Source organism: Myotis yumanensis, unplaced genomic scaffold, assembly GCF_028538775.1.
Source record: "Myotis yumanensis isolate MYYU_CA2020_CCGP unplaced genomic scaffold, mMyoYum1.0.hap1 SCAF_20, whole genome shotgun sequence".
Taxonomy (NCBI): Eukaryota; Metazoa; Chordata; class Mammalia; order Chiroptera; family Vespertilionidae; genus Myotis; species Myotis yumanensis.
The window spans coordinates 4,900,767-5,189,124 of NW_027223771.1; the positions used below are offsets into that span (position 1 = coordinate 4,900,767).

The window sequence follows — 288,358 nt, forward strand, 5'->3', positions numbered from 1 at the left end:
GATTTTTTATAGAGAGGAAGGGAAAGGGAGAGGGATAGAGTGTTTGAAACATCGATGAGAGGAACATCAATCAGCTGCCTCCTGCACATCCCCACTGGGGATGTGCCCGCAACCAAGGTACATGCCCTTGACCGGACTCGAACCTGGGACCCTTGAGTCCGCAGGCGGACACTCTATCTACTGAGCCAAACCAGTTAAGGCATACTCTTGGTCTTTAGGAAGACGGAAACGTGGTTTGCACGGTGTTGTTGAAACCCGGTGGGAATACGTGTCGGAGATAAATGAGACTGTGGCTAGGCAGGGAGCTGGGGTTCTCCCACCCTCACCCCCGCTTCCTCCAGCGCCTCTTGCTGCGGGAAATTTTTCTAGCTTTGGAACAATCTCAGATTCTAATGAGTCGGGCCTGGCAGACAATTCTCTGCTGCTTGTCTGATCAATTAAAACAAACAACTTCCAAAATCCATACAGTGAGTTCACAGCACAGAAATAAAAAAGATCTCCCAAGAGGAACGATAGAAACTCTATTACTGAATTTATTAAAAAGCGGACCAGACAGATCCTTTGCGGTTTCCTGCAGGGACCAGACCAGCGCTTGGAGGAGTGCAAGGGGGGGTTTCTGATCCAGAGTGAAAGCTGCCAGGGAGGCGCCCGGAGCTCTTTGTTCCCCGAGCAAAGCTGGCTGGAACCACTCTGGCATCCACATGGGCACTGCTGCCTTCTCGAAAATGTATACACAGGCGCCCTAGCTGGTGTTGCTCAGTGGCTAGTGCATTGGCCTGCAGTCTGAAGGGACCCAGGTTCGATTCTGGTCAAGGGCACATGCCCGGGTTGCGGGCTCGATCCCCAGTAGTGGGCGTGCAGAAGGCAGCTGATCAATGATTATCCCTCATCATTAATGTTTCTATCGCTCTCTCTCTCCCCGTCTCCTTCCTCTCTGAAATAAATAAAAGTATACTTTAAAAATAATAATAATCTATACTAATAAAAGGGTAATATGCAAATGGTCGGGACGCCCTCAGGTGTAACAACCGATCAGCTAGAGGCTGCATGGGCAGCAGGCGCGTGTGGGCAGGGACTTGCAGCCTCAGGGACGGGGGCGGGGCCACAGCAGAGGCCTCCGTGTGCCTGCGCCAGGGGCCCGCAAGCCTCCACACACCTGCGCTGAGGGTCTGCAGGCCTCCACCTACCTCTTTGGGGCAATCCATCAAGGAGCCCCAGATCGGTGGGGAGGGGCCTACTTCTTTGGGGCAGTGGATGATGGGGCTCCTGCACTGTGAAATGGCACAGGCCAGGCTGGGGGACCTCCCCCCCCAAGTGCATGAATTCCATGCACCAGGCCACTAGTAATAAATAAGATGCATACACAGGCGATCAGAGGGTATGAACCCTGACTAGATCACATCCATTTCACATGCAGGGCTGGCTCTTTCAAACACATACCAACATGTAGACACACGCCTGAGGGGTCCAGTTCCCCCTTATTAGGGGCTGGTGGAATGGATGTTCCCTCAGGTCTCTGCAATGGTGCACACTGCAGTGTGCTTAGCTGCTGCTGCCTATTTAAGCACCAGTATCTCCCCTCCTGTGCTTGCTGTCCTCAGAGACTCCCTCTTCTTTGACCCAAGAATGGAAAGGCCACCTTTCCCCACAGTCCCCAAAACAGCACCATGGCCAGGGTACCTAGTGAGGGTGAGGGCATGAGGCAGAGAGGGTTTAGCACAGATCAGGACAGGAATGAATGTGAACCTGAATACCTATAAGATCTTTTTTAAAAAATATATTTTATTGATTTTTCACAGAGAGTAAGGGAGAGAGATAGTGAGTCAGAAACATCGATCAGAGAGAAACATCCATCAGCTGCCTCCTGCACACCTCCTACTGGGGATGTGCCCGCAACCCAGGTACATGCCCTTGACCGGAATCGAACCCGGGACCTTTCAGTCCACAGGCCGACGCTCTATCCACTGAGCCAAAAAGGTTTCGGCATCCTATTAGATCTTGCTTCCTTCCAGCGATGCCTCCTCTTGGGGGTGACATGCTGTTTGGTTGGAGGAGCTTACTCTCCTCTGGGATTTGTTCCCTTTGACCTCTTACCTCTCTCCCGTCCTTCTGAAAACCAGGCCATGCTGCCAAGGCAGATTTCATGCTGCTATAATTTACATAAGCGGACAAATCCAATGGCCTTTGTCAGAACCCTCTCCTACAAATCCTTAGCGAGAGGAGGATGGGCCTTGGCCAAAGGTCCAACAGCTGGTTTTCCTAAACATAAAGCAACCAACTCCACAAGTTCCAAGCTGGAATGCTATTCCTCTCCTAGAATTCTACAGCCCTAACCGGTTTGGCTCAGTGGATAGAGCATCGGCCTGCGGACTCAAGGGTCCCAGGTTCGATTCCAGTCAAGGGCATGTACCTTGGTTGCAGGCACATCCCCAGTAGGGTGTGTGCAGGAGGCAGCTCATCGATGTTTCTCTCTCATCGATGTTTCTAACTCTCTATCCCTCTCCCTTCCTCTCTGTAAAAAAATCAATAAAATATTTAAAAAGAAAAAAAAAAGAATTCTACAGTCATTTCCTTCTCTTAAAAAAAAAGTTATTCTCGCCCTAGCAGTTTTGCTCAGTGGTTAGAGTGTCAGCCCATGGACTGAAGAGTCTTGGGTTTGGTTTAGATCAAGGGCACACACCTCAGTTGCAGGCTCCATCCCCATCCTGGTTGGGGCACGGAGGCAACCAATCCATGTGTCTCTCTCTCTCACATCGATGTTTCTCTCTCTCTCTCTCTCTCTCTCTCACCCCCCATTTCCACTCTCTTTGGAAAAAAAAAAGTAATTCTTGATTTTAATTCTTCATTATTGATTATTTGAACTCAGTCCTATGTGGCTAACAGAGAGCAAGCAAAACACCCCCACCCACCCCAGAAGGAGGGGTCATCTTCCCTCTGGACCATGACTTTTGGTTGAAACTCCTCGTTCCTAGGACCCATGACTTCTCTACCATTAGTTTGGGATTTTGGTTCTTAATAAGTCAAGGTATCACTCAAGTTTCTGATCACCCATCAGATTCTGGCTGGGCCTAGCTGTGCTCACTCATTCATTCACCAGGTGCTCTTCTCCCTTCCGCCGGGAAGGGTCTCTGCACCCTGGAGGGCAGACTGCATGCCCTTCTCCTCTTGTGTGTGTGCCCAGGCACCTGCCGGGACTTGCATTAAATACTAATTCTCCTCTAGCTATGTTAAAATAGGGGGAGGGGGCTTCGGGTCGCCAAAAAATTAAATGCACAAATAATTCAGGTAAATTTTTTGTTCGAGAAGTTAGCTCCTCAAAGGCCACATTTCAACACCAAACTCACTCCGTTGTGAGCAGAGAAAATGACAATTTAATTACCCCCATATTGTCAATTAGGCACCTGTGACCTGTATTTTTTTTTTATGACTTGAAGAAAACTCACGTAAAGCCAAGTTGAAGCTTAGTGACTGGGGGAATCTGAGTCGTTATGAGTTAAAGAGAGAGAACCCATGCTTATAATCCTACCAGGTTATTACAATTTGTCTGTTGGTTAAATGCGGTGTCAAACTTACACGGCAGTTTCTTTTAAGTTTCTCTTTAATTTTAACAATAAAAGAGATTGGCGTTTTGATCCAACATTTCCAGCTATAACAGTGCAATGTTTTCAGAAGTCATTTGATCATTTATTTTGTAGTGCCTTTTTTTTTTTTTTTGGATTCCCTTTGATGCCTCAGGTTGACTCTTCAAACAGAAATTCAAATTAAATTTAAATGAGACAATCTGATTTCCCAGACCTGAGAGAGTTTTCACAAATATGAAAGAGACAATGAGGCAGCAGCCCAGTTGTTCAGCGGGGAGGGGGCAGGAGGAAGAAGGCTGTAGGGAAGAGGATAGAAAAAAACGCTATCAGCTACCGTGAGTAGAAGACTCAGCCTAAAGCGCTGAGTGCCAAGCCCAGGGCACTCTCCATTGAGTACTGGAGCCTATGTGCTCAACAGAGATCCCGAGACCACAAATCCCTACCACCTCCTGCTGTTCTAGAACCAGCTACTTCATGCTTCAAAAAAAAAGTGATTTGTCTAATGGACTCATGAAAAGAACCATGTCCTACTGCTTAGATCCATGTATCAAAGGAACGTCCATGTCCCAGGCTTGGCCAATTGCCTTCCTAGCTGTGTTTTCTTACGCAACCACTTTGTAGTAGATTAAGCATGCAAACCTTTTGCTTCTCCTCTCAATGACATGTGGAGTTTAACTACCCATCCCTGAAATCTGAATTGGCCTTAGTGAGCTATGGCAGAAGTATGACTTTCAAGCTGGTTAGAAGGAGGTTTCTGCCTTAGTCGCATGGGACATTTTTTCTGGAAGAAACCAGGCATCGTTGGGAAAAAAATTCAATTCCCAAAGACTGCCATTCTGTAAGGAAGCCCAAGCTACACACGTGGGAAAGTCCCATGGAGAAAGTACACATGCCTGGCCAGTCCCACCTGCTCCAGCCATCCCAGCTAAGCTGCTAGTTGAGGGGGTAAGTCATCATGGACACAACATAGGAAAGAACTGAGGTATCCAACTAATGCCAGAAATGAGGCCTCGGACATCTGGTCCCAGTCAAGTCATCTCATCCATATCTCCTTCTTCAAGCCTCCCCAGATGAGACCATAGTCACTGTGGTACAGAGAGGAGCCATCTCTATAGAATTCTACCCAACTTTCTGACCCACCACATCTTGAGCATAACAAAATGTTTGTTGTTTTAAGTCACTAAGTAACACACAGAGAAGCAGAATACACTTGACACTTGACAAGCAGAGCACGCTAAGTTCACCAGGCCTCCTTTCCCTCTCCTCAAAAAAAGTGAAGGCAAGGATGCCTACTATAGTAGGCACTCACAGCTGCTCATAGAATCCTTTCTTCCCCTCTGGCTGAGCTCCTGTTGCCCAGCCAAAAGACTACATTCTGCAAACTCCCTTGTAGGTAGAGGACACTAACCATGAGACTAAGTTCTGGCCAAAGAGATACAAGAGGAAGCCACAGATTACACACCTGGGCAATACTCTTAAAAGAGAGAGGATGTGGCCTTTATTTCACCCCATTTGTCTTACTTAGAATAAGATGTGATAGCTGGAGCTGAAGCAGCTATCTTAAACCAGGAGGAGATATGCTAAGAATAGTGGAACATCAACATAGAAGGATGCCTATGGAGCCATGATATCTACTACTCTTCTAAATTCATTTCCAGGAATGAGAAATAAATCCTTCTCTTGTACGAGTGATTGCTATTTTGTGATAGAGGAGTCTACCATATGTAGTCACACCTAATGCTAATAGATGCATCTATCTCACAGGGCAGATATCTTTCTCTATGTCCATTGTTATACCAGCATCTGGAATACAGGAGATGCTCAAAAGACGTTTGTTGAATTGGTGGTTGGTTGGTTAGATGGATGGATGGATGGATGGATGGATGGATGATAGGATGGATGATAGGATGGATGGATGGATGGATAGATGGATGGATGGATGAAAGGATGAAAGGATGGGTGGATGGAAGATGGAGGGAAGGATGGGTGGATGGATGATGGATGAATATATGTCTATTCCTACCTTCACTTACATGGACCAATGTAGCACAGAACATCTGAGATTTGCCCAGCATCGGTTGTCACTGTCATAGACTCCAATGTCCATCGGCCCTTAATTGCTCCGGAATCCCAGTGCCACTCTGAAACGTTTGTCCATGTTCACTTCTTATGCCTATTTCTCTAGTTTCCTGTCCACTCTCTTTTCCAGGTCCTCCAGGGCTTCTCTGGTAATGGACACTCTTTAAACAGCAAGATCACAGCATGTGCATTCTAGTTAAACACACCCTCCCCATTAAAAGACTTCCAGGACTAAACCAGTGATTGCTACCCACCCCTAAATGTGCGATCTAAAAAAGAGTATTATAAAAAAATAAAAAATAAACACAACAAAAAAAAGTATTCTACTCACTGGCAGTCATCTGGAGGGCAAATCATGGACAGGGGTGTGCAACTGACGAAGTTGAAAATAAGGTTGCCTTCCAAGGGTTAAACTAATTAAATCAGTGCATAATAGGAGGTGACAGAAATGACTTTGAGGCTCAGGGGAAAGTCACTTCACTGCTGCATGGTTAGTAATATTAACACATCGATGAGGAGGAATGTGTCAGCAGGAGGAGGTCCAAATAGAAATTGGAGTGTGAGTCTGTGGGGGGAAGCGGGGGAGGGATTATGTGTACGCTTCTCCAATAGTGTCCGGCAGCCACTGTAATTAGTTGTTTAATGCTTGATTTATGCCAACTGTAATACTTGATTGACTGACCAGAGTGGTCTTCACACCGAGCAGGCATCAAAGCGCTCACCCAGAGAAGAGATCGCTGCACCCACCCCCCCCCCCCCCAGTTTCCCATGCAACAGGTCGGGGGCACCCAAGAATTCGGCACGTCTAGTTGGCTCCCAGCGGGTGCTGCTGGCCCAGGCGTGCCACTTGGAGGAGCACTTGGCGTCATTGGATGTTTCTCCAAGGCTCTGGCAAAGCCTAAAGCAGCAGCCCCACTCCAGTCGGATTTCGGAGAGTTTAAATGAAATCCCCCTTCCCAGCCACAATGGACACCATACGTGTGAGAACGGGCATAAATCAAACACAAAAGGACTTGCAGGCCCTATAAAATGTGAAGCACTTACAGGCTTAGCATTTCAATTTCAACCTCTATAAGACTGATTATTTCACCCCAAGCACTGAGCCTATCACCGTGATTGCTGCCACCTGGTACGTAGTGAAATCTAGCTATTGGCAGGCAAAATATTTAGAGTATCCATCAGTATAAGTCAGTGATGGCGGACCTACGGCACGCGTGTCAGAGGTGACACGCGAACTCATTCTTTTGGTTGACTTTTCTTTGTTAAATGGCATTTACATATCTAAAATAAATATCAAAAATATAAGTCTTTGTTTTACTATAGTTGCAAAGATCAAAAAATTTCTATATGTGACACGGCACCAGAGTTAAGTTAGGGTTTTTCAAAATGCTGACACGCCGAGCTCAAAAGGTTCACCGTCACTGGTAAAAGTAGTAGAGAGAGTACTCCAAAAATTTTAAGTTAGTTAGATATGCTTTTAGCACACCCAAAAATTTACCTGTGATAGATAGTTGTATTATTTACTATTTATTATTAGTTAATTTTATTAGTTTGTATTATTTTATGTTGTATTCATTTACTACTTACCGTTAGTTTATTATTTATATAACCAAAGGATTATTATTAATAATACCTGACACCCATGTTTCAGACATTGTACAAAGAAATTTATATATACATATAGATAGATAGATAGATAGATAGATAGATATAGATATAGATATCTATATATAGAGAGAGATAGATAGATATAGATAGATAGATAGATACAGATATAGATATAGATATAGATATAGATATAGATATGTCAACTTACTCCTCTCCACAACCTAATTTCCATTTTTTAGATACGGAAACTGAGGACCAGAGAGGTTAAGTGACTTGTCCGAAGTCTCACAGCTTTTAAGTGGCAGACCTGTGTTCCAATGCTGGCAGCCTGGCTCAAACACCCATGCCATTAATGACCGTAGAGTATAATAATTCAATAACTTGGGAGAAGTGCTTGCGAGCATCAATTATTCACTAGGTACTAATCCTTGTTGAAGGATTGCTTTTAAAATTCACACTTGGCGAGGCCGTTTTATAAAATAAAACAAGATGTAAACGGGCCTTATTCATATTCAGCATTATCTGTTATCAATTGCTCTTTAATATCACTTCGATGGTTTTATCTGCCTAGATGCATTCCTTTGCTTTTCTTTTTTTTTTTTTTTCAGAGAACATGTTGACTCTAGCTAAGTCCATCTCCCCCGACCTAAATGTACCCTCCAACATAATCATAATTTGTGTTATCATCATATAAAGCAAACATGTATGGAATTGTACGGCTATGAGGTTAAGCCCTTAATTCAAGCATGTCAAACTCAAAGGCTAACAGGGGCCAAATAAATGAGGCATGCGGCCCTCGGCCCGCGAGTTTGCCATGCTTGCCTTAATTAATCCTCACCCCACGTGGACCCAGGGGTAAGATGCAATAGAGTGTCAGTTTGCCAATAGGAAATGTGAAGATTTCAGAGTTCAGAATGACGTCCTGGGATGATACGGCTGGTAAGTGGCACAGCTGAGTTCTAAACCCATCCTCTCTTCTGACTCAGAGGTGCAAACCTCTGCCCATCGCCCCTGGGAAACACACACACAGGCTTCGGAGAGGCAAAACCGGTGCCGAGCGGTACCCTACAGGAGAGAGATGGCACTGGTTCTGCCCGCATCCCCTCTTGCTTCTGGGGCCTCTGCAACCTCATGCACGGAGCATCCTTCTCTAGAATCCACTGTCTTGTGGTTAACAAAGCAGCAATTCATATGCGCTCTGAGGGCTAGCCCAAACCCAAGCTTACGTCTCCCCTGCTGGGCTGTTATGGAAGCCATCTCCCGTGGTCTTGACCTCCTTCCCTACTCACTCAGATAGATCACCTCCACCCATGACTCATCCCTCCCACCTTCCTTTCCCCAACACGCTGGCTCTGCAGACCCTTGCTAGCCCTGCATTCCAGCAGCACATGGAGACATACCATAAAAGCTCCATTACTGCCCTGACCAGTTTTGCTCAGTGGATAGAGCGTCGGCCTGCGGACTCAAGGGTCCCAGGTTCGATTCCGGTCAAGGGCATGTACCTTGGTTGTGGGCACATCCCCAGTGGGGCATGTGCAGGAGGCAGCTGATCGATGTTTCTCTCTCATCGATGTTTCTAACTCTCTATCCCTCTCCCTTCCTCTCTGTAAAAAATCAATAAAATATATATTTTTTTTAAAAAGCTTCATTACTTTGCAATGATTCAAATATGGCTTTGCATTTTTCTCTCCTCTTTATCTATAGGTCTTTCTTCCAAACGTATTAGTGAAGCCTGACCTTTTCCCTTGTTTTTTTTTTTTTGTTTGTTTGTTTGTTTGTTTGTTTAACCCCTAAGTCTCAATGAATTTAGCAGTAAATAACACTGTACATTTTTAAAGGAAGGACTGCCATTTCCTGTTCATCTCTTCTTTTAGATGGAGTTGAGCTATATTACAGTTTCTACCAAAGAGCAGCTAACACACTAACGTTTGTTAACATGCGCTGACTTAAAAATACACTTTTTAAAAAGTTGATTTTTAGAGAGGAAGGAAGGGAGAGGGAGAGAGAGAGAGAGAGATAGAAACATCAATGAGAGAGAAATATCAACATTGATGACTGGCTGCCTCCTGGACTCCCCCTACTGGGGATGGAGCCTGCAACCCAGGCACGTGCCCTGACTGGGAATCAAACCGATGACCTCTTGGTGCATGGATGGACGCTCAACTATTGAGCTACAACCAGCTGGGCCACAACGGGCTGATTTTTTAAAGCAAGCTGGAAAAGTGATGCCAAGAGTCCATTTCTGCCTCACCACGGAGGTCCCTGGACATGCTTCTAAACAAGGTTTCTGAGATTCTAAATACATCCAAGGATCTGCTTTGCCCTCTGGAAGGTCTGACTCGGAAATGCTTCTCTCCCATTTTTTTTTTTTCCATGAAGGTCATGAAGGATCAGCGTGAAGACGGGGCTGAGGGTTGGCTGGTGGGTGGAGGAGGAAGGGGGTCAAAAAGGACTTTTCATGTCGACATTCAGATCGGCTGGACGGAATGTACAGGCGGTGGGGACTCCACCCGCTGGGGTCTGTGACGGAGAGGAAGCAGCTGTTTTGTGGTTATGGGAACAAAGGAAGTGTCAGGCCGGAAGGAGGGCACTCCTCCTCCCGGTGTCTGTCCCAACTGTTCCTCCTCGTACCAGACCTGTGAGCCCTTCACTCCATGTTCCCTGAGACAAGCTAACGTGGTCAAAAAAAGAAAAGAACAAACACAATTTTGGGGATCTAGTGGTTACCGCTTCCGCCAGCTCCAATCCCCACCCGGCTGCCTCCTGGATGTGCCGCCGCCCCCCCCCCCCCCCCACGTCCGCAACCCTGGCAGCGGGCCCTGAAACATTTCCAGACCAGCACCCCACTGTGGGAACGACATTTCTGTTCATTAAAGACATTGCATTTTCAACTCTCTGCCTCCCGCGTACAGCTTTAGATTTCGCCCACACAAACGCCTCTCGCTCTCTTCTGCTTCCCCCTTTCTCTCGCTCAACATAATAAAAAATCATGTTAACGTATCAAGTAATTAGAGCTCTTCATGGGTGAACTCACCCATTGAGAGGAATTCTCTCGCGTATATGAAAAGGTGGCTCCATCACAACATCATTTTTTTTCAAAACACATGATTTTCTGATTTTGGGCAGTAAGAGAACTAATTTTGTTCCAATACAATATGCATGCTTCTTTTTTTCCTTCTTTTTCCTTAGTAGCTTTATCTTTTTGAAGCTACATTTGGGAGAAAAATCCCACTGACCAGAACAAGTCAAAGAGAAGTTAAATGGATACCAATATTTAAATTTTTCTTCCTGTCTCCAATTTGCAATTTGTGTTTCTGACAAAGAGAGTGAGAAGCCAGAACTAGAGAAAGTGAGAAGAAACGATGATAGGAAACTAGTAGAGTTGCCTCTTTTTATTATTTTTTTAATTGCCTCCCTGTTACTTGAAAGGGGGTGGGGGGACCCTAGACAACACACTCAAGTGCCTGTCTGCTAATCGAGTGGTGATGTGTTTGACTTTAATCTGTGCAACCAGCCCCCTCGCGTGCCCTGTGCAGATGCCATGTCCTCTTAACGTCAGCATCCACTGGCCTCATTCTCATCCTCCGAAACACGTTCCCGGGGACAGGCTCGTAGCCAGGCAGGACAGGGAAGCAGGCCTGAATTCAGGCGAAAGCAAACGGTGCTTGTGCCCAAAGATTTAGGCAATTTTTTTTCTTTCAATGAGGTGCTTCCGTTCTCCTGGCTTCGAGCTTACCCCTAAGGAAGGTTGTGTTTAGGAAGTAACCGTGGAGAAAAGCCGTGGTCAGAGCCGAATGCGTCCATTTCAGGACCAATTTCGGTCCTGTCTCCTGGAGGGGAGCAGGCACCATGTGCCATTTCTTTTTCTTGTGAAAGAAAGTGAGGAGGCCAGGTCTCTCATCACTCTTGCTGCTGAGGAACCCGGGTGGACATTCAAGCGAATCCCTCGATGACAGTCATGAGAATGCTGGCTACAGGAGGCTGGGTGAGGAGCTGTCCACTAAAGGGCCCCGGGATAGAAGTCCATCTTGGCATCCAGGCAATGATCAGGATTCAAGAACACACACGTTCAGAAAGTCACCTCCTTCCTCACAGGTGGATCTGATGATTCCCCTCTTTGCTTAAGGGTCATGTCTCTTAAAGGCAAGAATACCCATCCTTAGCCAATCCTATGTAATAAAAGGCTAATATGCAAATGGTTGTCATGCCCTCACGCATAACGACCGGTCAGCAGGAGGCTGCGTGCGCAGCAGGCAAGCACTGGTGGGTGGCGCTGCATGCGCAACCAATCAACAGGAGATGCATGGAGCACTTCTCGGTCCCTCTCCCCACCCCTCGCCTCCCGCAGGCAGTGGTGATGGCTCCCTCCCGGCTCCTGCAGGCGACAGGTGGCCTATTGCACGAGATTTCATGTGCTGGGCCACACATTATTGATAACTCTGAAGTTGCCTCAAGGTTGCAGATTTCTCAAAAAAAGTAGAGCCATGTGCCTAAGGTTCTGAAGGACTTTAGATGCCCAGTCCAACAGCATCATCTTACAGAGGAAGAAAGGGGACCAGGGAAGACTGGAGGCTAGGTCAAGGTTGCAGGCCTGGATGGCAGGGCTAGGCAGGACCCACCTAGCCATGAACCTTTGTACAGCACAAGGTGCTTTTCTCAACCGGTTTTGTCCATGGGGTTTCTCTCCGAGGAGCCCGTAGGCTGAAACTGTGGGCCAAAGAGATGGATGAATGGGGACAGGAGAGGTTAGAGCAATGGTTCCCAATCATTTTTTGGCCACGACCCACCTAAGCATCTCTAACATCCTGATGCCTCCCCCTCCCCCGTCCCATATAATCCTTATTATTCAAAAAGTGAACTCTTATTCACGTGGAGGAAGCCTAAAAAGCCAGTAACTTGGTCGAAACAAGTTTCCAAAAAACATGGCATCCATGAAAGAGAAAAATAAAAGAACAGAATGACAGTTGAAGTACTGAGGAAAAAATCACTAAGAAATTGTTTAAAAAATAATATAAAGTGATAAAGAATAGCAAATAAAGTTTCAAAACATAGAATAGAGAACTGAAATGCATAAATATGTCACAATATCTATTTATAGACTGTATAGGAGGCCCCTAGAGCCATAAGAAATGCAAAAAATTCACTGTTAATAACTCATTCTTAGCCGAAACCGGTTTGGCTCAGTGGATAGAGCATCGGCCTGGGGACTGAAAGGTCCCAGGTTCGATTCCGGTCAAGGGCATGTACCTGGGTTGCGGGCACATCCCCAGTAGGAGATGTGCAGGAGGCAGCTGATGGATGTTTCTCTCTGATCGATGTTTCTAACTCTCTATCTCTCTCCCTTCCTCTCTGTAAAAAATCAATAAAATATATTTTAAAAAAATAAAAAAAAGTAACTCATTCTTGAATTGCCCCCCTTAAACATCAAATTGCCCCCCTGTGTGGGGGGGTGCCCCACATTGGGAACCACTGGGTTAGAGGGAAGAGGGAAGAGGGAAGAAAGACAAGAGGGGTGTAGAGAAACCTGTGTAGAAAAGCCAGAGGAAAATACATAAATTTCCCTTTTTTCCATGATTACTTATAATGGAGAGAATTGGTTAAACTACGTCTTTTTCTTTCCCTTGGACAGCAATAATTAGTTGTGTCAAAAAGACTGCTCAGATGACAATGTGATGTCAATGAGAAAAAGTTGGAGAATAAACTGTAATTATTTGCACAGTCATCTGATCAGGCTTTCTTTTCCTTGTCACCGTTGAAATGATTTATGGAGTTGTCTGTGGGTGTCTGCTAAAGAGGTTACTTAACATGTCTTAAAGCCCCTTTTTTCTTAGGCTTTTCCATTTCCAGGATACAACAGTTGGTGATTTTTTTTTTAAATGTTCAGTTTGGTTTACATAGAAACATAGGCCAGTTAAGCTAATTTAAACTCCACGGTCACTTGCTCCTGACATAAACCATCTTAAAAAGTAGCAGCTTTCTTAGGTGGCCTAAGATATGAGCCATGACACCTAGCAACACATTTCCTAAGTAAGTTCCTTAGAGCATTAGAGCAGTAATCATGCTCTCAGAAAAAGAGATTCATGGTTTTTAAAAATATACGGAGAAACAGTGTAGGTATATCTTCCACTGAGAAATCACCCAGGCCCTAGCCAGGTAGCTCAGTTGGGTAGAGTGTATCTGGATACATCAAGGTTTCGGGGTCATTTCTGGGTCAGGGCATACATCTGAAGCAACTTATGAAGCATAAATAAGTGGAACAACAAATTGATGTTTCTCTCTTTCTCCCTCTCTTTCTCTCTCTCCCTCCATTTCTCTCTCTAAAATCAATGAATACATTTTTTTGTTAGAAAAATACAAATCACATGTTGCTTTGCATATTAAAGGTTCTGGGAAGTTCCACATTGAATACCATTCTCGGGCTACATTTAATTCAGCATGTCTCAAACTTATTTTTCCCTCGGTCTCTTTATTTGCCTTTGGGATCTGTGTGTCCCAGAAAACACGTTGGGAAATGTTGATTTAGCTGATGTGTACATAGTTACATAACTATGATCCACTGTCTTCCTCCAAACAAGAAAACATAATAGCCCTAGCTGGTTTGGCTCAGTGGATAGAGCATCGGCCTGCAGACTGAAAGGTCCCAGGTTCGATTCCGGTCAAGGGCATGTACCTGGGTTGCGGGCACATCCCCAGTAGGGGGCGTGCAAGAGGCAGCTGAATTGATGTTTCTCTCTCATCGATGTTTCTAACTCGCTATCCCTCTCCCTCTCCCTTCCTCTCTGTAAAAAAATCAATAAAATATATTTTTTTAAAAAAAGAAAACATAATAACCTGAAGAAGAAATGCATTAAGGGCGAGTGTTCTGAAAACTGGAATACTATTTTTTTTTTTTTTTTACCATGGAGGGAAATCATAGCTTTAAAGCAGGGTTCTGGGAAAATATTACCTTGAAAATATTTTAGAGGGGAGTACTCTGACATAATTTAATGTTGATTCTCAACACCCATCACATACACCTCTCCAGCTCCTAAATCTTGCGCTGTAATCCAGGATTCAAACAAGTTCTGCAACAGGAGAGCTTGAGGTGGCAGGTGGAAGAGGCATTTATAATCCCTACACATGGAGTTCAGGATTTGGGGTGCATGTACTGGCTGGGAAGGTCAAGTTACAAGGTTGTGTCTGCGAGCAAGGCACGGGGTGGTCTTTGAATGGCAGGGAATTCGTTTCCCTTTTATGCTTTATTATAAAGGGGATCAGGTGTTTGCCCATAAGAATTACACTCGAAGCAACATGCAGTTCTATTCTGGAATATGCCCGTAGACTACAGACATGTCTGTTTAAATGAACATAAAACCGTGACTATCCTATAGCCAATGAGACAGTGGCACTTAGGAGCAACGGCTGACAAAATCCACTCACTTTTTCCCCTCCTGAATGAACAACTCAACTTTGAGATTATCCAGAGTGTCCACGAATAAAGAAGGGGTCATCCCATAAATTCTGATATTTACTTACGTTCCTAGGTACAGTTTGGCTTTGTGTATTTTTGTTTTTTTTTTTTATTGATTTCAGAGAGGAAGGGAGAGAGGTAGAAACATCAATAATGAGAGAGAATCATTGATCGGCTGCCTCCTGCATGTCCCCTACTTTGGGGCAGGGCGGGGATGGAGCCTGCAACCCAGGCATGTGCCCTTGGACAGAATTGAACCTGGGACCCTTTAGTCCGTAGGCCAATGCTCTATCCACTGAACCAAACCGGCCAGGGCTAGATACAGTTTTTAATTTGTATGCTGTTAAATAGCACGTGAAAGAGGGGTTTTCTTTTGTTTTTTCTTTTTTGTCAAAATACTCTGAGTATTGTCTCTGAAATAGCACAGAACTAAAGAATCCAGGCCAGCCTTCCTTGCTTGGAATAATATGTATTCTTCACTTTTCAGCGTTCGGTTGATCCCTCGTAGGACTGGAGGGGAATTATTAGTTGCACTAGGCTGGGCGTCCTGGCATCTACTTATTTTGAAACCTTTCATTTGTAGCGACAGCTGCAAGGTGTACCTTCAAGGATGTTGCTTTTTTTTTTATTTATGCTTTTATACGCTCAAATCTCAATTGAGATATCCTCGCTTCATTCCGTTTTCTGACCTTACGCAATCAAGCCGGGGTGACCCCCAATCTCTTAGGACCGGGCTACGTTCCAAACCAGGTTACGGAAGGACAAGGGCAGAGAATCAAAGCCACACATCACCCCGGCCCCAAGGAGACCCTTCACGGGAAGCCGCGTGAAGGCCGGCCAATCCGCAGACCTCATTTATTTGCCCGCGTGAGAATTCTCCACTCTCCACCCTTTTGAACTTCTGACATTATTTTTGAGTGACTGTGTGTGTGTGTGTGTGTCTGTCCTGTTTATACCACACACAAAAGCCAGACAGATGCTCCGTTTGGCATGGAAATGGGCTTCGTGGAAATCAATGTTCTCTCTTTTCCTATTTTTTTTTTGAATTTTATTTTTCTGTTTTTCCGTTCCCGGCGAGGATACACACCGCTGACATGCGTCGCAGCTGCTGACACAGGAGCGCAGATTCCATGCATCTGTTTCTGGTGATTGTTCTCCTCCTGACACCGCTGTGCCGGGGCCCGGGCAGTGAGGCGTGGAGGATAATGAAGGCCCCTCTGTGCCCGGTCAGATGGAGCCGCAGTCCGTAAGGCTGTGTGTGGACGTCTCTGGAAATCAGGCGAGCGTGAGCGTGGGAGCACTCTGGGCCCTCCCCAGCCCCCACGTCTGTCTGTGGGGAGGACGGTTTTCACTTCGAGAGTAGCTCTCTGGGACGAACTGGGAAATCGACTGGATCTGTTTCCAACAAAAATCTTTTCAAAAACTCTTCTCTCCTACAGAATGCCCCGCTGTCTGATTCGGGGGAGGGACATGAACCTGGTTCAATATAGATTTTTTTAAAAAACATATATTTTATTGATTTTTTACAGAGAGGAAGGGAGAGGGATAGAGAGTTAGAAACATCGATGAGAGAGAAACATCGATCAGCTGCTTCCTGCACACCCCCTACTGGGGATGTGCCCATAACCAAGTTACATGCCCTTGACCGGAATCGAACCTGGGACCCTACAGTCCGCAGGCCGACGTTCTATCCACTGAGCCAAACCGGTCAGGGCTCAATATAGACTTTTTAAATGTGATTCACGTTGGTGTAAGGATGGCACTTTTGGCAATTTGCAGTGCATCCCAGTTTGTGGCTGAGTCCCAGGCATACACAGGATAAGCCTTCAATACCCTACGTTATTCTTTGTGTTGCTGTCGCATTGAGCCTAATAACGCCCGCTGTGAAATGAACATATTTTTATAGCCCGGGTTCACACCCAGAAAACCGGCTGCTCATGGAGAACAAAGGTCTTGCCTCACCACGTCACACATCTAGGAAACGGAAAGACCTGCCACCATCTCTCTCCCATCAATGAGAGTGGCAATGGCATCACTGCTACAGGAAAGCAGGCCCAAGGGTGAGCACCAATCTTTGCAGTTGTAAACCATGTTCCTGGTAGGTCTATGGTGAGCTGATACACCTATCACTACATGATCCCTGACAGGTGTTAAGGAACAACTCAAGTTTGGGCGCAGGCCATTTCTAAACCCCAACTTACATCCTATTGAAGAGCTATTCCCCACGGTGAATGAGAACAAAGGGAAATAGCACCCATCCCTTATTCTTTTTTTCCCTCCAAATACATTTTGATTGATTTCAGAGAGGAAGGGAGAGGGAGAGAGAGAGATAGAAACATCAATAACGAGAGAGAATCACGGATCGGCTGCCTCCTGCACGCCCCACACCACTGGGGATCCAGCCCGCAACCGGGGCACATGCCCTGACCCGGGAATGGAACTGTGACCTCCAGGTTCATAGGTCGCTGCTCAACCACTGAGCCACACTGGCCAGGCAACACCCTTTCCCTTTTCAATCGTGCCTTGTCAAAGGTGTAAGGTCTGCCGAGTTGTTCTAGGTATAAGGCCTTTGCTTTTTCTTACTGCTCACTCTTAAGGACACTACGGGGACAGGTGCAGTTCAATACGGCTGAGCTCACAGGGTCTTGATCTCGGCACACGGTGCACCGCGGCGGTGACTTATAAACCACAGCCCCACGGCATCCCAGGCCCCGGAGTGGACGGAGGCTGCTAAGTGGACACAAGTGCTATGGATGCCAGCGTCAGGCCCGCACTGGAAACGTCCCTGAACTCATTTCCTACAAGTGAGAATGGGAATGTGGTCCGAGGGAGGGTAAGGGGGGTGGGGGATGGCAAACCCCGTCAGGAATGAGGTTGATACCCAATTAGCTTCTTTTCATATGATGGGCTTAGGGAGGCCAAGGAATCCCAAGATGGCCCCGGTTATTTCCACGTTGGCAAAGAGGAACACGATCTCTTTTTAATCGCCTGAGGTCGGAGGAAGGAAGGGCAGGGGAAAGAAAGGGGAGGGAAGACCGAGGGAGGGGTGTGAGCCCAGAGAATTCCCTGGGCAGGAACACGTCTGCCACAACAACAACAAAAAAAAGAAAGAAAGGAAGTTAAAAAATTAATAACTTCAAGGCCTGATCGATAAAAACAATTATCATCAAGCAGGCCAATTTTTCATAAAGCACTCCATAATCTCTTGACATGGATATCGGAGCAGAGCACTTGAAATGCACAACTACCAAAAATTCCCTCTTTTTAAACAAGACTTCCCCGACACAAATCTCAGTGTGTCTTTTTTTTTTTTTTTTATCTTCCCGTCTTCTACGCTCAGCCGTTGGGTCTAAAGATAGTCAGGGAGCTAAATATATATTAATTAGAACTCTTGGGGCTTGGCATCCGTGAGATACAATTATACCAAGCGGATGCCATTCCAGGCTCTGATAGCTTCATTTAAATTCCTGAATAAAACATGAAATATCTTTAATGAGAAACGAATAGAGTTGTCAGGGGGGAGTCGTTCTGATGCTGTTGCTAGCTGGAGATGGAGAAGATGAAGATGTAACGTGAACACCTTCCATTTTATATTTAAAAAATGACGGTTGTTGGGAAAGACAGATCCCTCTTCTGAGACGTCGTGTGCGCAACAAAAATCAGAAAACGTTACAGAGCCGAGCGGCACCACCTCCTCCCGAGGACACGCGGTCCTGGCACGCCTGCGAATCCGCAGACACAGGCCTGCTTCTGTGGGTGTTTCCAGGAAAACGCTCGCCGCTAACAGCATTGGAGAGAGCGGGCGTATCTCGCTCCCTAGAGCCCATCACGGCTTCCTTCTGGGCACCATGACACAGCCATAAACATATTTTGTTGGGAGTAAAAGAGACGTACAGATGTGCAGACTTATCGCCAATTTCTGCCCTCTTCAAGACGGCCTCTGCTCAGCACGGAAGGAAATGGGTTAGTGGGATCACACGGCCAAGGAGATGAGGGCCACACGTGTTCTTGCCTCCTCTTTGATCACGGGCCCTGGGAAGCCGGAGCCCGCGCCCCAGGCTACAGTGAAAGCCTATTCACCTGCTGGGCTGTGGCTGGGGTTTCCTTCTCTTCTTTCCAGGGGCTGCCCCTTAATCATGGTGTCTTTCATAATTAAAAGAGCAACAGGCCACCATCCATTCAGGCTGCTCCTGTCTTAGTCCCAGGTGACCCTCAAGTGCTCTAGAAATGTTTGCAACCATAAGAATTGCTTGCTACACATGCCATTAAAATAGGTTGGCCAGCCCAGCGCCATGGCTCAGTGGTTGAGGGTCCATCTATGAACCAGGAGGTCACAGTTCAATTCCCAGTCAGGGCACATGTCACACCCCATGAAACTGATAAAGGAACAAAGGAACCACAGAGAGGTATCTCCGCAAAGATCAAAGCAAGAATACGAATGATAAAACTGCAAAACAAGAGACTGAACAGATATCCAGAAGAGTTCCTTTGTCCTGACACGCTGAAGCAGGTTGTCTCCATAGAAGAGCCTCAACATCAAAAAATAGCAAAGAAAATATCTTCAGTAATGACTTATGCCTAATGTTAGGCATTTGCCAGCCAGGTCAAGAGATCGGGAACGTGAACACCTGGTCCTAACTGGTGACTCCATGTTCTCGTCTCTCTTATGTCCACAGGGTGGAAATTTAGTATCAGTGGTTCCCATGGGGTTCAATGCGAATGCCCCTTATTGACGGTTTCTTAGGAGACACGCCTCACAATAGTCAGTTGGGAACAGATTCCTTCCCTCAGCTCACTATCCTCTACGCTTTCCTTAAAGTCTTCTCTTGGATCCTCTACATCCAACTAGCTAGCAAGCAAACAGTAAAAGCACAAAGAGAGCTCCTATAACGGGGTGTTTCAGGAACCACCATGGGTGTCTTTGCCAGGTGGGTATCCATCATGTCCAGGCCCCTTTGCTCAGGCCCATCCTCTCTCTGGACTCAGGGTGGGTCGGGAAACGTGGCTTACATTGAACACGGGAAAGGGAGGAAAACCAAATTTGAAAAACACCTGCAGCCTCCCCTCCACTAGACTTGGCTGTGTAGTTTCAGAGCAAGCAGCGCACCTCTCCAACGATCCTAGAAGCTGGGCCTGGACAACCTCCAATGAGGGGACTGATCTCAGTGATCAATTACTGCATACCGAATTACCTCAAAATGTAGTGGCTTTGTACAACAACACTGTTATTCCACAGTGTCTGTGGGTCAGGTCCAAGTGCAACTTAAATGGGCCCTCTGGCTCGGGGTCACTCCCAGGCTGTGATCAAGGTGCCAGCCAGGGCTGACATCAACTCTAGGCTCATCAGAGGGGTGGAGCTGCTTCCAAGTGTGCCTCGCCAGCACGCCAAGGGTGAACCTGAGTGGGGGGCAGTGAAGGACTTAGAAAAGACAGACCAGAGAATAAAAACTGGGTCTTGGTAGGATGCTGCTTCTCTGATGGAGAGACAGCGACAGCGCCCACAAGCCAAGTCTTTATTTTATAGCCAGATTCCATGAGCTAAAGTAAGGGCGTGGTCAAGATGTTAACAATGTTCTAATCTACCCAATACGTGGACCTGAACTCTATATCAAGCCCACGTTACTCAGACAGGCGGGACCATGTGTTCGGACCATAGGTTCAAGCTTACAACTATAGCCTCTGGCTGTACTTGTGCTGGGAGGGCTTTGCCCTGCAGGCTGGGACTTGCACATGACTCTGCCATGAGAGGACTGTGCCCTCTCATTAGTCCGAGGCTTGAACCTGTCCAAACACTGTAGCCGTTCTCCACACCAAGTTCACTTCTCAGTGTCGGCTGGGAGGATTTGGTTCATTGAGTTCTCACACTGAGGCCCTCAGTTCCTTACTGGCTCATCAGCGTTAGCCACCCAAGAAAGGCCTGGGTAAGGGTAAGGGTAAGCAAGACAGAAGCCACAGTCATTTATAACCTAGTCTCCCGAGGACATCCCATCACAGGTGCCATAATCTGTTCATGAAAAGCAAGTCACTAGGTCCAGCCAGATTCAAGGGGTGGAGATTACTCAAAGGGTGTGCATGCCAGCAAGAGGGCATTGTTACCGGAATAAAGGGGTCCTTCTGCCTGTGTGCATCAGGGCCCAACCAAATGGGAAGAGGAGTTTGCAGCCAAGAACTCAAGGGTTTATTAGTTGAGGAAATGGCCCCGAGCCCGGAGTCACAGGTAAGCTCATGCTCAAAGACCTGTCCCCTTTTCCCTGCCCTGATGGCTTCCAGGGGGTGGGTTATAGAGAGAAAAAAACTCACTAATATCATGGTGGCTAAAGGAGTTGGGGGTCATGAGTTCCCCTGATGGGCTGGGGCCAAGGCAGGGAGTAGGTGATCATTGCATCAGGGCCGAGTGGCAGCCGTGGTGTTGTTCTGTAGGGTTTTGTGAGGGTGGGGTGCATAGGGTCACTCAGCCTTCAAGGGTTTGGGGTTGAAACACAACTGGAGTCTAGATGTTCTCTTCCGCTTGACCCACACTCTGTCTTTGTGGTCAACAGACACCAGGCTTTGTTCTTAAGACAGCACCGTGGATGCTGACCGGAATCTGTTGTCATAAGGGCTTAATGATTAAGAAAGGGAGTGGACAGACAGAAGGGAGAAAGGGTCCCGGTAGAGAACTAGAGTTTCTATACAGTTACAGGAGTCCCGAGAGCTGTTTTTAGGCGCTGCATACCACAGAGACCATAAAAAAGAAAGAAGAAAGCAAGCTGTAAATGCCATCACTATGGGAGTTGAGTTATTGAAGAAGTCGCTTAATAAACAGTGTAGGAAATTTGGTGACGGAAGGGAGAATGGCAGAGAAGATTTAGGGAAAGAGAGAAGTCAAGCCAATAAAAAAAAAAAATGTGTTTCCAGCCAGTGGAATACATGGGGTTAAACGGAAGCTTGACTTGCTGCTGATCTCCTGGAAAGAGCCAAACTGAAGAAGGAAATACAATGGGAAGCAAACGAGTGATTTTAGAGGGGAAAACAATATACAGTATTGCAAAGATTTCCATGGCGATAGTCACGTCTACCTTGTGGGTAGCCGGGAGGATTCCGCAGGTCTCAGGGGGTGCTGAGAGTCATTTAACAAGCTCTCGGGGGAGCTGCATGCTGCTGGTCTGAGGACTCGGCAGAGTGCCTGGCCCGTGAAGACTCAATTAAAATGGCTCCTTTATCTCAGTGGTCCTCACACCTCAACGGGCATGACAATGACCTGCAGGCTGTGTCCCCTTAGAGCTGGGAGTTTCAGATTCAGCAGCGTGGGGGCAGGGCCGGGGCTCTCTGAGGAGAGTAAATGAGGAAGCTATGCCATCTTCCCGCCCTCAGGACTGCACAATTGATAACTGAAAAGGAAGGTTTCCCCTCTCATTTTTTTTTTTTGGGGGGGGGGGAGGGGGGAGCTGTTTATAAACCCAGCGACCTCTAGTATAAGATACCTTGGAGCTATTAAAGCGCAGTAACAAATGCCTTAATTAGGGCCCAAACGGGGAGCGCTGTAAATCTCCAAGGTCCCTCCGAAACACCTTCCCTCCCTCACTTCTGCAGCCAGAAGTCCCCTGTTCCTTTATAAACATCCCTGGAACAACAAAATTAAAGTCCTCCAAATATGAGCTTATGAACATTAAATGCTATTTACGACTCCCCCGACAGAAGCTACAGTAGAACTCATTGTAATCTTGCGGCTTACTAAAAGTACTGCAGGTGACCGCCGGCACCCCCCACAAATTACTTCAAAGATCTTCAAAATAACAGCTCGAAAAAGGGGTGAGCTCATGCTGTGCGTAGCAGGGACTGGGGGAGGCACAAAGTTCAGTAAGTCCTAGGTAATCTCTGCCCCACCCCACCCCTTAACAACCCCAGGAGCCCAGAGCTCAGAAGGTAGCCAGATGCCGGGACTGACCAGCAGACCCTGAGCGACAGATGAGTGGATTACTCTGACACAAGTGTCTGTGAAAGAGAAGGCTAAGGGGCTGTTTGGCAGGAGGCACCAAAACAGCCCCGATTGCCTGCCTCCTTGGGCTTTTATTGTCACAACAGCCTGAACTCAAATTAACCTCTAGACCAGGGGTGGGCAAACTTTTTGACTCGAGGGCCACAATGGGTTCTTAAACTGGACCGGAGGGCCGGAACAAAAGCATGGATGGAGTGTTTGTGTGAACTAATATAAATTCAAAGTAAACATCATTACATAAAAGGGTACGGTCTTTTTTTTTTTTTTTAGTTTTATTCATTTCAAACTGGCTGGATCTGGCCTGCAGGCTGTAGTTTGCCCACGGCTGCTCTAGACACAATGAGCAGGGTAAGTATCCTTGAGAAAGCACATGCTTCTACAAGGTCAGATCTAAAGACTAAACAGAGAGATTCCAGCAAAACAACCGGGGGCTCGGACTTGTTTGAAAAAGTCAAGGCAGGATCTGCCGCCTTTGGCAAGGTCCCCCTAAGAGGCCCCCGACCTTTCGGAGAATCCTCCTTACAGACTTTCCAACCACGCCCCCTGCTTCCCCTCAGCCAGGCGAACCGGGAAATCGCCGGATCAAGTTCACTTCCAACCCAGGCCTGTGCATTGCTATTTTCTCTGCGGGTATACTCTTCCCTCCCAAGTCGGCCTGGCCTCCTCCACCTTCTCTCCAGTCTAACGCTTCCACCTGGCCAGGTGTCCCTCCTGTAAGAGGAAACATCTTTCTATCAGACGGGGAAACTGAGACGGTTTCCCAAAGGCAGCTGGTGGCAGCTTGGAGTGGCAAGTGAGGAATAAGGAAGCCTCTCCTCAGTGCTGAGGGAGGAGGACAAGTGCTCCAGGCAGAGAGGAGAACCCAAGTGAAGGTGCGGGAGGCCCGCCAGGCCGTTAGATGTGTTGGTGGGAACGTGGTGCCCGGCCACACGGACTCTGAGGCTTACGGAGGGCAGACCATGAGTGTCGTGTGGGCTGACTAAGGGTTGGAACTTCCTGTGGAACTATGAGGCCCACTATGGAGCAGGAAGGAGGCATCATGGGTGTGTTTGGGGGAGGTGACAGTGAAGCAGTCGAAGAATGGAATATCGGGGCTCAGAGTGGAGGGGGTGGGTCCCGAGCAGAGACTTGGGCAGCAGGTGCATGGGTGTCATTTCTCATTTCTAGTCCACTCACTGGAGATGAAGTCATGACCTTGCACATGTCTCTTTCATGTCTGCCAGAATGAGACTATGCCTGGACGCTTTGATCCCAGGTTGGAAGCGTAATTCTCAGCCCGAATCCTTCCCCTACTCCCAGGTTCCCTACGTCCTCAGGTTCTTTCAATGGCCTGGTCATTCATCACCTGCCTATTTCCTCTTCTCTTAGCATAGAGACCTTCCTCTGTTTCTTCTTTTTTTTTTAATATATTTTTATTGATTTTAAAGTGAAAGGGAGAGGGAGAGAGAGATGGAAATATCAAGGATGAGAATCATTGATTGGCTGCCTCCTGCACGCCCCTACTGGGGATTGAGCCCGCAACCCAGGCCTGTGCCCTTGGCCGGAATCGAACCTGGGACCCTTCAGTCCGCAGACCGACGCTCTATCCATTGAGCCAAACCAGCTAGGGCTCCTCTGTTTCTTGAAGAAGCCGCCAGCCCCATCTGCTGTTCCCTCTGCTTAGAACACTGTTCCCTGCAATGTGGGCATCAGTGCCTCTTTCCCATCATACACCTCCCTGCTCCATTGTTGCCTCCTCAGGGAGCCTTCATGCCTGGGGGCCACCCTATCCTCAGTGCTTTATTTTCCTTCTCTGAACTCCCATCATCTAAAGCAAACCAGCATCCCTCCTTAGCTGTTCAAGTCCTTATGTATTCCCTCCCTTCCTTCAGTAGAATGGCTGGGTCATGAGAATAGAGATTTTTTTTTCCCCTGACGGTTTCACTGCTTCCACCTCCGTCCCGACCACAATGCACCGCACCTAGTAGATGCTCCAAAATTCCTACTGAACGAATGACCTGAGGAATCGGAAAGATGGAGAGAATTAGAATGAGGAGGTGATGCTCTGGTTGCTGAGGAGCGACCATGCAGTTTCCTCCTCCCAAGGACATCTCCTTCCTCTCTTATAATAATAATTCACCCAAAGTGACGGGAGAGAGGGAATTCCCCAGTGGGGCCAGGTGGGGTGAGGTGAGGGTTAACTCTGCTGCAGGTGCCTCCCAGCGGATGGCAGTCCCGGCAGTGGGCACGCTCACGTTCTCTCTGCGCGAGGAACGCATCCAGGCGACAGCCTCTGCCTATTACAGCTACTTCGGAGACCAGACAGGAGGCATTAAAAATTAAACAAGAGAGGAGTCCATTGGTGGCCCATCTCGGGTTTATAGACAGGAAAATGCTTCGTGACAGGTGGTCTCTGGAACACGAGGTGGCCTGGGAGAGACGTTGCTCTGGATTTTATTTTTTAATTAACTTTTATTTTCAGTACTGAGTCCCCTTTTTTCCCCTGCCCCTGCTGGAACGGATATATAAAATGATGAAAGGCTCACCGCTGTTTCTGGAGCCGCCCAGGCCACCTCACCCCCCGGCGGTGGCGAGGGGAGGGAATCTCTTTAAAGATCGCGGTCTCGGAATTCTAATGTTGCCAAGTGGCTGGCGTGGATTCCCATCATATGGTCCCCAACTTCAGATCTTACGGCTGAAGAGTGCCGTTCTTCGCCACTTCGCACTGACAGTCTCCTCATTACCCATTCCGAGCCCTGTGAAGTAGCTTTTCCGCTAAAGATCGCTGCCATCCACTGCCAGACACACCAGTGGGTTGAGTACATTTTATTCAGTATCTATCCACTGTGCATGAACAGAATAGCAGGCACAGTCCCAGTCTTACTATATGGCATTAAGCTGGATATGTCTGACTAAGAGCAGAGCCACGATGAAGTTTCATAGAACATATACACACATACACATACATAACGTAGTCATTAATGTCAGTAAGCAAGTCATGCCCTTATTTACTACAAGTTCAGCTCTCCCAAAGCCATGATCTCGCCTGATTCTCACAATCACCCTGTGAGATGCTGGGGCTCAGAGATGTTGAGTAACTTGCCTGAGGTCACCCAGCTAGTAAGCGCCAGGGCTGAGATTCGAACCCAGGAATTCCGACTCCGGAGATGGTGCTCTTAACTCCCTCACAAGACAAAAGCATATATGGGTGTGTCTTGGGAAATGAGGTCAGAAGAAAAACGAATAATAATAATTTGGGAAATGTAGCAAGAACCAGATTGCGCAGGGTCTTAAGTGCCACAAGAAATCATTTGGACTTTATTCTGCAATAAGGAAATGTCGACATCTGAAGGAGAGAGGTCTTTGAATAAAAAGATTGACAGGACTCCCCTTCATCACTGTATTTTTTTAAAATATATATTTTACTGATTTTTTACAGAGAGGAAGGGAGAGGGATAGAGAGTCAGAAACATCCATGAGAGAGAAACATCGATCAGCTGCCTCCTGCACACCCCCTACTGGGGATGTGCCCGCAACCAATGTACATGCCCTTGACCAGAATCGAACCTGGGGCCCCTCAGTCTGCAGGCCGACGCTCTATCCACTGAGCCAAACCAGTTAGGGCTCATCACTGTATTTTTATTAAAAATTATGTATTCGCGCGCGTGCGCGCGCACACACACACACACACACACACACACACTTATTACTTGGCTATTATGTCCTTTCCTTTGCTAGAATATTGTGTCACACGAATAGCTTCTAGTTCTCTGCCACATCCTCAATGCCTACAACAACATCTGACGCATATAAGGCACTTACTGAGGGAATGAAGCAAGGACATGATGTTAAAAGTCCCAATGTCACCCCAAGCTTGGATCCCTGGGTTCCTTGAACGACATACGCTCCAGGCTCCCAACACAACTCTCCCAGAGTGATGGTGAGCAACATGGCGCCTGCACGGGGCTCCGTGCCAGTGTCCCCGCCCCTCACCCCAGACCTAGAACACGGGTAGCCCAGCCTCAGGTTCCCTTGGTAGACAAGATGGCCTTGTTCAGGGCTGCTGACTTCAGTATGCTTCTCTGGGCGACCTGCTCTGACAGGGACTCATCCTTGCGTGTCTTCTGAGCAGCCTCCCGTACGATATGAATTGGTGCATCGCACAGCTTCATTGGAACAGCAGCAAAGGGAAAACCAAAACCCCTCATCGGAACCCTCCCCTCCCTGCCCACGCCGACCCTCGCTTCGCTGCCTCCTCTGTACCCGCCGCATTTCCCACAGAGCACTTAACCTTCCCGAGTATTTTTTATGCTCCATTTTCCGTGCTGTTATGAAGGAGATGAAAGTAAATGGAGTTCACTTCGGACGGGCGCTGCCATCCCCCCACTGATGTGCGTCCCCACAGATACAGAGAGAGTGAAGGCGTTTTCAAACTAAAGGCATCTCAGGAAGTCAGGTAGGCAGCAGCAGCAAATGCCTTTGTGGGGAATGTCAAACTGGCAAAACCCCTACCATTGATCTGGTCAGACAAGAGCATTTACTTAGCAACAAAGCAGACGGGGGGGACAAGGCGAGTGAGCCCTGTCTTGCTGACACGCCCCTGGGGCCTGTGTGGCTCCTTTCCTAGCACTTAGCACACTTAACCACTTGTTTAAACTCTGCTTGCAAGGATGCTGTTGTGGTTACTTATCCCCGTGCCGCTGAAGGCTTTAAAAAAAAGTCACTTATTGTTGCTCACAAAGACACAAGTTGGGGTGAGCCCCTCAGCAACGACACAGGTCTGCTCAGCTATGTTTGCCCCCCTGGAGAGGATGGAGGGCCAGCTGCCAAGGGGACCACTCACAGCTGGTGCGTTGGTGCTGAGGAACCAATCAGGGCTCCTGGCTAAGAGGCTCATCTCTGCTCAGGATGGGCCTCTTCACGAGGCCATCAGGTCTCCTCATGACATGATCGTTGGTTTCCAAAAGCAACGTTCCCAAGAGACAGAAGATAGAATCTGCTAAGACCTGGGCGACTCAAACGCTTACTGTTAAGAGTTGAATTGTGTCCCATTAAAAAAACACACACAACACAACAACATCGAAGCTCTAACCAGTTCCTCAGATTGTGACCTTATCTGGAAATAGGCTCTTTGCAAATATAGTCCAGTTAAGAGGAGGTCATGAGAGAAGGCGCTAACCCAGAGGTGGGGAACCATTTTTCAGCCAAGGGCCATTTGGAGATTTATCATATCATTCAAGGGCCATACAAAATTATCGACTTAAAAATTAGCCTGCAGCCCTAGCCAGTTTTGCTCAATGGATAGAGCATCAGCCTGTGGGCTGAAGGGTCCCAGGTTTGATTCTGGTCAAGGGCACATGCCCAGTTTGCAGGCTCGATCCCCAGTAGGGGGCATGCAGGAGGCAGCCGATCCATGATTCTCTCTCATCATCATTGATGATTCTATCTCTCTCTCCCTGTCCCTTCCTCTCTGAAATCAATAAAAAATATATTTAGAAAAAAAAGAAGAAATTAGCCTGCAATATTTGGTCAAACATTTAATTAACTCACCCGTAATGCCTTGGCAGGGCCAGACCAAATGATTTCTCAGGCCTTATTTGGCCTGCGGGCTGGATGTTCCCCACTCCTGCTCTAAACCAATATAACTAAGGTCCCTAGAAAAGGGGGGAATTGGACACAGACACACGCATGCACCCAGAGAAGATGATGTGAGCACACACCGGGGAAACACCTTGCGAAGATGAAGATTGGAGTGATGCGTAGCTACAAACCATAGCTTGCTGGTAAACCATCAGAAGCTAGAGGAGACGTGTGGAACAGATTCTCTCCCAGAATCCTCAGAAGGCGCCCGCCCAATCAATGGCTTTCCTTGGACTTCTGACCTCCGGAAATGTAAAAAGGAATACACGTCTGTTGTTTCAGGAAACCAGTCTGGGGTGCTTTGTTACAGCCGCCCCAGCGAACTAATACACGGAGGCACATCAACCGTGGCCAACGCAGTCAGTCCCAGAGCTGGCCCAGATTCAAGGGAAATCTTAAGAGAAGCATCAAAAAATTCTTGGCCAGCCCTAATAGGTTTGGCCCAGTGGATAGAGCGTCTGCCTGTGGACTGAAAGATCCCAGGTTCGATTCCAGTCAAGGGCATGTACCTGGGTTGCGGGCACATCCCCAGTGCGGGGTGTGCAGGAGGCAGCTGATGTTACTCTCTCATCAATGTTTCTAACTCTATCCCTCTCTCTTCATCTCAGTAAAAAAATCAATAAAACATATTTTAAAAACTCTTGGCCATCATGAAGCCACCATATATACTGAAGGGGGTTAGTTACAGCTACCTTGATATTCTGTTTCACCAGTGCCTGAGACATAAATGGTGTACCATGACTATTGAAACAGGCTCCATGTTTTGTTTTTCTGACTCAAATTGATTTAAAGGTATACTTCTTAGTATAGCATGCTTTCTGAATAATCCTAGCTTTCAGTAAACAGACAAAAGGATACCATTGTGACCCGTGGTATTGCTTCCTGTCTGCATTTCGATCACAGTATTTCTAAGGAACGTCTGGCCCTCCCCGCTCTGAGACCTCAGCCACTGTGTATATAGAGAGGCCAGAGATGGGTTGAAACTCTAGGGAGTTAGAAACTGTCCGAGCATCAGGTCTGCTGTGTTTCTAACTCCCCTCCCCATTAGTGACACAGGCAGCCTCTAGCCACCTGAGACGCTCCAATTGCAAAGCCACTGGGTTTCCTTGTAACTTGGGAGCTGGTTTCTGAAAGCCATTCCTGACCTGGTGTGCCTATGATCACACCCAGTAAGACGACATTTGGCGGAATCCTCCTCATGACGGGACTCAGAAACTGACTCTGATTCTCCACGGTTCCCAGAATTGAAAAAAAGAATGACAATAATGAGAAAATTAATGAAGCCTGACCAGTGTGGCACAGTGGTTGAATGGCGACCTATGGACTAGGAGGTCACGGTTGGACTCCAGGCTGAGGCATATACCCGAGTTGCGGGCTCGATCCCATTGGGGAGCATGTGGGATGCGGCCGATCAGTGATTCTCTCTCATCTGTGATGTTTCTGTCTCTCTCTCCCTCTTCCTTCCTCTCTGAAATCAATAAAAATATATATTTAAAAAAGAATGAGAAAATTAAGAGGAACAAGAATAGAATGATGAAGATGAAGAAGAAGAAGAAGAAGAAGAAGAAGAAGAAGAAGAAGAAGAAGAAGAAGAAGAAGAAGAAGAAGAAGAAGAAGGAGGAGGAGGAGGAGGAGGAGGAATAGGAGGGGGGAACAGTTACTATGAATTAGGCTACTACTCTCTACCTGTTGCTTTCCCTACGTTGCCTTATTTAATCGCCACCACACTATTCTTACATCATAGGTATTATTCTCCCTCTGAGTCTTCCACCCAAAGCACAGGACTAGAAAATGGTGAGACCAGGATTCAAATTCAAGTTCCTAACCACTCTAAAGCGTGTGTTTCTCACCCCTGCCCTGAGCTGCCCAAGCAGAGAGGATGAACTAGCCTCCTACAACAGCACTGTGCTCACGTGGGGTGTCCGGAGGAAGGCAACCCAAGAAGGTGTCATTACAGGTGATGGAAGACCTGGGACTCCAGAATCCTCCTTCTCTATTTTGGGACACTCTACCTTATCCTCCCAAATCAAAGAGCCACGTCTCCCCAAAGCGCATGCAATCCCGCAATCTCATCCCCATTCACACACACACGTATCCTCGCTCAGTGCCGTTCCTCCTCCACATGCCATCGGCGCTTGCTTAGTAACTGTGGCCTCCCGGGAAAATCATGTGAAATGGATCCGTTTCTACAGTTTCTATTTAAGACGGACAAAGGCAGGACGAGAATGGGGGAACCTGTCCTTCCAGGAGCGGGTGGCCTTTTCCTGGCCAGCATTTTTTTTTTTCACAATGGTTCAGGTCCGAGAAACGTTATTCATTCTGCCCCCTCCCCCTCCCCGCTTCATCTTCTTGGCTTGATACTTGAGGCTGCACAGTCTGGAGGAAGAAGGAAGGGGTAGAGGGAGGGATGGGAGACAGGAGGGCATCACTGATAAGAACAAAAGCCCAGCGAACTCCGGAAGCCCGTGAAGCCAGCCGCCAAGAGGAGCTGACTTCCAGCAACATGAAAAGGCCGGCGAGGAGGAGGAGGATTACGGGAACTTCCTCTCCTCGCGGTGTGGCCCGGTCATAATGGTGTTGTGGTTACGCAGCAGAGGCTCGTAAAACAATAAAATAAGCCACAACCACTATGAGGAGGAGGTCTGCTTTCCAGCAAGCTCTGCGGAAAGCCAGGGAGGGAGGCGGGGCCCCTGTCTCCTGCCCCTGATGGCAAGATTAACTTAGAGCAGCGGTTCTCAACCTGTGGGTCTCGACCCCTTTGGCGGTCGGACGACCCTTTCACAGGGGTCGCCTAAGACCATCAGATATTTACATGACGATTCATCACAGTAGCAACATGACAGTTATGAAGTAGCCACGAAAGTAATTTTATGGTTGGGTCACAACATGAGGAACTGTATTTAAAGGGCCAGAAGGTTGAGAACCATTGACTTAGAGAGCAGCGAGCAGGAATCCTTACACCCAATGACACTGGGCAGGATGACGGTGAAGAGAGGGGTGCGGGTGGGTAAGTTTTTAAGAAAAAGCACGGTCGTTGGGTCTTCTTGGATAATAAGGGGGTCTTGATATAGAGTTAAACGCTGTGTTCAGAGCACAATTTTCATAGCAATGTCCTAGCCCAGTGGCTCCCAACCTTTCTTTGGGCACGCCCCACCGCAGCATCTCTAACATCCAGATGCCCCCCCGCCTCCTGTGACATATAATTCTTATTATTCAAAAAGTGAGTTCCTATTCACATGGAGGAAGCCTAAAAGGCCATGAACTTGGTCTAAACAAGCTTCCAAAGAACATGGCATCCATGAGAGAGAAAAATGAAAGAACAAAAGGACAGTGGAAGGACTGAGGAAGAAATCACTAAAACATTGCTTAAAATAATAATAATATGACGTGATATGAAAAAATAGCAAGCAAAGTTTCAAAATATAGAGAACTGAAATGCATACATATGTCACAATATTATTTATGGTCTGTCTATGAGACCCCTAGAACCGTAAGAAATGCAAAAGAAAATCACTGTTAATAACTGATTCTCGAATTGCCCCTCTTTAACATCAAACTGCCCCCCTGTGGGGCATGTGCCCCCCCCCCAATTGGGATCCACTGCCCTAGCCCACGCTATCACGGAAGAACGCCTGGCTGCATCTTCATAATGCTTCCCTAGGTGGTACATGCATTTGAATTAATGGAAGAGGTGGAAATGAAGACCCAAGGCAGGCAATTCGATGTAACCGGTTGGCCCTTTAAAATTCCTCGCTTTCCTAGCACCATTTTTCATTTCTTTTTTTTTCAACTCATCTAAAATTTCAAAGAGCCTCTTCTAAGATAGACACAAATGACCCTATCATTTTAACAGTACAAGATGATAGGAGGATTTAATCCTAAATTGTCCTTTTTCTGAAATGTAAGTCTAACCAAACTGTAGGTCATTCGAGCTCTTTCTCAATTATCATATAAATGCACCTGGCAAATACACTTGTTACTTCAAATCTCCAAATCCCAATGGTTTCCCATTCAGTACCAAGTAATAGGCAGACTTTTTCGCCTGCCCTTCAAGACCCTCCAAGGTCAGGTTCTGGCCCGCCCCAGCTCTCAAGCTGTTCTCTTATATACTTTCCTAGGCTGCCTGAGATCACGTGGATATCTCATTGTGCTCCTAACAGACCCAGGGCCTCTGCCCACGGCGGAACTGCCCTCACCCCCATGCCCTATACCCCATGGTGCTTCCCAAGGTGAAGAGCATGAACTGTGAGATCAGAAAAAAACCTGGGATTGAAACTCGGTCCCACCCCTTATCGGCCAGGTGATTGTGGGCAGAGAAGGGCCTGACTCAGTTCAAAACGATGATCGGTCCATCTACCTCAGAGGATTCTCACACGGGTGACAGGAGAAGATGAACACAAAGGATTTAGCAGCTCACGTGTCATAAAGACCAGATAAAGCGAGGTTACTGTTGCTACACACAGTATCGCTTGACGCGGTCAAAATCCTTCAATCGTGTCAACACACAGCTCAAACACAACCTCCAAGGTTACTCTAGTTGGAAGCCATTTCTTTCCCCGGCAAACGGGACGGCTTACAGTTGCATCTCTAGAGAGGATTTCTCACAGCCAGCCTTTTCACGTAATCACTTCGGTATATTAATAGGAATACCGAACGCTGACGTAGGCGTGGACCCCTACTCTAAGCACTTCGTCTTATCTCCTCTGTCCCCATGTAGAGCCTTGAACTATTACGATCCCCAATTGACAGATGAGTAAACTGAGATACAGTGAGAGCAAGTCACTTTGTCGAAGGTTGCACAGCTACTTAAAGGTGACACTGGGATTCGAGCCAACCAAGCAGGCCCCAAGGTCTCCCCTCTTAATGGACACGTGCCACCTAATCTCTGCCTACGCCTTATCGGGGTGACAGCGAGTGCACCAGGCATCTGTCCACAGGAGTCCTTGGACCACAATCTCACTGCGAAGGAAAGGAAATGGAGTTTAAGGCCATAGACTTGGCCTCAAACTCCCTTTTAGCCGTTTGCCAGCTGTGCAACTTTGGGTGAGTTCTTTCTTATTTCAAAATAGCCCATTTGCACAGCTGGAAAGTAAAAAAAAAAAAAAAAAAATTCTTAAAAGATTAGAAATTATATAGATAGACAGATAGATAGATAGATAGATAGATAGATATCAAACACTTAGTATCCAACATATGGCAGGTACTCAACTAATATATTTTATTAATACCAGTGTAAAGGCTTTGGGTAGTAGGGATCATATTTTATACATTTTCTTTGTTCCTCTTCATAGAGCCTCGGAAATCATCCCACACATTCCCCTGCACAGAAGAGCAACTCAATATATATCTATGGCAGGAATAAACGAACGCATAAATGAACGCATGAATAAAGGCCTGTGCGCTATAGGTAAACAGATCTAGAAGAGCATGCAAAATGGTCCTTCCTGTTCGGCTGAGTCTGTACCTAAAAAAAACCTTACTGATGAAACAGCACACATTCGTTTATGTTAGTTTCCCTTCACGTAACAAGGGATCGCTCCCACCCGGAGGCTGCCCTGGTTCAAGGCCAGGGTCCGGCCTGAGGCGGACTGGAAGGCAAACAGCACCACCTACTGACCCGTGGTGTGCCACAGCCCAGAAGGAGGCCCAACCTGAGATCTGCCAGGGCCACGCCAGAGCACTGAACGCCAAGTGTAAACAGATCCGTGAACACAAAAAGACAGTGTCCGCAGGAAACGGAGTGTCCTTTGGCTTACCTTGACCTCCATCCTCTGCTCAGTCAATAACCGTCAGCCCGTGTCGGGGTGTCGGCGTGGCTGTGGGAGGCAGGAAGCCCCTCGCTCTGATCCCAGCCGCCATCGAGGGGCCACGCTGGCGTTCTCCGGGCCTTGCTTGCTGCATAATTCGGCTGCCCTTCAGCGAGGAGGGTGCACAGTGGTGGAGGTCACAGCGACGGAGGTCAGAGTCTCTGCTGTGTTGTGCAGACTTTCAACGACAGCTTGCAACAGCCGGCGATGACCTAGGACAGAAGGAAAAACACCATCAGAGCCTGGACTTCTCCGTGACTCACGAGCCAACCACATTTGGTTCTGACCGAGTTGCCGGTTCCGCTCTTCAGCATCTGCACATCATTGACTGAGGAAAATGGTGGGAGAACCCAAACTCCAAGTTCTACTTCTGTTGGAACTAAATGAATCACCTACAGCATCTGAACCAGGTCCTGGTGTGTCGTAGGTGCTTCGTAAATGCCCGGGACACGGATGAATGAATCGCACTGGCCACCTGGCCTGGAAGTGGTGGGTGGTTCTCTCCCTTGACTGGTGTCCAGCGCTGCAAAGCCCACTCGGATTCTCTCTACACATCACCCTGGTCGTCGTCTTTCAATACATGGGTCTCTGGCCCCACCTTTCTGCCCATACAGTCTGTGACACGTGACCCCGGCCACCATCCTGTGTGATGCTGGGGGACCCAGACAGTAAAACCCTCCAGTAACGTGAATCCCAACTGGTTTATTGCTCCGATTTATTCCCAGGGTCTAGAGCAGCGGTTCTCAACCTGTGGGTCGCGACCCCTTTGGCGGTCGAACGACCCTTTCACAGGGGTCGCCTAAGACCATCCTGCCTATCAGATATTTACATGACGATTCATCGCAGGAGCAACATGACCGTGATGAAGTAGCCACGAAAATAATTTTATGGTTGGGTCACAACATGGGGAACTGTATTTGAAGGGCCAGAAGGTTGAGAACCACTGGTCTAGCGAAAGGCTTCGAATATAGCAGGTTCTCAATAAATACTATTAGAATGAGGAATGGAGCGTCTTTACAGAAGGAGGTTCCAGGAAACGACCGGACCAGAGGGCTGGAGGGGAGGAGAACATGGGGGAAAGAAAGGCAGGCCCCTGAGGGGGAGGGTTAAAGAGCTGATGGGAGGGAGAGAAAAGGCCAGCACAGGTGTCCTCAGCTCAACCAGGAGGAAGTCTCGTCTTTACCACCTTCACAGGTGGCCACCCTGCGGTCCATCCCCAATCCTGTGCTGAGTCCTCTTCCCTAGGGGACACCCCAGCAGAGCAGGGTGTCTTCCCTTCACACCAACCACCCTGTGGCTCAGGCCCTGCCTTCCAGATCGCCGTGAGCTCCCTCCACCTCCTGCCCCAAAGGGTTCTTCCCATCGCGAGCTCGTGGCTTCCTGCTGTCTTCCCGTCTCTTCCTCTGCTTTCCTGTCTTCTTGTTTCTTTGCCTCATCGCCTCTCTCTCTCTCTCTCTCTCTCTCTCTCTCTCTCTCTCTCTCTCTCTCTCTCTCCCCTCTCCTTCTCCCTCCCTCTCACTCTCTTCTCTCTCTCTCCCTATCTCCTCACTCTCTTCTCTCTCTCTCTCCCCCTCCCTCCCTCCCTCCCTTCCCACGCCCTGAATCTTTGTCTTTTCCTGTCTCAGTGTCTGCCTCTTCTGTCCATCCCTCTCTGCCTTTCTTGCTCTTTTATGTGTATGTGTCTCTAACGCTCTGTGTCTATCTTTGTCTCTCTGTCTGTCTGTCTCAAACTGAGTATCTCTATTTGTGAATACGCATTTCTCTCTCGGTCTGTCTCTCTGTCTTTGGGTCTCTCTGTTTTCCTCTTGTTGTCTCTCTGTCTCTGCCTGCCTGTCTTTCAGTTCTTTATCTGTCTTTCTTCTCTTTGTCTGTGTCTCTCCCTGTCTCTGTTCCTCTCCGCCAACTGGCTTTCTCTCTAGGTTCAGCCTCGTGGCGCCTAACACGAAAACCCACTGTGTCTTCGCTCCCCGTCCCTGAGGAGGATCCCCAGGGAAGGTGCCCCACACCCACTCCTTTAGCGGACGGGGGTTGCAGCGTTCTCGTGGTGGTGGCAGCCGCACTTTGGGGGTGTGCAGCAGCATCCTCTCCACTCCGATCGCCCCGTGAAGGCCTGGGAGACAAGGCTCTGTGAACAAGTTAGTCGGTGACTATCCCTGGAACGTGCAGGGAAGTCCCGGGGCTCCCGGATCATTGGGAAACCCCCTAACCGGGCACAGGGGCCGGTGTGGCCTCAGGGCTGCGGCAGAGGGGGCCTGAGAGAGAACCGTTAGGAAGATGCTGTCTGTGTGCCTCCTGCTGATGCAGTCCAGGCCTTGGCGCGCTGACAGATAACTGGCAGCTCTCCCTCCCTGGCACTCGGCCTCCGGACTGAGCGGCTCAGACAGCAGTTTAACCCAAGGGTCAGAGGGCAGCCAGGCGCTATCTACCGACTGGCTGCGTCCCCTGCGCCTGGCTGAATTCCGCCTGCCCATATAGACGCTGACAGGAGGGCCAACCCGCAGGGCTCCCGGTCAGGACCCAGAGGTGCCAAGAGCCATTTCAAAACCCCTCCCCCTCCACCCACCCATGTTCTAAGTGAATGAAACTCAACACAGATTCCTTATTAATAACATACACCAGAGGGTACATCCTGAGAGCCAGGAGATAAAAGTGACAGCCCATCAATTTGGGGTGTGCCCCCCCACACATACACACACACTAGTGTGCCTATCAAACCCATGTTGCGATTCCGCAGTTGATTAAAGGCGAGGATTGAAACGCATCTTAATAACCAGAAAAATAACTTACCATCTAACATCTTGATTGTGCTCGATTTCAAAGGGCACCAAGATGTGTGGAAATGCACATATCTAATCACCAGTGGAATTAACAGATTTGCAAAAGTTATGCTTGAGAACATTATGTGTAGCTGTAACTCAGCATAATCAAATTCCCATTTAATTTCATTAATGCTAAAAGGCAGGCTATTTGCACAGTCCCATTTTTTTTCCCCCACTATCAATTTTGGGGTTATTGTATAAGCCCATTTTTCTTTAAATGTTTTCTTTCTCATAGATATTTTTAAAGCAAAATCACCTGCTTTCATAGCATGTGGTTCATCTGTGTAAGACCAGCTCCCTTCTTTCTTTTTTCTAAATTTTTTTTTTTTATTGATTTCAGAGAGGAAGGGAGAGGGAGAGAGAGAGAGAGAAACATCAATGATGATGAGAGAGAATCATGGATCAGCTGCCTCCTGCACACCCCCCCCCCCACCCCCCGCCACTGTAGATTGAGCCCACAACCCGGGCATTTGCTCTTGACCGAATCGAACCTGGGACCTTCTAGTCCACAGGCCAACGCTCTATCCATTGAGCCAACCCGGACAGGGCTCCCCTCTTTCTTTTAACGTTGATCTTACAAACCAAGTGAGATATATGGAAACCAAGTTGGGATGCTACAAAAGCCCAGGGCTGCTTGTCCAGGAACTTGTGGTGTGCATGCTTTTTGCTTTGGGCTGCTCTCCTGTCCTTCTCCTCCCTCCGCCACCACTCCCGGCCTCACTGTCAGCGATGTTGACGCTTTAGCCCAGTGGTTCTCAACCTCCTGGCCCTTTAAACACAGTTCCTCATGTTGTGGTGATCCCCAACCATAAAATTATTTTCGTGGCTGCTTCATCACTGTCATGTTGCTACTGTGATGAATCGTCATGTAAATATCTGATATGCAGGATGGTCTTAGGCGACCCCTGGGAAAGGGTCGTTCGACCGCCAAAGGGGTCAGGACCCACAGGTTGAGAACCGTTGCTCCAAAAGAACGTTGTTTCGTTGTCATGCAGCACAACGGTTAAGTATTTGTGTACCTGAATTTTCATAGGACTGGCAGCCCTGTAGGTTTTTTCTTATATCAGCATCACCACAAGCACGTGAGTCATGTGTGGTGCTACAGACTATGATGGCACTAGGAGAAAGGAATCGTTCAGCTCCAGTATAATCTACTAGAGGCCCAGTGCACGAAATCTGTGCACTTGGCGGGGGAGGGTCCCTCAACCTGGCCTGCGCCCTCTCGCAGTCCAGGAGCCCTGGGGGGATGCCCGGCTGATGGCTTAGGCCCACTAAGCAGTCAGTGGGAAATCCTTAGCATTGCCATGGAGGCGGGAGAGGCTCCCGCCACTGCTGCTGTGCTCACCAGCCATGAGCCCAGCTTCTGGCTGAGCAGCGCTCCCCCTGTGGGAGCACACTAACCACCAGGGGGCAGCTCCTGCATTGAGCGTCTGCCCCCTGGTGGTCAGCGCACATCATAGTGAACTGTCATTCCACCATTCGGCCATTTGCATATTAGCCTTTTATTATATAGGATGGGATTACCATTGTATATATGGTCCATCCCTGACCATAATTAAGTAGAGCAGTGATGGCGAACCTTTTGAGCTTGGCGTGTCAGCATTTGGAAAAACCCTAACTTAACTCTGGTGCCGTGTCCCATATAGAAATTTTTTGATATTTGCAACCATAGTAAAACAAAGACTTATATTTTTGATATTTTTTTTGTATATTTAAATGCCATTTAACAAAGAACAATCAACCAAAAAAAAATGAGTTCACGTGTCACCTCTGACACGCGTGTCATAGGTTCGCCATCACTGAAGTAGAGTATGGTTGTGAGCATATATAGGGATGGGGGATGGGGGTGGGGGTGGGGGGGAGAGGCAGAGAGAGAACAAAAACCCTTAGGCCAGTCTGACTTTCTCTCTTTGTTAGGGACTGGATCAGTTTTGCCTGGATTTCCAAAAGATATTTGTTTCTCATTGAAGTGCAGTAACTTTATCATTATATATCTTGTTGTTGGGTTGTTCTATGTTAATCATGTTTCTAGGCACTGGGTACTTCTTAAATCTATAGATTCGGGCTTATTTTACTCATGGGATGTGTAAAAATATATCTCTTTCAACCATTTTTATTTGTTCCATTAACTCAGCTTCCTTTTTTAGAAACACCAATACGTGGACTGGATCTTCTTCTTGTATTTTTATTTATTCCTGTCTTCTCTCTCCTTTTAAATCTTCATCTCTCCTTTATATTGTTTATTTTAATCTGTACTCACCTTTATTGATGTATTTTCAGCAAAGCCTCTTTCCTGTCATGTTTTTGGCAATGTAGCCCTCATTTTTGTGATAATTTTCTTTCTTTTTTTTCTTTTCTTCATGCCACCCCCAGGGTTTGCCAGCTTAATGTCTTACCTGTTCCCTGTTGCCTTTCTACATCTTCCCTAAACACCTCTACCCCTTCTTGATAGGCTTTACTTAAAAAATTAAAGACCACAGTTTTAGCCCTAACTGGTTTGGCTCAGTGGATAGAGCGTCGGCCTGCGGACTCAAGGGTCCCAGGTTTGATTCTGGTCAAGGGCATGTACCTTGGCTGCGGGCATATACCCAGTAGGGAGTGTGCAGGAGGCAGCTGATCGATGTTTCTCTCTCATCGATGTTTCTAACTCTCTATCCTTCTTCCTTCCTCTCTGTAAAAACTCAATAAAATATATATATTTTTTAAAAAGACCACAGTTTTACTAAAGGTTATTATTATTGTTGTTGCTGTTACTTCATAGTAATGTACTTTGTCAAAAATTTAACCTGCTTTAATTCTTGTGGCCAGTGTTCCACAAGTGCCATTTGTATTTCTTTAGCATACCTTTTCATCCATTCATCCAACAAGTACTTGTTGACTCTACCATGTTCTAAGCACTGTACTAGGTTCTGAAATAGGTAAAACTCCTGAGAGCATAAGACACCATCTTCTCCCTTCCACTGTCTGTTCATGACATCTGAAGAGGAAAACTGGTCACCAGGAAATAAGGGATTTTACTTGAAATTTATAATGATCTTGTCCCTGACCTCCCTCTCTTCTCTCTTCTCTCTTCTCAACGGGCAATTCATATGTCCCGGGAAGAAGCTTGACTCTGCTAGCAATGATATGACAATGAGAGACAAGGAAAGGAAACCGACGTTACCAGTGCTGGTCTTTCGGGGCAAGTATGGAAAAAATACTCATCATAAGGTCTGGCTTCAAGAAGCAGTAAAAATGCTTCTTCACCAACATTATGTTGAAATGCAACATCCGTGATTTCACTTTTCATTATTAATGCAAAGAAAATCATCCAGAAAAATAAAAAAATAACTCCCATTGCCCTAACCGGTTTGGCTCAGTGGACAGAGCGTCGGCCTGCGGACTCAAGGGTCCCAGGTTCGATTCCAGTCAGGGGCATGTACCTGGGTTGCGGGCACATCCCCAGTGGGGAGTGTGCAGGAGGCAGCTGATCAGTGTTTCTCTCTCATCGATGTTTCTAGCTCTCTATCCCTCTCCCTTCCTCTCTGTAAAAAGTCAATAAAATAAAAAATAATAATTCCCACAACACTCTGCCTCTGAACTATAGTCTGTGCTACAAAACCCAGACCGTTCTTCTGACCCAACCCTTCTAACAGAACCCCGCGTTTCCTTGGAGATTTATCTCCAGGCTTCTGGTAACAAAGGCAGGGACAGTGCAAAAACTACAGCCGCCGTGACCACAGCATCTGGAGGCAGACTTGTAGAACGGACTCTCCCTATTCAATGTACGCAACTGGCTGGACACACTGGCAATTTATCGAAAAAATTAATAGGCCCTCCGTGTGACACTAAATAGCCTTTTAACAACAGTGCACTTTTACCCCACACCAACGTACACAAAATAAATAGCACCGGATTGCCTAACAATCAAATAAGGATGTGTCCTTCGTCTCGATTCAAATGACTCTGAAAGATAAGCGAGCCTAAAAAGCTAAACGGAGGAATAAATCCCCATCTATTATATTCAATTTGACACATGGTTGTCTTTGGGAAAATAAAGTCACATTATTTATCTGTGTTTTTCCATACACCAGGCATTAAGGCATTCTCCACGAAGAGCATTAAGTGAAATACAATAAGGTTATAATGTTGTCACAAGGCCGCGCACACAAATGAGACGTGGATGTGTCCAGAGAGAAAAACACTGCTCTTCATGCTATGAAGGATGAAGGAGTGGGGGGGGGGGGGGGGGCAGGGGGCATTTGGAGATTTGGAGATAGCAAGGAACTGTGATCTCAAATCACAAAGCTTGAAATATCTTCCTATATCCAAAGACAATTCCATCCATTGGAATGAAGACAGAGAGGTAGAGACACAGAGAAAGAGAAAGGTGGCGGCGATTGTAATGGGTCACGAACATATGCACTATGACGCCAACAAGATGTGGAAGAAAGACGACAGCAGTGAGAGCCTCATAAAGTTATAGCCACACAGTGGACTCAGTCAATAATATTACTGTTCGCTTCCCCTTTATTCATCAACCACAACAATCACAGGAATAGAAAAAAAATATGTAGAGGAGGTTAACCAAGGATGAGCACCTACGTGATGGAGATGGCACATAATCAAGGGTTTGAATGCCTTTACATGACGTCCAAGAAGGTACGGAGGTGAGTGACAGCAACAACATACATGATGGAATAAGTAACATACACGAATAAGGAAATAAGGGAGGCTAAAGGAATTCACATCATCATGGCAGATGGATTTGCCCTCCCTTTCCCGTAAGAGAATTATACATTCTTGCCCGTCACTATATGTCTAGCAGAGTCCTACCTGCCCCCTCCCTCTTGAGAGGGTATAGTCACACTCCATTGATGTTGGGCCTGGCTATGCATGTGACTTCATTGGGCCAATGTGAAGGAAAGAGAGTCAACAAAAGACATTAAGAGCCTTTGCTCAACTGGCTCTCGCATTTTTCCTTCTGCCAGGAGGGTGTTCTGTCCCAGAGAGGGGTTACCTAGCAGCGTGCACCCTGGAATGAGACACAAAACAGAGCCACAACCCCCACAGCCACCACAACATTGGGACGGTAACATTCTCTCATGATTGGGTCCGAGAACGGGGAGAGTACCCATGACTTTGGGGCAGCGGCAGGGGTAGGAGCAGACGTCAGCGGACTGCAAATGATCGGGAGGTGGTGATGTGGCGGTAGCACGCATGACAGGCTCTTGAGAAACGTGCCCATGAAGGTGAGTAGAGTGAAATGGTGGTAACTGGGGTGACGTGGGGGCCAAGGAAGGATTCTGGTTTCCATGCGAGTTGGTTCTCAAAGATGAGAGAGTATCAGGCTAGCTTATATACTAAAGGGAAGGTGGGAAAGTAGGGGAGATCAGTAAGATATTGGGTAGGAAGGGAATAATAAGGCAGTGCTATCTCTGGCAGCCAGAGCACGGGCAGATGGGTCTTCCTTTGATAGGAGAGTGAGGTAGGAGCTGACGAGAGAAATAGAATGTTTGCTAGACTTTAATGAGGGCCCAGCTGAGGCAGGTGATTAAAAGATTATGAATTCATAATGATTCTAATCTGCCTAATTGTGTGATTCTCATCCCCCAGTAGGGCTTAATTTGGGGGATGGATGTGAGATGGAGAACGCAAGTGACTGGGCTCTCTCTGGACTGAGATGTTCTTGCTCACGCTGAATGGGCCAAGAGGCAAGGAGATAGGCATGTTTGCAAAAGAATGCTTGCCTCCATGGAGCACGATGCAAACACACTGAGTACAAGAGAGGCTCATTGCCGAACCAGTTTGGCTCGGTGGCTAGAGCATCGGCCTGCAGCCTGAAGGGTCCCAGGTTCGATTCCGGTCAAGGGCGTGTACCTTGTTGGCGGGCATATCCCCAGTAGGGGGTGTGCAGGAGGCAGCTGATCGATGTCTCTCTCTCACGGATGTTTCTAACTCTCTATCCCTCTCCCTTCCTCTCTGTAAAAAAATCAATAAAATATATTAAACAACAACAACTTGATTCTTGGTTCTCAAAAATGCAAGCTCAGTGCCCACCTCTTCTTTGTCCCTCTGTGTTCATTTCATGGACCCCGACCCAGTTGGTCATCATATCCAGTCCGCCCACCACCTGCTTCTTTTTGCTTCCACACACCACTGGGTCCCGGACCCCCAACAGCCCACCTGTACTTAACAGCCCCCCCATCTTCAACTAACCTCTCGGCCATGAACGCCGGCGGCTCAGACCCTCAGTAAACCCCAGATACCTCTGGTTGAGAACGGCACTACTGGCTGCGGTATCGCCCCACATCTTGTCTTACTCAACTTCTGCCCAACCAGCTCAGAAAAATGAAAATGTAACACCACCCTGTGCCAGGCAGGCTGTTTTATTTTTGCACCTGATAAAACAGCTCCCACTTGGAATGAAATTCTTTTTACCCGTGGCTCCCCGAATTGGCTGCTGGAAGGGACGGTGTTGCTTCAAGCAGAGGGTGGGATAGGAAGGGGTGAGCAGGCGGATGCCCTCCTCAGAAGCCCACATCCAGCTTCGATGCACAGTTTCTGGGAAGAAGGGATGGAGTGGAAAGCAGGGCAGCTGAGAGAATCTATGGAGAAAGAAGTGGCTCTACCTTACCTACCTTTCAATGTATTGAAACCCGTATCAGTAGCTTGTTAAATAAATTTACAAACTCTGACATGGTGGGAGGGGGATCAGGGGCCACAGAGCTGGGACCACTTGTCAGGAGAAAAAAAAAATGGCTTCCAGCAAAAGGTTCAGAGATGCTGCCTTGTAATTAAATTTTTAAAATTTTCGGGTACAGTTTTACAGACTCCGTACCTTACACATGAACGTCTCCCTGTGTGCTGGGAAGGGAACAGCCAGGGCAGCGCTTGATGGCCTGTGATTCACTCCGTGCCCCTCCCCCCGCCCCGCCGCCCCGCACCCACAATCTTCTGCTTTGTGTTGCCAGAAACCAAAGAAGGGGAAATTAAAATAAAACACGAGGTGTCCTGTATGGGTTTCAAACAGTTGTCTGAGCCAGGAAATGAGCCTGTGCTCTGGCAATTGGCAGAAGTGCGTTTCACAGGCTGTCCCTTCTGCTTCTGAGAAATCAGGAGTCAGTAAATTCAGAGAGTTCTTGGGCCAGGCGCCCGGGGAACTGGGAAGCAGGGGGTTGTCAACCTCGCTCAGAGAAAGGTTGTTTGAAAAAAGGACGAAGAGGAGTGGGTGAAATTCCTAGTAGCGTTCATGCCTGACCAAAGCACACGGTCCCCCTGAGCCCAAAGATGACATTGGAACTCTCAAGACTACACTCCAGGGGCCACGAATAGCTGATCAGAGTTTGCAAATTAGATGGAATGCATTGCCCATTCTCTGTCTAGACCAGCGGTTCCCCGCGTGGGGCACACACCTCACAGGGGGGCAATTTGATTTTTAAGGGGAGCAATTCAAGAATGAGTTATTAACCGTGATATTTTCTTTTTTTTTTTGCATTTCGTATGGTTCTATGGGTCTCCTATACAGTCTCTAAATATATATGGTGACATATTTATGCATTTCAGTTCTGTTTTGAAACTTTATTTGCTATTTTTCTCCTATCACTTCATATTATTATTTTAACAATTTCTTAGCGATTTCTTCCTCAGTCCTTCCACTGTCCTTTCGTTCTTTATTTTTCTCTCTCATGGATGCCATGTTCTTTGGAAGCTTGTTTAGACCAAGTTCGTGGCCTTTTAGGCTTCCTCCATGTGAATAGGAGTTCACTTTTTGAATAATAACAATTATATGTCACCGGGGCGGGGGGGGGGGGGGGGGGGCATCAGGATGTTAGAGATGCTTAGGTGGGGCGTGGCCAAAGGAAGGTTGGGAACCACTGGTCCAGAGGGTTAGTTTGACTGAGAAAGCAAGCTGACCCTGAGGATTTAATATTGTGAAGAAGAGATCTAACCACCTTTCCTTCGAATATGAAACAAGGACAGGGTTTATCCTTTTGTGGCGAGGCCTCTGTTTCCCAAAGGGAGCCAAATTGCTTTCATCCTGAATACCAACCCGTCGAGGGCGACCTGACACATAGTTGACGTGGCTTAAGAAGCGGCGTTGGAGATAATTTGGGGGTGAAAATGTACCTTGCTTTAGTATCCATGTCAATCAGGGGCATGGAGGTGGAAAAGAGTCTCTATCTGGAAGGAGTTATTCCTAAATTTGGTCCAACGCAAGGGAGGTGGGAACTCAAATTAGGATTTTAGTTCGAGGGTGTCAGAATAAGAGGCAAAGCCTGAGACCCCGAGGTGCAGTGGTTCTCAACCTTCCTAATGCCGCGACCCTTTAATACCGTTCCTCATGTTGTGGTGACCCCCAACCATAAAATTATTTTCATTGCTACTTCATAACTGTCATTTTGCTACTGTTATGAATCGTCATGTCAATATATGATATGCTATATGTGTTTTCCGACGGTCTTAGGCGACCCCTGTGAAAGGGTCGTTCGACCCCCAAAGGGGTCGCGACCCACAGGTTGAGAACCACTGTGTTAGAGGCTAGAAAACCCATCTGGAAAATTCCAGGCCTCTACTTGTGAGTCCAAGGAAATGAAGGTCCTACCCTGAAGCCACTGACTTACCTCCTTGGCTCACAGGGACTGGGAGCCAGGGCTGGTAGGAGAAGGCAAGTTGCTACACTGGATCATCTCATGAACTAAAAGCTAATGGACATCTTCTCTCAGGGACTGTCAAAGGGGTATCATGTTGACAGGGGGCTAGAGGGCCCTACTGACGTCATTCGTCAGCTTGGTCTCTCAACCCAGGTCTTACTCTAGAGTGGAGCCAACTGTTACAAAATTGTTGTTTTTCTGTGAACCTAGAGCTGTGGCCGGCAAACTGCGGCTCTCGAGCCACATGCGGCTCTCTGATCCCTTGAGTGAGGCTCTTCCTAAGCCTTAGGAGGACCCTAATTAAGTTAATAACGATGTACCTACCTATATAGTTTAAGTTTAAAAAATTTGGCTCTCAAAAGAAATGTCAATCGTTGTACTGTTGATATTTGGCTCTGTTGACTAATGAGTTTGCCGACCACTGACCTAGAGCCTTCGTTTCTCCATTTTTGATCAAACAGATTCTCAACGGAAGCCTAAGAAGCATCCACAAGATTGAAGGATTTCTGAAATCTCCCAGGTGCTACCTGGGCACGAATGACTCAGCAGAGAGTAAGAGAAAGTCCCAGCGTCGGTGGGCTTCTGGAGGAGGAGACAGGATGGTCAGAGTGAGGGACAGAGGTCTAAGCGAATAGCACCTGTTGACTGTGGTGCGAAGTGTGGCTTTCCGGCACAGTGGGGAAGTCACTGGAGAGTATAGAACAACATAATCGAATTAATGACTTTCCAAAGGATCACCGGGTTTGCGCTGTTGGGTTTGCAATGGGCTGTAGGAGAGTTGGAAGGATGGAGACCAGGTAGCGTGGCGGTGATGCAGACAAAACTGATAGTCCTTCGAGTAAGAGGATGAGGTGGAGAAGTTGACAACTGGTAGGAACGGGATGCATTTTGAAGGTGCATTTAAAAGGCCTTGCTCATGGCATGGATGCGGGGATGAAGGAGTGAGGCATACCTAGGCCTGTCCAAGAAACTGCTAGGCCTGGTCTGCTAGAAGTCATCCACAGAAGGGAGCAAGGAAGTCTGGGAAGAAGTCATTGGATGGGAGAGGAACCAGGAAGTGGTGGACATACCCCCTGATGACTCTGCCCCAATGAATCATACCCTTGAACGATCTGCTTCACTGAGGGTGAGCCAACGTGCCTTGCTTCTCACCAAATAGAGTGGACATTGGTGACAGGCGTGGATGGCATGCCCGTGATTACACTACATGACAGAGAAGAGATGGGAAGCGTGCAGATAAAATGAGATGGGGCTGACCTCCCACTTCCTCCTCAATTGCCAGAAAGACAGCAATTTACAGTGCAACCAGGGCATGGTCATTCCAACCTCCCCACCGAAAAGGAAGAACGAGTCCACCCATCCACAGAACCGTTCCAATATGGTAATGGTATTCCGCATTCAGCAGCTCCAACAAGAACTTGTTTGTAACGAGTCAAATTTAGAAAAGACTAAACCTTTCATTTCCTTTTTTATTCCTGATGACAGCAGTTCCTTCTTCCTGAAGGCACTGACTTAATTTCTCATTTTCTCTCCGTGCTTCCCACAGAAAGGGCCTGTATAATTTCTCATTAAAAAATAAATAAAAAAATAAATGAAAAATCCCTAGCCATGCAGCTTCATTTCCCCTCAGTAGACCACATACGAAAATTTAAAAAAAAATTAAAGGAATAAAATCAAAGAAAGAAGGAAAACATAAAACAAAGAAATAAATTAGAAAGAAAGAAAATAGAAAGAAAGAAAGGAAGGAAGGAAGAAAGAAAGAAGAAAGAAGCTGCCTTTTTAAAACTTCTCTGAGTATTTATACCACTTTGTTTTTCATCCACACGAGGGAAATAACAAGAGGTCCTCTGATGAATGTTGCAGATCGCCATGGTTACGGTTCAGAGATGCGGCAAAAAGCAATTATGGTGGAACAGAAGAAGGAAATGCATCTCTTTGTCAGAATTTCATAACAGCTGTAATAACACGAGAGCACCCAAATGAATGTAAAATAACTGAAATATTGTGGCATGTTAAATGCCAGCACATTAAAAAATTGTATTTCAATGTCACATTATTTAAGACGACAGGAAGCATTAATTCCAGCGGCACCAAGGAGCTTGTTAAGAGATACAGGGCGGGGGAGGTAACCCAGCATTCACACAGGGAAGAGACTTCAACACGATGTATGAAATACAATGCTGTCTGGATGAGGGGGGGCGGAAAAGTCACAGGAAAGTACGAGAGCAAATTTAATCTGATATTCAGAATCGGTTCCCTTTATACATTATTGAAGTTAGTCCCCCACCCTGGAAGCTTCCGCAGAATAAGAGCAATCGCCTAACGCTGTCCTTGCACCGTGAACTTTTAACATTTACAGTAATGAAAAGTTTTCCTATTGAGGAATGTTATTCCCATTTTATAGTAGAACCAAATGAGGTAGAGACACCTAGATTAATGTTTATAATAATATTAGAGGCCTGGTGCATGAAATTTGTGCACTAGGGTGGGGGGGGGGTCCCCTCGGCCCAGATTGCAAGAGGGCACAGGCCAGGCTGAGGGACCCCACCGGCGCACGATTGGGGCCAGGGAGGGGCGCGGGAGGTTGGCCAGCCAGGGAGGGACCACAGGAGGGCTCCAGGGTGTGTCCAGCCCATCTCGCTCAGTCCGATTGGTTGGACCCCAGCAGCAAGCTAACCTACCAGTCAGAGCATCTGCCCCGAGGTGGGCAGTGCATGTCATAGCAAGCGGTTGAGCGGCCTTAGCATATCATTAGCATATTACACTTTGATTGGTTGAATGGATGACCGGACACTTAGCATATTAGGCTTTTATTATATAGAATACTAGGTGTGAGGATGAAGTCTTCAGCAGATAGGAGAGTTTAAGGATGCCGTTAGCTTCCAATGAGGGAGACTTCTCTCTTTCAACTTGACAAGCTCAAAGTTCCAGGTTTTTTAAAGTTGGTGACCAAAGATATGGGATCTAACAATTACGAAAAACCATCTGTCTATCTAGTATTCTCCAAATATCATTTCCCTTTGCAGTGAAAAAGTAAATAATCACAAACAGATTGCATTACTCTAACACTCAACCTGCGACTTCCTTTAACTAGAACCTGTGCTCACTTCCCAGCCCATCTACTGTCCACAAGAACGGACCAAAAATGGACCATGAGCAATGCCTTGTATTCCAATGGCCAACGTGATGGCTCTTTTTAATGATCCAGTCATTCCAGACTTGCCTGTGGTTCCTCGCAATATTGACGGAGCTAAAAGAGAAGCAGCAGTCACCGGGACCGGTATGAAATCATCTTCATCAAGGAGAAAGCAACTCTTAAGTATACCGACTACTTCTCCAATGATTTACAGCTTAGCAAGATAATGCTTTCATCTCTACTAACTCGATCTCCGTAACATCTCTGGGGCTCTGTGAGGGAAGACACTCAAATTCCTCTCCTGACAAATGGCTCAACTAAAGCTCACAGTCAACAGCCATGTTTGGTGTCGGCACCCCTGTCTCTCTAATATGGACACCACCCTCCCTGCCCCCGAAGACCTCTCCATTTCACACCGCAGCTAGCCATGACTCATTCCTGCACATCCAAGGAGAACCCAGTCTCTCCGGTAGAATCCCACTGGCTAAAATTACTTAAACTTTTAGATTCCCTTAGCTTCTTCTTCCAGCTGTTGTTGCTGCCTAACAGAGTACCCCAAAACTTAGAGACTTAATTATTTTCTTATGCTCAGGGATTCTGTGGACCCGAAACAGAGTGAGGGCGATGCCTTGTCCCTCAATGCCTAGGGCAGTGATGGCGAACCTTTTGAGCTCGGCGTGTCAGCATTTTGAAAAACCCTAACTTAACTCTGGTGCCGTGTCACATATAGAAATTTTTTGATCTTTGCAACCACAGTAAAACAAAGACTTATATTTTTGATATTGATTTTATATATTTAAATGCCATTTAACAAAGAAAAATCAACCAAAAAAATGAGTTCGCGTGTCACCCCCGACACGCGTGTCATAGGTTCGCCGTCACTGGCCTAGGGCTTTCGCTGGGATGACTTGAAGTCTGGGAGGGAGGGGGATGACGTAATGGCGAGGGCTGGAATCAGCTGAAGGCTCCCTCCCTTCACTTCCGCATCTGGTGTCTGGGCTGGAATGACTCAAAGACTGAAGCATCCCCTTGCCGCTTACGGTGTGGCTTCCACACAGCAGAGCTGTCTCAGGATAGTTAGTCTCTCACATGGGGGCTCAGAACTCTCATTCTAACATTTCCACAAAGCAGAAGCCGCATCACTGTTTATGACTCAGCCTCCACACTCACACAGCAGCACGCCATGGCTCTAACCCAAGCGATGGCACAAGAGTCACAACTTCTCCTCCCCAGGAGGAAATGCCCAGGAATGGTACGGTCATGCTTTAACACATGGCTTTAACAAAAATGCTCAAGAGGAAAGCCAGGGTAAGGATTAACCTCTGAGTAGTTAAACCGAAGATGGAACGGCGTATGGCAGTGACGGCGAACCTACGACACGCGTGTCAGAGGTGACACGCGAACTCATTTTTTGGGTTGATTTTTCTTTGTTAAATGGCATTTAAATATCTAAAATCAATATCAAAACTATAAGTCTTTGTTTGACTATGGTTGCAAAGATCAAAAAATGTCTCTGTGTGACACGGCACCAGAGTGAAGTTAGGGTTTTTCAAAATGCTGACACGCCGAGCTCAAAAGGTTCGCCATCACTGGCGTGTGGTGGTTAAAGTGTTTACATTAGCTTCCAACACAAGCTGCATGATGTGTGGAGTGTAGAGAACAGGTGAGTTAGTATTAGTGCCTCAGGTGAGGGAGGGGCTCTGCTTACTCTAAGCGGGTCATAACTATTCCCCCTACACCACCACCCATGTTAGCGGGAGGACTTCAACAGCCCTTACACACAGTCCCAAGTCTTCAAAGAGATAAAAGTCTTATCATATCCCCATTTACAGATAAAAACAGCAAGAGAGTGAGTGGTGTGTGACAGGAGTCGGACACACCCTGATCCGAGCCCTTACTTCTTCTCCCTAAAGTTTAAAAAATATAGATGAAGACTCGGCTACGTTACTTTTGGAACTGACGGAAGGCCAAAGTCCTAAGGGGGAAACCGGAAGTAAAACTTTTCACTGTGATATAGGGGAATGTTTACATTGAGATTTTTTTTTTTTGCACGTGAACAGTTTGAAACGTTTTCGCCCAGAAAACACAGGAAAGTAACCAGCTCCCGCATCATGAAAGAGAACTTGACCAGCATCCCTTCCCACCAGCTAGTCACCCCTTCCCCCTGGTGGTTATATAGCATGAGCTCTTTGGGGTAGAGATTTTTTTTTAGTCCTCTCCTGAGGATATTTTTTCCATTGATTTTTTTTTCTTTTCCTTAGAGAGAGTGGAAGGGAGGGAGGAGGGGGAGGGAGCGAGAGAGACACAGAGAGAGAAAGAGAGAGCGAGAGAGATCAATGTGAGAGAGACACATCAACTGGTTGCTTTCTGCATGCATACTGACCGGGGCTGGGGATCAAACTTGCAACTGAGGTACGTGCCCTTGACCAGAAGTTGAACCCGGGACCCTGTGGTCCATGGGCCGAAGCTCTAACCACTGAGCAACCAGCCAGGGCAGGTTGAGATTCTTTATAGACGATTATTACTTTTTATGAGGTTTATCAAGCTTCCTAATTTTTCCCTAAAAGTTTAACCTCTTTACATGTAATGTTTATGACATCTCATGACCTGTCAAAATGGTATGATGACTGAGGGCGCATCCATGTTCATTTCACAATTTAAGACTGTGTTTTTGTTTCGTCGTCTTGCTTTTTAAAGTCAGAGTATTTCCGTGTCAGGATAAAATAGGTCTGCAGTTCCTGTCTCGGATAAGCCCTCATTGTCTATATGACCTTGGGCAAGTCACCTGACCTTAATATTTTCTTCAGAAAACTTGGTGTAGAACTCCATAATCCCCAAGATTCTTCGCGTCTCTGAAACGCTCTGCTTTTAAGCCATTCACCTTAATCCCATGTCATCATACATTTATAGCTTTAAAAGAAAGCCACGTGTGTGTGTGTGTGTATATATATATATACATATATATATATACATATATATATATGTATATATATATATATATACACATATATTCATTCATTGCATAAGCCCCCTCGCCTCAAAGAGCCTACTATTCTGGGAGGAAAATTGTGGTAAAGTCAGAATATTTGCAAATTGCAATGTTTAAAATGTGCTTGTTTGCCTATTTATTGACAAATCAGCAAATGTCCATTGACTGCTGGGTGACTGCAAACATAAAAATGCTCTGGGCAAATGTGGTCATGTCGCTATCATAATAGCTCAGTGGGCCACTCATTGGAGTGGTCTTCCCTTCTGCCTTTTAGTGGAATAGACGGAGGAGAAGGAGCAAATCCAGCAACTGCCCCTGTGGCATCTGCTGGGGCCAGGGCCAGGACTGCCCAGGCCTTTTTTGCAGGAAGTTGGGGAGGAGGCAAAAGGCTGGATTTTTAAAACAAAGCTTTCATTCCAGAGTGCGTACTGTGCGCTGCATGCTCCCGTCAGATAAGTGGGCTTGCAAAGCACCTTAATTAGAATCGAGGATTATCCCGGGGCCGGAATCCACGGCACGGCATTCCTTTCCGTGGGTACGGCAAGCCCAGCCGCAACTCATCAACATATTGGCGGACACGAGGGTGGACTGGGAAAAGGAACTTTAAGCAGCACAGACTTCTGCGTCTTTCTCCTGCTTCCACAATCGATTGATTTTCCCCTGCTTTGATATTAGAAGGGAAGAGAACAATAATTTGTTTCTTATCAAGAAGAAATGCAAAGGCCTTAGCAGACAGACAGCAGAAACGCCCTATGATTCCAGAGGCGGGAAGTGAAAGCGACGGGAAGGCAATGTGTGTGAGCTGGCGCCAAATACCGGGCTGTCAGGGTCACAGGCTGTCATTTGGAATTTTCGCTTGTACAGTGCGTCTCCTGAGTGCCAAGATCGCCAGTTATTCGTGAAGCTGTTCTACCGTGTCCATCTTCCTGTTCTAACTAGAGGCTCCATGAGAGAAGGAAGGGGTTTCTCCTGTTCTCTACTATATTCCTGACGTGACGGAAGGCAAATGCTTTCTCCACTGGAGTCACTCCATACTTTAATAGCTAGTCGTTTCTATTGGCGTGATCACTACAAGGATAAAAGCAAACGCACTCTGATTTCCTTAACAACAAGTCTGTCGTATGGTGAAGCAAGTGGAAGTGTTCTATAGGGACATTGCCCAAGGGATGTTCTGTTAAGGGATATTCTTGGACGAATGTACCAAAGGATGTACCTCATTTTAGGACGACTTCTAAAAAAAATACCTTTGGAAAGTCACCAGGAAGTTCTGCTTCCATGTTACCAATGTTCCTTGGTAGTTTTGCTCTGATGTCGGAACAGTTAAGTTTCCAAGGTCTTAATATATTGATTAGCTAAAGCCTATAAAATATCAACAAGTTAACCTGCTTTCTCTAGTCCTAGGCTTAATCACATGATCGCTTCTTAGGTTGGATGGGCATCCAACATTAGGGACAGACAGGATGCCCTGTCCCATGGCTACAGGCCACTGTGGTTTCTTTCTTCCATGGAAAGGTAAAATAATAATAATAACAGGTTATCATTAGGCCACTATTAAAAACATTGTTCATCCCGGCCAGCGTGGATCAGTGGTTGAACTTCTACCTATGAATCAGGAGGTCATGGTTCAATCCCTGGTCAGGGCACAAGACCCGGTTATGGGCTTGATCCCGGTTGTGGGGTGTGCAGGAGGCAGCCGATCGATGGATCTCTCTCATCATTGATGTTTCTGTCTCTCTCTATCCCTCTCCCTTCCTCTCTGAAATCAATAAAAATATATTTTTAAAAAACAACAGTGTTCAAGTACCACACTAAATAATATTTCTAAAAACATGAGTTAAAAGAGGCTCTTCTTGCCCCAAGCTTTCAGTTAACAACCCAGCCAAGGTTTAGTGTTTAGGCAAAGATAATCGTTTACTTACCACTGGCCTTCAAGTTCCCTTCCTCCTCCCTTCCCCCGCCCCCAAAAAAGGAGCAATTTAACAAAGTAAAACTGGATCTGTCTCCCCAGGTCTCCCCAGGAATAAGACACTGTCACTGGAACAGGAAGTGAGCCCTCACCAGACACCCAATCTTCCAGTGTCTTTGGTCTTCCTCGTCTCCAGAACCATGTGAAATCCATGTCTGCTCTTACTAAGCCCCTCCGCTTACGGTATTCTCTTATAACAGCCCAATGGACTAAGACAAATGGACAACACTATGAAAGGTATAAAATGATGTCTAATGCATGATCTCTGGCTTTAGTGAGCCAGAAATTGAAGAGGCAAGAAAAACAGAAACAAAAACGAAAGGACAAGCATACAGAAACGTGCTGTGAGAAAAGTACCATCTAGTGGCCCTTCCTCGTGTTCCCACAGGCCATGCCGGTCGCCCAGAAGTCAACAAGGCCAACTGTGACAACCCAATAGAATCCTCCTTTTACTAATTTATAGGAAAGGCCATGCTATTGGGTAAGATTTCTTTTCGGTTTTTGCTCTCTTGTTTATTTTCTCTAGTACTTTTGTCACCTATGACCGCTTGTCCTTTCCAAGCCTTAAGCCAGCAGTTCTCAACCTGTGGGTCGCGAACAATGAAAATACATCCTGCATATCAGATATTGACATGACGATTCATAACAGCAGCAAAATGACAGTGATGAAGTAGCAACGAAAATAATTTTATGGTTGGGGGTCACCACAACATGAGGAACTGTACTAAAGGGTCGCGGCATGAGGAAGGTTGAGAACCACTGCACAAGACTTCTTATTTAGCTTTTTTTTTTTTTTAAATTTATCCAACTATTACTTATACAGTGTGCCCTACACTGTGTAAGACACGGGCTATAACAGTGACCAGCACAGACAAGGTTCCTACTCGTAAGGAGTATTTATGCTGCTGGTTAATTCCTCTTCCACTTGTGAGGTCTCGGCGTAAACTTCACATCTCTTTGAAAGCCTTCCTTGAGCCCTGCACCCCAACTTAGGGATATCTTTAACATGACAGTTTCCATAGACAACTTTCCTAACACCTCTTTTGCTATTGTGTGTTTAAGGGTCTCTGTGAACCAAGTTTATGTTTCTCTTGCTCACTTTTTTTTTTTATCTGATCACTAAGCCGAATTTCTAGTAGACACGAACGACGTAATATTTAATATCAGAGCTGTCATTTATTCTGTGTTTGTTATGTGCCTGATACTCTTCTACATACGTTATAGAAGTTAGCTCATTTAACCTCACAGCTGACCCTTACATAATGGTAGGGGTTGTCCCCATGTACAGAAGGGTAAACTGAGGCACGGAGAGGCTAGGCCAGTGGTCGGCAAACTCATTAGTCAACAGAGCCAAATATCAACAGTACAAGGACTGAAATTTCTTTTGAGAGCCAAATTTTTTAAACTTAAACTATATAGGTAGGTACATTGTTATTCACTTCATTAGGGTCTTCCTAAGGCTTAGGAAGAGCCACACTCAAGGGGCCAAAGAGCCGCATGTGGCTCTCGAGCCGCAGTTTGCCATCCATGGGTAAGCAATAGGTACCAATAGCTAGTAAGTGACAGAGGCAGGATTCAAATCTAGACAGTCTGGCTCAGGGTGGGGGGGATATGCTCTTAACTTTATTCACTAAATGAATGAGAGTAAGTGAACGAGTGGGGAGTTGGATAAAGCTTATAGCCCTGGCTGGTTTGGCTCAGTGGATAGAGCATCAGTCTGTGGACTGAAGGGTCCCAGGTTCGATTCCGGTCAAGGGCACGTGCCTGGGTTGCAGTCTCAATCCCCAGTAGGGGACGGGTAGGTGGCAGCCAATCAACAATTCTCTCTCATCATTGATGTTTCTCTCTCTCTTTCCCTTTCCCTTCCTGTCTGAAATCAATAAAGATATTTTTTTTAAAAAAGCTTATAGAGGTCAAATTCATCTGTCCACGCCACATGGCTGGGAAGGGCTGGTGCTAGGGATTCACCGGGTCTCCAGACTCTAAGTTTTATGCGTTTCGTGAGTGTCCCACACTGCCCCTTCTCTTTTTAATTGTCTTAAATAAAAGCAAATGCATTTTTGCTCTCCGTGGAGGTGGTTTTAATAAGCCTATTTAAATATTCATAATTCACATGCACACTCCCCTGCTGCGGCCGCCTGTGATCCTCAGACGTTCGTAAGTGGCCTCTGCTCTTTCCAGGGAGACCCCGATGAACGGACTGGCCCCATGTTTATCTCACTTCCTGTATGATCAGGCCCTCAGAGCAGGCTGCGGAGCCAGGAGGTTAGAATCGGCTGTCACTGCCTCCAAAATATTAATTGGATGGTAATATTTTTGCTCAACAGGCAGCTGGCTCCTAATCTCACTGGGAAAGTGCAAAATGGTGATAAAGAGTCTCAATTCTTGGAGAGATGATAATGTTTCAGAATATCTCAGCGTTACCCAATCTGGCCTTTTTTTCCCCCCCTCCTTAATTCTCCCAAATTCACATTCACTCAGCATCTTTAAATCCTTTGATAAGATGTTTTAAAAAAAATCTGATCCAAATCATATTGATAAAACCCAAATCTGATTCTCAGGCATTTCTCCGTCTTCTGCTGTATCCCCATCAAAATCAAATACTGAGTTCAGGTCCCATAGGTTTAGCAAAACCTTCCTTAAGCCCTAACCTGCTTGCCTCAGTGGATAGAGCGTGGCCTGGGGACTGAAGGGTCCCAGGTTAGATTCTGGTCAAGGGCATGTACCTTCTTGTGGGCACATCCCAAGTATGGAGTGTGCAGGAGGCAGCTGATCGATGTTTCTCTCTCATCGATGTTTCTAACTCTCTATCCATCTCCCTTCCTCTCTGTAAAAAATCAATAAAATATATTTTTAAAACAAAACCTCCCTTAATTAAATTTGTAATCTCAGTACATAAATGAATATTACTTACATATTTTCTTCTGAGTAAACTCTTACTGAATGAATGGATGCAAATGAATGAGTTACCCTATGCCAGTGGTTTTCAACCTTCTGGCCCTTTAAATACAGTTGAAATGCTAATAACATGAGAAGCCCTTTAGAAGATAACTACCATTTTGTGATGCCGCCCCCCTCAATGAATAGTTAATATTAAGTTTGCTATTTCCTTGTTCCACCAGAGACTATAGTATATCTCTTATCTCTTCACTTAACCAAATAATTTTTATGTCCTTTTATTCGTCCAGATTGTCTCCATACATGCTTGTTCATTCTTTGTCAGGTTAAACCCCAGCCACTAAATAGCTTTTGCTGCTTTTTGCATATATATATATATATATATATATATATATATATATATATATATATAAAATTGATTACAGAGAGGAAGGGAGAGGGAGAAAGATAGAAACATCAATAATGAGAATCATCAATAGGCTGCCTCCAGCATGTCCCCTACTGGGGATTGAGCCCACACCCAGGCATGTGCCCTGACCGGGAATTGAACCATGACCTCCTGGTTCATTGGTTGATGCTCAACCACTGAGCCACACCAGCCAGGCACTTTTGCTGCTTTTTAAAATGGTATCTTACTTTGCTTTTGGTGTGTGTGTATGTGTGTGTTTCAGAGTTGTCACTCCCAGTATAGAAAATGCTATTAAATTTTAAATTTTATTTTGTATGCTGATCTGTAAAAAGTAATCTTAAATTAGGGAGGACTTTGTTAAACATAATGTCAAAGGCAGAGCAGAATAAAAAACATTTGCTTGCCAAGAGAACCTTTCAAAGTCAAGAAACATGACAATTTGGGGGGAAATATTTGCTACATATATGACAGGAAAGGAATGAATTCTCTAAGTATACGAAACAGAAAGAAAATTGTCAAGTATGGGCTAAGAGCATGAAAAAAAAAAAAAAAACACGATTAGAGAGGAAACAGAAATACCCAGCAAACATCTATTAATGCTCAGTCCTATATGTAATCGAAGACCTGCAAATGAGCAGGAGAAAGCGTTTTTGCATTATCATACGCATCAGCCGAAATTTAAGTCTTAGCCACAGAATCCCAACACAACCTACATGATGCGAAAGGGACACTCCTGGTTCCGTTCGCTGGGATCCCTGGGGATGATTCTCGCCTCCGTTCCAGGTGGATCCAAGAGCTCACACCTCGAAGTCGCAGACAACAGAGCTTCCAGGAGCTCCTTCCAGCCTGGCAGACTGAGATGGAAATCTAACAGCTCTCTTCCGTGCCTGCCTACGAAACCTAGGGAAGACTCCCATCCTAGCGGGCCATTTTCCCATGCTCAATAGAGAGGGATGCTCCCCCAGGCAGAGGAGAGAACTCGGGGGGGGGGGGGGGGGGGGGGGGAGGGGGCGTTTTTCAAGGCACCAAAACCTAAAAAGCACAAACCATTATAAACAAACACACACACACACCCCAATAAACGGATGGACCGTGGAGGGAGTCAGCTACGGGGTTGGGAAGTTGCCAAGGGCTGACTCTATTTCATTATTTTCTTTAGAACCCTCATGGCAGCAAGACCTCATTAAGGAGAGTCACCTCCCAAGCCGCTACGGTGGACGTGGGGCCTGGAGCGGCTTGCCTCCGACATTACAGCATGGCCCTGGGAGAGAAACGTTGCTTGCACAAAGAGAAGCAGCAATTCCATCTTGAGGGACCAAAGCAAGAATTGGAAAAGGTCTGCGCAGGGGAGGGGAGAGGGCCGGCGGATCCCAGCTCTGCAACAGCAGGCTTCTCAGCGAACGAGGTCGTCCCTGCTGAAGGTTCGACGCCAACCTGTGCAGTCGGAAGCGTGAGAGAGGCACACTGACTTTTATTTTTTTCCTCCTCCCCGCTAAATTGACAGGTTGGCAGGTTGGCGGCCTGTGTCCTTTAGAAATCCCGCCCCAGCGCCGCTCGGAAGTTTAATTCAGCCAGGGAGGCAATAAAGAGCACGCAGGTCTCACCGGGAGCCTCGACTTTGATGGGGGAAAAGGTATCGTTTGATGAAAAATACCAAGTGCAGAGAAAACGGAGCCCGGGAAGGGGTGGCGGGAAGACTTGCAGGGAGCAGATCGCGACATCTGTGCTCCCGTGGGACTTGGCCGAAAACCCGAATTCCCTGGAAGAACAGGTGGGCTGCCTTCCAGAGCAAAAGGCTTTCCAGCGGCAGGTGGCCCTGGCTGTTCTGCGTGGAGAGGTGAGGCCGCTAAAGGGTCGAGAGAAGTTGCTCTGGCCCTAACTTCTAAACCCCTTCGCCTGATGTGGGGACGTCTGAGCACACCCAGAGGAAGAGGTGCGGGTGAGAGCCTGTCAATCATAAAAGGGGAGGAGCCCGGGACCATCCTCTGGCCACTGCTTGGTCCTGGACTTGGGGTTCCACGGAGGGTGTCCTACCCCCTTAATACCAAGAAGTTAATGCTCAACGTTAGCAGCAGGTGTTTCTACGTCTCTCTCCTAGTCCCTGGAGCTGCTCCTAAGAGGAAGGGCCCCATGCCCTAGACCCGTGGTCAGCAAACGGCGGCTCGCAAGCCACATGCGGCTCTTTGGCCCCTTCAGTGTGGCTCTTCCTAAGCCTTAGGAGCACCCTAATGAAGTTAATAACAATGTACCTACCTATATAGTTTAAGTTTAAAAAATTTGGCTCTCAAAAGAAATTTCAATCGTGGTACTGCTGATATTTGGCTCTGTCGACTAAGGAGTTTGCCGACCACTGCCCTAGACCAGTGGCCGGCAAACTGCGGCTCGCGAGCCACATGAGGCTCTTTGGCCCCCTGAGTGTGGCTCTTCCACAAAATACCGACTTCTGCGCATGGGCCGTGAAGTTTCCATCGCTCTGTACGTACGCGCCCGCACGTGGTATTTTGTGGAAGAGCCACACTCCAGGGGCCAAAGAGTCGCATGTGGCTCGCGAGCCGCAGTTTGCCGACCACGGCCCGAGACTGCCATGTTGACGGCTCTGTGAGAGTCACACTCCTGACCTCCCCACAGTGCCTCCATCAACACACCTTCCCAGGGAAGAGCCCACTGAGACCCACCCCCAGTCTCTCTCTTTGGACGCCCCCTGTCCACGGAGAGTGGGCGGGCATTCTGCTTTGTTCCTTGCTGCCTCCGGCCTCGCAGGAGCAGGTTCTGACCCTGTGAGTGTGTCCCTCACCCAAAGGATGTCACACACGTTTGACTTGGATTTTGTTCCGTTTTAGGAGGCACTGACACCTCCAAATACTGGATAGATGCAATTTTTTTTTTTTTTTATCAAAAGCATGCCAACTACAAGAGGAAATCCGCCCGCAGTTCAAAGCTTGGGTTTTACTTCTCAAAGGACTTGGTGAAACGGAATGGCCACCTCTCGTTCCAAAGTTCCTTCAAGAACAAAGAGACTCTCTAAGATCTCGAGGACTAAACTACGTTGCAGCTTGGGGATGGGGCTGAAGGATGGAAGAGATTAAAAGCTCGGTTTCTACAAATCTCTCGACAGAAGTGTCTGAGCATCCGTGTAGAATTTAAAAAAAGAAAAAAAAAAAAAAGGAAGAGGGAGGTAGAGCCCGTTGAAAATGGAAAAAACAATTAAAAATATATTGAAAGTGGAAAGAAAAAGAGAAATCGTTCCTAATTAATTCTGGTGCCCTGCTCAACCCCAGCCTCTTTGTAATCCTACTGGGAACATCTTTATTGATCCCGGGGCCCTGCAGCCGCTTCTGATGCTTATCTCAGCATAAAAACAGGCTCTTGTGATGAGCAGTGATTTAATTACATGACAATCACCGTTAACAATGCATGGCGAATACCAAAAACAATATGCGGAATGGACTGGCAGTGATAAATGCAAGGAGGTGGCACTGACTTCCCCTAAAGTTTCTGGCTAACATTCCATGAATACTTTTCTCACAGGGAAACAAATAATAATAATATTCAGTAACCTGATATGTCCAAGAATGGACTTCATTAAGAAAGTTTAAACTGTCAAGTAATAATTTGTATTGTATTAGTAGCACCTGTTTCCAAAACCTGAGAAATAGACCTAGGATTAGGCTTTTCCACAAAATCACGAGGCTTTAAAAGGCGGAGAATTTATCTTGTCTCAGATCCTCAAGACTTGACTCAATGCTTAAGTCCTGTGGACCAAACAGGGGCCACATGCTAACACCACAAGCCCAGGGAAGGCCTGCATAGCAGTCTTGCAAACTTGTCTCTTCCCCCTCATTCTCTCTTTCATTCTCTTTCATCACTTTTCATCGGCATGAAATTGCTCGATTTTTATCCACACAAAAAATCCCCATCTGACACATCAGAAGACCAAGGCAGAGTAAGGTTACGGGGAAGTTCCCACAGCTAGGAAATGAACCTGTCTCTTCACCAAGCATTTAACACTTCTCTACAAAATGGAACCCAGCTTGCTTGCTTCCTTCCTTCCTTCCTTCCTTCCTTTTCTCTCTCTCTCTCTCTCTTTAAATATATGTTTATTGATTTGAGAGAGAGGAAGGGAGAGAGATTGAAACATCAATGATGACAATCATTGATAGGCTGCCTCCTGCACACACCCTACTGGGGATCGAGCCCGAAACCCGGGCATGTGCCCTTGAATGGAATTGAACCTGGGACCCTTCAGTCCGCAGGCCGACGCTCTATCCATTGAGCCACACTGGCTAGGGCCCAGCTATATTTATGTCCTGAAGAACAGTTAGTAGGTGGTGGAGGGAGTAGATGCCCACAGAACTTTCCCTCATTCGCGTATTAAAATGCAAGGCTGGCGTACGCTGCAGGGGCTCACCTCTGTGGCAAGTGATGACTAACACAGCCCTTCACGTCAATATGACAAACCTATCAAAACGCGACGGATTCCTCGGGAGACCGCTTCTCGTCAGCCTGACCTGTTGTCTATTTGCTGGAAAGCATCTGTGCCTCCCGCAATGTGCACACCTCGCCTCTCCTCGGCAGGCTGAGCTCTAGGCTGCGAACTTGGATACGAACAGAAACGGGTTCAGAAAGAACAGCCATGCCTCTAGTTGCTGTTTCTTAGGTTCCAGCTAAGATTCCAATCTGCAACTCCCAGCTTCATTGGCATTTCCATGATGAGACAGTTTCTAGCTTTATGGTTTCTAGTTCTGACTGCCACCCCCCGCCCCCCCCCAAAAAAAGAAAAGCTAATTCAACTTAATGGTTAAAATTTAAATATGCTTATTAAGATGATCAGTGATTTCAGGCTCTGTCAGAACTCACCTGGTCAGGGAAGGCAACCCAGCCAGAGACAGAAGAGAAATTAGGGCTCTGTATAGGGAGCAGCTGCCCCAGAACGCCGGGGGGAGGGGAGGGGGGGGATCAAAAACAAGCCATGTTTTTAAATCACTGCAATGACAATAGCTTTGAGCAGTGGTTCTCAACCTGTGGGTTGCGACCCCTTTGGCGGTCGAACGACCCTTTCATAGGGGTCTCCTAAGACCATCCTGCATATCAGGTATTTACATGACGATTCATAACAGTAGCAACATGACAGTGATGAAGTAGCCACGAAAATAATTTTATGGTTGGGTCACAACATGAGGAACTGTATTTAAAGGGCCAGAAGGTTGAGAACCACTGGTTTTGAGGCTATCCTGACCCAAATCTCCACTCTAAAACTCCAGGAAAAACAATGTTAAGGCTGGGGAGGTTTGGGGGTGGGGGAGGTAAGAGATCAACCAAAGGACTTGTATGCATGCATATAAGCATAACCAATGGACGCAAGACACTGGGAAGGGGGCGAGGGCATGTGCTGGGGGGGGGGGGGGGGGGGGTAGGGGAGGCTGGGAGAAGGTCAATTGGGAAAAAAAGGAGACATTATGTACTATTATTTGTAATACTTTAAACAATTAAAAAAAAAGAATAACATAATGTCAATTGGATATCCGTTTGAAAAAGCAGTTCCTACAGCACAGCAAACTCGGTTCTAGATTTTTAGACCCCAATATGAATTTAGCACCATACGATGGTTTCCCCTACACTTATCCTCGGGGGACACATTCCAAGACCCCCAGGCCATGCCTGAAACCACAGACAGGACCGAACCCGATACACAGGCAGTCCTCAGGTCACGTCAGACTCGGCGTACATCGTTTCGTGGTTATGTCGCCATCTCCCATTTACTTATAAAAAAAAAAAGTTCCGTCATTTCCACGTATGTATATATGTGCTTTATGTTTTTTATTATTTACTGTATTTACCACAAAGTCAGAAATTATCTTTAATTATTTTTTTTACTGTTTCACTTCATGACTGCTGTGTATGTGCTCCAGGTGAGTGACGGAGGTGCTTATGTAGGTAGGTTCCGACTTACGGCGAAAATCGCGTCACATCACGCTAGGAACGGATTGCTGACGTAACCCGAGGACTTACTGTACACTATATTTTCTTATACATACATACCTCTGAGAAAGTTTAATTTACCAATTCAGCACAGTAAGAGATGAGCAACAATAATTTAAAAAAAAAACAACCAGAATAACGCTATGCTGCCGTACAAGTTATGCGAATGTGCTATTTTACAAAATACCTTCTTTTCCTGCACTCACCTGCGGGGAAGCCTCCAGGGTGAGATGATATCAGGTGAAGGACCCAGCGTCTGGCGACTTGACCTTCTGAGGGTCTTGGGCCCTCGGGGGCCTCGGGGGGCCAGCATCACTACCCTGGCGCTTTAAGGCCATTTTTAAGTAAAATAAGGGTCACTTGAACACAAGCACTGCGATACAGCGACAGTCCCCCCATAACCACTGGGCCGGCCTCTCAGGAAATAACCTGAAAAGGCCGAGACACAAAAACAGCGAAGCCGGAGGGGAAAACGCAGACACGGAGGCGCCAGCTACGCAGCTCGCAGCACGTCGTCCCGCGAGATTTTCTCCCGGCCGCTGCATCACGCGAGATTTTGTCACGAGATTTCTCACGCGGGATTTCATCCCGCTCGCTACCTAGAAGAGCGTGGATATTAAAACCTGTGCGTTGTTTATTGAATTGCTTATTTCTGCAATTTTCTCACCCGAGGATATTTTTCCATTGATTTTTAGAGAGGGGAAGAGGGTAGGAAAGACAGGGAGAAACATCGATGTGAGAGAAATACATGGATTGGTTGCCTCCTGCACGAGCCCCGACCAGGGCCCGGGCGAAGGAGGAGCCTGCAACTGAGGTACGTGCCCTTGACTGGAATCGAACCCGGGACCCTTTGGTCCACAGGCCATCGCTCTGTCCTCTGAGACAAACCGACCAGGGCTATTTCTGCAATTTTCCGTTTAATATTTCTAGACCTCAGTTGATGGAGGGTAACTGAGATCGGAGAAAGCAAATTGCATATGAGGCGGCCACGGTAAAGCCTTGAGATGAAACACAGAACATCTTCATGACTCTAGACCAGTGGTTCTCAACCTTCCTAATGGGCGAGACCCTTTAATACAGATCCTCATGTTGTGGTGACCCCCAATTTCATTGTTACAAATTGAACATGATTAAAGCATAGTGATTAATCACAAAAACAGTATGTCATTATATATGTGTTTTCCGATGATCTTAGGCGACCCCTGTGAAAGGGTCGTTCGACCCCCAAAGGGGCCGCGACCCACAGGTTGAGAACCGCTGCTCTAGACAAAAGTTCCTTAAGCAAGATGCACAAAGTACATTCAATCGAAAAATTCTTTCTGTTCAAAGATACCATTGATACAGCACAAAAAGCAAAAAGGCAATCAGACTATGGGGAAAAAAAATGCTTGCAAAACCCCCACCATTGGGGTTCCATTATTCCTATTCTAGAAATAAAGAAACTGAGGCTCCGGGAAGATCAGTGTGTTGACGAAAGACACACAGGGAATTGTGTCACAGTACAAATCTTGGACTTGAACTGGTCTTTCGGGCTCGGAGTCACAGAGCTCAGCCAACTCCAAGCCAGCAACAATTAAACACTAACGAACGGCAAGCAGGCGGAGAAAGGAGACCTGGCTTTTATTTCGGCATAGTCCAAATTTGGGGTCGACCAGTCCTCCCTGGTGTCTTTCTCCCCTTTTAAATGAGGCCTATTTAGGACCTGTAACGTTTTTGTTGCTTTCGAATTAGAGAACGGACAGAAAGTGGGTAAAACGCAGATAGAGGATCAGGATAGTATTGGGAGAGAAGTTGGAAACTCCGAGGTGTACAACGTACTGGGAAGTGTTGGGACCACATGTGAATTGCATGCCTGCATACTCCCTCAGGGCTATGACTAACCCAAATCGAGGCTGAAAACTAAGGTTAGGAGAAAAGGGGGCATTAATTATTAAAACGAAAGAGGCACTTCATTTGGAAACCATTCACAGAACAGCAAATATGAATACTCAGTAGAAATGGGCCGCTTGGCCAAGCAACCATGTATAGCAGCGGTTCTCAACCTGTGGGTCGCGACCCCTTCGGGGGTTGAAAGACCCTTTCACAGGGGTCGCCTGAGACCATCGGAAAACACATATATAATTACATATTGTTTTTGTGATTGATCACTATGCTTTAATTATGTTCAATTTGTAACCATGAAATTGGGGGTCACCACAACATGAGGAACTGTATTAAAAGGTCGCAGCATTAGGAAGGTTGAGAACCACTGATGTATAGGAAGCAAGGAAAAGGACTATGGGGGGGGGGGGAGCCTCATCATTTAAAAGTCAGTCGTCCTAAAATTGCTCAGACCCGAGAGTATTTGCCCCCGCGCCCTGGCCCCCCAAACCGTGACTCTTTTGAAGGGGTTCATGTAAAAAATCAAGAATTGGAGCACAGATCAAAACCTTCGGCCCAAACAGACCCTGTTCATTATGCAAAATATCCTTGTAATGGACTGAAACGATGATTTCCCAAAGTGCCCTGAATATAAATGACCATCAGTAAATGGTAACTACTGGTATGATTGCCTCTAGCAAACTAGAGGCCTGGTGCACGAATTTGTGCATGGGTGGGGTCCGGCCTGCCTGCCCCAATTGGGGCTGATCCTGCAGGGCTGGCCAGGGGGAGGGGCTGAGGGTGGTTGGCCGGCCGGCCCCACCCCCTGGTCAAACTCCTGGTTGAAGGGATAATGTGCATATTAGCCTTTTATTATATAGGATTATATAGATGCTACTATAAATGAAGAAGCTTATACTTGAGAACAGTTGAGTGGAGGGTGGTTTTCTAGAAATAACCATAAGATCTGTTTGCTGTTTAAATATAATTTGTACCAGATTCAGCGGGATCTCACAAAGCTCCAAGGTTAACTTTACTGGAGAAAAACCAAACGGGTAGGTTGCAAACCACTTCTATTTTTGAAGGTGTGATAATGATAGCTACTACTGGGTCTAGTTCAAGACAGCTGTCTGGTCAGTGGGCAGATGGGACCAAGGTCGTGTGCTGTCCCGTTTTAGCCTCTTTATTAATGATTCGGAGGAGAAGATACTACAGCACAAATATTTCAGGTAATTTCAAGTGAAATTATCTACCTATCTATGGCACAGACACTATTATTCTCATATGATAAGGGGCTTTTTTTTTCTACCTATGCTAGGTAACGCTTAAATCAATCTGCTGTCAGAGAAAGCTCTGCTTGTCCTTTTTTTTTTTTTTTTTGTGGCTGGACCACTTCGGCTTATGCCGGCCTTTTGGGAGTAAAAATACAAAAATAAAAACAAATTCAAGGCCAGCCTTAACCATTAAGTAGGTCAAAATTACCACTACCAGCTCAAAATCTGATGGATGCATACAAAATCAGTCAGGCTAGAGCTATCTGTTATGCAGTTCAACAAATGATTTCATGTGTTTTTACTTTTCCCCAACCATTGTTTTGATCTAGTAAAGAAAATACATGCAAAGGCGGGGCTTGTATGTATTATCATAATGAATTAAAGGAACGGGGAGAGAAATTGGGAAATCTCAGGGTTTCTCAGCTAGAAAGACAGGCCTAATAAAATATTTCCCAGAGAAAAGCTGGATTAAATGAGTTGAATTCTGGCAGGGAGCAGGCCACTGACACTGGGCTTCCGGAAAACGTTCTCTCTTCACCCTGAGGTTTCAAATGCAGCAAGAGGTAACGTTGAATGTTTTGCCTGAACCCACACGTTTTGAGTTGGAGTCCGTGGACGCATTTTGAGAGATGTTATGTAATTTTACAAACATGTATGTGTGTCTGCAGACATAGCTTATGGAAGGAGTCCAGAATATGCCACTGTGGCATGAAATTATTTTGAGCTGAAAGCATTTGAGAATCAACAGATAGCAGAATCCGCCCCCCACTCCACCCAGAATTCCTTTATCTGAATAAAAGGAGAGCTTCCCAAAAGAACTCAATTGTTTAAATTCCCTCTCCAACAGCAACCTGGGAAGATAGACTGTCATCACCTGAGACAACAAGAAAACATTGCACTTAAAGAGATATTGCCTCGCAACCATACTCTCTAGTCTAAGGACACACCTGCTTTCCTAAGTCATTTGTGTTCCCATGAGCCATTGGGACCTCCTTCCCTTTCTGAGAAGCCATTTTTCTTCCTGTTTTATTTTTATTTTAAATATATTTTATTGATTTTTTACAAAGAGGAAGGGAGAGACACAGAGAGCTAGAAACATCGATGAGAGAGAAACATCGATCAGCTGCCTCCTGCACATCTCCCACTGGGGATGTGCCCACAACCCAGGTACATGCCCTTGATCGGAATCGACCCCGGGACCCTTCAGTCCGCAGGCCGACGCTCTATCCACTGAGCCAAACCGGTTTCGGCGTTTTTCTTCCTGTTTTAAATGCCTTTCTTCTCCTGTGAAGACAGCGCAGAAGCCTCTTTAATGCTTAGTAGGTGATCAGTTAGTACTGATAAAAAAAAAAAGATCTTTAAAAGCTGACAATTGATTAAACTGAATTTCACACAGTAAGATGGCGTGGGACCCGTCTCTCTTGGGTTTCTTGTGGAAAATTACTCCCAGCTCTTACACAATTTTTAGTGTTTATTTTCATTGGCTCTCTTTCCTGTTTGTTTTTCTTATGTTTTTATTGATTTCAAAGAGTGGGAGAGGGTGAGAGAGAGAGAGACATCGATGATGAGAGAGAATCATGGATCGGCTGCCTCCTGCACGCCCCACACTGGGGAATCGAGCTTGCAACCTGGGAAGGTGCCCTGACCTCCTGGTTCATAGGCCGGCCCCATACAAATTCCTGGTGACGTACAGAAACCTTTGCATTGCACTTACGACTCCCATTCCGCTAATGGATTAACAACTGTTTTCCACAGGCGGCTTATTAAGGGTTGATTCGGCCCAGCATCCCGGTGGTGGCCTAAACTTGACACTGAGAATTCCAGTTGGGGGAGCTGCAGAGGAAGCAGGTCGAGCTGGCGATGCCTTCTGGTCAGGCAGTGTTATTTCATTTTGAAATTCTATAGAAAGAGAACAACAATAATGCATCGGTTCCGCATTTAAATAAATACGGGGTTGTTTTGCCGCTGAAGAACGTTTTCCTTCCAATGACTGACCCGATCTCACATGTCTGTTTAAAAAACGCCTGACTGGGGCCCTTACGGAATGACAGACGGGAACAAACGAGATGATAGCTGGGAGCGAGACAATGAGGCATTGTTTACACAGAAGACTGAAGAACTGGTTTCACAAAAGAGGTTCTTGGGTATCTATTGTATGTACAACTAAGAGATTTACTGGAGCTTTTATAATTTCTGCAGGACTCCTTTCCAGCAGGCGTCATTCACGTGAAGTAAATCAAATCATGCAGAAATCTGGCTCGGCCGAAAGCAAACCCGGGAAGATATAATCCGAAGAAAAACAGACACGGGGGATGATAAGGTTTAGAATCTTTGGCATGTTTCATAAACATTTTGTTTGAAGATTATTAAATTACAACCCAGAGAGGGAGGATGGGGGGAGGGGGGGAACACCATAGTAAAACTCACTATTAAATCAGATCTTTTTCCCCCTCAAATTTCTTTTACAATATATATATTACATATACATATATATATATATAATAGCACATACAAAGTATGTGTGGACAAAATACAGTCTTTACAACTTACATGTCGCTTGAGAAGAAATTTTCATATCATATATGTGCACAAAATTGGAACTTTTATGGGGGGAAGGTTACTGTGAAATGCTGGGGCCGGCAGGAATCGGGGACTCTTGAAGGAAGTGGTAACTTTTCTAGGAAAAGGGCTGTGAGATAATATTTTTATTACGGGTAACTTACTGTACCCATACGAGGAACAAATGATCAGCTGGGGCTGCTAAAATATCTTCACTTTCTGCTAAAAAATGCGAGCAAATGAATCGATGATGGCCCTTGGGTAAGCAGCCACATGTATTCATCCCTTGCTCCCCAGCCTTGACCTAAGTACTCTCAGAGATCATTCATTCCTTCCTTCCTTCCTTCCTTCCTTCATTCATTCCCTCCCCTTTCCTGAAGCCGTCACGTGGGCATTTTAGTTTGGAAATAAGTACAAAGTACAATTGAAGAAATGGTGCTTTAAGACACCTAAATGCTTCCAGGAACCCTTCACTTTTGGGACGAGTGCTCCCTTTCGACCCTCCTGGCACCCATTGCCAGCAACGGGCCGTGATGCAGGACGGCTCCCAGCGCTGAGGACTTGACTGAGATTTGGCATACAGATCTTCAGGAATCACGGCTGAACGCTTCCCCAAGGATCGGGGCTAATCCTGATCATTACTGAAAAATCTATAATAATTTATAATAATAAAAGCATAATATGCTAATTAGACTGGACATCCTTCCAGACCAAGCTGGGGCTGCAGCCGCCTCGGCTGTGAGGGAGGGATCGAGGCAGCTGCCACAGCTGGGAAGGCCTACTCTTGCACAGATTTCATGCATCGGGCCTCTAGTCTGTTGATAAGATGCTTTCCTTTGGTAGATGGTATCTATCAAAGACTTGTTAGCTCAGAGGGGGGAAAAAACAACAGCAACGGACTCACAGGAACCATCATGGGAAAGGAGCGTGGGGGTGGGGAGCGAAAATGAGGGAATCCTCATGAGAACCGGCCGCTGGAGGTGTGAGCACAAGTTCAAAGCCCCTCTCGAATGCAAGGGGTCTCCTGGCTGTTCAGCCCCGAGGCAGCCTGGCTTTCTCTCCTCTAGGAGAAGGGATGTGAGTCTTTCAGTCTCTGGATCGCCTCCTCCTGCTGGGCTGGCCGGCTGTGCCGCTAGGACATCCACGCGTGTGCACGTCCCCGTGTGCGTGTGTGCATCTGTGCGCTTGAAGAAGGGGGGAGACGACAGACAGGGTGCCACATGACACATGTCTGAACGGCACTGACCGCGGTGTCACCGAGAGAGCCATACCCTGGGCCCCATCGCCCAAACCCAGAACAGGGTGCTGGCGGCCACGGGCGGCGTGAGTCCTAGGGCCCACTGCGCTTCTTGCGAAGGGGGCTCTGGCTGCTGCAGGGCCTCAGCTCCGCGTACTGCACCTGTGAAAACAAACAGACGTGACGCTGGCGGTTCGGTAACCCTAGCTCCCCGCACCGTGTGCTAATGGCTCCCCCGGGGACGGGCCGAGGCAAAGGAAGGAAGGTTCAAAGGTAATGAATCATTTTCTAAACACAGGAACATGGGGGGATTAATTACAGGAAGGATTTGAGGAGTCATGCATCATTTCTGGAAACCAAAATATTAAAAGCAGATTTTTTCTTTTTTTTTTTCTAATGAGATGCGTGGGGTTCTTCTACCTGCCCTGGGCACTGGCTGGGGGATTTCAGTGGTGTGTGCACGCGACCCTTTTGCACCATAAGCAAGCTTCGCATCAGCCCCTTGGGAATGTTTGTCTTAGTATATGATACTTACTACAAGTTATTCATTTAAAAAGATCTAAAATCTTGGGGTGTGTGTGGGGGGGAGAAATATCTGCAAATGATATACCATTTATTTTGCCAGGGAGGGAAATAATGTTGAAATTGATACTGGCCCCAGACTTCTATAGATTTCTCTTAAAAATGAATTTCATTTCCAATGGAATGGCTAAAACATCTGTGATAACTATGAACGGGGGGTGGGGGTGGGGAGTCCTTAGTGGCAAACTGTCTATTGTGTTATCAGAAAGTGCTCTTGGCGATACTCGGAGGATCTCACTGGCGAACTGTACCTTCCTTGGATGTTCTTTTGTTGTGTTTCTGTGTGTTCCTGCGGACGCCAACTGGATGACCGCTCGAGGGCTGCTGTGTGCACAGACAACCCCTGACCAGGCTCGATGGCAACTGGCATTCTCCAGGGATGCGGGCAAACCCTCACATTGCCACTCAAGTGCCCGTTCGCTGCAACCCTACTGTGTGCGAGCGTGCACAGGCTGATGGCGGGACGGCTTTATGTAAAGGATTGCAGGGCAGACCACCTGTGCTCACCACCTGGAGCATTTGTGCCCGACTCTCCAGGGGCAGCAGGACCCATCACATATGCTGAGCTACAGTAGGTCAAGAGCAGATGCATGAACTACCAGTAAAGCTCGATTTCCTCACAGTGCTTTGTGAAGGTGCCCTGGGGGACAGGGGGGGACATACCTGTCGATCTTCAGTGCAGAACAAGCAAGGGCTAGGTGACTTTTTAAAAAAAATTTCTTATTGATTTTTTACAGAGAGGAAGGGAGAGGGATAGAGAGTTAGAAACATTGATCAGCTGCCTCATGCACACCCCCTACTGGGGATGTGCCTACAACCAGGGTACATGCCCTTGACCGGAATCGAACCCAGGACCTTTCAGTCCGCAGGCCGACGCTCTATCCATTGAGCCAAACCGGTGAGGGCCCAGGTGACTATTTTATAATCATGCAATGCAAATATCAACGAGTAAATTCATATTTTGTAGAATATATTTTTTAAAAATATATTTGTACTGATTTCAGAGAGGAAGAGAGAGAGAGAGAGAGATAGAAACATCAATGTTGAGAGAATCATTGACCAACTGCCTCCTGCAAGCCCCGGACTGGGAATCGAACCCACAACCTGGGCATGTGCCCTGACGGGGAATCGAACCAGTGACCTTTCGGTTCCGTGGTTGACGCTCAACCACTGAGCCCCACCCAGCTGGGCTGTGGAATACATTTTAATAGAGAACTATATCAAAATGAACGCTAAAGGGATATAGCATCACAGATTCTGTGTTAATCTCTAGAATTTGGAAGGAAGGGGAAAGAAATGCTAGGGTTTTCCAGCCCTACATCCAGGAAGCCACCCAGCGTCCCGAGCACCATCATGTCACAGCGGCCCGAAGACGAAAGTCGATACCTGCTCCCAGATGCTAACACACTGTGTCTTTGGTCACCGTGATGCCGCTTCATGCCACGGCCTCCCGTCTACCGGTTCTCTGATCCCTAATTCTCCATTACAGCGATGGCTGCCTGCCCCCTGGGCTTACAGCAGCCTGATCGGTGGCAGCCCAGATGGGGCCTCTTGAGGGGACTCGCTGGTATTGTTCCCTTAGCTAATCTCTCTGTCTCCACAGAAACAGGATGCCGCTGGACTAAGTGACTATTGCCTGTGGATAATACTTCTGATTGATCTCAAATCATCTCACGCCGTCTCTGCCTCTACGTGCATTCGAGTAAGTCTGGGCTTTTGCCCTAAGCAGCCCTAAATCTTTAGAGGGGACGAGATACCAGGGGGGCCTAGGCGATCATCAGAGCCAACAAGAATAAAGAGAATAATCCTCCTATCCCCTACTCCCCATAAAACGCCGGCCACCCCTTTTCGGACCTCCCACTCGCCCATGCACTGAGCCCATCTCATCCTCTTTGGGGGCGGCGAGCGATCCTGACAGGGACTGAGACCCCTGCATCTGAGTGGCGCAGCGTGAGTTCCAGACCATTCTTAAGTCGCTCTTTTTCAGGATAATTTCCCCCAATCATCTCATGGTTTTGGGACAAAGGTTTCCTGGCTGCCTCCCTGCAAGCCAGGCCTCTGTAAGCATGTTTCCGAAGCGTTATCGCAATTACTCACACACTGGCACAGCCTCGGGCTCCGGGGCTGGGCAGACTCCCGTGTGTGTGGGGGTGGGGGGAAGGGGGGGGGAGGGTATTGATGGTGACCCGTTCGTTCAGTACGTACCTTTTGAACATCAGATGGTACCCTGGAGAGGAAGTCTAGTAGCTCGTTATTGTCGATGGCATAGGGATTTCGGAACTTCTTAGTAAATTTATTGATGCCTGAAAAATAGAAGAGACACAGGGAGATCTCATCTGTCTGTCTGTCTGTCTGTCTATCTTTCCAACTCGCCCGACTGGGGGAGGACGGGCGTTCGCAAGTAAGAAATTAGTGTGAAGACAATTCCTGGACCCCCAGCCAGGCCCACGCTGCTGTCATGTGGAATCATTCACAAACGCCTTTTCTTGCAGGAAGGAAGGAGGGACTGCGGGAGCGGGGGCCCTGCCTTCCGCGGCTGTGAAAATCCCATTACGATCCCAGCAGCGGGGCGGCCGAGACACCCACGGAAACCGGGGAGCTCATTGTCGTTTTGGGGCCACACTGATTCACAGCCTCCTCTGCCAGGGAAACACGTGTCCCAGGTGGGAAAAGGCCTTCATCAGCCCAAACAAGTCACAGCTTGGGGGCCGCGGGCCCAGCCCAGCCCAGCCGTGGGAGGTGCGAGGCCCGAGGTGTGTGTGTGTGTGTGTGTGTGTGTGTGTGTGTGTGTGTTCGGGGGGGGAGATTGGGGGGGTGGTGTTGTTAAAAAGAAGCTGCAGAAATCTATCTCCGCCCCCCCGCCTCCTCCAACTCATTTTCACAGGTTTCGCCTCTCTCCCTGCAGAACAGAACTCGACATGTTGATTGTACTCCTAGGCGGCAGGAAACTGTGAAGAGTTATTATTGGAAAATTATCTTCCCGGGGTTTGCTAACTTAATTTATGGACGGCAGCCCGGGGGGCGTGGGCTGGTCCAGGCAACGGAGTCCATGCGCATTTCAGCCGGGGGCCGTGGCGACTGGAAGGGGGCTCTGTCCGTGGTCTCCTCTCCAGAGCAGGGCTCCTCTGACCCCCTTCTGGCCCGGGCTGCTCCTCGCCTGCACCCACTACTCAGAAACGATGATATTCTTTCCAGCAAATGCCAACCCTCTTTCACGCTGAGTTTGAGAGGGTGAAAAATTAAGGTGGCCTGAGGTTCTGCCACGGAGAGCTAGTGTAACAAGGGTCGTAGCGAGAAGTCTCGTTAATTTCAGCGACGCTGAGTGAATCGTCGCCTGAGGTGTGAACCTTGACTGGCTCCTATTCGCCAGCCCAGGTCACGTTTCATTGTATGTTTTTGTTTTTTGTTTGTTTTTACTTTTTACTGATTTGAGAAAGGAAGGGAGAGGGGGAGAGAGAGAGAGAAACATCAATGATGAGAGAGAATCATTTGACCGGCTGCCTCCTGCACGCCCCTTACTGGGGATGGAGCCTGCAACCCGGGCATGTGCCCTGACTGAGATCTGAACCGTGTCCTCCTGGCGCTCACCACTGAGCCACACTGGCCGGGCACATTGAACTGTTTAATGATCCCTAACACAGACACGGTTTGACGTTTCTCTAATTTCATTGACGATGACTTTACGTTCATCTAAGGGCGGGACTTCCTGGATGGCCCTGTACCTGACACAATGCCAACCGCCAGGCATTTCCTTAGACCAGCGGTTCTCAACCTGTGGGTCGCGACCCCTTTGGAGGTCGAACGACCCTTTCACAGGGGTTGCCTAAGACCATCGGAAAACACATAGATAATTACATATTGTTTTTGTGATGAATCACTATGCTTTAATGATGTTCAATTTGTAACCATGAAAATACATCCTACATATCAGATATTGACATGACGATTCATAACAGCAGCAACATGACAGTTATGCAGTAGCAACGAAAATAATTTTGTGGTTGGGGGTCACCACAACATGAGGAGCTGTATGAAAGGGTCGCGGCATTAGGAAGGTGGAGAACCACTGCCTTAGAGAGAGAGGGTCAGGTGTACATCTGCTTTGCAAATGGCGGCCAGGCCACTGTTCACGGGTAGATGGAAGCGGGGTGGTTGGGCGGGGGAAGAAGACGTCTTGCAAATGATCCCTTTTCTCCCAAGTCAGAGCCGCACTGTCTGTCTCCCCGCTACCCCCACAGCAAGCATGATGATTCTAGCTAAAACTCCCCCCCTCCCCCCCCCCCCCCTCCCCCCTGCGCATTCCTTTAAACTAAAATCCACTCGCTGTGTTCCTCTAAAGGCATTAATTGCAGCATGGGCTCTTTGGCAAAAGGAAGCAGACAAGGCAAAATGACGCAGGGAGACAAAGACGCGAGGAGAAAGGATATATCTTCTGTTGTTAATTATATACAGTGTGCGCATCTGGAGTCTTTACAATGAACAGCCAGGCAGGGATAATATCCCAGCCGATCAAAACACCACATTCTTAGTTACTGAGAAGATTATAAACCTGCATCGTCGCTCCGATGCACCAGAGAGGGCAGGGGTAGCCCACAATGCACTGAGACTGACTACGGAAAACTTAGCTGGAATAAAAAGTTATAAGGCACTCAGATTGCAAGCTTCAAAAGCACGCCTTTTAAAAAAATATATATATACATAGCCCTAACCGGTTTGGCTCAGTGGATAGAGCGTCGGCCTGCAGACTGAAGGGTCCCGGGTTCGATTCTGGTCAAGGGCATGTACCTTGGTTGCGGGCACATCCCTAGTAGGGGGTGTGCAGGAGGCAGCTGATCAATGTTTCTCTCTCATTGATGTTTCTAACTCTTTATCCCTCTCCGTAAAAAAATAAAAAATATATTTAATATATATATATATATATATATATATATAGACTGATTTCAGAGATGAAGGGAGAGGGAGAGAGAGAGATAGAAACATCAATGATGAGAGGGAATCATGGATAGGCTGCCTCCTCCACGCCCCCGACTGGGGATCGAGCCTGCAACCCGGGCATGTGCCTTGACCGGGAATCAAACCGTGACCTCCTGGCTCATAGGTCGACGCTCAACCACTGAGCCACGCTGGCCGGGCCTGTCTGAGCATCTCAATATCTGAAGATCCTAATAGTGACGACGGTTGGGAACGCCGCAGCAGTCACAGGAGCCAAGTAACGGAAAACCAGGCCTGACACAGACTCTTGTGGGGAAAGGCGGATGGCTTCTCCCACTTAATTTCCTGCAAGGCACCCTCCCGCATCGACCCACAGCCCACCCAGCAACCATCGCAAATGCTCACCAAGCTGCTCGGATTTTGTCCGCCTGCTGGCCGGGGTGGTAAATCAGGTCATGCAATTTACTTCCAGTTTGCCATTTTGGTTTCTGCTTTTTTAAAAGCAGCTAACCTGTATATGGGCGCACCATTTCCCCTGGTAAATTATACCTTCCTCTCCTCCTGGCCCTCCCGTACCCCCACCGCATCTGGGTTTAAGTATTGGGTTGGGCTATGTTTTCCTCCAGGAGAGACGAAGTGTCAGGAGCAACCTGGCTACTTTCACACACTGCGAAGGGCAAGGTGCAGGTGTTCGCTCACTGTTTGAAAAACAGTGCAAGCGCAAGGCTACGGGACCGCAGCCATATATTATTCCAGGGGATTTATGGCTACAAAGGCCGAACGGAAGTCACACGCACGATCCCATTTTCATTGGATCACAATCATGCAACAGCCCTTTCAATAGCGATGCTGATGGTTCACCCAAGCTGGCCTTTTCAGGGAGGTCCTGGATTCCTGGTGGCCTATACGCTTCCTTTCAGCTCGCGTTTAATTGCCGGCAGGAGCACATTGAAAGTTTACAGTCACACTTTAAAAAGTGAATAATAATGGGCCCTGGCTGGTGTGGCTCAGTGGATAGAGCGTCGGCCTGCGGACTGAAGGGTCCCAGGTTCGACTGTGATCAAGGGCACATGCCCGGGTTGCAGGCTCGGTCTCCGGCGGGGGGCCTGCAGGAGGCAGCCGATCCACGATTCTTTCTCATCATTGATGTTTCTATCTCTCTCTCTCCCTCTTCCTTCCTCTCTGAAATCAATAAAAAATATATATATATTTTTAAAAAATGAGTAATTGGTTCTTACCTGGAATGGACTGCTAGCAAAAGGACCGTGCCACACTTACCCCAGACTAACACGATGTACCGAAGTGGGACGAAGTACAAGGTGATGGTGGCAACCGCCAGAATCACACAGGCCAGGAATGAAAGGAACGGCACCGTCCAGTTAAACGTGCTGCAGGCAAACCACAGAAATGTCACTTTCTCTGAGGCTGAAACAGCTACAGCGATTCATTTGCTCATGTTTACTTCTTAGTCATACAAATGGAAACGGTCTATTGCGGTGGTTCTCAACCTGTGGGTCGCAACCCCTTTGGGGGTCAAACGACCCTTTCACCCGGGTCGCCTAAGACCATCGGAAAACACATACATAATTACATATTGTTTTTGTGATTAATCACTATGCTTTCATGATGTTCAATTTGTAACAATGAAAATACATCCTGCATATCAGATATTTACATGACGATTCATAATAGTAGCAAATTACAGTTATGAAGTAGCAATGAAAATAATTTTATGGTTGGGGGTCACCACAACATGAGGATCTGTATGAAAGGGTCGAGGCGTTAGGAAGGTTGAGAACCAGGGATCTATTGGGAAAGTTTCTTTGAAAACCTGGAGAGAGAGTCTGCCGGAACAACTGGGCACCGGAAAAACATTCTTCAGGAGAAGGTCACCAGACCAATGGCCATTGAGCTTCCTGGACCCGGTAGTTCCCAGGGGAAGCTTGGCTCTCAAAAGTGATTAAAGACTGCAATACTGCCCGCCGGCGTGACTCAGTGGATGAGCATTGACCTAGGAACCAGGAGGTCACAGTTCGATCCTGGTCAGGGCACATGCCCGGGTTGTGGGCTCCATCCCCAGTGTGGGGCGTGCAGAAGGCAGCCAATCCATGATTCTCTCTCATCATTGATGTTTCTCTCTCTCTCTCTCTCCTCTCTCCCTCTCTGAAATCAATCCTATATAATAAAAGCCTAATATGCAAATTGACCGAAGGGCAGAATGACCGGTCGCTATGACACGCACTAACCACCAGGGGGCAGACGCTCAACGCAGGAGCTACCCCCAGCTTGCAGGCCCCAGGCCAGCCAAGCGGGTGCCAGCAGGGCGGCCTCCCCCCCATCCCCACGATCACCCCACTGGTCGCACCGATCGCCGGCCAGGACTAGGAACCCTGCCCATGCACAAATTTCGTGCATTGGGCCTCTAGTAAAAATATATTTAAAAAAAGAAAATACACACCATTTCATGTACATGCAACCCCATTGGGGGAGCCTCGCTCTCGGGGTTTTATGTAAGTCTTTTTTTTTTTTAAATATATTTTATTGATGTTTCACAGAGAGGAAGGGAGAGAGATAGAGAGTTAGAAACATCGATGAGAGAGAAACATCGATCAGCTGCCTCCTGCACATCTACTGGGGATGGACCTGCAACCCAGGTCCATGCCCTTGACCAGAATCGAACCTGGGACCTTTCAGTCCGCAGGCCGACGCTCTATCCACTGAGCCAAACCGGTTTCGCCTATGTAAGTCTTTTATGTGCTGGTTGCCAATAGCTGGGAGGAAGTTTTCCATGGTCCTTCAGCACCGAATTACAATGGAATTCCGACAGAGTTACCCAGGACAGCCCCCTGGAGTGCCCAGCGGGGACACGGAGGTCGCTGTCCTCATGAATGGCCCAAGAAATTAATAGGAGCCCAGCCTTCCTGTGTCGCAGCTGGGCGAAACAGTGCCCTGTTCATGGCTGAAAATATGTCCTGGCCGTGGCCACCGCAGCTGTGCCGGGGCAGCCGGCCCTCGGAAGCTCTGGAGAGAGTGGGGGCCTGTTCCGGTCACTCTGCCCTCTTCTGCTGTCAGACACATTTCCTTGCTCATTACCAGCCACACAACAGCCACGTTTGTCTGTGAGAGACCTTCAGGCTCGGAGACGCTTTCACCAAAGACACGGCCTTCCTTCCTCGGGCTTGCCCCCCCTCCACAGCCTCTCATCCTCACTCAATTTTTTTTAAAAAAATATGTTTTTATTGATTTCAGAGAGGAAAGGAGAGGGAGGGAGAGATAGAAACATCAGTGATGAGAGAGAATCATGGATCGGCTGCCACCTGCACGCCACCTACTGGGGTGGAAACCACAAGCCAAGCATGTGCCCTTGACCGGAATCGAACCTGGGACCCTTCGGTCTGCAGGCTGACGCTCTATCCACTGAGTCACACCAGCCAGCGCTCAATTTTTTTTTTTATTGACTTTTGCAAGCCACTCAGGTCCCTGAATGATCCGCCTCACCTCCAGGCATGCCAGGACCAGGGCCTATGGCACAGACACGCTAACTCACCTACATGTCCCTGTTCCTAGCACAATCTTGAGCTCTGAGCTTTGGCACAATGGTCTGCACCTACTGAAGCCCCAATCAACGGTTCTATGCCCAGCTGTCTGTCCCTTCCCATTCTCAGAGAAGCTGAGAATCTGTAGCATCGTCAGCATTGCCCTCTGTCTGTCTCTCTCGTACATCTCTTTCTGGGCTGGTCCAATCTCTCCCCTAACATCACGTGGTTCCGACAAAAAAGACTCCTTTAAAACCTATCTGCTTCCCTTTTTATTTGTGAATAGGAAATTTTTTTTTTTTTAAATGTAGCTCATCACCCAATCTAGGGTCTTTTTGAGAGTGAGCGGGACACTATTCATCGTTATGCTGGGCCATCTGGTCACCCCAGGTCTGAGGCATTGCCCAACTGTGAGCCTGACAAGCCCAAAGAGCACACCAGCCAGAGTGAACAGGGCTCGCCTGACACCCTGGCGGCAGTTTTGGGGTTCTGCGTTTTCTGACCTCACACTCCCCACCCGCACTCGCCCTAGTGGATGGCAGCGCTAATTCAAACGCCACGATGCAAAGGTAGGACTTACTTTTTAATTCTTTCTCCAAAGGAAGCTACTTCCTCCAAGATGTTCTGAACTGTGGCAACGATATCCTGTACCATGTAGATTCTTTCGATGATACCCTTTTTCTCGGATTCCTAAGAAACGTAAAAGAAAGATTGGACGCAGTTACGCTCTCGTTATTGTTCCGGTCTAGAAAGGAGTGTATTGTGCTACATAATAGCAGGGTTATCATCCGCAGAGTGACTCTAAGAGATGTCACATTTCTTGCAACATAAATATTTCTTTATTTCTGATTTCAGAGAAGAAGGGAGAGGGGGAGAGAGAGAGAGATAGAAACATCAATGATGAGAGAGAATCATTGATCGGCTGCCTCCTGCACGCCCCGTAGTGGGGACCAAGCCGACAACCCAGGCATGTGCCCTTGACCAGAATCGAACCCGGGACACTTCAGTCTACAGGCTGACGTTCTATCCACTGAGCCAAACCAACTAGGGCTACATATATATATATATATATATATTTTTTTTTTAATTAATTTCAGAGAGGAAGGGAGAGGGAGAGAGATAAAACATCAATGGTGAGAGAGAATCATTGATCAGCTGCCTCCTGCACATCCCCACACTTGGGATCAAGCCTGCAACCCGGGCATGTGCCCTGACCGGGAATCGAACCGTGACCTCCTGGTTCATAGTTGATGCTCAACCACTGGGCGACACCAGCTGGGCCGTAAGTATTGACTGAATCCACAAAATGCCCTGCCCATCCATCCAGATGCAAGCACTCTCGGTGTGCAAGCTTCCCGTGCTCCCACGATGAATGGAAGCCCCATGGAGCCAAGACCTTCGTCTCCCCGTGGAGGCGGATGCATCTGCCAGGGACTCTGTCATTCCCTTTGGCTGATCTTGGCTTCCTCTTGGCCTTCACCAGGCTATCGGCCAGCTCCCCTGCGCCCACCCCACCCCCCGGCACAGTGCCTCAGAGATGGTTCCGGCAGGTAACAACATGGCATGTTGGCTATGCAGACGCTATGGCTTCCTAGCACTGTGGCTTCTTAGTCAAACGCTGCTGCATTTAAAAAATATGTATTTTTGCCCTGACCGGTTTGGCTCAGTGGATAGAGCATCAGCCTGTGGACTGAAGGGTCCCAGGTTTGATTCCGGTCAAGGGCATGTACCTTGGTTGCGGGCACATCCCCAGTAGGGAGTGTGCAGGAGGCAGCTGATGGATGTTTCTCTATCATCGATGTTTCTAACTCTCTATCCCTCTCCCTTCCTCTCTGTAAAAAACCAATAAAATATATTAAAATTATATATATATAGATTGTTTAACGCTGCTCTTGCGGTCTCCTCGCTCTGTGATCAAGGCAAGTTCCTGATCCCTTTCTGAGTTGCAAATTTGTTATCTAGAAAAGGGAGGTCATAGGGAGTCCTTGGAGAGGTAAACAACACATCAGCACTTGGTACACTAGGCACTTCACACACGTAAGCCCATCCCCTTCAAGAATGCAAAGAGCCGAGCCGGTGTGGCTCAGGGGTTGAGCCTTGACGCATGAACCAGGAGGTCACAGTTCAATTCCCGGTCAGGGCACATGCCTGGGTTGCGGGCTCAATCCCCAGTAGGGGGCGTGCAGGAGGCAGCTGATCCATGATCCTCTCTCATCATTGATGTTTCTCTCTCCCCCTCTCTGAAATCAATAAAATATATGAAGAGAAAATTAAAAAGAATGCAAAGGGACAAAAGGTTGAATAAGCAACTTTCGGTCCAGCCAAAACAGCCCTGGGGTTGATTTAAGTTTCAAAAGCAATGAACTTCCAGGACAAGCCTACTCATGTCGCCCCGTGCTGTCTGAGCTTATCTGGCAGCTCTATCGGCTCCACGCTGGCTTTATTTACACGTTTCCGATGGAACCGGGGAATGTGGTGGTAACACAGTTTAGCAAACACAACGTTACATCTGCGGCTGCTACCCGATTCCCCAGGAGGCGTCGCGGGGATCCATTCAGAAAGACAGACCTGCTGCCTCACGCGCTGACGTTTTCCGTACCATAGGACGCTTACCAATTATTCGAGGGAAATGAGTAATAAAAATTGTGATAGCCGCGGGTGCCATTCAACCAGCAAACCATGTCACAGCGGCGAACAACGTGTTTTTTAGATTTCGAGGGAGAGTGGATTTTACCTCTTACGAATTTGAAAGCACCCAGGGGCATGAGTAAGAGTCACATGACTTAGGGTCTCGTTTATGGCATGAGGGGAGAGAGGAGAGCATGGAACCTTCCGAGACCCAGGCTTCACATTTCATAATGCTCCTCTGTTCTGTATAAAGCAAGAGTGGCACTTGTCGTCAGAAAAAGAATGAGAATGCCAACTCTATAACCTAAACATAGAGACTACATACAAATAAAGGCAAAAATCATTTTTTTTCATTGTCCATTTGTTTCTAAAATGTTAAAAAGAAAAAAACACATGCACACACAAAGAAAACCCGGAGTCCTTAGGCTAAGTTTCGTAAGCAGCTGAAATAAGAACAAAGAGGACCCGTGTGTAACGGAGTTGTTGTGTGTGGTTTTTTGTTGTTTTTTTTTAAAGGACAAAAATGAAATAAATCAAGAAGCAAATATTTCGCCCTAACCAGTTTGGCTCAGTGGATAGAGCGTCGGCCTGGGGACTCAAGGGTCCCGGGTTCGATTCCGGTCAAGGGCATGTACCTGGGTTGCGGGCACATCCCCAGTAGGGAGTGTGCAGGAGGCAGGTGATGGATGTTTCTCTCTCATCGATGTTTCTAACTCTCTATCCCTCTCCCATCCTCTCTGTAAAAAAATCAACAAAATATATTTTTTTAAAAAAGAAGCAAATGTTTCCTTCTTCAAGGCTCCATTGCCCTTCCCATGCCTCCAATGACTAGAGGATTGTGGGAGAGAATTAATACCATCACCATGAATTTACAACTAAGAATTAATTATATCATCAGTATGTGACTTTAAATCTTTCCTACCTGTTCTGATTTAGGAAAACTCCTTTCTCTCTCTCTCTTTTTTGAAATATGTTTTTGCTGATTTCAGAGAGGAAGGGAGAGGGAGAGAGAGATAGAAACATCCAAGATGCGAGAGAATCATGGATCGGCTGCCTCCTGCACGCCCCCTCCTGGGGATGGAGCCTACAACCCGGGCATGTGCCCTGACCGGGAATGGAACTGTGACCTCCTGGTTCATAGGTTGACGCTCAACCACTGAGCCACACCGGCCGGGCTCACCTTTCTAATTACCTAAGCAAAACCGGAGACATAGTCCTGAAAGTTAACCACAGCAGGAAAAACCTTTTTGACACGCTGAGACACTGAGTAGTATTTGTCACAGGATATACAAGGTTCCCTAAACCCATCCATGCCACATTTCCACCTCAAGATCTTCCCAGTCATTTCAGCCACGCAGAGCAAAGAGGCAAACACAGAACTTTAGACTGCAAAGGGGGGTATGTTTGGGCTGTGTCCTCCCACTGAATAGTAAAAGCCTGCCATTTGAAAACGTGCAAACATGATAAACATCAGAAATAGATGGAGTGGCATTCAGCATGAAAAAAAAACACACACACAAAAAACCAACAAACCCCTCTCAACATCTGTCATAACAAAGAACAAGAAGCAATATTTCTGATAACACAAGATTAAAAACGGGTCTTTCGAAAGCCTGGCTTACTGACTGGGAACTGTCTTCAGGGCTTCTTCCCATGAGATGGGTTGCGCGTGCATGGAGACACACACACACACACACACACACACACACGCACACACACAGAGTCAACTCCACGGTGCACGCCGTTTCCAGGAGGGAAAGAAAATCATTGCTCTTTCCGGAGAGGCATCCCTCTCCAGCAGTCCATTTGCTTTGGGGAAATGAACAGAAAACAGACTGTTTGGGTTTTGAGTCAATATAATTCCTAAGTGGTTTTAAATGGCTCTCCCTGTCTGCTCATTGCACACCGCGCTTCCAAGCTGACAGGTACTTGCCGGCGTGAGCTTCTGGCTTCAACATCTCATTAGGAGTTTCTTTCACTCACTGACAGGTGCCAGGCCTGCGACCGCCAGGCAGGGCTGAGGGCTTCCTGTCCCTGGAACTACTGCGGCTCAACACGCCAGGAGCTGCCGTTGGTGAATGAGCAGGGTGCCCTTTCGTATTGTTTGAGGTGGGGAAGGGAGGCGGGTGGAAGGAAAAATATGTGTGTGACCAAACAATGCAATAAGAAATTCTAACATGTTTTGTTTTTATTGATTTCAGAGAGGGAGGGAGAGGGAGAGAAAGAGAGAGAGAAAGAAACATCAATGATGAGAGAGAATCATGGATCAGCTGCCTTCTGCACGCCCCCCACACTGGGGATGGAGCCCGCAACCTGGGCATGTGCCCCGACCAGGAATCAAACCATGACCTCCTGGTTCCTAGGTTGCCGCTCAACCACGCTGGCTGGGCTCAAGTTCATTTCTCTTAATTCGGGTTTATTCATTTGTAGATGGGGGAGGTAGCTAATTTAATGGTTTATTTTGAATGCTGAGTGGGCTGAAACATATAAACACAGCCTGGAAATTGTAAACACTCTACAAATATTATTTTTTAAATCTAATTATACTGAACTAATTCTTACTGCAGATGATGTTGTTTTAAATTATTACTCTTGTGTCATCTATTACTTATGTTATTTTCCCTTGAGGAAAAAAAATGGCGCCCCCTCCCCCCACCTTTCTTGTAAATTATCAATTAGCTTCTAAACTCACTGGATAATTGGGACTTAGTGCAAATCACACTGAAACCAGGGGTTTCATGAGGAAAGACAAGAGGACTAGCTACTATCCTCAGAAAAACAATGACCTGTGGGTAATGGAGATACAATGTCCAATGCAGTCAACATCAGCATGATGTAAAAATTTTAAGCAATGGGAAATTAAATACCTAGATTCGTTATCCTATATAATAAAAGCCTAATAAGCTAAGTGTCCAGTCGTCTGGTCGGCCATTCAACCAATCAAAGCGTAATATGCTAATGATATGCTAAGGCCACTCACCTGCTCCCTATGATGTGTATTGACCACCAGGGGGCAGACACTCCAACCGGTAGGTGAGCTTGCTGCTGGAGTCTGGCCAATCAGGACTGAGTGAGACGGGCCGGACACGCCCTCAAGCCCTCCCACATTCCCTCCCCAGCTGGCCAACCTCCCGCGTCCCTCCCTGACCCCGATCATGCACCAGTGGGCTCCCTCAGCCTGGCCTGTGCCCTCTTGCAATCCGGGCTGAGGGAACTCCCCCCACCACCCTGGAGTGCACGAATTTCATGCACCGGGCCTCTAGTATTCTATAAAATCAGAGCCTCTGACTGTATTCGGTTAGACAGTGCACATTAGCTAACAGAAGGATAGATAAGCCACCTGATTTATAGTCTGGTATATCGTATTTCACAATATCTGGGAGTAAGATAACAAGTGTAATCCTTACAGTAGAAATTTCAAAGCAAACCCACAAGTGCTAGGGTTAGTGAGCCTGATAGGAAGTAGGATGAATACTGCCTCAAAAGGTCAGATTATTAACATTCCTGGGTTCCTTCTCAAGGCAACGAGGCCAAACACTCTTGAGAACGGAGGTTTCGTGTTGAAAAGGAAAAATGTGAGCTAGTCGGCGTGTCAGGGAAAAGCCTGCAGGAAGTAAGGAAGCCAATCCCTTCTCATCGGAACATGCATAAACCGATCATTAAGAGTTGGCTGGAATCCATTTTTAATATTAAAGTCTCAAAGCGAAGCTGGTATGGTAGAGATGCCGGCAATTAAATGACTTCATCACTAAAATTCATATTAAATCAAATTAAAAGCAGTTACATCAGAATGGCCATTTACTTTATTCCCCTGAAAATCATCCCTGAGCAGGTCCTTTCTACAATACGCCCTGTATATCGTTCCCATAGGTCCTGAAATGTGTAGGAAGATATTCAATTCTTGTTCATCTTTCAAAGGTAGTCTTTGACTTTTTTATTTTCTTTTTAAAAATATATGTATTTTTATTGATTTCAGAGAGGGAGAGGGAGAGATAGAAACATCAATGATGAGAGAGAAACATTGATTGGCTGCCTCCTGCACGCCCCCTACTGGGGATGGAGCCCGCAACCTGGGCATGTGCCCCTGACCGGAATCAAACCTGGTCACAATCGGACCTTCAGGCCGCAGGCCAATGCTCTATCACCTCAGCCAAACCAGCCATGGCGACTTTTTTTATTTTCATAAAAATACCATACCTTATCTTCTTAACATACCACTGCTGAGTGCAGAGTGTAAAAAAAAAACCACTAGTCAAACTAACTTGCTGTGGTTTCGATATCCTTAAGTAGCAAAGGAATCGTAAATAAGACTACTCTCACTATCAGATTGTAAAGAAAAGTCCTTCGAAATTCATATGCCACCTGCTTCTTTCTCTAAGAAGGCTCTGGCTGGGTAGTGAGGAGTGGACTAGTTAGTGTGGAGGATGAAAATCATTTTAAAAATAGATAGTGATGGTTTAAAAGTACTTACATTTTAATTATCACATCCTAACCAGTGAAAATATATTGTACTGGGGTTCCTAGGCCTGGCCGGCAATCAGGGCTGATCTGCAGGGTGACCGATGGGATAACTGGGGGCCCCCCCGGTAGCACCCACCATGGCTGGCCTGGGGCCTGCTGGGGGCAGCTCCTGCCTTGAGCATCTGCCCCCATAGTGGTCAGTGTGCATCATAGCGACCGGTTGTTTGGCCATTGGGTCGATTTGCATATTAGGCTTTTTTATTATATAGGATAGTATTTATTTGCACTCTTTCAATATAAAACATTTCATAGTTGATCAACAAAAGTTCATCAGACATTCCTTATTTGTTTAAAAGAAAACATCTATACCTGTTTTTCAACCATAATTAATATGAAAGGGCAATTTTCTCCCCCTAAACACTATAAGGCAATTGTGATCTCATTGATCAACCTAAAAAAAACAAAAGAAAAACCACCAGATCATTCAAGTTCTATTGTGACAGCCAAGCTACAGACCAACCACCCCACAACGCAGGCACCTGGGTGCAATTTCTTTACGATAGCAATAAGCAGGGTTTTTTGTGGGGTTTTTTTGTTTGTTTGTTTTATATTTTATTGATTTTTTACAGAGAGGAAGGGAGAGGGACAGAGAGGTAGAAACATCGATGAGAGAGAAACATCGATCAGCTGCCTCCTGCACACCCCCCACTGGGGATGTGCCCACAACCGAGGTACATGCCCTTGACCGGAATCGAACCTGGGACCTTTCAGTCCACAGGCCGATGCTCTATCCACTGAGCCAAACCGGTTACGGCAATAAGCAGGGTTTTTAAAAATTATTAATTCATGCCCTTATGATTTCTCCTTCCTGATATTAATAGTACGTGTGAAATAGTCTCTGTAAGTAATTTCTGGGCTGGAAAAAGAAAGAACCTCTAATGCAAGTATTGAGACCTTCCACAATGAAAACAAGACATCATTGCTTTGCGTGACCTTTTCCAAGTATGGAATGCAGCATTTTACACAATAGTTTTTTGGTTCATGCTTCAATTACGGGCCTTCATGGTGCAAATAAGTAATACAATTTGTATTGTAAACCATCCCTACAAATAAGGAATCTCACGCACATAGGACATGCCGGCTGATGGCTGTTGGCTGAACTTAGTCATGATCTGTTCTGGGTACCCAGCAAACTCTACTTGTGACAAGCAATTTCTCCCACGGCCCATCAGGTACAGTGGGGCCTTGACTTACGAGTGTCCCGTCCCGACTAATGAGTTTTTCGAGATACTAGCCGTCTATCGGCCGATTTTTCGCTTTGAGTTGCGAGCTAAAATTCGGGTTAAGAGCCAGCTTCAGATACCCCACCGCTAGTTGGCGCAGCGAACGTCACAGTGAACGCCACAACATCAGCCCAGCATCACGTGTCTCACTCGTTCACTTTATGATTTGACATACGAGTAATTTGAGTTACGAGCTCCGTCACGGAACGAATTAAACTCGTAAGTCAAGGCCACACTGTATAAGAAAGAAGAAAAAATGTCCCTCTCTTCAAAGTTTAGTTGGTACATTCCGTTTCCGAAAAAGCCAAATAACTAGTTTCCTGAGGATCCTATGTTACCACTGAAAGCCCAGAAGAAAGGAAGGCAAGTCCTACCCGGTTTGGCTCAGTGGATAGAGCATCAGGGCCTGCAGACCGAAGGGTCCCGGGTTCGATTCTGAAGAGTGCGTACCTCGGTTGTAGGCTCCTCCCTGGCCCGGGCCCTGGTCCCTGGTCAGGGCTCATGCAGGAGGCAACCCATCAATGAGTTTTTCTCACATCCATGTTTCTCTCTGTCTTTCCCTCTCTCTCCCACTCTCCCTAAAAATCAATGGGAAAATATCCTCGGGTGAGGATTAACAAAAAAAAAGAAGAAAAAAAAAAGAAAGGGCAGGCAAAATTGTGGAGTCTAATTCGGTTCCTAATACAAGTCACTTCCATGGACTTTTAACAATGAGGAGGGAGCAAGAGGCTACGGTGATGTCATTTTACAACAATCCCCGACGGAGACAATAAAAGGATGACAGAGCCCAGGCCTCGGCCTGGTCTGTGCACGGGAGACAGGCGGGAACATGGGAAAGCGTCCGTCTCCCCAGAGAGCCGCGCCTCAGGGGCCGGCCTGCTTTCATCTCCCCAGTCGTCTGCGATGTTATTTGGTGGGACGGGGGTGCTGGCAATTAAGGGGTGTCACTCGCAAGATGGATAGTTTGGAGAGAAAGGAGTTCCCTCTCTTCTTCTGGTGTAGAAGGAAACGGCCGTGTGTTTACCATTTGTAAACGGTTCCTGTCTCAATGGGCGTGTTACAGTTCCCAGAAGCGTGGTCTGTCATGTGTAACATGCACCAGGAGCCAGAAGGGCCGCGTAAGCGCGCCCTGAGATACAGCCTGTGCGTGCAGCTCTATGAGCACATCTCAGCGCGGGAGGATGACATACATGGAGAAGAAATAATGGATTGTAATATGGGTGCGAATGATGGTGCTCCGGAGGCATTACTGTTGAAAATCCCCCTAGTTACAAATATCTTTTTTAAAAAATATGTTTTATTGATTTTCTACAGAGAGGAAGGGAGAGGGATAGAGAGTTAGAAACATCGATGAGAGAGAAACATTGATCAGCCGCCTCCTGCACGCCCCCCACTGGGGATGTGCCCGCAACCCAGGTACATGGCCTTGACCAGAATCGAACCTGGGAACCTTGAGTCCGCAGGCCGACATGCTATCCACTGAGCCAAACCAGTTCTGGAACAAATATCTTAAAGTAGTGAGAGTGAGCCCGGCTGGTGTAACTCAGTGTCAACCTATGAACCAGGAGGTCACGGTTTGATTCCCGGTCAAGGGCACATGCCCAGGTTGCGGGCTCCATCCCCAGTAGGCGGTGTGCAGGAGGCAGCCGATCATGATTCTCTCTCATCATTGATGTCTCTTTCTCTCAATAAAAATATTTTTTTAAAATATTTTTTAAGAAAAAGAAGTGAGAGTGAGAAGATATGGAAGAGGACTAGAATCTTCACCAGGCTCACCAAAGACTGGCTGTGTTAAGCGGGAGAGGCATAAACAGTTACATTTTCATTTTAGACGAATTCCTCTAGAACAGGGGTCCTCCAACTACGGCCCGCGGGCCACATGCAAATATAAATATTGTATTTGTTCCCGTTTTGTTTTTTTACTTCAAAATAAGATATGTGCAGTGTGCATAGGAATTTGTTCACAGCTTTTTCTTAAACTATAGTCCGGCCCTCCAACGGTCTGAGGGACAGTGAACTGGCCCCCTGTTTAAAAAGTTTGAGGACCCCTGCTCTAGAAGATTTCACAGGAATATGAAATTGAGGAAGCAAGAACAACCATGGCTGTGCTCAGGCTATTAAAGGCCCTATGATGTGGAATCTAATGAACAAAATAAACTGATGAACAAAATAGATCCAGAGACATAGAAGCATGAACAGCCTGTGGAATCTCAAAGGGAAGGCGGGAAGAGATCAAGCAAAGAACTTGTATGCATATGTACATAACCCGTGGACACAGACAGTGGGGGGAGAGGGCCTGGAGTGGGAGGTGCGCTAGATGAGGTCAATGGGGGGGGGGGGGGGGGAAATAGATGTAATACTTTCAACAATAAAGATTTAAAAAATAAATAAATGAAGTCCCTCTGAAGATACTGCAACTACACTCAAAGGATCTCAAGAACCAAACTGTCCAGGAGGCAATGGAGGGGAGACGGATCACAAGGCCCTCAGCGTGGGACAGGCTGACCCCATAGCTCCACAGCTCATCCCTGTAGACCAGTGGTTCTCAACCTTCCTCATGCCGCCACCCTTTCATACAGTTCCTCATGTTGTGGTGACCCCCAACCATAAAATTATTTTCGTTGCTACTTCATCACTGTCGTTTTGCTACTGTTATGAATCGTCATGTAAATATCTGATATGCAGGATGTATTTTCATGGTTACCAATTGAACATCATGAAAGCATTGTGATTCATCACAAAAACAACAGGTAATTATCTATGTGTTTTCCGATGGTCTTAGGCGACCCCTGTGAAAGGGTCGTTCGACCCCCAAAGGGGTCGCGACCCCCAGGTTGAGAACCGCTGCTGTAGATGCTGTGGTTCCGACTCAGTCATCCTCGCCTGGAAAGGCTAGAAGCGCAGCCCGGATGGCTCTGCCTCCAGACCCTGAGGGAGACCTGGAGACACCCGAGTGTAAGGTTTGAACTGGACAACCCATGGCCTGTGGTCCAAGGGCTGACGCTGTTGCGTCCAGTTCACTGACCACCGACTTCTCACTCATTGCCTTCCCGTCCCTGGGTGGGTCATTTACAAAGGGTTGGCCAATGGGAAAGAAATCTTCCTCACTTTCAAGCCTTGGTTAATAAAATGTAGGCTAGTTCCTAGTACAGGTTTAACATAATTTCATTAAAACGGAAATTTTCCTTTAAAACTGTGTTTCCTCCCGGCCGGTGTGGCTCAGTGGTTGAGCATCAACCCAGGAACCAGGTGGTCACAGTTCGATTCCAGGTCAGGACAGATGCCCGGCTGTGGGCTCAGTGCCATGCAGGAGGCAGCTGATCAATGTTTCTCTCTCATGGATGTTTCCATCTCTCTATCCCTCTCCCTTCCTCTCTCTCCAAAAATCAATAAAAACATGTTAATGAAAAAAAAAAAAAGACCTGTTTCCTTTGAGAAGCCTTCCCATCATGCACTTTGGCTTGGCTATCTCTACTTCTAATGTTCAAGGAGCTACGTCACCTGGAAGCCACTCAACATCAATTCATCAAGAAGAAAGTTGTGCCTTGACCGGTTTGGCTCAGTGGATAGAGCCTCAGCCTGTGGACTGAAAGGTCCCAGGTTCGATTCCGGCCAAGGGCATGTACCTGGGTTGCGGGCACATCCCCAGTAGGGGGTGTGTTAAGAGGCAGCTGATCGATGTTTCTCTCTCATCGACGTTTCTAACTCTCTATCCCCCTCTCTTCCTCTCTGTAAAAAATCAATAAAATATATTTTTTTTAAAAAAAAGAAGAAAGTTGCATCTGTGTGACCTTTGTTTCTGAAAAAGGGCAATTTACTTTAAAAACGTATTTTGCTACTTGATTTCATTATGTTGCTACGAATGATCATTTTAACACCACAAATAAGGTTTACTCCGGAATCCCCTCAATGCGCTACAAATGGGCAAAACCATCTGCCTCTCTTGATTCATCTGAAGGCCCTCTGTGTCACAGAGCCCGTGTTTTTATATTCATTGCTATTTCCTGGGCATTTTATATTGGATTCTAACTGTTAAGGTCTCCCCCTCCCCCTTAAGCATCCGAAACGCTATACCATGCGTCTCTCCCAGCACCTCCCGCCCCCCCCCCACCCCCCCCACATACCCACAGGTTCTGAGGACTGAAGTCCATTAAGCTAGTAGCATTGCATTTGGCATTTCCCTTTTTTTTCATCTTATTCCAGAAGGTTTGTCTGAAAGCGTAATGACAACAGAAGCACCGGCTTTGAGAGCTTCTCCCAGGAGAAGGGAAAGGACAGATGTACCCAGACGGAGAGCTGCACGCGCTGCCAGCAACAGCTGGGGAAGTGACAGCTCTGAAGTGGGTGACCACCCCGCAGCACGCGGGCCGGAGCCTGAAGGAGGAGCAATGTCACTTGATTTACTTGTGACTTCCCCGGCGACCCTCCGTCGACCTTCCAGACGCCACGGAGAAGCGCGCCTTCGCCCGCAGCCAAGGACAGCCCCCCTCCCACTCTGCTAGTTTATCTTTTTAATATATTTGTATTGATTTCAGAGAGGAAGAGAGAGAAACATCAATGATGAGAGAGAACCATGGATCGGCTGCCTCCTGCACACTCCACACTGGGGATCGAGCCCACAACCCGGGCATGTGCCCTGACCAGGAATCGAGCCATGACCTCCTGGTTCATAGGTCGATGCTCACCCACTGAGCCACTCTGGCTGGGCCTACAGCTATGCTTTTTCTACTATTTCAATTATTTCTTACATTTTGCCCCTTTTCACCCTCCTTTTTACAAATGAATGAAAAGAAACAAATAGATATATCTTAGAAAGGGACAGATATCCTTTGTAAATGATATGAATATTAATCTGCTGGCTACTCTATAGTACAAAAAAATAAAAGCATCTGACACAACCGGGAAGGAAGCTATCTGCTGAAAACATGAATGTCCCGCCCTGGCTGGTGTGGCTCAATGGATAGAGTATCGGCCCTCGGACTGAAGGGTCCTGGGTTTGATTCCGGTCAAGGGCACGTACCTCAGTTTCAGGTTCCCTGGCCTTGATGGGGTGCGTGCAGGAGGCAACCAATTGCTGTGTCTCTCTCACGTCAATGTTTCTCTCTGTCTCTCCCTATCCCCTCCTCTCTCTCTAAAAATCAATGGAAAAATATCCTCCGGTGAAGATTAACAAAAAAAAAAAAAAAAAAAAGAATGTTCCTTCCCTGTCGAGAGGTTCCGTGGACACACTCACCTTGTCATCTTCATCCTCCTCGTCATCGACTTCCGTGCTCTCCTGAAAGGAAACCCCACAATTAGTTAATAATAAAATATCAGCTGAAATGACCAAAGGCAAACTAAACTCATTCACATGAAAGAAAAATGTATACAGCCCTAACTGGTTTGTCTCAGTGGATAGAGCATCAGCCTGAGGACTGAAGGGTTCCGGGTTCGATTCTAATCAAGGGCACATGCCCAGGTTGCTGGCTCAATCCCCAGTAGGGGGCGTGCAGGAGGCAGCTGGTCAGTGATTCTCTCATCATTGATGTGTCTATCTCTCTCTCCCTCTCCTTCCTCTCTGAAATAAAAAAGAAAAAAAGAAAAAAAAAAGGCTACAGCCCTAGCTGGTTTGGCTCAGTGGATAGAGCATCAGCCAGCGGACCAAAGGGTCCCGGGTTTGATTCCGGTCAAAGGCATGTACCTCAGTTGCTGGCTCCTCCCCGGCCCAGGCCCTGGTCAGGGCGTGTGCAGGAGGCAACCAATCCATGTGTCTCTCTCACATCGATATTTCTCTCTGTCTCTCCCTCTCTCTTCCGCTCTCTCTAAAAATCAATGGAAAAATATCGCCGGGGTGAGGATTAAGAAAAAAGAAAAACATGTCTACAGAATTTAAGCGGTAGTCTTTTTAAAATCCAACATGCGAAAACACTCTTAACAAGAACGCTTTGAGAGTTCAGGGGCGCCGTGGCAACAATGCACACAACACGCCTCATCTCCATAAAACTTCGAGATAAATACGGCCATGAGGCTAGAGGCCTTGGAAGGCACCCAGCTTCCAGGTGGCAATGCTGAGCTGGGCCTCCTCTAAACAGTTTTGTTCTCCTCCTGACAGATGAACCGGCCGCTACGGTAAGGCCGAGAGGACCGCTCTCCGTTTGTGCGGGGTTCACTGCGAGAGCGATTTCTCTGCTCCGTGGGGGCCATTACGGGAACGTTAGACAGTAGAAGTGCGTGAGTCTGAATATCATTCACCTCGAGAGTAAGTTAGAGGTTTCTTTACGGTTTCACTGTTCTCCTTGGGCTTCGGGTTTGGGTGGGGGAGCAGGTGAGGGAGGGAAGACAAGGCCTTGATCTGGCCTAAAGGACGCCCCGCTTTAGTTCGGGGGGTCCCAGCACGGGCTGTGATGCGAACAGGTAGGTTCAGATTCGTTTTAAAACCTTGTCTCTAGAACAGGTGAATTTCAATCATACCGCTGCAATATTTATTCATTTATTATTTTATTTTTTAACTGATTGCAGAGAGGAAGGGAGGGGGAGAGAAAGAGGAACATCAATGATGACAGGGAATCATTGATTGGCTGCCTCCTACACGCCTCCTACGAGGGATGGAGCCTGCAACCCGGGCATGAACGTGCCCTCTATCTGGGAATCGAACTGTGACCTTCTGGTTCAGGAGTCTGAGCTCAACCACTGAGCCACACGAGCCGGGCCAGAGATGATTTTTTCTTTTTTTTTTTAAATATATTTTATTGATTTTTTACAGAGAGGAAGGGAGAGAGATAGAGAGTTAGAAACATCGATGAGAGAGAAACATCGATCAGCTGCCTCCTGCACATCTCCTACTGGGGATGTGCCCGCAACCCAGGTACATGCCCTTGACCGGAATCGAACCTGGGACCCTTCAGTCCGCAGGCCGATGCTCTATCCACTGAGCCAAACCGGTTTCGGCCAGAGATGATTTTTTCAATCATGAGAACATGCTAAGGAAAACTATGTGAAGACAGTCCCCTTTTGCGTCTAGAAAAACCCAATGTGACGCTGATCTGTTACCAAGTCTCAAAATCTTAGACTTTTGTTTAAAAAACTGCTGGGTTTTTGAACCTGGAATGCCAGGATTATACCATAAAAGAAGCCAATACATACAGGTTCCCGCTCATGGTGGGGAGTGGACGGGGAGGGTGGGGAGTGGAGGGGGGAGAGGAGAGATCCCTGGTGTGTGAGGAGAGAACGAGGGGGGAAGAGCTGGGGAAGAAGGACAGGGAGTGGAGGCCGGTGTCTCTGAGGGGAAGCCTTGCTGGCAAGTCTGAGAATCACAGCAGGAACATGGGCACAGGAGCAGAGGGACGCATGCCCACACGGGCGGGGGCTTCCCTGGGAGTCGGCAAGCCTCTGAGAACCCCCGGAGCCTTCAGGCCGGAGGTGAGCACTGAATGGGGAGCCTGGGTGGAGGGGCCGAGGCAGCCTCCAGATGCTCTGCGTCCCCTGGAGGGACTTTTCTTTCGTGGCTGACAATGTTCTTCACCTTAACCTTACGGAGCACAGAGGTGCCCACGGACACGTGCTGCTGGCACGGGACAGATGACCGAGGACCACAGGGCTCTCCAGACTCTGAGGAAATAGCCCAAGACTCAGAAACACAGAGAAGACCCCAGATGACACCTGATACAAGATCTCTACTACAGCCCTGGCCAGTGTGGTTCAGTGGGTTGAGCGTCATCTCATGCACCAAGAGGTCGCCAGTTCGATTCCAAGTCCAGGGCACGTGCCTGGGTTGCAGGCTTGATCCCCAGGTATGGGGCATGCAGGAGGCAGCTGATCAATGTTTCTCTGCCATCGATGTTTCTCTCTCTTTCTTTCCCTCTTCCTACCTCTCTCTCTCAAATCAGTAAAAACATGTATTTCTAGCCCAGCCAGGATGGCTCAGTGGTTGAGCATCGACCTATGAACTAGAAGGTCACGATTCATTCCCAGTCAAGGCACATACCCAGGTTGTGGGATCCATCCCCAGTGTGGGGTGTGCAGGAGGCAGCTGATCCATGGTTCTCTCTCATCACTGATGTTTCCATCTCTCTTTCCCTCTCTCTTCCTCTCAGAAATCAATAAAAAAATTTATGTATGTGTGTGTGTGTGTGTGTGTGTGTGTGTGTGTGTATTAAAGATCTCTACTATAACATGGACATATGTACAAGGTGGATCCTCCAGGATCAAACCAAATGGACTTGGGCCATGATTTAGTGGTGGTGCTGGCGGTGCTGGCTTATCATTGTTAACACCTTTGTCTCAAGTCAAACATCAGAGTTCTTGGCATCTTGGCCTACCTGGGAGTCGTGGGTGCTGCCCGCCTTCCCCTTCGTGGGTTCGATGAAATTATAGGCAAAGAGCAGCAGCAACGCCAGGGGGACCATGTACAGCTCAAAATTCCACACCGTGACCAGGAACACCTGACGGGAAGACAAGACCAAATCACGGCTTGAGAACACGGAATGGGAACCATCTTCCATGCCTCCTCAGTGACTTCAGGGAATTAAATCCAGGACTCTCACTACAGCAGCTTTTAGAAACGGGTACAAACAGGCACACACACACACACACACACACACACACACACACACTGATTAATGCAGTTGTAGAACGGGTAGAATGAGGAAGAAACGATTGGCCAGGTACACTCTGGAGCAGACCGATACGGCCCTGTACCTGGAAACCCCATTCCCTATCCGACCGACTCAGCTGTCTGCTCCTAGATGTATTGTACCAGAACGGAGGGACAGTCGTATGCAAACACCACGGTCTCCAAGAGGCCGGCCACACGCCAAATTTTGCCAACCATAAGGTTTATTTTAACTGGAGAGGGGATTCCTTTTTTAATTGGCTTCCAATATTTTAAAATCCAACTATTTCAGGTAAAACATTCCAGATTTTCAAAGTCTCTTTAAGAATCTTTTTTTTTTAAATATATTTTATTGATTTTTTACAGAGAGGAAGGGAGAGAGATAGTCAGAAACATCGATGAAAGAGAAACATCGATCAGCTGCCTCCTGCACATCTCCCACTGGGGATGTGCCCGCAACCCAGGTACATGCCCTTGACCGGAATCGAACCTGGGACCCTTCAGTCTGCAGGCCGACGCTGTATCCACTGAGCCAAACCAGTTTCGGCCTCTTTAAGAATCTTAAAATCGTCACCCTAGCCAGTTTGGCTCAGTGGATAGAGCACTGGCCTGCGGACTGAAGGGTCCCAGGTTCGATTAAGGTCAAGGGCACGTACCTTGGTTGCAGGCTCGATCCCCGGCCCTGGTTGGGGCAGGTGCAGGAGGCAACTAATCTGTGTCTCTCTCTCCCATTGATGTTTCTCTCTCTCTCTCTCTCTCCTCCTCCTCCCTGCCACTCTCCAAAAATCAATGGAAAAATATATTTGGGTGAGGGTTAACAAATACACACACACACACACATACATATTAGAATTTTAAAAAATCTTAAAGTCTTCCAATTTTAAGGCTGGATGGCCCCCAACAAAATGATGGGCCAGGAATGCCTACATCAGACAAGCTACGCACTTCACCTGCCCAATTTCTATCTGCCTCTGACTTGGGACCCTCCCACAGAAAGGACAAGCGAGAGCTTGGGTTTGAACCCAAGTGCCTATGCCGCAATGGTCCCCGGAAACAAGGACGCCGCGAAGACACAGCCCTGCCTCCAAGTAACACGCGGATTAGTAGGACAAAGAGGAAAAGAACACTTGGAAATTATTTCACGAGGCAGGAGTGACATCTCGGGCACATTATTTCCAGACTTAACGCCCCACTTTCTTTTCAAACTCACAGGTGGTCCCACAAGATGAAATGCGGTAACTTGTGGTTATCAGCTGCCAGCTCGCCAGTGCTGGGTAAAAGTCACCCATGTAACTTATCAACTTAGAACAAATGAGAGACTTTCAGGCCGCATTCTTTAAGGATGGAGTTTCTGCTGGTTTTACTTTCTCCTTTTGCATGTACGACAGGATTCAAGAAAAAACAACAGAAAAAAAAACAACGCTTCTCATCTGTATTTATACACAAGCTTCTTTCCTAAGTACATAATCTGTATTCTCGTTTGAATCTGAAACGTTTATTAAAATCCCGTGGTTTGCCCGGCCAGTGTGGTGCAGTGGGTTGGGCATCTTCCCATGCACCATGAGGTCACCAGTTCCATTCCAGGTCAGGCCACATGCACCAGTTGTGGGCTCGATCCCCAGCAGGGGGCGTGCAGGAGGCAGCCAATCAATGATTCTCTCTCATCAATGTTTCTCTCTCTCTCTCTCTCTGCCTTCCTCTCTAATAAAAATCCAAATCAATACAAATAAATTTTTAAAATCCCCATGGTTTGCATCGTGCTAACTGGCCACCCTCTACATTTCTTGATGACTTTATGTAAATGGAGAAAGTCAACCGCTCATCTATGGTCCAATAAAAACCCACACCCCTCATGAAGGCAGAACTGCTAGTTGAAAAAGTAGAACAGCACTAAACGAAATGAAGAAAGAAGGCATCTAATATGTTGCAACTATTGGCTCTTTCCCTCCTAAAATGATCATAATTTCTGGTCAAGGATCAGACAATGAATTTCTCATTATGTGGTTTTTCGTTTGTTTGTTTTTTGCAGAAGCTGGTAATTGAGCAGTTGAAAGTCCGATTTGGGTAAATACATCTTCCAGAGCCATCAGCAAATTCTCTGCTCTGATTAAAGGACGGGAGAAAAACATCCTCACACATTTATTCCCCATAAAGCTGGGTATCCTGAAGAGGTCAAGACAAAAAAAATTCCATTAAATGTACCAGTAAGCGTCTCACTCACTTCCGAAGCAGAATTGTTGGCACGGGAGGCACCCTCCGTGGTACAAGTCCAATGGGGCTCTAATTGTCTGCTAAGTGCACAGAACGTTCTAGAAAAGTGTTCTCTGGCCCAAGCTGGTTTGGCTTAGTGGATAGAGCGTCGGCCTGCAGATGAAGGGTCCCAGGTTCGATTCCAGTCAAGGGCACATGCCCAGGTTGCAGGCTCCATCCCCAGTAGGAGGTGTGCAGGAGGGAGCTGATCAATCAACGATCCTCTCTCACCATTGATGTTTCTCTCTCTCCCTCTCCCTTCCTCTCTGAAATCAATAAAAGAAAAAATAAATACACACACACACTCACACACTCCCTCACGTCAACCATCAAAGGTTCACCAGAATAAAAGTTCAAGTTTTGGCCCGTTCTGTTCAAAAATAAAAAATCTGTTGCACCATGAAAATAAATGCGCAACCGAAATCCACGTGAAAACAACCACCACCAAAAAGAAATTCCCGAAACAACCATGTTTCTGTCTAATTGTAAACCCCCAAACGAAGAGTCTGCTGACATGGAGAGAAGAGAGGCTCCTTCCACTTTTCTTTTCTTTCTTTTTTTTTAAAAATATATTTTATTGATTTTTTACAGAGAGGAAGGGAGAGAGATAGAGAGTTAGAAACATCGATGAGAGAGAAACATCGATCAGCTGCCTCCTGCACATCTCCTACTGGGGATGTGCCCGCAACCCAGGTACATGCCCTTGACCGGAATCGAACCTGGGACCCTTCAGTCCGCAGGCCGACGCTCTATCCACTGAGCCAAACCGGTTTTGGCCACTTTTCTTTTCTAGGATCCGATCCATGTAGGCACGGAGGGGAAATATTGGCAAAGACCCTTGAAAAACCAGGAGGCAGATGTTCAGGTAACGGCGAAGCCAGGAAACGGTTTATTTTAATAAAGCTCTCCTACGCGGCACCCCACATCAGGAGTGGCAACGAGGCAGGGGCAGGTCTGAGCTATCACCACCTGTTAGCCCTGAAAAATCAATTAAAGTCACACTTCCATCGCGAGTCCCTTTCAGGCCAAAGAAAGTAGCTTCGCCCTGACACTTGAGTGGCTGCGGAGAAACGTACATGAAACCTACACTCTTGCATTCCTGCCCTGCCCACTTTCATATAAACTAACCACCGTAAGACTAGCCTTTGGGGGCAGTGGTAGAAATGGGGGCGGGGGGGGAGGAGACAAAAAGAGAGAGGAAAAGAGAGAGAAATCCTTGCTGCTATCCGTCTCATCCTGAGAATCATGTCTCCTCTTGGTGAATTCCAAAAATTTCTTCAAAAGCTCTCTCTTTTTTTTTCACCCCTCCTGCAGAACACAGTGCTGTGCTCCATTTTCTGTGCAAAGAGATCTGACTTTGCGAGTTGAAAGGGAGGGCAGGAAAGCCATCCCAAGTGTTTTAGTAATTAAACGAATATGCATAATGAACCATATGCCCAGAGGGCCTGTTCTTCATGTGGGCCAGATTTTTGTTTGAATTTTTAATTTTTATATACAGATGAGACATCCCGTCTCGGCGCCCGACAGCGTGAGGGAACGTGCCATCGGAAGCAGAGCGAGGGGACAGTCCGCGCAGGGGCCGGAACAGGAGACGCGAGAGAAATTTGCTTCTGAAGATGTGGGTTCGAATGGGTCCCCCCTCGCCTGCAGTCCCCCCACCCCCTTCCCGTCCCCCCTCTCCCCACACGCTCTAGCAATTGTCATCTGCTCAGGGGCTGCAGGAGATTCATGTAACGAATACACTGACAGCTCTATACAGTTTGAATAAAATACAGTGGCATCATTTGAAAAGTGTGAAAATCCCATGGGGCAAACGAAAATTCTTTTCTTAAAATATATTTTTATTGATTTCAGAGAGGAAGGGAGAGAGATAGAAACATCAATGATGAGATAGAATCATCTATTGGCTGCCTCCTGCAGGCCCCACACTGGGGATCGAGCCTGCAACCCAGGCATGTGTCCTGACCGGGAATCGAACCATGACCTCCTGGTTCATAGGTCGATGCTCAACCACTGAGCCACACTGGCCGAGCAAGGATTTCTTGTTTTAAAAAATCCTTCTACACCTATCTTTCCAACTACCATCTGGAATTACAGGAAATCCTCCCCAAACTACATAAATATGATATTACAGGCTCTAGGCCAGGGGTCGCCAACCGGTGGTCCGTGGACCAATGATGGTCCGTGAGGTCCGAAAGGTTGGCGACCGCTGATTTAAGGAAACCTTTGGAGCAACCAGTCTAGGCCAAATATATTAGCGATGAGAATTAGAGGAATTCATACCTCTTTTTAAAATACATATATATATATTTTATTGATTTTAGAGAGGAAGGGAGAGGGAGAGAGAGAGAGAAACAGCAAAGATGAAAGAGAATCACTGATCGGATGCCTCCCGCCCGCCCCACACTGGGGACCAAGCCTGCAACCTGGGCATGTGCCCTGACCGGGAATCGAACTGACACCTCCAGGTTCATTGGTCGACGCTAACCACTGAGCAACACCAGAAGGGCAAGGAATTCAGATCTCTCAACGATGCAACTGTGCACAGTGGGTAGAAAATTCTCAGGGCGAAATGCAGGCTTGGCCTCCTCATTTCTACAGTAGCATAGACTGAGACTGAAAGGGATTCAATATCTTCTCTCACACATACAGATCCCTAGTATCCCCCAAACTGCCATGGAAAAGGAACAGGTACAATCTTCCTTGAAGCTTTTCAGTCTCATTTAGAAAATACTCAGTTATAATCAAAGCAACATAAGACATACAGAGTCTGATAACATTACTGTCATCGCCCCTGCTGGTGTGGCTCAATGGATAGAGCATAGGCCCGAAAACTGAAGGGTCCCAGGTTCAATTCCGCTCAAGGGCACGTACCTAGGTTGCAGGCTCGATCCCTGGCCCTGGTAGGGGCGAGTGTGGGAGGCAACCAATCGATGTGTCTCTCTCACATCAATGTTACTCTCTGTCTCCATCTCTGAAAATCAATGGGGGAAAAAACACAAATGAAATAAAATAACAAAAACATTGCTGTGTCATCTCTGGACACTCAGGATCCAGTAATCATTCTCTAACACAGAGAAGAGCTTTTTATTTTATTTTATTTTAAATATATTTTTATTGATTTCAGAGAGGAAGGGAAAGGGAGAGAGAGAGAAACATCAATGATGAGAGAGAACCATGGATGGGCTGCCTCCTGCACGCCCCACACTGGGGATGGAGCCCACAATCTGGGCATGTGCCCTGAGTGGGAATCGAACCGTGACCTCCTGGTTCGTAGGTCGACGCTCGACCACTGAGCCACACGGGCCGGGTGAGAAGAGAGCTTTATAAAAAACGTGTTTGCACAACATTTGAAATGTACAAGGATGATCTGGACAAAGTCAGTAAATCCTACATGTGAGTCAGTCTTGTACGTGCCTAACTCAGGATCAACATTTCAGAATGGAGTGGCTCTGTGTGTGTGTGTGTGTGTGTGTACATTGGTGGGGGAGGCAACACAGAGGAAATGTTTCAAGTCCACTCTTCCCAAAGTCTTTATTTTAAAATACGATTTTTACAGAGAGGAAGGGAGAGGGATAGAGAGTTAGAAACATCAATGAGAGAGAAACATCGATCAGCTGCCTCTTGCACACCTCCTACTAGGGATGTGTCCACAACCAAGGTACATGCCCTTGACCGGAATCGAACCCGGGACCCTTCATTCCGCAGGCTGACACTCTATCCACTGAGCCAAACCGGTCAGGGCTCTTCCCAAAGTCTTTAATCAAAATAACCGAAATGCGACATGCCACACTGGGCGTCAGGGCCTTCAGAAAAGACTATGAAAACAAACTCGATGGAAAGTCAACGTGAACCCTTGGGCTCTGTCCGGCCCCCCCCTTCCGAACACAGATACGCCCTCATTTCTGCAACGTAAACACCAGGATGGAATGCACAGCATGTAGAGGGCAAGTCGTCATGGAGCTGTAAATAACGTCTCCTCCTGCCTCCCTCCTCCGTGTGGTGACGCCGCTGATCCCAGCGGGGCGACTTGATCTAGTGGTCTCAGCGGCCAGACAGATAAACTCCCACGGCAGGCCGAAGACAAAAATTGACAAGGAGCGTCACCTTCCTGGCTGTTTAAATCCTTTAAGGAAGTGTGGGAGCAATTAGAGAGGCAGGGTAATCTTTGCAGAGTGCATTAACACTCTCTGACCTCCCAGACAATAGATCAGGCCGCAGACACATAATGCTTCCCTAAGGCTCTGCAGCCAGTGCCTTTGATCTCTTGTCACTGGTGTGTGACCACAGGTGTCGTCTACTTAGGAGGCATCATTCTTGAGCACCGCTGTCCACTACCTCTGGGGCTGGACTGCAATCAGAAAAAAGCAGGAAGCCCGGGCTGGTGTGGCTCAGTGGATAGAGCATCGGCCTGTGGACTGAAGGGTCCGGGGTTTGATTCCGGACAAGGCCACATGCCCGGGGTTGTGGGCTCAAGCCCCAGTAGTGGGTGTGCAGGAGACAGCTGATCAATGATTCTCATCATGGATGTTTCTATCTCTCTCTCTCCTTCTCCTTTCCTCTCTAAAATCAATAAAAATATATTTTTTAAAAAAAGAAAAAGCAGGAAAATCGCTATGATTCTCAGCAATGTTTCTTGTATTTTTAAGATGAGGGCGAAACTTCTGGGCCATAGTCTTTCACAACTGTCTTATTTTATATAGATAGACAGACAGATATAGATATAGATACGTATATCTATATATATATATTTTAGAGAAGAAGGGAGAGGGAGAGAGAGATAGAAACATCAATGATGAGACAGAATCATTAATCGGCTACCTCCAGCACGCTCCCTACTGGGGATTGAGCCAGAAACCTAGGCAAGTGCCCTTGACCGGAATCGAACCTGGGACCCTTCAGTCGGCAGGCCGACGCTCTATCCACTGAGCCACACCGGCTAGGGCTGTCTTACTATTTTTCAAGCTACAACGTCCATTCTGAAAAAGTGACTCAGTTCCATTACTATGTGTAGGTCATTCAATGAGCAAGGGGCATGGGGTGGGGGGCATTTTCAAAACATTGGATGCTTTTTGTCTATAAAATGAGTCATTGAGGGAAGAAACACCATGTGCAATAAACAACGCTGAGATATATGCAAAAGCAAGCCAAGAGGGGAAACCAAATAAACTCCTTGCACTGCACGCTGTTAAACCTTCGTTTATCCTGCGGGCTACACGGCAGGACACTGCTCAGGCAGTGACCTACTTCCTGACAAACATCCTGTCCCAACGGCTTATCTCACGGTGGAAGCTTGGCCTTGACCATTTATTATAAACATTTTCAAGAACTGCTTACCACAATATATATATATATTTTTAATGGATTCGATTTTGGTCAGCTGCTAACAGAGCAAGAACTGAATATTCTTTCTATGGAGGCAGCGAAATAGGTTTTCTGAGAGTGTGACTTGCTTTCTACTCTCCTCCCTCATGAGTAATTGGAATAGCAAGTGAAATAGGATATGAGAAGGCTAGGATGTTTTGCTTTTCTTTTTCTTTCTCTCCTTCTTTAATTATCAGAAATTCTTGTCCAACAGGCGTGGCTCTGGTTGAGTGTCAACCTATGAGCCAGAAGGTCACGGTTCAATTCCCAGGGCACATGTACGGGTTGAGGGATCGGTCCCCAGTGTGGGGTGTGAAGGAGGCAGCCAATCAATTATTCCCTCTCATCATTGATGTTTCTCTCTCTCCCTTCCTCTCTCACCCTTCCTCTTTGAAATCAATAAAAATGTATTTTTTTTAAAAAAAATAAGAAATTCTGTATCTAACAATATGGTATATACGACCTTATTGGTTTTCAACTTCCCCATAAGACTTAGTGAAATGTTCAGAAGAGAGACAAGACTGAAATAACTGCTCTAGGCCATCAGTCATCTGTTGATGACACTCAATATCTAAAGTCTAAAGCATTTAAACCAAAATGATTATATTTTCTTAGAATCAAGGCAGTTTCCCTCGCAAATGTGCACTGCAAAGGTTTTTAAAATGAGACAACAAGAAAAGAAGAGAGCTGAAAATTAGCTTTATGTTTAAGTAAAATCACTTTCGCCTTAGCATTTTCAGACCCAAACCTAAGAAAAAACTGCAAGTGAAAACAGATACATTCAGAAAAAGCAATTCAAGAACTTTTGAACCTTAACTAGCAGGAAAGAAACATCTACTGAATGCTTCAACTTTGCTTTGACCATGTCTAATGTCCAAAATAAAATAACAAAAATAATTGAATAAAATGTTATCACAGCCACTATGCCTGGAATGGTGTCTTAAAAGAAATTGTGCATGTTGTAAGTTTAACTCTGGATACAATAGCTTTCAAGAAATGTGTGATCCTGCTCCGATTAAAACTAACTTTCTACAATTAGCTGTGGGATGAAATGTCCTCTGGAAACAATTGGATCTGATAACTTTGATTTAAAGATGTGTCTGTGCACACACACACACACACACACACACATATACCTACACATACACACACACACAGAGCACTATGCCTAAGCAACTTAATACTGAATAGCAAACCATTTCATAAACCTTACCAATGGCATAGGCACCACATTTTTTGGCTATAGGCTAAGTAAAAATAAAAGGGGGGAAAAAACAGGCTTAAAATGGTAATTTGTGCCTGGCCAGTGTGGCTCAGTGGTTGAGCGTCGACTTATAAACCAGGAGGTCACAGTTCGATTCCTGGTCAGGGCACATGCCCGGGTTGCGGGCTCGATCCCCAGTGTGGGGCGTGCAGGAGGCAGCCGATCCATGATTCTCTCTCATCATTGATGTTTCAATCTCTCTCTCCCTCTCCCTTCTTCTCTGAAAGCAAATATATATATTTTTTAAATGGTAATTTGCCATAAGAAAGCTGTACCCACTCGGCTAGATCTTCTTCCTTGTGCATAGAGATGAACACAGCACAGAACCGCTGAGAAAATTATTACAGAAACAGAGGACACTGCACAACATGAGAATTTCATTTTTTCACTAATGATTTCTGCATGGAGATGACTGTAGCAAATTAAAAATAAATTGCTGAACTTAAAGTCCCCAAGCAGCAGTCCACAGGAATTCGCCTTTGGGATTTTCGTCATTTATGAGACTCTATCGCCACCTGCAGGACTATCTTTAAAGTGAACTTGAGCAATGGGCAGGCTATCTGCTGTATTCCTTTTTTTTCTTTCTTTTCTCTTTCCCGCTCTTACCTTCTTCCTCCTTGGGTGTGTGTGTGTATGTGTGTGTGTGTGTGTGTGCAATAAATTTCCAGGAAATCATTCCTTTTTCTTTTGAAAATACGTACACTAGTAAAAGTTTTAAAATCCCCAATAAAATGCAAAGTGAAACTCACAGAAAGAACTGTAGTTACTTGACAGTGGCCACTGGCAGCTCATTTTTTAACAGCGAAACCCACATCGCACTGTCCATTTTGCAAAGCTATACGCCGAGGAGGGAACTGGCCTACAGGAATTTCCTTAGGAAAAATGTGAGGGTGTCAATCCATGGATTCCAAGGAACACAGCTTTGGCTATGGAATCGCTTAGGAAAAAGTTTATCATTGCATGTACCTGGCTTAAACTAGAGCAGGGAAAAAAAAAAGGCTGCTATCAGTAAATTCATACTGAGTATACTGTAGCTCTTCAAATAAACCAATGTAAGGTATTATTTCATGCCCTGACCGGTTTGGCTCAGTGGATAGAGCGTCGGCCTGCGGACTGAAAGGTCCCAGGTTCGATTCCGGTCAAGGGCATGTACCTTGGTTGCGGGCACATCCCCAGTAGGGGGTGTGCAGGAGGCGGCTGATCGATGTTTCTCTCTCATCGATGTTTCTTACGCTCTCATCCCTCTCCCTTCCTCTCTGTAAAAAATCAAAATATTTATTTTTTTAAAAAAGATATTATTTCACTACAAGTGCCACGAAACACAGACTTTCAGCAGCAGCAGCACGGTCATGCCAGGCACCTGACTTAAAAACACCAGTTTTTATTCCTCCAGGGTGTATCAACCCTGCAGAGCAGTCACTCGACAGACTTATAAAATATTCTCCAGCCCTAGCTTGGTTTGGCTCAGTGGATAGAGCGTCAGCCTGCAGACTCAAGGGTCCCTGGTTCGATTCCTGGTCAGGGCACATGCCCGGGTTGCGGGCTTGACCCCCTGTGGGGGGCGTGCAGGAGGCATAGGATCAATGATTCTTTCTCATCATTGATGTTTCTCTCTCTCTCCCTCTCCCTTCCTCTCTGAAATCAATAAAAAAATATTTTTAAAAAATATATACCTGTTTTCCAAATGTAAGACGGAAGGAAAAAAAGTGTTGTTTTAACTTTTAATGACATAATGCATGGATACTGTGTAGATGCAACTCATTCGCACAAACCCAGGATTCCAGAGGTCATGGCCACCAGTCACACACTGCAGACATGGTGGAGGGGCTGGGACGAGCCAGGAGGCCTCGGGAGATCACGTTACAAAGCCTTCAGTTTCTCCCTTGATGGAGGAACATGAAGGCCCCTCCGATTTCCCCGTTCTGATGGCTCCGTGCATTTCCAGGCTGTAAACCAGCGGTTCTCAACCTGTGGGTCGCGACCCCTTTGGCGGTCGAGAAACCCTTTCACAGGGGTCGCCTAAGACCATCCTGCATATCAGACATTTACATGACGATTCATCACAGTAGCAACATGACAGTTAGGAAGTAGCCACGAAAATCATTTTATGGTTGGGTCCCAACATGAGGAACTATATTTAAAGGGCCAGAAGGTTGAGAGCCACTGCACAGTTGCCAAGGGGTTTGGTTTTAACACCAATGGAGCAAAGGAGTGTATTTCTCTCCTTTTTATTTTTTTCTTGGCAAAATGCAGCATCTCTGGCAATGAGTTGAAGCAAAAAATTTGAAAAAGCTTGGGCAGAAATAGAATTCATTTTAAAGGGCCAGAAAAATGTGGATTGGGGTTTGAGGAAAATTACAGGAAGATTAAAAAGTCTAAGTAAACACTGGAGAGCAGGTGGGGGGACCTTTTTTCTGCCAAAGGCCATGTGGATATTTATAACATCATTTGTGGGCCATACAAGATTATCACCTTAAAAATTACCCTGCTCTGTATTCGGTCAAATGTGTAATTAACTCACCCCTAATGCCGCGGCAGGACAGGACCAAATGATTTCTCGGGCCTGATACGGCCCGCGGGCTGGACGTTCCCCACCCATTCTGTAGACAAACATGGCTTAGTCAGTGGTTCTCAACCTTCTGGCCCTTTAAATACAGTTCCTCATGTTGTGACCCAACCATAAAATTATTTTCGTTGCTACTTCATCACTGTCATGTTGCTACTGTGATGAATCGTCATGTAAGTATCTGATATGCAGGATGGTCTTAGGCGACCCCTGTGAAAAGGTCATTTGACCGCCAAAGGGGTCGCGACCCACAGGTTGAGAACCGCTGGCTTAGATCGTGAAGTCTTCAATGGCATTTCGATGTGTCTTTGTACCTCTTTTTCCTAAAAGTGAAAGTTAGACTATCAGGCCAATGAAACACGTCCCCCCAGATTAGAACTATTACAGTGGGGCCTTGACTTACGAGTTTAATTCGTTCCGAGACTGAGCTCGTTAACTCAAATTACTCTGTCAACTCAACGCAAAAAATCAGCCGAGAGACAGCTGGTATCTCAAAAAACTCGTTAGTCGGGACACTCGTAAGTCAAAGCCCCACTGTATTTAAAAAGCCGATGACACAACCCCGGGATAGCAGGCGAGAGAGCAAACGCACACCTCCCTAAATCATAAATCAAGTGGCAAAACGCTAAACCCAGCGCAGTAAAGCCTCACCAGACCACAAAGAAAAGGTTTCTCTCCATAAACATCGGAGCGGGCGGCCGGCCAGAACGACTGCCAGGCCCTGTTGGAAGTGTCACCCGGGGTGGGTCTAATGACAGGTCCCCCAGCCAGCACCTGCATCGCACAGCAAGGAAAGGGCCATCGCTCGCCAAGCCCAGCCCGAGAAGGAGGGCCCAGGCCACCTGATGGGGAGCACAGAGATCAGCCGGGTAGGCTAACGCAAGGACAGCTCAGAAACAAATGACACGGCTCGGACTGAAGAAAAGAAAAAAGGAAAAAAAAAAAAAAAAGGCCGTATCAAATTAGCCAGAAATCAAAGTGCATGTTCTCCAACAGGTCGAAACTGACGCAGGAAATTGGTTATAACGGCTTTCTCACATACCAGCTGATTCCCTCCTCTCTCTCTCTTCCTCTCTCTCTCTCTCCCTCCCTTCTTCTTCTTCTGTCTCCCTCCTTCCATTCCTCCATCTTTTTCATTTCTAATATTCTTTTCAATTTTTGGACCAGACAAAATATTTGCTCATTCCCAGTACCCCATACACAAGCAGATGGAAAGGGAAGGAAACGTACGCAGCTCTTTAAAAATACAAAATTAAATCTCCCCAGATCCAGGGCCTGTGGATCTGGGTTAGAGATCTGCCAGGGCCCTCCCTGCTCCCCAGGTCACCTTTTGGCCACTTGGCTCATGAGCGCTGACCCCTGGGGGGACAGGATCAAGAAAAAGCTAGGAAAATGCAGGTCCAAACAATGATGATGATGATGTTGTTAGTTGTCTATGGATTTTGTCCTCTAATGGGGTCCACAGGTGGTCAGAGCAGGAGTTGGAATAAAAAGAAAGCAGTGCCCAGCCCAGTGGTTGAGGGGCTGAGCATCGACCTATAGGAACCAGGAGGTCACGGTTCAATTCCCGGTCCAGGGCACATGCCCAGGTTGCAGGCTCGATCCCCAGGAGGGGCGTGCAGGAGGCAGCTGATCCATGATTCTCCCTCATCATTGATGTTTCTATCTCCCTCTTCCTCTCCCTTCCTCTCTGAAATCAACAGAAATAAAAAAGCAAGGGGTCCAATATCTGCCCACCCCTTTCTTGTGTTTCTTTGGCGCTTAATTTGACTACAAAGTGGAAGGAAGCTGGAGGAAAGAACATGGGTGGGGGTGGCGAAGGAGGTGGGAATGGGTGCTGGGGAGAGAGAAATAGAGGGGGTAAGATTGATGACTGCTTAAATGAAAACTAGAGACCCGGTACACGAATTCATGCATGGTGGGGCCCCTCAGCCTGGCCTGCGATTGGGGCCAATTGGGGCCATCTCGCCCAGTCCAGATAGGGGCCAATCAGAGCCAGCCGGCCGGGGGGAGGGACCACAGGAGGTTGGCTGTGGGAGCACACTGACCACAAGGGGGCAGCTCCTGCATTGAGCATCTGCCCCCTGGTGGTCAGTGCACATCATAGCTATCGGCCTGTCGTGAAGGTCACTTAGGCTTTTATATATATAGATAGATGTCATCTTTGTATCTGTCTCACAGTGTATGAGACGCTGGACAACAACGGTTGTGGAAAGGGAAGGAGGGAGAGGGCAGAGTCTGAGGACAGTGGCCAAGCATTGGCTGGGTCAAGGAATGGCATGACTTCCCAGGAGTCTTCTCTTCATTTAAGATCTCAACATCAGGATCAAGTTCAGATCAATAGTCAGGATTCTCTGCACAGCAGAACCAGACTGAATGAAGCCACTGGAATCTGCAGAAGGCCATGGCTCCTCACCAGACCACGCACAGAAAGCAGAAAGCGTGCTGGCATCCCAACAGAAAACTCAGGGTTGGCATGATTGTGACAGAGGGTTCCCATATAGGGCTGGACCTACAGCACACAACGGGGCATTAACCATTCACCTCTTATCTAACGGGGCCATGTGAAGATGGGCATGTACCTAGGATTAAAAAATCGGGGGTTAAAATAAAATAAAGATCTAACGCTTGCTAGTCAAAATCAAGACGCTCCCAAAATGCCAACCGGTTTTACTCGGTGGAGCCATGATTCTGTCCGGAAGTAAAATTTAATTATGGAACTGAAAATATAAACACGAAAATATGCTCAAATAGGTAAGACTTTCCTTTTACATTTTCAACAGATAGTCTTTTAATGCAATTACTGTAATTTTATTAAATGGCATAATTAGTTAATGCCTGAGAAGTTGTCAATGGAAGGTGCAATTATGTTGTAAAAATTATAACCACAATTTGCAATAATGGATTGTTCGTAGAAAAAACTGCTGAGAAAAACCTTTAACATATTTTGAAAAGTATATAATGTGGTCCTTTGTGGAAAGGAAAGTTTGGGAAATCATCTGAAATGTTAAATGAATCAAATAATAAGCTGTCAAATAGTTTAAGCATTTTATGTATTTATATATTTTGCATATTAGCATATATAGGTATGCATTTAAAAATATTTAGCCCTAGCCGGTTTGGTTCAGTGGATAGAGTGTCGGCCTATGGACTGAAGGGTCCTGGGTTCGATTCTGGTCAAGGTCACATGCCCAGGTTGTGGGCTCGGTCCTCAGTGGGGGGCATGCAGGAGGCAGCCGATCAATGATTCTCTCTCATCATTGATGTTCCTCTCTCTCTCTCTCTCCCCCTTTCTCTCTGAAATCAATATAAATGTATTTAAATATATATATTTAAATATATATCTCTTCCCAGCTGGCATGGCTCAGTGGTTGACCCTTGACCTATGAACCAGGTGGTCACTGTTCCATTCCTGGTCAGGGCACATGCCTGGGTTGTGGGCTGGATCCTTAGTGGGGGTGTGCGGGAGGCAGCCAATCGATGATTGTCTCTCATCATTGATGTTTCTATCTCTCCCCACCTCTCCTTTCCTCTCCGAAATAAAAAAAACTCTTCTCCTCCAGGAAAAGTGGTTATTGTAACTTTTTTCAGCTTCAGGGAAATCCTGTGAGTCTTTGAGCTACAACTGCACAAACACCTACCAAACAGACAGTGAGGTCTGCTTTGCACATGTGACTGTGACTTCCGGTGGACGGAGAAACAGCCGCTGAAATTTAATCAAAGGCAGGTACATCTAGTTGTGAATACACTGGTGATAGGACTTAAAGAAAAGGTACATTTTTTAGACACAGCTAACCCACAAATATCTAAGGCTTAAAAAATAAATTTGACCAGCACTATGTTAATAGTCCATTTGGAAACAGATTTTCAGTGTAGTTGTCATTAATGTTCCTTGGGCCATGGAAGGGATCATAGACAAGCGATCCTTAAGATTTCATATTAAAATTGTTCCTAAACTGTACTCACAAGATTTTCCACCGAGAAATGTTTTTGTTTCCCAAATGCCCTCTGCTTGTGTGTGTGTGCGTGTGCATGCGTGCATGTGTGCTTGCCTGTGTGTGTGTGTGTGTGTGTGTGTGTGTGTGTTGGAAGGGTTAGTTCTGTTATTGCTGCTCCTGCTTTTATTTTTCTTTTTTTAAATATTTTTTTTCATTGATTTCAGAGATAGAAACATCAATGATGAGAGAGAATCACTGATCAACTGCCTCCTGCACGCCCCCTACTGGGGACCAAGCCCACAACCCGGGCATGTGCCCTGTCCAGAATTGAACCCTGGACAGGCCAATGCTCTATCCACCAAGCCGAATCAGCTAGGGCTAAGTTTAATATGAAATCATTTCTCAAAATTCTGGGATCTCTACACACGAAGATTTCTGTATATGCTAAATATGGGATATCACTAAGAAAGTCGAGAATTGTATTTTTAACTTTATTGGGGTAAGTGGGGGGGGCGTGATTGATGCTTTAAATTAAGCATCATATTACAGGCCCTGTCAACTCTGAAGAAGACGTTCTTCATTTTTCTGCACTCAAAACATTCAGGGAAAAGTCACAGATGTGAGAAGCCCAGCTTTATGAAGATGCCCATTGATATATGGTCGATTTAGATTACTTCTTAACATCAAAGGTCCAGGAAAAAATTTAATAAAAAAAGGAATCTATCAATGCCCCGCAGACTTGCCTCCCTGGCTGCAATAGGTGTGGGCCTGCGGGACTGGCAGGACAGCCAACTCCACAAACGCAGCCCTTTTCTGCAGCATGAGGGGCCTTTGCTGTTTTAAATAATCTTCTGAGGATGCCATCTGTCAAATGAAGGCTGTATTGTCCTATGAAAAAATTAATGCATGTATGCCATAATGTCTCTTTGGGTTTTTTAACATATAATATTGGGGTGTGAGAAATATAAATACCGATAGAAAACCAAACCAAACCAAACCCAACCAAACCCAAACACCCACAGATATAATTGATTCTATAATGCCAATATCACAATGCAACATTACCTTTTGAGAACAAATTCTATATATATATATATGTATGTATATATACACACACACACACACACATATATATATATATATATATATATATATATATATATATATATTTTATACCAAACCAATAAAGCTCAGAAAAGGACATAAAAATGTCTAGAAAATGTAGAGGAAAGAGAAAGACTTAAAAAGCTAATGAGCAAGATTTTCCATCATCACTCTAACAAAAACACTGAGCCAGCAGAAGCGTGGTTTGGAATGCTCTGGCCACTCGAAGAAAGCCCAAATTTAATTTCTTACAATAACAACGAATTCAACAGAATACAGCAACATCCACACTTGTAGTATTAAAGAGAATTAAAGCGAACTTTCTTCGCTTACTATTGGGAATACGACCCCAATGTCTATGGGGGTAGGACTGACCCCATGGTAGGGGAGGTTTATGCTTGGAACGTCCAACAAGATAAAAGTTATTTCATGTCGGCCCATCTACTTCTGACCGGCCACCACGTGGACTAGGTCTTAACAGACTGCTTTTCTTCAATGCCTGCTTTCATCAAGATATGATATATTCATACACACATCCAAAGGAATCTAGAAGACGGATGGTTTGCTTTCATAAAGCCTTTAAAATGAACAGCCAGAATATACTAAACGTGATCCTGTAACATTCTTGCTTTGTGTCATCTGAAAACAGAGACATTAACATGATATTAACAGGCTCTTTCATGTTATCTGACAAAACAGAAGGGAGAACAAAATTCCTACACCTTTGCCCTTAGCGTGTGGGGCTGGTGGGACTCCCAGGACCTGGAGGAGAAGGAAAAGCCCCCTGGGTACTGCTTCACCCAAAGGGTCCTCTTCACATCTGTGCAGGGAACCCTTACACACCGCAGCCAATCCTATATAATGAAAGCCTAATATGCAAATCAACCATTTTGCAGAACGACCAGTCGCTATGATGTGCACTGACCACCAGGGGGCAGACGCTCACACAGGAGCTGTCCCCAGCCCGCATGCCACAGGCCAGCTAAGGCGGATGTCAGAGCGGGGGAGCCCTCCGATTGCCCCACAAATCGGTCCTGATCGCCAGCCAGGTCTGGGGACCCTACCTGTGCACGAATTTCATGCACGGGGCCTCTAGTTTCTAGTATATAAAGGCCTCCAGCCAGGCCAGTGTGTCTCAGTGGTTGAGCATCAACCTATGAACTAGGAGGTCACGGTTCCATTCCTGGTCAGGGCACACGCCTGGCTTGTGGGCTTGATCCCCAGTGTGGGGTGTGCAAGAGGCAGCAGAAGCATGATTGTCTCTCATCATTGATGTGTCTCTCTCTCTCTCTCTCCCTCTCCCTCTCTGCAATCAAGAAATATATATATTTAAAACTGAAAACTGAGCGTGTTTAAGTGAGCACTTTCAACCCCAGTACCTTCAGCACAACCCAGAGAGAGGTTATGCCTGCATCATTCCTACTTGATTCTGTACTTTTTTCAATGATGTCCAATAGAAACAACCCCCTCCCCCCCCCCCGCATAGAGTGGGGCCTCCCACAGTCTCATGAATCCAGGGATCCTTGCAAAATCACAGTCTGGAGCCCAGCACTTAGAGCACCCCTTTATCTTCTGTCCTGCAGGGCCCCGAGATTTGAGAGCGACATGGCAGCCTGCATCTGCACAGGGAACGGCCCGGCAGAGGGAACAGACCATGCACCGCCCCCCCCCCCCAACCCCCCGTCCAAGCTCTGCTTCCCACCAGAAGTCCCCACACAAGACAACCTGGTCCTCCTCCTGGGGTATAATCTTTCCTCAGATCGGCCCGGCAGCCCATTAATCATTGCTGTCATTCTCCCGCATGACCCCGGGCAACAGACCTGTTTTCCTACACCTCCCGGTGCCAGAAACGAAGCTCAAGAAAGAGGAAACGCTCTGCTCCTGGCAGAGGCCGGCCGGGGTGCCCGCTGGAAGAAGCCACCAATGGTGTTGACTTTCCCTTTTTTGCCCAGAACATTCCATGGAAAGTTTGTAAGAGAACTCGGGTAGGAAGTGGAGGTAGAGAGGCTGAAGAGGAACCCAACATGCGACCGAGGTACGTGCCCTTGACCGGAATCCAACCTGGGACCTTTCAGTCCGCAGGCCAACGCTCTAGCCACTGAGCCACACCGGCCAGGGCCCATTGAGGTTTTTCAGTTTCCTTCCAGGTGTGAACTGTTACGAGGTTCCGTGTTGCATTTTGCTTCATGTCAGTTAACATAAAGCCCGTGTTCTGCACGTGAACTTGGGCCTCGGAAACCAACCACGTGAGCCTGAAAGAGGCCGCTCACCACAAACGCGATGGCGCTCCTCAGCGTGGACTCCCACTGGAAGCAGCTTTTCAGGAACTGGAGTGTATTCCATATCGCCATGGTGATCCTTTTCACGCGGTCCACATCTCTGGATAAGATCTGGTGGGAAGACACGGGAAACAGAGAAGGAGATCTGAATGCTCCACATATTCGCTGTGGATCAGGCAGCCTGGCCGTTTCCATTGTATTCCGTATTGCTGCCCATTAAAACACAGAGGGGAAAAGTCCTCGTGCTTCTTCTAAAATTCTTTTTAAAGTCCGATCATCCAGACAGGAAAAGGGAATGCGATGCATTTGATGGCACCTTTGATGGAGGAGGAGCCGTTTGAATCGTGTTCATCACCAAACTGAGCTGGAAAAAATGACAGAAACCAGGCATCTGGGGGGGGGGGGGTGAGTGTGTGTGTCTGTGTGTGTAAGAGAGAGAGAGAGAGACAGAGACAGAGAGAGAGAGAGACAGAGAGAAAGAAAGTGGGAACAAGGGGCTAACTTTTTAGTTTAGAAGGAAATGGACAATTTATAGTAGAAATGTACAGGTATTTTAACTAATCGAGACCAGAAGAAAAAGTCTATAGGAGCCCTAGCCGGTTTGGCTCAGTGGATAGAGCGTCGGCCTGCGGACTTATGGGCCCCAGGTTCAATTCCGGTCAAGGGCACATGCCGGGGTTGTGGGCTTGATCCCCCCCCCAACAGGGGACGTGCAGGAGGCAACCGAACAATGATTCTCTCTCATCATTGATGTTTCTCTCTATCTCTCTCCCTTCCTCTCTGAAATCAATTTTTTTAAAAAGTCTACAGGAAAGGCTAGCTCTGGCAAAGGAAGGCGGTTCTCCCATCTCCCAGCTGTGTGACCTTGGGCTGGTTTCTTAACCTCTCTCTTAGGCCACGTACCATTCTTGACTGTGGAGAGAATGAACGCTCTTGCGAGTGCTTGTCACACAGTTAAGTGCTTTTAAGCATTTGCATCAGAAGCACAAGTTCTGATCTTATGAGAACGAGGGGACACCTAGTGGTGAGAGGCATCTGGGGAGGATCCTATCAGACCCCAGGACCCCAGCCCCACCCCGCTGGCGCTCTCAGAGCCCGAAGCCACCCCGCCACGCGGTGGTCCCTGTTTGGCAAAGGAAATGCCTTTTCTCCCAGTTGCAGGCGGATTCATTTCAGTCTGTTTGCCAAAGCAGCTACCCCACCTCAGGGTTTAACTTTCAAGTACACAGAGCCCAACAGGCAATACTAATCCTAATAAAAATAAAAAAATAAGAGGTCGCCTCCGATGACACCAAGTAAACACGACAGCCCCTGTTATTGCAGACGAAGCAAAACCCTGGGACGTTCCCTCCAGAGGGTGGCGGGGGCCTGGCCCGAGCGCGCCCAGAAGTTCATGGGAAACAGAAGGATGATAAGACGCCCTTCCTATGTAACGGCTTTATGTCACCCACAGCTGCTCACCCCACAGGACGCGGGGAAGTAATAAATACTTTGCAAAGGGGACACTTTGTTCTTTGTTGCACAAGGACAGAGGGACAATAGGGACAGAGCGAAACCCCGAAGGTTGTCTGCACAGGACAGGGAGGGGCCGGGAGATAAATGGGAGAGTCACGCCTGACAAAGAATGTGCCACTTCCCCTCCTGGGCTCCGAGTGGGCCTCACTTTTGGTTGAGGTGAGGACAGAAGCATTCAGGGCAACAGACAGAGAGAGAGAGGCCATTCAGAACGAGGGGAAGTGGCAGCGCCCCCCGAATGCGGACAATACGAACGTGGTAGAAGCTGTGGGAGTCCCAGGCTAGAGATCTCTAAAGATCCGCTGGGTTAATTTCTTTATGACTGTAAAGGCCAGAATATCTCCCTGAGACTCTGAAGGGCGGGGACAGACATGGCTGTGGTTAGAGGAAGGTGGGCAGGGCACGCAGATCCGGGGAACATGTACAGGGGCCTGAGGCTAGGAATTCTGCTCATAGGATGATTCAGGAGGTTAACGGAGGGTTGACACCTTCTATCTCATCCAACAGATATCAGCTGGGTCTTTCCCTGCTTATTAAGCTGACTGAGGTCCTTGTTTTGGGAGAGAAGGGGGGAAAGGGAGAAAAGAGTGGAGAGGTGGGGACTGAGAATGATAGAAGAGAGAGAGAGAGAGAGAGAGAGAGAGAGAGAGAGAGGTGGTGATAGAGGTAGAAATAGAGACAGAGACAGAGATAGAGACAGAGACAGAGATAGAGAGGTAGAGATAGAGATAGAGATAGAGATAGGTAGAGATATAGATAGAGATAGAGAGGTAGAGATAGAGATAGGAGATAGAGGCAGAGATAGAGGTAGAGATGGTGATAGAGGTAAAGATAAAGAGAGAGAGAGAGAGAGAGAGAGAGAGAGAGAGAGAGAGAGGGCAGCCCTGACCGGTTTAGCTTAGTGGATAGAGCATCGGCCTGGAGACTGACGGGTCCCAGGTTTGATTCCAGTCAAGGGCATGTACCTTGGTTGCGGGCACATCCCCAGTAGGAGGTACGCAGGAGGCATCTGATCGATACTTCTCTCATCCATGTTTCTAACTCTCTATCCCTCTCCCTTCCTCTATGTAAAAAATCAATAAAATATATTTTTTGTAAAAGAGAGAGGGAGGGCAGAAAAGAAAAGGAGGAGGAGGAGGAGGAGGAGAGGAGGAGGAGGAAGGGGAAGGGGGAGGGGAGATGCCAGCATATGACAGCCAGCACTCCAGTCCCGCATGCTGAGTGCACCCACAGCCAGCTCACCAGAGACCTACCTTTTTGGACAGCTTGCGGCTGTCTTCCACAAAGCGCTTTTCCCTGGGCGTAAAGGTCCTGATACTGGCTTTGACCTAGAAAGACATCCTTGTTAAAAAGGAGGCATTTCTGTGGATTTCATTCCTCTCCTTCTCTTCCTCCTGATGGGGAAGGACCTGGAAACCAATCTGTTTTACCCCTAAGGCCCTGGCAGGGAGCGGAGAATGGTGGTCCCACTGCGCTCTGCATGTGTGTGCGTGTGCGGGGGTGTGGGAGGGTCTCATTGCATGAACTTCACTTGGGTGGGGGAGACCAGATCTGGTCTTGGAAAGCAACAAGATGTCTGCAAACCAACGGAGGTATTTTAAACCACCGCAGAGATCGGCTTCATGAAGTTCTCAGGCTAAAGTCTCTGAAAAGGAAAACTTCACAGTTTTGAGCTGTTTTCACCAGTCATACCTGGAATGCAAAAACGAGCTTCTGGGTTATAAACCTATTTTGTACAGAAAAATCTCATTTCCTCTCCATGATCTGGAAAAACAGGATGAATACCAGTTGAGAACTGGAGTGTCCAGTACGGATTTGATGGCTGAAGGGTTTTTTGTTGTTGTTTGTTTTAAATATATTTTTGTTGATTTCAAAGAGGGAGAGGGGGAGAGAGAGAGAAACATCAATGATGAGAGAGAACCATGGATCGGCTGCCTCCTGAACGCCCCACCTGGGGATCAATCCCGCTACCCAGGCATGTGCCCTGACTGGGAATCGAACTGTGACCTCCTGGTTCATTGGTGGATGATCAACCACTGAGCCACACTGGCCGGGCAATGGTCGAGTTTTAAAACACTGTTCTCTTTCTCTCTCTCTTTCCCTCTCTCCTTCACTCTCCCTCTGTGCAAACATTCTAAAACATTTTACACGGATCTGAGTCTCTCTAGGATGGCCACCTTTCCCATTAGGTATATGGCCCAGTTAGACTTACCGGATTATAGATGAGATCCATCTCCAAGTAAATGACTCCTTTAAAAGCTTGTTCTAAATCTTTATTCTTCAATACGTAGCAATTCGTTTGTCCATCTCGAATCTGTCGGAAGCGATAGATAAAATACAAACGTTTGCTGGGGTTTACACTACACAAACTCACAGAGTTGAGGATACAAGGTGCACACACAGATGAAACACCTGTTAGGCAAATATTAACATCATCTTAAATCAACTTGTCATCGTAGAGTGCTCTTACAGCCGATAAAAAGCTAAGGCAACAATTACCAGGTTGATACTGCTGATCCAAATGGAAAATTAGTGGTCTAGATTGTGACGGCATCTCCATGGGCTTTCCTTCAAAAATCTCAGAGGTTATACATTTCTATTTATTAAAACAAGATAAATATTCTACAAAATCCCTGGCCAGTATTCCTCAAGACGGCCAAGGTCATGGGAAAAACGGAAACTCTTGGGAACTGTCACAGATCGGAAGACTCTGGAGATAAGACGACAAAATGCCACGTGTGGCAGGTCCCCGGAGCTGGACGCTGGAACAGAACAAGGACATCACTGGAAAAGCTGGTGGCATTCAAACAAAGGCCACAGGTTAGTTAACAGAAACGGACACTGTCAGGTGCTGTGGAATTTTAGTTTTTGTTGTTGTTCTCTTTCTCGTTGTTGTTTAGTTTTGACCAGAGCATCATGGGCGTAAAAGCTGTCAACATTAAGGGAAATGAGGACAGAGAATCATGGATCGGCTGCCTCCTGCACGCCCCCTACTGGGGATGGAGCCAGAAACCCGGGCCTGTGCCCTGACCGGGAATGGAACTGTGACCTCCTGGTTCATAGGTCGATGCTCCACCACTGAGCCACGCCGGCCGGGCCAAGCCATATTTTAAATGACTATTGCTGTCACTCCAAGTGCTCGGCACAAGGTTTCTTATAAACAGCGGTGGAAATGAGTCGAGAAAGTCACGGCGGGGAAACAGAGCCATTCCACTTTACAAGGGAGAGGTCGCCTTCCTTCCCGAAGTCACCCCACCTCTCCAGATTGAATAGGTCCTCAGCGGAGAGATGGCTTTCCTGGCCAGCGGCGAAGAGGAAGGGGGTGCCCCATAAAGACCTGGTTTCCTTCCGAAACGGGTTCCAAACAGGATCCGGAGCTTCCTCTTGTGTCCACGGTCTCACTTAATAAATTGTGGGTGTGAAAGTTGAAAGAAATAAATACAAAAGCGGCGTGACCGTTTGCCAAACTGACTGGCGTCCAAGTGAGCGCTGCCTCGACCCGCAGGCATTGTACGCTGTTATCTTAAAATTTCCATGATTTCTTAAGGGTCAGGGGAGGTCAGACAGAAGAACAAGAGGTATCAGTATAAAAAGAAATATTTTATAGTAAAAGAAGTTTTTTTGTGTTGTTGTTTTGTTTTTTTTGGTATGTGTGCATGTTTTTTTAATTTGGTAAATGATCGTTTCCTCTTTCTCAATGTCCTAACATTGTGTCAGCAAAACACAGAATCCACCTAGGGACATTCAAGTAATCAGACTGTCCATTTCCTTGTAACGCTGGGCATTTTTATTTAACACACAGCAATTTTGCAGTAATAAAAAGGCCTCAGATATAATTAAGGCTATTCCTGTTTGGCACTTGAATATCATCTGACCTTAAAAAATATATAAATTACAAGTTGAAACATTTTTTTTTAAAGTTTCAAAAATAACAGAAAAAAAAAAATGAAAGTTTCTCTGAACTTCCAGAGTTCTTCCCCCTAGGTGGAAAATAGATAGAAATTTGGTACAGATCCTCCCTAAGTTTTTATTGAGACTTTACATTCAAAAACTATATGGACTTTGCAACTTCATTTTAGCATCTGTCAATATGATTCAGATTTAAAAGTTTATAGTAGTCTATGGATCTGCCTCATTTCTTTAAATTGCTATATAATATTCAAAATATAAGTAATCCACACACTTTCTGAATTTTCCTGTGGATTCCACTCTTTCTGGCTGGCTGCTAGAAGGAAAATCTTTGGGGAAAAGGTCGCGTATAAGGGGAAGAGGAAATATGCTACTTTGTATGTGGAATAGGCTGGGTTTAGGAATAGATCCATGTGTTTCAATATTTAGTATTATAATTAAACACTGAAAATAATAACCTATTATTACCATGGGGAACGTTTCCCATATATTTTTTATGCATACATGATTTTCTGTATTTTGATCAAACATTTTCTAGGATAGAGTCCAAGAAATGGAATGTAGATAGTTCATGAATATGATCTTTTTTTTAAAATTTTATTTTATTGTTTAAAGTATTACAAATAGTAGTACATATGTCTCCTTTTTTTCCCCCATTGACCTTCCCCCGGCCTCCCCTACCCCCCGGCACATGCTCCCAGTGTCTTATATTATTTTTTAAATTCAAAAGGTAAGAGAGTGAAAATATATACCTTAACATAAGACTGAAAACTAGGTGTCATTCACAAGCCATTTCTGTGTACTTGTCACTGTTTTCCCTGATTATTTCACACCCACCTCTGAGATATATAAACTTTTTAAATCCACATTTTACAGATTAGGTAACTGAAGGACAGAGGAGTTATGCATTCCCCAAAATAAATCCCTAGAGGTGGAATTGCTGACTCACAGGATGTATCTATTTTGATGGCTTTTCCCTCCTACAGCGCTGTATCAATTTATACTCCTAGCCTCTGTGAACCAAACCAGCCATTTCCTTACAACGCTGGGCATCTTTATTTCATATACAGCAATTTCACAGGAATAAAAAGGCCTCAGGTTGTTTTAATATCTACTCTTTTTATAACTAATGAGATTGAACATGTTCTCTCTCCTAAGTTTATTAACAGTGGGCCGTGGTAGGACTGGGAGACCAGACAGACTTACATTCAATTCCCACGCCTGGCATTTAGCATCTGTGTGGCCAGGGGTAATTATCTCTCTTCAAGTCTCAGACGCTGCTCTACAACAGATACCCAGAATACAAATGCTCCAAGATACGTGCCTGTTACATTTTCATCCATTTTATCAAGGTGCCTTCTACAAGGCTTGTACCAAGTCATGCTCCCTCTAATAGTGTTTGGGAGTCCTTTTTCTGTTTAAAATATATTTGTATTGATTTCAAAAAGGAAGGGGGAGGGAGAAAGAGAGATGGAAACATCCATGATGAGAGAGAATCATGGATCGGCTGCCTCCTGCACGCCCCTCACTGAGGATCGATCCCGAAACCCGGGCATGTGCCCTGACTGGGAATGAACCGTGACCTCCTGGTTCATAGGTCGACGCTCAACCACTGAGCCACACCTGCTGGGCGAGAGTCTTTCCCTACACTTGGTGATCACTCCTAGAGAAAAATCTTTACTCTAGGTGTTAATCTGACTGCTTAGACTAATTTAATGATTTGATGTAAAGGTGATCGAAGTGATAGCTTACACTGTAAGTGCTTACGGGATGCTATACCGCAATCACTTCACATTGGCCAAACTATGTAAATCAGTGATTCCCAAAGTGGGTGCTACCACCCTCTGGTAGGCGCTGCAGCGATCCAGGGGGGCGGTGATGGCCATAGGTGCATTTGGGGGCGATGAGTAACTGCTATTAAAATTTTAAAAAAATTAATTTCCAGGGGCTGAGTAATATTTTTTCTGGAAAGGGGGCGGTAGGCCAAATCAGTTTGGGAACCACTGATTTAAATCCTCACCCCAAACCTCCAATGTAGGTACCCTGATAATTATCTTCATCTCATCAAGGAGGAAACAGAAACAGAGAGGTATAGCAACCTCAAAAATCACACAGCCCGATAAGAAAAAGACCGGATGCCAAACCAGGTGGCCTGCTTCACAGTCTATTCTCCAAATAGTAATCATAATCTCGTGTGAATGACGCACAAGCCATTCATATGATTATTAGTTTAACTGTTCTGATCCCTACCTCTTCAAATTAACGTTTCTGCTGGATAGACATGTCTTTTCTTTATTGATGAAAAAGACACACCTTTTCTATGTTGGTGATACTATTCTTTTTTTTTTAAGTTTCCACTCATACTCCTCAATAAAATTTAGGTGTGTTATTCATCGTGATCCCTATATTTCTTGTTCTTTCATAATTCCTATATTTCTTTCATAATCCTTATATTTCTTGTTCTTTTATAATGTGTTTTTCTCTTTTTTTCATAGCCTTGTAAATGGCGTGCCAGTTGAATTACATTTTACAGAAGTAATTACTGGGATTTGTCAAATACACCATGTACATATTTTCCATGTTGCTCACTTTTTCATGTTCGTTAATTCCATTCTAATGTCCTTAGTTTTATTTCCTTTTGTTGAGATGCTTAAATGATTTTCAACCTTTGTTGTTTAATTATGAAAACATTCAAGTTAAGAATTTCCTCTGAATAATACTTTTGGCCCTTCTCCACGGTTTTGGGGTTTTGTTTTTTTCATTGTTATCTTTTTATTTGTTCGAGGAGAAAACATTCATTTCCAAGTGGGACATAATGCAGTCGGGTTATTTTTTAAATTGCTTGGAATGAAATCTGAAATTAGAAGGACCGTACTTTCATTCATTATTGAAGTGAAATATAACATGGGTACCTAAACATACATATTCCTTGGAAAGTGTGGTGTATTATCACCAAGGGAACATACCTAGATAGCCTTTAGGAATCCTCATGGAATTACTAAGTCCTCTTTCCTTTCCCAAGGTAATTCTCCATGGTTTTTAAATGTACTATTGCCCTGTTCCTTTCTAGAGCTGCAGTTTGGGTATCTACATTAGCTACTTGGGATTTTTCCCCCCACCAATTGTTTTGATACTTGTTTCACTTTTGTTATTAACTTCTATTTTCCTAGCACTGTGATCACAGTAAAGTCTCCTTTTATTGAGGCATTTGGGACCTACAACATGATCAATACATGAACATGTTCAATGGGAATTTGATCAGAATATTTATATATTTACGTGTGTGTATGCACACACATGCATGAATGAAGCTCACTGCTTAGTCTCTAAAGTTGGAGAACAACCACTATGGTACGCCTAAAATGCATCGGAGAACTTGCTAGAAAAGGAGACTGCAGCCCGGCCGACATGGCTCAGTGGTAGAGCATCAACCAATGAACCAGGAGGTCACAGTTTGATTCCCAAACAGGGCACATACTAGGGTTGTGGGCTTGATCCCCAGTGTGGGGCGTGCAGGAGGCAGCCGATCAATGATTCTCTCTTACCATGGATGTTTCTATCTCTCTCCCCCTCTCCCTTCCTCTCTGAAATAAAAATATATATATTTTAAAGGAGACTACAGGGTCTCATCCCCAGAAATTCAGTAGCTGTGAGATGGTGTGGGGGACCTTTCGCTATTAACACACACTGTGCAACTTGGACTTTCAAACATTTGGGCTTTCAAGAAATATCACAGCCTTATTTATTTTTTCCTTCTGATATTTTTAAAGCTGAATAGATCATATGTGTGATCATTTTGTGATTCTAATTTTGTAATATTTCCTGTATTTCTAATAACATACACACACACACACACACACACACACACACACATTTCTATGCAAAATCATTCACATAGACCAGTAGTTCTCAACCTTCCTAATGCCGCGACCCTTTCATACAGTTCCTCATGTTCTGGTGACCCCCAACCATAAAATTATTTTAATTGCTACTTCATAACTATAATTTTGCTACTGTTATGAATCATCATGTAAATATCTGATAGGCAGGATGTATTTTCATTGTTACACATTGAACATCATTAAAGCATAGTGATTAATCACAAAAACAATATGTAATTATATATGTGTTTTCCGAAAGTCTTAGGCGACCCCTGTGAAAGGGTCGTTAGACCCCCCAAAGGGGTCGCGACCCACAGGTTGAGAACCGCTGACATAGCCGTTCAAGTGTGTTATAACCTTATTGATACTGACATTGGCTCTTTGAACCCATAAAACAGCCTCCTCTGTATGTCTGACTTGTATTTACAGTTACGTCATTGCTTTTGTTCACCCATTTCTGTGTTACCATGTCAAGGTATTCCAAAGATGTAGCAGTTAGGTTTTCTCTTTGAATCACTGTTAAGAGGTTTTTCCATCTAATAGCAAAGTTTAACCCATTCAACATTTACCATCATGTTTGCTATGTTGAGATTTATACACGCCATCTTCTTGTTATAGGACATTAAAGAAATCCTACTGATTATTCATCTTCCTCCCTTAGCTGTCTGTCCTAATTACATATCATCCACCCTATAAACTACACACACCATATATATTACATATGTTTTGTGGTAACTCCAGCATGTCAAAGCTACGCTCAGTTTGCAGGGCCAAGAGAGAAATATGCCTTATTGTATATCTTCCTTTATGTATTTCAATGGACATATTGAACCAAAATCAGGCAAGGAGGAGAGCTGAACATTTGTGTTCAAAAATCACCATGCGATCCCTGCCTTGGGACTTACTTTTAATATTTTTTAAATTTAGTTTCCCATATATGAGTATTAACACAAAGTAAAAGATCAATGTTATTTATTTTAATGGCCAAGATTTCAGCATTAACCACAAAACAAAATGATGGTGTAAATGTGTCCATTCTCATGTGCAAATCTCATCACAGGTGCACCGTGGGCAAATACGCGATTGGAAATGCAAATGGGGACTTGCATGGACATTTACTATTTGGTATGAGCAATTACAGGAAATCTGTCCCATAAAACTAATTAAGTGAAGCTGTTGCTGGTGCAGCTCGCGACTGCGCACACGGATTCACGGAGAAAGCTAAGGCTGCGTGAGGCGTGCGTCTGATTACAGATCTGCATGCTGGCATGGATTGCACTGAGAATTAGAATTTGTTTCGAAATGTAGGGCCTCATCATGCCGCAGACATTAGGAAATAATAATAAAGAGATGCTCTTCTTATTTTACAGAAATCTGATTCTCAAAGCCTTCCTAGGTTGGCCCATTAGATAATTCTGAGAGGGTAAACATATCCTATATAATAAAGAGCTAATATGCTAATTAGACCGAACAGCCGGACAACCTTCTGGATGAAGCCGGGGCTGTGAGAGCCGGCCAGGGCTGCAAGGGCCAAGCCCATTGCATGAATTCCATGCATCGGGCCTCTAGTGTTTAAATAAAAAAGAATGACCTAGATAGATGAGAAAAATCCAGCTGGATTTTCAGGACAGAATTAGGACCGCTTAGTTGAGAATAGACATGTTAAATAAACCTACTAAATCAGATAATTATTAGGAGGTGGTGTCTAGCCTGGAAATGTTTTAAAACTCTCCAATGGGTATACTATTTTCCAACGCATATTTACTATGTTATCGATCAGAAGATTTAAGGAATAAAATGTTTCCTGTTAGAGATACTTAGCGTTTTGGCATATTTTAAATTAGAATTATATCTAGACCAGTGGTCGGCAAACTGCGGCTCTCGAGCCACATGCGGCTCTTTGGCCCCTTCTGTGTGGCCACGAAGTTTCAATCACACTGTACGAGCACGCCCGCATGTGGTATTTTGTGGAAGAGCCACACTCAAGGGGCCGCAGTTTGCCGACCACTGATCTAGACGTTAGGTAGAGAATCAGTTCAGTTGGAGAGTGTGTGCTGCAGGAAGAGCCCCCACAGACTCTCTGAGGAGCTGATCACTTTCCCAATTTATTGATCAAGGAATCGGAAATCAATCTGAATAGAAACAGCCACACCTTGCCTGACCCGCGTGGCTCAGTGGTTGAACACAGACCTATGAACCAGGAGGTCATGGTTTCAATTCCTGGTCGGGGCACATAACCGGGTTGTGGGCTCGGTCCCCAGTAGGGGGCGTGCAGGAGGCAGCCGATCAATGACTCTCTCTCCTTATTGATGTTTCTATCTCTCTCACCCCCACTCCCTTCCTCTCTGAAATCAGTAAAACCATATTTAAGAAAAAAGGCTGGTCAAAACAGTTTGGTTGGTTCAATCATATTGGACTGACACAGCGAGAAAATTATGTCACTTTATATTTGAAACTACTGGAATAAAACAGTTCTTTCCGGCTAGAGTTTAAAGTGTTCTCCTGGCCCAGGTTGAAAAGATGAAGCAGCTTAGACCATAGGAAGTTGTCAACCGCACAATGACTCACAAACTGTGTATTAACAAAGGCAACTTACAGACAGCAAAGGAATGGAGACTTTCCCAAGGAAATCCGGGGGTTTGTCGCCGTCCTCATCAAACACTGTCACTTCCAAGGCATCATGAACGTCTTTAACACGGCTGCAATGAGAAACACACCACGGATCACATACAAACACACACACACACACACACACACACACACGTGGAGTCGGTTCCGTGAAGATCTGAAAACACGGTTTCACTAATTAAGTCTGCATGTCCTCAGAGTATAAAACGACCATTTAATTAAACTCCAAAAATTAAATCAAACTGACGATATTCCCAAGCCTTCCATCAGAGCAGATTCAGTCATCCATACGAGAAAAAGCCAACTTTCTTACTAGGTGACATTTTCCATGTCTGCGTGCACACAGGGTGGGGCCGTTAAAGAAACAGGGTGAAGAGGGAATAGGAGACCAAAGGAGGAGGGTAGAAGGATGGTGATTTCGAAGTAGCTTCCGAGTGAGAAAAGCAAAACTAAGATTCTTTTTAAACGAATGAAGAATTCACTTAAAAATCAGTGGCTAAAATCACTATCAGCTGCCCTCGCTGGTGTGGCTCAGTGGACAGAGCGTTGGCCTCTGGACTGAAGGGTCCCGGGTTCGATTCCCGTCAAGGACACAGGGCCGGGTTTCGGGCTCGATCCCTGATCGCGCAGGAGGTGGCCGATCCATGATTCTCTCTCATCGTTGATGTTTCTATCTCTCTCTCCCTCTCCCTTCCTCTCTGAAATTGATAACTTTTTTTTTAAAAGATGCCCCCGGATGGTCCAGAGGCTAAAGGACTTACAACGTGAAAACTTTGTTCCACTCGGGGTTGAGGGTCTTGTAGATGGTATGCGTCTGCAGCCGGTCGTTGCCCAGCTCCAACAAGCAGAACGGGTCGCTCTTGCCTGGAAGGAAAACACAGGGATCTCAGACGTGCCAGAGGCCAGGGAACCAAGGCCACGCGCTTCCCTCACGGTGCCACTGTGCTGGCTGAGAGGCGAGAGCGAGCCCGTCTCCCCCGCAAGCCGCGTAAGAGCCTGCGGTCCTGCAGATGCTGCAAGAGTGGCATCGTTAACAGGCTGGCGCTGACACGAAACCCGGTGCCTGGGACCACACAGGTGGCATAGGAGCAGGTGGTAAACTGTCACGTGAGCGAGTCCACTTTCGTGTGGTTGTTTTTACATGTTTATTGATTTCAGAGAAGAAGGGAGAGGGAGAGAGAGAGAAACATCCATGATGAGAGAGAATCATGGGTTGGCTGCCCCCTGCACGCCCTACACTGGGGATCGAGCTTGCAACCCAGGCATGTGTCCTGACCGGGAATCGAACCTGGGACACTTGAGTCTGCAGGCCAATGCTCTATCCACTGAGCCAAACCAGCCAGGGCTCATGTTTTCTTTTAAAACAGAAGCTCATCTCTGCTCCCTTCTTAGATTCTCTCCGAGTTAATATTGGTCCTTATTCTTCTATAACGGGAAGCCTACAATAGCTCACAGGCCTCCCATGGTGTGAGGGAAGCGAGAAAAAGTATAAACATGGCTATTTAGGAGTTAAAACAGCTTTGCAGGGAATAGCCACACACATATAGGATCCTATATATTCAATACATTGTGAGCACACTGGTTTGGCTCAGTGGATAGAGCTTCGGCCTGCAGACTGAAGGGTCCTGGGTTCGATTCCAGTCAAGGGCACATGCCCGGGTTGCTGGCTCGATCCCCAGTGGGGGGCAGGGAAGGAGGCAGCTGATCAATGATTCTCTCTCATCATTGATGTTTCTCTCTCTGTCTCCCTCTCCCTTCCTCTCTGAAATCAATAAAAAAATATATTAAAATAAATAAGTAAATAAAAAAAATAAATGAATGGCCCAAATGTTCCCCAATGGCACGGAGCAGACACAGACAAGCTCGGGGTCTGTGCTCCACCTGTGTTTGCAGGTGACGCATCCAGGTGACCTCGGCTACAGCCGGATGCCGTGTCACGTTGACAGGGTCCCACCCCGGCCGTGCAGTTTCACGGTGTTTTAGCACCTCGGACTCCATCGCCTTTGCTCCGTCCGACCCCACTTTACAATTCATTGACATGCCTCGAACGGCAAGCGGAGGTGTCTCATTTAAATAATTTTACCTTTATATGAGTTACAGTAGTGGAATGACAAGTAATGAATGGATTTTAGAGGTCACATCATCCATCTGACAAATATTTATTAAGCATGCCCTCGACGTCTGGCGCGGGACCAGGCCCTGATGTACACAGACCACCAGGTCATTACCTTTATGGAACCCTCATAAAAGCTGCGCTTCTTTTAGCAAATGTCACCTTTTCCATGAAAACTGCCCTCATGTTCCCAGCCAGTGGGCTGTGTGCTCCCACCTTTGACCCCTGGCTGTGTATTTTCCCTGTGTCTCTTACATCCCACATCTGAGCATCTCTGTTCCGTAGTGAGCCCTGTATTTCACGGAACCGGCCCGATGCAGGCAAACCCAACATATACCAGCATGGGCCAGTGACGGAGGACAGCGGGGACATTGCTGGCTGTTGGGGACGGCTGTTGGTTGGAGAGAGCTATGCTTTATGCAGGCTCTCATTTAACCCTCCAGGAGGTAAGGGATGTCGGTGCAGAAGAGGAAGTTCAAGTTCAAGGAAATCTAATCTGGTTGAGTAAAGTCTACAAGGAATTCACAGTGCAGGTGAATTTTAAGCAAGGTTTGGGAGGGGACTGATTTGTTTAGCAGAAACGGGTAGGTCTTTCTTAAAGAGACAGGAACAGATCAGAGCCTGAAAATGATTAACAAGATAGCCTGGCCGGCCTGGCTCAGTGATTGAGCGTCAACCTATGAACTAGGAGGTCACGGTTTGATTCCCCGTCAGGGCACATGCCAGTGTGGGGCGTGTAAGAGGCAGCCGATCAATGATTCTCTCTCATCACTGGTGTTTCTATCTCTCTGTCCCTCTCCCTTCCTCTCTGAAATCAATCAAAATATTCATTTAAAAAGGCACAGAGCACCTCAATGGAATAAAGGCAACAAGTAGATTCTGTTTCTGGAGGTACCAGAGAAAAGTCTTACCAAAAGGTTAATTTAGCAAAGTCATGACACTGATAATCCACAAATATCCTGAAAGCTAAACGCTCAAATACATTATCGAATCACAGCGCAATTATTTGAAAAATAATAATTTGGTGAAGAAATGATTCCTTCCATCAAAAAAATGGCTTATCTGCATCTTATTTTTTCTGCTCCTCTATTTCAGCAATTTTCAAATGAAGTGCCACAAGAATTTTTAAAGCATGCAATACTATTTAATCAGGGGCCCTGACCTCTTTTCCCTCAGATTGTCAAATTTTAAAAAATGATAATAGCCAACATAACAATAGCCACCTGGTATGAATTCCCTCTATTGAATCATAAATATATAGGTCATATAACGGAGTTGCATCTTATTGGTCATGTCACCTAACAAGATTGCATCTGATCGGTTAATTCGTGGTACCAGAAATCCTCATATACAAGTGTAGGCACCTGCTTTACTAAAAAAGTCACTTTGGAGCAAAAAGGAAATCAATTACTATCATTTTTCCCAGTAAATCAATCCAAATTGTACCTTTTTTTTTGGTCAGATCAGCAAAAAGTATAATATACTTTTTGAATTTCAGTAAATAGTTTACTTGTGCCATGAGATGAAACAGGTAGAAAACCGCTGCTTTATTTGGAAAAAGCATGATTTCTGTGTACATGCTTCTAAATATTAAAACACTAGAGGCCCGAGGCATGAAAATCACGCAAGGGGCTTGGCCCTCGCAGCCCCGGCTTCGTCCGGAAGGTCGTCATTCCGCTGTTTGGTCTAATTAGCATGTTAGCTCTTTATTATGCAGGATTTTGCTTTGCCATAAGATGATGTCAATGAGGGCGATAAATAAAAATAAAAATGCAGCCCTAACTGGTTTGGCTCAGTGGATAGAGCGTTGGCCTGTGGAATGAGGGGTCCCGGGTTCGATTCCGGTCAAGGGCATGTACCTTGGTTGCGGGCACATCCCCAGTGGGGGGTGGGCAGGAGGCAGCTGATCGATGTTTCTCTCTCATCGATGTTTCTAGCTCTCTAACCCTCTCCCTTCCTCTCTGTAAAAAATCAATAAACTATATATATATATAAATAAATTAAAGTGCATGAAAATGATTCCTACCTGAGAAATCAGCAGCTAAGAGGTCCACAGCCTTTAAAACCTTCACTTGTAAAATGCCGATGTCCTTCATGTCTTTCAGGGAGTTCTGCAAGCACTGAGGGGAAAAAACACACAAAACACACACGTGGATCACAGACGAAGCAGCTTTCCCCTACCCCCTCATGCCACAGCGCCCTCCAGGAAAAGCTTTCTCCACAGACCTAGGCCTTTCTCATGCAAACCTTGCACGGTGCACCATATCCGTCACCGGGACACTGAGGCATCGACAGCAAGCAGATGACAAGCGCCTGAGAGTTAATTAACTCCGGCTCCGAAATGAACACATTACACACACAGACAATCGACTTTTAACACGGCCCCGTGGCGACAGCGCAGGCATCCCGCCGGGAAGACGCGTGTGGAGCGGCATTCTCCTTGTCTCCGGCTTTCGCTGTCATGAAACTTTTCAATCACCCGGGAAGGCACCATCACTCTGACCTCGTTGGTGCGAACTTTATGGAGAACCAGAGGACGACACGTGGACCGTCCGTGGATCTCATTACCGCGGGAAAGAGAGGAGGATGCGGTTGGAGAGTGAACTTTCTGGTCCACGCGTTAGCCTGTTCATTCCATTGGAGATGGAGCATCCAGCACCAGGTTTGCATTTGCATTTAACATTTGCATTTATGCTAATTTTTTGTTTGCTGAGACTTCCACACAGGGTGGGGCAAAAGTAGGTTTATAGTTGTGAGGATGTGAAACATATAGTTTATTCTTGCATTATAATTCATTCATTATTGTAGTAGTTTCAATATAAACAACTGTTAACCTATGTTGGCCCACCCGGTATATCTACTGATATACGGCAGTAATATCTATCCAATATACCGTCTAATTCTTAACCATGTATACAGCCAATATTCAGAAGTCTATGTACATTACGTCCTTCAAAACTTGAGTTTCAAAGAGATATAAGCAGATAAAATCATTCGAATGCTTTCAGCACACACTCACTGAACAGGGTGCCACTTTCAAACCTTTGGATATAGTATTTGCGCCATCATCAAATAACTAAAAACCTGTGATAAGTTGACCCCAAGGGCTCATGGCAGGATTAAAAAAAAAATCCTTGTCATTGAAGCATTTCAGGGTAGAATAATAAAAGCTTCATAATAATTAAGGTTTGCTTAACCTAACATGCACTGTTGCTAAGAACTTTCTAAGGCTGTTTCTGATCTGCATTTCCAACCTAAAAAATAACAACAAAAAAGACTAGCGTTTAAGCTTAAATGAAAACATACTAAATAAAATACTTTGCAACTTTTTTTTAAAATATATTTTTATTGATGTTTTACAGAGAGGAAGGGAGAGGGATAGAGAGTTAGAAACATCGACCAGCTGCCTCTTGCACACCTCCTACTGGGGATGTGCCCACAACCAAGGTACATGCCCTTGACTGGAATCGAACCCGGGACCTTTCAGTCTGCAGGCCGACGCTCTATCCACTGAGCCAAACCGGTTTGGCTACTTTTCAACTTTGAAGACTGTCTATTCTGATGACCTAAAAAACAAATCCAGCCCAGCTCAGCCCAGCCAGTGTGGCTCAGTGGTTGAGCACTGACCCATGAACCAAGAGGCACTGGTTCGATTCCCAGTCAAGGCACATGCCTGGGGTGGGTTTGATCCCCAGTAGGGGACGTGCAGGAGGCAGCTAATCAATGAAGTTTCTCTCTCATCGATGTTTTTATCTCTCTATACCTCTCCCTTCCTCTCTCTCTCTCTAAAATAAAAAACAACTTTTTTTTTAAATCCAGGTGTCTGAAACTTGAGTCTTGTAATATAGCATTCTTTCCCTCTAACATGCTGGCCGGCTCACTAACTAAAAAAAAAGAAATGTAGCCCTAGCCGGTTTGGCTCAGTGGATAGAGCGTCGGCCTGCGGACTGAAGGGTCCCGGGTTCGATTCCAGCCAAGAGGACATGCCTGGGTTGCCGGCTCAATCCCCATTAGGGGAGCATGCAGGAGGCAGTCGATCAATGATTCTCTCTCATCATTGATGTTTCTATCTCTCTCTCCCTCTCTGAAATCAATAAATATATAAACAAAAAAATAAAATAAAATAAACCTAGATACATCTCTCTTGATCAACATTTTCCAATCTCTTTTCAATTAGTACTCTGGAAATCCTGAGGCATTACTTACAGCAGTCATTATGATCTCGTCTAGTGCCACCTTACAAATACATGACACACCTCATGAATTTGGTAAAATTTCCAAGTTATCCATGGGAAAATTGGAGGAAAGTTTTACTTTTTCATCACCAATCCTTCACTCGTTTACCTAAAGCCATCCGAAAAAAATATGAACAGTGGGATTGTGTCGAAACGTCTTTGGAGGACGCCAACCTTGCCTGCAGAATGCGTGTTAACAATAAGATGTGTGGCCACAGGTTTTGTATTCCCGAAGATGGAGAATTTTTCAATTAATCAATACATCTGCCTGGGGAAGGGATGGGAGGCACTGAAGTTGATGCCGAGAATAATATTCCCATTAAATAAAGATTCGTCTTTGCTTCATTTTTATGCCACTTTCCTAAAGCGTGTCTTTCGTGGGTGGCAACAAACATATTGATTTACACAGAAGATGAGATAAAAATGGAATGCAAATAAAGACACCGAGAAAGCCAGAGGAGAAAACAATAGATGAAGAGGACAGAGCCGTCTGATTTAAAAGCGCTGCTTGGACTTCTAAGCACATCGCAACGACTTAGACAAAGTTCTCAGATGCCAATATTATCCCGGGTCGGTTAGCACAACAGTCCTCCCTGCCTGTGAAGGGCTTGGCTTGATTAAGACACAAGCACTTGCATCTAGAAGGTTCTGGAAAAGTATCTATCACACTGTGACCATGAATAGTCGCTTCAAAAAATAGCTGTTTTGTGATGAACGTGTATTAAAATTCCCATACACCTGCACAGACCTGCTAAACAGTAGTTTGTCCACTTGAGGACTTCAATTTTCTCCAAAGACTTCCTAAAAGCTACAAATTCAAAATCCGTTGGATGGGCCAGAGAATAGCAGGAGGGTAAATTCTAATCTGCTTCCAACTTCTCACGAACACATTAACCTGCAGGTCTTGTTTGATGGGACACACCATTAAACTTTGGACAAAGATCTCTTTCTACGCAGTTTCTCAGTTCATGGACTTGGGTGCGACTTAAACGTGGGGGCGGGTTGCCCGGCCGGCGTGGCTCAGTGGTTAACCATCAACCCATGAGCCAGGAGGTCAGGGTTCGATTCCTGGTCAAGGGCACATGCCCGGGTTGCAGGCTCGATCCCCAGTAGGGGGCGTGCAGGAGGCAGCCCATCCATGACTCTCTCTCATCATGGATGTTTCTATCCCCTCTCTCCCTTCTTCTCTGAAATCAATAAAAACATTTTTTTAAAAAGTGCGGGTGTGGCCGGAACGGTGTCGCGGGGCAAAGCACTCACATAGCGCTGGCTGATCTGCTTCCTCTCGCTGGGGTCCGCCAAGGGGCACACACACGGGTCGGAGACGGAGACCCCCCCGCAGGGCGTGAGCGTGATCAGCACGAGGAGGGCGCCCAGGCAGCTGTCCAGGGGCAGCTCCAAGCAGTTGGCTTGCTTGAGTGGGAGCGAGGCGATGTCCACTTTACATCTGCAAAAGCAGAAACCAGAGAGAGCTCAGGGCCACTTGGGGGCCTCCAAAGAACCTATGTTTACTTACTACCTGAACCACCTTCCACGGGGCCTGGGTTTCCTGGGCAGGGGAGGTCGAGAGGGCTCCTCTGGCTTAGAACACTCACTCCCAGCCCAACACACTCTAAAATGAAGGAGAGGAGCCCGGCCAGTGTGGCTCAGTGGTTGAGCATCGACCCATGAACCAGGAGGTCACTGTTCAATTCCCGGTCAGGGCACATGCCCAGGTTGCAGGCTCGATCCCCCGTAGGGGGCGAGCAGGAGGCAGCCAGCTGATCAGTGATTCTCTCTCAGCATGGATGTTTCTCTCTCTCTCCCTCTCCTTTCGTCTCTGAAATCAATAAAAATATTTTTTTTAAAAATAAATAAAGTGTAGGAGAGGAAAGATAAGGAATGGAATGGCTAATGGAAAAGAGGAGTCAGATCCTTGCCCAATAGGGTCTGCAGGAAGACAATGAGGTCAAGAATTAGGGAGAGCCCGGTCTGCGTGGCTCAGTGGTTGAGTATCGACCTTTGATATAGGAGGTCATGGTTCGATTCCCGGTCAGGGCACATGCCCAGGTTGTGGGCTCGATCCCCAGTGTGGGGCGTGCAGGAAGCAGCCGATCCATGATTCTCTCATCACTGATGTTTCTCTCTCTCTCTCTCTCTCTCTCTCTCTCTCTCTCTCTCTCCCCTCCTCTCTGAAATCAATAAAAATATATTTTTAAAAAAATAGAATTAGGGAAAAAGGACTTTACAAGTTTAAGTATCATGGCTCTAAGTGGCTTTTTCTGCACCGTGTCTTTTCCCAGCAAAGAGAATAAAGGGTTCAAAAACAATTTAGTAAAGACCAGAGACGCATAAGTGGGAGAGGGTTAATGAAAAAATACATTTTCCTCCGGCTGAATGCCAGCGGGCGGGCGCGTTTTTATTCGCACCAGCGTGTTAAGGTGCTTTCCTAACAGGCGGGTTCCACGGGGCTTCCCCGGGCGGGTCTCCTTCTGGACAAATGGAGCATGAAGTGCTGCTGATGGATCCCACTTCAGCCGCGCGGCTCGCGAGGGCTGGCCCCATCTGCTATAAATTGCATGTTTCCGCCTCTTCACAGCCAATGTTCTGGGCTGTTGAAAACCTCAAGCACATTTAAATACGGAAGCAAACACCACGAGGGGGGCTGAGTGCTAAGCGCTTATTTGCTTTAACGCTGAGAACTCTGGGTTTGCCTGGACGACACCTGCTCTGGTGATGCTTAGAAGGGCTGCGGGGTGGGGGTGGGGGTGGAGGCAGGAAGGGAGGGGAGGAGGGAGGGGAGAACCTGTTTAGACAATCATTCAGAAGTCAGATCTTAGAATATTTAGTCAATAACAGCTCCAGGCCTGGCCAGTGTGGCTCAGTGGTTGAGTGACGACCCCATGAATCAGGAGGTCATGGTTCAATTCCAAGTCAGCGCACATGCCCAGGTTGTGGGCTCGGTCTCCAGTAGGGGGCGTGCAGGAGGCAACTGATCAGTGATTCTCATCATTGATGTTTCTCTCTCTCTCTCCCTCTCCCTTCCTCTCTGAAATCAATTAAAATATATCTATTAGTCTATATATAAAGAAAGGAATATAGGCCTCTCCCATATTGAAAAGCCCATGGTTTTATTCGTCTAAAGAAAACAAGGCTAAATCACTTATTTTTTCCTCAGCAGCAGGCATATATTAAAGCTATGCTCTGCGGCCCACAGCCAGCTAATGTGCTGATATAGCATTGTTTCTGACCTCCTGCGCACGCCTTTCTCCATTAATCCCACCGCATTTTATTGTTTTAATTCCACACATAATTTTACCGTACCCGTCAGCCCAACCTGCTCAAGTGTCCCTTGCCATGATAGCTTTTAACCTCTCGCTCATTACCATAATTCCATGTTTTATATTTCAGGCTGGCCAGCTTTTAACTTAAATGCAAGGGGCAGGAAAGAGCGCTGTAGTCTTTGAAGCCGTAAATCTCAGAGGCTAAGGAAGGGGGGCGGGGCGGGGGCGGCGGCGAACAGGAGGAAAATGGGGAATGTGTCAAGTGTGGCTTTAAAAGCAGGTCGACGACATGGGTGCCGTTTGTCCAGGGAAATATTCCATCCCTGATTCTCCACTGATAAACTGGCGGAATGTCAGGGCCTCTGTGAAGTCGCCCTGTGGGACTCAGAGGCAGCCAGGGCTCCAGCATCCTCAATCTTAAGTTGTCCAAGCAAAAGTAAGTCTAGAAGATTCCGTAACGAGTTCATCTCTACAATCGCCTTGAAATGTAAAATACACGTCAAGAAAACGACTATTTTGAACAATTGGTACCGGTTTAAAATGGAGCGTCTACAATCTCTATTCTTGCCATTTAGTTTAAAAGTTGGAGCAGGTTAGACTGGCCGGTGTTACTCAGTGGTTGAGCATCGACCTATGAAACCAGGAGGTCACGGTTTGATTCCCGGTCAAGGGCATAGGTCAAGGTCAACCTACTCCTGGGGTGCAGGTTCCATCCCTGCCCCACGGTTGGGGTGCATGCAAGAGGCAACCAATCGATGTGTCTCTTTCACATTGATGTTTTTTTCTCTGTCTCCTCCTCCCCCTCCCTTTCACTCTCTCTAAAAATCAATGGGAACACATATCCTCAGGTGAGGATTTTTATAAAATAGATATTTTTATTGATTTCAGAGAAGAAGGGAGACAGGGAGAGAGATAGAAACATCAATGATGAGAGAGAATCAGGATCAGCTGCCCCTTGCACGCCCCCCCACCGGGGATCGGGCCCACAACCCGGACATGTGCCCTTGACTGGAATCAAACCTGGGACCCTCCAGTCCACAGGCTGACGCTCTATCCACTGAGCCAAACCGGCCAGGGCAGGTGAGGATTTTTATTTAAAAAAAAAAAAAAAAGGCAACAGAGAGGACTCAGGAGACCGTTATGACTGACTCTCACTGTCAAAGGGACTCCTGATGCCAAAAGGTATTTCCCAACATTTGGGTGGTCAGATAACTGGAATGACAACAACAAATAAAAGAAAATGGAAAAAAAAATAAGTGAAAAATGTAAAATAAAAAACTGTAAGGAGCGTGTGTGTGGTATGTACACGCTCGCACCATCTCCCCGTTAACTCTGAGGATCCGTCTGGATTTCAGGGTACGTCTCACCCCACTCGGAGGTTCGCTGCAGCTAATGCCCTGTAACCGGCTCCCGAGAGACACTTTCGTGATCTCTTTGACTGCGGGAGAGGAAAAAGGAAAAAGATACCAAAAAAAATCCTTTAAAATCCATAAAAAGAAAGGACAGAACGGCCACTAGGACAGGCACACAAACAAGAAACAGCTGAAGTCATAAATAAACACCCGAGTGACAGCACACGGCGTGAAAGGGACATCGGAAACCAGCGTTTCTGTCTGAAGACACCTCACACTCACGGGGAACAGCACTTCCTATGACGTGGGGCAGCCCTGACAGCACAATGCACGGGGCGAGAGGGTATTGCTCTTTGTACCGACACAGCAGGTTGGCCGTTCATCGCTGAGGGCCACGTTCCCACCACTCGAAGGACAGGTCGGGACACAGAGCGCTCTGCGGCTCACTGACGTAACGGATCCTTGCCCGGGGCCAGCACAGCGTTTCTGATCCCCCCGTGGATGGGTGTTGGCAGGACACGGGCAAGTCACAGCGGTGCCCAGGGTCAGGGGTAATGAGAAGTGCCTGAGGTGTCGGTCACCCAGAGTAGGTGAAGGAGGGGGAGAAGGGACCAGACTAGAAATCGGACCCGCAATATCCTGAGAGTGTGGCAGGATCTACTTTCTTCTATTTTGATCAATAGTAGATGGCATTGCGCAGCTGTGTGGCTCGGTGTTTGAGTGTTGACCTATGAACCAGGAGGTCACGGTTGGTTTGATTCCCCAATCAGGGCACATGCCCCAGTAGGGGGGCTCGATCCCCAGTAAGGGGAGTGCAGGAAGCAGCTGATCAATGAGTCTCTCTCATCATTGATGTTTCTGTCTCTCTCTCCTTCTCTCTATTTCTCTGAAATCAATAAAAATATTTTTAAATAAATAAATGGCATAGGATTGCATAAAACTAACACTGCCTTGTTCAATTCAGAACATATATAAATGTAATATATATGGCAACAAGAGGCCTGGTGCACGAAATCTGTGCACGGGTAGGATCCCTAGGCCTGGCTGGTGATCAGGGCTGATCGGGGCCTTCTGGCTGCCGGCCAGGGCCTCCCTTCACTTCCCTAGCTGCCAGCTGCCAGCCAGGGTCTTCCTTCGTTCTGCGCTGCCCCCTGGTGCTCAGGGCATGTCATAGCAAGTAATCGGTCTCCCAGCCTAACTCCCATGGGGATAATTTGCATATCAGGCTTTTATATATATAGATAGGACAAAGGATGGGAAAGAAATGGAGCTAGATCAGCCGTGGGCAAACTACGGCCCGCAGGCCGGATCCGGTCCGTTTGAAATGAATAAAACTAAAAAAAAAAAAAAAAAAAGACCGTACCCTTTTACGTAATGATGTTTACTTTGAATTTATATTAGTTCACACAAACACTCCATCCATGCTTTTGTTCCGGCCCTCCGGTCCAGTTTAAGAACCCATTGTGGCCCTCGAGTCAGAAAGTTTGCCCACCCCTGGGCTAGACTGACATTTCTAATCTCTGTCTCTCCCTTCCTCTCTGAAATCAATAAAAAATTTTTTAAAAAAAATACTAAATGCCACCGAGCAATAAATAAATAAAAACTGCCCCCAGGGGAGGTTCCAGCGTACTTCTGGCTCCCTGGGGTGGGCAGGTGAGGGCTGACCCCCAGCCCAACAGACAAAGACCAGCCTCGTGCAGAAGGCGCCGCGCACGCTCCCACCACTGAGAAAGCAGAGCGGACTCACGTGCCCAGTCGCTCCTCATGCTTTTTGCCGTCCTTTCCCCAGACCTCAATGTCCAAGATGCCCATCCTGTCAGAGAAGTAGTGAAAGTCAAACTCTTCCCGCCACTGCGGATGTGCACTCTTACACAGTGTCTAGAAAACATGCGGTTACAACGTTTATTGTCTTCACACTGCCATGCGGTCGCCACAGCAGCTACACATTTCAATTCATTGTTCTAAACGGCTGGGGCAGGAGCTCGGGGTGACGTGCCTGTCTGTCCCTTTCCAAGTTAAACTTTTCCCCTTTGGGGAAGGAAAGGGACTTGGAGGTCTTGGGTTATTGGCAAAAACATCACCACTCTTTTAGCCGACCCCCAGATTCAATAGTGGATCCCACCAAGTTAGAAAGAATAGTTACCCCACGAGAAACCATAACTTTTATATATATATATATATACTAGAGGCCCGGTGCACAGATTCCTGCACCGGTGGGGTACCTCAGCCAGGACTGCGGGAATCGGGCCAAACCGGCTCTCCGACATCCCCCCAAGGGGTCCTGGACTGAGAGAGGGAGGTTCTTGGGTGATGTACCCGGGAATTGGGCTCCCTCCTCTCTAGTTCCGAGTGCATCACCAGAGAACGGCAGCTGCCAAGTCACCGAATTTCGGCAGCTTCTGCGCTGAGCATCTGCCCCCTGGTGGTCATTGTGTGTCAAAGCTACCAGTCAGATGGTCGCTTACACTTTTATAAATATAGATATATACATTTATATGACATATCTCAATGGATGTTTTACAGCTGTCTAGTGTTACAGGAAATATATTCATTGGTTCATGAAATCATTTTATTGGCACATCCACTCAGCACTGGCTTAAGAACCATATAAATGAACAGTTTGGGCTGCATTTCACAAGAAACCCATGAGTTCAGTTCATCGCTGCCTATTTTTTTAAATCCCAGTTTGCTGAGTCCAGTCCCTAGAGCAGTGGTTCTCAACCTTCTGGCCCCTTAAATACAGTTCCTCATGTTGTGACCCAACCATAAAATTATTTTCGTGGCTACTTCATCACTGTCATGTTGCTCCTGCGATGAATCTTCATGTAAATATCTGATATGCAGGATGGTCTTAGGCGACCCCTGTGAAAGGGTCTTTCGACCGCCAAAGGGGTGGCGACCCACAGGTTGAGAACCGCTGCCCTAGAGGGAGAGAGAGAGACCAGCAAACCCGACTGCCGCCACATCTGAATATGAACGAGGGTGGTTTGAAAACTCCGCAGCGTTTCTGTGTTTTCTGAGTGGGACTCCAGACGGCCCGAGTGTTTGAATCCCTGGCAGGGTTTATCTCTTCTGTTTCATTTACATAGAGATTCAATTTGTGGCTAAAAAGCGGGCAGGAATGCTGGTCCCTGAGTACCAGCCTTAACGAAGGGCACAGCATCCACTATTAAATCTTAGTGCCCGCTAGTACCGCATGGGCAAACAGGGCCCAGCCAGCCCTGGCTGTAGCCAGCATCACATCACGTAACATCACTTAAGCTGCTGGTCACATTGGACTTAATATGCCAGGTCACAGAATTTAGCAACCACGAAGGAAAAAAAAAAAAAAAAAGAAACTATTAGACCACAAATTAAATGCAATATCTCCCAAGAGGGGACAGAGCAGATATCGGACTAATTCTCCACTTCACCTTAGCTCAAAAGGGCTAAGTGTGCCTGAGATGAATAATTTTTCTATAAATCCTTCGCCCGGCCTCGGCAGGCTAAAGGGATCTCAGCCAGAGATGTGGTTACCCTGGATACAGTCTCTGGGAGGTACGGCCTCGGACTACCTGGCGAATAACATCTGCCTATTTCTGCCGGAACTCACCCTCGATTTTTCACATTTTTTTTATAAACTGATTTGTCAACGTGAGCTTCGATTCTCTAGTCCTTGTCCTGGTGGAAATAACGCTTCATGTTTGATTTTGCGCTGAAATTTGTTCAGCAGAGACAAAAACTCTGGGCTCCTACAGCATTTGCCAACTTGTCTGCGTCTGTTATGCCTTCCACGCGGCAGAGGCCGATCTGCAAATATCCTGTTTTTGAAAACCTTCCCCTGATGTTTTTTTTATGATGTGGCTTTTGGCAAGGGGCTAAACTTTCAAGCACCCCGCTTCCCTCCATCCATAAAACATAGAACAGACTCCTGTCTGACACTTATGTAAAACTAATTAATTACCATGGTTTGGAGACACCGGTTTTTGAAATAGAAACCACACCAAATTACTAAGATTAAAAATTAAACGGAATTCGGATCAACAGAATCAGATGACTGGTTTGGGAAGGCAGCTAAAAATGCCAGGATTTTTGTTCATAACAAATCCCTTTTAATACGTTCGATAGTTTGGTGTGTTTTTTAAAATCATAGCAAAAACAAAACAAAACAAAAAAACACCAAAAAAACCCAGCAGCACTCAAAGTCTATTTTTGGTGTAAATACTAACAAGAAAAAGAATATTGTATATAATTTTGAAAATACTTTTAGTTATCGCAAATACCGTAACCCAAGTATAACATATTACTCGTTTATTTTTGTTACAGTTTGAAAGCATTTAGTTATCCTTTTCCCGCATTCTATGAAACACGGTTTTTGCTTATTTTCAAAACACAATAAATCATGCATTCAAAACTATTATTTAATGAGCTTTCTGCAGCTCTAGTTACTGGATGGAACTAAACTCAGCAAATACTCCTACTAATTGACTGCATCTGTACTGTTATTTTGCTTTCTGGAATAATCCGAACATAGTCAAGACACAGCGGTTCTCAACCTGTGGGTCGCCACCCCTTTGGCGGTCGGACGACCCTTTCACAGGGGTCGCCTAAGACCATCCTGCAGATCAGATATTTACATGACGATTCATCACAGTAGCAACATGACAGTGATGAAGTAGCGACGAAAATAATTTTATGGTTGGGTCACAACATGAGGAACTGCATTTAAAGGGCCAGAAGGTTGAGAACCACTGGTCTAGAGGGTTAAAAGGAAATGACTTCTATTCTTGTAGACATGGAGCGTGAAGATGTTGTTCTCCTTCAGGAACGGCCAACTCACCTTGCTTTTGTACCTCTGATCCCCCAGTTTTAACAGGACGAACATCTCTGCCATGTTTCCCACCGGCACGTTCTTTCCTTCCAGCAACGCGATGCTTATGATCCCGTTCCAGAGCTGGTTCTTCCTCAAGGCCTCTGAGAGCCGGAGGTTGCGGATCAACGAGGACTAGAGCAGAAAGCAAAGAGGAGAGATGAGCTCGCTGGGAATTCCTGAGTGCGACGCTGGCGATCACAGGCGTCCCCGCTGTCAGTATTCGATGACAGGGAGCATGCCTGCCTGGAGAAAGCGCTGTTACTCCTCACTGGTTGTGCAAACCTGCAGTCACTGCTCTGGGATCTCTTTCTCCAGCCCTGGGCTCGTAGCGAGACAGGGAGAGATGAGTGTGAGCGACACTGGCCTTTGGCACTGACCTGTCCTCCCACCCAGCTCTTGGGTAGGCTTCCTTCACCTGGGCCTTTGGCTATTTTAATAATAGGAAGGGGAGAGAGGCATTCTGGGAAACAGAGGTGTGAGAACAAGGCATTGCTTTGCAGGGAAATGAAATATCTATGGGCATTCAGATATAGTGGTGTGTGTGTTTTTAAATATATATATTTCAGAGAACAAGAGAGAGGGAGAGAGAAAGAGAGAGAAAGATCAATGATGAGAATCATTGATCAGCTGCCTCCTGCACGCCCCCTACTGGGGATCGAGCCCGCAACCCGGGCCTGTGCCCTGACAGGGAATAGAACCATGATCTCCTGGTTCCTAGGTTGTTGCTCAACCACTGAGCCACACCAGCCTAGCAGAAATAGTGGTTTTTGAATTTATCCTTCGCACTTGAATCTGTCCCCACTCCCCTTTGTTCCTTGGGCAACTACTAAAAAGCTCATGCCCTTTCGAGATTCATAACTCCAGACAGAGCCTGGGATTGGCCAGCCAGATGAGCTTTGCAGATGGGGGGGGGGGGAGGGGGAGGGGAGGGAGAGGAAACAATGTATAGAGGACTTTGCACAGGGCCTGGAACCCAGGACAATTCAGTGACTATTAGCTTATTTTGTTTCTCTTCTAAATGATGTTACTCACACTCACTCATACACGCCTTAAACCAAATATAGAAAAAGGGCAAACATCCCCTACTAGTAAATTACCAAGTGGACAAGCACACTTTAATTTCCATTATGGGAGTTTCCAAACATATACAAAGGTGGAACGGTATATGAAATCTCCACGGATCTATTCACCAGAGTCAACGATTTGCCAATCTTATTTCATCTATCCCTTCACTACTCGCTTCTGGCTGAAAATACTGGAAAGCAAATTCCACATTTGTGTGTTTTTTGTTGTTGTTTTTTAAAAAATATATTTTTATTGATTTCAGAGAGGGAGAGGGAGAAAGATAGAAACAGCAATGATGAGAGAGAATCATAGGTGGGCTGCCTCCTGCACGACTCCTAGTGGAGATCGAGCCCACACCCCTGGCATGTGCCCTTGACCGGACTCGATCCTGGGATCTTTCAGTCCGCAGGCTGATGCTCTATCCACTGAGCCACACCAGCTAGGGCCCACGTTTGCTTATCTATAAGCACGATGCTCACAAAAGCAGCCATAATTCCCTTCATATCTTTAACTACCCAGAGCCTCTTCACATTCCCTGATGGTCTCAACCCTGTCTTTTTTGCGGTTAGCTGGTTTGGGTGCGGATCCCAACGCGACCCACACGCCGCATTTAGTTGGCGGATTCATTTATATGCTCCCCGTTCAATAAATGAAGTGGTGCAGGCACACACGGCTTTCTCTGGAGGAGAAATAAATGGACTGAGGAATGTAGATGGCGCCGAGTATCATAGGAAAGCAATGAACTTCTAACGCTATAGATTCATCCTGTCACCGGCTCCATAGATCTTCCAGGTCGTTTAGGCACCGATTTGCCGGGACACCAGTTCGTCACAATTTATCACAACAAATGGTACATCAGGGCCGTATTAATTACTGACCAGCTTACCTCATCCGGCAACGAGGCCACACCAAGCATTGGGCTGATCATTTTATAAGCACCTTAAGCACTGAGAGAATCTATTCTCCCAACTTCGTATCCATATCGCTGTTCTCATAAAATGCACACACGTGCGTGCACAAACACATACACACACACACACACACACACACACACGGCTTTTGGAGATGCTGAGACAGAGAAGGGAGGGCAGACAAGAAAAGAATTAATTTTAAAGAGGAGAAAAATCCCTCTCCACTGGAGAACATAAACCTTCTTTGGTAACTTCTATCTGCCCTTGGGTTGTGGATTGAATATGCTCCAGAATGAATGTTGATAAAATAGTTAAAAGCTAAGCATATTTTTTTAAAAATATATGTTTTTATTGATTTCAGAGAGGACTGGAGAGAGTGAGAGAGATAGAAATATCAACGATGAGAGAGAATCATGGATCGGCTGCCTCCTGCACGCCCCCTCCTGGAGATCGAGCCTGAAACCCGGGCATGTGCCCTTGACCGGAATCGAACCCAGGACCCTTCAGTCCACAGACCGATGCTCTACTCACTGAGCCAAACAGGCTAGGGCAGCAATTTTCTCCTTGTTAAGAGCCACAAACACCATCACAATCTCTAGACAGACAGACACGTATATAAACATCTAAGTCTCTGTGTTTATCCGCCTATCGGTGTCCGTACAGATGTAGCGGCACTGAATACATGTTAGAGCTTATTAACATGTCTTCTCCCTTTACAAAGGAAACGAGATTATGATTCATCCATGCCGCGGCCTTTTCCTGTTTTGCGTGTGTTTTTCTTCTGAAACTCTGACTTGCCAACCGGCACGCTAATGCATGACCTGTCCCGTGGCCATGCTTCAAAGCCCCCGACAGATAGATTCCTCCCTAAACACTGAAGCTATTTCAAAATCCTTTTTATAAAGAAGGGAGGCATGTCCACCAGAGATCAAAGGGCACCCCTCCAGTCTGGCAACCGCCGAAGAGAAATGGCCGCGCTCCCATGAAATATGCCCTTAAAATAATTCTGGGGCTTGGTATGTCCTCGTTTCAAACGGGTTGTTTATCTTGGAAGGGCTTCTCTCTAACTTGTCCAGAAAGCAGCCCCACTTAGCTCGATGAGCTCTGTGAAAAGGGGGCCCAAAGCCGGTCGTCAAGGGGGCCCGGAGAGAGGTTCCATCTGGCGGGACAGCCTGGGAGGGCGCGGAGCAGGCCTCGGGCGGGCGCGGCTTGGCTGGGGCTCCCGGCCCGGCCCGGCTGCGGACACCCGCTGCATTACAGCGTAACATCTGGATTATTGCTCGCCACGTCCCTGGGAAGTATCCACTTTCCATCAAAGCCTTTATCTCTCTCGGTCGGACTTTGAACATTTTGGTCTGTAACGCAGTCATGTTGGATGTGATGGACTCGCCCTGTGCTGTCCAAGATTTTTTTTTTTTTCCTTCCCCTCTTGCTAAAGGCAGGCTAGGAAAGGAGCCGTATGCATTGCACAGCTCAGAGAGAGAGAGAGGAGCATAAAACCGGTGTGGCTCAGTGGATAGCGCACTGGCCTGCAGACCAAAGGGTCCCGGGTTTGAGTCCGGTCAAGGGCAGGTACCTCGGTTGCAGGCTCCTCCCCAGCCCAGGCCCTGGTGGACGAGGCTTGTACAGGAGGCAACCAATCGATGTGTTTCTCGCACATTGATATTTCTCTCTGTCTTTCCCTCTCTCTTCTACTCTCCCTAAAAATCAATGGAAAAACATCCTCGGGTGAGGAATTAAAAAAAATCACACCTTCATTCTGCGTATTTCACCCTAAATACTCCCGCCCACTCTAAGGTTATCTATAATAATAAAAGCGGAATATGCTAATTAGACCAGGCGAGCCCCTTGCATGAATTTCGTGCATCGGGGCCTCTCGTGTCTAAATTAAAGTTTCATCTGCTCCCAACGCATTCTGGGATATGTGACGGGCTTTTGAAAAAGTTTCTTAATTAATTGAACATTTCTCTTCCACCCTGGAGAGCTGCGATGAAGCTTAGAGCCGTCCGGTCAGCCCGTGTGAGCTGCGGGACAGAGCCCGGTTCGCCGATGCCTTTGTGGTCTTCAAACGCCCTCTCTCCCTCCCCACGATAAATGGACTCCTCTGCACTCACTCTCTTAGCTCAATGGCTCAGGTTTGCACGGCGGGGCCGAGCCTGTGAGTGAAATTTGTCATCTTAATGCCGCCTGGAATGTGAAGGGAGAAAAGGAAATGACCCATCAAAGCAGAGGCCCGCCCCACCTGCGCCGAGACAAACACCCCGAGATACAGCAAAGTTTCTGGGTCCCGACCCTAATTTCTCAGCAGACATAACGGGTAAAATATGGGGCCTCGGGGTTTGTTATGTTTCTCCTTCCTCCCCAAGGATCGGAACCTTTTACTATTTCTATGTTGATTCATTCATAGGTTCTCTCTCTCCCTCAACCCCCCTCCTCCTGCTGCCCCCCCAAACCCACAGGATCCTTCCAGATAGTGACTTCCCTCTGAAGCACACACGTTATCGCTGGTGAAAACAAGGTGTGATATTTAACTTCGACATATACTGAATTTCATTAAGAAACCAGCTTGGCACTAGCCGGTGTGGCTCAGTGGATAGAGCGCCGGCCTGCGGACTGAAGGGTCCCGGGTTCGATTCACATCAAGGGCACATGCCCGGGTTTTGGGCTCGATCCTCAGCAGGGGGCGTGCAGGAGGCAGTCCATCTATGATTCTCTCTCATCACTGATGTTTCTATCTCTCTCTCCCTCTCCCTTCCTCTCTGAAATCAATAAAAATACGTATTTTTTTAAAAAACGAATAAATGGCTCTTACCTGGAATGGACTGCTAGCCAAAGGACCGTGCCAAACTTACCCCAGATTAAAACGATGGACCGAAGTGGATTACAGCTTGACCAATATCAAAGTAATCCTTTGGGTGTAATAAAATACCAAAAATGTTTTTCTTAAAAGATAAAAATTAAAGAGGGGCAGTGAGAAAGGAGTTGCACGAGATTTTGCTGGTAGGTGCCAAATACTCGGTGGGTACGTTTTATATCATCTCACTCCTGGAAATATAAAACTGTGCTCCAATCTCGCCCATGCATCTTATGGCATGACGCTCAGTATTTTGTCCACATCATTGTAAGAAAGCAAGCAGCCCATGAAAACAAATGCATGGAAAGATGAACTGTGTAAGTTAAACGATAGGAAAGCAAGGTTGCAGCTCTGTCGGCACTATTTAGAAACGCTAAGAACCTTGGGTGTCTGAAAGGTTTCCCTGAAATATTTCTGTCGAGCGTATTCAACATGTAAAACTACTGCTCATTGTCAACAGCTTTTATAACGTGACATGAGAAGATCCATGCATGTAGGCAGAACACCTCCTACCCACAGTCCCTTACATCATCTGAAGAGGATCCTGTAGGCATACATCTACCGAGAGCTACTCACAAATCTGCGTAAGAATAAGAAGAAAGCCTTTTAAATCCCCCACACGGACACGGACAGGAGATGAGATTTATATCTGCAGATGAAAACGCTAACACAGTCCCAAGGGTAGGAGGAGTCTGTATGTACAAAAAATATTAGCTCTGAGAGTCTGATGTTCAGTTGACTGGTTTTTTTTTTAAGTATGAGGGAATAGCATCGCTCAATTGTCACACTTAAAAATAAAAATTAGCCCGGCCGGTGTGGCTCAATGGGTAGGGCGTAGGCCTGCAGACTGAAGGGTCCCGGGTTCGATACCGGTGAAGGGAACATGCCTGGGGTTGCGGACTCGATCCCCAGTAGGGGACATGCAGGAGGCAGCGGATCAACGATGCTCTCTCATCGTTGATGTTTCTATCATAAACATTAGCCTGGCCAGTGTGGCTCAGAGGTTGAGAGTCAATCTATGAACCAGGAGGTCACGGTTCGATTCCCAGTCAGGGCACATGGCCGGGTTGTAGGCTCGATCCCCAGTGTGAGGTGTGCAGGAGGCAGGTGATCAATGATTCTCTCATCATGGATGTTTCCATCTCTCTCTCCCTCTCCCTTCCTCTCTGAAAGCAATAAAAATATACTTACAAAATAAAAGTAAAAATTCGATTAAGAGAAGTTTTTAAAAATGGATCATGTCTACAAATACCCAATGACTCTCAGGGCTCAGAACCAGGAAGATGCTTCTAAATGCATTTAAAACATAAAGAAGAAAATGAAGGCTATGCAATAGCTTTAGATTTTCTTTTTTTGCCCTGATCTCCAGCAAGTTCAGGAGGCAATCACATTTACCCAACTAGTATTTCTTGATTCACAACTGTCATCCTCCGGGCCTTCACTTCCATGATCTGTATTTCTATGTCTCTTCTTCACTTAAGATGTTTCGGAGCTGGCCCTGGCCGGGTAGCTCAGTTGGTTAGAGCATTGTCCCCATGTACCAAGGTCGTGGGTCTGATCTCAGGTCAGGGCACATAGAAGAATCACCAAATGAATCCTATATTAAAGAAAGCCTAATATGCTAAGTGTCTGGTAGACCAGTCAGCCATTCAACCAATCAAAGTGTAATATGCTAATGATATGCTAAGGCCGCTCAATCGCTCGCTATGTCGTGCACTGACCACCAGGGGGCAGGCAATTGACTGGCTGACCAGTCCCTATGACGTGCACTGACCACCAGGAGGCAGACGCTTCGACCAGTAAGTTAGCTTGCTGCTGGGGCCTGGCGGATTAGGACTGAGCAAGATGGGTTGGACATGCCCTGGAGCCCTCCTGCAGTCCCTCCCTGGCTAGCCAACCTCCTGCGTCCCTCCCCGGCCCCGATCGTGCACCAGTGGGGTCCCTTAGCCTGGCCTGCGCCCTCTCGCAATCCGGGACCCCTCGGCCAGGTCACGGGACTCCACTGGTGCATGAATTCATGCACTGGGCCTCTAGTGTATACATAAGTAGAACAACAGATCCATGTTCCTCTCTCACTCTCTCTCTCTCTCTCTCCCTCTCTCTAAAAAAAATCAATAAATAAAAATTTAAAAATATTTATATTCCAGGGCTGTTCTATCCAGGGCTGGGACTTGAGTGAAGCCCTGGGGATACAACATTTAAGGAATCGCTCACTTGTGGGCATCTGCAAGGTCAGGGCTGGCACCTACACCCCAGAGCCTCCTTCTGCTCCCCACCCTGGGCACCTCTTGCCCTGCCCGCACCCCAGCGCTACCTACGATGTAGCAGCGTAGCCACCGGCCTCCAAGGCCCGCCCTTCTCACACCCCTGGCTTCCTCTCCTACTCCGCCCAGCATCCCACTTCGCACCTGAGACCACGCCAGTGGTTCTCCGCCTCGAACACGCTTCGGACGCACCTGGGAGGGTTGCTAAGCGATTGCTGGCTCTGGGCCCTGGGGGTCTCTAACGCAGCGGTTCTCAACCTGTGGGTCGCGACCCCTTTGGTGATCGAACGACCCTTTCACAGGGGTCGCCTAAGACCATCCTGCATATCAGATATTTACATGACGATTCATCACAGTAGCAACATGACAGTTATGAAGTAGCCACGAAAATAATTTTATGGTTGGGTCACAACATGAGGAACTGGATTTAAACACTTGGAGTGGGGGAAACGAGTTAAGTCGGCTCGCGTGAATTGCGCGTACTCCGCGGGAGCCGTCTTAACTCGGTTCATATAGATTTGCGGTGGAGTGCGGGAAACGTGTAAACTCGGGCCGATTGTAACTGCGTATTACCAAATATTTGTTTGTTTGCCGTTCACAAAGATACCTACCTGCGTATGCGAACCGTTTCATACCCATTGGGGTAATAGGTATCATAAAAATTCCTGATTTTGCGCGGGAAACCTAAATAATTGCCCGCGCCATCTTATATTTTGGCGGGAAATTCACCCCACACCGGAGTGTAAAGGGCCAAAAGGTTGAGAACCACTGCTCTAACGCAACAAGTGCGGAATGGGGGCCAAGCCCCTCGCAAAGCAATAACCCGCTGAGCACGCTGCCTGCGAAGGGCTCAACCCTGCAGCGAGCGCTTGTCTCTGCCAAGTGCTCAGAAGCCAAACTGAGCCAATTGGTTCACTGCCGACCTGTGTGACGGAGGCAAAGGCAAAGGCACAGCCATGATCATTTGCCAAGACTTCCCGGGTCTCACACATTTAGCCACAGAGTCACCTAACCCACAGAGTCACTCAGCTCTTACCCGGGGACAGGAGCCTACCAGAGGGGTCAGAACCCACAGGGGGTGCGCATCACCCCATCGCAGGAGAGCACGACCCACCCCCCTTCCCCGCCAGCACCCTGTCACGGGGCAGCTACTGTGCGATGAGTCTGAGGTCGGCAGACTTGAAAAAGCTCAAGTGGAAAAAATGAGCAAGAAAGGAGGTTCTGGTCCATGAACAGGACAGCTCTCGGGGTTCAAGACCAACCTAAGCCTCTGGCCGGTGTGGCTCAGTGGTTGAGCATCGACCTAGGAACCAGGAGGTCACGGTTCGATTCCCGGTCAGGGCACATGCCCGGGTTGCAGGCTCCATCCCCAGTGCGGGGCGAGCAGGAGGCAGCGGATCGATGATTCTCTCTCATCACTGATGTTTCTCTCTCCCTCTCCCTTCTGCTCTGAAATCAATTTAAAAAAAAAAAAATGCCGGAAGCTAGGGCTTGGCCCCTCTAATTTGTACTGGGATCCAACAGGAAAAGAAAACTATTTCTGGTATTGAACACACAACATAAAGCGCTGTTTGCACAGCTGAAGGAGATGCTGAGAAGCCAAACAGAAATCAGTAGGAAGCGTCTACAACTCCTCGGCTGGGCCAGGGGCGGTGGCCTTTTCCTGTGACGGTCCGGACAGTCAGCATTTAGGCTTGTCGGCCACTAGGTCTCCGTCCCAAAGACTCCACACGGCCACTGTCAGCCCCAGACGTTTTAATATATATGTTTTTTTATTGATTTCAAAGAGGAAGGGAGAGGGAGAGACAGAGAGAGAAACATCCATGATGAGAGGGAATCGTGGATCGCCTGCCTCCCGCATGCCCCCTACTGGGGATCGAGCCCGCAACCCGTGTATGTTGCCCTTGACCAGAATCGAACCGTGACCTCCTGGTTCATAGGTCGACGTTCAACCACTGAGCCACACCGGCCGGGCGCTCGAGATGGTTTATACACCGATGGGTGCAGCTGTGGTCCAACACAGCTGTTACTTGGGAAAACAGACACAGGGCTGGGTTTGGCCCGCAAGCTGACATTCTAAGCCCCTTGGGCCACAGAGACGCAAAAAAAAAAAAGAGTAAATACTAGGTTCAGGGTCTCCCGGCTGAAGCTGAAAACCAGCTGGTCTGGCTAATGGGAGATGCAAAACGCAGACACACCCGCCCTCCCCCTCTCCCACCCTCTGGGATCCTGCCGATTCCTCCACTGCACAGCCAGCTGGAGGCCAGCTGACAGAGGCCCGGGAAACCCTATCTGCGGAGATCAGCCTCTGAAACAACAGAGGAACGGAGATAAAAGGATGTGCAGTCAAACAGGGCACACGTGGGCACCGCTAGACAACTAATTTCATACAGAAAAATGTTAGACCAGGACGGGACACAGCTCTTACCCTGGGATCGCTGACATATGACTGCATGAAAGGGTGGGTCGAAAAAGGGGCTAGGAAAGAATATACACTTATCTCGGTGCGAATTCACCGAAAATAAAGGGAATACGTAACTAAAGGGGTGCTGTGCTCGGCCATTGTACCTGTACAGACTCAAATACCTCAAATAATAACAGGCAGGTGTGTGTGTGTGTGTGTGTGTGTGTGTGTGCTCGCGCACGCAGATTTCTGAATACACTCAGTAATTCATCAATTCCATTATTGCTTTTTTCCCATTAGCCTCCTTGCTGTAAAAGAAGTGACTGCTGTTAATTTTTTATCTCTATAACTCTTGCACACATTACAAAGAGAGAAGTGAGGTTTAGAAACAGATGGATTCACAGCGAAGGTTATATGTAGCAAATATTCAAAAGGAGCCCTAACCGGTGTGGCTCCGTGGATAGAGCGTCGGCCTGCGGACGGAAGGGTCCCAGGTTTGATTCTGGTCAAGGGCATGTACCTTGGTTGAAGGCACATCCCCAGCAGGGGGTGTGCAGGAGGCAGCTGATCAATGTTTCTCTCTATTGATGTTTCTAACTCTCTATCCGTCTCCCTTTCTCTCTGTAAAAAAAAAAAAAAATCAATAAAAAATATAAAAATTACTCAAAAGGAGGTAGGCACCTGGTTCAGGCCATCTTATATCAAAGTCTCGATGATCATCTTAACATGCTCATCACAAGATAAACGAAGGCTTTGGGGGTCACCTCACCCTATATTTGAAGACAATCTCTATATTTAGCATATTAAAATCAAGGTCGGTGTAGGCAGTCTTTCGTAAAGACTCTAAAAAGACTGCTACTCTGTCTGGGTTCCACTGGAGGATGCAAACTTATAAATGTATGGATTTAAGAAGCAATTACACTAAAAAAAGTTATTCTCAGAATATGACGGAAGTGAAAAAGTCAATGACATTTTCTAGGTAACACATTACTTAGAATTAGTACCTGTTTAGATACTCATAGCTAAGTAATAATCTTCTTTATATCACACTCCTACTACCTAATTTTTATAGAGAACTTGGAAATCTTCAAAAATAAGCTTATACGGGGGTGGGGGACAAGAATAGCTTTACAGTTGTAATACAAATAAACAATACAATCATTAATAAGTAGCCCTAACCGGTGTGGCTCAGTGGATAGAGCATCGGCCTACAGACTGAAAGGTCCCAGGTTCGATTCCGGTCAAGGGCATGTACCTTGGTTTCGGGCACATCCCCAGTAGGAGATGTGCAGGAGGCAGCTGATCGATGCTTCTCTCTCATCGATGTTTCTAACTCTCTATCCCTCTCCCTTCCTCTCTGTAAAAAATCAATAAAATATATTTTTAAAAAAATAAGTAATAATACAAGGATACATTCTGTTTCATATACTCGCAACTGTAACCCTACTTTTGCCAACCCCTGAAGTTTAAAAATACCAAGAAAGGTTCATCAGGGTACTTTTTCTCTTTTCTTTTAATCCTCCCCTGAGGATATTTTTCCATTGATTTTTTAGAAAGAATGGAAGGGAAGGGAGAGAGAAAAGAGAGAGAAACATCGATTGGTTGCCTCCTGCACCGGCCGGGGATCGAGCCTCCCACTGAGGTACGTGCCCTTGAGTGGAATCGAACCTGGGACCCTTCCGTCTGCAGGCCGACGCCCTATCCACTGAGCCAAACCAGCCAGGGCTCATCCGGGTATTCCAACAACTCTTACAGAGGAATCATCACAGCATCTCTAGACTTTCCCAGGGACTCATTTTCATGAGCTAAATAAGAACCCCTTTGCATTCGCCTCTCCAAACTGCACAGGCTAAGCCGTCAAGAATCAACCGACCAGTTGCAATTCGTCACCAATCCTAGATCAACTGCATCTCAACTAAAGACCATAAGCAGCTTGCAATGAGCTCTGTGCCTCTGAGGTTTTATGAAACACAGCTACGCGCTCTGGACATTTACGACGTCCCTGAGCCCAGGGCACTGAAGTCCAAATTCTAGAAACTATCATGGAAGGGAGAGAAAAAAAAAACACACCAAAAAAACAAACAACGGACAACAGCTCGGTGTGAAGACACAGCTCTGAAGCCGGGAAATAAATACTGCTCTCCGGGCCCCTGCGCTGCTCCCATATTTTTGATATCTTTATCCGGGCCGTCAACATTTTTTCTCTCCTCCTTCCTGGCTTGGGCCATTCTTCCATAACCTCTCCTGTCCTCCCCAGCTACACCATTCCCCAGGCTCACAATTTCTCTTCCCAGCCTTTATGTTCTCCCACAAACTGCCCGCGCCTTCCACAGGCCGGGGCTCCCTAACTACACATGGTTATTGATGTCCAGGCCCGTGTTTTAGTGCAGCACAGAATCAATAAACTGAGAAAATACTGCTTTGTCAGGCTTCGCCGAGGCATGCCGGGAAGTTTTACTGCCTCGGATGGTTACAGCAACTCTTAAAGGTGGGAGAGCGAGGGCCGGCCTCCCTTCTGCGGCCAGAAGTGAAGTTCTTCTCCCCTCTAGTGACTATAAAGGGATAAGACAAGAGCGTGGAGGGATTTCTGAGACGGTTCCACATTATTTATTGGCTCTTCGTTTCGAAAAGGGAGCCGGAGGCTTGGGCACCGAGGGAACTGGCAGGGGAGCCAAAAAACCTTATTATAGTTCTTTCTGAAAGGGCTCAACATGCAAAGGAGATAATGCTTCAGGAAGCGTCGGAACCTGGGGTGCCTTTGAATTTTATTTTATTTTATTGATTTTTTAAAAATATATTTGTATTGATTTCAGAGAGGACGGGAAAGAGAGAGACAGACATCAAGGATGAGAGAGAATCATGGATCAGCTGCCGCCTGCACGCCCCCTAGTGGGGATCGAGCCCGCAACCCGGGCATGTGCCCTTGACCGGAATCGAACCCGGGACCCTTCAGTCTGCAGGCCGATGCTCTATCCACTGAGCCAAACCAGGTAGGGCTCTTTTGAATTTTAAAAGGCAAGGTTTCTCAAGTTTGCCTGTCTTCCTAAATGACTAGGGCTGGTCAGGTTACAAATCTCTCAATCTCTCTCTCTCTCTCTCTCTCTCTCTCTCACACACACACACACACACACTCTCTCTCTCTTATAAATTCACAAAGTCTTTGCCTCATTCTCCTTATTTTACACAGAAGGAAGAGGCTGAAACACAGTGAGGTCAGAAGTCAGAGCTGGCATATGTATTTGTGCAGATGTTTGTGTAAACAAATGCATATAAGTAACTGACACAGCCTCCCTCTCCCTCTCCCCGTCGCACGCGCACATAAACCACCGCTGCCCCTATGTGGGTTGTTTCTCTTTAACAAAGCAGCCCGGCTGCTAAATGAAGTTTTAATTTTTAAAAATGTTTTGTTGGTTTCGTTTCACACTCATTTAGGCATTTAGTCACTTAAGTTGCAAGGTGCTCATTTCATAACCTGATAACTCAGAATGCATTTCTACCTCGGTACCGACACTTTTTTACAAATTGGACAGCCGTGGACATAATTGCTTAAGTATAAACTAACCATGTAAAAAAAAATCACCAGTACTGGTATTAAGAATCTCACCCAAAAAGCAATAAGTGGTGTTTTTTTTTCCCCAGAAGTTATAAAACACGTAAAATCCTTTTAATTTATATTTTCTTTGTCCCTGTAACACCAAAGCTAATCTCTAACCTAACGGTAAATAACTTCCTAAAAGACTCCGTCTAGCTGCGCGACACCCCAAATAATCTAAACTTAATGAAGTGGAACGTTCCAGCGTGGCCGGGACATATAAAATGTCACCACCGAAGCAAGGGAGCGTGAGTTCAAACATCTGGCTGGGCCCTTATTGAGTGAAATTTTAAAAGGGAGGTTGTGTCCTCTGGCCGAACAGCAGGGCGAGGAATAGAACCGGCTCCGTGTGAGGGGTCGGCGGTATGACGCACGTGTGCGCTTGTGTTTGTAATGAAGATGAACTTCTAACCCAAGGATGTAAATAACACATTAAAAAAAAACAAACAAACAGTGGTATTTACCTTGCCTCTGCTTATCCGCTTCCGATTCGACCAACGCTGAGGATCGCGGCCATTGAATGGTGAACAAGGGAAAAAAAGGAAAGAGAGAAACAGAATCGTTAGCCACACAAAGATAGCATTCTACTAGTTAGATTAGATGATGAAGATGACTGGGAATGACGGACATCCCACCTTTGTCTGAGGTGACAGAGAAAACACGTGTGAGCAAGGAAAAAGTTAGAAACAGAGAGAAATCACGCATCTGTGGCGGTTACACCATTTGTTCACAGTACTTTCAACAAGGAACGCCCAAGGTCAGAGAAATACTGCTCAGTTCGTACAAGTCCTTTACGCTTATGTTCTGAAACGCCTTAAAACAGTACAATTTCTCCTCTAAAAGGCAGAGTTCTCCTACTTGAAATATTCAGGTGAGGTTACAAAAATATTTAAAGAAATTCAGGGACAATGTGAGTTCATGTTTAGGTTTCCAGAGTTTTAGATACTAGAAAAATAATTCCCTTTACCTCCACGGATTCAGTCTCAATTTAAAAAAAAAAAAAATCGGAGTCATTCCTACACAATGAAGAAGAATAGGCTAACACAGCTCTGAGGGAGAGAAGAAAAAATTTCTGAACAGCAAGGAATTTCTCGACCGCTCTGTTCGGTGCTCTCGTGGGTCATGCTAAACTAAGGCTGCTGAAGTGCGTAGACAATTAAAATTCTCTCCTAGCAAAATCCTCTCATTCCCTCCATCACTGCCAGGACTGTGGCTGGTTAGCCACCTAACTGGATGTTCAAACTCGGATAAATTTGGGAGATTACAACTCAATTATGAGCCTAATGGAGCAGCCCACATTGATTATCATTACTTAAGGAAAAAACACCTTTAGGCAAATGACCTGTCCATGCCACCAATACATCTTCCCAGTAAATTATAAACCAGAGAATATATAGTCTTCGGGGTAAATCCACTGATATTCCAGTGACCAGCAACGAGAAACGTGGATACAGAAGTGACTTGAAAATATTCTTTATTTAAAAACACTTTTGCTGGTGCAACTGTGAGTTCAGCATTAAGCACATGACATGGAGTTGTAGATACTACAACCTGGGTGCTAAAATCAGTTCTTTTTCGTATTATCCCAGTCACACGTTGATAAGTATTTCAACCCAAAACATACATCAAAGTTAGCTACTATCTTAAAGGTACACAAGGCTATTTAGGGCCTTTTGACGTATGATTCTTTTGAACTCTATAATGATCATAAAAGATATATAAGATGGATATGGATATAAGTGCAGAATGACTGTTACTGTCTGCTTACTACAATACGAAAGCTACCATATATAGAGTACCTAACCCATGGCAAACTCTGTATCTGATCATCTCAATCTTCGCAATTTTTTAAAATAAACTTTTTTTTAATCCCCATTTCACTCATGAGGAAATTGCCGCTGAGAGGCGTTGGGTTTGTCTGTGAATTTGACCTGCTCGCTTCATTCTCAAAACTCCAAAGTGTGGGAGCCGGGATTCAAACCCAGGGAGTCGGATGACAGGCTGTGATTCTAACTCCAATCCTATTTTTTGCCAAGAAAAAGAGATAGCAGGCTGGTCAGCTTCCCAGCCATTCACTGCCTTACCTTCTCACTATGCTGCCCACATACACAGCAGTCCACACCTAAGGGTCAATTCCTAGACATGTTGCACATGTTAAGGTTTTTGTCAGCTTGGTTCTAGAGCAAGAGCGACTGCCTCAATGATGATGGTAAGAAATATGGGTTCAACACTGAGAATTCAAACTGAAATCTCTCCATCAGACTTTAAAGGAAAATGGAAATTTATAAACAAAAAGTATTCCCTATCAATAAACCTCTGTCTTCCCAGTTTCGTGTTATTTTCCCCATTTAAAAAACCTAATATAAGACTTAAATAGTCACTTAAACTCAATTTTAAAAAATCCTCAAGAGGGAAAACACTCCATGAAAATACCTCTCTAGGTTCATGGACCATGTGTAGAGTCATCATTCATCAAAAACATTTGCATCTTTGAAATCTGGGTTGAAATTGAGGAGCCCCAATAAACAACTTACCATTGGTGACGGACTGAGCTAGAAGAATTGACTAAGGAAATTCAGAAACATCTGACTCAAAAATCAGTAAAACTATGTAAAATTGTCAGATGTTCCATATCAATCTGTTCAATAAATATTTATTGAGTATATTTTATTTTTTTAAAAATACTCAGACATTTCCTTTTATATCCAAAAGGTCCCCGACAGGCACTGTGAGTCGAGTAACTACCCATGGCCCGGGATAAATTATTCCTTGCAGGGGTACACTTTGATCAAGTACAGAAACAGAAAAATAAAACTACCAGTTGGAACGAATGAGAGCAGGCAGGGTTTTTTCCCTGCATTATAATACCCACAGAAAACATATACAAAATAAGTATTTTGCACACTAGACCTCTGCCAGACAGGCAAAGAACAAAGACAATGAGAAAAGTACATGAGCGAGCACATATCCAGCCTGAGAATTTCTCAAAAACAGCAGGTGGGGCCCGGCTGGTGCACCTCAGTGGTTGAGTGTTGACCTATGAACCAGGAGATCACGGTTAGATTCCTGGTCAGGGCACATGCCCAGGTTGCGAGCTCCAGCCCCAGTGTGGGGCGTGAGGAGGCAGCTGAACAGTGATTCTCTCTCATCACTGATGTCTCTCTCTCTCTCCCTCTCCCCTCCTCTCTGAAATCAATAAAAATATACTTTTAAAAAAAAATTGGAGCGCCAAACCAAATAATATGACAAGTGTGGCTACTTTTAGGACTCTGAAAAGATATTCCTTGAGATGCTTTATATAAAAAACAACAACAAAAACTCAAGCCGTATTGAATACTAATATCTCTGCCATTTGAAATAAAATTTTTAACTAAGGTAGCATTACTTTCAAACTCCAAACTTTGGCAATATTTAAGTATATTGTAAGGGTCAGTGTCACTGCTAAACATAATCTAATCTATCACAGGAAAATTTACAAGGGGAATAAGTACGCAGCCAGTATGCCGCTTAAACATGCAAGTGTTTTCATGGAGGAATTATCCAATTTTACAAACCCCACTTACACAGGTAAGAAATTACTGGAACCTATCAGCTAGCAATTGCTCACCACGTGGCAAATGATACTGGCTCACATTCATGTATCTTAACCCGGCATCCAGCTCAAGTGAATGGTCCCCTCCTGCTCACAGTGACACTGGCTCGAGTGCCAATACTGTCAAGACTAAGAGAAGCCACAGAAAATTCCTTCTTCCTGACGTTAGCTAGAAAAATAGATTCATTTTCAACAGCAACTTGAAGACATTTCAACATCCAAACGTCAGCGTTAAAGAGGCCTCAAGTTTGAACGCTGACACTTTTTTAAAAAATCGATGGATATTTTTGTTCTCCGTCATTGTCCAGTAAATCCGAGTACGGTTTTGAATTAAAAATAGCAACTATTTAGCTGACCCTCTGGCATTTGAAAAGTCACAGTGCTGTGTTCCTGCTTCCTGGAGCCGTTTTTCTCGGGTCACCAGTAAATCAGTCATGATTTTCATCGTGAAAATAAGTTACAACGACAAGCAAAGATGATGTCAAAATGAAGAATATTCTTGTCGCCGACCCCAGTGACTCAATTCGAGAGGCATTAATGGAGGCCTAATTTATAAACAGGCCCGATTTGAAACACGCTCAATTTTCACACAGCTTCGTCCCATTTCGAGGAGGTATTTCGGCCGGCTTCAAAAATACCTTCCGAATAAGTGACAACCAAAGATGCTTCTTGTTCTTATTTTAATTCTTGGAGTCTCATGATATGCTCTGAATATAAAATAAGATGACTATTTGCGTTCACATATGTGCTCAAAATAACAGAACCCCAGCCACCTCATCACAAAACCCAAAGCTGTGTTGATATTCCAGGAATCTGCACCAGGTTGTGCATTAGCTGGAAATTTCTATATAACGGACCACAGAACATTAAAATCTCTATCCTCCCAAAAGTACTCTCCAGAGAAAACTTGGTGGCTAAAAGAAACAGAAACGGAAATGCTTCAAATATATACTATACTTGGTCGCCTTAATAATGTACAACGCAGTGATTAAATCCTGGAAACTGCTTTTCGTAACAATAAGCAAGTTCTCTAGTATCTAAGGCAGGGGTGGGCAAACTTTTTGACTCGAGGGCCACAATGGGTTCTTAAACTGGACCGGAGGGCCGGAACAAAAGCATGGATGGAGTGTTTGTGTGAACTAATATAAATTCAAAGTAAACATCATTACATAAAACGGTACGATCTTTTTTTTTTTTTTAGTTTTATTCATTTCAAACGGGCCGGATCCGGCACGCGGGCCGTAGTTTGCCCACGGCTGACCTAAGGAGATGGTAAGTAAAAACCTGAACACTTAGTAAAATAGTATTTCAGATGATCTGCTAAGAGCAAACCATAAGCCACATATACACTTCAGTCGTAGCAGCGCTATCTATATCCCTAGCCCGAATAGGGAGAATTCTTTTTTTTAAATATATTTTATTGATTTTTTTTACAGAGAGGAAGGGAGAGGGATAGAGAGTTAGAAACATCAATCAGCTGCCTCCTGCACACCATCTACCGGGGATGTGCCTGCAACCAAGGTATATGCCCTTGACCGGAATCGAACCCGGGACCCTTCTGTCTGCAGGCCGATGCTCTAGCCACTGAGCAAACCGGATAGGGCACGAGAATTCTTAATTGATTTTCTTTCCAGAGATCCAAAAGAGAGGATATATATGGATGTATGTAAGTATGTATGTATGTATGTGTATATATATACCACAGATAAGTTATTTAAGTCTCTGTTAAATTATTTGTTTCCCCCTCAAAACAATTACAAAAAAGATCAATCCATCTGGTCGCCCAGTGATTCAAGGATGAAGGCCATGGAGGATTTCAGAAAGAATAAAACGGGGATACTCACATGTCGCTTAAAGTCACCCTGTTTCACGACGAGGTTCAGATTTAACACAATCACTCCCATGTCGTCTTCTAAACTGTTCGGGTCTTCCAATTTTAAAATATGTTCAGTCGTTCTATAAGCAAAAAAAAATAGAAAAAATCAACAAAACCAACAAATAACGTGAGCACTTCCTGGCAGTCCTGTGTAGTCTTATAAGGCATCAGAACCCCATGGTAAAAGCCTCCTACCTCTGAATAAGGGTTAGACACAAGTTTAAAAAGCACCAAATTCAGGAAATGAAACAATCGCCTTCAAGGTAGAGAAATTGTGTGGCATTGCCTCATTCAACAGCTGGTTAACTGCTTCTCACCGTCTCCCCCCCCCCAATAAAATGTAAATACTTGTTTTAATTTCAAGTCAGGTCGGTGAACAGAAACCTGAATATTAACAAGGGAGAGGGGAAAATGCACTGCACACTGCAGCATATATTATGGAGGACTTCATATCTGACAAGTACGTTTGGGGACTGAACAGCAAAAATCATTCATCTAAGACATGTTCAGCCCTCTTTCATAGATGCAGACTTTTTCTGTCACTTGATGGAAACAAATGCCAGTTAACATGATCTCGAGTTCCCTCTAAATTTCATTAATAGCTATTAGAAGGTAAAAGTACCATACCTGTTAAGCTCAAGTTCGCTGAGGACGACAAAGGCAGAGCCCATGAAATCAGATGTAGTTAAATCTCGGTCATATACCTTTAAAAGCGGGCCAGGAACACACGTTAATGGGGTAAAACCACGTTTGTCAAATTATTCATACATGTAATAGGCTGAGAACTTTACATTCAGTCTTCTCGCTCTAAAAATAATTTGCATAGTATAGTTCAAGAGGAAGTTAGCCAAGCCGATGGAGAAGAGAAAATTACTCTAACTTGCCCATTTTGCCCGAAACAGCAGCAGAATATACTTTTGAGGCAGTGTTCATAGGCATTCAGACGTTATACACAATGGACTACTCTCTCCGTCGTCTTAAACGGGCTCTCATTAAAATTTAGTATTTTCCATGGTGAGTTAGGTCTGCCAATTAAATAGAAATTTGCTAAATATTCTCTAGCAATCTCCTCCTGCACTCAACTCAGGCAGTTTTCACCCAGATGTTAGAGCAATTAATGCTTACAACCAGGAGCTTAAAGCTCTATTAAGTATAAAGTTATTCCTAATGAGAGCGGCTTTAGTACGCGTCGCTCCTGAACCGCCGGTAATAATTCTTCCACATCCGGTAAGTTTAAGTACAATCAACGGAGATGTGGTTTCCACGCGGATGTTCTGTACCGTCTATCTCATGGGTCTGAAAGAAATACACATTGTCGGCGAGGCATATAGACAGCCCTATCCCTGCTAGTATTTTTAACCCAGCGCTTAAGAACAATAAAAGAATGAATTTGGGGAGGTTCATTTTGAAGAGGGCAACAGCGATCGGCCTACAAGAGCAGATCCGAAAGCTAATCCATGACTGATTACCTTCACACGGAGCTTCTGATCAAGGCTTTGGATTGGCAAGACAACGATCTCATCCCAGACCGGGTTCAAGTTCTTATATATGACTTTGCTTTTGTATAGCGTCTTCCCGTTCAGCTTAAATTTCACGTAGGGATCGCTGGTGCCTTTGAGAGAGAAAGAGAGAGAGCTAGACAGGTTTGTGTGTGTTTTTTTTTTTAAATATACACGAACGCCTGGGATCTCTCCATTAAGTAAAGTTTCTTTCCACGCTCCCCGAGCTCAAAGCATTTCACCGCGCGCACCCAGAACGGATCTGTCCCTGAGCAGACCCCAAAGGCCCCGGAGGTGGGGAGCAGGGACATATGAAACAATTTGGGGTAAAGGACGGATTTGTCTCTGCCGTCCGTGGCGGAATATAAACGGGCTCCTTGAGCTCTTTCTGTCTTGTTTCATTGGGAGAATGTCATCACTACACTGCCCCCCAAAATTCCCGCAATCAAATCCACTAGCGATGTCGGGAGTCCTGGGGAGACGCCCACCCTCTTTAAGAAGGGCTGGGAGGCAGTGAAAAGGGAAAGAAACCATTTATTGGTGTGTTTTTTCTTTTGTTTTGTTTTTTTCAAACATTTGGCCAGATGGCGGACTCGACAGGACCCTGTATGTCAGAACATAATCATAATAAATAAATCAATCTATGGGACCCTTGGCTCAAAAGATGGGGCGAGGGGATGGAGCCTGGAACCGGGGGAGGGGGGCGGGGGGGGGGGGTAGAGAATAAATGGACAAAGTTGCCATTCTTCGCCGCCTCCCGCACCTGCAGGGAAGCAGGGAGCATTGTTCGGCCCCGGCCAGCTGAACGCCATACCAGCCAGGCCCTCCGCCGGCCCCGGGCGGCACCCCTGACCTGCCCACCCCTCCCGGGGAGCTTTGAATCGGACGCCAAAAGAAATGAATAAGGTCCCTCCAGCCACGGTGTCCAAAGTAGAAAAGAGGGCCGATGACGGGCCCTCGTCCACACTTCTGAGATCAATGGAGAAGGGGGGGGGGGGGGGGGGGGAATGCCTGCCAACATTATGCCTGGGTTATGTGTGGTGCATGTGGGTTACATGCATGCAAGTATGCCATCATGCCTGGGACACGTAACAGAGACAGGAACACATGTGCATTAATACCTGGTGAATTACGACTAAAGAGGGCTTAAACGAACAGCCACCCAGAAGGGCTACAAAGGAAGAAAAAAATCGAATTTGGGGTTATATTATCGTAATTAATTGTGAAACAGCCCGAGCCGGTCTGGCTCAGTGGATAGAGCGTCGGCCTGAGGATTGAAGGGTCCCGGGTTCGATTCCGGTCAAGGGCACGTGGCTGGGTTGCAAGCTCGATTCCCAGTAAGGGGCGGGCAGGAGGCAGCCGATCCATGATTCTTTCTCATCATTGAAGTTTCTATCTCTCTCTCCCCTCTCCCTTCCTCCCTGAAATCAACAAAAATCTATTTAAACAGAATTGTGAAACACAGAACTATGAATAAGTACACAAAGACACCTGATTCACCACAGTACCCCCACTATGGGTACTGAACTGAATTTCTGATACTAACAGCGAGCCAAATAGCCTAAGTGTATTCGAACAAAAATTAAGGAAGTTACTCTGTCATTAACATGGGCCAAGCTGTTAACACCCATCATGAATTACTTGAATCGGTTCCTTTTTTAACTCCATTTTTCCCCCCACGTTTCTATTTAGCTGCAGAACTAAAAATTAGTGAAAAAATGAAGGCAATACCTTTCCCAACTATTTTCACCCAATGCCATGTGCCTGTAAAGCAGTGGTTCTCAACCTTCTGGCCCTTCAAATACAGTTCCTCATGTTGTGGCCCAGCCATAACATTATTTTCGTGGCTACTTCCTAACTGTCATGTTGCTACTGTGATGAATCGTCATGTCAATATCTGATATGCAGGATGGTCTTAGGCGACCCCTGGGAAAGGGTCGTTCGACCGCCAAAGGGGTCGCAACCCACAGGTTGAGAACCGCTACTGTAAAGCAAGATGTTATGTGCGTATTGTATCACAAGCCTTACTAGGCGGGCACAGGGATCATTTTGATGTTTGTCTTCTATCAAGTGTCACACTGTGAGTTTGGCAACACGGGGCGGGCAGAAGCCCAGCTGCCTTTAGTTTAAACACAGACACACACACACACACACACACACACGCACACACACACGCACACACACGCACGCACACGCACACACACCAAGTTAAGTGCAGTTCTGGGCGGGATTGTAAAAACGAGCGCATTCACAGCCACCAGCGAGCGAGCAATCTGCCCCCCACCCCCCAGCCCCTGCAAGCCGGACTGTAACAATCATCCTGGTATCTGTCTCTATATAAATAAATAAAAAGTGGAGGAGAAACTATCATAAAAAGAGGCCCTTAATTAAATGAAAGTGCCACTGTGGGATCAGGGCTTCATGCTTGTCAGCACTCTCTCCAAATAAACATCTCAAGCCCAGGCCTCGCTGGTACCCCCTGCTCCCCGGCAAAGCACCCTGGGTAATCCCCAGGCACCCTGACAGCCACATAATGTCCAAACTGTTTCACGGGTGAATGGCGGCCGTCGCGTGAAAGAAGATCTTAATGTCTGGGATTCGCTGAAGGGGGGTGGGGGGGGCCGGGGCTTACGGAACCCGGTGAGGAAAGAGGGGGTCACATCCATCCAGCGCGGCGTTAATTGTTCGGGAAAACCGAGAAGGGGGGGGGGCAGTGGGGTGATCTTTTTTTTTTTCTCTCTCGGAGCCTAAGTGCCTGGCTGTCAGGGATGAAACATCTCAACTAGGCAGGCTCTACAAAGGGGTCAGCCGCTGCGTAAGGCAACTCCCAGATTAAACAGATGACGAGATGACACCTGAATGGGTGGACTTTAACCTTTTTTCACTGGGAGCTTCTTCGTCTACAATGAGGCTCCTGGGAAGGAGGTAGGGTGGGGCTTGGGGAGGGGGAAGATGCTAAGAGGCCTGTGACGGTGCCTCCGGGCTGGGGCTGCCATTGATTCTGCCATGTGGACCCCATGGAGGGACACAACCTCCAATTCCCAATACCAAGGCCGCCCCAGCTGGTGTTGCTCAGTGGTTAGAGCGCCGGCCTGTGGACAGAGGGTCCCGGGTTCGATTCCAGTCAAGGGCATGTACCTCGGTTGCAGGCTCCTCCCTGGCCTGGGCCCTGGTCGGGGCACGTGCAGGAGGCAAACTATTGATGGGTTTCTCTCACATCGATGTTTCTCTCTGTCTTTCCCTCTCTCTTAAAACAAAATATCAATGGCCCTAGCTGGTTTGGCTCAGTGGACAGAGCGTCGGCCTACGGACTGAAAGGTCCTGGGTTCGATTCCGGTCAAGGCACATGCCTGGGTTGCGGGCTCAATCCCCAGTGTGGGGCATGCAGGAGGCAGCCAGTCCATGATTCTCTCTCATCATTGATGATTCTATCTCTCTCTCTCCCACTCCCTTCCTCCCTGAAATCAATAAAAATCTTTAAGAAAAAAAACACACCTGACAATCACTAAGTATTCATAACTCCTGGCCACCACCCTACTCCAAGCCTATGGTGACGCACTGAGGATTCCAGAGCACTTTGCCGGTTAAATCGGATGAAAATAACAGGCAGCTCAGTGAGAAGGACACAGGACAACTCAAATCGATCCTCAGGAGAGTCATCAGGAACCATATTATTTGACTGTCTTGTTCTCATCTGGAGATTTTTTGAGCAGCTGCTGCTGCCCTCTAGTGGCTGAAGCAGTAAGTTCCAGCCCGCACAGCGGCCAAGTGCGTGCCTCATTCCTCATGGACCCCTACAGAAACCACAGTGGGCATTCTGGAAATTGAGAGGGAATTTCTCCTGGGTCACATGGGAAAGAAAAAACTCTGTTTTTCTTTGTCGAGCAAAATCTCTCTCCCTCTCTCTTCCTCTCTGAAATGAATATATATATATATATATATATATATATATATATATATATATGGTGTCCCAAAATTCACGCAAGATTTGAATTTTGCATGAGCATTAATAACAACAACAACAAAAAAATAAAAGCCTAATTTTACTTGGTTTATTGAATCAGATTCTAATATCTGTTGGCCTTTGATTTCAATCCCTTCAATTTGATAAGCATGACCAAGTACCAATTATGACCCAGGAGAGGGACAATGAAGACCAATGAAGACCATGGCTTTGCGTCTGTGCCAGCAAAGCCATGGAGGCCATTTACCAGATGTGCTATTCCATACATAACCCTATACTGCATACTTTATGAATCAATAAAAAATTTACAATTTTTAATTATAAACCTGTGTTTTCTATCAAAATCACTTCTTGCGTGAATTTTGGGACACCATATATATATATATATATATATATATATACATATATATATATATATACACACACACATATACATTATATATGTGTGTGTGTGTATATATATATATATATGTGTGTGTGTATATATATATATATATGAAGAATTTTCCAGAGCTTCTTTCAGAAATTGGTTTTTGGTCAATTACTCGGAAATTATTACATTACAGGGTCCACCTGTGGGCAGGGTGTTTTCAAGGTGCCTTTGGGGTTCTACACATGGTGGGTTCATCAGATGGGGGGAGGGCAGTCAGTCATACTCGGGAAGACAGTTCCGGAATATTTCAACCAGGATGGCAAAACGGAGAGCACAGCCTGCAGACTCAAATGGAGAGATCCTTTTCTATCGCTGGGAGCGCAGAGGAGCTCCTAGAAGCAGCAGCCACCATGTGCAGAACACGGCCCAGGGAGAGGCCAGGCTGGCCACGGCCACTTCCTGTCATGTCAGTGGGTGCCACCAGGCGTGGAAATCGGCTAAAATCGAACCTACTTTGCCTTCCCTTCAGGAACAGAGATCTTGTTACTGACCACGGACCACCAGTTGGCGACTGCTGGTCTAGACAGCAAGAGAGCTTCAAGACCTTCTCATCAACCCACCAGGATGCTCAGTCCCAAAGCAAAGCCCAACCACAAACATCTCCCGAGGAAAGACCTTGGTTTGGGGACACACTGAAGGTTGTGAGGACAGACAAGGCCGATGGGCGGTGATCGGTACCAACGTGGGAAGGGAATAAAGAGAAACAGGTTTGAAATGCCAGCTCCCCTCGCTTGCTGTGCGCCTGAGCAGGCTACCAAACTCAAGGCGTGGAGGAGAGCCAACCCCCACCTGCGCTTCGGGGGGAGTGTCTGCTTCTTTGAAAGTTTCAGGTTTGCTCTGGAATGACCATCTTTCAGAGACGCTGGCCAGATGTGGCTGGGTTGCTCCCTCACAGCACCCAGTGGTCTCACGCCACCTGGTGTTCAGAGAAGGTACTGCCAGGTGAAGCAACCCCCAGATTTTTTGCAAAATAACCTTTCTATACAATTAAACTGTGGTGTGGTGCTGGCACCTGAACAAAACAGGACACCCGTGGGAATCAAAGAGAAACCCAGGCAGACCCTAGTAAGTATTGCATTTTAATGTGCAATTAAAAAGTGGCAATCGAATCATTGGGGAAAGGAAAGCATAGTCCTAGTTCATTAAATAGCCATTTGGCAAAAAAAGTAAAACTAAGTCCCCACGCTGGGCCAGAAATCAAAATAAACTCGAGCAGATCAAAGCGATAAATGAAAACTGTCAAACCGTGCAGAAAAGAGAATAAATACTAGGCTAATGTGCCTCTCTCTCGAGACACACAACGCCTTTCTAGGCACAAAAACAAAGAAAGAAACTCTTTCGAATAGGATGTAAGACTCGATAAGATTTTAGCAACAGAAAATGTATAAGCGAACTCATTGCATACTAGAGGCCCAGTGCACGAATTCGTGCAAGGGTGGGGTCCCTTGGTCTGGCCAGCGATCAGGGCTGCGGCAGGTTGGCTGTGGGAGCGCACTGACCACCAGGAGACAGCTCCTGCATTGAGCATCTGCCCCCTGGTGGTGAGTGAGCATCATAGTGACCGGTTGTTCAGTCATTCAGTCATTAGGGTCATTTAGGTTTTCATATATATATATATATATATATATATATATATACACACACACACACACATACACACACACACACACACACACACATATATATATGTATATATGTAATACCATGTGACCCCACACCCCACACACATCCTCACAAGTCCCCACAAGCACGCACACACCAGGTGAGTCCTCAGTCATCGCTACCTGGTATCTGAGCTGGTATTCACACCTCGGTGATCTGTGACCAGATTCTATATGACCCTTACCTGCCGTCCACTGTTCCCCGACCTAATGATTTCACGGGCCAAGGCCCACAGGCCGGACATTCCCCACCCCTGGTCTTCACCAAACAGGAAAATGATTTTTTTCCTGCCCATGTATTCTTCCTGGAAGGTGTTCTAGAAACACCACTCAGCTCTACCTGTGCCGGGAACGGAGAGGGAGAACAGGCTGCCGGAAGCGTGGGTCCCGAATCTCCATCGCCTAAAACTCACATCGACCCTCCACCTTCCCGCCTGCAGCCAGGTGATGTTTCTGGCCCTGGTCAGGTCACACTGAACGCCTTCCAAAGGACTTCGCTTTCCCTTCTGCAATACTGCAGTGTGGCCACCAGAGGGCATCAGCAACCCAGCCTTCCACGGGTCCACAGCAGGAAGCTGCTTTCTACCCATCTTAATAAGGGAACACATGCAAGGGCTCGTTTTCCAGGAATTAGTGCTCTAGGATTTAAGGGGAGTTGAGCATCCTTCCCAGAACAAGAGGCCTGGAAAACAGGGCTGTTGGCATGTGCGCTACCCGCTGTAAGACACAGTCCCAGTGGCCAATAGGGTAGGTCAGTATTACTGTGAGGTCAAGGATTTGGGGGCAGGAAGTGGGGGGGGAGGGCCACAGAGGGCATTGCCATCTATGTGCATGTTGGATAACTTTATAATAAGAATTACTCACATCTTTCTCAGGGATAACTGAAGTGGGACCAAGGGAACACTTCCTTGTGTGGCTGCTATAGGCTGGGCATCAGGCCGTTACAGTGAGCTTAGTTCAATTCAAACAACTGTAAGTATATGGTGATGATTATCATTATCACTAGAAGCCCAGCGTGCAAAATCGCACAGCCCCACCCAGCCACACTCGCCTCGCCCCGCTCACAGCCCCACCCACCCAGGTCCGTCTTTGGTCATTACGTTGGTTGGGGCCATGGGCTTTTTACATATATAGATTATTCCTAATTTGCTACTAACAAATAATAAGGTTCCATATGTTTACATAATTTGCTGCAAATGCCTTGGTTCCTGAGGAGGCTTAGATTTGAGGTCCCGTGTGTTGCAAACCATGCTGACATAGAAAGGGCTGGCCGCCTGGCCAGCCGCCGGGTGGCTCAGTGGTTGAGCATCGACCTATGCACCAGGAGGTCATGGTTCAATTCCCAGTCAGGGCACATGTCTGGGGTGGTGGGCTTGATCCCCAGCAGGGGGCGTGCAGGAGGCATCCGATCCATGATTCTCTCTCGTCATTAATGTTTCTGTCTCTTCCTCTCCCCTCCTCTCTGAAATCAATTTTAAAAAGTTTAAAGAAAAAGGTTGGCTAACCACACTGACACAAGGGTGGAGAGAAAAGGGCTACGAAGAGCCACGCGGTGCCGGGCCTTACCGCAGCGGTCCCGGATGACCAGGTTCCGGCCCTCCTTTAGGTGGATGGTGAGGAGGTAGGCGAAGGGGCTGGGCAGGTTGCTCACGCTGTCGCTGGCTTCCCCGAGGGTCTGCAGAGGTGGAGAAGTAAGGTCAGTGGTCTGGGGAGAGAATTTCTAGAAACACTCCTAATTGTAATAGGGGGAAATGGTCACTCCAATGGCCAGTGTTCATGATTGAACTCCCACTGGGCCCCCAGCGTGGCTCAGTGGTTGAGCATCGACCTATGGACCAGGAGGTCACGGTTCGATTCCTGGTCAGGGCACATGCCCGGGTTGCGGGCTCGATCCCCAGTGTGGGGCGTGCAGGAGGCAGCTGATCGATGATTCTCTCTGATTGTTGATGTTTCTCTCTCTCCCTCTCCCTTCCTCTCTGAAATCAATAAAAATAATAATAATTTAAAAAATAATAAAATCACTTCCAAAAAAAAAAAAAAAAGAGTGAGCTCCCACTCACTTTGAGGACTTGGTAACACTTGCCTGGTTAACATGTTCTCTATATTTCTCCCCAGTGGGATTCCGTCAGAAGTCAGAGGCAGTCATGGTAACATCCTCACAATGTTAACTGAGAAGAATGAGATCAGTGACATCTGGATCACCCCTCCCGTTATTCACTGAGGGCCGGGAGCTTTATTCAGTCACTCACAGGGAAGCCCAAGAGAGGAAAGAGCACACAGAAGTGAGGCTATGCCCTAGCTGGTGTGGCTCAATGGGTAGAGCGTCGGCCTGCGGACTGAAGGGTCCTGGGTTCAATTCCATTCAAGCGCACAGCCCAGGCTGGGGGCTCAATTTCCAGGGTGGAGCGTGCAGGAGGCAGCCGATCCATGATTCTCTCTTATCACTGATGTTTCTCTCTCTCTCTCCCTTCCTCTCGGAAAACAATAAAAATATATTAATAAAAAGAAAATCATTTCAGTACATAACCACTCAACTGACAACCCACTGAGCCCGCCTGTCCACCCGACATGTGGCCCTTGTCTGTGCCCACATGGGACACACCCTGTCCAGTCTTTTACACGTTTTTCTTTCATTCCCTGACCCCCACTATGGCATCTCTTCCACTCACCCTCACAGTCTCACCTCCGCACAACACTGTTCACTCCCCTCTCTGGGAATGAATGCATCGATCCTCACAGGCTACCATGTCCAAAGCAAGTCTAGTTTGAATATTTATTCAGTGGATGCCACTGAAGTTTGGAACTTGAGTTGTGCACTCCCTCCCTGCCTGGCAATGACTTATTGTTCACCTATTTGACCTTCAACTTCATCGATCCTGTGGCTAAGGCGCCCTTGCCGGTCGGTCTTCTCTGGAAAGTGTCCCCACCCGTGCTTCAAAGCACTCTGAAAATGGCTTTTGTCTCCTGTTCTGTAGCACCCGATTTCATAGCTTCTCTGTATTTTTAGAAGAATCTATCCCAGGCTCGCAAATCAATAGACACTGAATTAATCTCTCCCAGCTATCGTCTGTAAGGCCCGTCTTTGTAAGTGAATACCGTGGAGCGTTCTTTAAAAAGAAATGAGGCCAAGCAATGCAGACCCAAACATGTAGTAAGAAACATTGATAACGGGGACGCGTCGTGTTTATTGGTTCTAAAGGAATGTCACTCACAGACTGTTCTTCAAACTGTTGGGACGTTGTAGACGCATTGAGATCGCCACTTCCACAGAGCTTCTGTCAATAAAAAGAAAAGATAACCCTGCTTTAAAATAAAATAAAATAAAACAAAATAAAATTAAATTAAAATAAATAAAATAATGAAATAAAATAAATACATAAATAAATAAATAAGTAAATAAATAAAATAAAATATAAAATAAAACAAAATAATAAAATAAAATAAGTACATAAATAAATAAATAAATAAAATAAAATATAAAATAAAATAATAAAATAAAATATAAAATAAAATAAATAAAATAAAATAAATGAATAAATAAAATAAAATAATAAAATAAAATAAAAAATAAAATAAATAAAATAAAATATAAAATAAGTAAATAAATAAAATAATAAATACATAAAAAATAAAATAAGTAAAATAAAATATATAATAAAATAAATAAAATTAAATAAATTAAACAAAATAAAATATAAAATAAAATAAAACAATAAATAAAATAAAATAATAAAATAAAATAAAATGCAAAAGAATATCAACCCACAAGGAAATCCTATGCCAGGTCTTTCCCTTGGGAATCTGCCATTTGCATGCCGGGTTTCAGGTGTGTGGGCTCCCGCCCTGCCTGGCAAGCCCAGAGTGACTCAGTGAAGTCCCCCGGCTGGGGCCTCTGCCCTCTTAGTCAGTGATCAGAGCGGAGATACGGCCCAATCTGCTTTCCCACTGGCCGCTCGCCCATCCCTCCTTCATCCTTTGTGGAGCAGGAGCAACAGGGCCATTCTCCCGGGTCCCGCCCAGGGTGGGCCTGTCCGGCCCCCAGCCATCAGAGGGAGCGGGCAGCACAGGAACCCGAGAGCCAAGCTCGCTAATTAGACAGAAAACATTTCCAAATGGGATGGGAAAGACCTTCCCCAGAACAGACCCTCTTGGGTCTGGCACCTGTAGAACCAAAAAGCAGGAAACGAAAGTTCTTTCTTTTCTTTTTTTTTTTTAAATACATTTTTATTGATCTCAGAGAGGAAGGAAGAGGGAGAGAGAGAGAAACACCAATGATGAGAGAGGGTCATGGATCGGCTGCCTCCTGCACGCCCCCTACTGGGGATCAAACCCACAACCCAGGCATGTGCCCTGACTGGGAATAGAAACGTGACCTCCTGGTTCGTAGGTCGACGCTCAGCCACTGACCCCCGAGGGCTGGGCAGTTCTTTTCTTAAATGTTACATCTCAGAAGCGGCCTTTCCCAGCTGCTCTGGTAAAAACTGAACACCTCACCCTGGCCGGTTTGGCTCAGTGGATAGAGCGTCGGCCTGTGGACTGAAGGGTCCCAGGTTCGATTCCGGTCAAGGGCATGTACTTGGTTGCGGGCACGTCCCCAGTGGGGGGTGTGCAGGAGGCAGCCGATTGGTGTTTCTCTCTCATTGATATTTCTAACTCTCTATTCCTCTCCCTTCCTCTCTGTAAAAAATCAATAAAATATATTTTTAAAAAACAACTGAAAACCTCTGCCCCAGCACCCCCAATCTCCTTTCCTGCATTATTTTTCTCCATTGAATTGATTGCTCTGAAAATATCTGTAGCCTGCCACCGCTCAAAATAGGGTCTTCATGAAGAAGTGGGTTTTTGTCTGCTCTGTTGACGGCCGTGTTCCCAGGATCAGCACATAGTAGGTGCTCAACAGCTGGGAAGGAGAGAGGGGAGCAGGAAAAAGAGGCCAGGTGCTCCGAGGAGGGGACGTGGGGCAGGGCTGACACGCCTGTGGCAGGAACACCACGAAGCTGAGTAATGATTTCTGAGCTGGAACAAAAATAGTCAAAGAACACGTGATTGATGTGGGGAGCGAATGACGCGCTTGTCTCATCCCGCGAGCGGCAGGCTGTCTCTCCTCTGTGGTTTGTCACTGTGCGTCTCTGTGGTCACTAAACTGAAGCTCTGCGGTTGCCAAGCAGCTTCTAGAAATATCCCACCAGGGCTCTTTCCCCAACCGCTCAACTCAGCCACAGGAGCGAGCGCCGAAGCTAGTTTCAAACTCCGACTGCAAGTGAAACCTGAGGGGAGGACGAGCCCCATGGGGAGCTGACATGGGGAGGGAGGATGGAGAGGCCATGATCCTCCCGTTCATGATTATTAGTTATAGGTCGTGATGAAATGCCCGTTCAAACACTATCATCCCTGCTTTTATTATTATTATTATTTTTTACTGATTTTAGAAAAAGAGGAGGAAGGAAGAGAAAGAGAAAGACTCATCAATGATGAGAGAGAAACATCATCCACTGGCTGCCTCCTGCACGCCCCCCAACCCCTAATGGGGATCAGCCCCCAACCTGAGCATGTGCCCTGACCAGGAATCAAACTGGCAACCTCTTGGTGGGTAAGTCGACACTCAACCACTGAGCCACACCGGCCCGGCTTTCCCTGCTTTTCAAAGGGCACAGTGGACACAGAAAAATAAATGTCTTCTTTGGATAACCAACTTTGTTTTGATTGCCAGCTCTGGATTCCAATTGGAGTTTGTTAGTACATCTAAGCCAAGAAGCCCATCCTATGTAATAAAAGCTTAATATGCAAATTTTCTCCTCAACTGGGAGTTCGGGGGCGGGGGGGGGGGGGGGGCAGGTCCGGCAACCGGGGGAAGGGAGGCCCTGGCCAGCAGCCTGCAGCCACTAGGGGCCCTACCGGTGCATGAATTACGTGCACCGGGCCTCTAGTTAAGTCATAAGTAACAAGAAGCCAAGATTCACGTAGGTCCATTATTCAACCTGTTACCTCCTTCCTACTGACCTAGTTTAATAATTCACTTAATTTCTATTTTGATTAGTGGAAACACATATTTCCAATGTATAGGTACAGTAACAAGCATAAAATTGTTACAGAAAGGATTTCCTAAGTGTTGATGGCAATGAAAAAAAGAGTTAAGTGAAGTCATTTAATGGCTAGTGGTGTCTTAATATAGTAACGCTTCCAAGTGAATCGAACCACAACATCCTCTGAAGAGCCACGATGCCATTCCCCAATTAAAGTGAAATATATGGCCCTGGCTGGTGTTGCTCAGTGGTTAGAGCAGCTGACGGTGCAGGATGGGTCATGGGTTCCAGTTAAGGGCATGAAGCTGGGTTGCAGGTTCGTTCCCAGGCCCTGGTGGGAGTGTGTGCAGGAGGCAACCACATGCCTCGCTCACATCCATGTTTCTCTCTCTCTATCTTCCCTCCCACTCTCTCTAAAAATCAATAAAAAAAAATATCCTCCAGTGAGGATAAAAAAATAATAATAAAATAACATAAAGGGAAATATATGACATAATTAATCGGCTTTGGTTCCAAAAGTAAAATAAAAAATCCCAGTGGAATAACCAGCTATGTATGCAGTTATCACAATGACCTGGAATAGAGAAAATTTAACCCTTTATCAACACTGCAACCTACTTCGGTGCCTTTAATGGAGGAATTTTTCAAAATCTGATTAAGGAGATCATCAAACCATGACTTAATAATCTGGTGATTATACTTACATTAAACTCTTCTGAGAAATGTAAGATTTGCCTCATGATTCTATTTGGCTGATTGAAATACTGGGGCCTTGGAAAATCACTATATTGGTAAGAATTTGTTTCCTTCAGTTTTTTTGTTTGTTTGTTTGTTTTTTTAGAGAATGCACGTGAAGTTGCCCACAGGTAAGTGCACACAACACACACACACACACACACACACACACACACATGCGTGTACATGTGTATGAAATAGAACAGAATTCAAACTCCTTGGAAGTCAAAGGGAAACATACAACCATACATTTCTAGGAGCAGTAATACGCATGTTTTATCTACGTTAGGACTAGGCAATGGTGGGGGGGGAGGGGAGAGAGAGAGAGAGAGAGAGAGAGAGAGAGAGAGAGAGAGAGAGAGATAGGGGCAGACAGACACACATTTAGCAAATTTAGAGGAAAAGTGATGCTCTTACTTTCTTTGCCAGGAGATGGAAAAAAAGGAAAACTCATCCAACAGGGCTTTTAATGCCTTAAAGTGTCCGAGAAAGGGTTTTTGTAATAGTTTCAAAATACACAGAGGTCAGCCCCAAAACTGATGGGAACACTTGGTGCGATCAATACACCGATCATTTAAATTCTTGTAAATGACGCTGTCTCCATCCAAGCTAACCACGGAAATAACTCCTCATCTGGTTTCCCACCAAGGACACCCGGTGCAATGAGAAAGAGGGAAAAAGCACACAGATCATTGTGTGGTGACGGCCTGGGCAGGGAGTGGGGGCGGGCGCGGGCTAGAAGGGGTTAATGGGTGGAAGAAGGGGACATATGTAATACCTTCACCAAGAAAGATACATTCACAAATAAACGAATATAAAAATAGATAAATAAATTGATTAAATTAAACCGAAAAATAGCCTGGCTGGCATGGCTCCGTGGCTGAGCATTGACTTGTGAACCAGGAGGTCAGGGCTCGATTCCTGATCAGGGCACACGCCCAGGTTACGGGCTCGATCCCCAGTAGGGGGCGTGCAGGAGGTAGCCTATCAGTGATTCTCTCTCATCACTGATGCTTCTCTCTCTCTCTCTCCCTCTCCCTTCCTCTCAGAAACCAATAAAAGTATTTTTTAAAATTAAATAAATAGCTCGCTATATAAAAGCCTAACATGCAACGTGTCCCCTCCGGAGTTCAACCAACTGGGAGTTCCATCACTCGCTATGATGTGCACTGACCACCAGGGGGCGGCGGGGAACAAAGGGAGGCCCCGACCGGCAGCTGGCAGCTGCTAAGGACCCTACCTGTGCATGAATTTTGTGCACTGAGCCTCTAGTAGATAAATAAGAAGGAAAAAGCAATGGGATGGATGGTGCTGGCCCGGGCCTCACCTCTGGATCCTCCAGAGCATCCTCTTCCGGGGGCGCCTTCTGGAGCAGATCAAAGACGCCATCGCTGGAAGCCCTCCTGTCCGCGGCCGGCGAGGCGAAGGTCTCCTCAGAGTCCGTATCCGCCGCGTGCAGGTGGCCTGCCTCCTCCTGGCTCCAGTCCAGCTCTTCCTCCGATTGTTTCAAGGAGCTGCTGCAGCTCTTGGACATGATCCCGGCCGTGGACAGGCTGCTGGGCACGGAGGTGTAGGAGGACTGGGCCCCGGAGTACGGCCCACCCTCCGGGGCCAAGGCCTGGGCCTCCAGGAGGTCAGGGACCGAGAGGCTGAGGCGGCGATCCAGGCGATGCCGCCCTCCTAAGTCTGGGGGTTTGTCGGGGTGCTTCTTCACCTTCTTTTTGCTCAGGTTGAGCAGCAAAGGCCTGGTCCGCTGTTTGAAGGAGCCCCAGACGGAGGGTTTATCCAGATCCATGGCTGCATGAAGACCCTGGAAGTGGCTCCGAGAAAGAGGCCGCCTCCCCTGCAGAGCTCAGTGACACCTAGAAAACAGAACATAAGGAGAAAGGACATGAAATGTCTCTGTGGTGTCAGGGCCCAGGAAAATGGGCAAGGTGACTCAAAAATGGTACCCTTTCCGGTAAGTGATCGAGATGGAAGAAGCATCTGATTGGTCACATCTACAGAGATCAGGAAAAGCTTAGAGAACTGAATTTTTAAAGATTTCTTTTTTAATTGAAGAAGTTATAGAAAAGTTAAAGCAATGAATGAAATGATTAGGTTGAAACACACACATACGTATAAATGCTTCATAGAAAGATGGCTTATTTCACTCAGCATAATGCCCTCCAGGTTCATACATTCTGTTGCAAATGGAAGAGTTCCCTTCTTTTTCACGGGTATATAATATTCCACTGTATACACAGGGGAAGGCAAAAGTAGGCTTACAGTTGTGAGTATGCAGAACACAATTTATTCTTGTATTACTATTAATTATTGTATTCTTTTCCATAGGAACAACTGTAAACCTACTTTTCCCACCCAGTATATGTAATGCATTTTCTTTATCCATTCATCCCTCGATGGACACGGAAGTTGTTTCTGCATTTTGACTACTGTGGATAAAGCTGCAATGGACAAGGGAGTGCAGATATCACTTCAAGATACTGAACTCATTTCCTTTGGATAAAAACTCAGAAAAGGGGGAGCTGGATTATACGGTATATATACTTTTAATTTGTTTTTTTTTGTTGTTGTTGTTTTTTTTTAATATATTTTATTGATTTTTTACAGAGAGGAAGGGAGAGAGATAGAGAGTTAGAAACATCGATGAGAGAGAAACATCGACCAGCTGCCTCCTGCACATCTCCTACTGGGGATGTGCCCACAACCAAGGTACATGCCCCTGACCGGAATCGAACCCGGGACCCTTCAGTCCGCAGGCCGACGCTCTATCCACTGAGCCAAACCGGTTTCGGCTAATTTGTTATTTTTTAACTTTTTTTAAATCCTCACCTAAGGATATTTTTCCATTGATTTTTAGAGAACATGGAAGCTAGAGGGAAAGACAAAGAGAAATATTGCTGTGAAAGAAACACATGGATTAGTTGCCTCCTGTACAAACCCCGACCATGGCCCAGGCCAGGGATGAGCCTGCAACCAAGGTACATGCCCTTGACCAGGATCGAACCTGGGACCCTGATGCTCTATCCACTGAGCCAAACCGGCTAGGGCTAGTTGTTCATATTTTAAGGAAATCCCGTACTGTTTGCCATAACTATACAAATTTATATTCCCACCAACAGTGTACAAAAACATTCTCTATTCTCCTCACCCAGCAGAACTAGAAGCAGAATCTCTCTATAAAACAAGAAACCTTCGCTACCCGGTTTTCATTTATGGAGGGACAATAAGCAATTCACTTCCTCAAACCACCGAGGGCGGAACGAGGTCTCTACAGGAAGCGGCCCCAAGCCACGGCGCCTAATGGGAGTTTCAATCCGTATGGTTCTACCCCAGACATCCTCCCAGCTGGCTGCTCGCAATAGGCCAAACGGGAGAAGGAGAAACCTTTTCAATACCAGCCCACGTTTCTGAGGGAATCTGGACCACAACCACCATCTGAGCAAGAAACTCAAGAAAGGGGAGGGGTCGGGAAGTAACAACAGCTTAAGTCAGTGGTTCTCAACCTTCCTAATGCCCCGACCCTTTAATACAGTTCCTCATGTTGTGGTGACCCCCAACCATAAAATTATTTTCGTTGCTACTTCATAACTGTAATTTTGCTACTGTTATGAGTCGTCATGTAAATATCTGATATGCAGGATGTATTTTCATTGTTACAAATTGAACATCATGAAAGCATAGTGATTAATCACAAACACAATATGTAATTATATATGTATTTTCCGATGGTCTTAGGCGACCCCTGTGAAAGGGTCGTTCAACCCCCAAAGGGGTCACGACCCACAGGTTGAGAACCGCTGATTTAAGTTATGTGCACTGGACTTCTTCAGTGACACAGAATCCTATGATTTTATTTATTGATTTATGTTCTCATTTTTACCATTTGTTTCTATACTCTTGGTGTTGATTGGCTATTCTTTAAAATTCTTGACATGGAGAATTATTATTATTATTTTTTTTAAAATATATTTTATTGAATTTTTACAGAGAGGAAGGGAGAGAGATAGAGAGTTAGAAACATCGATGAGAGAGAAACATCAATCAACTGCCTCCTGCACATCTCCCACTGGGGATGTGCCGGCAACCCAGGTACATGCCCTTGACCGGAATCGAACCTGGGACCCTTGAGTCTGCAGGCCGACGCTCTATCCACTGAGCCAAACCGGTTTCGGCGACATGGAGAATTAGATACAGATGGTCAGACAGTATTATTTTCTCATTTATGAATTTAATACTATAAATTTCCCTCTAAGTACTAAGTGTGTTGCATCCTGCAACTTTTGATATGTCGTATTTTCATTACCATTTAATTAAAAATATTTCCCCCTTGCCCTAGCTGGTTTGGGTCAGTGGATAGAGCGTCGGCGTGCGGACGAAGGGTCCTGGGTTCGATTCCAGTGAAAGGGCACATGCCTGGGTTGCGGGCTCAATCCCCAGTTGGGAGCGTGCAAGAGGCAGCTGATCAATGATTCTCTCTCATCATTGATGTTTCTATCTCTCTTTCCCTCTCCCTTCCTTTCTGATATCAATAAAGATATATTTTTTTAAAAAAATATTTCCACCTGGATGGTGTGGTTCAGTGGTTGAACATCGACCTATGAACTAAGAAGTCATGGTTCAATTCCCAGTCAAGGGCACATGCCCGGGTTGTGGGCTCGATCCCCAGCAGGGGGCGTGCAGGAGACGGCCGATCCATGATTCTCTCTCATCATTGATGTTTCCATCTCTCTCCCTCTCCCTCTCCCTTGCTCTCTGAAATCAACAAAAATATATTTTAAAGAATATATATTTCCTACATTCCATTTTGAGTTCTATGGGACATCCAGGATGTTTTTTTGTAGTGCTTAATTTCCAAAACATAACGGATTTTCTAGTTATGTTTACGTTTTGACTTCTAACTTAGCTCCTAAGGATTAAGTCAGGGAGGGAAAATCCCTACGTTTTCATTCCTCTGCAGTTGGAGGCCTTTTTTCTGGCACAGCTTACAGTTAATTCTGCAGCTGCTGGGCTCTGTGGATGTCAATTAATTGAAACTGATTGACTGTATTGATTAGATCTATGTTCTTCAGCTTCCTCCTTGTTCGATCAGTAAAGAGAAGAGGATAAGTCCTGAGAAACAGCCATCATGTTGAGTTGACAGAACTCAGTGAGGAGAGGGAGAGAGAGGGAAGTGTCCGGCCTGAGCTCAGCTCCACTGAAGAGCGAGCAGCAGGACCATTTGCTCAGACGCCCGACTTAAAGGGCTATTCTGAGCTCAGCGCCGGCTTCTTTGTGTTGGGGAAGTTCAAGTGGAGGAGCCGCGTTGGCAGCCGGGCACATGATAGAGGAGCTAAGAGGGAGGTGGGGTCTAGAGATAGACTTTGCAGAGATGGGCCTGGCATTCAGATGCTAACGGGAGGCCTGGAAATGCGGAGAAGAGCATAAAACTGCAAAGAGAGGAATGAGCTTGAAGGAACTCCGGCACCTCACAGTCTGCTCAACTTGCAAAGGAGGCTAAAAGAATTAAAAATAACTAACACAGCTAGAGAGCGGGTGGGAGAAGCGTGGTGTCACCTTAAGACAAATAAAACAAGACAAAGGAAGGGCGTTCTGTAAAGGAAGTGGTCAAGAACATCACAAGTTTGCAGGTTAGCTGCCAGCAGTCCTGAGCCCACCGATGTGGTGCAACAGAGATGATTGGTGATCTCGGTATGATCTGTTCGGGTGGCTTTAGGGGCTAGAGAATCTGACTGAAATCGGTCCAAAAGGGAGGGGGTAAGGCAGACATGGAGGCCACAGACGAGATGACTTCCTAACAGTTGGGCTGGAAGAGAAGATGGACGTAGGTTGGTCATGTTAAGGGGGTTTGATCGTGGCTAGAGTTAGGCAGATGCCATAGGCTGGATGCTAAAGGCACCAGCTTCTTTGGTGACAGGACTCAATCAGTAACTACTTGACTGGCCCGGCCGGTGTGGCTCAGTGGTTGAGTATCAACCTATGAACCAGGAGGTCACGGTTCGAGTCCCAGTCAGGGCACATGCCCGGGTTGTGGGCTGGATCCCCAGTGTAGGGCGTGCAGGAGGCAGCCGATCCATGATTCTCTCTCATCATGGATGTTTCTATCTCTCTCCCTTCCTCTCTGAAATCAATTAAAAATATATTTAAAAAAATAATAATTACTTGACTGAACTGCTCCCCATCACTTGCCCACACACACACACACACACACACACTTTCTTGCTTCCTTTATCAGAATACGTATTATCTGCCCGGCAACTACAGACCCAGGTTTTACAAACCACGCACAGTGCAATACACAGCCCCACGGACACACACCAAGTGGGAGAGAAGGTAATTCACTCCTTCCCATAATTGCGCTTAACGGCCCCACAGTGAACCACACACACAGAGCTCTTGACCAGCTCCTACATCACAGAGCAGCTGCCAAACCTCAGAGGTCCCGACGCCTGACGTCATCAGCACAGGTGAAGGTTCCCTTGGCCGGGAATTATCTGCAGAACAGAAGGTCTGGAGTTCCTTTAGGACAGGGGTCCTCAAACTACGGCCCGCGGGCCACATGCAAATACAAATATTGTATTTGTTCCCGTTTTGTTTTTTTACTTCAAAATAAGATATGTGCAGTGTGCATAGGAATTTGTTCATAGTTTTTTTTAAAACTATAGTCCGGCCCTCCGACGGTCTGAGGGACATTGAACTGGCCCCCTGTTTAAAAAGTGTGAGGACCCCTGCTTTAGGACATCACGGCAGAGGGATCGCATGAAAGGACGATGTTAACTTCCCAGAAAAACCTTATCCCATATTGCGAAAGCTATTTGAGGTTATTAAATGCAGCGAAACGGTTAGACTAAAGACACACGTTAATTTAGAACAAAGAGAACCTTATATGCATCTCCCTGTTGTACACAACAGAGCATACATGTGTCGTACAACACAAGAAAGATGGATGAGTGAGTGTTAAAATTGGACTGTTTTCTCCATTGAAACAATTTGTTTTGGACACATCACTTCCTTCTTTCAAATTCTAAAACCACTACATAACTGTCAGATATCCAAGTTGGGACACAATTGTCCAGGCCAGAGAATAACAATATTCTGCAGGTAGAGTTGAGCCTTGTGAGTCCTTAGACCAGCCGTGGGCAAACTACGGCCCGCGGGCCGGATCCGGCCCGTTTGAAATGAATAAAACTAAAAAAAAAAAAAAAAAAAAAAGACCGTCCCCTTTTATGTAATGATGTTTACTTTGAATTTATATTCGTTCACACACACACTCCATCCATGCTTTTGTTCCGGCCCTCCGGTCCAGTTTAAGAACCCATTGTGGCCCTCGAGTCAAAAAGTTTGCCCACCCCTGCCTTAGACTTATAAAGCAACTGCCTGTGGACTTGGGAATCTAACAGGTCCTGTGGAAAATACTCAGGTGGGATTTTGTGTAGAACTTGAGATATATTAAAATGTGCTCGGAGGAAAACCTAACATGAAATACTAGAAAACTGTCTACAGCAATGCATAATCATATGCATCTGAGCCCGATAAATTCAATCTTTATGAAATTGCTTTTTTTCTTACAGAAGAAACACTGAGCCCAGTAGGTGTGGCTCAGTGATTAAGTGTCGATCTATGAACCAGAAGGTCACGGTTCGATTCCCGGTCAGGGCACATGCCTGGGTTATGGGCTCGATCTCCAGTAGGGGGCGTGCAGGAGGCAGCTGATGCATGATTCTCTCATCATTGATGTTTCTATCTCTCTCTCCCTCTCCCTTCTTTTGTGAAATCAATAAAAATATTTTTTTATAAAAAGAAACCGTGAAAATTCATACTGAGAGACCAGTTTCCAATAAGTCTGTATAAGGCAGGCCTTGAAAAGATATGACTCAAGATACTCAAAGCTGTAGGAATAAATCTATGTTATTATCTAAGATATTAATTATGCTTACGATTGATTTTCATCAGAACTTGAAAAATCAGAATTTGAAACCAAGCCCAGATCATCACAATGCCATCATTGAAAAGATATGACGCAAGACAACCCATGCTGTAAGGATAAATCTGTATTATTATCTGCCTCAAACAGTAATTATTCTTGCAATTAGATTTGAAGAGAGTTTGAAATTTGGCAGATTTTGAAACGAAGCCCAAGCAAGCCTAATTGCTTCAACAGGAGACCTTTCGATGGGCACTTTATAAACAGAATCTGATCCTAAGAGAGGAAGGCATGGCAATGTAGCTGGAGATAGTAAAAAAAAAAAAAAAAAAATTAGCCCTGGCCAGTTAGCTCAGTGGTTAGAGCATTGGCCCACAGACCGAAGGGTCGAGGGTTCAATTCCCAATCAAGGGCACATACCTTGTAGGTTCAATCCTCGCCCCAGTCAGGGCACAAGCAGAAGGCAACCAGTCAACGTGTCTCTCTCACATCCATGTCTTGCTCTCTCTCTTCCCTCCCCGCCCCCTCCTCCCTCCCTCCCACTCTCTCTTTAAAGATCAATGGAAAGAATATCCCCAGGTGAGGATTAAGAAGAAAAACAAAAACGTTTTTATCCTAATCCTATATAAGAAAGAGAGCTAATATGCTAATTAGACTGAACAGCAGAACGACCATCCAGAGGACCGTCCGGATGACCTTCCGGAGAAACCGGGGCTGCGAGGGGCCGAGCCCCTTGCATGAATTTCGTGCCTCGGGCCTCTAGTAGCTTCATAATATTAATAACAGGGTTCCAATCGATCCCCCATTCAGTACTGAAAATCCGTCAACTAGACTTCTCTTAAATCCTACAAGTACAATGATCCATCACATCTATATAGAAAACGATGCCATATGTGCATCTTTTAAAAATAATAGTCATTTTCTCAAGGCTGGCTCCATGAAACCAAGTCCCTGAAATCAGGGGCATTTACGCTGAAGGAGGAGATGATAAACCTTATAACAAAAATACAAACCAGTGGCAGGGTATGCACGCGCCATCCTGTCAGCTATCAGGAAGAGACAGAAAGCCAGCCGGGGGCAGACAATGTGGTCCTCCCCAACCCGTCAGCCAATCACAAGTCGTTTTCAGCTACGCTGAGGGCAACATGGAAGTTTCACAGGGAAGACAGGTGGATCTTGGCCACGTGATCTCAGAATCGTCCAGGTGTGCTGCACAGGGAGAGACCTGGAGGGCGTGTGTGTGTGTGTGTGTGTGTGTGTGTGTCTGTGTGTGTGTCTGCATGTCTGCCTAAAGAGATTTAAAGATATTATCTAGCTTAACTGAAAGAAATCCTTGCAAAGGAACTGTGGACTGAAGATAATCCTAACAATTGAAAATGGGCAAACGTATTAAGAGTAGTAATTATACTCCTACAATGGGCTTTATTTCACAAACAATTAAGGGCTTTAGAACGTTAGGGATGACATGCTTAACCACATTGCCTAAGTAAAAATGAGTATTTGATTATTAATAAATTGGGTGAGAGCAAAAGGTTCTTAATAATCATAATAGGTTTTTAAATGTTTATATACTGCTCCTTTCAGCTCCACCTCCCCCTTCCTTTTTTAATCATCTTTATTAAGGCATAATTTACATTCCCTAAATGTACCCATTTTAAGTGTGCGAGGGAATAACAACTTGTAAATTTCCTGAGTTACGCCACCACCTCCACAGCCTACTTCGACAAGTCATCCTTCCCTTTCAGCATCTTTTTTAATGCAAATTAGAATGGATGTGTTATATTCGCTCTGAGCTATGTGTATGCCATCTCCAGGTAAATAGACGCATACACGTACAAGTGCAGACAAGTGGGGGATGTGTGTTTAAATGTTTAATAACAGAGAAGCGTGGACTAAAAGCTGGGGTCTGTGGCTTTGGAAACGCAATCACAACATCCCCTCAAGTCCACGTGCCCCCTCCTAGAAGCCACACTGTTCTCGGTTCCTTTATCTGCCTCTCTAGTGCTTTCGCTATCGTTATGGAAAACTCAATGCCCCCTTCTGCACTCCGAGCTGCGGGCATGTGGTCCCCGATAAAATCACAGGGACAGCAAACACGCAGTTCTTGTAGAGACAAGTGTTTTGGCAATCACATCATCAGAAGAGGAGGCCCCAGCAGAGTTAGTGCCTGGAGGCTAGACATGCAGGCTTGAAGTTCAAGGAGATAACGCATGAACGACAGACGACAGATCAGCCTACATAACTAAGTACCCATCAATAATAACCTTCCATGTAAATGGATTCAGTGCTCCAATCCAAAGGCACTGGGTAGATGAATGGATACAGAAACATGACCCAATTACAGGCTGTCTGCAAGAGACCCACCCCAGGACAAAAGACACACACAGGATGAGAGTGAAGGGATGGGAAAAAATGTTCCATGCAAATGGAATGAAAAAAAAAAAAAAGCCAGATAGCAATACTCATACATGACAAAACAGACTTCAAAATGAAGGCCATCACAAGAGACAATAAAGGCACTACATTATACTAAAGGCATCGATCCAACAAGAGGATATAACCCTGGTAAACATATATGCACCCAATAGAGGAGCACCTAAATATGTGTTTTTAAAAAAACCTTCTACAGGACTTTAAGGGAGAGATGGACCATAATACAATCATTGTAATCGACTTTAACATCCCACTGACTTCACTGGATAGATCTTCCAGACAAAAACTTAACAAGGAAACAGACTCTAAAGGACACGCTGGATCAGATGGATTTCATTGACATTTATAGAACATTTCACCCCAAAGTGGCAGCATATACATTCTTCTCAAGTGCACATGGGTCATTCCCAAAGACAGACCACATGCTAGGACACAAACAAGTCTCTACAAGTTCAAGAAGACTGAAATCATACCAAGCATCATCTCGGACCACAATGGAATGAAATTAAAAACCAACCACAGTAAAAACAAACCTCAAAAAACATTCAAACACATGGAGGCTAAGTAGCATGTTATTGAACAATGAATGGTTACCAATGAGATCAAGAAAAATCAAAAACTTCCTGAAAGCAAATGAAAATGAACACACAACCACCCCAAACCTCTGGGACACAGCAAAAGCAGTCCTGAGTGGGAGGTTCATAGCACTACAGGCCCACCTCAAAAATCAAGAAAAATTAACAATAAACTATTTAACCCTACAAAAGGGGGGTGTGGCGAAGGGGGGTTAGAAGAGGTCAATGGGGGGGAAAGGGGAACATATGTAATACTTCCAACAGTAACAATTTTTAAAAAATTACAGCCCTAGCCGGTATGGCTCAGTGGATAGAGCATCGGCCTGCGGACTGAAGGGTCCTGGGTTCAATTCCTGTCAAGGGCACATGCCCGGGTTGCAGGCTCGACGCCCAGTAGGGGGCGTGCAGGAGGCAGCCGATCAATAATTCTTTCATCATAAATGTTTCTCTCTCTCTCTCTCCGTCTCCCTTCCTCTCTGAAATTAATAAAAATATATTTAAAAAATAAAAAATAAAGAACAGATCAGCAGAACAGGCATCTGAACATCAAGGGGTCCCGTGAAGCAGCCGGGAGAAAAAAAAATGGCTCTGTCCTAAACATAGCAGGCACACTTCCTAAGCAATTGCTTTTATCTCAAAGATAGTGAGAATCAGGCCTTGCTTTTTTGGGACTGGTTGGAACTCCGGCCAAACTGAGAGTCTGTCTCTCCCTAACCTAGTGTAACATGGCCTCATCTCCACCTTTTCAAATTTGAGAACTTGGCGCCTTAATTATTTTCCTTACCTGCTGGGGGAGAGATTTATTGTCGGTGATGGTGCATAATAAAAGCCTCAAGTAAAATAAAAATGAAAGTTGAATATGGATAACCGAGTTGCTTACTATTGTGAGCTGATGTGAGGAACTCTGCCTTAAATACGTGTACGGAAGTCAAGAGTCAGCCCCAAGTCCAAGGGCATATTGCATCCAGCCTGCTCCTGAAACAGGCTCATGGTCACAAAGATTGAAGTGGGAGTCCATTTTGCACCACAAAGAAGAAATAATAGTCTAGGTTTCTTTTCCCATAAAGGAGTTATATGCACAATTCATTCTGCAACCAACAGAACATAATACAAACCTTTTGCATATATGCTTTGTGGAGCCGTAAATATCTTAAATGCATACTAAATGGGGCATTTAAACACTTCAGCTTGCCCTTTTCCCGGTTCGTTTTATTGAGATACTACAAACCCATGAGTAGGCTGGGAGAGGGTGTCCCCAGGGAGCGGCCGGCACACCACGGGGATTGCATAGAAAATACTAGAACTTCCATTCCGACTGACCTAAGGCGCCCTTTGAATTCCCATTTTTGTGTCTGTTTAATAATACATGTAATATCGGTACCACCGCACAGGTGCATAATTTATAAGGGAAGGATGTACACTCACATTGGGTGTGCCTGCTGACGGGATGTATTATGAAAGAAAAGAATGGGGGACATTTCAAAAGCGCTTGGTGCATTCAACCCTTTAATCAGCTGGAAATATAATACTAACCTGCGACGCTAAGAAAAGATCAGTGTTTCCCCTCCAGGCAACGACTATTTTCAGAACCGCATTCTCTCCTTTCAGAAAGAAGTATCAGGGAATGAATACAATACACACCAGACAAGCTGGAATAGGCAGGATGCTTGTTTTTCGGAGGGAAAAAAAAATTGCAAGTGTGATGTAAAGAGGGTTTTCGGTAAACACTGCTGTCACCTCCCCTAAAGGGTGGTTCTCTTGGGGACCCCATTAAGCATTCATTTCAACAAATGCTCTCATTTGTCTCAAGTTTACTCTAACATTTACAGACTGCATTATGGTGCTTCCTCCAGCCCGTTCATTTCATTTGCATTTTCAACAGCAGACACACAGGACTTCCTGTGCACATGCCCCAGTGAGGAGGCAAAGGTAGGAAAAAAAAGAGGAAAAAAAAAAGATCTGCATCTCCTTTGAGAGGGGATTCACTCATAATTAGAGCCAGAATTCACACTCACAACATTAAAAGGAGCCCATGTAGCTGGTGATGGGAAGCCGTGATTTAGCTGTGACATCATAATTAACACCCGGGGAATGGACGCGCTCAGGGGACCGCAGCACAAGGACAGGTCAATATGCAGAAATGACCATAAATATTCTTCAAGTGGCAATGCTGCCAGAAACGAAATGACTTTTCCTTTTTGGTGCTCCCGGGTCGCCGTAGTTCTTCTATTCAGGGCTGCAGGTGCAAAACCTACAGGAGATAAGGTTGAGTTGGGCCTGATCTGTCACCCACCGGGCAAGTTCCTCTTCTGAATGAACTCCCAGGGTTGGCTTTCCACTCCCAAGGTTGGATTCCGGTCAAGGGCATGTGCCCGGGTTGCTGGCTGGATGCCCACTGGGGGGCGTGCAGGAGGCAGGCAATCAATGATTCCCTTTCATCATGGATGTTTCTGTCCTCCCTCTCCCTTTCTCTCTGAAATCAATAAAAACCTATTAAACAAAAAAAGCAAAAATAAACAAAGAAAAAAAAAACTAAAAGACACCTTTCAGATGACATTATAATTACTGGTGCATTACAGTGGCAAACAGCACAGAAAAGTACAAAGGTTCACTAGAAAGTCATGGGATTTAAATATCCTATGAAAGAAGTACTGGTAATACCCAGAAGCAATTAGAAAGGAACTACACGAACATCTAAATGCTGTGGAGAAAGCATTTGTTGTCAGAGATCTGCCACAGAGGCACCCAAAGCTGTCTATCCCATCACGCCCCCCCCCACCCCCGCCCCAGTCTCTGTGCGCACATGTGCAACCCTGATTTCTACAGTTTGAAACTGGGGCTATTGAAGGTGAAAGTCAACAGTGTGTCCTTGTCCTTCCTTCCGACCATAAAGAACCACGTTCGAAGCAGATGTTGATTTCAACCCTCCCAGGAGCTAAAACACCAGACTTTTTTTTTTAAGCTGCTGAAAAAAACGTTCATTTTCCATCCTGGGATGTCAATGGTTCTAATAGTACGAATATGGCAAATAAATTAGATCTGTGACACAGAACGTCAAGGAACTTTCGCACTGCTCATGTTTTTTATGAGTTAAAAAAAAAAACAACCTCATAAACAGTAATGAAGGAATAAAATAAAATACACAACACCATTCTCCTGAGGAACTCAGAGTCCAGTAGGATGAGAGAAACAAAGCAATCACAGTGCAGCAAAGTGTGAGCTGTGAGGTGTTTATGAATGAGACCGTAATGGAGCACACAGTAGGCACATTAACCTAGCATGATAAGGACCTAGACCAGTGGTTCAGCAAACTGCGGCTCGCGAGCCACATGCGGCTCTTTGGCCCCTTGAGTGTGGCTCTTCCACAAAATACCACGTGCAGGCGCGCACGTACAGTGCGATTGAAACTTCGCGGCCCATGCGCAGAAGTCGGTATTTTGTGGAAGAGCCACCCTCAAGGGGCCAAAGAGCCACATGTGCCTCGCGAGCCGCGGTTTGCCGACCACGGGCCTAGACCCAGGAAGGAGCAAGCAGAATGGAGGTGTGGAGACCGACTGAGAAGGTGAATTATGTCACCTGCTGATGGTCTGTGTTGGGAGCGTAGGATGAGGCAAAGGAAAGCGGTAAGGTTTCCAGATGGGAAGCCGGGAGGAAAAGCGAGTAAGACCAAAACAGCTGAGAAAGGGAGATGGTTCAAAGAGGGAGCAAGCATTTCAAATCCTCCAGAGAAGCTGGCTGAGGAAGGCTGAGGCGCATCCCTTGTTTTTGACTGTTGAGAGGGGAGTGGAGACCTGGGCACACCAGAAGCCAGAATGCAGGGCGCTGGGGAGGCAGGAAAACAAGATATGGCAAGAGACAGCCTTTTAAGCAGCTTTGCTATGAAGAGGAGAGAGTCCTATGCCAGCGGACATACCACAAATAGTATCATTTGACTAAGATAGGTTCAATTTTCAAAATCAAACTCATAAACTCAAACTAAGTAGAAGTTGTGAATATATAAGATTTGGATTTTAATGTCAGACCCTTCAAAAAAAAATTTCCCAATTGCCTTTCCCCTGGGTATTGTAGTTTTCTTGTCTTATTTCGATGGCAGGCAATTCTGCCCAGTTAGAAGAGACGCTGGCTTCTACGTACAAGCTTAGGTTCTAGGTTCAAAACTTTGGAATTAGAAAAGATTTAAGCTTTTTTTTTTCACTTTCAGAGACAAGAAAACTAAACAAGAGACATGAACGGAAAAATTGTGGTTTATACATCTCTTGTCTCTGTGGCACCCAGTGCAGTGATCGGCTCTTAGTAGAGGCCTAATTAACATTTATTAAATGGAACTAAAGTCCATATGGCTAATTAGGAGAGATATACGGCTAGAATCTAGATGTTTTGACTCTCCAGGAAACACTTTTCAATGACAACTCAAAAAGTTATGCCTTGCATATGCAAACTTTAAAAAAAATTATACTCAATGTCATTAATCAGTAGGAAAATGCAAATCAAAACCACAATGACATACCACCAGACACCCGTTAGAATGGTCACTATGGGGGAAAAAAAAAAGTGTTGCCCAGCCAGCGTGACTCAGTGGTTGAGCGTCAACCTATAAACCAGGAGGTCACAGTTCAATTCCCGGTCAGGGCACGTGCCCGGGTTGCGGGCTCGATCCCCAGTGTGGGGCATGCAGGAAGCAGCCAATCAATGATTCTCTGTCATCATTGATGTTTCTATTTCTCCCTCCTCTTCTCTTCCCCTCAAAATCAATGAAAAAATATATATTTTTTTAAACCGTTGGTGCTTTGGAACCCTTGTGCGGTGTTGGAGGAATGGAAATGCAAAATGGTGCAGTCACTGCGGAAAACAGTATAATGGCTCCTCCAAAAAATTAAACATAGAATTACCCTATATTTCAGCAATTCCACTTCTGGGTATACACCCCCCAAAAGAGTAAAAGCAGGGACTCACAGAGGTATCTGTGCACCCATGTCTGTCAATCAAACAGAAGTCCTCCAAGGGCCACTATTTTCAAATCATTTCCCAGAGCTTTGCTTTTGATGCCCTTATATACATATCAATGCACTGCTTCTCATTTGGATAAGATACTTGCTACACCTTGACCCTGGGGACATTTCCTACTGCTTCTCACTCTATACATAACTGATCCCCATTCACATGGAATGGTACAAGGGGGATAGCTTTTTCTTCTCCCCCAGAACAGATCATGTTTGTGCTAAAATTGTGGGGCTGTGCTGTCCACTTTTCGGTCTTAGCCCCTTCATGCTGAATTCTATAAATAAGCGTAAAAACCAAAATGTATTCTTCCAGCCACTTTTCTCTTAATTTTATGACGGTTCCCTGAGCGATTTCTCCTTGCAGAGCTCGTGTCATTTAATACCAAGACCCTCACCGAGCTAATAAGAGGGAACACGCACAATTCTCGGTCTCCGTAGCGAGGTACAAATTCACTTTGATAAATTTCTTGTGAAGGTTATTCCATGGTGTTAGCTCTTCCGAGAGCCCAGTGATCTGCCTTAATGTATTTAGAATATTTTAGAGAAAATCCACACAAAAATACATGGCCCATCGGCTCCAGGGCTAACTCCCAGTACAAGCTCACGGGGTGAAATATGAAATTATTCCAGGTGAGGAACAGAATGTCTTGCCGTTTGCACAAGGTGACAATTGGGTTAATGCAAACTGCAATTGCACTCCTAGGCTAGGAGATTTAGTGCAGAATGCTCACTATTCAGTGATAAATTTGTAGAGATATACGCACACATCATAAAGGGAAATACAGACATACACACACATCAGAAAGGGAAATCTAGACCACTAATCCCCATTAATGCCGCCATTAAAATTTAAATCTCTGATGCTGGGTAGCCACCTGGAAAATGATTTATGATATAACTGTAAATGGAAAATACACAAACTATTAAATGGCACCTACACTATGCTTAAAGTTCTATGAAGTTCTGTGTAAGGATGGACTAGAACAGTGATGGCGAACCTATGACACGCGTGTCGGGGGTGACACGCAAACTCATTTTTTGGGTTGATTTTTCTTTATTAAATGGCATTTAAATATATAAAATAAATATCGAAAATATAAGTCTTTGTTTTACTATGGTTGCAAAGAACAAAAAATTTCTATGTGACACGGCACCAGAGTTAAGTTAGGGTTTTTCAAAATGCTGGCACGCTGAGCTCAAAAGGTTCGCCATCACTGGACTAGAATATAAGGAACATGGAAACACTTTTTTTTTCTTTTAAGTATATTTTCATTAATTTCAGAGGGAGGGAGAGAGGAATGGAGAGCGAGAGAGAAACATCGACGATGAGACAGAGTCATTGATAGGCTGTCTCCTGCACACTCCACACTGGGGATGGAGCCTACAACCCGGGCATGTGCCCTGACTGGGAATCAAACCGTGACCTCCTGGCTCATAGCCGAAGATGCTCAACCACTGAGCCACACCGGCCGGGCTGGAAACACTTTTCATGGTCATTTTTTCAAGGCAGAAAATATTTGATTTTTTCCTAAATGTTTTATTTCTGTTCCCTTTAACACTGCCATCATGTGTTTGTGTAATAAATAGCCATAAAAAATAAAGGTAATGTGTGCAGTGATATTTTCTGTTAGTGTATGTTTTCCTCCAGCAGGAAGGAAAAATCCCATCCAAGATGTTCTTGGATGAAACGAGGTTTCCGATGGCCAGCTCAGCTCCACTGAGGCAGCTGCCTGAAGAGCCCTTACTGCCAAGGATCGGGAGGCTCAGTGGGAAGCGTGGCGCCATCAGCATGAGTATGGGCTCTGGGCGTCAGGATAAAATTCCCAAATGAACTTCCCCCCGTTTTCTACCATCTCTCATGCCATGCAGATCAGCTAGGGAAAGACTCGGAGAGATCAGAACTATCCGAGCAAATCTCCCCACTGAGCTAAAACACTGCCTGAAGAAGTTTTTAAATATGAAGAATTATTAGGTTCTGTTAAGATAGGCAAGCATGACACCTTCTAGTTCATTAAGGCCAAAACGAAGGGTTTCAACCCTGGGATGCACAGAGCAGCGGCTGGAACTCGAGAATTCAGAGACTTTCCTGGAATTTCGGTTGAAATGGGTCTTGGGGACCATCTAGTGACTCTAGTCTTATGTCTGAACACCTTCCCTGGGAACCCGGGCAGAGTAGGATGGTTAAAAGGAGATATTCCGTGGCTTGGAATGCAACAGTAAGGGGGGAAAGGTAAAACTCAACGGGGTGACCCCGTACAAGCGACTCCGCTTCTCTGAGCCTCAGTATTCCTTTCTATACAATGCGGATGAGTTTACCTAGCAGATTCCTGAGAGAATCAGGTATGACTTAGTGATTTAGGATGTTGAGCGCATACTGGTAAAGCTAGACACACTGATCCAAGCTGGACGCTGGGGAGGAAATAGTTAATAAATATCTGAACACCAATCTGGGCCGCACCTATGTGTTCACACTTTTTTTTTTTTATGTCACATAAAGAGTTCATGATATTTAAAAATAATTCATCATTGGGGAGGGGGTGGAAGCGGCCGGGGGAGCTCAGTGGGGGTAAAAAGGAGACTCATGTAATATTTAAAAAATAAAGAATTTAAATTTTTTTAAAAAATAGCTTTTGTGCCCGAAGATTCAGAAAAATGAAGGGACATTCCACTTATAACATTGTGCAAAGGTTTAAATGAGAAGCTGGGAAAAGCAAACAATCAAGATGTGTGGCTGAATTATCAAAAACAAAAACAAAAAAACAAAGAATTCATCATGGACCGGCTCGGTTCTGCCATGCTTCCTGGTTCAATGTTAGCACAGGGACCGTCTCTTACTCCTGGCTCACCCTGCAAGTGTCCCCGCCAGCTCGGGAGATTTAAGAGAACGAAGGACATGTCACAGGAAGCCTACCTGTTTAGACAGGCCTAAACGGCCGCAGGCAGCAGCCACTGAAAACTCCCACAAAGTTCAACACACGAAACTATGTAGGAGAAAGTGCACACACACAGCAGGGAAAGGGAAGGAGGAGCGTGTAGGCGGCCGGGAGGGGGTAAAGGCTCCAGAGATGGAGAGATGTCTATGTTCCAGCAACAGACAAGAAGATTCCAGAAAAACATGGCCGTGTAGGCCAGGACGTGCAAACACATTTGGCTGGACAGACTGTGTCACCAACGGACCACGTGGGAGGGTAAGCCGGCCTTCGGCGCTGGTTCCAGGGGGGACATGAGGAGGTTGAAGAGTTGACCCCAAAAGTCATTTCCAGACTTCAGAGCTAATCTTTTTTTTAATCTTCACCCGAGGATATTTTTCAATTGATTTTTAGAGAGAGTGGAAGGGAGGGGGAGAGAGAGAGAAAGAGAGAAACATCGATGTGAGAGAGACACATCAATTGCTTGCCTCCCACATGAACCCAGGATCGAGCCCGCAACCAAGGTAAGTGCCCTTGACCGGAATCAAACCCGGGACCCTTCAGTCTGCGGTCTGATGCTTGATCCACTGAGCCAAACTGGCTAGGGTGAATTTTGTAGATATAAAATATTTTACATTGGGCACAACACTTCTATCTATAGAAAAGGCTAATATGCAAAGTGTCCCCGCAGGAGTTCGACCGGGAGACCGAGAGTTCTATCGCTTGCTATGACGTGTGCTGACCATCAGGGGGCAGCACGGAACAAAGGAAGGCCCCAGCCGGCAGTTGGAAGTCCCTGATCGGCTCTGATCGCCAGCCAGGCCTAGGGACAGTACCCATGCCCAAATTCCGTGCACCGGGCCTCTGGTATAACAATATTGTTGTTTGTTGTCATTCAAGTAAAGGTGTTCTTTTCTGATCTATTACCTAAGTCCGCAGACTCAACCCCACATCTTTCCTAATGCTAAAAATAGTTCCCCAACCACCACCAAAAAAAAAGAAGAAGAATTACACAAGAATTATTTTTGTTTGTTTCTGGTTTGGTTTGGGGTTTTTTGTTTGCTTTTCTGTTTTATGCATCGTCACCTCGGTTGCCACTCAGACCTGAACATGGTCACGGCCACACAAATAGGTTGAATCCCTTCTTTTTAATTTTCCTGATCAGTGTGCAGACGAATATTCTCGTGAATACTCCTGTTTATCAGCTGCCTTTCAATAGACAAAGTTGAAACAGGCTATCCTAAGCTTTCAGTTCTTCCAAAGCAACCACCCATCAATTATATATAGAATAGGGTTAATTTACGATGAACATAAATGATAAGTGAGGGTTTCTAATAAAATACAAAAATGAAGAGGTTCGCCCTAACCGGTTTGGCTCAGTGGATAGAGCGTCAGCCTGCGGACTGAAGGGTCCCAGGTTCGATTCCGGTCAAGGGCATGTACCTTGGTTGCGGGCACATCCCCAGTGGGCAGTGTGCAGGAGGCAGCTGATGGATGTTTCTCTCTCATCGATGTTTCTACCTCTCTATCCCTCTCCCTTCCTTTCTGTAAAAAATCAATAAAATATATTTTTTTAAAAATGAAGAGGTTGGATAGCAAGCATTTGACCTTGTGACAATGATATGGGCTCAGATTCTGAAAACCAGGCCCTGTCCAGGTAGCTCAATTGGTTAGAACGCCGTCCCCATGCAATAAGGTTGTGGGTTCAATCCCCAGTCAGGGCACATACATACAAGAAGCAACCAATGAGAGATCAACCAAAGGACTTGTATGCATGCATATTAGCATAACCAATGGACACAGACACGGGGGGGGGGGCTTGTCCTGGGGGGTGGGAGTGGCCGGGGAGGGGTCGATGGGGGAACAAAGGAGACATATGTAATACTTTAAACAATTAAAAAGAAATTTAAATAAAAGCAACCAATGAACGCATCCATAAGTGGAACAAGTCTCTCTCTCTCTAAAATCAATCAATAAATAAAAAATGTTAATAATTCTGCAAACCAGCTTTCAACAAGCCCCTAGCCACGGCCCTGCCCGGGCCTGTGGTATTTGCTTCTGCAAGTTGAGGGCTGCCTCCCACACCCCAGCTGGGCTATCAAAGGCATGAAAGGCCAAAGGGAGTGGCCATTCCTCTCCACCCTCCGAAGAATGAGCGGAAGTCAACCTTCCCACCTTCCCTCGTCCCTCTGCTGCCGGGCCGGGCACAATGTCCACATGGTGACCTGCTTCTCACCTCCCTACCCCCGCTCCTGGAGGGTCCGCAACATTCAATCGTGGATATTACTCAGTCCATTGACTCATTCAGTTGTCGTGTCAGCTGTCTTATTCAACCAATAATTGATAGTCAATTATTCAAGGACCACCCAAAGACGGGCTCCCTCGGATCTCTGTACGGCCAACCTCCTGCCTGGGCTGTAGACCCTTAGCCCAGCCAACTGTCCACCCAACACCAGACATTTCAAACCTCCACTGTCCACAAGACTCATTATTCTTCTCTGAAAACAGCCTCCTCTCGTCCTGAGTTGTGTTACTGGCACCAACCTAGGGGCCCAGGGCAGACTTTATCCCCAGTGGTCCCTCTCTCTCCTCACCCCCCTCCACCTGGTCACCTCTCATCTCCCAAACCCTCCCAACCTTTACTGCCTTCAGTCGAGCACTGTAACTTGCTCCTAAACGAAAACTCCTTTTTAAAAAATATATATTTTTATTGATTTCAGGGAGAAGGAGAGAGAGAGAGAAACATCAATGATGACAGAGAATCATAGATCGGCTGCCTCCTGCACACCCCCTACTGGGGATCGAGTCTGCAACCTGGGCATGTGCCCTTGACCGGGAATCGAACCGTGACTTCCTGATTCATAGGTCAGCGCTCAACCACTGAGCCACACCGGCCGGGCTATGGTAACTTCTGAACTCCTCTCCCGCCGCCGCATGGCCAGAATCAGGACATCTAACCCAGTCACCCAAATCATTGCCCAACAAGCAATTCCCTGTCAAGGGATCAAGTCTATCTGGTTACCACTGTGTTTGCTCTGGTGCCTAATAGTTAACAACTCAGCACAGTGAGGCCAGCAACAAATGACCCCATGAATGAACAACTGCACGGACGAGACAGCTGGTACTCCCAGAATTAAGCTCTGCCTCCGGCCATAAGCGCAGATTAATGTTTGTCTAAACATTTGTCAAATGAAGTAGAAGACACGGTCACCTGAGCTTCTCACCCAAAGGGAAACCATCTCTCTACACCAGTGATGGCGAACCTTTGAGCTTGGCGTGTCAGCATTTTGAAAAACCCTAACTGAACTCTGGTGCCGTGTCACATAGAGAAATGTTTTGATATTTGCAACCATAGTAAAACAAAGATTTGTATTTTTGATATTTATTTTATATATTTAAATGTGATTTAACAAAGAAAAATCAACCAAAAAAATGAGTTCGTGCCGAAACTGGTTTGGCTCAGTGGATAGAGCGTCGGCCTGCGGACTGAAGGGTCCCAGGTTCGATTCCGGTCAAGGGCATGTACCTGGGTTGCAGGCACACCCCAGTGGGAGATGTGCAGGAGGCAGCTGATCGATGTTTCTCTCTCATCGATGTTTCTAACTCTCTATCTCTCTCCCTTCCTCTCTGTAAAAAATCAATAAAATATATTTAAAAAAAAAAAAAAGAGTTCGCGTGTCACCTCTGACACACGTGTCACCTCTGACACGCGTGTCATAGGTTCGCCATCACTGCTCTACACACTCACATATATGCTCGTAGCCACAGCTGTATCCTCTTCCTCAGGCTGCCTGACAGGATGGGGCTACCCTGTGACAAATGTACAGACTTGGGGGTGATAATTATTTCTTTCAGAAAAAAACAAAAACAAAAAATAATTCCTGAAAATGCAAGACACAGTTCTCCTAGGTTCTTTCAAAACACACCATCACCGCCCTGGATGGTGTGGCTCAGTGGATAAAGCGCCGGCCTGCGGACTGAAGGGTCCTGGGTTCGATTCTGGTCAAGGGCACATGCCCGAGTTGTGGGCTCGATCCCCAGTGAGGGGTGTGCAGGAGGCAGCCGATCCATGATTCTCTCTCATCATAGATGTTTCTATCTCCCTCTCCCTTCCTCTCTGAAATCAATAAAAACGAAAAATGTTTAAAAATACTTTACAAACACACACACCTTCACCTTCAAGTGCCCTGTGCCCTGGGCAGGGGGGTTGGCCTTTAGGTGAAACCCCAGCCTTCTGAAACAAGGCCATGTCCATTGCCACCCACTGGGGAAACCCGGGAGCCCGCAGTCACGCAGGGAGAGAGGCAACGCGCTGTTGTGCAACCAGCTGTGCGCAATCGTGTCCGCTCGCTTGTGAAACTTTAAACATTTGCAGGAGGAGGAAATGACATAACACCCTTCCCCTCCAAGATCCTGGCATCTCGCCCCTAAAGAAAAACGTGTGGCCCTGACCGGTTTGGCTCAGTGGATAGAGCGTCGGCCTGCGGACTGAAGGGTCCCAGGTTCGATTCCGGTCAAGGGCATGTACCTGGGTTGCGGGCACATCCCCGGTGGGGAGTGTGCAGGAGGCAGCTGGTGGATGTTTCTCTCTCATCGATGTTTCTAGCTCTCTATCCCTCTCCCTTCCTCTCTGTAAAAAATCAATAAAATATATTTAAAAAAAGTAAAAAGAAAAAGGTGTGAACCCCAAGAGGCGAGCAAGGGACTATGCCAGCTCAGGACCGCCTTTCCCATCAGCCTCTGGCCTGCCTTCCAGACCTCCCCCGAAATACCAACACAGGACCAGGACCTCCTGCAAGCTGCCCCTGGGGAGGCTGCAGGGGAGGCCCCGCCGGCCTGCACCTGGGTCCTTACAGCCATGGCACCTGGGACACGCCCCTCCCGTCTCTGTGCCTCAGTTTCCTCAGGCTGAAATGGAGGTGATCAGAGTCCTGCCGGGTAGGACTGTGTTAATGATTAAAAGAGTTAATAATCAGCACACTGCCTGGCCAAGCCCAGTAAATGTCAGCGACAGGAATGTAAATGTAACTCGAGCACAATCATGACACATTAGCCTCATATTCATCTTCTTCCCACCCTTTCTCTCTCCATGGGGGGGAGGTGGGAATGGCGGGGGGGGGGGGGGGGGGGGAGTGCATGCCCACCCAGTTCCCTTAAATGCTAGGGGCGTTCCCATTCGTTAGCTCCAGAATCATCTGGAAGGAAGGTCTCTCATAGAACTCAGACAGCCCTGTTTCCGATGCGGAGCTTCCCATCTGGGGCTGGGGTGGGGCTGTGACATACATTTCTAACCCGGTGACCTCGGGTGTGTGGGTGCTGAGGGTTTGTAAGGCACATTGAGAAACACTAAGGGCCTCAGTACATCCGTGGAGGGGGTGGGGGTGGCCCCAACCTCCAGGGCCCTCCACACACTGGACGGTGCTCAGGGAAACCAGCTCCATGAGCCCGGCTGGCATGGCTCAGTGGTTGAGCCTGGAGCTATGAACCTGGAGGTCAGGGCACATGCCCGGGTTGCGGGCTCCATCCCCAGTCGGGGAAGTGCAGGAGGCAGCCGACCCATGATTCTCTCTCATCATTGATGTTTCTCCCTCTCCCTCTCCTTTCCTCTATGAAATCAATAAAAATAAAATAAATAAATAAAATAAAATAAAATAAGAAACCAGCTCCGTGAGACCAGGAGCCCCCTGGCAATCGGACTGGCCTGACTCAGTGCCCAGGACACAGAGAACCCTCCACAAATGGTGCCGGAAAGGATGAGATCTGAGAGCCCCAGGCACCCCTAGAGAACCAACCCCCTGGAGACCAGCCCAGGGGCCTCCATCTCAGACTGTTGGCTGGACAGGAAGTGCCCCAGGCCCCCATGAGCCCAGGACCCCTGGTCCCTCCGCCCCAGCGAGCAGTCTCCTCCATGGGCCCTGGGCCCTGAGTCCTTTGCCTCCAGGTACGGTCACTCTGGGAAGGGGATGGAGCCTGGCTTCTCCCTGCACAGGCTGGGGCCCGCTCAGTGCCTTGGGGGCAGGGGAAGCCAGCTGCAATCAGGAAGCCCTTGTTAGTAAGCATTTCTGGTAAATCGCCCACAAAGATTTCAGAGCCCTCCGGCGAACTGTCATCTCTCTTTCTCTTTCCTAAAGAAGGATTCCTGGTCATCACTCATTCTGTAGTGTTTTTTTAAAGAGAGGATTGCAAATGTGTTTACCTTAAAAACGTTTTTTTTCTTCAATTACAGCTTCCATTCAAGGTGATTTCGTGTTAGTTTTAGGTGTCTATCCTTCAGGGCTCACAAAATCTGGGCCCAGGATGAGGACACATTTGTAATACCTTAACCAATAAAGAAATTTTAAAAAATAAAAAAATAAAATAAAATAAAACAAAAAACACACACACACACACAAAATCTGGGCCCAACCCTGTTCACACTCCTCCTCTGTGGCATGTTGGCTTTTCCATTCGTCACCCATCCTGTGCTCCAATGACAGCATTTTAATCAAGCCACCCACACCTATTTTTTTACTATATATATGTACTTGAATTGATTTCAGAGAGGAAGGGAGAGGGAGAAAGAGAGAAACATCGACGATGAGAGAGAATCCTTGATCGGCTGCCTCCTGCACACCCCCCCATTGGGATCGAGCCCACAACCCGGGCATGTGCCCCGACCGGAATCGAACCCGGGACCCTTCACTCTGAAGGTCAATGCTGCACCCACCGAGCCAAACCAGCGAGGGCCCAACCACACCTTTATAAACACCTTCCAAGCAGGATTTCAAATGCTCCTACACAGGAGTTCAAGGTGTGTTATCAAGGTCACGGTCAAAAGCGAGACCCAGGCAGAACTGCCTGTCTGATCCTCCCAACACAGGCATAAAAACTTGCTTCAACAAAAACCACTCTCTTCAACTCCTGCTGCAAATCCTATATAATAAAGAGCTAATATGCTAATTAGAACGAACAGCAGAAAGACCATCTTTTCATATAAATATTAGCGATAGTTATCGATACCTGATTATAGATTTTTACATAAACACAACATCCTTTCTAGGTGACACTGTTCTTTATTCACCTGGAAGCTATCTGTTCTCTATTCACCTGGAAGCTATGGAAGAAATCACGCTGAATTATGTAAAGTCAAGCTGATTTATATAATTTATCTAAACTTACAACTTATATAAGTGTATATAAATGTAATTTATATACACTTACAACTTATATACTAGTAAGTGTATATAAATGTACATATAACATATAAGTTTACATAAATTGTAACATATATAAATATATATAATGTAAAATCAAGAGGATTTATATATAGTATCTACAAATTGCAAATGTATAGATATTATATAAGTCAAGCTGAATTAGATAAAGCACATGAATAATATGAAAATTCACTGTGACTTCAATGCATGATCCACAAGGATATATTAGGGCCTTAAAAATATGTTAAGGAAGACACAGAATAAATCTTATTATTAAAAATAGCTCTTCTTCTCGCCCCAGACTGCTCATGGTTTTAACCTCACGAGTAGAATGAAAACAGTGCTCGTTTTATTCATGAAGTTACTTTAACTCCCAGTCGACAGACTGTCGATGAATGTGAATTTAAATTCTCATTCCCGTGCCATCGTCCAGATGCGCCAGCTCACAGCGGCATGGAAGAGAGAAAGCGCATGGGTTCCGCCGTCAGAAATATCCACAATGAATCCCCAGGTCTACCAGTTACCTGGAACCAAGTGTCCACTTCTTCACTGCCTCAGTTTCCCTTCCATACAGGGGGCGGAATAATATCTGCCTTGCATACTTTATGCCAGGAGATAAAGGGGCTACTGCGGGCCCTGGGCAAAGGGTTGATGCTTAAAACCTTATTTAAGGGTGGTTTTGGTCCTCCTTGTCACTTTCAATGCCAGGCCAGGCCGATGACCTTCTTAGCTGTGCCTTTCAATGCTTCTGACCGTCCATTCTGGCGATGTCTAAGCAGACGCTCAATGAACCCTTCCTAGGTCTCTCTAAACCTCCACCTGCCCGGAAGGAGTGTCCTGACCCTCCCTTGTGTCAACACCTGCGCACACCTGCCCTGCTGGCTCAGAGGTCCGCCCCCCCCCCCCCCCCCCCCACGCACAACAAATATTTGCTCAACGGAGAGGCTGCTGACCCAGGTGGAAAATGGATGCGAGTGGGAGTCACACTCCACGGCCCTGTTTGCGACTCGGGGTGTCGCTGAGGCAGGTCTTCCAAGCTGCCTGGTCCCTGGAAGTGCCCTCCGCAAAGGTCACCCCCGTGCGCGCTCAAGGGAGCCTCTGGCCTCAGCCGCAGCCCTCCGCCTGGGCGCAGGAGCCGGTCCGCAGGTTCTCACCCGCTTGGAGAAACGCGACCATTTGTAAAAGCCACCTGCGCGCTATTTGCCTAACAAATGGCCAGCGCTGGCAATTTCCCCAACTTCACCACCATCACTTTTTTCTTTCTTTTTCTTTTCTAAAGTGACGACGCATCGGAACCCCCCCAGCGGCCAGGCGTTCTGCTTCGGTGGCGCTGAGCCCAGGTCTGCGGAGGGGACCCGAGAGGAATCTCCGGGTGGCCCCCGCCCCCCGGGCACCGCATCGGACCCCGCCCCAGTGAGGGGCTGACCTCTGTAGGGTGTCCCGACGGTGGAGGTGGCGGTGGCGACCCCGCAGCCCGCCCCGAGGTGTCCTATCCAACGCGGGCAGGTCCCCACCGCCCCGTGCGCTCCCGGCACCCGCGCCTCGGGGTCCCGACCCCCGCGCTCAGCACCCGCAGGCCCTGAGCCAGCAACTCCCCGGCGGCAGCTCCTCCGAGTCCCCTTCCCGGTCCCCGCGTCCCCATGTCGGCGGAGAGGGGAAGCCCCGCCGAAGGAGGGAGCTGGCAGGGCCCCCGCGCCCGCCCGCGCGCACCCAGGTGAGCGGTGAGCCGCGCCCCGCGCCCCGCGCTCACCTGTCCCGGCTCCGACGCCGATCCCGGCTGCGCTGGGGGCTCCGTGCGCCCCTCACGTGCACGGGACCTGCGCCGCCGTCGCCTCCGACGCCCGGACGCAGCGGGGCGGGGGCATCGCCGGGGCCGCCCCACTTCCTCGGCCCCCGCAGGCAGCCCCGCCTTCGGAGGGAGGAGGCGGCGCGTCACCTGGCAGCCGCCCGCCGCCCCAGAGGAGGGCGCGCCCGCCTGCGCTCCGGCTGATGCCAGAAGCGCCATCGCTGGGCTCTGGGCGCTGGGCTGGGCGCAGAGGGCAGGATGATGGGAGCCCTGTGGTCTGGGTTGGCTCCTTGGAGAAGGAAGGTGTGTCCAAAGGTACGGCCGTGACTGCGGGAGCGCAGGTCGCCCGCGCTTTAGTTCAAAGGCAGGCAAGGGGACAGGTGTGGTTTGCACACTCTAAGGCGCTTAGGAGTTTGCCTTCTCTGATCCTCATAGGTCCGTGCTCCCATAGGTCCCTGAAGGGTCCATGGTGACATAGCAGCCTCCCTTTTTAAAAATATATATTTTTATTGATTTCAGAGAGGGAGAGGGAGAGAGGGATCAATGATGAGAGAGAATCACTGATTGGCTGCCTCCTGCACGCCCCACACTGGGGATCGAGCCCACAACCCTGGCATGTGCCCTTGACTAGAATCGAACCAGGGACCCTTCAGAGCCCAGGCCGGCACTCTATCCACTGAGCCAAACCGGCTGGGGCTAGCAGGCTCCATTTTTACCACGATGATCCTGGCAAGAGATACAAAGCCAGGCAACCCATAGAACCGGTGCTGCATGCGCATGTGGTATATAACATGGTCATATTTGATTTTCAGACATGAGGGAGGCAGTTCATAATACCCCCGGTTTCAGAGGAGGAAACTAAGGCCACAGAAGCACGAAATAACCGGAATTAGGTTAGCAGCAGACTCAGAGCAACCTGAGGCCTATGACACATCTAGATTTTTCCACTGCTCTGGGAAAGGCCGCATCTCCTACCTTAAAGGTAACCGGGGGAAATGAAGGAAAGAACCCGGCTGGTGTAGCTCAAAGGATGGCGCGTCATCTCACGGACCAGGAGGTCCCAGGTTCGATTCCCCATCAGGGCGCATGCCAGGGCTGTGGGCTCGGTCCCCAGTGTGGGGCGTGCAGGAGGCGGCCGATCCATGATATTTCTGTATCTCCTCCCTCTCTGAAATCAATAAAAATATATTTTTAAAAAAAAAGAATAAAGGAAAGAAGAGAATGAGCCTTAAGGAGAAACAGCAACCACACCTTTAAAGCTGACTAACAAGTGAATTAAAATAGTAAGTGAGCCCACAATAAAAGCTTTTTCCTTTTAACTCCGCTGCTGGGCAGTTCCTGTTCTGTGGTCCCCGCAGCCTGACCGCAAGTCAACATTGACTAACAGCTTTTTTCGATCATCAGATGCTACGGAAAGTGAAACGTCTACAGGCACAGAACTCTAAGGCCAGGCCTGGTTCCTCTCGTGGTCACACACGCCTAGGGCCACCTTCCTGGAGGATTTTTTTTGTTTGTTTTTTTAAATATATTTTATTGATTTTTTACAGAGAGGAAGGGAGAGGGATAGAGAGTTAGAAACATTGATGAGAGAGAAACATCGATCAGCTGCCTCCTGCACACCCCCCACTGGGGATGTGCCCGCAACCCAAGTACATGCCCTTGACTGGAATCGAACCTGGGATCCTTGAGCTCGCAGGCTGACGCTCTATCCACTGAGCAAAACCGGTTAGGGCAAGGATTTTGGTTTTTTTTCTTAATCGTCCAAACACGGTACCTGCCTCTTTCTAGTCTGTTTTCGCCAAGGAAGGGTGGGATAATGCTGTGGCTTTAACTGAGTTAACTTCCCTACAAAACCACAGGCTGCACTTAGAACAGCAGTGGGGCTCACGTGGTGATAAAATGTTCACTGCTCTGACGTTACAGTCAGTTTCTTCATTTAAACAGGTTCTGGACCAGGTCTTATGATATAGACACTGTCAATGATGTCATAATTGTTACTTTTTAAAAATAAAATCTGCATTTTTTTAAAACATTTTTTAATTGATTTCAGAGAGGAAGGGAGGAAGAGAGAAACATCAATGATGAGAATCATTGACCGGCTGCCTGCACGCCTCCTACTGGGGATCGAGTCCACAACCCGGGCCTGTGCCCTGACTGGGACTCGAACTGTGACCTCCTGGTTCAGAGGTTGATGCTCAACCACTGAGCCACACGGGCCAGGCCAAAATCGGCATTTTTAATAGGTGGCTTCTCTGTCCTGCCTTCTGAATTTCCACTTCCTAACAGGTATCTGGCCTCTGAAAAACAACTCTATTGTCAATATGATGAGGGAAGTGGAGATTTCTCACTCTCCATGCTTCTATTAGTGTCCTACCAGATACAATTGTTTTATGTCTTAGATAACACGTGCATGGCTGCATGGCAATCTAATAATTTTTTAAAAAATATATTTGTATTGATCTCAGAGAGGAAGGGGGAGGGCGAGAGAGACACAAACATCAATGATGAGAGAGAATCATAGATCAGCTGCCTCCTGCACGCCCCCTACTGGGGATCTTGCCCGCAATCACGGCATGTGCTCTGATCAGAAATCGAACCGAGGCCTCCTGGTTCATAGGTCGACCCTCAACCACTGAGCCACACGAGCCGGGCACAATCTAATAATCCCACCTGTGTTTTTGAGATCTGAAATGGCAGGCGTGCCTTCTGTGGGTCCCACGTGCTCCCTGGCTGTCAGAGAGGATGACACACATTCAGAAACCGCAGTGCAGGTATGCTAGCAATGTCACTGCGCCTGCTGAGTGAGCATCCGCAGTTTATATAGGATGTGTTGCCATGGCTGTAGGCGCCTAGGATTTAGCGCATGCGTGCAAGGAAACTTCTCTAAAAGAGAGAAGAGCCTGTTTGCCTACGCTTAGAAGCCAGAGCTCCGACCCCTCTCTGGCCCCAGGGAAGCAGGGAGGGCTGCCTGTGTCATCCGCCAGAGCTGGGTGTGAGTCGGTCCAGGCCAGAGCTCTGGGCAAATCCCGTGAGGATAAGTCTCTCCAATGCCCCAGAGAAAGGCTTCTGAGATCTGCAAACAGGGACATGCGGCGTTGGCACCTGGCACCCCTCCCATTTTCCTCCATTGCTGCTGCTTGTTACTTCTGGGCCAATAAAAGCTAAATAGAAAAAAACAACTGAGCTCAGAGGGGATGGCTCAGTGGTTGAGCGTCGACCTATGAACCTGGAGGTCACGGTTCGATTCCCGGTCAGGGCACAGGCCCGGGTTGCGGGCTGGATCCCCAGTAGGGGATGTGCAGGAGGCAGCCGATCCATGATTCTCTCTCATCACTGATGTTTCTCTCTCTCTCTCTCTCCCTTCCTCTCTGAAATCAATAAAAATATATCTTTTTTTAAAAAAAAGAAAGAAAAACAACTGAGATATAAACATATAGGCCCAGACCTCGCAGGGTGTGAGGCCAGTGGGATGGTCCAGGGAACAGGGCGCCCATTGTTCCAATGGCAGATGGCGAGTGCGTGTTATCAGGAAGCCTGTGTGCTGGGTTCACGGCGTGGAGGAAGTGGATGGCTTTTATTGTTGGTGCAAAGAGTTTTTGTTATTGTCTTGGCATTTTCCCTGCCCTATAAGTGTCATTATGGAAAGCACAGCCCCTTTTTATAGTAGCCGGTGTGGGGAGACTACATTTAGTCACTCAGTCCAAACCCAACTCGGCCACTTACTGTAACGAGCTGTTGGCTTTCTCACAAGGGGCTGGTAGGGATTCAGTTTCTTTGAATAAAAGAGTTGCCCGGACAGAAAATGAGTCTTTCTTCCCAATTACTTAGAAAGAAGACTTAATATATAGCACCCAACACCAGCGTTTCATTGTCTTATTAACAATAACCCTATGTAGTAAGTTTTTTCGAGTGCCTAGCCCGAAAAAATAATCAGCTTATATTGAATATAAGCTAATTAGCTGGAAATGTTCACAATTAGTAAGTTGCTCAATGTTACACTTTTATGGGCATTGGAGCTTTTATGGGTAAGAATTCCATGGTCAGGATGGACATCTGGTAATCGTTGCTTTTAAAAAGTTAAAATTAGTCCCAACTGGTTTGGTTCAGTAGATAGAGCATCAGCCTGTGGACTGAAGGGTCCCGGGTTCAATTCCGGTCAAGGGCACATACCTTGATTGCAGGCTCTATCCCTGGCTGGTTGGAGTACATGCGGGAGGCAACCAATCGGTGTGTCTCTCTCACATCAATGTTTCTCTCTCTCTCTCTCTCTCTCTTTCTCTCTCCCTTCCTCTCTGAAATCAATAAAAAATAAAATAAAATCCTGGTGACTTTATTGAGCTGATCCAGGCAGAGGTTTTCATTCTGCTCCAGAATGCAAATCCAGGCCTCCCCACACAACAGCTGGAGGGCTTACAGCCTCCGGGTTCTAATAACACAACCGACTTTGTTTCCGTCTATGATTTGACTACCGGATGCTCAGAGTGGCTGCCCCTGTCCCATATCCAGGAATGCTTTTTGGTCCATTGTGTAACAGAGGTGTCTTTTTCTACCTCGTTTTCCTAAGTCTGAGATGAAACTGAAGGGATTGCTCGGACCAGAATATTAGGATAATGACCAGTTCTCATGCAATACGACATCCATTCAGCCCGGCCAGCGTGGCTCAGGGGTTGAGCATAGACCGATGAACTGGAGATCAGGGTTCAATTCCCGGTCAGGGCACATGCCCGGGTTGTGGGCTTGCTCCCCAGTGTGGGGCGTGCAGGAGGCAGCCGATCCATGATTCTCTCTCATCACTAATGTTTCTCTCTCCCTCCCTCTCCCTTCCTCTCTGAAATCAATAAAAATATATTTTTTAAAAAGAACGTGCCAAGCTCTACGGTAAATATCCTGGCAATGAGACAGGCCCTGCCTTCCGGGACCTCACATTTCGGTGAAGGGCAGAGACATGGAAACAGTAAGTCAGTGTCCGAGGGGGAGGAGCTGACAGCGTCTCCTGCAGGCCCAGCCGGCGGAGTAGAGTCAGGGACAGGAGGGCAGGTAGGAAAGGGACAAGGCAGCCAGCAGGCACAGGGACTCCAGGCAGCCCCAAGTCCAGGGGTGACCCGAGCTCACGTCACTGGCATGAGCACCCCTTCAACCAATGAGAAAAGATCCATCTGAAGCCAGACTTGTTTAGAGCTATTTCCATAAATTATTCACTCAGGCAATCAGAAAATTAAAATATAGATGCACAAAAGGTCCCCGGTTCGATTCCGGTCAGGGGCATGTACCTTGGTTGCGGTCACATCCCCAGTAGGGGCTGTGCAGGAGGCAGCTGATCAATGTTTCTCTCTCATCGATGTTTCTAACTCTCTATCCCTCTCCCTTCCTCTCTGTAAAAATCAATAAAATATATTTTTTAAAATATAGATGCACAGGGAGCAATCAGAACAAGACTCCGGGTGGAAGACTCTAACGCATTTTGGACTTGCCGTCTCCAGGCGATCATGGTGACTGCCCGGGACGTAGAATTGGAATAAGGTTTCATTCTCCCGGCCTCCAGTGACTGGCTATCATGATGACCTACAAGGACAGCACAGATTCGCTGATGAATGGGTGGAGGAGTCGTCAGGACACGCATGGGGCTTTATTAAGTGCATAATAATCATGTTCTCAAGCTGCCTTCACCTACAATTAACCTGCTTTACAGTTTGTTTGGTTTTGGTGCATCTTGCTAATAACTATTGTTGACACTTCCTAAGAAAATGTGGACCCAAAATAAAAATAAAAAATGCTAGTAAGGAACATGATTTTAAAACTAAATGAGCCTGGCCGGTGTGGCTCAGTGGTTGAGCATCGACCTATGAACCAGGAGGTCATGGTTCCATTCCTGGTCAGGGCACCTGCCCGGGTTGCGGGCTCCATCTCCAGTGGGGGGCATGCAGGAAGCAGCTGATCCATGATTCTGTCTCATCACTGATGTTCCTCTTTCTCTCTCCCTTCCTCTCTGAAATCAAGAAAAATATATTTTTTTAAAAAAACACTAAATGAATTTCTTAATTTCCAGTCCACAAGTGCTCAACCTTTTTTTCTTATTGGGAAACACCTAACTAGACTGAAAAGTATACAGTCTACATAAGGCTTGCTCTTTTCAAAAATAACTCTGCTCAGTTTGAACTGCCTATTCAGCTGATTTTTAAGACGAAGCATGGGGAGGCTAAAACCCAGTAAAATGCAGAATAATACTTCAGGTCATTTACAGGGAAGAGGGTTTCTCAGCTGATGCTCTCAAGGTCAGACATGGCTGGGCGTGGTCTTGAACTTTTACAATGACCTTTGCACCCATCCTCGGGATGGCTTGTGACCTGTCTCCTTATTGCCGGTGGTGGCTGGTGGAACTGATGAATTTGCAAAATGCGGCCCTGTTCCCGGTCCCTCTCAGTTGAAAATCCCAGCCTTCTATTGCAGACTGAGTATGTTTTGCCAGGGGACGTCATTGGTAACATGCCCCAGATTTCCAAAAGGGTAAGACAGGGATCCGATTCCACGCTGACTCGGATGAAAACATTCTGTGGCTTTGTGTTTGTTAACCCTTCTTTCTTTTTTTTCCCTTTTTAAAGATATTTTTATTGACTTCAGAGAGGAAGGGAGAGGGAGAGAGAGAGAGAGAAATGCCAATGATGAGAGAGAATCATGGACCGGCTGCCTCCTGCACGCCTCCTACTGGGGGTCAAGCCCACAACCTGGGCATGTGCCCTTGACCGGAATGGAACCCTGGACCCTGCAATCCCCAGGCCGACACTCTATCAATGGAGCCACACCGGCTAGGGCTACACCCTTATTTCTTATAGACTCTCTCTTCCTTCCTAAGTTATAAAAACTCATCACTTTTAAGAATCAAGCAAATCCCAACATCCTGTTACCTCACCTGTACAAACTGGATTTCAGTAGGTTACTCGAGTTCCAATTTTGTTAAAGCATCTCTCTCTCCCTAGCTGGTTTGGCTCAGTGTCCAGAGCAGCCGTGGGCAAACTACGGCCCGCGGGCCAGATGCAAATACAAATATTGTATTTGTTCCCGTTTTGTTTTTTTACTTCAGAATAAGATATGTGCAGTGTGCATAGGAATTTGTTCATAGTTTTCTTTTAAACTACAGTCTGGCCCTCCAACTGTCTGAGGGACAGTGAACTGGCCCCCTGTTTAACAAGTTTGAGGACCCCTGGTCTAGAGCCTCAGTCTGAGGACTGAAGGGTTCCGGGTTCAATTCCTCGTCAAGGGCATGTACTCAGTTGCAGGCTCCATCCCCAGCCCTGGCCTGGTCGGGGCATGTGCAGGAGGCAACCAATCGATGTGTCTCTCTCACATCGATATTTCTCTCTCTCTCTGCCTCTCCCCCTCCCTTCCACTCTCTCTAAAAATCAATGGGAAATTAATTTAATCCTCATACTCTTGGATGAGCATTAACAACAGCAACAAAGCATCTGTCCCTGAGAGTGAGAGTCAGAAGGAGGAGGCTCAGAGGGGCCCGGCCCTGTTGCCTGCTCATGCTTTGTGTGGCTCTGAAATGCGCATGTTAGCAAGGGGGGTGTCGGGGGGCTGTGTCCCCAGGTTTCTGGCAACTTCCACGGTCACCTGGTGGTGACACGTGGGAGCAGAATCAGCAGCACCATGAGAGGTGCGACTGACAGGTAAAGGGTGGGAATTAGAAACGGAAAGGCAAGCGATCGATGAAAATGTGGAGAAGCAAATTGGAGTTTAAATTGGCGAGGCAGCGCTATAAACCATCGGGGCCGTAAAATCAGAAAATCTGAAGGTAACTAAAACGATACATCAAATGGGCCCGGTATAATCCAAGTGCCTACAGCGTGTAGCTGTAAGTCAGACAAGAAAACGGACTTTTCTCTGTGGTAACACCTCTCTCTCTCAAGATGTAGCTGCCACTGCTGTTAGAAACACAGCAATATTTGTCTTTTTTCTTTTTAATATATTTTTTATTTCAGAGAAGAAGAGAGAGAGAGAGAAACATCATGATGAGAGAGAATCATGGATCGGCTGCCTCCTGCACACTCCCACACTGGGGATCGAGCCCGCCACCGGGGCGTGTCCCCTGACCAGGAATCGAACCGTGACCTCCTGGTTCATAGGTCGACGCTCAACCACTGAGCCACGCCGGCCGGGCCCCACTGTGTCTATTTCAAGGGTAAACTCGAATTCACGGCCTAGCAGAAAAACTAAAATATCTGTAGGAAACGGTGAGGAATTTGTCACTGCTCAAACCTGGTTGCTCAGCCTGGAGCTGAATCTAATAGTCATTTTGCCAGAGATATGATTGCAGCGGGACAGAGAATAGGAGAAATGCAGAGAGGATTTATTGAGCAGGCAGTAAGCAAACCATTTCTGCAGGGCGATTGTTCTTCTGCAAAACACGATCAGGGGAGGGAGAAGGGAAAAGCTTAGAATTGGTGTCAAGCTCTTTATTCCACCGTTTGGGACTGGCCGGGAGAGAAATGAGGCTATTGATGATGCATCACTGGATGGAGTCGACGAGATCGAGGTCATGGATAGAAGCTCTGAGCAGGCAGGGCTGTGTGAGGATATAGCTGAGGTCTATACCCTTCCGACTAGAGTTTGCCAAATAGTTTCAAGAGCTATTCTACCAGAATCCCCCCCCTCCCCGAATTTGATACACAAGCTGACTACATCCTCAGCCAATTCTATGAGGATATAAATGTTACAAAATAAGAACATATTACTCCTCCCTGCCTAAGATTTACAGTGAGAGGCCTTTTTCTCGCCTGTTAACCAAATCTGTGATATTGGGAAATATTGATCTCCGTCAAATGCGTGTTAAATTGCAAATGTACAATCGGACTGGTAGGCTGTTTCTCGCTGTTTCACGTTAGGAAAAGAAAAGCTACCAATACTGCACACATTTTTTCAAAGACAGGCTTTCATACGGCATCTCGAAGAGTGTTCATTATTCTCCTGAGCTTTGGGTTGAATCAACAGGTATAATATGGGACAAAGATGGCAGGCATAGGGATATTCTCTTTTCAAACTGTCTCTCAGGGTGCCCACGCTTCTGCTTTTGGGAGGGTATTTATACCTTTTCTCTTCACTTTCCACATTTTTAAAATATATTTTATTAATTTTTTACAGAGAAGAAGGGAGAGGGATAGAGAGTTAGAAACATCGATGAGAGAGAAACATCAATCAGCTGCCTCCTGCACACCCCCCACCATGGATGTGCCCACAACCAAGGCATGTGCCCTTGACCGGAATCGAACCGGGACCCTTGAGTTCACAGGCTGACGCTCTATCCACTGAGCCAAACCGGTTAAGGCCACTTTCCACATTTTCGTGTCGATTTAGGCAAGTCCCGAGCAGTGCTCACCTCATAATGGGGGAGGAAAGCTACAGATTCTAGGGGTTTCTGAAGTAGAACCCATGGCACAGATATCTAAGAAGACCCCTTGCTGATTCGAATACAGCCAATGAGAATGCATTTGGGAATCAGTCATCTAAGCCATCTCAGAGGCATGGACACCTTCTCTTTGTCTTGACAAGACCTGGTTCTCTTTTGGGGGCAACACTCAGCGTTCATTGCCAGCAACCACACCCTAGGACGTCACAGACATTGAACTGAAAGCAACACTACTATCCACAGGTGAGAAGCCACTGTCAGCAATCACACAAGAGTAATTTGATGGACATTTCAGCAATCCTTTTTTGTGCTGATGGGTTCTTTTATATATGATGAAATGCATTCTCACAAAGTGATTTTATTGGGAATGCTTGGAATGCCTTCTCAGGCTTGCCCACCAGATGGCAGGCTTGAGAATGCATTGCCAGCATCCGCAATAAAATCATTTGGTGGGAAAGTGCTGCCACCTGATGGACAAGCGTGAGAATGCGTTGCCGGCATCCCCAATATAACGCATCGCCAGCATCCCCAATAAAATCATTTAGTGTCAGTCTGTTTCCTAACAGAGCAGTGTGCAAGATATAAGACGTAATTGCCTGATCATGAAAAACTGTTGATTTTATAAGCGTTCTAATAAGGATATAAAAGCACAGTCCAATCACAGACCACGAGATACTATCAAATATTTCTAAAAGCTGTTTTTAAAAGTTTGCTATTAAAGATTATAAATCTCAAAGTCAGAAAAAAAAATCATTGGTGTGAAAGTGCTGCCACCTGGTGGACAAGCCCGAGAATGCATTGCCAGCATCCCCAGTAAAATCATTTGGTGTGTCAATTTCCTAACAGAGCAGTGCGCAAGATATAAGATGTAAAGATGTAAATGCCTAATCATGAAAGGCTGTTGATTTTTTAAAAAATATATTATATTGATATTTTTACAGAGAGGAAGGGAGAGAGATAGAGAGTTAGAAACATCGATGAGAGAGAAACATCGATCAGCTGCCTCCTGCACATCTCCTACTGGGGAGGTGCCCGCAACCCAGGTACATGCCCTTGACCGGAATCGAACCTGGGACCTTTCAGTACGAAGGCCGAAGCTATCCACTGAGCCAAACCGGTTTCGGCAAAAGGCTGTTGATTTTATAAGTGTTCTAATAAGGATATAAAAGTACAGTCCAATCATAGACCATGAGATACTATCAAATATTTCTAAAGGCTGTTTTTAAAAGTTTGCTATTAAAGATTATTATAGATCTCAAAGTCAGAAAAAAAAAATCATTTGGTGGGAAAGTGCTGCCACCTCGTGGACAAGCGTGAGAATGCGTTGCCGGCATCCCCAATAGAATGCATTGCCAGCATCCCCAATAAAATCATTTGGTGCGATGTGCTGCCGCCTAGTGGACATGCGGGAGAATGCATTGCCATTGACCCTAATAAAATCAATATTGATTTAACGACAAGCAAATATGATTTTATTGGGGATGCTAACAATGTGTTCACCAAATGATTTTACTGGGGAGTGCTGAAGTGCATTCTCTCACATGTCCACCAGATGGCAGCATGACCTCACCAAATGATGTTACTGCGAATGCCCAGTCAACCCCAACATTTCAAGTTTGGTTTTCTTTCTTAGATAGCCCATTTATTTTCATTTATTTTAAAATATATATATTTTTATTGATTTCAGAGAGGAAGGGAGAGGGAGAGAGAGATAGAAACATCAAGGATGAGAGAGAATCATGGATCGGCTGCCTCCTGCATGCCCCACAGCCCGCAACCCAGGCCTGTGCCCTGACCGGGAATGGAACTGTAATCTCTTGGTTCATAGGTCGAGGCTCAACCACTGAGCCACACCGGCTGGACCTTAGAAAGCCCATTTAATCTCAGAAATAGTCATTACCAGAAAAGACCGCAGATTTCTATGAAAGCATTACTTTCTTCAAAGAGTGCCGCCAAAAGTAGTATTCACTGAGTTTTTAATTAATATTAAAAGTGTCCCCTCAGATTAGTTCCTTTGCTTTTATTGGTAGGGAAATCATGTTTCTACTTGTGCCATACAAATATTTCCATAAATAATAATTTCCATAACATTTATGTGTGGCTCATTTGTATTTGTCTGTATTGGAAATTCTCTTGACAGGGTGTAGGGGGAACCTCAAACACTACATGAATACTTTATAAGCCATAAAATATTGAAAATCGATGTCTCCTCAATGTGCCCCCTCCACCCTTATGTCTGCTTTCCCAGACTTTTGCTATGCATATCAAAATACAGCAATAGGAGGTCATTGCAACTCTAAGTATTCATGGTTTATTTTCAGAAAAACGGATAATACTGGCTTATAACTCATGTTTTCAAACAGTAATATCATTTGATGAATTGATTAATATATTGGGTTCTTCCTCTTGGCTGTCTCAATCCATGATTTATCAGTAGGGACAGATGATATCCTCATCTTATTTCTGTCTTTAATGAAATATTTCTGGTTTTTCACAATAAGTATAAGGCTAGCTTTGGTTTAGTATGTGTGATATTATTTAACATGGAGAGGAACCATCTGTATTTAAATGAAACAATTGATATTTTAAATCATGGATGGACATCAGCTCTTATTAACGTGGTATTTTGATTTCTGTGACATAGTTATGACTTTTTTGACCTTTTACTACGGTTATTTTAATAGATTTCCTATTCAAGATCTGTCCTTGCACCTTGGTACAAATTTTATTTCACTATGATATTTTTTTAATAGCGTTATGTGGAAATTTGTTTGTAGTGGGATTGGCCTGGGGTTTTCTTTTCTTCAGTATTTATGCAGACTAAGATTTGGTTTTAAAATTCCCTGAACTAAGACCCTAAGTGGTCAGTCCTTCCTCCGTGAAGTGTGGCTCTCGGGTTACAGGCCTGGTTGGTGCAGACCAATCACAGGTGCTGTAGGATTCTGGTCTCATAAACATGATTTTGAATGTTGTTGTTTTTTCATTTTTCTCTGGAACATTAAAATAACATCAAGATAATCTTGGGTAATATTGATCACTTGACAGTGTGAGAGGAATTCCCACCATGGGGCCTGGTACTTTTTATGATGAAGCTCTTTGAATGCTTTCCTATTCACTTTCATGTTGACTTGGTTTTAAAGCCATCCTCTCCACTCCCCCTGTAATTCAAATAAGTGGGCAGGATGGAGAAATGCAGCTTAGCTCTCTATCTCGTCTTCTGTGTTTTTTAAATATATTTTTATAGATTTCAGAGAGGAAGGGAGAGGGAGAGAGCAATGGAAACATCAATGATGAGAGAGAATCATGGATCAGCTGCCTCCTGCATGCCCTCTACTGGGGATCGAGTCCTTGCCTGGAATTGAACCCGGGACCCTTCAGTCTGCAGGCCGACGCTCTATCCACTGAGCCATACCAGCCAGGGCGCTCTCTCTTCTTGAGTCAATTTTAATAAGTGTCTATATGTATTTAAAACACGTGTTGCTATGTTTATACATGCATATTATACATAGATATGTTTATCTGCTTGATTTAGTTGCTTGTGCTATAGATATCATTTTCCAAATTTCATGGAAGACTTTAAAATCGTCTATTTTTCTAATTTTCTACTTCTCTGTTTTTCGGATTTGCCTAAAGCAAGCAGAGATTTCTGCAAGCCCAGAACCCAGCAAGTTCCAACTGTGTTTACATTCTTTCTTGCATATTTCTTTGCCCAGCAGCGCCTCAGCCTTGAAGAGCGTTCAAGAGTCAACAGGCTTCTTTATATCGGCCTGGAGGAGAGGTAACCCAGGCAAACAGCATGTGACTCCCAGCTTTGGAAAGCTAATATTTAGCAACCTCTTGTGTTCCTCACTTTCAAAATGTTTGCCTCTGAAAATAATGTGAGAACGAGTTTGTCGAGGGGAAGTCAAAGTGGGCAAAACCCAACAGTCCAATGTTTCTCGCTCTGGGTGTCTGAGACCCGGATAGATCAAAGCGGGCACCTACAGCACCTGTGGTTTGTCCTGCATCAACCAGGCCTGTAACCCGAGAGCCACACTCCTCGGAGGAAGGGCCACTTAGGGTTTTAGTTCAGGGAATTTTTAAAAATGTTTTTATTGGCTTCAGAGAGGAAAGGGGAGAGAGGGAGAGAGAGAGAGACATCAATGATGAGAGAGAATCATGGATCAGCTGCCTCCTGCACGCCCCCCACTGGGGACTGAGCCCACAACCCAGGCATGTGCCCTTGACTGGACTCAAACCTGGGACCCTTCAGTCCCCAGGCCGACGCTCCACCCACTGAGCCAAACCAACTAGGGCAGTTCAGGGAATTTTTACAAATTATTTGGGTCGAATGAAATGATGTGGTGTCAAGACAAGGGCCCTCGCTGCCAAATTTAAAGTTATTTTCAATGTTGGTGTCCAATTCAACATTGATAAAGGAAAAATAAACTCTTAGATGATAGTAAGTCTTGCTATCAGATTTGTTTTTAATTAATTTAATGTTGATTATATGAGTTAAATGAAGCATGAACTTTATATTTACATCATATTCTAAATCACTTTTAAAAAAATGGATGATAAAATAAGTCCAACAGAATACAACCTTTGAAGCCAGTTAAAAAGACTTAGTAAAGGATCATTCAAATCTGTTTAAGGGGGTGACGGATTTAAGGTGACAACCAGATACAGACAGCGGTCGGTTCTCTGCTCTGAGGGGGCTACGTGAACTCAAACCCACTTTTCATCATAATTCTTGCAAGTGAAGAACCAAATGTTCACATCATTAATAGGAGAACTAAAGTGATCTTTCTGAACGAAATACAAGTTTAAGAAAAGCAAACCTCATCTCCATACACAGCTTTAATATTGCCACGAGAGCTGTGAGCCCTGAACTAGTGTTCTGTAACTCCATCCCTCACAGTCATTCATTCCTTAAACAGGTCTTTAAGGATTGAATGGGTGTGTTCTATGCGTCAGGTTCAGTGCGGGGGGGGGGGGGGGGGGGTAGGGTACTGAATATGGTAGACAAAGTCCTTGCCTCTTGGACTTGAGTGTTTAGCTTGGGAGGCTAAATAGAGGTGCATAGGACAGAGGTAAATGCCAAGATGAGAGAGGGAAAAGGCCCACAATAGGGCATGGCCTCCCCCCCGCCCCACTCCCTAGTCTACTAGGGGGTTATTCAGACCATGGGTGGTTAGAGATCAGCCAAGTCAAGGGGAATATGACTCCATGTTGTTGCTGTTTGTTTTTTTAATTTCATTGACTATTCTTTTTTTCCCCTTTTTAAAAAAATCTTTATTGTTGAAAGTATTACACAGATCCTCCTTTTTCATGATTCATGCTTTACTTCCAACTCCAGATGGGCTGACATTGACTTCACCTTCACGTCCTATGAATTAGTAAGAAGAGCTTGGCATTGAGACACGGCGGTTCTCCTTCAAGGTCAACAGGCACGTGGAGGCCTCGGGGAGGGCAGATGGCGCAAGGGGACAGACATCCGGGTCCCACGGTGCTGGGGTTCGAGGGACCTGTGCCCCCATGTCCCGCGGGGCTCGGGGAACTCAGGCTCATTCAGGCCGATGGCTGATTTGCTGCTGGTGACAGGGGAGTGGATGTGTCTTGGCTCCTGTGAAACTCAACAAGAGGTAGAGCCTGCTGTGCAGGTGCGGCCAGCGCTGGGCGGTGAGGAGGACTGAGTGTAGGGAGACGGTGGAAAGTTCTAGGCTGGACTTAGGGGTGATGGGAGCCACGCAGGTGCCGCTGTAGCAGGTAAACTCACAGGGGAGGGTTCCAGTGGGTGGCTCAGCTCGCCCAGGAACGAGCCGGCCTCCAGGACCGTCTCAGACCCTCGGAATCTTTGAGGTGCGCTGGGCTGGGAGAGAGGAGGCACGCCACCTCGTTCTGGTTTAAGTGTTTCTGCTCATGTTTCACTGGAACGAAGGTTGGTTTGGGTTTCTAAAAGCTTGGTAACCTCACATCTAATTGTCAAGGTACCCATCTGAATTTGCTCAGCCGGTAGCTATGAAACCTTGGGGAATGTTTAAAAATACATTTTCATTGATTTCAGAGAGGAAGGGGGAGGGAGAGAGAGAGAAACATCCATGATGAGAGAGAATCATTGATCAGCTGCCTCCTATACACCCCCTACTGAGGTTTAAGCCCAGAACCCGGGCATGTGCCCTAACTGGGAATCGAACCGTAACCTCCTGGTTCATAGGTCCATGCTCAACCGCTGAGCCATGTCGACTGGGCTCTTTGGGGAGTTTAATCTCTCTGGGCTTAGTGTTCTGGGAGAATTTAGATATTAGCACCTACATGATGGGGCTGTCGTGAGGATTATGTGAGCGACAGCATGTAAAGAGGCTACCAAATGCCAATGAGGCCACCGTGTAGGGTTGTGTAGGTTGGGTTCTGCACGCCTCGGGCCGGGGTCCATCTGATGGTGCCGGGATGAGTTATGAATTCGAAACCTGCACCATCACAGACGTCAGCTGTGGCAAATGCCTAGCGAGAGGGTGGTCACGGTAACCACTGTGTTGAGGAAGAGGCGTAAGCCTTGTGTACGAGTAGGATAAACAGCCCAGCCAGTGTGGCTCAGTGGTGTGTGCCTTATGACTTATGAAGGAGGTCCCAGTCCAATTCCCTGTCAGGGCACATGCCCGGGGTTGAGGGCTCGATCCCCAGTAGGGGGCGAGCAGGAGGCAGCCGATCCATGATTCTCTCTCATCATGGATGTTTCTATCTCTCTAATTATCTCCCTTCCTCTCTGAAATCAGTAAACTTTTTTTAAAAAAAAAAAAAGAGTAGAGTAAACACAGTGAAAGAGGGAGGGTGCACCAGTGTGGGGTGTGGTGGGGGGTGTGTGATGTTCAGGGCACAACCAACCACAGCTCGACTGAGCGAGGGCAACGAGATGAATCCGCCATCGTGGCTGTGGTGTGAGCTCAGCTCAAGGCCTGGGGAGGACAGAGCTGGGCCAGAATATTGGGAGGCCCACGCCGGCCTCCGGGGAACCTTCTGCTAATGTCCCTGTGAAGAAAGGGCTGGCAGCCCTGGATGACTTCCGTGGAGTTCCAAACTCGAGCAGGCAAGGATTCGGTGGGGCTGGGAAGACGGGGCGCATCTGTTCTGTGGAGGGATCGACATAGGGGGTGACCCTAGTGCGCCCCATGTCAGCAGGTGGGCGTGGCCCCTTCGCTGGGGGTATCAGGGAGCGGCTACTGTCAGGAGCCCTTGGTGACTGGCAGGTTGCCATGGTGATGTGCAGGGCCCGCCTGTGGCAGCTTCTGTCGGGCTCAGCAGGCCTTTTCTGGCAAAGCTCTTATGTCAACAAATGATTTCCCTCCCAGAACAAGTTCACAATTGAGGGTGAGGAGAAAAAGATGACAAGGAAGGAAACCAGCCCGGAGACACGCACAGGCGATTTTACACGTCGCTGGGCGAAGGGACACCACGGCCACTTCAGTGGAGGTGGTAGGAGAAGACGTAAGATACACGCTGAAATCACGGCGAGTTTTTCATTCTAGTATCAGCCTCCACCCCTGGGCTTTCCCCCACGCACAATTAGATTATGACACATCTATGGATTCTGTGTGTCTGTGTGTGAGCGAGTGTGTATGTGAGTGTTTGTGTGTGTGTGTGTATGTGAGTGTGTGTGTGAGCGTGTGTGTGTGAGTGTGTGTGAGTGTGTGTGTGTGAGTGTGTGTGTATCTGAGTGTGTGTGAGAGTGTGTGTGTGTGAGTGTGTGTATGTGTGTGTGTATGTGTGTGTGAGTGTGTGTGTATGTGAGTGTGTGTGTATGTGTGTGATCGTGTGTGTGTATGAGTGTGTTTGTGTGATCGTGCGTGTGGTCGTGTGTGAGTGTGTGTGATCATGTGTGTATGTGTGTGTGTTTGTGTGTATGTGTATGTGAGAGTGTGTATGTGCGTGATTGTGTGTATGTGAGTGTATGTGTGAGTGTGTGTGTATGTGAGTGTGTGTGTATGTGTGTGTGTGTGTGATCGTGTGTGTGTATGTGAGTGTGTGTGTGTGTGTGTGTGTGTAGTTACAAAGCCAACCAGCAGTGACCATTTGGAAGTGAGCATGACCCTCTGAGATTGTAAGACCTTGCAAGTGAATCTTAATAAAAACAGTTCTTTCAAAAATTAAGGAAGGCCCTGGCTGGTGTGGCTCAGTGGCTAGAGTGTCAGCCTGCAGACTGAAAGGTTCCAGGTTCGATTCCAGTCAGGGGCACATGCCCAGGTTACAGGCTCGATCCCTACTGGGGGGCGTGCAGAAGGCAGCCGATCAGCATATATATACAAATATATTTTTAAAAAATATATTTTAAAAATATTTAAATATTGTTACATCAGCAATAGGAAATTGCTGCTCAATTTTATGATGCATTGTTCTACGCTGCTCAATATTATTTAAAAATAACATTTTTAAAAAATTTAAGGAAGAACCAATCTTAACTTTATTGCCATGAAATGACCCCTAACCAGGGATGGAACCTGCAACCCAGGCACGTGCCCTGCCCGAGAATCAAACCCATAACCTTTTGGTGCACAGGATGGTACTCCAACCCACTGAGCCACCCGGCCAGGGCACATCTTTATATTTTTAAATAAAGGGGTTTAATTAGATGAATTCAAAGGTCATTTCATGGCAATAAAGTTAAGATTGTTTCTTCCTTAGTTTTTTAAAATATATTTTTATTGATGTCAGAGAGAAAGGGAGAAAGAGAGATGGAAACATTGATGATGAGAGAGAATCACTGATAGGCTGCCTCCTGCACGCCCCCCACTGGGGATCGAGCCCACAACCCGGGCATGAGCCCTGACCAGGAATCAACCATGACCTCCTGGTTTATAGGTCGTGCTCAACCACTGAGCCACACCAGCTGGGCCCGTTACTTCAGTTCTGTTGTGTGGTCCTACTGATGTTGCCTTTCTGGGGGGGAGGAAGGAATATTTTCACCATTGTCTAGCACAGGGGTCCTCAAACTTTTTAAACAGGGGGCCAGTTCACTGTCCCTCAGACCGTTGGAGGGCCGGACTATAGTTTTTTAAAAAAAAACTATGAACAAATTCCTATGCACACTGCACATATCTTATTTTGAAGTAAAAAAACAAAACGGGAACAAATGCAATATTTGTATTTGCATGTGGCCCGCGGGCCGTAGTTTGAGGGCCCCTGGCTAGCAAATTAAAGAAAACACAATGTGGGAATAGAAATGACTCCTGAAGGGAAACTGTGCATTCTTACTTTTAGAAAAAAGTGTTTTCTAAAATCCCGTGAGCAAAAAACACAAACAATAATTCTTATCATTTGAAGCACTGAAACATTTCTTGAGGTCTGAAACAAACTGAACCCCTTAAGAACACAAACACCTCATCCTCATGCGTTACAATACGGTCTGTGTCAATGAGAAAACTACATTTTGCTCTAACATTTTATTCTTCACTCGTCTTCATTTTGTACCTTTGCAAACACTGATAACAGTTTCACATGAAGCAGAAACTGGAGGGGACTGACGTCGACCAGCAAAGGAATCTGAGACTAGAATATGCAAGACTTCTGTCCTGGGCCCATGCCTTCCCGGGGAGACCGCCTTAGGGGTGTCTGACAGCCCCTGACCTTGGCAAGTGACTCGTGCGCACAGAATTCTGGGAGGTCCTGCCTGTTCATGATTCCCTCAAAGGCCCTGGAAGTGGGGCCTCATCCGCATCCCTTCGTGCGTGGAATCCTCAGGTTTGAGGCAGCGCAGACTCACTGACAAAAGGCTTCTCTCCTCCTCACAGGCTCTGGGCTCGGCCTCGTACGTAAAGCAGAGATGCGCTTGGCGCAGCCAGGGCTTTGGAAGTCTGACAGAGGTGCCCTGTGTGAATCAGAGACCGTGATTGCTGAAGACATAACATGTTGTTTTCATCTTTGGCAAGTTTGACAGTTGAATCCAAACACGTTTTCATTGATTGCAGTGTTGGTTGTATGTCCAGAGACGTCCAGAGCCCCAGTGATGACAGTTTCATGAAGAAAGATTTTGCTTTTAATCTTCAGGAAGCCCTCAGAGGAGGCTCCTGGAGTTGGAGCCATGTGTCTGCTCAACTGGTCTTTTCTTGCTCATTCTCTTCATATATATATATATATATATATATATATATATATATATACACACTATACACACACACACACACACACACGCACATTTATTGATTTCAGAGAGGAAGGGAGAGGAAGAGAGATAGAAACATCAATGATGAGAGGGAACCATTGATTGGCGCCTCCTGCATGCCCCCTACTGGGGATCAAACCTGAAACCTGGGCATGTGCCCTTGACCGGAATCGAACCCGGGACCCTTGAGTCCGCAGACCGACGCTTTATACACTGAGCCAAACTGGCTAGAGCTTGCTCATTCTTTTTTATCCTCCTCAGAGGAGAGAGAGGAAAGGAAAAAAGGAAACATCGATGTGAAAGAGAAATATTGATCGATTGCCTCCTGTATGGGCCCCGACTGGGGATGGGACCTGAAACCTAGATATGTGTCTGATCAGGAATCAAATCTGCAACCTTTTGGTACGTGGGATGAAGCTCCAACCAACCCAAGCCACAGCGGCCAGGGCTCTTACTGATTCTTACAGACAACTGCTAGAAAGGACAGCCAACAGTGTTTATCAATTAGAACGAATTGGACTTTTCTAGTTTCTCCAGTGAAATATGTCGTGCTCCCCAAAGATCAAAAATCATTTCGTTACTGAGATAAAAAAAAAAGAATATATATATTTTTGTTTCTTTTCTGCCCAGGGGTTATGTTGATCTGGCACCAGATATAATTTCCATGGTTGCATGGGGTCATGATATGGTTGATGAAAAAGGCATGAGCAAGGATTATAAAGATAGCGCAAGTACCGAAGGCAACGGCTTACCTCTCTGAGACTCAGCTCCCACATCCGTGAACTTGGCCGCTGCTGCCCTTGGGATTCCTGTGGGAATGAAACGAAGGAAAGCGTGTGAATCTGTAGGACGGTGCGTGGCAAACAACACGTTTGACAAGTGAGATGATTATTTAGGCCGGCGGAAACGCTCAGGTCTGAGTCCTATTAACCATTGGAAAGAATCTAACTTCATAATCTAACTTAAGAGTGTTTGTAGCCGGAACCGGTTTGGCTCAGTGGATAGAGCGTCGGCCTGCGGACTGAAAGGTCCCAGGTTCGATTCCGGTCAAGGGCATGTACCTGGGTTGCGGGCACATCCCCAGTAGGGGGTGTGCAGGAGGCAGCTGATCGATGTTTCTCTCTCATCGATGTTTCTGACTCTCTATCCCTCTCCCTTCCTCTCTGTGAAAAATCAATAAAATATATTTAAAAAAAAAAAGAGTGTTTGTAAGAGGGAGGAAAAGTCTGGCAAAAATGTACTGATCCAAGATTTCCCTCTTTATTCTGGGAACTGCACACATTACTGACCCGTTGAGGAGTGAGCCTGGTACAGGTCGCTGGAAATGCTTTTCTCCCCCTCCGTCCGTGGTGTTAAGAAGGCGCTTAACCTGCCTCCTTCTTATTTAAAGCATCTGAAAGGCTGAGTTACCAACACACGGACCCTATAGTGGGGAGATGAGTCACTTCCTCCGGGAAGGAGGCCCTGCGGGTCCAGATGGCTGCTGGGTTAGGGAACGGTCTCTGTGCCTCGCTGGTCCATGCGGGTCCCCACACGGGGGTCCTGGCCCGCCAGCCGCTCACCTGCTGCTTCAGGCGCAGAGGGCCGCCTGCAGGGCTGACGCTGGTGTGGCCCCGTTTTGCAACGTCAAGTTCAAGGTAAAGACAAAGTCCAGGTGCTCACGTCTGCTCCTCAAAGTCAGCGGTTCTCAACCTGTGGGTCGCGACCCCTTTGGCGGTCGAACGACCCTTTCACAGGGGTCGCCTAAGACCATCCTGCATATCAGATATTTACATGACGATTCATCACAGTAGCAACATTACAGTTAGGAAGTAGCCACGAAAATAATGTTATGGTTGGGGGTCATCACAACATGAGGAACTGTATTCAAAGAGCCGGAAGGTTGAGAACCACTGCTAGATAATGTCTGGGAAAGGGCTTTGGACTTCGTGCAAAACCAAGCCGCCACTGGGCTGGTCTCAAAATGCTGCAAAGGGGGTGGGAGCTATGCTCTGCCCCGCCCCAACCCCCCAGCCCAGCAAATAAAATCATTCATTGATTGTCCGTCTCTCCCTCACACACACACACATCTGTTTATGAGCATGAATCAGAGATTTCCAAATAACAAGTATGAAGTATTTTTTTAAACACCCACCGCTTTGCCCAGGCCTCCCAGCCTTCCTTCCAGCTGCCCGTCTCGGCGACTCCGGCCGGCCAGGGGAGGGACGGGGTGTGGAGCCCTTCAGTCAGTCCCCAGGAGGTTCAGCACGAGCAATTTGTAGTGAAATTACCGGCTGAACTTGGTTTGGTACCCAGCCGGCCCTTCCTGAAGGACCTGGTGTGAGCCCAGCAGCTGGCTGAGGGGTGCGGGGAGCCGCGCTGGGGATGGCTGGGCTGAGGGGTAGGTCCGGGGGAAAACTGGAGGGGACGGAGGGTGTACCAGCAAGGCTTCCAGCAGCAAGACGCTGTGCCCAGGGCCCCTCTAGCTCCGTGGTCGGCAAACCGCGGCTGGCGAGCCACATGGGGCTCTTTGGCCCCTTGAGTGTGGCTCTTCCACAAAATACCATGTGCGAGCGCGCACGTAAAGTGCGATTGAAACTTCACAGCCCATGTGCAGAAGTTGGTATTTTGTGGAAGAGCCACACTCAAGGGGCCAAAGAGCCGCATGTGGCTCTCGAGCTGCGGTTTGCCGAGCCGCAGTTTGCCGACCACTGCTCTAGCTCCCTTTCAACCTTAGAAACACATGCTGTTAAGTCCAATAAAACTATGAGATTCCCATGCCGACGGGCTTGCAAAACAGCCCCCCCAGCTTCTTATTTGGGGTAGAGGGTGGCTCACCAGTCAGATTTACGTAAAGGCCCTTCAGGGGGTCAGCTCGCCCTCCCAAGCACCCACGTCTCCCCGTCCAGAGGCTTCTGTCACCCAAAGGGGGAGGGAGGAATAAAATCTGAAGGCTGGCCTGGCCGGTGTGGCTCAGTGGTTGAGCGTCGACCTCTGAACCAGGAGGTCAGGGTTCGATTCCCGGTCAGAGCACATGCCTGGGTTGCAGGCTCGATCCCCAGTGTGGGGCGTGCAGGAGGCAGCTGATCAGTGATTCTCTCTCACCACTGATGTTTCTATCTCTCTCTCCCCCCACCTCTCTCCCTCCCTCTTCCTTCCTCTCTGAAATCAATAAAAATAAATAAATAAATAAATCTGAAGGCTCCTCCCTCATCTTTTAGTCACTCATGAAATATGAATTAGTGCTCACACTTCATAATGGTAACGTGTATTGACTGCAGATAAGGTGCTTTCTCCTTTAAGATTGACAGCTAACCTGGTGCTTAGAAGTCTCAGAGGCCAAAAGATCAAAGAACACCCACGTATTCGGACCTGCTCAGCAACGGACAGCATAAAATCAGCGTTGATGGCTTTGGTCAATGTTCACCAATATCCCCTAGAAAATATCTCAGATCAGTTCTTTTAAGAATTCAGGCTCAGAAAAAAAAACCTACCCAGAAAGCATGTTGCCCTGGGAGTCTGGGTTCCTGGTTCTGATTAGTGGGCATCGTGGTCCCCTGTTCCCCAGGCGGCCAGGAGGACCAGGGCGACAATTAGTGGGCAATTATTGCAACTTCATTGGCCCTCATGTAGCGTATTTGCTTTCTCCTTTCTTTTTTTTTTTTTTTTAATATATCTTCACTGACCTCAGAAAGGAAGGGAGAGAGAGATAGAAACATCAATGATGAGAGAGAATCATGGACAGGCTGCCTCCTGCACATCCCCCACTGGGGATCGAACCCACCACCCGGGCATGTGCCCTGACCGGGAACTGAATCGTGACCTCCTGGTTCATAGGTCAGTGCTCAATCACTGAGCCACACCGGTCGAGTGGCTTTCTCCTTTCTGTTAGCTGCCTTTTTCCTCCTTCTTTTTAACCTGTTTGTATACAGAGATCTCAGATTCTTGGGGGACCTGGAGGTCAACTGCCCCCCTACCTGCCCCCACCCCCCCGCCACGAGCACTCACCTGCGTGGACAGCAGGGCGCTCCAGCCTTATTAGAGCCCGATGGCCTGGAAGCTGCTGGCCACATGCCATGGACCGTCCCTCTCAGGAGCCGCCAGCAGTCCTTCCCTGAGGGGACATTTAATTACAAGAAATTCACAAACGTGTTTGCAAAGAAAGGTGGGGTGGTTATTCCTCAATGAGGGAGAAGCTGGTTTCAATCGCCTTCCGGGCAGCGTGTCCCTGGGAGGGAGGCAGGTGAAGACTGAGGGAGGGTGAGGAAGGGAGTCCGGGCCTGGCTGTCCCTCCCTGGCTGTCCTGGCTCCCACGGTCAGCCCCAGCCTCAAGGCGTGGGCTAGTCCCGCTCTGGGAGTCCTGCTGCCATCACCGATGTTGCTTCACTGCGGGGGCTGGGGAGCCTGAGCAGCAACGGTTCTTGGGTCTGACGCTGCCGGGGCCAGAACAGGCATCTCAGGGCTGCTCTGCTGGGAAGGCCCTCGTCCTCACGCACCTTCTGGGAAAGGAGCCTGTGTGAGAGTGAGTGTGTGTGTGTGAGAGTGAGTGTGTGTGAGTGTGTATGTGTGAGTGTGTGAATGTGATGTGTGTGTGTGTGAGAGAATGTGTGTGTATGTGTGTAGAGTGTGTGTGTTTAAGTGTGAGAGTGTGTGTGTGAGTGTGTGTGAGTGTGTGTGAGAGTGTGTGTGTGAATGTGTGAGTGTGTGTGTGTCTGAGTGTGTGTGTATGTGTGAGAGTGTGTGTGTGTGTGTATATGAGTGTGTGTGAATTGTGAGTGTGTTTCTGAGCGTGTGTGTGTGAGAGTATGTGTGTGTGAGTCTGTGTGTATGAGTGTGAGTGTGTATGTGAGAGTGTGTGAATGAGTGTGTGAATGTGTGTGTGTGTGCTGGAGGGTGTGTCTGCACATGTGAGAATATATGAGGGAACATGGGTAAGTGTGACTGTGTGTGTATGAGTACATGAAGGTGCGTGAGCGTGCATATAGGTGCATGCATGGAGAAATGGGTGTACGAGTGCATGTTGGAGTGAGTCAATGTGTGTGCCTGTGAGTGAGCCTGGGATTGTGTGTATGTGTGAGTGCATATGTGCACGTGTGTCTGTGTGAGTGTGAACTGCATGAGTGGGTGCGACCATATCCGAGTGAGCGAGTTTTAGAGCGAGGGTGTACTGCGTGTGTAACCCCTGCCTGGGTGCTTGCTGGCGTCTCCCTAGTTGCATGAGTGGGGGGCTGTGGGGGGCAGTGAAACCTTTCGGTCAGCTGGCCTGACCTTGCCCTGAACGAACAGACATGAGGGCCTAAAACAACTGATCGCAATGCAAATGCCTCCCTCGCCCCTCACACACCTCCCCATCCTCTAACGAATGAGGGAAGGCAGGCAGACAGTTCCCTGGATAATAAGATGACAGAACAATCTTCCCTCCCATTGCGTTCCCCGCGGGCTCACGGCCAGTCAGCAGCCAGGTTCCCCGCGGCCCCGCCCAGCTCTCGCTGAGCTTCCCAGGAGGGACCGGGGAGCTGGAGAAACCTCAGGGACATCAGTGAGCCCAGTGGTGTCGCCTTCGCTGTGCAAGTGCCGAGCTGCGAGGATGCATCGTGTCCCACCCTACTCTCCGACACCAAGGGCCGAGTTCCTGGTGTCCGCTGAGAGCAAGACTTCTTTCCCTTGTGATTCTGGTTAAAATCCTTCGAGGAGACCAAGGTAAAGCAAATGCATCCCCCGCCAGGGGAAAGAGATTCTATTCTTGCAAAAGCTAGGAATGTTTCTCCCCAGAGTGGCAATCTTTCGGGAACAGACTGATGTAATGCCTCATGCTTAAATAAGATCTTTGGCCTTGGGAGGGGATTTCTGACTGTGTGCATGCCTTCCTCCATCTATTTTCATTCATTAATAGCCAATATGTCAGACTTGGGAGAATTGATTCCTTTTCCTGGTGTTTTGCGGAATGTAAATATTCGATAACCGAACCCCGGGCAGTGTTAACAAGTGGAAGCTTACAAAGTGTGCGTGATGTCACGTGAGCACTGAGTTATTTAGCTGCGTATTACAGCCCATTGTGCTTTTGCCTCTAATTGATTTCAGCTTAACTCCCGGGGAGCCCTGGCCGGGTTCCAAGCCTGCGGGATTAATATTCGCAGGGCCAGGCCGCTCCCAGAGGGACCACTTGCTGGTAAGCTAAGAACTTATTTACCTCATACGAATTTCTAAACATATTTTCCAAATTGATTTCACCAAGTGTCACAGAGGCTGAGGTAGTGTCTACGTGTGATTTATCGCCGAATGAGGCTCCTGTTACACAGGCTTCCCATATTGTATAAATTTCCTATTGCTGATGTAACAAATGACCATGATTTTCGTGGCCGAAACGCTCATGAATGTATTCTCTTGCCGCTCCGGAGGTCAGGAGTTCAAGATGGGACTCACTGGGCCAAAGGGAGGGTGTCGGCGGGGCGGCGTTCCTTCTGGAAGCTCCGGGGTGGACCGCGTCCGTGCCTCGTCCCAGTTTCAGAAGCTGCTCACATCTCTTGACTCGTGGCCCCTTCCTCTGTCTCGCTGAGTCCTTTTGCAAGTTGCCATCTCTCTGCTTCTTCCTCTTAAAAAAAAAAAATATATATATATATATTTTATTGATTTCAGAGAGGAAGGGAGAGAGAGAGAGAAACATCAATGATGAGAGAGAATCATATGTTATTTACATGTGAGTTTAAATGTAACCTCCCCAAACGGGCTTTCTCTGCCTTCTCCCACCCTATTCGACTTTTTCTGCATAGAACTCATTACTGTCTGGTTTTCTTCTCTTCCTTCCTCCCTCCGTATGTCCCTCCCTCCCTCTCTTTCTCTCTCTTTTCCTTCCTTTCTTCCTTCTTTGCTTCCTTTCTCCCTTTTTTTAAAAAAAAAATATATGAAGGGAGAGGGAGAGATAGAAATGTCAATGATGAGAGAATCACTGATTGGCTGCCTCCTGCACGCCCCCTACTGGGGATCAAGCGCACAACCCAAGCATGTGCCCTTGACTGGGAATCAAACCGTGATCTCCTGGTTCATAGGTAGAAGCTCAACCACTGAGCCATGCGGGCTGGGCTCCAACTAACATCTTACACCAGGGGTCCTCAAACTACGGCCCGCGGGCCACACGCAAATACAAATATTGTATTTGTTCCCGTTTTGTTTTTTTACTTCAAAATAAGACATGTGCAGTGTGCATAGGAATTTGTTCATAGTTTTTTTTTAAAACTATAGTCCGGCCCTCCAACGGTCTGAGGGACAGTGAACTGGCCCCCTGTTTAAAAAGTTTGAAGACCCCTGTCTTACACAGTTGACTGCAAAATTACGCTCTCCAAAACCTGATCAGCTGTCTGAGGTCTATAGCTTATGCCGGGAGCAGGGTGGGGGGTGAGGGGGGAAGCTCTAGCTCTACATGACCCTAGATGTAGGCGATCAAGGCTCATGAACCCCATACACTGATAACGATACAGCGGTTTCTCCAGAAACAGGGAGTGGAAGCCAGCTCTGCCCAGGAAGCCTCCTCTGGCTTCCCCATTCCATGCAACGACCCCCTGGGCGCCAGAGCCTGAACATATGAAAGCCAAATTGGAGACGTCGCTTGAAAAGCATTTTCCCCTCAGTGGCTCCTGCCCTGTCAATTGCATCCGGGTGTAACTCCGCTGTCAAGATCGGCACATTATTTTCTCATTGTTCTCCCTAAAGTGCTGCCGAGAGATGGAATGCTGGGAATACAGTCCTCGAGGAGGTCTGGGATTGGTGACGTGGACAGAGGTGTTCTCGGAGAAGGGGCGGCATTTGGAAGGAGACACTGAGTATGACAGCCGGGGGTGGGGTCTCGTAATTCCCTTTGCAATGCACCCCCCTCTCTCCAAACTCTCCATAAAGAGAGAGAGGTGAGCTCTCTTCCCACCAGGGACGTATAGGAAGGGGATGCTGCAAAGAAGTAAAATAATCAATGCACGTCCTACAGCGTGAAGTACGAGGGTGATTGATGAGTGACAGTACTCAGAGGCCGGCTCTCCCTCGGGACGTTAACTAGCAACCTGCAGGGGAGACCGTGTAGGATGCTCACAGAACAGAACATAATGAAAAAAACAAAAACAAAACTATGAAAGTTGCTGATGAGAGGGGTCTGTGGGCAAGAAGAAAGCAGGAAGCCAACTATAAAATACTGAAATGTTGATGGCAGCCTGAAGGGAGGATGGCTATATATCCTATATAATAAAAGCCCAACAACCGACCAGAACGACCAGAACAACCAGTAGCTATGACGTGCACTGACCACCAGGGGGCAGACACTCAACGCAGGAGCTGCCCCCTGGTGGTCAGTGTGCTCCCACAGGGGGAGCGCCGCTTGGCTGACCAGGATGAGAGGCACTCCCACTGCGGGCTGATCCCCGAAGGCTACGCCCCCTACCAGTGCACGAAAGTGTGCACCGGGCCTCTAGTATACTAGTAGATATATCACATCTGGAAAGCTTATTCTATGATCATTACTGGGCCTGGCAGCTTCTGTCCCCTGTCTCTATTGCCACTATGTGACAGGTTTGAACCAAGGAAGCTCTCTACCATCATTAGGTCTAAGCTAGGCACATCTTGTTGGTGGAGGGGTTCATTGTTTTACCCTGGGTGGAGAGTGAGCTAGACATCTTCTAGGAAACTCGGTGCTGCAAACCACAGGGAGTATCGGAGATCCTGAGGGAGGAGGCAGGCATGGTGACTATTCCACACACAGACCTGGAATGGGCCAGGCGTTCCGAACTCAAGTAGGTTCCAGGAAGAGGAGTCCAGCGGAGCAGAGAGTGTCCTTGAAGGGAGGCGTTAGTTCAGCTACTACCTTTTCCAGCTTGGAAAGAAAACAGCTTCCAGATTGCTATTCTATCTCAAGTACAAATTCTAAGGCTTTGCCCATTTATATTTGATTGATGGTTCTTTGCTGTGAATTTGAAAGAAAATTGAACCCGATTTACTAAACGTTTATTGAGCACCGACTAAGTTTCTAGCATTAGGGTCGGCTCAGGGAATACAATGGTGAATATAATGTGTGTTTTAAAATATTTTTATTGATTTCAGAGAGGAAAGGAGAGGGAAAGAGAGCTAGAAACATCAATGATGAGAGAGAATCATGGATCGGCTGCCTCCTGCACGCCCCACATTGGGGATTGAACCCGTAACCTGGGCATGTGCCCTTGACCGGAATCGAACGTGGGACCCTTCAGTCCACAGGCTGACGCTCTAGCCACTGAGCCAAACTGGCTGGTGCTGCCTGGCACAGATCTGACATGAGTATGTGCCCTATTGGTGTTGGCTGCACACCAAGACGGCTCTTCATGTTTACATCAAAAGAAACAATAACTGTAAGTGTCACCTGGAATGGTCAGGGCGACACGCTGAAGGAGAGCGTCCCTCGTCCCCTGGGTGACCGCTGGAATCGAACAGTGACTCCCTGGTTCATAGCTCAGTGCTCAACCACTGAGCCACACCAGCTGGGCGAAACAGTATCTTTTTAAAAAATATATATTTTATTGATTTTTTACAGAGAGGAAGGGAGAGGGATAGCGAGAAACATCGATGAGAGAGAAACATTGACCAGCTGCCTCCTGCACACTCCTTACTGGGGATGTGCCTGCAACCAAGGTACATGCCCTTGACCAGACTCGAACCTGGGACTCTTCAGTCCGCAGGCCGACGTTCTATCCACTGAGCCAAACCGGTTAGGGCAAAACAGTATCTTTTTGATGGTGAAATAATCCACTGTATAATACTGTGCTAATAGACCAGGGAAGCCGGTGCCGCGACATAGGGCTCTATCTTACACCCTGAGGAGCAGCAGGGACCACGAGACAAAAGGGGACCATATTTATCTGCGCCCGGGGCCCTGGGCCTTCACCCCGAGGCTCCCCAGGGACTGAGTGGGTCCCTCTTAGCAAAGGATAACATCATCGTGAGCCACTTTATGGAAGTAAACTCAGAAGAGAAGCAGGCGTGTTTTGTTGACATCATCACAAGAATGTCCATCGAAACCTCTTGAGAAATGACCACAACGGGTGACAGGACAAACCACTCAAATGATGAGTCTAAACAAACAAAGACAAACCAGACGCACCAATCCGAGAGCGTGAATGGCATCGCCACAGGAACTGGGGTCCCGCGAGGCGGCAGCTTGCCATGCAGTCGGACTCCATGCCCCGAGGGCGCCCCCCCGCCCGCCCCCAATCTGAGGCTGGTGCTCTAGATCCGGGACTCCCCTCTCTGGGACACAGTCTAGAAAGGGGGTGCTGTGTTCAGGCTGGCTGGCGTGGGAAGCCACATTCCTAACCCTCCAGTCACTGACAAGTTGGCTATAGCAGAATCTTGGCCGTGGCCTTTCACTGATTGGATCGCCATAGGCCAGGGGTGGGCAACCCCTGGCACGCGTGCCAAACATGGCACGACAGTAACTTCTGCTGGCACGCGAAACCCTCTCTTACAATCTTCCATTTACAATTTTTTCCTTAATATCAACTTTTTCACTTTTCAGATAAATTCGGTGTAGGTGCATCTTAGATAAATAAATAATTTTACATAACAGGTATACATTAAAAAATAAATGTATTTTTCATCATCATATACTGTGTTTTGTGGCTCGAATGAATTTTATTATTTCTTCAAGGTTCTTCACATATGTACACCTTAAGAGATATCAAGTAGGCGTAACATGTTCTCAAAAAATTAGGGTTGGCACGCAGAGGAATTTTGAGTCAGAGATTTTGCTGGTTTTGACACGCACTCACAAAAAGGTTGCCCACCCCTGCCATAGGCCCCTGCCTTCAACCCCGGTCATTTCTAGCCCTCGAGTCGTGGGTGATGCTGTTTTGCTCAGGTTCTTAAGCAGACTGTTTATGTCATGTGCCTTTTACAGGACACCAGACAAAGCAGGGCTCGTCTGATCCCTGAAGGGAACGGAGGAGGCAGGCCCTTTAACAAATGCTTGAGTCTGATGTGTGTCATTTCAGAAAGCAAATCTATGGAGCCTCGTCTTCTGCAACAAATGCCTCCTTGAGTCTAGGTCAGTGGTTCTCAACCTTCCTAATGCCGTGACCCTTTCATACAGTTCCTCATGTTGTGGTGACCCCCCAATTTCATTGTTACAAATTGAACATAATTAAATCATAGTGATTAATCACAAAAACAATATGTCATTATATATGTGTTTTCCGATGGTCTTAGGCGACCCCTGTGAAAGGGTCATTCGACCCCCAAAGGGGTCGCGACTCACAGGTTGAGAACCGCTGATGTAGAGGAATAGTTAGTTACATGGAAACAGTGACTTTAATAATAAGATTTAAAAAATCTAAATTCAAATAATCGTTCTAAACAAATCCTTTAAGTTTTTCTCCTATTCCTCTTCTATTGTCAAATCTTTTTTTAGACATTTTAATTTCTATACATTCTCTTTTTTTAAAAAAATATATTTTATTGATTTTTTACAGAGAGGAAGGGAGAGGGATAGAGAGTTAGAAACATCGATGAGAGAGAAACATTGATCAGCTGCCTCCTGCACACTCCCCACCAGGGATGTGCCCGCAACCAAGGTACATGCCCTTGACTGAAATCGAACCTGGGACCTTTCAGTCCACAGGCCGATGCTCTATCCACTGAGCCAAACCGGTTAGGGCTATTTAAATATATTTTTATTGATTTTAGAGATGAAGGGAGAGAGAGAGAGAAACATCAATGATGAGAGAGAATCACAGATCAGCTGCTTCCTGCACACCCACTACTGGGGATGGAGCCAGCAACCTGGGTATGTGCCCTGACCAGGAATCTAACAGTGACTTCCTGGTTCATATGCCGATGCTCAACCACTGAGCCACACCGGCTGGGCCAGACAATATATTTTTAATGATAAAATAATCCATGGTACAAAATTGTGCTAATATGCCAATAATCCTAGTGATGAACTATGCCCAGGTTTAGTTTTCTTTTGTATGCTTTGATTTTTCAAACATTTTCTTAAGAGAGATAGTAGGCTTCTAGGACAATCTTCCAATCCTAACGTGGCATCTGGCACCTTCAGTGGATCGAAGTATTTGTTGAATGAATGCGTGAGAGGAAAGGTGGCCGAGGACTGGAGAACAGGCCCAGAAAGAGGGAATGTTGGAGGGAGTGGCCACGAGAAGCAACTCGGTGAATGGGATTTCAGAGACAAATCCACCCGTCTTTACAATATGTCCCTGAGCTGAAAAAAAAATTAACCAAAGAACAAAAGAAAACTAATTTATAAAATCCCTATCTGAAGAATTTTTATCCATATTCCTCCAGAAAAGGACAATGGCAGAATTCCTCCACCCCCATTCCTGTGGGGAGGTGGGGACTAATAGATAAGACAAGGCCCAAACTGGATGTCACTGAGCGTCCCGGAAAGCCAGGAGGCCAAGGATGCTCCCACATGGCCTTCCTCGTTAACCCATTTACAAACCGATGGGAGGAAAAATTCCATCATCATTTTCAGATCAACTTCCCGCCAGGCCTTGAGAGAGCCTCCGATTTGATCCCACCTCCAGCGGGCTGCGTGGAAAGACACAGGGCTCCTTTGTCTCGCAAAATCAGATCCAGGCCCTTCAGACAGATGACGCAAGAGGCAATGACGTGCACGCCAACTGCTCCCACAGCTCGGAGGAGAAGGGGGTGGTGACCGACCCAGCAGCAAGTGCCTTGCAAAGTAACACTCCGCCCCAACCCCAACCGTATCGGATTGTGCAGGCCCTACCCCTGAGCCCATAGATTTTCTTTAAATAGGGACCCTGCCCGTCGGGGCAGGTGAAGGCAGGCTTTTTGATGAGCGACCCAGTTGTGACTTGGGCACAGCTCAGGCGTGGTAAACGCAGATGCAGTGGCAGGCACGGTGGTAAGGAGATTTGGGCCCTGGTGCCTTTTCAAATACTTCTACCAGGTTTGCAGAGCGAGCGAGGTCTGCTGCCAATCACACCCACTCACTGGGGAGGATAGCTAAGAGGGGGAATAAATCAGATGCTAATTCCCTACATCGGAGGGAGGCGGGGGAAGAAATGCCTGGCAGGGAGGTCAAGGAAATAGATTCCTAAATAAGTACATTTCCTAGAGAGTGAAGTGCGCCTTTTGAAAACGCGCAGACTAGTTATCTGTACAGATTTCCAGGTTCTTCCCCTCCTGCTAACCATCTCTCTAACATCCTTATTTCCTAAAGTAAATGAGCAAAACAGAAGTTCCCTGAAATGAGCTCGGCCTGCAGAGCAGTGACAACCCAGGGCTGCTCGACTCGAACTGGAGATTTGGAAACACTCAGAGCTACTCGGGAAAGTACAGGCCATTGCTCCTCTCGTACAGGCTCTGCACAAGGGCTCCTATCCACCAGAGTCGGAAATGGTCTGCCCAGTCATGTATACCAAGTCAAGACAGAGGCTTGACCACAGGCCTACTTGGGAATAGGTTAAGCTGTTTCTGGAACACAGTCTCTGCTTTCTTTTTTTTAGTATATTTTGATTGATTTCAGAGAGGAAGGGAGAGGGAGAAATAGAAACATCAGTGATGAGGGAGAACCATGGATCGGCTGCCTCCTGCACGCCCCCTACTGGGGATCGAGCCTGCAACCCGCGGGAATGGAACCAATTGGAATTGAACCATGACCTCCTGGTTCATAGGTCAACGCTGAACCACTGAGCCACACCCATGGGGCCCTGTCTACTCCTTGTAGGCCTCTGAGGCTCCCGCTTGGAATTCCGTAACTGGACTCTGCTTCCACTTTTCCCATCTCCAGTGAAGTCAGGTGTGAATGCTGTGGGGAAGGGGCCCGCGTGGCCAGCGGGGGCCATGGATGTGTGCAGAGGAGCGAGCACAACTGTCTTCACAAAGAAGCCAGTTGGAGCCAACTCTTTTTTAAAAAACATATATTTTATTGATTTTTTACAGAGAAGAAGGGAGAGGAATAGAGAGTTAGAAACATCGATGAGAGAGAAACATCCATCAGCTGCCTCCTGCACACCCCCTACTGGGGATGTGCCTGCAACCAAGGTACATGCCCTTGACTGGAATCAAACCTAGGACCCTTGAGTCCGCAGGCCGACGCTCTATCCACTGAGCCAAACCGGTCAGGGCAAGCCAGCTCTTAAAGAGAACTCATCACAAAGGAGATGACCCAAGACAGAGGGGACAGGGTGTACCCAGGCATAAGGAGGGAAGGTACAGCTCAGGATGGAAACCATGGGTAACCCTGCAGGGCCGGGAGGGAAGGGGTGTGCGAGGCAGGGGGGGGAGAGAGGGGGGAGGGGAAGGGGAGGGGGGAAGCAGGAAGCACCACCAGGAGCCAGATCCTAGGAAGCTTTGTCTGTTTGCTAAGCAGCTCTGAATTCACCCTGAAGGCAGTGGTGACTCAGGGCTTTCAAACATGGGGATGACATGATTAGTAAAGGCTAACATTTGGGGAGAACGTGCCAAGCTACGGTTTAAGTCCGTGGTCGGCAAACTGCGGCTCTCGAGCCACATGCAGCTCTTTGGCCCCTTGAGTGTGGCTCTTCCTAAGCCTTAGGAGTACCCTAATGAAGTTAATAATAATGTACCTACCTATATAGTTTAAGTTTAAAAAATCTGGCTCTCAAAAGAAATTTCAATCCTTGTACTGTTGATATTTGGCTCTGTTGACTAATGAGTTTGCCGACCACTGGTCTAAGTGCTTCACATGGATTAAGTCATGTAATCCTCATGACAATCTGATGAGGCAGATGCTATGAATATTCTCAATTTTCCAGTAAGTTCCTCAAAAACTGGTTCTTCATCTCTTTCCCGATAGGTCCCAAGGCTTTATCGTTGGGTCTGGAATGATGAGTGAATGAATGAAGGAGTGAATGAATGAATGACACAGAGGTTATACTCCCAGAGAAGGGCAGAACCAGGATTTGAAAAGGGGTGGCCTGACCCCAGAGCCCTCACATGTAACCACATGACAAAGAAAAAAGATAATTGGGGGGAGAGGGGGTAGAATGGAATGTGAAATGCCTGGCAAGTCTTTTGAGACATGCCTTAAAATATGCATCGCTCACCACTTTCAAGAGAAGCTAAACAAAGAGCTTGCATCCATTATGAAGAATGAAGAGCATCCTTCTCATCGGTAATGAGTGACTGAGCTGCAGGATGAACTGCTACCTTCCTAAACTGAAGACGCTATACATGACATTTCCTGAATTGTGGTCCAAGGCTCATCTGCATCTGAGGTCCCTGATTAAAGGCACATATTCCTGGACTCATCTTTAACGTGCTAATTCTGGGCATGTGACGAGGGAGTCTGAAGTGTCATCAATCTCTATGAGATGCTTATAAAAATAAATCTTGAGATCACATGGTCTCCCATCTTTGATCTTCTGAATGTTTTGCAGGGAAGTGCCGTGTGTGTGTGTGAAGGTATTTTGAAGAATTTTTCATTTACTCTATTTCAAGAGATGCCACCCGTCAAATAAAAAATTTAGATGAATTTGGCTAATTTTTTAAAATGTCCCATTTTATGGATCTTCCAGAAGTTAACTAAGTCTTAAGCAATAGTAAATATATTTCACCCACATGTAAGGAATTTCAAGATCCACAAAATACTGGATATAGGAACTGTACAACTATGTGCATGAAACTGTAACATTTCATGCCTTTCCCGTGAGGCTAGCAATCGCGAAATCTGATTTTCAGCATATGAGAAAAATTGACTTATGTATTTGGGTATATTTCCAATAAAAATAACTTTTTAGACATTGCTTTAAACATGCATCACCCAACACTTTCAAGAGAAGCTAAACGAATAGTTTGCATCGATGATGAAATGTGGGAATGAACTTTTTTTAACTCAGGTTCTTCTTTTTTTAAAAAAATATATTTTATTGATTTTTTACAGAGAGGAAGGGAGAGGGATAGAGAGTTAGAAACATTGATGAGAGAGAAACATCAATCAGCTGCCTCTTGCACACCCCCTACTGGGGATGTGCCCGCAACCAAGGTACATGCCCTTGACCGGAATCGAACCTGGGACCCTTGACGCTCTATCCACTGAGCCAAACCGATTAGGGCCTCAGGTTCTTCTTAAAGGCAAAGCTCGAGACAAGCATTTGGATACAGTGTGGAGAACTGAACTGGTAGGTTCTCAAAATGGCTGTACTAAGCACAGCAGGGGCTGGGCCCCAGTAGGAACACTCTGATGAGATTAACAGAATAAATGCTTTTCTAAACCGCCATGCAGTTGGACAGGAGAAGGGGGCATCGAGCCACCAGTCCTGGCCTTCATTGATCAAGGGTTGTCTAATGGTTTGTTGACCCCTGGCACTTCCGGGAATGTGCCTGGTCAGAATGGCTGAATGGGTCTTTGCACCCTCTCCATGCAGTGGTGGCCAGCTGACTTTGGACAAGTTGCTGAGAGAGTACACCTGTACACAGCTGTTGCTATAATAATGACTTCTGTAAAAAGGTGAGCAAGCCCAGCCGGCATGGCTCAGTGGTTGAGTGTCGACCTATAAACCGGGAGGTCACGGTTCCATTCCCAGTCAGGGCGCATGCCTGGATTGCAGGCTCAATTCCCAATGGGTGGCGTGCAGGAGGCAACTGATCACTGATCACTGATTCTCTCTGATCACTGATGTTTCTATCTTTCTCTCCCTCTCCTTTAACTTCTGAAATCAATAAAAATATATATATTTTTGCCCTGACCAGTTTGGCTCAGTGGATAGAGCGTCGGCCTGTGGACTCAAGGGTGCAGGTTTGATTCCGGTCAAGGGCATGTACCTTGGTTGCGGGCACATCCCCAGTTAGGGGGTGCGCAGGAGGCAGCTGATCGATGTTTCTCTCTCATCGATGTTTCTCTCTATCCCTCTCCCTTCCTCTCTATAAAAAAAAAAATCAATAAAATATATTTTTAAAATATATATTTATTTACAAGGTGGACAAAATATGACGTACATTCCAAGAGGAGTCTAACAGTTCCTTTTTTAGATATTTAATAATTATCACAAATTATTCCCAAGGCAAAGGAGTGTGGGGCTTTTCAAATGCATGAATTATAAATATTTTCTCTCCAGAGATGCCTTGGGATTTTTAGTCTGGGTGATGTTTATGCCCTATTTCTTCTCCTCCTGGCCTGATGAGAAACATCTGTCCCTCCGCAGTCAACATGCAAAACTTGGAAAGCACCCACGAAATAAAAGCAGGTTAAAATAAATTCCCTGTGAGCGCTGCCCGGAAATTGTTTACTTGGTAACCGAAGAGAGTCTTGTTGGACACTGAGCAGATTATGAAGTTGCCACCGAAACGACTTCTAAGCATAGGTTGCTTTTAAATCACTCGGATGGTAACGTAAGCTACGGCAGGCTGGGGCCATTTGAAAAAATGCAACACACATCCCCTCCCACTTTCTTACGGTAAACCCAGTGAGTCCCTTTCCTTCTCTGGATGTTCTCAAAGTCCTCCGAATCGGTTTCTCCTCCAGCTCTCCCTGTGTTTCTCTCTGCCCCTACCATGCTCTCTCCCTACTTTCCACTATTTTTTTTAAGCAGGAAAGAAGGGAAGAACATTCTCAATCTTTCTATTTTTTCTGCTAGTGTAGATCTACTTTTATTCACCCATATTCACCCTGTCTTCTTTCAGAAACGAATGATGCTGTGGAAGCTGGTTTACAATCTGGCTCTTGGATACTGGTGAGAACATAATGCCTGGGGTTTGTCAATCCTGAGTTTGAATTCTGGCTCCACCTCTTATAAACTGTGTGAATTTGAAATGTCCTGTAACTTATTTGGACTCCAAGCTTTCTTCTGGGAAATGAGGCTAATAATATCATCACTCTTATAGGATGACTAGAGGCCCGGTGCATGGTTTCGTGCACTGGTGGGGATCGGCCCACTGTGGGAGCGTGGCTCATCCTGGTCAGCTGAGTGGTGCTCCCACTGTGAGAGCACACTGACCACCAGGGGGCAGCTCCTGTGTTGAGCATCGGCCCCCTGGTGGTCGGTGTGTGTCATAGTGACTGGTCGACCGGTTGTTCTGGTCATTCTGCCATTCGGTTGCTGGGCTTTTATTATATAGGATTATGCAACGTAAATGAGGTCATAGGTGAGAGAGGGGGGACATGGTGTCTGACACAGAGCACACATTTGACAAAGCATCATCATCATTCTTTAGTGCTGTCCAGAGTTTGTGTTTTCATCTGCATCCCCAGATGTGGTCGACCAGTTTAACAAGAAACGTATAGACAAGCGCTGGCCTCGGCAGTCACCGGGCTATCAGTACATCTGAAGTTCGTTGCTATACCTGGTGGATATCATATTCTGATCCGTAAGCCTGGGAAATGCCTCCATTTTTATTTCTGGGATGCATGCCTAGCCTTGGGTCTTCATGAAATGATGGCCACGAAGAAATGGTCTGTGGTGGCGGACACTCGGCTGCCCTGGGAGGTCGTCTGATGGTTCGGCGTTGGGACTCGCTCACAACAGCTCATTGTGTCAGTCACACTTGGGCTTTCTTGTTTGTAGCAGCAATTACGGTCCAGGGTCAGGCACTTTTAGGCAGTTAATAACCAGTTTGACTCAAAGCCCATCAGCTCCTTCAGCCATTCATTAAATGCTGGGAAATGCCTTACCCCAAGGTCAATACTGCTTAGCTCAGTCATACTTCATGATTGAAAGAAAGAACGCTTTCCTCTTCATTGTCAATAGTATTGATTGGCACTTCTGTGGGTGGCCCCGGTCATTTTTAGTGGCCCCCCTTTTGTTCTCAACTGCCAAGGAGGTGACATCATCTTTCCTTTCACAATATGGACATTATGGCAACGCTTAAAACCTAACACAAGGAGATCCACTGTCAGACACTGGACCTCACCTCTTGATTCTGATTGAAAGTGACTCACAGCGGGGGGAAAGGAAACTCAGGAGAGCAAGGAGGCCACGCCATGAACCCTCCCAGTCACCGGCCTGATAAACTCTCATCCTTACCGCCAGCCACAATGCTCCCATTAAAAGCACAAAAGTAGAGTAGGTCTGACTAATTCCTCCCTTTACCCGCCAAAAATAAATCATAGCACGGAGCTGGAAGGGGACGCAGACTTTTCCAGGATGAAGAGTTGAGGTGGAGGCTGAAACACTGGAAACATTTTGAACGTGAGCCAGCTGGCCCGAGCAGGGGACTGCGGAACACGCTCCCCAGACCAGGGCCTTCCCCGAAGCTGCATTGTCAGAGGCAGCTGCAGTGACTTGGAGGATACGGTGGCATCGATGGAATCTTATGAGATACTGGATATGCACTGATATTTTCAATAGATCACTCAATTCTTTGACACAAGTTTCTGTTCTTCAAAGATCTTCCCAAATTACGCATGTTTACGGATCCTTCCAGATCCTTCCAAAAGCCATGCATCTAAAATGCACAGCAGCTTATGGACAAATATTTTGTTCGCAGCTGATTTCACTGAAGTTCAACTACATGACTAAATGCGAGCAATGCCTCGGACATAAGAGGTAACAGAAAGAACTTGGGTACTATGGCCAGACACATGGCAGATCGGACTCTAAATATTTCACTTTGTGTTTGGATTCTCCATCTATAAAACAGGAGCATTAACAGATATTTTGGAGGATACACTACACAAAGGACCTATTAACAGTGCTAGTTCCTAAAAGATGTTGTCATAGTGATTGGGGTTAGCCCCTGGTGGAAAAAACACGGCTGAAGCTTTTTATTCCTTTTCATCAGAATCAATATACTTATGTGGCTGGTTTAGTGTCTGACACATATGATGGACCAAGTAACTATATATAGGTGCCAACTACTGGGTTACATCATGAAAAACACTATCCCATAATCCACTCAACAACAAAAACGTAAAGAGATTGATATTGTTATTCTGTTTTATTTTACATTTTAAAATTGTGGTAAAATACACATTGAAAAAGTTACCAACTCAACCATGTTTAAGTAAAAGGGGCAGTGGGAGAACCTATATTCACATTGTTGTGCAACTATCAACACCACCCATCTCCAGAACTCTTCTCATCTCCAATCTATATATATAAAAGCCTAAGCGACTGTCGGACCTTCTTACCAGTAGCTATGATGCAAACTGACCACCAGGGGGCAGATGCTCGACGCAGGAGCGAAAACCACAGGCATGGAAACATGGAACAGACTGATGAATCTCAGAGGGAAGTGGGGAGGGGGGAGGGCAGAAAGAGATTAACCAAAGATCTTATATGCATACTAGAGGCCCTCGGCCTGGGGTCCCTAGGCCTGGCCTGTGCCCTCTCACAACCAGAGACCCCTTGGGGGATGTTGGAGAGCCGGTTTCAGCCCGATCCCCGCAGGCCAGGCTGACCCACTGGTACATGAATCTGTGCACCGAGCCTCTAGTATCTAATAAAATTCCATCAATGCCACCATACCCTCCAATCACTGCAGCTGCCTCTGACAGCTCAGTTTTCATGGAAGGATTTGGGAGGAGGAGGAGGAGGAGGAGGAGGAGGAGGAGGAGGAGGAGGTATAGATGATGATCTCCTAAGTCACTGAGATGGTTGGGTACCTGTCAGGTTAGCGGGGTCCACACCCAGCTGGGGTTACCTAAGGTCAGGCAGCACGGATTTTTCTCGAAGGGCTGGTTCAGTTTGCCTCTTCAGCTCCCTTGCACTATCCCTGCAAATCTGGCCACACTTCCTGGCCTCCTGATCTCAACTATTCCAGTTTTTAATTAGTTCCAGGCCAGGCGATGTGACTGCCCCATCTGCGCAACGCACATGTGCCAATTCAAAGTCTGAAGCCATGAACTAATCGAGCCAGCTGAAGACCTGCTGAAGGAGGCGAGCGGAGCCACCCCGAGGCTGGAAAATTCGCCCGGGCGCCTGCCAGCACCGGCCCCTTCCAGGCACGCTGACCCTCGGGCCTGTTAGGAAAGGCCTGCTGAGCTACATGCTCTGGCCCTGGCTCTCCAGAACCCCAAGGACAACTGCAGTGTGGGGTGCAAACTCCCCCTAATCTAGGGGATGGGACTCAGGATCAGTAACATCCTTGGCAGAGCGCATAATAGCAGAGGTTGTGGCCAAAATCCAGCCAGGGCCAGCAGACGGAGAAAGAAAATGGATGCAGGTACAGTTTCTTTGCAATGTGCAGCCGCACTTGCCCTTGAAATACAGCCACGCCCTTGAGCCTGCAGCTCAGTCTCACCTGGTCCTTTTGGGTTTGATAGTTTTAGGGATTTTGTGTTCAATATTGTCCCTTTACAGTATTCCTTTCCCTTCTCAACTATAAATAAGTGGAAAAGCACATATACACATAATACACACACACATATACACACACACACACACACACACACACTAGTACTAGTATATATGATGTAGTCTTATGTGTGTTTGTGTATTTATACACATATATATTTATATAACATTTGAGTATGAATTAATGCATTGAAATCCAGTGTGTTCCTCCATGATACAAATGCTTAAATCGTAATTCCAGAAACAAAATGATATTTGTCTAGTAAACATTTCTATCACAAGGATAATGTTTGGTAGAGTTCAATTTAGATTTTATTTGACATGCGATGGATGCTACATTTTGCCATTTTCAGGGCCCTCTACAAACATGCTTTTTATTAATTAATTTATTCATTTGTTCAGTGTGTATTTATTGTCTCCTATGTGTCAGGCTAAATCTACTATCTAGCACTGAACAATAAAAATAAACAGATAAAACTCCTTATTTTATGAACTTGTATTTTCAGGATGTCATTTAGCTTCCACTTTCTTTTTTTATTTTTTATTTTTGGTTCATCTTCACCTGAGGATATTTTTCCACTGATTTTCTAAAGAGATTGCAAGGCAGGGGGAGAGGCAGAGAGAGAGAAACTTTGATGTGAGAGAGACATATAGATTAGTTGCCTCCCCGACATACCCTGACCAGGGCCGGGGATCGAGCCTGCAACCAAGGTACGCAGGTGCCCTTGACTGGAATTGAACCCAAGATCATTCAGTCCAGTTTGGCTCTATCCACTGAGCAAACTGGCCAGGGCTATTTTCTTTAAAAGAAAAATAAAAAAGGAAAAAGAAAATGAATATATCCTGAATACTTAAGATTCTCAGATGATTCTTGCCAGCTCATTGTCATAGCCACTTCTCTTAGCTTTAAGGCAGTGGTTCTCAACCTTCCTAATGCCGCGACCCTTTCATACAGTTCCTCATGTTGTGGTGACCCCCAACCATAAAATTATTTTCGTCGCTACTTCATAACTGTAATTTTGCTACTGTTATGAATCGTAATGTAAATATCTGATATGCAGGATGTATTTTCATTGTGACAAATTGAACATCATTAAAGCATAGTGATTCATCACAAAAACAATATGTAATTATCTATGTGTTTTCCGATGGTCTTAGGCGACCCCTGTGAAAGGGTCGTTCGACCCCCAAAGGGGTCTCGACCCACAGGTTGAGAACCGCTGAGATAGTGGGAAAAAAGAGTCACTTTGGCTGCAATGAATTCAACGAGGGCACAGGATGGCTCACTGCACACACCCCTTAGGAGGGAAATACAACAAAAACTCCTTGTGCCCCGGTGACACAGGAGTGCAGACATCAGTGTCACCTCTGGTTGGCAGTTCCCCTGCCACTGGCTCTCGAGTGTCCCACTGAATTGCTCCTGAACCGCCCAGGTCCCGGTTTAAGTTGGAAAATATCATGTGACATCTCTCAGGGTTTCTTACACTAACCGCCTGCTTCATTCCCAGGGAGCGACCACTCCCTTCTGTCACTAACCCCGCAGGGCCCTCCCAATGCCTCCATATTTGGTTTCTGAAGGGCAACATCACAAATTAGCAAGGACTGATGGAAGAGAATTGGCCTGAAGGCCGGGATGTTGTATCCAGGATGAACCTGCACTGAGGCAGGAAGGGGAGCGAGAGAAACTTGGGAAGCGGACCCCACCTTGGACTTGGCTTTTCCTAGGAGGGATCAGCCAGTCTTACCTACGACCTGTGGTGCTGACCAGGCCTGTCGCTGAAAACTAAACACGGCTCCTCGTGGCGGCCAGCCAGAAACATAAATTCTGCCCCAAACTAAACACTGCCGAAGGCCTGCCTCGTTTCAGAACAGCCATGCCAGCTGCGCTGTACACCGTGTGCTGGGGGGCGGGGGGGGGGGGGGGCAGGGTACAGGATTCTGCAGAGGCGTTGGCCTGGCGGTCTGCATTCAGGGGGTCCTGCTCCTGAGGCCACCAGCTCCCTAATCTTTGGAAGGGTGTCAGGATTTGTCTTTACCTCCTATGAAATCATCGAGGCTGGGTGTGGGGAAATGGCTAATAAAAAGGACCATTTAACCTGGTAATACGCTTACTGAGTAACTTCCAGAAAGGAAGTTCATGGAGACTCCCCAGGGGCCCCGAGGGTGGGGGGAGGGTTGTGGGGAGGGGCAGGGAGTCTGTGTGGGTCACTCCTGGATGACATTTGAGGTAATAACGAAGGGCAGAGTCCAGGGATCTAAGAAAGTTTCGCTTAAGGAAACGAGGGCTGTTGTTTTAATTGTCCTTAGATTAGTATTTCTTTTTAATATATTTTACTGACTTTTTACAGAGAGGAAGGGAGAGGGATAGAGTTAGAAACATCAATGAGAGAGAAACATCGATCAGCTGCCTCCTGCACACTCCCTACTGGAAATTGAGCCCACAACCATGATTCATGCCCTTGACCAGCATTGAACCTGGGACCCTTCAGTCCGCAGGACTCCTATTCCTCTTCTACTGTTAAATCTGTCTTTTTCTTAGACTTATTTTAATTTCTATACATTCTCTCTTGTTTGCTGAACATTTCTTTAAAATTAATCTTTATTCATGGAAGCAGTATCTTCTCTTATAGCCCCAATCATATCTATCTATCTATCTATCTATCTATATCTATCTATCTATCTATCTTCCTACACATATATATGACACTATATATATATATATACATATACATATTTAAATATATATATTTTTAATATATATATTTTATTGATTTTTTACAGAGAGGAAGGGAGAGGGATAGAGAGTTAGGAACATCGATGAGAGAGAAACATCAATCAGCTGCCTCCTGCACACTCCTCACCGGGGATGTGCCCGCAACCAAGGTACATGCCCTTGACCGGAATCAACCTGGGACCCCTCAGTCCACAGGCCAATGCTCTATCCAGTGAGCCAAACCAGCTAGGGCAGTTTAATATTTTTATTGATTGTTCATGGTGATTTCTAGTGGGTTGTGGTTTATTCCTTAAAAGCAGTTATTTATGTGAAACTAATGTCGATGACAAGGCATGTGTTATGTTGCTTTTGTAATGTTGACATTCAGGGGAGAATCAAGCAATGGTGATGATGGCGAGAATGTCCCCTTTCTGAAATAAAAAGCAATTCCTGACACATAATTGGGAACAATTCGCTGCCTTAATTGGGGAAACAGAGTTGAGATGCAGAAATTTCCCTGGGATACAAGGATTCTAATGAGCCCAAGTTGGCCTGTGAATAATGACCCCAGGATAAAAGACAACTGAAATCTGTCCGATCGCTGACGTATTCTTGTGGACCAGTGGTCGGCAAACTCATTAGTCAACAGAGCCAAATATCAACAGTACAACGACTGAAATTTCTTTTGAGAGCCAAATTTTTTAAACTTAAACCATATAGGTAGGTACATTGTTACTAACTTAATTAGGGTACTCCTAAGGCTTAGGAAGAGCCACACTCAAGGAGCCAAAGAGCCGCATGTGGCTCTCGAGCCGCAGTTTGCTGACCGTGGTGTGGACCACGCTTCCCTCCTTATCCCCACCCACCTCATTTTCAATTCGCTTTCCTGGGAGAAGTTCCCTCTGCAGTGGTCCTCAACCTTCCTAATGCCGCGACCCTTTCATACAGTTCCTCATGTTGTGGTGACCCCCAACCATAAAATTATTTTCATTGCTACTTCATAACTGTAATGTTGCTACTGTTATAAATCGTCATGTAAATATCTGATATCCAGGATGTATTTTCATGGTTACAAATTGAACATAATGAAAGCATAGTGATTAATCACAAAAACAGTATGTAATTATCTATGTGTTTTCCGATGGTCTTAGGCGGCCCCTGTGAAAGGGTCCTTCGACCCCCAAAGGGGCCTCGACCCACAGGTTGAGAACCGCTGAAGAAACAGCAGGTCGGGCCCTCTTCTCTCGTTTCCTCCTGCAGTTGTGTCTGCGTTTCTCTTTACAGTGGTCTCAATCCGAGCAGCTCTCGGTGTGTTAGCAGGTAGCATCCCAGGAAGAGTCTCCGGTGAACAAGACGAAACAAAAAGCAGGTGATATAAAAGCTGCGAAAGGAGCAGCGACATCTTGAAGAATTTCCCAGTTGAAGGGAGGAGGTCGGGCCGCCTGGCTTTGGCAGGTTCATCAGTAGAGCTGCCAGCGGCCCCCCTGGCAGACATCTGCGCTGAAGCACAAAGACCTCTCCCTGGGCTCACGGAGAACAGGAAACATCTCGTCTCCAGCAAATCAAGGCGCAGGACGTTGCCAAGTTTCGTGGCTCAGGGAGCTGGGGACCCTTTATCTGCAGCGGCGCCCGTTCTCCCAGGGACAGCCGCACATCCATGTCCGCAAGACATTGGTGAAGGGCACTTCGTTGACCTTCGGCTCGGCTCACAGTGCCAGGCCCCGAGAGACCCTCAGAGCTCAGCTGTTCAAGTACTTGGTTTTAAACTGTCAGAGGAGAATGGGGCATTCAGAAAAGTATCTCTGTGATTCTGAAACTTCAAAGGCATGGGGGGAGGGAGTATTTCATCATTCATTTCCATCTTTTCACTTTTTTCTTTTTAAAAAAGATTTTTATTGATTTCAGAGAGGAAGGGAGAAGGAGAGAGAGAGAAACATCAATGATGAGAGAGAATCATCGACCGGCTGCCTCCCACATGCCCCCAACTGGGGATCAAGCCCGCAACCCAGGCATGTGCCCTTGACCGGAATCAAACCCAGAACCCTTCCGTCCGCAGGCCAACGCTCTATCCACTGAGCCAAACCTGCTAGGGCCATCTTTCCACTTTAGATAATGCTCTCTGCATAAAAAAAAAAAAAGGCTACCAGTTTTTTATAAATTACTTACAGCATTCTAGGTCTTAAGCAATTTGTGTTCTAACCAATGATTGTTTTTCACAGCCCACAGTTAATGAAGTCCAGAATTTTGTGTAGTGTGCTAACATCCGTACCATCTGCGCGTGATAAGGCCGTAGCCCAGTGAAAATGTTAACATGTTATATCTAGTAGCATTGATGTTTTAATATTTACAAAATTATTGCAACTCCTGGCAGCAAAACAAAGAGTCTTTCCATTTGATGGGTGTTTTGTAAATTTTAATCACTGCCAGATTCTATTATTTGAGTGGTAAGTACTGAACAGTTTAATCTGTGTTTATAATTTGCATATGTGCATATATATGTGTGTGTGCATGTACATGTGATGTGTGTTGTATGTGCATATATAGTATATATTATTCTATATGTTATATATGTGTATTTTCTTCTCAAGCAGAACTTAGATTTTGAAATCAGACAAAAAGGGTCTAAATTAGACCCTTTCTCTTTAAATGTTTTTATTCATTTCAAAGAAAGAAAGGGAGAGGAAGAGAAGGAGAGAAACATCAATGATGAGGCAGAATCATGGATCCGTTGCCTCCTGGGAATCAAGCCTGCAATCCGGGCATGTGCCCTGACCAGGAATCGAACCAGTGACCTCCTAGTTCATAGGTTGACGCTCAACCACTGGGCCATGCCGGCCAGGCTAAATTAGACCCTTTCCGAAGGCCCACACCGGCCACCTGACCCCAGTCACTGGGTTTCTTTCTGATTTACATTGCTGGACCCACCTCTACAACAACACTATTCCGTGGGATTGCGTGGCTCTAAGTCTAGGGCAATATAAGTTCCCTTCGAGTCTGTGAACCGTGTCCTTGTGTTACCATGAAGGTGAAGGATGTGCCCAGGGAGGCTGTCCCGGGCACTTCGATGGCATCTCCGAAGGGCTCGCGGCTCCTCTTCGCAGATGGGAGAGAACCGTGCCAGCCTCCGTGGTTAAACGTGCCGCCCTCCTGGTAACTTTGTGTTTCCTGGACGTACAAGGCGTGGGACTGGAATACCCGATCGTAGCACTGAAACTCCCCACATCCTCAGCAGGACCGGCAGGGTGTCTTGAATGTGAGTTTTCAAATGGAACTTTCTTGGCGGTGCCAGGACACCCTCTTCAAGGTCAGAGTTGACAGGATGGGAGAGGCGTGCTTCATGCAATCGACTTTCCAGCGAAGCGTCGGTTCCACGGCACAGGCCAAAGTCAGCAGAGCCGGGAGCCATAAACAGGAGGCCTGGAACAGCCCCCTCAGGCTGAGGCAGCTGGAACCTGGCAGGCCGGGTCTGACAAGCCCTTCAAAAAGGCCCCCACACACATCTGGGGGAGCCAGGAAGGATCTAGCGGAGCTAAGTCAAAACCAGCAGGGGGTGCAGAGAGGAAAGGCTGAATATTGGCCTCTTGGCACAAGTGTTAACCGACGATGTGTGTCAAATGCCCGAGGCGCATGCAGGAAGGGAAGGTGGGGCTGAGCCTTAGACTGAGCCTTACAGAGCTTCCATCTCACCCAGTGGTCGGCAAACTGTGGCTCGCGAGCCACATGCGGCTCTTTGGCCCCTTAAGTGTGGCTCTTCCACAAAATACCGACTTCTGCGCATGGGCCACGAAGTTTCAATCGCACTGTACGTGAGCCCGCACGTGGTATTTTGTGGAAGAGCCACACTCAAGGGGTCCAAGAGCCGCATGTGGCTCGCGAGCCACAGTTTGCCGACCATGGAATCGCTTTGGGAGACGAGGGGAAGTCGAGGCCACACACGTCACCTGGGACTTCCCTGTCACACTGATCCTTCTGACACTGTATTTTCTGGTAAATAGTATGAGCTTCAAAGGCTTGATTTGCGGTCAAATCGTAGCCAATAATAATTTGCAAACCTCAGTCTCTTATCATGCTTAAAGATTATCGAAGGTGGCCCAGGGGAATGCTCAAAATAAAAAAGACAGGGGCAAAGATGATTAAAAGTTGCAATGTTTTCATTACAAGAGTGAAAGCATTAAGCCAGACCAGTGTGGCTCAGTGGTTGAGCATCGGCCCATGAACCACGAGGTCCCCAGTTCGATTCCCAGTCGGGACACATGCCCGGGTTGTGGGCTCGATCCCCAGTAGGGGGCGTGCAGGAGGCAGCTGATTGACATGTCTCTCTCATTGATGTTTCTATTTCTCGCTCCCTCTCACTTCCGCTGTTAAATCAATAAAAATATATTTTAAAAAATGTGCCTGAAGCTTACCCAACCTCCGGACATCGTCCTTGCATAAGCCCATAAACACCCTGTAATATTTGAGTGACTTTAGACTATTTTTTTTCACTTTCAACCTGAACCATCTCACTGCCCCTCAAGATGTGACACTGGGCTCTGGGAAGCGCATCGGTGGCTCAGCCTTAGGAGGAAGAGTCAGCATTTGCCCCTGGTCCTCTGAGCATGCGCCTCCTCCCAGGGCCCTCCTGGCCTCTGCCCGCCTCTCCCTCACTCCCCCAGGGCAGACAGGAGTACCGCTCCCTCCTTCCAGCATCTTCTCCCACTGTTGCTTCTTTTCCCCGACGCTGCACAGTCCCTATACGTGTTGTCCAAATAACCACTCAGTCTCCCTTCGGAATCAGAGGGGAAGCAGTGGGAGGCGATAGGTCGGCAGGACTAGCCAGCTGCATTTTTTGACAACAGATCCGGCCCTTTCCTGTGAAAGAACACTGGCTGACGACGTATGTTAGTTTTCTTTTTGCGACATATGTTTCTGATAATAACGACGATGAGATGAAATCCCCCCTCCCACCCCCAAAGCTGATAGCACATAGAAAAATGCTAGTACGGTCCAGGATCATTTCCCCCTTAAAGCCGGAGATCGCATTCCGAGGACGACCTAGGGTCAACCCCCATCGGCAAAATCTGGCTGTTCTGCGCACTTCTCTTCCGAAGACATTTCCTTTAGTGAATAGAGAGTCACCCACTTAAAACCCCTCCTCTGAGCCTTTGCTCCGAATTGCAACCACCACGGTGTAGAGACGCTCTTATTGGGGACATGTTGTCCCCACTGTTTGCTATTTCTTATCGAGTTGTTCAGAGCCTGTTTCTGTATTTGATTCTTCTTCCCGCAGATGAAGCACTTTGTCGGTGGTCAGACAGAGGAAAACCGTGGCCACACTGAGACAGGTGGCTTAGCCCTCTGTCGAGCCGGTTTGGCTCAGTGGGTGGAGCGTCGTCGGCCCTGGGACTGAAGGGTCCCGGGTTCGATTCTGATCAAGGGCACATAACTCGATTGCAGGCTTGGTCCCGGGCTGCCATCCCCCACCCAGGTCGGGGTGCACATGGGAGGCAACCAATCGATGTCTCTCTCCCCCATCGATGTTTCTCTCTGTCTCTCCCTCTCCCTTCCACTCCATAAAAATCATTGGGAAGATATCCTCAGGTGAGGATTAACAGCAACATAAAAAAGACAGATGGCTTAATTACAGGGGCAGCTGAAGGTAGACCTTTCAGAAGAGCAGCCTACCGCACAGCCTTGCTCTATCTTTTTAAAAACATATTTTTATTGATTTCAGAGAGGAAGAGAGAGAGAGAAACATCGATGATGAGAGAAAATCATGGATCGGCTGCCTCCTGCGTGCCCCACACTGGGGATTGAGCCTGCAAACGGGGCATGTGACCGGGAATGGAGGGAATCGAACCTTGACCTCCTGGTTTATAGATCAACGCTCAACCACTGAGCCACGCTGGCCGGGCCGCACAGCCTTGCTCTTGACACGGCAGTGGAAATGGTGATCACTGACGCCCTGCCTCCTCACTCTGTAATGTCTCTACTTTTGAGCATGTCCCCAGCCCGCACTGTCACCCACCCCTCCCATTCTGGCTGCTGTCCCAGCCCGAGCACGTGGGACCTGGCCTTCCCTCTGTAATCTGGCAGCTCTGGGGGCAGGCCAGGCCCTAGTTAGAAGCCACCCTCCAGTTCTGCATCTGACCCATACCTCTCACCTATATTCTTCATCAGCCAAACAGCTGCGGTATAACAATAACTTACATTAACTTAAATATTTATAAACTGGAGGGTTCTTTATTCACAGTGCATGTTCAGTGCAGGAAATGTCAATTAGAGAAAAAAAAAATCCCCAAATCTCACATATTCCAAAGATAACTGCTATGAACATTTGATGTATATATTTCCAGATTTCTTTGCATATGCATATCCGACAACGTGTGTTAAATCTTAATCCATCTATCTGTGTGAATTGGATAGATATATTTTAAATAATATGAATATAAATTAGATCCCAATGTGATTCTATGTGATTATACGATGCATACGTTTGCTAATTACTTTTTCATTTGCCACAAATAGATCAGATTTCCTTTCCAGTAAACAGACATGCGCTTCATCACAGCTAATGACTATGGGGCAATCAGTCATATTAATATAACAATTTATTTACCTGCAATAAATGCCATTTCATATAATCCCAGGGTTTTTTTTAATCATGAATGTTGCTGGCATGAATGTTTTAGTGCTTTATTGCCTGGAATGCATTCATAGAAGTGCATTTTCAATGTCAAAGGATATGGATTATTTTTAGAGCTTTTGATCCATATCCATATTTTGCTCCAGAAATGTTGTACAAATGCATGCTTGTAGCGGTTGTCAGGTTAAGCCTTGCCTATAGCTGAGTGTTGTTACCCGGGTAAATGATTAGCGGGATCATGAAGATTTGCTGTTGCTGTTATGAGTCGATTACTATTCAAACTGATCAATGGTGGTCAGTACCATTAATCTGACCAATGCCTTGGACAGAAAATAGAATTTTTTACTTTATCAGGGACCTGAAGTACTTAATAAAATTAAATAAATTAGTACGAAATGACCATGAACTTAAAATAACTCAGAGGATTCAAAACATTCATAGAGCAAAAAATCACTTTAGCAAAAATGGAAAATTGTATTTATTTCATATAATTCTTGTGTCAGAGATAAGCATGTATATCCAATATATTCAGGCAAGCTCCCCATAGGTAGGTCTTGCCTAAATTGCCTCTATCGTGTCAGGCCTCCATTTTTCTCCCAGCACAGAATCATTTACTTAATCTACAGAGTTATAGAATTCAGTACCTCCAAGTCCCATTTCCAAGTCTTCTTTCCAATTTTTTTAAAAAATATTTTTTATTGATTTTTTTACAGAGAGGAAGGGAGAGGGATAGAGAGTTAAAAACACTGATCAGCTGCCTCCTGCACACCCCCTACTGCAACCAAGGTACATGCCCTTGACCGGAACCGAACCTAGGACCCTTCAGTCCGCAGGCCGACGCTCTATCCACTGAGCCAAACCGGTTAGGACTCCAATTTTATTACTTCTGGAGTAAGTGCCATCTAATCTGTTTTCCCGGCTCCATGTGCTCTCTGAGCTGTCGTTAGCACATTAAAATCATCAATTCTCTTCACTGCCCCCCACTTTCCTATCTCCCCCAAACGAAATCCGGGCCTCGCATGCTTCTCTGAACACCAGATAATCGCTGATCTCCTCCCTCCCTGGGATTTTCCCATTCCTCACTCACTTGCTATTTATGACTAATTGGTTTTTTTTCTAAGTTGCAACTCTGACTCAGTTACTCCCACATCAGATGCTATAAATGACTCCTGCCTGCTTACTGATGACACCCAAATCCCATAACCTGGCAGGGGAGATGCACACTTCCGCCTAATTCAGTGGTCCAGGGACTATGTCACATTTCCTCCTACCGATCCTCTTCACACACTCTCCAGTCTCACTGAATCAGACTGTCACGTTGCCTACGCTTTTCTACTACAAAGTTTTCTCGCGTTATTTCTTGTCCTGGACCCTTCCCCTACCCATCTTTACATCCAAGACTTCACTCTCTCTTCTACCTTTAGCATTTCTTTGTTGTTTGTTTTTGCTGGTGAATGTCCACTACACTTTGTTTAGTCCTCTGGGCCTTAATAGTTACTTTTTCTTATCTGATCCCTGTGTTCAGTCTCTCCAGTTGCTCATGGGCTTGGGCTAGGCCTGGTTTTTCTAAAAATCTCCCGCCATTCCCTGATGTCTCAAATACAGTATTTGCTCTATAACAGCTGTTGGGTACCAGGAAGATAGGAAAGGCGAGGTGGGGAATTCAGGGGGCTGGTATATATGAAATCCTGCTTTAATTACAGAAAGAGTTTAAAAGGACTTTTCTTCACAATTGATGGAACTAAAGTTACACGAGACACTCCAAGTTACATGATATAGTACAAGATTTTGGAAATCCCACCATCTAGGAAGTGATCATGAATTTCCCACAAGATAGGTTAACTCTGTGATAGAAGCTTTTTATTCTAAATGGCCGTGTTTTCAAAGGCCAGTATCATAATATGAGCTGACCTGATTAACCTTTACAATGATTGATAACACTGTCCAAACTCCCCACCCTCCAACAGATAGCATGACTATCATTAGCTTGGCTTTGATTTTCCCAAAAGAAAGACAAAATAAAAAGAAAACTTCCCTTTTATTTTTTTCTCTAGGTCTCATTTCTTGGAAACCTGCAACACCTTGCCTTTGATAACTATCATGCCCCAAATTAGATAAATCTAGAAGGAAAACCAACTTCCATTACTGGCCAAGTTTCTCCTCCAGTCCCCAGCCCCCAACCCCCAGCCCATAAGAGAAAAACAGAGATAAGATAGCTAAAAAAGATAGGACTTGACTTTATTTTCATATTTTTACTCTAATTTTGAAAAAGCATAAAAATTAGTATTTTAGCCCGGCGGTGTGGCTCAGTGGTTGAGCATCGACCTATGAACCAGGAGGTCATGGTTCGATTTCTGGTCAGGGCACATGCCCGGGTTGTGAGCTCGATCCCCAGTGTGGGGCATGCAAGAGGCAGCCGATTCATGATTCTCTCTCATCATTGATGTTTCTGTCTCTCTCTCCCTCTCCCTTCCTTCCTAAAATCAATAAAAATATTGTTAAAATTAGCATTTTACTGATAATTTACATACCTATCCATCACGAAAGTGAGATGAATCCATGAGGCCACTCAGCGCCTCAAAACCTTCAGGGGTTCCCACTGTCCCTGAGATACAGACCATGCCTAACCTGCTCGTCCCTCTCACAGTTCAAGCCCCAGGATAACTCCCCATTATTATTTCTCCGTCAGAGCGCCCAGGCCTGCAATGCCTGGCTGCAGCATTTAGTTTAATGCAATAAGCGGTGGGGGTCATTTACAACTCTTAGTATGGGGAGCCGGGTAGCCTGCGATTCAGAACCTGGAAAGATTCATTAGGCAGGAAGTAGCAAACAGGAGTCCGCCTTAAAGGAACATGGGCGCATTCATACCTTCTCTTCCCCATTGCTTTGTTTTCCTTGTCTCTAAACCCCACGCATCCTGCGCATCCTGCAAGGTCCCTATGATGTGCACGAAGCATTTCCAGTTTATTTCACCTCAGAGGGACACGTCATTCCCTTCTCGGGCAATCGTTAGCACAAATGGTCTGAGCCGTCCACGAGACATTCAATTTGCCATTGCTTTGCTATACATCATTGTCATGCATTATCATTTAATGGGTTTTTAATGCCTGTTATGTGTTCCTTCCATTAGATTACACGTTTCTTGAAGCCTGAAATTACATTGTACACATCTTTGGAGCCAACTAACAACTTTACATAACAACGTATTTACTGCAGATCCGTTATTGGTATTTGGCAAATAACGGATAATGCATAATGAGGTTTGGGAAAGATGGCTGCTCAGTCATCCCTGGCTCCCTCTAGTGGTGGCCAAAATATAACATGTTGCCACACCTCACTTCACCCCGTCCGTTCCAGTTTTACAAGGATCCGGTACGACTCAGAGAACACATTCAGCTACCACAAATGAACAGCAATTATTATAGCCCACGTGTACCAGTCTCCTTGTATGCCAAGAGTTATGAGAAATATTATACAAATTATCTCACCCGCACAAACATCAGGGGAGATGCTGTGACTGTTCTCCAGGTTATAGATTGTTCTCTCTGTCTCTCAGGTGAAGAGACAGAGGCACCGTGAAGGTCAAGGGATTTGCCTAAGGTCAAGCGGTGGGATCGTCTCTCACTTTATCTTATTTTCCAGCTTTACTGAGATATTGACATATAAGACCGTATAAGTTTAAGGTGTACAACATGATGATTTAATATATGTATATTATGGCAAAATGATTACCACAATAAGATTAGATCATCTATCCATCACCTCCCATAGTTACCATTTGTGTGTGCTGAGATTTTTTTAATACCTACACTCAAAGATACAACACAGTGTTGCTAACTGTACAATGTACCGTGGTGCACATTAGAGTTTTAGGGCTTATTCATCTTATAATGTACCCTCAGGCCACCTTGAAACATTTCCCTCACTGCCCCCCCCCCCCCCCCCCCGCAATCTACTCTCTATTTCTATGAGTTTGATTATTTTAGATTCCTCATGGAAGAGATCGGTCTTTCTCTGTCTGACTTATTTTGCCTAGCATAATGCCCTCAATTTTCATTCATGTTGTTGCAAGTAGCAGGACTTCCTTTTTATCACTGAATAATATTCCTGTGTGTGTGTGTGTGTGTGTGTGTGTGTGTGTTCCACATTTTCTTTATTTCTCAACTAGAGGCCCAATGCATGAAAATTCGTGCAAGAGTAGGCCTTTCTTCCCCTGGCTGCTGGCACCGGCTTCCCTTCGGCATCCGGGACCCGGGCTTCCCTCCTCCGGCTGCTGGCAGGCATCCCAGACCCGGGCTGCTTCCCTGGGCCCCGGCTTTGTCCGAAATGGTGCCCGGAAGGATGTCCGGTCTAATTAGCATATTACCCTGATGGACACTTAGGTTGTTTCCATGTCTTGGCCATTGTACCTTCATTTTAGATGCAGTATTTTGGAATATTGGGGCTATTGAATAATTGGGTTATCTGCTGATGTGCTTTATTTCTAAATCTTATATGACTTCAAGAGCCCATGGTTCGGACAAACACATGAGCATAGTAGGCAGGACTTAGTTCACTTAGAAAATAACTGAACAACTGCATATGGAAATGGAGACGAGGCAGGGAAGCATTGTTCAAATGGCCAACGTATTCCTAAATTTCCAAGAGGAAATTATTTTAGAATAGGCCGCACTTTGTATTGCTTTGCATATAAATAGGGTTCATTTAAAAACTAATTCTTTATTATCACTTGAAAATAGTCTCCTTTTGAATGTCCAATTTTTAAATTAGTGACCTATTCATTACAAGAATTGGTTATAATGGATAATGTTTTGACACAGTAATAATAAGATTGAAATGCATGATTTTTATTTGCAATTAAGTAATTTGCATAGTACAACTATACTTTCTCATCTTTTCGTTTCACAATTTATATGGAATTAAGATTGAGAAAGTGCCATTTTTAGTGGGAAAAGCAATATACAATATTGACATTAGTAATGATCTACTATTTTGGAGCGAGGGAATCATACCAATAAACAACAAACAAAATATATAAATAGAAATAACTTTCCAATGGTATGTTACCTCCTTCACAGGGAGGTAAATGATGCAGGTGCCTTATATGAATACTGGTAAATTTCCAGCATAAATATATTTTGAAATTTTAACATTGTCTCTAGCTAGACAGTCCCAATATTTCAGGGGAAAACAAAACCAAACCTAAAAATAGCTCTCTTGCTCCCCTTCTCTCCTCACCCCCCAGCCCCCAGCATGGATTATTATTAACAAGAGGCAGCTGGCTCCCATTAACACTGAGAGAAGGGATCTGGCTCAGGAATTATGATTTCAGTTGAGTCGTAGGCCAGGAGAACTAGCCGTCCCTTCTGCGTCACATGCATTTGTAGTCATGCTAATCACCAGCAGGAAACAGATGTAAAAAGGTCTTTCATTGAACTGTGGGGCAAGTGAGTCATACGTGCATGTGAGATTCAGAGCCTGTGCGTGTGTGTGCGTGTGTGTATGTGTGAGTGTGAGAGTGTGTGTGTGTATGTGTGTGTGAGAGAGAGAGAGAGGAGAGAGAGGGAGAGAGAGAGAGAGAGGGGAAAGGAGACAGGAAGGCCTTGGAAATAAACTATCATGCCATTCACAGCAGGCATTCCATCTCCTACAAGCTCAGGTCATATAACTTCTCTAGGATCTTGTAAAAACGACCTTTACGCGTTGCCCAGATGCTTGGAAATGCAGTTTAGAACGAAGTGATTTCTCATCCTTAAAAATGTGGACTGGGCCCTACCTGGTGTGGCTCAGTGGATAGAGCGTCCGCCTGCAGACTGAAGGGTCCTGGGTTCGATTCCAGTCAAGGGCACATGCTAGGGTTGCGGGCTCCATCCCCAATGGGGGATGTACAGGAGGCAGCGAATCAATGATTTTCTCTCATCATTGATGTTTCTCTCTCTCTCTCTCCCTCTCCCTTCTTCTCTGAAATCTATAAAAATATATTTTATAAAAATGTGGAATCTGAAGGTCTGAACAAGAGGTGAGGGGGGGGGGGGGGGGGGAGGCTGTCTTGTGATAGCCACGTTATAAAGTGAGTGGTGACAGCTGTTCTGTGTCCAGAGCCCTGAAGCCTAAGCCCACAGATCTAGATTTGCAGCCCATCTCTGCCAAGCACCTGCTGTGTGTGTGACCCTGGAGAAATTACTCAGCCTTTCTGAGCCTCCTTTTCCTCACCTGTAAATTACTATGCGACTGGCCGGGCTGGGAAAGCAGTTGAACGAGGAAGAGGCCTCAGGAGAGGTGAGATGTGCAGAGTGAGAGACTTCCCACACAAGCAAATGGAAACGCAAGTGATGCCATGGCGGATGCACCAAGGACCTAATAAGCCTTGATCCGTCCACGTCCACGCGGTACAAGAACGGTCACATCCGCCCAGCAGGTGTGGCTCAGTGGTTGAGCATCAACGCAGGAACCAAGAGCTCCCGGTTTGATGCTAGGGTAGGGCACAGGCCCGAGTTGTGGGCTCGATCCCCAGCAGGGAGCGTGCAGGCAGCAGCTGATCGATGTTTCTCTCTCATTGATGTTTCTCTCTATCCCTTCCCCTTCTTCTCTCTCTAAAAATCAATAAAAACATCTGTGTGTGTGTGTGTGTGTGTGTATGTGTGTGTGTTTTAAAAGAGAACTGTTAAATCCTGTGCTCGGCAGGTCCTGTTTGTGAGACAATCCTTGGATGAGGGCCATTGACAAGGGATGTCTTTAGACCAGTGATGGCGAACCTATGACACGCGTGTCAGAGGTGACACGCGAACTCATTTTTTTGGTTGATTTTTCTTTGTTCAATGGCATTTAAATATATAAAATAAATATCAAAAATATAAGTCTTTGTTTTACTATGGTTGCAGATATCAAAAAATTTCTATATGTGACACGGCACCAGAGTGAAGTTAGGGTTTTTCAAAATGCTGACACGCCGAGCTCAAAAGGTTTGCCATCACTGCTTTAGAAAGTACCTTCGGTAGTCCAGGGAGGGGAAGCAGGCCCTAATTGAGTTGCTGCAAGAGAAAGAAAAGGAATGATCCTTGACTGAACGCCAACTGTCTGCCAAGCACTATGCTAAATCGTGTTCAATCCTTTCCATTCCGCTCAATCCTCGCCAACAATTCAATACTTTTGAAGGTTTTTATCCCCTTTTTCACAGATGAAGTAGCCGAGTCCTGGTGCTACTAAATAATGTGTCCAAGTAAGCATGGCTGGTGAGTGACGGAGATGCGATTTTAACCCAGATCTGGCTGAATGTCATGCTTGCTCCCCCCATTATAGCGAGCTGTATCCTGAAGGAAAGAATAGAGATTTGTCTGGAATCAGAGATGGGTTTCCAAGGACAGCTCTAGGGAATGCTAGTCTTAGGATGTATTCTCCCCAAAATTATCTGTTGGTTGTTGGTAAATAAACGTGTGTTTTTATATTCAATGGTGCCTTTTCAGAGATTCAAATGTATATTAGCTTGTTGCAATCTCTGACAACTCCTATGCTAGGAGAATTAAAACTATTTAACTCGGTTTAACTAAGCTTCAAAAATTTCTTTTGACAAAGGTGTAGGTCTCTGATGAAATCAGTGCTCTATCCAATATCGTTTTTTAAAATACATTTTTATTGATTTCAGAGAGGAAGGGGGAGAGAGTGAGCAAGATAGAAACAACAATGATGAGAGAGAATCATTGATCCACTGCCTCCTTCACGCCCCCATCTGAGGATTGAGCCCGCAACCCAGGCATGTGCCCTAACCTGGAATCAAACCTTGACCTCCTTCAGTCCTCAGGCCAACGCTTTATCCACTGAGCCAAACCAGCTAGGGCTTTGTTTCTCTAAATAATATCATTTTTCCTTCATGTGTCTTTTCTTTGACTGGTTAAGAGAAGAGGTGCAGTCAGTCCCAGGCCTCTATAAACTTTTACTATCAGGTCAGCAGGACAGTAACACACTTCCTCAATTTGCTAAGGATTCTTTACCTAAAATCAAGTCATCATCAGGCCTAACACTGAAACACTGGACTCGAGAAATTCTCACTAAAACCTGAAACAAGATTGCCATTATTACTATAGTCATTTAGTTCTGTTCAGAAAATTCTGGACAACATGGAGGCTGAATTAGATGAATTTGGTTTTGTAGGTAAAAAATGGGCTGATGTTAGCAATTTCCTATTGTTCTACCTAAAACATCTCTGAATACCCTTCTTTGGACAAATGGAAGGGTCTTCGCGATTCACATTTCTGGAGTAAGTAAATAACTGGGAAAAGGTACAATCTGTCAAATTCGAAACTTACAGATTTCTTCTTCATGAAATTTTGATGACACATTTAAGACTATACAGTGAACTGGACCTCCATGGGAGACATGGCATGACTTCCTCACAGAAAGGCAGAGCTAGCCTGACCCTCTGCTCACGTAGGAGGTTAAAAAGAACATGGAGATTTTCATTCACTGCCCTTCCCACTGTCTGAATTTGTTAATGAAGTTGTTAAATGAACAGACAATTATAATCCCAGTGTGAATATTGGAGGTATTTATATCCAGCAAGGTCAAAGCTCCTCATGCGTTTGATACTGCCCATGCCAACTCATGTGTCCCAGCCTACCTCAGTTCCTAACTACATGGCAATGCTCCCCTTGATTTCCCAGTTCACTGAGACTCTTGGCTTCTGTTGTCTTTGTGACTTGGATTTATAATTATTACAACACTAGAGGCCCGGTGCACGAAATCCGTGCACTGGTAGGGTCCCTAGTGGCTGCCTGCTGCCAGCCAGGTACTCCCTCCCTCCCCCCAGCTGGCCCTGCCCCCTGGTTGAACTCCCATACAACTCCCCATCGAGGGGGCAATTTGCATACTACCCTTTTATTATATAGGATGTGCAAGTATTTAAAAAGTTGTCCCACATGTAGACTGTAAGGCTTCTGGGACAGAGATGGTTGGCAGAGGTGTTTGTAAGACCCTTGGTAGATGGTTTTTAGATTGAACTTGTGTGCCTCCAGGGGTCCTTGCAGAATCTCATGATGCCTAACAGGGTAGGAGGCATGCTGGTCTAGGATCTCTTCAATCAGAACCTCAGAGGCCCCGGGCACGAGGCAGAATCAGCTTCCATATCACTCATGGGCCTTGGCCTCAGGGATCTGCTCCTCGGATACAAAACGATCACTAAGCAGATGTCGATGGTGACCTACTTTGTGTTTGGGAAAGAAACTTAGGACACTTGCGCGCAAAATCAGCCCAGACGCCCAGCTCATGACAGGCCTGCCAAATCTGTCCTCCTGCCTCCTGTATCCATCCACCCCTTCTAGGTTTTGGAGGAATCAGAGGGAGCCTAGAGATTCCAAATGAATTCCCAGTGCAAAGCAACTTGAATGCCAGCAACGTCTCTTCTCTCTTCCAATTAGGTCATTCTCTTTAGATTTATTTTTAGGTTCCATGTAGAAAGTGGATTGAATACCCAGGGAAAATAAGTTTGGAGGTACAGAGCCCCAGCTGACCTGGTGGATAGAGGTTAGTTCTAGAATTGAGTGAAGCGGGGAGGGGTAGGGATGTGGGGAAAGGAAATTGATCCAAGTTGACCCTTTTATATTCAGATTTGGTTCTGACCAGAGATACAAAATCCAGATACTTTTTCACACCTCAGCTCTTGGGACCTAGCTTGGATTATTGTTTCTAAGGTTATTCTGAAACTTTTGTGTGGCTCCTAAAAGAATCCATGATATTCATTCACATTCATATTCTCTCTCTCTCTCTCTCTCTCTCTCTCTCATCTTCCATCCTTATCCTCTCTTCATTCTTGCCATCCTGAAATTGGTGTATAAATGTTATGGCAGAGACTACAGACTGGCTAAGTCAAACATTTTCTCCCAAAAAAATAAATCACTAGGACATAATCCCCCAAATGGCCCCTTTCAGCCTAAGCTGGAATCCCCAGGAGCAAGTACGACTGTCCAGTATCTGAGAGGAATGTTTGAGGACAATTGACCAGAAGCAGTGAATCTTGGGAGCCTCGAAGGTTCCCATCAAGTCAAGTTCTCAGTCGAATACAAAGGCGAATGAAAGGCATTTCATGCAGACAGAATGGGGGGGAAGTCCCATTTTTCTCTCGCCTTCTGCTCCCTGTGAGAATCAGAGTGTGCTCAAAGCCTTGCATACAATAGGCCCAGCTGTAGGGGCAACAAGGCAATTTATTAGCGAGATGACATTTTTAATGAGAAACACTTGCTGGAAGAGAACAAAAGGGCTTGTTTGGTCAGAAAGATGCTCTCGGATCTCCTCTGAAGTGCATGAAAAAGTCATTTCATTTACGCATCCTACCCCGAGCGGGGGCATTTCCTCAGCTCCAGATGTTGTCCGACACAGATGCTGAACAAATGGAGCAAATGTCCTGAGATTTCACCAAAATAAGTAACTCAGGGGAATTTTATGAGTTTTGTAGCCAAGAAAAGCATTAGCAAATAATGAACTTACGAGAGAGAGAGAGAGAGAGAGAGAGAAAAAAGCTGAGGTTGGCAATATGTTGCTGGCTATCCAAAATTATTCCTAGTCATCTGAAATCGAATACAGAGCTCAGCTGTCAAATTAGAAAAATAGAAATTGTGGGTGTAGCTGCTGTCGTTTGGACTTGGTCGTTGGCCTTCCGAAAAATGATTTGGGGACTATTGTTTTGGCTGCGTTCTCAAAATGATTAAAAGTCAGATACTGATAGTTTGAGACTTGACAATGGGAAACACGAAGACTGTTTGCCTTCGAGTAGTCATTCAGATGCCCCCAGAAAGGGCAAAGCTCCCAAGTTGGCTTGAATTTCCCTTTGAGAAGCATGCACTGTGTCCTAAGTCCTAAAAGCAGCGCGCGGGCACGCGCACACACACACACACACACACACACACACGTGACACAGATGCACCCAGTGGCAGCTTTCTAGAACAACAAGAGCATGATCACGTGCCCTCTGAACTCACTGCAGGGCCTGTGCCTGCACGAACGTGGGCCAGCGTTGCCTGAAGAGCCACAGGGAATTCGACATGGGCTTTTCCAGGCCAGCTTTTTCCGCAACAGCTCGGGCAGAGGCCTGTGTTCGTGTCTTGGGAAGACCATGGTTCACATACAGTGTGTTAGGTCCTGATTGAAGGACCAACTGTGTTTGAACATTCAGAACAAAATAAGCCTCCTAGTCAAGTGTTCAATCAATTCACAGGATCCATGTCATGAGAGCAACTTCAGTTGGGAGGGTCCTGTTAGGAGAATTAACAAAGAGCCGGATATGTGCGGTTGATGGGGCAGCCTGGGGCACGAAGGTAAAAGGAGCCAAAGATAGTTACTGCTGTCCCTGGGCTGCAAAGGCCACGTGTCTTCCAAATGTCCCAGCAACCCCTGCGTAAGAGGACTGGTTCAGGCGTGGCTCAGTGGCTGAGCGTCAACCTATGAACCAGGAGGTCACGGTTCGATTCCCGGTCAGGGCACGTGCCCGGGTTTCGGGCTCGATCCCCAGTGTGGGGCGTGCAGGAGGCAGCCGGTCCATGATTCTCCCTCATCACTGATGTTTCTATCTCTCTCTCCCTTTCCTTTCCTTTCTGAAATCAATAAAAAAAAAATGCATATGTATATTTTTTAAAGAGGGCTGGTTCCAAGGTCCTTGCCATCACCACTATGACTGCCATTTCACCACCATGGCCCCAGCTATGTGCTTCTCAGCACTTACCAGGCACTAGTTACTATCTACAGTGGGGCCTTGACTTACGAGTGTCCTGACTAACGAGTTTTTCGAGATACGAGCCGTCTCTCGGCTGATTTTTTGCTTTGAGTTGCGAGCTAAAATTTGGGTTACGAGCCAGCTTCAGATACCCCACCGCTAGTTGGCGCAGCGAACGTCACAGTGAACGCCACAACATCAGCCCAGCATCACGTGTCTCACTCGTTCACTGTTGATTTGACATACGAGTAATTTGAGTTAAGAGCTCCATCATGGAACGAATTAAATTCCTAAGTCAAGGCCCCACTGTATAACGAAAATAATCCTGAATCCTCAACAGTCCTCCCCAAAGCAAACTCTAGGATCCATCCTCATATTTTAGAAAGATTAGGGAGGTTGTCCCAGGTCCCACACGCAATCAGTGACAGGGAAGGAGGGGTTATGAGCACTCATCAGTTGATAATCCAAACAAACATACGATCATGGGCCACAGTTATAGTATTTGGGCCCAGCAAGGAGTATCTGTCAACACAGGCCAGTATTTGGAAATCCGGCCGGAGTTGCCCCACAGAGTGGCTCTCCTGGCCCCGGGAAGTGGTTTTAAAATAAACCTCTTGGAAGCAGTAAATCATCTTCCATCTCGTGAGCAGATGGGTGATAAACAAAGTCAGTGAAGCAATGCCCGCACATATATTAACCTCGCGCTGAAACCCGTGTGATCTTTCATCTGGCCGTGAGCCGGAGTAGGAATGCAGCCGGCCAAGGCCACGGCTCTTTGTTATCCTCCGTCAGGAAGTTCTCACTGTCGTCTGTTGACGTGTGCCCACCTGGCTTTGGCTCGGTAATGCGGCAGAAAGTGAGGAGGATCAAGACCAATTAGCACGTGCCCGGCAGATGTTTGCTGCTATCTGCCGTGAAGACAGCATCTGAGGAGTTCCCGGCAGCTGCTTCTTTTTCAAGCAAAAGGCAGCCTCCAGCGCAGAAAGCAGGCTGGCCTCAAGCCAGCGAGGGTGATAGCGCTTTCAAGGATGAAGGACCATGAGAGTTCTAATCCGAAAATGAGTGAATTCTTGAGCAGTGCTTTTGAACTCAGGAAATTGGCCAAAAATTACGATTCCATTGGTCTCCATCTACCTAGTGCTTATGAAAGGGCAGAGAGAGTGGCGATTACACAGCCCAAACCCTGAAAGACAATTTCCAACTAAAACTGACTATAATATCAGTGCTTCACTGACTTTGTTTATCACCCATGCCTCTGGGCCACTGGTCCTGGGTTTGATGATCACAGTGTCACTTGGCAAATGACTCATCCCAGTGTTAACCACCCGAGGTGTCATGCAAGTGCATCCTCCATCAGTAGAGGGGACAGGACTCTATGGAAATTAATTTCTAATGGTAGGTAAATACAAAAAAAAATGGAATGTAAGTGAATATATATGAATATGTATTTTTTTTAATTTTTATTTTTTTGTTAATCCTCATCAATGCGAGGGGCACATCGATTGGTTGCCTCCTGCACGTGCCTCGGGGATCAGCCTGCAGCCAAGGTATGTGCTCTTTGTTAGGTTAGGTGGCTCAGGAGGCGGCGCAAGAAATAGAGAGTCCAGTGAATCAGAAAAGAAAGTAAAGGAAAGTTTATTCTGCGTCCCCGGGAGACCCACGTACGCCCAAAGACAGGGCACGTGGATTCACGCCAACATGGAGGGGGGAGCTTTTTTTTTTATAGTGCGGTTGGGTGAGGGGAGGGGACATGAGCTGAGGTATTCAGTTGAGGAAGCTTCAGCTGCAGGGGGGTCAGCAAGGTATTCAGGAATGAGTCAGCATCTGTGTGGGGGTATGTGGATTCAGGGAGAAGAAGCCGGTATCTGTGTCTGGCACGTTGATCTGTGAGAAATTCTAGGGGGAGTCCATTGTCTCATCACATGTCTGCATGTATCCGATCCTGGGCTCTCTCTGACCTAACACTCTTGACTGGAATCGAACCCAGGACCTTGCAGTCCGAGGGCTGACAGTCTATCCACTGAGCCAAACCCACTGGGGCTGAATATGTGTTTTTCTAAACCCAAGATCACTTTTTTTGTGTTCCATGTATCACACTACTACAGCTTCTTTTCCTCACTTAAAATCTGACCTACATTTGGGCTCATTAAATATTGAGTCAAGTCCTCTCTCTCCCAGCAGTTCAGCAAAATGGTGAACGTGCAAGACATCCATAATGTTATCTGGGTCAGAGCCTCCACTGCTTCTTGAACATCAGACAATTAACACCACTGAGTCTAGGTCTCCTGGTCTATAAAATAGACAACGTGATAGTCCTTAATTAGTACATGTCCTTGGACGCCTGGAGGTCATTCATATGTAGCAATGATCACGGTGCCTGCTATGTAATAAATGCTCAATAAATGTTATTATTTTCACATCTCCACTGAACCATTTCAGAGCTGCAAGATAGGGTGATATTCATAGTCACATCACGGATGCTGTCTGATTACATGAGCACATGTACAGACATGAACAAGGATCTAAAACATTTTCTGACTCCTAGATACATATTCTCTTAAAATGAGATGTTATTTTTCCCCTGCTTCACCTGTTCCTGGCCAGCCAATTCATTTGCTTTTAACATACCCTGTTTCTCTTAAACAGTTGTAAAGGATAAATGCTTTTTCTGTAGTTAAAGGGCCTCTTGGGTTTCTTTTCCCAGATCTTTTCAAAGCGGTATCAACCCTAAGGAGTAGCAACTAATAACAGGAATGACTACTTCTTGCTCTGAGCATAATTGGGAAAAATTAATCCCAGCCCTCACTTTCACTCTCAAATGTTCATATTGGGCAATGCCCCTCTCAGGCAAACAGGTTATACTAAAATTAAAATGACTTTTCATGGCTTGAGGACAACTCACCAATAAAAAAGATGATTTTCAAAATTATTAAGGGCAGTCTACTTCCCTGTTACAATCTCTGTATTTCAAAAATTAAAAGTGTCTTGCAAAAAAAAAAAAAAAAAGTGTTCCAGTGTCTCAAGAACAAGAACCAACTTTATTTAATCTTTGGAACATAACTGGCCTTGTACTACTATTTCGTGGATTCTGTGACCAATTGGTTTTGAATGGGATAAAGCTTAGGCAGGCAAATTGGTTATTATTTCTCCTGGAAGGCAAATATGGAAGGATGGACTAGATATGACAGATGGAGTCTATTAAATTTACAAGTCTGTCACACTGGCTGGTTACAATGGAAAGCCTTAATGACTTGAGTCATAACTGATACTTCCATCAACCGTGTGTGAAAAGGAATTTAGAATATAAACTGTCTTAAAAGACCACCATCTATGCCATGGACCAGTGCGTTGGTATGTTACAACATCTATTCCAAACATATTCCCTTCAGACAAACCACAGTCTTTCAAGCATCTTGATTATGAGTTTTTGAATGCACCTTGACGGACAGAGTTAGGGTAGGGTGGTGGCCAGTTTGTCACATGATCCTCAGAGTCAAGGCTAGGGCCACGTTTGACGTAAAACCATGGGCAATTCTTCAAGATTGAGAATCAAGTAGGAAGCTGGTCAATAAGCCAGACAGAAAATCTGAATGGATCACTTAAAAACAATGATGGATCTGATACGGTGGAAGTATTTAACCCTAAAATACAGAGCCAGGGGTCATGCACTGAGGGAGCTGAAGAAACGGGGAGCAACATTCCAGGCAGGGCGACTGGGATGGATGAAACATGAGATGGACTATCGCTGTGTCTGGCTTCTGATATTGTACATGACTCTCACATGTTTAATAAATCAGAAATGGAATGGAGACCATCTTATAACATAATCCTCTGAATGGTGGACATAGTGTATCCATGTTCTAACCAGGAGCTATTAGAACCATATCTCTCTCTTTTTTTTTTTAATATACCTTATTGACTTTTCACAGAGAGGAAGGGAGAGATATAGAGAGCTAGAAACATTGATGCGAGAGAAACATCGATCAGCTGCCCGCTGCACATCTCCCACTGGGGATGTGCCCGCAACCCAGGCACATGCCCTTGACCGGAATCGAACCCGGGACCCTTCAGTCCGCAGGCTGACGCTCCATCCACTGAGCCAAACTGGCTTCGGCAGAACCATATCTCTTAATTATGTTCAGTTCTGCATATAGTAAGAGTTGAGCATGGACATAAAAAGGAAGAAAAGATAAAATTATACATATTATCAATAACCCCTCCTGCCATCTTTAAAAAAAAATAATTTATTGATTTCAGAGAGGAAGGGAGAAGGAGAAAGAGACAGAAACATCCATGATGCGAGAGAATCATTGATCGGCTGCCTCCTGCACGCCCCCTACTGGTGATCGAGCCCACAACCCCAGGCATGTGCCCTGACTGGGAATCGAATCTTGCCCTCCTGATTCATAGTTTGACGCTCAAACTCTGAGCAACACCAGCCGGGCTGTCATCTTTCAGAAATCATTCCTTCCTCAAACTCCTTGAAAATAGAAAGTATGGTTTATTCACCTATGTAAGTGACACAGTGCTAAACAGTATCTGAATTATACTTAGCAAATGAAAAAATAATTATAGATGGTAGACATGAGTTATCAGTGCCAATGGACAGGGTATGTCCACTCCTTATTGTGCAAGTTATTATTTTTTATTGTGGGTAGGGAGTGTGTACTAGAATCTTTGCATATGAAACACATAGCATATGAAAAATCGATGTATATAAAATACAATACAGCCCTAGCTGGTGTTGCTCAGTGGATAGAGCATCAGCCTGTGAACTGAGGGGTCCCAGGTTTCAATTCCTGCCAAGGGCACATGCCTGGGTTGTGGTCCCCAGTGGGGGGGCATGCAGGAGGCAGCCAATCAATGATTCTCTCTCATCATTGATGTCTCTCTCCCCCCCCCTTTCCTCTCTAAAATCAATAAAATATAATAAAAAATACATACGAATAAATTATTTTAAGAAAGAACTTGAAAATACTGTTTATCAAGAAGACTATTTTTGCTTCCCATGAAAGTCCCTCCATAAGCGTATATGTGGGAGACTGCGAGTAACATCTGGCAGACCAAACATTTCTGTGGTCCTCGCTGGCTTGGCCAGGAGAAAGTTTTTCTAACTTGACATGGGAAAGCTTTCACCAGGACGGCAACAGTAACATGAGTCCATGACTGAGTGAGATTCCCATGCAAAGGAAAGAGACATAAGGAGGAAGTGACAAGTTCTACAGGAAACTGAGTTCTCTGATTCTATTCATATGGGCCAGGGTCTACACTAAATTTATTTGGAAAAATTCCAATTTTAATGATAGCCACGAGAATAAACATTTAGCTGCTAACTTTCTATTGTGATTTTAAAAAATATTCCTCTTGTTTATGTGTAAATATCCTTTTACCCTAAAACTGGTAAAACTATTTTTCCTCCCCATTTATTTATTTATTTATTTAATTTTAAAATATATTTCTTTATTGATTTCAGAGAGGAAGGGAGAAGGAGAGACAGAAACATCAAAGATGAGAGAGAATCACTGACTGGCTGCCTCCTGCATACCCCCTACTGGGGAACGAGCCCGCAACCCAGGCAGGCGCCCCAGGCCGGAATCGAACCTGGGACCCTTCAGTCTGCAGGCTGACGCTCTATCCATTGAACCAAGCCGGCCAGGCCTCTCTCCATTTATTAATAGAGACCTGGATTCTTTGTGGGTTAACGGGATCCTACTCTTCCGATCAAATGGAGCAAAGAGGGAGAAGGAGAAATGGGGACCCTTTTCCTTCACTCCTCAGTTCCATCTGAGACCAGAACTCCACGACCTTCCTTCTTGTCAGTGTTTGTCTTATCAGAAACACCACCTATAAATGATGATCTCATTTTCCATTGGAAATTATTTCCACTAAAGAAACGGAAGTGACTAATTCCTCATGCTACTCCCCTCCCTTCTATTAGGCCTTTGTATTCAACCCTGACCTTTGAAAACACGTGGGATCTTTGGACTTAATTACCCCTTCATTTTACTCCATACATGTTGTTTTCCGCCCACTTTTCTACTTTTTAAAAATTAACCAAGTCCAATTTTTTGAATTCTTTTCTTTTTAAAAAATACGTTTTTTATTGATTTTGGAGAGAGAAGGATAGGGAGAAACATTTATGTGAGAGTGAATCATCCATTGGCTGCCTCCTGCACGCCCCCTACTGGGGATGGAGCCTGCAACCCAGGCATGTGACCTGACCAGGAATTGAACTGCAACCTCCTGGTTCATAGATTGACACTCAGCCACTGAGCCATGCTGGCTGGGCCATTTCTTCTTCTTTTTTAAAAAATATATTTTTTATTGATTTCAGAGAGGAAGAGAGATAGAAACATCAATGATGGGAGAGAATCATTGATCAGCTGCCTCTTGCACGCCCTCCCACTGGGGATTGAGCCCACAACCCAGGCATATTTCCTTGACCGGAATCGAACCTGGGACCCTTCAGCCCACAGGCCGCCGCTCTATCCACAGAGCCAAACCGGCTAGGGCTTTAGTATCCATTTTTGATACATCTTCAGTTGGGAGAAGTCCTAGAGTCGTAGGGTTCAGACATGTATGTTTGGGCTAAAAACAAGGGCAGAGAAACGTACCACCAAATAGTAGGTCTGTCTGGGATTTCAGGACCAGGCACCTTAAGCAGCTAGTGGATGAAACAGGGAACAGCTACACCTTTCCCAGCGTGCAGACCAGAGAGTGAGCCACGCGGTAACGTGATCAGATCTGACAACAGTACAGACGAAGTGCCAGGAGCAATTACCTCCTCCACCCAGGCAGATAGACAGCCCCCTGCCCTCGGGGTAGGATGCAGGCCTCAAGACAGGGAGATGCTGAAGGAAGTGTGGTACTAAAGTGTCACACCCCGACACTGCGGTTTCTTAAGACAATAATGAAACAGCTCCTGGTAAAGATTGAAACCAACATTATGTTGGGATAATTATAATAAGTAAATCTCCCTTTCCATTGAAATATCCATGAAGATCATTTCACAGAGAATGGAAAATATAATTGCAGATTTGATCTGGACTGGGGATGTGAAGAAGCTAACGGGAAAGAAAAGATGGGCTTATTTGGATAAAGTTACATCGTTTATGGATGAGAGTTAATAACTATGAGGTGTTTTTGTGTCCTCTGTAATATCAATTATTTTAAAACTAGAGATCCGGTGCACAGATTTGTGCACTGGTGGGGTCCCTCAGCCTGGCCTGTGGGGATCGGGCCAAAACTGGCTCACCAACATCCCCCAAGGGGTCCTGGATTGGGAGAGGGCGGTTCTCGAGTGATGCACCCCGGAATCCGGATCCCTCCACTATGGTTCTGGGTGCGTCACCCAAGAACTGCATCTGCCAAGTCATCACAGCTTGGCAGCGACTGCATTGAGCATCTGTCCCCTGGTGGTCAGTGCGTCCCATAGCTACTGATCAGACGGTCAGATGGCTGCGTAGGCTTTTATATATATAGATAACAGTGGAACATTCATTGAATGCAATCTAAACTTCTTAAGGGATTGACCTGGTTAATATGCTTACTCTCACCATTGTGGGTTTTATTTTAAACATTGAAAACACTTCCGGAGATAGATAGAAAGAGATGATAGACAGGTAGGTAGGTAGGTAGGTAGATAGACAGATTGATTGACAGATTCATGAATGTTTCAAGCCACTTTTCCTTGCATTAAGACGAATATCCTTTTTTACACTCAACCTCCCTCCTCTGACTCTTTCCAGAACGCCTTTGGCAGGTCAGCTCCTGGGGTCCTTTTAGCTCCCAACAGGTAAGAGCTGGATTTAGAAAGATCAGGAAGCCATTGGCAGGATAGGTAACACATTTATGGAAGGAACTGGATGGGACTCGGGGAGGAGGTTTGGGGTAGGGAGAAGGGAGGGACTTTTGGGTCGTGATAAATGCATGTCAGAGTCAGCGCGTGGAACCCGTACGCCACACTGCTGTAAACACTGTGCATGCCAGACACTGAACAATAAACGAGAAAAAGTCACTGTGACAAATCACATAACACAACCACCATCTTATGTGATGTTATAATCACAGATGCTCACAAGTAGGGACTAGAGAGGAGTCATATTGTGGCGGTGGGACTGTGGCTGATCTACTTGATCGCTTTCAACTTTCATAATATTATGATTTTTACAAACAAAAGCACAAAAGCGAGGTAATGAAATGCAAATTTAAAAGCCTATTTTGATTATTTGCATTTCCTCCATATGTTTAATTTTATGTACTTATTTGAACATGTTTTTCCTTGCTGCTTTTCCCCTTTTAAGATACTGTCACATACATCTTTTCTGATAGGATTTTTAAAGATGATAATTAAATCCACATGTAAACATATGGTTATGTCTAGTTACACAATTAATGTTAATATATGGCATGTAATCACCATCTAATTTGAATTATATAGCATGTGGCGACACCATTATCACATGCCATGATGGAAGGGCCCTGAGTTAAGCCGAGTGAAGTGACGGTAGTTTGCACTGGGTGATTCTTAAATGACAATTTCTTAGTTGCTGTAAGGGCCCCCGGGGGGACAGGGACCGGCTGAGCCCTGCCTATTGTTAGGAAGAAAAAAATAAACCAATTTAAATACAGAAGAAAAGAAGGTGACGAGAAATGGGAGGTTTCTTGTTTTGGATCAGACAGAAAAGAGAGAGATCTGCCAGAGGTTATGTTCAGACTATTTGTTAAACAGAAATGACTTTCAAGCTGAGACGAGAAATAGATGATTTCAGATGCCATTTCAGGCTCCCTCCATCGGTCCATGGAGAGCTCACCCATTAATCACAGACGGGGGCACAGAATGAATCTCCTACAATCTGGTTATCTCCCCCCCACTTGGTGCCGCTCCCGTCTCCCCAGCCCCCTTCGCTCTGGTCCCTCAGGACCGTTTTTCTGGCTGGGCGTCCTGTTACAGATGCCTGGTCCTCTGCAGAAATGCCTGCTTCTGGAAAGGGCCGAAGCGGACATCCCACCTCAGAGCCACCGCTGAAAGGAGGGACGTGAACTTGCCCTTGCTCTGGAGAACGTGATGAATTCCGGAGGCTCCGGCTAATGATAGGAAACGCGTAAGTGGACGAAGGATCAGGTATCGGAATATGAGTCTGGGAGTAAGGAGACAAGTTAGGAAGGAAAATGTAAGCTCCACGTGAAGGTGCCCCTCGAGCCGGCGTGGATTAGCTTGGAACCGCCCGCCAGGAAGGTCCTGAGCCCCCGCGTTTAGTAATTGAAAACCCCCAGGTTTACACCCTGGAGATGAGATGCAGCATGACCTGCGTCCTGAACAGTGACCCTTACACTTGCAGGTGATGGGATAGTTTTGCTTTGATTTCATTTCTTAAAGCCTCGGGCTCTGCCTCAGCGCGGGCACCTGGAGGCTGGCAATAGAAGGGAGGGGGAGAGGCAGAGAGAGAAACATCGATGTGAGAGAGAATCATGGATTGGCTGCCTCCTGCACGCCCCTCACTGGGGATCGAGCCCCCAACCCGGGCATGTGCCCTGACCAGGAATCAAACCTCAATCTCCTGCTTCATAGGTTGATGCTCAATCACTGAGCCACGCCGGCCGGGCCATTTCCTTTTTTATTATAAAGAGAGGGGGAACATTTTCGCATAAAAGCCAAACCACAGGAAAGCTTTAGGACCAAAGATTTTATTGGAGAGGAATTCATCGTCGGGTTTCTTAGAAAAACGAAAGCTTAGGGTCCATTTCATTACGTGGAACAATTGGATTGAACATGTGACTGAGAATGTGAAATACTAAGTGAAAGCCCAGTTTTGTGGGAAAAGATATATGTCCTCACAGGAGTCCCCAGTAAGGGAAGCGGCCGTCTCAGAACTTCTGTTTAAAATCAGATTAACAGCCCTGGCTGGTGTGGCTCAGTGGATAGAACGTTGGCCTGCGGTCTGAAGGACACCAGGTTTGATTCTGGTTAAGGGCACATGCCTGGGTTGCAGGCTTATTCCCCAGTGTGGGGCATGCAGGAGGCAGCCAATCAATGATTCCCTCTCATCATTATGTTTCTATCTCTTTCCCTCTCCCTTCCTCTCTGAAATCAATAAAAACATATTTTTTTTTAAAGAAAGAAAAAAAAGCAGATAATAATAGCTCTGCTTTATGGAGCATTTACTGTATCCACGATATCATTCTAACCATGTGATTCCCGGGAGGCATGATTTCCTCCACCACCACCGAGGAGGAGACCAAGGCTCAGAGCAGCCCCGCCCCTTGCCCAAGGCAGAAACTGACAAAAGCAGGTTCTGCATGGAGATCAGCCTGCGCTCTAATCAATAAGGTGTAGACCTAGGACTGACTCTTCCTCAAGCATCCAATGAGGGAAGCCCTGAGAAACGGTTTAGCAGGGCCAGTCATGTCTCAGGAAGGCTGCTGCATGGAAACAAGGGCAGCCAGACAGCTGCTTCCTGATCGGACGGCCTCCCTTTCTCAAGGCCTGGCTTCCGCATCTATTACGTGGATCCCATTGGAAAGCAGGGCCGTGTGTCTCCTGGATCCAGGCAGCTACCTTGAGCACAGAAAACACATGGCCATTCATGCCGTCGTAAATGACTCCTGGCGAGTCGTGAAAGGCTGAGGGTGTCGCCAAGCAGGAACCTGTCCATTCAGTCAAGAGCCCCGCACCCCATCCCATCCCCAATCTGTTCCCTTCATTTCTATGAAGGCAGGAAAAAAATAACATTTTAAATGAAACTTAAAAATGAAGTCCAATGCTGCCCGCTAAGTACATACACACCTAAGTGTGTTTAATATATGAATTTATAGTCAAAAGCCCGAGTCTGTGTCTTCAATCAAACAGTAATGTGTCCCTGTAGAAGTAACTGATACTTACTCACGGCTGCCCACGGAACAGCAGCATTTGCAATATGACTGTGTTACATGTAATTTAGGTCATTTATGAAACAAATACATAAAATATATTAAAGCCAACCAGTAACAACTCGTGTTTCCTAATGGTATCAGAAGCCAGCATCTGTGAGTTACACGACTCATTTTAAAAGGCTAAATGGTTGGCTGCTGAGTTAAGGACATTATGTCCTTCATGGAAACATTTGCTATGGGTGGTTAATCAGGATTTTATGATTGAACCCTATACCACATTAGCATTTTAAACATTTTGATCAATCTAACTCAAATATCATTGAATATCATAATCATTCACTAATGTATTTTCCAATTTTTGTTTATTTCAATAATGATAAAGAATTCAACAATATGACTTTCAAAAGCAGGCTTTCTTATGCTTTCGATAAAATGTTTTATTGTGTGATTCTTACTATATTACATACAAAACTAATGATGCTTATGGATTCACTCATTGATTCATTCATTAAACAGACATTAAGCTAGAAATCCGTGCCAGGATGTGTGTTAGCTACAGGGGGATAAAATGATGAGCCACACCGACACCCTCCCTCTTTGGATGGAGCCTGAGGTCTTGAGTAAGAATTGGCAAACTGCCTGGCCGGTGTGGCTCAGTGGTTGAGCATCGACCTATGAACCTGGAGGTCACGGTTCGAGTCCCAGTCAGGGCACATGCCCAGGTTGCAGGCTCGATCCCCAGTGTGGGCTTGCAGCCAATCAATGATTCTCTCATTATTGATGTTTCTGTCTCTCTCTCCCTCTCCCTTCCTCTCTGAAATGAATAACAATATATTTAATTTAAAAAAAAAGGAAAGACTTGGCAAACTTTTTCTGTAACGAGCAAGATAGTGTAGGTTTCGGAGGCCACACAATCTCTGTTTCAACTACATAACTCTGCTGTCACAGTGTGAAAGCAGCCATGGCAACACTCAAATGAATGAGTCCCCCACAGGGCCGCGGTCCCCTCTGAGGCAGCAGCTAGGTACCAGAAGTAACTCCGTGAACTCTGAGCTGCAAATTGTGGTTGAGAAATGGAAACCGGAATGTCCTGTGCACCTAACTCAGCTATTGTTTCCTCATCTCTGCTCCCAAGTGTGGCTCTGGGGTTCGAGGCTCAAAGTCAGAAAAGCCCTATGATCCTAACACAAACGCTACTGATGTCAACAAGGTCCCTTCTTATCCGGCTCCTGACTCCACTGGGATTCATGCCGTCCCGGTTCATCATGAGTGGCATCTCATCACGACTCCCCCCGGCTTCCTTTGGATCGAGTGCCTTGCTACCAGACCCCTTGCCTTTGGCTGCACAGACAGACCTGCAAAATCTTGCCTCCACTGGTTCATGCCAGCAGCAGGCCAACTCTGGCGCATAAAGGACCACGCGCTCTCATTCCTGAGGTCAGGCTCAGCTGCACTAAACCGGGTCCATTCCCATTTGGAAATGGACTGAATCTCCCTCCAGTTCCCTCTGTCCTCGTCTCTTGACCTCTACGGGCAAATATCCAATCGAACCAGCAGCAAACAGCTCTGACTTTGCCAAGCCCTTCAGGCCAGAAACTGGCCTGGAGCAGTGACTGCCGAAGCAGATAGGTGGGCCCGTGATTTCAGCCGCTTGGCGCTTTAAATGCAGACGGCCTCATTCTCCAGCTCCTCTGCCGAGCATCTGGGAGACAGACAGAAGATGCCCTAATAGCCCATCAGTAAAATCCCCGTCTGTGTGAGCTCACAAAGGCCCTTGTCTCTGTGTTAAGCCCGACCCTGCCTCTCAGCGTTGCTGTTGGCAGCGAGACAAGGATGGGTGCCTACAGCTGGTCCTCAAATGTGCTGAGCTCTCTCCCTCGGCCGGAAAATTGGAAAGCGGTCACGATCGAGAGCATCTGCTCTTGGATTCCCATGAGGCAGTATCATAAAATATGTGCCTGTCAGAGTTTACATCGGTTGATTCAACGTGTATCCATTACGCCCCCACTGCCCTGAAAAGGGTCAAAAACAAAAGAAGTCTAGTGAGTTTCAAGAGGATCGGCCATGTGGGTGTCCTTTCCAAATTTATGAAACTAATTTCCAATATGAGCGCTTTAGAATAAGGAGAATAAAGACCTAGAAAAAAAGCACAATGAAAATTGCACCCTGAAGAATTTTTTTAACCTGCTGCTGTGGGAAAAGTAAAATGAGGCAAGTGAATTTAAAAAAAAAAAAAAAAAAAAAGGCATGTTTTTGAGATTGATCTTTAAAGAGAGAGACTTCTAATGGCTGCAGAAATGTGTATTCCCGAGACAGAAAAAACAGATTTATTTATTAATTGTGTGATAATGTATCATTTTCTACCAGCATCAAACTCTAATGTGAAGGTGAGCATTGAGATTCTATCTCACCAGGGAAGGCTTTAGTATGGTTCTTGGTGCAATGAGGTGTGAGAAGGTAGAGAGGGAAATTCACAAGGGGCTTGGCTAATGTTTCCTCATCAAGGTGCCACCTGGAGCAGAGCAAAGAGCCTGAATTAATTTTAAAAATCAGTGTACCAAGCACTTCGTGTGTGTTCTCAAAATCTTAGAAAGGTGTGTTCAAGTCAACTTAGAATAGCTCATGACAGCTGATTTTTAATTTTCAGAAACTTAGCAAAATAGCTGTTAAACACAGCCATTATTTTAAAAAAAATGAAGAATATAAGTGTACTATTACATGAATTAAAATAAAAAGGCAATACTCAAAACTTATCAATTCCTATTTTACTCCATTTTATGCTCAGAAGATTATTTATAACTATTATAACTGTATGTTGTAAAGGTTGGTGTGATAAAATATATCTCCTCCCACCTCCCCATATAGTGGGATCATCTTGTTGCTTTAAATAGACCACACTAGAAATATTTACACCAGAGAAATCGGCAGTTGCTACAAACAAGAGTGTAACTTATTATTTTGTTGCTTGTCTAGACCCAAGAAGTTTATGGAGAAAATAATAATGATTCCAATTAAATTTAAAAGAATACGGTGCCATCAGATCATAAATAACACACAAATTAATAAACGATTCTTTCAGGACTCTGAAATGATCATCACTCAGTTCTGCAAAAATGTCACTTATGTCACAGATGAGCAAGTGACATTCTTGCATATGTCTCTGTGGCTTCACTTTCATCTCACTTGTAAATGCAAACTAAATTATCATCCACCCTTCACTTCAGAACTATGCTTGCTAAACAACTGCAACCTCAGGTTGGCTATGGGTATAAGAATTTGGCAAAAATCAATGAAAGTATTTTGTGATAAATAACTAGCTAGAGGAAATTTATAAGAAAGGGTGTTATATATTTATTATTATTTACAAAATGCATGCTGCACATCTTTTATGTCAGTAAAATTAATCATCAGTTTCCTTATGCATATACGTGTGTATATGTTTTTAACATTCACCAGCACACCAGGCTCAGAGAGACTATCTTAGCCAACATCACATGGTGAGCAAGGTTAAGGGACTAGTGTGGGGAATTGAGGAGAACCTGTTGGAGAAGGTGAGATATTTCTAAGCCCCACGTGGCTTCGCTTTCATTCTCTCTGGCTCTCAAAGGCCTGACTTTTGAGATCTCGCCTCTATTTTTTTTAACGCAATTTCCTGTTCGTTTGGGGGTTTTCTGATGGTTCCTGGGAAGGGATGGTCTCATAAAACACATCCCCACCTCCACTGAAACTCCCCCTCCCCTGTTATTCAGATTTTATAATTAAATATGCACAAGTCTCACCAAATCTGGTATATGTGGATCTTACAACTGATATTCCCAAGAGCCATCACTGTCAGCCTTCTGACTCTTTCTCTTTCCTATAAAGTTTAATAAGATGTAGACACAGATGTTCAATCAGTCATTTTCTGGCTCTTTTGAAAGGAACGTCACTTTCAGACTAAACAGGTTCTTCCAGTCCTTTCCTACTGTGGGAGGCAGCAATTAGAACTGAGGGTGATCACTTTTATCTACGGCTTCTTCCTTATCTTATCACAGCAATAAAGTAATGAAAAGAGCTTATTATTTGTTGTAATCCTCACCTGAGGTCATATTTTTATTTATTTTAGAAACACAGAGAGGAAGAGAAGGAGAGAGGGAGAGCTGGAGGGAGCGGGGGAGGAACATCAATTGGATGCCTGCTGTGCCCACCCCAACTGAGGAATCGAACCCACAACCTGTTCATGCATAGGACAACACTCCAACCAACTGAGCCACCCGGCCAGGGCAAGAGCTTCTATTTTTATAGAACTTCAAGCTGCATAATGTACTTGACCGCCATCGTATCTGTTGGTGCTCATAACAGAGATAAGATATGCAGGACAGGTCTCATTTAACTTAAGAGGAAATTGAGGCTCAAAGAGATGAAAGACGTCTCCATGGTTATAGCCTTATTACAAGATAATTCAGGTCTTACTTTCCATCCTCGCGGCACCACGTGCCCCTGTAGTGGGAATGTGACCAGAATCCCTCAGGTTTATTGAGCGAAGCAAGGCAATAAAGAGAGATTATGCAGTCCAAATAAATGGAGCAGCAAACAGCCCATCAGTCCCTCACTGTAGAAACAGGGCACTAGGAAGGGAGAGAAAAGACGTCGGAGGTAAAGTTCTGATCCTTCCAAGTGCTTTTTCTTTAATATATTTTTATTGATTTCAGAGAGGAAGGGAGAGGGAGAGAGAGATAAAAGCATCAATGATGAGAGAGAATCATGGATCTGCTGCCTCCTGCACGCCCCACACTGGGGATTGAGCCCACAACTCAGGCATATGGCTCAACCAGGAACTGAATCTTGACTTCCTTGTTCATAGGTCAACACTCAACCACTGAACCACACTGGCCCACCCCAAGTGCTTTTTCTCACAGAAATAAAGGAGTCAACTAACTGTGAAAGTCTCATCAAATTCCAATCACACATCAGCTGATTCTTCCATGCTAGAACCAGTAGCATGGGAAGTCATGGAAAAAGTAACATGTAAGATTGTGTCTGTGTAGCCCTGACTGGTTTGGCTCAGTGGATAGAGCGTCGGCCTGCGGACTCAAGGGTCCCAGGTTTGATTCCGGTCAAGGGCATGTACCTTGGTTGCAGGCACATACCAGCAGGGAGTGTGTAGGAGGCAGCTGATTGGTGTTTCTCTCTCATCGATGTTTCTAACTCTCTATCCCTCTCCCTTCTTCTCTGTAAAAAATCAATAAAATATATTTTTAAAAAAAGCATCGATGATGAGAGAGATGTCCTACCTAGTGTTTGAGGTCCATCAGCATTGATTACTGAAATATTTCTTTGAGGGGGTCACTATGATCATTACAGTTTAGAGGTGAGGAAACTGAGGCTTAGAGGAATTAAATGATTTTCCAGAAGTCACTAGGGTAGCAAGTCTCAAAACTCATATTCGAACCCAGGTTTGCCTAACTCTATTACCTGCACATTTTTTATTTGATTTTTTTAAAAAGAGACAGAAACATCAATGAGAGAGAAGCATCATCAATCAGCTGCCTCCTGCACGGCCCCTCCTGGGGATTGAGCCCACAACCCGACTGGGAATGCAACCAGCGACCTCCTGGTTCATGGCTTGATCCTCAATCACAGGACAACACCAGCCGGGCCATTACCTGCACTTTTAAACCCTCTGTGCTGCCCTAACCGGTTTGGCTCAGTGGATAGAGCATCAGCCTGCGGACTCAAGGGTCCCAGGTTCGATTCCAGTCAAGGGCATGTACCTTGGTTGCGGGCACATCCCCAGTAGGGGGTGTGCAGGAGGCAGCTGATTGATGTTTCTCTCTCATCGATGTTTCTAACTTTCTATCCCTCTCCCTTCCTCTCTGTGAAAAATCAATAAAATATATTAAAAATAAAAAAAATAAACCCTCTGTGCTAAAGCAAGTGAACTGCTCATTTGTGAACTCTTTCCATGCAACCTCCTACCCTCTGCACACTGTTTGTGGACGCAGCTCCAGGAAAGACAGTCCCTGTCGGAGGGCTGGGACCGGCCCCAGAAACACTTCCATCCGCCTCTGACTCAGGCTGGAAACAGATGTTGCCAAGACAGCTGTGGAGAAAAGAGGAAGAAAAACCCAACGTTGCAAAAGGAAACGCCTACGATTTAAATGAGAGTGAATCAACTGGTTGCGTTTGGACAGAAATTGAGGTTCCTGTGTCGAAAAAGCAACATGCTTGCCCAACACTGCCAGCAATGAATATATATATATATTCATTTATTTCAGAGCGGAAGGGAAAGGGAGAGAGAGAGAGACAGAAACATCGATGATGAGAGAGAATCATTGATCAGCCGCCTCCCCACACACCCCCCCTACGGGGATCAAGCTTGCAACCCGGGCGTGTGCCCTTGACCTGAATCGAACCTGGAACCCTGCAGTCCCAGGTTCTTGATTAAAGAACTATTTGCTAAATACCAAATGTAGTCATGGGTCCAGATGTTAGAGAACAGGGAACAAAATGGAAGTGGTACTTGTTTTGTAGAAATACATGCTTCATGGGCAGACAGAAGACAAAAGCTGAGCAAAGCCAAGATGCCCTACATTGTCAGGAAGTGACTAGGGCTATGGGGAAACCGCAGGGTGAGGGGAAGACCTGGAGGATGAGTGGAATTTAAACAAAGACAAGGGAGAAGTGAGGGAGTGAAGCATGTAGCTATCTGGAAGAGAGCACTGTGCAGCGTATTACAGTCCAGAGAGGGATACGGATATAAGCCTGTAGGAGAAAGAGCCAGAGCAAGGCCGCAGAAGCAAGGACATACTTGTGATATGGCCTAGGAAGAGCAAGCCAGCAAAAGTGGCTGTGGGCACAGGTATGGTGGAGGAGACACAGCTGGAAAGTGGATGGGAATCACATTAGGATGAACTTGAATGTCAGAGATCGTCTTGAGGTAGTAAAAAGCTCTCTAACATTTAGTTTATAATCTAAATTCTAATCTATGATAATAAAAGCGCAATATGCTAATTAGACCTGACGTCCTTCTGGACCAAGCCGGTGCCAGCAGCCGTGGGCAGGAAGGCCTACTCTTGCATGAATTCCGTGCATCGGGCCTCTAGTGAGGTTATAAAGGAAGTGATGTTTAGAACTCAGGAGCCATAAATGTGTTTCTAATAATGAGTAGTACTGATGAACAACTGAAAGTCAGCGTAGAATTAAGAAGAATCCTAAGACTGCTGAGACAATAGGTTTCGATGAAGAGAGCCCGAATCATCCTTGATCACCTTCCATGTGGCCATTCAATTAAAACACTTTTTAAAAAACGTATTTTTTTTTTATTGATCTCAGAGAGGAAGGGAGAGGGAGAGAGAGAGAAAAACATCAATGATGAGAATCACCGATCAGCTGCCTCCTGCACGCCCCCTACTGGGGATGGAGCCTGCAACTCAGACATGTGCCCTGACCGGGAATGGAACGGTGACTTCCTGGTTCATAGGTTGACTCTCCACCACTAAGCCACACCGGCGGGCCTTAAAATACTTTTGATAAATATGTTATCATTTGAGAAACATCTCGATGCTAGGCATAGTCTGACGTCTCTACGAGCACTTTGTAAGTGTTGGGTACGGTCGTGTACTGAAAGGACCCAGATTCTGTGTGGAAAATGTGTCTCCTCAGACAGATGGCCTTTGTTCCGCCTTTACATTTGTCACTCCAGGATTAATTTTTTAATGGACTTCACGATCTTTCAACAGTGCGAATTCTCCTCTGCTATTAATCATCACACAGATGAATGTGAGCTTTGACTTCAGTAACTATTTTTCATCTCTGGGAAAAAGAATACAAGGGGATAGGGAGGGTGGAGGGCAAAGACATAGTTAGAAGGAGGAATTCTGAATTTTTATTTAAAAAGGCAATGCTCCAAATGTTAGTTTAGGAAATCCCTGTATTTGTGTTATAAAAAGCATGATAAAATTAGCAAGTAAGTTTTCTGTGGTAGTGTTTGTGCCAATCTCATACGTCCATGGAATAATGGAGACAAGTAGAAATCCTGAGAATTATATGCTATTACTGAATTCTGCACTCCTTGCTATTCTCCATTTTGTAGAAAACCTCTTTGTAATCAAAATAGGACAATGCTCGGTTGATTAATTTTAAAATTGGATTAGAGAAAGAAATCATTTTAAAAATGACATGCATGTCACACAGAATGTATTTTAAATTAATAACTTATATGATGTACTCATTTGCACAATACAATGCGGGACCAGAGCCTGTTTGTGTGTGTGTGTGTGTGTGTGTGTTTACTATGGATGGAGTCTGCTATGTGAATATTTCTGTCATCATTTTTGTACAAATTATATCCATGATCCATTATTTAAGATCTCCAATTTTCATTTCTTTAAAGGATGTCTGGAACTGGAAGATAAGGCAAAGCTACATAAGTGCAGAATTCTTCTAAATTTTTAATTTTTCCCCTTAATCGTTCTTATTTCATAAGATTTTTAAATGGATTGCCTTTGTCAAGTTCTTTTCTAAAGCTTTTAAGTTAGCTGCAGAAAAACAAATTTCTTTTCCTGTTCATATTTTATCACTTTGAGTACTTCCTATTTAAATCGAGTAATTAAATAACAAATATATCCTACCCAAATAACCTTGGAATGGAGGAAAAAACAAAAGCCATTTCTTTCTTTCTTTTTTTTTTTTTTTTTTATTGCTTAAAGCATTACAAAGGGTATTACATATGTGTCCTTTTTTTTCCCCCCCGCCCTTGACAATACCCCGGCTTCCCCTACCCCCCAGTGTCTTATGTCCATTGGTTATGCTCATATGCATAAAAGCCATTTCTTATGTGAGGAGTTTATGGACATTCAGTGTACTGTGAGCATCCGTGAGAGGCCAGTTCCATCCTGGAAGTAGGTGAAGTGAAGGTCACTTAAAGAGAACTTTCTATCATAATTTATGAAGAGCAAGACATTTTTTAAAGTTTCAAAGGGGCAAAAAGGACAATAAGAATTTTTTCCTTTCACCTGGCGGTGTGCCTCAGTGGTTGAGCATCGACCTATGAACCAGGAGGTCACGGTTCAATTCCTGGTCAGGGCACACGCCCAGGTTGTGGGCTCGATCCCCAGTAGGGGGGCGTGCAGGAGGCAGCCGATCCATGATTCTCTCTCATCATTGATGTTTCTCTGTCGCCCTCTCCCTTCCTCTCTGAGATTAATAAAAACATATTTTTAAAAATAATTATTTCCTTTAAAGACTTTATCACAACTTTCAAAATTAGACTGTAATTAATTAACTGCTAATAATAGAGAGTGGATAAAATCAAACATTATTGCAAGAAGGTATGACAAGGTGACGGCATGCCAATTTAGGAGATAATTCATCTGACGTAATCTTGAAAGGGCAGCAGGCAACTTACTCCTTTATGTCAAATATATTGTCTTTATAGCATAAAATCCAGATTTATCTAACAGCAGTGCTCACTTTGCATCAAACTATAAATTCTTATTAATGGCAAAGTGTAACCCCAATATAAAGAGAGGTTGATATAACGATATAAAGTAGACTTAACAAGCCCTAACCGGTCTGGCTCAGTGGATAGAGCGTCGGCCTGCGGACTGAAGGGTCCCAGGTTCGATTCTGGTCAAGGCCATGTACCTGGGTTGCGGGCACATCCCCAGTAGGGGGCGTGGAGGAGGCAGCTGATCGATGTTTCTCTCTCATCGATGTTTCTAACTCTCTGTCCCTCTCCCTTCCTCTCTGTAAAAAATCAATAAAATATATTTAAAAAAAATATGCTAACACCAAGTTTGGGCAAAAGTGAGGAAAAATGGCCAGAGTCACTGAGTATTAATGGAGCATAAGCTGATAATTGTCCCTCGAGGAAAATCTGGGAATGTTCGTTTTAAATGTTTTTAGCCCTGGCTGGTGTGGCTCAGTGGATAGAGTGCCAGCCTGTGGACGGAAGGGACCTGGATTCGATTCTGGTCAAGGGCACATGCCCAGGTTGCGGGCTCAATTCCCAGTGGGGGATGTGCAGGAGGCAACGGATCAATGATTTTCTCTCATCACTGATGTCTCTCTCTCTCTCTCTCTCCCTTCCTCTCTGAAATCAATAAAAATATATTAAAAATAAAATGTTTTTAAATGCATATACCCATTACTTGGTGTCTCTAATTCTTAAAATTTCAAGTAAATAACCAATCAGAAAGAAACAAAAATATGTATTAAAAGTGCTCAACGGAACAATATATACAAAGAAAGAAAGTAAGGAAAGAAGAAAACAAGTAAACGTTATTACCATGTGCTTTGTTTTGCAGAATCCTGTTTTCAAAATGCCTTTCTATATATTTTAATATATTTCTATTGACTTCAGAGAGGAAGGGAGGAAGAGAGGGAGGGAGAGGGAGGGAGGGGAAGGGAGAGAGAGAGAGAGAGAGAGAGAGAGAGAGAGAGATCAATGATGAGAGATAATCATTGATCAGCTGCCTCCTGCACGCCCCCCACGGGGGATCAAGCCTGCAACCCGGACATATGCCCCATCTGGGAACCGAACTTGGATCTCCTGGTTCATGGGTCGATGCTCAACCACTGAACCACGCAGGCCAGGCGCCTTTTTATATTTTGCATAAACAAACAAGCACAGAGAACCTGCCAAGTGCCAGGCACTCTGCAAAGTGCTGGCTCTGCTCGGATTCCTGCTCGAGGCTAGTCCAGCCCGCCTTCCCGTTCGTCTCTCTTGACTCAAACTAGAAACCCCACTGAAGGCTACTGCGGAGAAGGGAGTGGAGAATGGGGACAGCCTGGAGCAGGAAAGCCAATTAGGAACCTGTCTCCCAACAGGGACAAATGGTAACAGCTGGCATCAAAATGGTAAGAGCAAAAATCAATCGAAGGGGAGAGATTCAGGAAACACGTAAGAGCTAGAAATGACGGCACTTGGTGACTAGTTGGACTTATTTGAGAAGTTTGGGTAAGAGGCAGATATGTGAAGGCTACATCTGAGATTACTTTTTGGTTCTTTGAGAATCTGTAACGGGCTGAAAATGGGCCATTTACATTGTAGGCTGATCAGGCCGAGTTGCCTGATGAATAGCAAGCAGAAAAGCCTAAATAGCAGCAGGATTATAGTCCAGAAGAGAAACGGTGTTGGAAAGACAAATTTGTTTTTGTGTGGTTTTTTGTTGATCCTCACCCGAGGATAGTTTTCCATTGGTTTTTAGGGAGAGTGGGAGAGAGAGGGAAAGACAGAGAGAAACATGGATGTGAGAGAAACACAGCGATCGGTTGCCTCCTGCATGAGCCCCAGTCAGGGCCCGGGCCAGGGAGGAGCCTGCAACTGAGGTATGTGCCCTTGACTGGAATCGAACCTTTGGTCTGTAGGCCGACGCTCTATCCACTGAGCCAAACCAGCTAGGGCTGGAAAGACAAATTTGAATGAACATGTAAGAGAAGCGAATGGATCACCCAAGGGGAGTGTGTGTGGTAGCTGAGGAGAGGACAAAAAAACCCAGTGCTGTAAACACCCCGAGCCTGGCACACAGCTGCCGGTTAACAAGCGCATGACATCATGTTGTTGTTCTTGCTGTTGCTCAAGGCATGAAATAATTTAACTAATAAAAGAAGGAATAGACACAGAGACCGATCTCTTTCTAATGAACTGGGAGATGTGCAAACCAGTAATGATCACTCCATGTGTTATCAATAAAGTGCTATGGGAATAAAATTGAATGTCTCCTACAAGAATTCCTTCATCTGTACAATAAATAGAGTGGGTTAAGCCCGGAAGATATTATTCTTATTTTCATCCCAATGCAATTGAGGCTAAGGAGAGTGTTTTGTCCGAGTCTGCAAGGATGCAGTGCATAATGGTAGACCCAGGAGCGAAACCATGAACAAATACTCAATGAGGAATTATTCAAGTAACAGTTTGATTAATTTCACTGGAATCAGAGGAGAGGAGGGGGGTGACGGATGGAGAATTTGCCCCTTGGACTATGATGCAAAATCAGAAGCGTCTGAAGGCAGCTGCGCACATTGAAGCCACTGAAGGTCATGGATGAAGACAGGAGAGTTCCGCCTTCTCAAAGCCAGCAGCACCCCCCTCAGAGCCCCTCCCAGAGGTTCCAGAATGAACTCCTTTCCTGCTGGGCTTACAGACCCCTGGGTCTGGCTCCCGTCACTGCTGGCACGGCAAGATGTGTATTAATAATCCTGTTCCACACACGGATGCCCTGAAATTCCTTTCAGATATTCAGGCTGTGGATGGGAGTTTTGCTTGGAATTTGAAATGCATCACAAACCGAGGGCCCCTGTGCCCTGTTACATCAGAGAGCCTCTCTGGAGTGGTTTGAATTCTCTGAATTGCACGAATGGGCGTTTTAACATGTCGCAAAGGCAAATATTCTTAATGTGGGTAATTATTCTCTTTCCATCCATCAACTACCGACTCATTCCCAAACACTTTGGCTTGGACGGTATGTGCCTCTCTCCACCTACCTGAAGACTGTGGGAGTAGGTGGAGGGGGAGGGGCAATCTCTCTCTTAGTCCAATCAATCAGCAGGCCCCAGGAACCCTAAGGAGTTAGGTTACAAGGGACTTGAGAGCACA

The 288,358-nt window shown here is 46.3% G+C and overlaps 1 protein-coding gene and 1 long non-coding RNA gene across 5 annotated transcripts; one reads left to right on the top strand and one right to left on the bottom strand.

Annotated features, from left to right (window-relative positions):
- The first annotated feature begins 41,990 nt into the window (after positions 1 to 41,990).
- Positions 41,991 to 59,272, top strand: LOC138998489 (uncharacterized). The gene is made up of 4 exons (XR_011469176.1): positions 41,991 to 42,172; positions 46,036 to 46,126; positions 53,708 to 54,146; positions 58,132 to 59,272. It is a non-coding gene; the product is annotated as an uncharacterized lncRNA (long non-coding RNA).
- Positions 59,273 to 67,109: 7,837 nt separating this feature from the next.
- MCTP2 (multiple C2 and transmembrane domain containing 2) lies at positions 67,110 to 203,151 on the bottom strand. Of its 4 annotated transcripts, none has more exons than XM_070400617.1 (23): positions 203,070 to 203,151; positions 176,607 to 177,141; positions 171,734 to 171,796; positions 170,088 to 170,196; positions 162,434 to 162,576; positions 161,592 to 161,668; positions 160,933 to 161,044; positions 155,961 to 155,996; positions 142,374 to 142,538; positions 139,302 to 139,432; positions 134,200 to 134,386; positions 130,731 to 130,824; positions 127,353 to 127,455; positions 126,560 to 126,662; positions 118,386 to 118,487; positions 117,427 to 117,501; positions 114,650 to 114,769; positions 95,601 to 95,723; positions 92,537 to 92,578; positions 79,512 to 79,621; positions 76,674 to 76,783; positions 72,669 to 72,766; positions 67,110 to 70,043 (listed from the first exon to the last, which is right to left on the bottom strand). In XM_070400617.1, exons 2-23 carry the CDS (start codon positions 177,072 to 177,074, stop codon positions 69,975 to 69,977), a joined length of 2,640 nt encoding a protein of 879 aa, XP_070256718.1. In that variant the 5' UTR covers positions 177,075 to 177,141; positions 203,070 to 203,151; the 3' UTR covers positions 67,110 to 69,974. The 4 variants fall into 4 exon arrangements, with proteins under 4 accessions (XP_070256718.1, XP_070256720.1, XP_070256722.1 ...); XM_070400619.1 differs by lacking the exon at positions 203,070 to 203,151 and adding an exon at positions 188,508 to 188,671; XM_070400620.1 differs by lacking the exons at positions 67,110 to 70,043; positions 76,674 to 76,783 and having other exon boundaries at positions 72,675 to 72,766.
- Positions 203,152 to 288,358: the final 85,207 nt, after the last annotated feature.

What these genes read in the sequence shown, in the direction of transcription:
- MCTP2 (XM_070400617.1), bottom strand. Translation starts at nt 177,074, where the DNA reads ATGGATCTGGATAAACCCTCCGTCTGGGGCTCCTTCAAACAGCGGACC. An exon ending in TGGAACAAAGTTTTCACGTT is followed by an intron (nt 126,663 to 127,352) that starts GTAAGTCCTTTA and finishes TTCTCATTGCAG; the next exon opens with CCGTGTTAAAGACGTTCATG. An exon ending in GGAGCGCCATCGCGTTTGTG is followed by an intron (nt 95,724 to 114,649) that starts GTGAGCGGCCTC and finishes TCTTCCCGTCAG; the next exon opens with GTGTTCCTGGTCACGGTGTG.